Source organism: Xiphophorus maculatus, chromosome 5 (assembly GCF_002775205.1).
Source record: "Xiphophorus maculatus strain JP 163 A chromosome 5, X_maculatus-5.0-male, whole genome shotgun sequence".
NCBI classification, from domain to species: Eukaryota; Metazoa; Chordata; class Actinopteri; order Cyprinodontiformes; family Poeciliidae; genus Xiphophorus; species Xiphophorus maculatus.
This window is the reverse complement of record NC_036447.1, coordinates 21,361,057-21,638,705: the sequence shown is the minus strand read 5'-3', so window position 1 is coordinate 21,638,705 and position 277,649 is coordinate 21,361,057. Positions and strand designations below refer to the sequence as shown.

The 277,649-nt window shown below is 41.1% G+C and overlaps 15 protein-coding genes and 1 long non-coding RNA gene across 33 annotated transcripts; 8 read left to right on the top strand and 8 right to left on the bottom strand.

Moving 5' to 3' along the window:
* Positions 1–7,757: 7,757 nt before the first annotated feature.
* Positions 7,758–33,686, bottom strand: LOC102230732 (transcription factor MafG-like). 7 transcript variants are annotated; one of them, XM_023333707.1, is made up of 4 exons: positions 13,234–14,614; positions 11,997–12,285; positions 11,816–11,881; positions 7,758–11,720 (listed from the first exon to the last, which is right to left on the bottom strand). In XM_023333707.1, the coding sequence occupies exons 2-4, from the start codon at positions 12,069–12,071 to the stop codon at positions 11,238–11,240; spliced, it is 624 nt and encodes a 207-aa protein (XP_023189475.1). In that variant the 5' UTR covers positions 12,072–12,285; positions 13,234–14,614; the 3' UTR covers positions 7,758–11,237. The 7 variants fall into 7 exon arrangements, with proteins under 7 accessions (XP_023189475.1, XP_023189476.1, XP_023189479.1 ...); XM_023333708.1 differs by lacking the exons at positions 11,997–12,285; positions 13,234–14,614 and adding an exon at positions 32,644–33,686; XM_023333711.1 differs by lacking the exons at positions 11,997–12,285; positions 13,234–14,614 and adding an exon at positions 32,054–32,582.
* Positions 33,687–40,920: 7,234 nt separating this feature from the next.
* LOC102223396 (pyrroline-5-carboxylate reductase 1, mitochondrial-like) lies at positions 40,921–94,980 on the bottom strand. 3 transcript variants are annotated; one of them, XM_023334582.1, is made up of 11 exons: positions 94,762–94,980; positions 92,565–92,922; positions 91,606–91,975; positions 74,005–74,098; positions 44,280–44,350; positions 43,999–44,178; positions 43,730–43,837; positions 43,479–43,592; positions 43,102–43,194; positions 42,754–42,917; positions 40,921–41,679 (listed from the first exon to the last, which is right to left on the bottom strand). In XM_023334582.1, the coding sequence occupies exons 2-11, from the start codon at positions 92,843–92,845 to the stop codon at positions 41,502–41,504; spliced, it is 1,653 nt and encodes a 550-aa protein (XP_023190350.1). In that variant the 5' UTR covers positions 92,846–92,922; positions 94,762–94,980; the 3' UTR covers positions 40,921–41,501. The 3 variants fall into 3 exon arrangements, with proteins under 3 accessions (XP_023190350.1, XP_023190351.1, XP_023190352.1); XM_023334583.1 differs by having other exon boundaries at positions 41,502–41,679; positions 91,804–91,975; XM_023334584.1 differs by lacking the exons at positions 91,606–91,975; positions 92,565–92,922; positions 94,762–94,980 and adding an exon at positions 74,598–74,950 and having other exon boundaries at positions 41,502–41,679.
* A 1,550-nt stretch (positions 94,981–96,530) lies between these two features.
* On the bottom strand, positions 96,531–121,401 carry aspscr1 (ASPSCR1, UBX domain containing tether for SLC2A4). The gene is made up of 17 exons (XM_005810348.3): positions 121,257–121,401; positions 120,978–121,033; positions 119,698–119,812; positions 117,163–117,263; positions 115,729–115,786; positions 115,569–115,642; positions 113,513–114,002; positions 112,818–112,877; positions 111,333–111,472; positions 110,467–110,548; positions 108,959–109,025; positions 108,605–108,667; positions 106,001–106,053; positions 101,653–101,704; positions 101,486–101,555; positions 100,545–100,732; positions 96,531–96,775 (listed from the first exon to the last, which is right to left on the bottom strand). Exons 1-17 carry the CDS (start codon positions 121,344–121,346, stop codon positions 96,765–96,767), a joined length of 1,770 nt encoding a protein of 589 aa, XP_005810405.1. The 5' UTR covers positions 121,347–121,401; the 3' UTR covers positions 96,531–96,764.
* A 2,976-nt stretch (positions 121,402–124,377) lies between these two features.
* Positions 124,378–136,951, top strand: LOC102232482 (palmitoleoyl-protein carboxylesterase notum1a-like). Its single transcript, XM_023333298.1, has 11 exons — positions 124,378–127,796; positions 128,838–128,890; positions 128,981–129,076; positions 129,457–129,517; positions 130,317–130,375; positions 132,891–132,993; positions 133,077–133,268; positions 133,345–133,442; positions 133,519–133,666; positions 133,753–133,800; positions 134,531–136,951. The coding sequence occupies exons 1-11, from the start codon at positions 127,423–127,425 to the stop codon at positions 134,862–134,864; spliced, it is 1,566 nt and encodes a 521-aa protein (XP_023189066.1). The 5' UTR covers positions 124,378–127,422; the 3' UTR covers positions 134,865–136,951.
* On the bottom strand, positions 136,147–156,795 carry tmc6 (transmembrane channel like 6). Of its 3 annotated transcripts, none has more exons than XM_023333295.1 (21): positions 156,716–156,795; positions 150,316–150,467; positions 149,632–149,762; positions 148,312–148,473; positions 146,461–146,616; positions 146,270–146,378; positions 146,091–146,175; positions 144,255–144,512; positions 142,868–143,061; positions 142,639–142,783; positions 142,289–142,447; positions 141,368–141,546; positions 141,184–141,268; positions 140,994–141,100; positions 140,084–140,179; positions 139,918–139,993; positions 139,499–139,632; positions 138,542–138,718; positions 138,295–138,373; positions 138,127–138,213; positions 136,147–137,418 (listed from the first exon to the last, which is right to left on the bottom strand). In XM_023333295.1, exons 2-21 carry the CDS (start codon positions 150,369–150,371, stop codon positions 137,404–137,406), a joined length of 2,490 nt encoding a protein of 829 aa, XP_023189063.1. In that variant the 5' UTR covers positions 150,372–150,467; positions 156,716–156,795; the 3' UTR covers positions 136,147–137,403. The 3 variants fall into 3 exon arrangements, with proteins under 3 accessions (XP_023189063.1, XP_023189062.1, XP_023189064.1); XM_023333294.1 differs by having other exon boundaries at positions 156,712–156,784; XM_023333296.1 differs by having other exon boundaries at positions 141,368–141,543; positions 156,712–156,784.
* A 1,243-nt stretch (positions 156,796–158,038) lies between these two features.
* tmc8 (transmembrane channel like 8) lies at positions 158,039–167,412 on the top strand. The gene is made up of 16 exons (XM_023333297.1): positions 158,039–158,958; positions 159,647–159,908; positions 160,293–160,441; positions 160,522–160,653; positions 160,743–160,795; positions 160,943–161,082; positions 162,155–162,302; positions 163,644–163,808; positions 163,902–164,053; positions 164,133–164,202; positions 164,469–164,572; positions 164,718–164,904; positions 165,649–165,797; positions 165,962–166,102; positions 166,566–166,644; positions 166,946–167,412. The coding sequence occupies exons 1-16, from the start codon at positions 158,916–158,918 to the stop codon at positions 167,066–167,068; spliced, it is 2,097 nt and encodes a 698-aa protein (XP_023189065.1). The 5' UTR covers positions 158,039–158,915; the 3' UTR covers positions 167,069–167,412.
* Positions 165,689–168,773, bottom strand: LOC111608528. Its single transcript, XR_002752725.1, has 3 exons — positions 168,688–168,773; positions 166,992–167,088; positions 165,689–165,777 (listed from the first exon to the last, which is right to left on the bottom strand). It is a non-coding gene; the product is annotated as an uncharacterized LOC111608528 (long non-coding RNA).
* On the top strand, positions 167,534–174,407 carry LOC111608527 (Fc receptor-like protein 5). 4 transcript variants are annotated; one of them, XR_002752724.1, is made up of 12 exons: positions 167,534–167,627; positions 167,728–167,754; positions 168,638–168,919; positions 169,004–169,297; positions 169,963–170,235; positions 170,935–171,243; positions 171,790–171,843; positions 171,930–172,031; positions 172,116–172,140; positions 172,232–172,301; positions 172,879–172,944; positions 174,197–174,407. XR_002752724.1 is itself a non-coding variant. In XM_023333301.1 (11 exons), the coding sequence occupies exons 1-11, from the start codon at positions 167,546–167,548 to the stop codon at positions 174,215–174,217; spliced, it is 1,539 nt and encodes a 512-aa protein (XP_023189069.1). In that variant the 5' UTR covers positions 167,534–167,545; the 3' UTR covers positions 174,218–174,407. The 4 variants fall into 4 exon arrangements, 2 of the variants coding, with proteins under 2 accessions (XP_023189069.1, XP_023189068.1); XR_002752723.1 differs by having other exon boundaries at positions 172,232–172,944; XM_023333301.1 differs by lacking the exon at positions 172,879–172,944.
* Positions 174,408–174,484: 77 nt separating this feature from the next.
* LOC111608526 (hemicentin-1-like) lies at positions 174,485–181,012 on the top strand. Its single transcript, XM_023333299.1, has 13 exons — positions 174,485–174,723; positions 174,810–174,836; positions 174,932–175,058; positions 175,143–175,321; positions 175,944–176,127; positions 177,013–177,119; positions 177,485–177,757; positions 178,528–178,830; positions 178,904–179,005; positions 179,090–179,117; positions 180,074–180,122; positions 180,208–180,273; positions 180,349–181,012. Exons 1-13 carry the CDS (start codon positions 174,693–174,695, stop codon positions 180,433–180,435), a joined length of 1,563 nt encoding a protein of 520 aa, XP_023189067.1. The 5' UTR covers positions 174,485–174,692; the 3' UTR covers positions 180,436–181,012.
* Positions 181,013–181,737: 725 nt separating this feature from the next.
* On the top strand, positions 181,738–194,685 carry syngr2 (synaptogyrin 2). Its single transcript, XM_023333302.1, has 4 exons — positions 181,738–181,952; positions 187,004–187,241; positions 189,561–189,697; positions 192,782–194,685. The coding sequence occupies exons 1-4, from the start codon at positions 181,842–181,844 to the stop codon at positions 193,022–193,024; spliced, it is 729 nt and encodes a 242-aa protein (XP_023189070.1). The 5' UTR covers positions 181,738–181,841; the 3' UTR covers positions 193,025–194,685.
* A 2,336-nt stretch (positions 194,686–197,021) lies between these two features.
* On the bottom strand, positions 197,022–201,913 carry tk1 (thymidine kinase 1). The gene is made up of 7 exons (XM_005810347.2): positions 201,591–201,913; positions 201,436–201,467; positions 200,764–200,877; positions 199,656–199,749; positions 198,522–198,611; positions 197,735–197,854; positions 197,022–197,622 (listed from the first exon to the last, which is right to left on the bottom strand). The coding sequence occupies exons 1-7, from the start codon at positions 201,663–201,665 to the stop codon at positions 197,443–197,445; spliced, it is 705 nt and encodes a 234-aa protein (XP_005810404.1). The 5' UTR covers positions 201,666–201,913; the 3' UTR covers positions 197,022–197,442.
* Positions 201,914–202,573: 660 nt separating this feature from the next.
* afmid (arylformamidase) lies at positions 202,574–209,926 on the top strand. Of its 2 annotated transcripts, XM_023334303.1 has the most exons (11): positions 202,574–202,740; positions 204,485–204,575; positions 205,722–205,826; positions 205,902–205,950; positions 206,026–206,111; positions 206,198–206,270; positions 206,386–206,483; positions 206,591–206,669; positions 207,982–208,117; positions 208,331–208,435; positions 209,158–209,926. In XM_023334303.1, the coding sequence occupies exons 1-11, from the start codon at positions 202,714–202,716 to the stop codon at positions 209,185–209,187; spliced, it is 879 nt and encodes a 292-aa protein (XP_023190071.1). In that variant the 5' UTR covers positions 202,574–202,713; the 3' UTR covers positions 209,188–209,926. The 2 variants fall into 2 exon arrangements, with proteins under 2 accessions (XP_023190071.1, XP_005810403.2); XM_005810346.3 differs by lacking the exon at positions 202,574–202,740 and having other exon boundaries at positions 204,428–204,575.
* A 1,595-nt stretch (positions 209,927–211,521) lies between these two features.
* LOC102226786 (soluble calcium-activated nucleotidase 1-like) lies at positions 211,522–218,832 on the top strand. Of its 3 annotated transcripts, none has more exons than XM_005810345.3 (5): positions 211,522–211,618; positions 213,927–214,475; positions 214,553–214,693; positions 215,666–215,869; positions 216,500–218,832. In XM_005810345.3, exons 2-5 carry the CDS (start codon positions 213,986–213,988, stop codon positions 216,868–216,870), a joined length of 1,206 nt encoding a protein of 401 aa, XP_005810402.2. In that variant the 5' UTR covers positions 211,522–211,618; positions 213,927–213,985; the 3' UTR covers positions 216,871–218,832. The 3 variants fall into 3 exon arrangements, with proteins under 3 accessions (XP_005810402.2, XP_023189705.1, XP_023189704.1); XM_023333937.1 differs by having other exon boundaries at positions 211,526–211,688; XM_023333936.1 differs by lacking the exon at positions 211,522–211,618 and adding an exon at positions 212,834–213,095.
* Positions 218,833–219,021: 189 nt separating this feature from the next.
* On the bottom strand, positions 219,022–227,728 carry LOC102231453 (protein O-GlcNAcase-like). Its single transcript, XM_005810363.3, has 17 exons — positions 227,393–227,728; positions 227,171–227,222; positions 226,572–226,669; positions 225,390–225,520; positions 224,400–224,571; positions 224,221–224,319; positions 223,996–224,135; positions 223,777–223,921; positions 223,072–223,149; positions 222,727–222,986; positions 222,492–222,657; positions 221,281–221,366; positions 221,066–221,158; positions 220,923–220,993; positions 220,277–220,397; positions 220,053–220,182; positions 219,022–219,297 (listed from the first exon to the last, which is right to left on the bottom strand). The coding sequence occupies exons 1-17, from the start codon at positions 227,442–227,444 to the stop codon at positions 219,155–219,157; spliced, it is 2,037 nt and encodes a 678-aa protein (XP_005810420.1). The 5' UTR covers positions 227,445–227,728; the 3' UTR covers positions 219,022–219,154.
* Positions 227,729–228,027: 299 nt separating this feature from the next.
* On the bottom strand, positions 228,028–236,726 carry LOC111608721 (peroxisome proliferator-activated receptor gamma coactivator-related protein 1-like). Of its 2 annotated transcripts, none has more exons than XM_023334643.1 (11): positions 236,611–236,726; positions 235,690–235,764; positions 234,898–235,068; positions 231,970–233,359; positions 231,676–231,729; positions 230,106–230,862; positions 229,857–230,033; positions 229,509–229,572; positions 229,309–229,430; positions 229,077–229,228; positions 228,028–228,467 (listed from the first exon to the last, which is right to left on the bottom strand). In XM_023334643.1, the coding sequence occupies exons 1-11, from the start codon at positions 236,704–236,706 to the stop codon at positions 228,367–228,369; spliced, it is 3,159 nt and encodes a 1,052-aa protein (XP_023190411.1). In that variant the 5' UTR covers positions 236,707–236,726; the 3' UTR covers positions 228,028–228,366. The 2 variants fall into 2 exon arrangements, with proteins under 2 accessions (XP_023190411.1, XP_023190412.1); XM_023334644.1 differs by having other exon boundaries at positions 229,509–229,569.
* Positions 236,727–256,536: 19,810 nt separating this feature from the next.
* On the top strand, positions 256,537–276,070 carry LOC102226528 (LIM domain-binding protein 1). Its single transcript, XM_023334033.1, has 11 exons — positions 256,537–256,635; positions 265,695–265,797; positions 266,795–266,839; positions 267,024–267,099; positions 267,198–267,300; positions 270,294–270,466; positions 270,547–270,669; positions 270,745–270,828; positions 272,724–272,847; positions 272,933–273,081; positions 273,934–276,070. Exons 1-11 carry the CDS (start codon positions 256,602–256,604, stop codon positions 274,162–274,164), a joined length of 1,245 nt encoding a protein of 414 aa, XP_023189801.1. The 5' UTR covers positions 256,537–256,601; the 3' UTR covers positions 274,165–276,070.
* Positions 276,071–277,649: the final 1,579 nt, after the last annotated feature.

The window sequence follows — 277,649 nt, the reverse complement described above, 5'->3', positions numbered from 1 at the left end:
TCAAGGAGCTGGTATTTCTGAACACTTTTATGTTGACATGAAGGACTTGGAAATAAATATATATAATTGTAGATCCTTTTAAATGGGTGCTTGTTTACGGTTTAAGTTGAAATTGTGTCAAAACCCATGCATGTGGTGCTGCCTTTTATGACAGAGATTTTTCACCGCAGTGAGTTTTTCCTGGTTAGTTAAAGGTGAAATACAAACGTTGTTCCTCCTGTGATTCTCACTGAATTAAAAGTTTTCAGGTAGTTCTAAAAACAACTGGATTGCTCTCAGACCTTCTTTTAAACACAGTTGAGAGTCACAAAACTTTGCAGTTAAATATAAAGTGCACAAAATAATTAAGATTTTTTTTTATGTATTATGGCCACCTAATGTGAGAATACAAAGAAATAATGAAATATTTGACATTAATGACATGCTTTAAATCATAATTTGTGATTTATGAAACTCTCCCTCGGTGTCCATCCATCCATCTGTGGGGCAGCAGAAGGGGTTCATTCGGTTTACCGTTCATGCAAGAACTGCAGCTGCTGGGGTCAGCCATCCAAAGCAAGGGGCGGCTCAAAATAAATAAAGCATGAAAACTTTTCAGAAAACAGAAGCGGATACTGTTAACCTGCCAAGTTGGAGAACCTGATCTTAATTTGCTCCCTGCTATAGGCTCGATTGCCTACATATAACATTCAAGTTATTCTAAACTATGGAACTTGCAATTCTGAACAGCAAAAGATGGATTTCTGGTCATGTTACGTTTTAAATGTCAGATATTTAAAAGCCAGGAGAAAACTGCTTTAATTTACAAATCTTATCTTTTTCAAATTAGTCACAATATTAAAATATACAAACCACATTGAGTTGTGATAAAAAATTGCGAAAGCGTTTTAGAAAGCCTCAGTGAAGATTTTAAAGACTGCGAGACACTGTGACTCATCATGGTGTTTCTGACTGTCTGACTCATTACAGCAGGAGAAACAGCTTTTGTTGTGCAATTACTGAAAGGAAACAGCAGTTCTGGTATGTTGTCACTCTTCTGAATTGTGACTCTGCAATATTTTAATGGCTTTAACAAGAATTTCCATGTAACTCTAGGATGGTCACTCTACTGTAACTACCAGAACAGCTATTTTAAACCTCAATTAATTAATATTATAAGTGTATAATGATGTTTAATTTAGCTATAGCTAACCAATGTTTTTCCAAAAAAAGAAAATGACACCAATATTAATTGTTTTAGTTTAATAAACAAACTTTAATTATTCATTAAGATTTTTACCAAACATCATCATCAAACAGTGATGATGATGTCGCTTGTATATATAAGTGACTTGTAATTGACAATTTTTTTTGTCAATTATAAGAAATCTAACAAAAATACAAAAATACTTTAATATCTCAATTTCTGTCTTCATTTATATATTTTTAAGATGAAAGATGTGTTTTTAAACTATGAGGGAGAGTAGAGATAATTTTTGACAGACAGCTGTCAACTTTCCCGCCTGCAGGCCTTCTGTTTTCATCTTGCCTACGAAAATTGGAATAGACTAGCAACATTTCCTGTGTCCTACATGGGTAAAAAAAATATTGTATTTAACTTATCTTTTGCAAACTAAATCTGTTTTTCTTTATTAGAATTTACACAGTTTTAGGAAAATCATTGTCTTTACACCTGATAAAGTAATTAAACATGCAAATTGCATAGCGGTCAAAATGACTGCCATGGTTGTTTTAATGTTCTAGTTTGTCTAACTAGCAGAAAAGTCAAATGTTAGGAAAATATTTGCATTTAAATGTTAGTTAAAAACAAGATGGCTGGAAAAAATAAAGCAAAAAACAAAAAAAATCTATACTTACCAAGTCTTTCTGGGATATAACTTTGTACATGTGCAGAACTGTAATAGGTGCCATCAATTTCAAGGAGCTGGCATGTCTGGATTGGTCACCAGGGGGCATAAGTGCTGGCAACATGAGTGGATCACTGGTGTAACAGATAGTTGCTGGAGTCTGAGGCTCAGCCAAGACAGTGAGTGAAGGTCACTAGACAAAAAAAGATGCCTTGTAGATGCATTGCACTGCATTATGAGCACCTGACAGAGTTTGACAGGAGCCACATTGTGGGTTTGCATTAGGCTGAAGGGTTACAGTGAGTAATTGCATCCATCCTTGTGAAAACACCAACAGTGAACCTGGTCAGGTGTTTCCACTTATTGTTTTGACTGTTAGACAGTCCTGCAATGTTGCTCTTCTCATAACATCACTAATTTAAGACACAGCAACTGCTTGCAAAATAAATCATTTACATATATTATACTCTGTTTGCAAAAGCAGATATACTGTTTGACTTCTTCAACATTTAGTTAAAAACTTCAATAAATTTTGTCTGGATCTAATGTGAAAAATCCTAACATGTAGTAATGCTTAATTATGAAGTAAACTTGAAAGGATGCATCCTTTCATCATCTGTTTCCACCTGTCCATGTAGAGTCAACAGAGGGCTGATGCCTGTCTCCAGCAGTCATTGGGTCGCCACTCCATCACCAAAATAGTAATAGTAGCAGCTTAGTGCTCAGTACTAAGTAGTATTAGTCAGACCACTACTGCACAAAGACAAGATACATTTTAAATGTTTTTGGGCGTGATGTTTGATATTTAGGCTGTTTGTTTATATTGGTATTTATATTGATATTTCACAAACTTTTTTTTTTTTTTTTTTTTTTTTTACTGTTTTGTGAACGGGTGTTGTTTGATAGTGTCTGTGTTTGTGCCTTTTAAGTTTTTATCCACCCTGCTGCAAGAAAAATGTTCTTAACATATTATGTCTGATAAGAAAGTGAGACATTTACAGATCCTTACAGTGAGCAGTTTAGCTAACAGTCATGTTTTTGGACAGAGAGAGAACCCAGAGAAATTTCAAGGCATTAAACTACAAAGTGAAATTTCTTTTAAGTCATATTATATATATATATATATATATATATATATATATATATATATATATATATATATATAGCACTCTTACAACAACTGAAGTTAACATAGTTACCTGATTGTGCTATAAAATGAAAAATACATAATACTTCTCCTATAAAGGAAACAGGTCTACCAGCTGTCACTATGCAGCTGCATATATGAGTTTCATATTTATTTACAAATAAAACTGTGATGAATTCAGAATTCAACCCCCTTTCCTCCGACAGTTTTATTTAGGAGCAACACAACACTTGACATGGTGTCATCCTCCAGCAGAACAATGGTCCTGAAAAGGCAGCCACAGCTACAATAGAACAATTCAGATTAAAACATATTGATATGCTAGAATGACCTAGTCAAAGACCAGACCTAAACCTGATTGAGGATGAGATTTGAGAAGCGTTGTTCACAGACGCTTCCTATATAATCTGACTGAACTTGATCTAGTTTATAAAGCAGGTAGAGACATACGGTCCAAAGCCTTGCAGCTGTAAATACTGCAAAATTTTGTTCCACAAAGCATTGATTCACTTTTCAGATTTGCATTTTTAGAAAGATTATGAAAACCCTACCAGATTTGTTTTCCATTTCCCTGCTATGCACTACTTCCACAACCGACTCCATGTTGTGGACATCTGCAGGACACAAACACTGTAATGCATTTTAAAACATGTTTATTGGTCATATACAAAATAAAGTAAGCTGTTTATCAACAAACGTACAGTATATACATCAATAAGATGCGTCGGACTGATGATGAAACAGTTCACTTTCATTATTACCAATACCTTGTCATCATATCTATCTACAAATTGCAAAGAAAAAGAAAAGTACAATAATTTAGTTGGAGATAAATACTTACAAAGACCGTCACATTTGAAGGTTTTTTCCCATAGAAAGTACCGTTGTACCGCAGAATAATTTATTACACCCCATACAGAAATATTACAAAACACAGAGCTTCTCATCACAAGGGCTTTTCTGAATACATTACGCCATATTCACACAAACTCACTACTTCTGTATAGCTTTAAACATACCACCATATACATTTGGAGACATTGAAACATCCCGGCTCCAATGAGCAACCTCGCTTAACCATAGATGGGTGATGAATAGGAAAAGAAGCTGATATCAAGGCTAAAATAAGTGAATGTGTTAAAAAAAAAGAAGAAGAAGAAGTTTTGGTTGGACATTGTACAAGTGATGATGTGGGGCAGCGGGGAGGAAGACACAGCAGCAGATGAGGTAAGTCAGGAGGCTAAACAAACATGGTTATTGATGAAAAAGCCAAACAAACGATCAAAGGAATCCTCGGTTCATTTACTTTTATCGATCTGGATTTTGCGGTGGGTGAAAGGGCTTTTAGAGTCCAGTGGCGTGATTCAGTAGGCAGGAAAAACATCTGAACGAGTGCTCGCTGATTGGCCAAGCAGCGAGATAAAGAGTTAATGATTCCAGAAGAAATGGATGTTTTGAGGAAGGGCTTGGTAGGCCGCCGATTTGACTCTGGCTGCCTTCTTTGAAAGGAGGCCAGAGCGAGTGAGGCGGTTTAGGAGTGTTATCAGATGTGTCTCCACCGCCTCTTTTCAGCTTCTGTAAATTATTTATGGGTTCAAGTATGAGCGGTTTCTCTGGTTAGCGATGAAATGCCTTATCGTAAGAAGGTTGTGACCTCTGTACATGCAGCGGAAAGCCAGGCTGGCGTGTCTCACAGCTCGTAAACTCCGTTACGAAAAGAAACCACGCCGCCTGCTCTGCTCGTACGGCTGAAGGTCGGCGCTGTCAGCTGACCGCGTCTGTTGTGGGGAAATCGGGATTAAACCTCTGTAATGTTTGACACCATTGATCAAAGAGGCCACACACTGCTTCACTAGAGATCCACATCTGTAAGACAACATGTTTTATCTTCCCCAGGAGAAGCTCCAGTACAATTATTGGCACCCATGGTAAATGTGTGTAAAAAGCCATATTGTAAGATGTAATGTTAATGATTTTTGGGGATCATTTATGGGGGTTTTTTCACCTCCTTTACCGTTCCCTCTTCCTTCCTTGTCTAGCCTTGTTTGCCACAGTCTCAGTTACTCCCTGATTGGTTTATTTGGTGTTAGGGCAACAGATCCAATATCTGTGCCATTCCTTAGACACTGGAAGTAAAGGACGCGTGCAAACCGTGAATTTAACAAAAAATTCTTTATCTGTAAAAAAAAAATGCAAATACCAAAATGACGATAAATCAGTTTTACAATTCCTTTTTTTAAAACAAAAAATTACAAAGCCTACATGGTCAAAAACTGTATTGCGCCGTGTCTATGCAATCTGTCAGTGTTTTTTAATACAATATCCTGCCCGACAGGAATTAAGCCTTTCAAAATAAAACTACATTTCAGAATAAAAATGGCCTGAACAAATATCGATCTTCTTAACTAAATATAATAATATAAAAAGACAAACCCCTCACCAAATAACTTAAATATTTCCTATTTATGGCTCTAACATTTGGGTTTGGATCATTAAATAAATGTAATCAAACAAAACAACCTGGACTATGTTAACAAGTTTGCAAAAAATTACACTCTCAAGCTAACAAGAGGTTGTGTCCTGCGTGGTGTAAGCATGAATGGTCTCGGTTGACCAACAGCTTCTCAATGACTTAAGACTGGACTTTGACTAGGCCACTTCAAAACATTGACTTGGTTGGTTTTGAACTGTTCAGAGGTGGACTTGCTGGTGTGCTTTGGTTTTGGGTTTTATAAAGCTTTCCAGACAGAGAAATGTCAAAGACTTTGTTTCAAATCTGGTCTTTAAGTTTTCTGTCTTATTTCGGAGTATGATATGCTTCTTTTTGAGTCCTTGAGATCGGTTTATTTAAGTACTTTTCTGCTTTTACACGTCCGGCAGTAATTGGCCCTGGCTGTGGCTAGTTAAACTGGGTGCAAATACTTTTTTACAGCACAGAAAATTTATTCTCTAACTGTAGTCTTGGACAGGTAGCCCTTTTCTACTAAACATTTTCTGACTTATAGACATGTCTTCCCTTTTTAAAAGGCATGTTTTCTTGTCTTTCCCATTTTGAAGCATAAGAAAAATCACATCATGTTTATGACCCAAGGTAACAGGAAGTCGCTGATTACCAGAGGAAGTTCCTTTAATTAAGGTACTCAGATCAAAGGTTGGGTTTTTAAAAAATAAGATTAGATCATTGTTTAATAAGATTAGATCAATATGTGAAAGGAAAAATCCTTTCACATATTTTTACCAGTGGTGCCAATAGATGTGAAAGGAGCCACGTGTCAAAGCTTATTTTATGTCATCCTCTCATTTGGAAAGAAATTAAAGAGATTTTATCATTGCAAATGTCACAGTTAACTTTTAGGAAAAACTGAGAAGACGCCACAACACTTTAGGCCGCAATTAAACAAAGACAAACCCACATCGGTTTTCATTATCGCTTACAAAATGCTTTTTAACCTCGTCACATCACATTGCACCTACAATTATAAAACAAACAACTAGACAAAAAAAAAAGAACACAGGCATGATAGCATCACTCCTCCTCTGAGGCAGGAGTTTTAATTTTACCCTACACCATTTGCATAATAAGTTTTGGTTCAACACATTCATGCTTGTACAGACCGGATCCTTCACAAGCTGACGACAGCGCAGAGTGGGATGAAACGCAGGCTGACAGAGGCACAGACAGCAGTAAACTCTCCAGTGGAAAACAGAAATCTCTTGGTTTAACAGAAAAACAATGAAATACATCAGATTGACAGACAGAAAATAGGTTGTCACTGATTGAGCTGATATATACTAGTGATTTTTTTTTTCCAATGAAAATTCAAGTATGATGTTGAAATCTGGATGTAGCTCGATTCCTCTGAATAGGTTACGGTTCAATTCAATAAAACTTGGAGCCCTTTTGGCACAGAGTAAATTGTTAAAAACTGTTAAAATTCTGTAGAAACTGCTTTGTTTTTGCTCACCGTTTAAATTAAATTTACAATATATTCTTAAAGGTGGTGCCGTGCTTGCTAACTATTCTGCAGGGAGTAGTAGCAGTTCAGTTAAAAGGACGCATCATTGTTAGAAAGGCACCAACCAATTAGTCGCTTTCTCCTTCACTCTGCTATTTGGTTGTTAAAAACATGGGAGAAAATAGTTTTTCTTGTTTGTTAAATGCATCAACACTTAAAAATCCCCACCTTTTCGGAGGACCATAACTGTATTAAGACCAAACAGGTTTTCTGATTACCTTTTTGATAAGAGTTGGGGACATATATGCTTTAGCGAATGACTAACCCTTTTGTTTTCTGTGAACTCAATGTTACAGATCATGTTATGTTATGTTACAGTTAAAAAAATCAGCAAAAACAAAACACACACACACACACAAATCTCCTCAAAATTTTTAACACAAATTTGAAACTGAGGCCTGATCGGTGCATCTCTAATATTTAGTACCGGTTATAATCTTTTAAGTTGTTTTCATTTCATTATAATATCAGAGTGGAATTGCTTGAGACACTTGATGCCCTTTTTGGGTCTAGCAATCATCAGAGAAAGGTTAGGGACAAATTATTTGAATAATGAATGAGAATAATCTATAATTCCCTTAAATTTGCTTTTTTTTTTTTATAAACCCATTTGAGTCTTTATGCTTTCCAGTCCTGACAGAACAAATCAAAACAAAACAACAGCTTACAATTAGCAAGTAGGAACACAAAAAATATTTTAAATTGGATTTGGCCACTGAAGCCTGATGGTTTAAACTCAGTAAGTTGTTTGCATGACATTGAAAGAAATCTTTAAAACCAGGTTAAAAAGGTCAACCTCACCCTGACAGACAAACCATTAAATAGCATAATATAGTTGTTTTTTTTTACTTTATAAAACACCGTATACACTTACAAATATCATTTAACTTCCCTGACACTTCCCGAAGATCTTCAGAAGCTAACACAAGAACAACATTAAATATACATAAAATATACAAAGAAAAACAGAGTGCCTTATTCACACAGTACAAAAATAACTTACTGAAGGAGTGAGTTTGATGCAGCCAGAGAGCCCCTATCACCAAGTTTCACTTTTCTGATAGCTTAACTTGAAGAGACAATATTATTAAAGCCTCTACTGTATTTTCATCCCAAAAGCAACAGGACCTGAACATAGCAACTGGCCAAAAACACAAACAGCCACAATGGCCTGCTCAGAAATCTGTTAAACAAGTGAACTTGTTCAAATTCACTCTTTGTAAGTGCAGTTCAACAAAGGTGGGAGCCGAACGACAGTGGGGCAAAGAGTACACGATCAGAGAAAGAGTGCAGATACACACAACGTCATCGTCCACGTTTGGGCTGAAATCTAAAACGGATCAAAATCATAACCAATGAAATAGCTAGTAGTCACCTCGTTACATACCTACACAGCACGCCACACGCTAGTCCACCGTTACACACATGTGCCTAATCACTAGAGGAAAAATAAACAAAGCTATTCAGTAGTTAAGCCACTTTTGGTACAATTGCAAAATAGAGAGATCACTGTATATCAAACGGATTTTGTGATACCTTTTTTTTTCTTTTTCTTTTTTACAAGTTGTTACAAACAATGCAAAGATAATTGTCTTTATAAAATTACAGACTCCACTATACATGAACTCTTTGAGTACAGAACACCACGGAGGACTACGCCTGGTAAAAGCCTGGGAGAAAAATAACAACCTGGTAGTTTGACTGGAAGAAAACAAAAAAGCTCATTCAACAAGTCAGCCGACCTCCTCAGATCTGACCATCCTGGTGAAAACTAAATAGGACTAAGCCTTTTTTTAAATTAACCTGACAGTCGTGTTAATGAGCCTCATTAATATGTGATTTTGATGATGACAACAAATCTCAAACAGCGCACAGCAAACCAAAGTGCCAGCCACAACTATTGGTGTTCCTGGTAAAAATGTGTCAGCAAATTATTATGTGTCGACATCAACTTACTATGACACGATGGAAATTAGTATTTGATGTATTTCTTTATTAATTTTAAATAAATGAATCTAAATCTGAGAGAAAGCCTTCAAATAAACTCAACTTTTATTGCAGCAGAATAATCTCTTACTGGGAAAAAAAAAATCCTACTTGTAATCTGAGAGCATTCATCCAGTACAGAAAAAAAACCCAACCTGTTAATAAATAATTGTTTTGAACACCCAATGGGTCACAATTATTGATAGCCTTGCTGTTGACACTTTGTACAACCCAGTTTTTGCCAATAGGACAGATTTTCTTTTCTCTTAGTCTTCTCTTCAAAAGATTACTGCTGGAAAGATCAATCTCACTTTAACCTTTCCAGTGGTTCCAGTTAAACTCCCATTTGGGTACAATAAACTCCACATGTAGATGTAGAAAGTGTCCAATGGTTGCCATGGATACTTGGTGATCCAATGATGCCACTTTCGATGCACTTTTTTAAGAGTAAACCTTAAACGTGAAAGACTTATTGCATGTGGTGGCAACATTAACATGGCTAATAGAAATGGATCTTCGTCACATCATTTTTATACCCAAAAACACAGAAATCTTTGAATTTCAAGTTAAAATTCCCCACAAAAAAAAATTGAAGAGACTGGGCCATCTTGTTGAGTTTTATCCCCTCTCACTAATTCTTATAAGTTTGAGATTATGCTACTTCAACAAAAATTTGAAAATTTTCTTTGCACATTTTTACCAGGAGTGCCAATAAATGCGTCCCGACCTGAAAATACTGTTTGATTCTTGATTGGTCAGCATATATGCCATTAGGTACAGCTTTATATCTGCATTGAATCCTCAGCATCCTCCCTCAGTTCCTCTTGACTTTCTTCTTGGTGCATATCATTATAAGACCAAGGCACTTGCCCTTCCAATCTTTTTCTGTATTGAACATATTTTTCTAGAAACTCTCACAAACCAAAGTTATTTTCACATTTTCTTCAACAGGATATTGTCCATTTGTCTCTTTCTATTTTTGTTAAGTACGAATCGCTCTGCAGCATCCTCGTCCTACTGACAAGTCTTGGAAGTACAATATGTAATACTGGAAGCCACTTGCTCTTGAAAAAGGAAAACAGGAAGGAGAAAGAGCGAAAGACCATAGAAAAGAACACAGCTAACTAAACATAGCGATACCAGAACAAACACTCGCCACAGAATTTCACAGAATTCCTGATATATAACATTTCACACACAGAGAATACACCTTGGACCTCATGTGAATGACAACACGGTACAAAACAGTAGAAATACAGTTACCACCATCGTATATTATAGATTTTTCCATTAGTACTTTTCTGCAAAAGTTCTTGGGTGAAACAAGACCGGGCTTCGGCGCAGTCACTGAAATCAGCACGTCACTTTAAAAAAAAAAAAATATTCTTAGACATAGCTTGGGGTTTTCAACTGATGTACCTAATTTTTAATCAAAGATGCACCAAACCAACACGGTTAGAGATCTGAATTGGCCAATTTATTACTTGATTGGCTCTGCTTTGAAATCTGCAGGTAAAATACCAAAAATGCAGATTTTCGTCTCTACTTTTTTAAATGCATCAAATCTATCAACTCCAACTATTTTCTATTAGTTGCATGAATTAGACTGCCTTCCAGGGGGTTTAAATAATCAGATAGAGGCTAGTTGTGATGCAGAAATAGGGGTAAGTTTTTAATACTTTGATTTTAATCTGGATCCAAAACGTCTATCAATGAACTTGCAGCAAAAAAAAAAAAAATCGCAATCTTTCAAAACCAGACATCATATTGCCAAGAAAAGCCTGATCGGTGCATCTCTGTTTCAGATTTCAACCTTTTTATTTAAACTCAACACTAAAAACTTGACATGATTCAAACGCAGCTCCCCCAGGTTTTTCTAGTGTTTTCCCAAAATGATCACTTTCAGATTTAAATATGTGATTCTAGATCAAGTTCTCCAATTCTCTGACATTCATAATCCACATTTTAGCCAAAGGGACTCTGTGTGTTCATCCAGTTCTGGACGATCAAACTCTGACCGGAAGCTTCTTTGTGAGCCAATAAACCGTCCTCTGCCTCCATCCTGTCCTTCATCTGCACTGATCTGAGACGGACGATGGGAACACGTCGGGGTGGTCCGGGTGGTGCCGCCCAGCTGCTGGGAGTCGGTGCAGGTGGAGGAGAGGGGGGCAATAGAGAGGCAGGCTTACTCTGATGCGGCTGAGCTCCATCCTGTCACACCCTCCTCCAGCCTTCTTCCCCTCAAGACCGCGCGTCCGTCTTTGACTTGACTATCGTGATGACGCTCGTCGCCGTCGCCACCTTCCCCGGTATGAGTGGGCCGATGACCGACGACGGCACCCCTCCGCCCCCACCGCCCCCGGCCCTCACCCCGACCCCGACTGTGGGGCTCCGCGCCACAGTCCTGGCGAAGGTCTGCAAGGCTTCGTACTTGGACCTCAGGGCGTCCAGTTCGATGCGCATGGACGCGTTCTCGTTGGCCAGTTTGTCCACCTCCTGCTGCAGCTGCGCCTTCTGCTTCTCCAGCTCCTCCTTCTGGGTGACCCGCTTGACCCGGCAGCTGGCGGCGTAGCCTCGGTTCTTCAGGGTGCGTCTCCTCTGTTTGAGCTGCAGGATCTCTTCCTTGGAGAGCCCCCGGAGGTGCTGGTTCAGCTCCCGCACGGACATGGTCACCAGCTCCTCGTCCGTGAGGCTGGTGCCATTTTCACCCGGCTCACGCTTCACCTGGAGGAAACACGAGGGCGGTGAAAAACCAGATCAAACCAAGCGCAACGCTGAGAACTGGGTGGGAAACACATGAAAACATTACTTTCGTTTACCTTTAAGGCTTTATTTCCTTTGTTAGTCGTCGTCATGCCACAAGAGCCTTGCTCTTCTGCGCAAACCTTTGGCGAACACAGGAGAGCATAAAGGGTAAGAAACATAAAACAAAAGAAACCACATTTTATCAAACCCACCTCCCCCCCATGGAATCAATATTTATCACAGATTAATACCCACCAGAGAAAAAGGAGATATTAAGCAAAACCGAGCATTCTGGCCCTGTTGTGGGAGCATGGCACAGACTTTTTGCATCTGTATAAGACTGCATGAGTGAAAGTGACAAACGCTTCTTAGAATTTCCCTGACTTCCTGTTTCCTTGTGGTTTCACTCACAGTGCCCACTACCTTTGTGCTCACAAGCTCTCATTGGCTGGCTGGAGGCCAATAACGATGAAACGAGCAAGAAACAAGAGGAAGTGGTGAAGTTTGTAGGAAGGACTCCAGAGGGAAGCTAACTGTTACAGTCCTGTTTAAATATAAAGACAGACCATCTCAAAAGATAAAGAGAGCAACACAGAGAAGTGTTCAAACCACTCAAACGTTATTGTGTGGAACAACAAAATGTAATGTTTTAAACTGGGATTTTATTTGATGGAGCAACACAACATGGTGCATAATTGAGCAACCAGCTGTTAAAGAGGCATGATTTTTAACTTTTTCTTTAACGACAAAACCAATGGCCCCTCTAAGAAAATGTTGCGGCTCTGTACTGAGCCCTCAGGATTTGAAACTGAAATGTTTGCTCATTTTTCTTTGCTAAACAGCTCAAGCTCAGTCAGACTGGATGGAGAGCATCTGTGAACATATATTTTCACAGATGAAAATATATGTTGTAAAAAAACAACAACAAACCTCCCCCCCCCCCAAATCCAATGAAATAGTTTTATTTTCTTCCATCCTGTTGAAGTTACTCATTTCCTGTGCGCTCTATATTACATATATGAAACATGAACATATATGAAAATATATGTTCATCAAAACGAGGCTTTGCGTTTAAGAAGCCGTTCTTTGTTTTATTTTTTATTTTTTTGGTTGTCACTGTCGCTGAAAATGATTTTCAACTATAAGCTCATGCCACGCTTTTCAGATTTTTTATTTGTAAAAGCTTTTGAAAATCCTGCATGGTTTTCCTTCCACTATAAAATTAGGCACTACTTTGTGTGGCTCCATCACATAATAAAACATTAATGGGGTACACAAAAATTGTGAGGGGAAAAAAAAAAAAAATTACGATGGGGTGTGAATACCTCCGACACCTATAGCGGATAAAAAAAAAGAAGTAAAATCCCATCGGATGAAATAATATATTTGCTTTTGTCCCAAAGTGCAAACAAGGAACAAAAGGATGGAGACAGAAGTGTGAATCAGAGGTCAACAAAGAGCGAGCTTGGAAGTGCAACAGATGAGATCAGACCTTGGAGCTCAGTGCTCCAGCGAAGAGCGTCTCCACAGGCTCTCAATGACAAGCTCTGTGTGTGCGCTGGCCTCCTCTCATCTCTCAGTGTGTGCCTGAGATAAAGAGAGGCTATTGTTGTTGCTGCTGCTGCAAGATCATCATGAGACCAGTCATGATGACTCAGCAGATTGCTGATCTCAACCCAACCTGCCCCTTGTCCCCTCTCCCAGCCTCCACACTCTGCTCTCTCCTCTGACACTTTATGTGGCGTCCACCCCCGCCTGCATGGCTTTGATGACTGTTTAACACCTTTTTTTGAAATCGGACCAGTGGGCCAAAACAGCAGACGAGCCACGGAGAGGCTAGAGAGAGAGAGTAGAGTCAGGAAGATGGCCAAGTTGTACTCGAGCTGCTTAACAGATACAGGAGGCACCTGTCGTCGAAGCTTTAGCAGGACGTTCTGCTATCAAGGCATACCAAGGTTTTCAGAACGATAAAAAAGTTACGTCATATCGCCCTACAGGTTTAAAACTGTCGTAATAAAGTCCCAGAGAAGCTGCTGCCATGAACTAAGTTTTCTCCAGCTGTCGGAGTTTAAAGTAAAGCAGCGCTGCTTCTCCCTCACCTACTGCTACACAATGCTCAGTTCATGGATTTGGAAACATCTTTAGTCATGCAAAAAAAAAAACTGACAGTGCTGTGGAAACCAAAGGAGTGCCACCTGTCACCTTTATTACGATAGCGTTGTTTTATTACTACAGTTGCCAAGCTATGCGTGGCATGTCTTTCTAAGTAACGTTTTCAGTAACCGTTTTCTTACCAGAAATGGAGAGGCGTCATGAACTCATTAACTCTTTCAGCTCCTATCTGAGGTTTTAGTGGAAACACGGTCAATGAAGTGAAACGGATTGAAGCAATCCATTAAAATTGCTCTCCTGTTTAGGCTTGTCAATACAGGGTTTTAAAGTCATGTTGTTCAAAAATCTGCAGATTTTTCAAAACAGTTTTTTATTATCTCCATTTTTATCACCAGAAAGTCAAGTTGGGACAGATTGTGGAAAAAGCTAAAAAGAAAAAAATCAATGTTTTGTAAACTATCTGTGTTAAAGATTGGGATTCTGCAGCAGGGTCTTGATGGTAAAGCAAAACTTTTTCAGGTCTTGAAGTTGGAATTGGGATCAACCAGCGTAACTTTAGTGACGTTGTTCAAATTAGAAGACAACACTAATTACTGCACTTCCAACAGCAGTAATTCCAGTTATAGTTGCTTTAAATGACATAAATCAGTGAAAACTGGAGGCCCATCTGATAAACTGCTCTGAGGATTTATTTACGTTTCCATAAATGATGTGATGTTTTTTTTCTTCTACAGGTAAAGGGAATCGCTACTGATAATAACAGAATCTCACAAAAAAAAACAAATAAACAAAAAAAACATTCAAAAATATCCCTTTAGGCAGCTGGCTGCTGTTTGGCTACCTGAGCAGAGAGCCTGACTAATTACTCAGCTAATATATTGTCAGATACCTGAAATATTCAAGATTATATTATATCTCACTATTCACGCAATAGAATATTCGTCACAATCAGCACATTCACTTGAAAACTAAAATACTAAGTTTAGAGGAGTTTTATTTTATTTTATTCCTAAATATATAAATCAAAATAAAATTTGCAATTACATTATTATAGATAATGGTTTATTGTTTTTGCATCAATAGTCAAGAAAACGTCATAATGTAAATGACATTAAACATAGGTATTTTTTTTACTTCCAACTAAAAACTCATATCATTCTATAACAGAAGAAAAAGTGAAATAACCAAAACTTGTTAATTAAAATTTAAGATGCTTTTAAATATTTATTTTTGATACAAAGCTTTGTAATTGTATATTATTTCTGTACTATTTGCTTGTGTATTTCTTATCAAAGCGCTACAGTGAGAATGTCACACAGGGCCATGCTTACAGTGAAAATAAAAGATTATTAAATCAAATAAACGAGCAAAGCTGCGAGTGTGAACAAAAAAAAAGCTCCTCCTTCAGAGGAAGCGATGGGTTTATACGACACGAGGCCACATGTCTTGTTACATCTTTATTCTTTTGTATCAAAAAGACACGGAGCCAATTGTGTGGCAGTGCGCCTCCCCCACAATGCACCTCTGTCTGTCTGTGAGGGTACCACAAATCCTACATTTATAAATAGCTGCAGATCAAAGAAAAAAAAATTTTAGCAGCTCATTAAGCGCACACGCACTAAATATGTCAAGGCACAGCAATTTTAAAAATTCTGTTTACGACTGCATGACACGTTTAAGGTTGTGGGAATAAAGCAAGCGCCGTAGGAGGCTTCATTCAATCCTCCTGCTTTTATTCTATTTATTTTGAAACAACTCAAACTTCCTCTTAACGAGTCGGGATAACTCAAGTAACACGTGGCGACTGTTTTCAACAACTGGAGGGCTTCCACATGTGCTGCTGCAGTCTGAAGTTTTACTGTGATGCAGCCTCCTGCAGCTGGAGGTGCATCTTCGCACAATAGCTGCATCAAAGGCAGGGAGGCTGAGGGTGGCTGCCGGTGGTGGAGGCGGTGAGAGAAGACAGAGGGGGGGGCTAAAAAGGAGGCCGATTTCCTGGCAAGCGCTGGTTTATTTCCCCTGTGTCGAACTCTCCCCCCCATGAACACCCAACACCCACCCTCCATCGACACAGAAACAAAAAGCCTGCTGCCAAGATCGTGCACATTATCCCGCCGCCATGCCTGCGGGGTCTAATAAAGCACACACATGTAAAATGGTCGGCAGCGCTCAAACATGCAGTTTTAGCTTTTTGGAGAAGAAGCCGACAGACGTGGAGAAACTTTGAGTTCCTGCACCTCAGAGGTTCGATCCCTCATCTTGGCGTAATTAAAGTTACTTTTCAAAAGGATGTTTTAACGTGACAACAGAGTGTTGTTGCTTGGATCGGAACTGACTGCGGAGCTAAATCCTACTGTCACAGCCTTAACACAATACTGCCAGGAAGAAGAACAAAAAGCAGCTGGCACGGTTCCCTCAGAGCCTGAGTGTCAACATCATAGAGTTAGCGATTACAAGAGGAGACACTGAGACAGCTTAAATATGCAGAACAATGGAGACAGGTGTGTTTGTAACGTTTCACCTGCCAACAGCTCAGGAGCACAGAGGGAATTTGTTTGAAAGGCAGTGGGTGGTGGGGCAAAATCACACCTGGAAATGGAAAAATATATTATTGAAATAAATTTAAATATAAAAACGTAGCAATTAATATTTTTACATCTACAGGGCTTTTTACATAATTACAGGCCAACACACTTAAGGAAATATTTGTTGATCGCAGTGTTCACGTTGTGTTTGTAAGGTGTTAGGTTGTTGGCCCTTATGGTAACAATCAGCAGAAGCAGAGGTTAAAATATTGTAAACTATGCAATAATGACATATAAACATTTAACATTTTTGATTGTTTCCATTTGTGATCACTCAGTAGTTCTGATTCATATTAAGAAGGCTATTTTACAACAACAGTGTTGAAAAAGGGTCTTTTTCCATTTATTGTGTGGTTTGTTCAGTGGATAAAATAAAATAACGTGAAAGCAATGTTAATACCGGTGCACAGATTGCAGTTTTCTGGCCGATCTTTAAAAAGCTTGACCTGCTGATTCCGATTTTGGCCAAAAAATTAATTTTATTTTTATTTTTTTACGGAAATGTTGCTAAATATACCAAGAAAGTCACTGAGTTGACAAAAGTGGGGTGACTATTGTTAACTGCAAACATGCAGACATGACCTGGTGGGCCAGTCTGTCAGTCAAGCCTCTCACTGCAGAACAGAAGAGGACAGAGGCTGATATTTAGACCTTAGGCCAGGTAGATAAGATCAGTGGATAAGATAGTATTCACATTTAAGTATCAGCTGATCACCGATCTCCCAAAATTAAGGAAATCGGAGCGTGGCCGGTTTATCGGCTGACCGAATGCTAAAATGGCAACTGGATCTAATTACAATCAGTAAAAAACATTAAGATTTTACTTTAGCAACAACTCATTATTTCATTGATATGTTGAAGCCAGTGATCAGTAAAACTCTGTAACCAAATTTAAAAATAATTAAATCAGACTAAATCTTTCCTGTTTTAGGTCAGCTTCCTGTAGGTCAGCCACAGGTCAGCCAATGATCGCAAATGTTGTGAACTAGCCAATCAGAAGCTCATGAAGTAATGACATCATCATCTGAGCTTTTCTAAGTTGCAGTTATTTTAATGTATGTAAACTTCTGAGCTTGAAGAAATACTTCTAGTACTACTACTACTAATAATAATAATACATTGTCTCTCTTTGTTCTGACAATTTGAAAATACAAATCATTTTAGTAATCCTTATTTATTCCAACCATGAAAGGTTTAGCCTGATTTAATGTCAGTGGAAAAAAGGTTAAATATCTTTTTATTCACTGTAAATAAATATTTATTTTCAACAGTTTAAGATGACGGTCTGCCTCCTCATCTTTTGATTGTTGTGCTGTAGTCTCTTGTTTCTGACCACCGATCAAATGGTTATGTCTTAAAATCCACAAAATGATTATTTGGCCAGTCATCAGTCAGTGAAACAAAAGTAAAACAAACGAGTTGTCCGAAAGTTCTCCCTGTTTTGTTAAATGAAACTTAGTTTAAGACACAATAAAAGTTCAGCAGTTTTTCTCAGCAAACTAAAATGTAAAATTAGCTATTCCTAAAGATAAATAATAATAAACAAAGCATATGAAGTGATAGAGGTGAATAATTAATATGCAACTCTACTGCAATCTAGAAGTTCTCGTAATTAGAGCTGTGTGATATTAAGAAAATCTGAAGTATGGGACCGTATTGCAATGATTAAAACATGCTGACATCATTCACTGCAGATTTCAGCATCATAACAACTATTATCTAAATCAACTGTGGTTATTTCTACAAATGTGACTCGCCAATGGTATTATGAAGGTAATAACACTTTAGCTTTTCACTAATTCCATTAAAAACAGCATAATAAAACTGTCTTAAGACAAAAAAATGTGTTAAAATTCACACTACTAAACTACTGTATGCAACTTCCAGAAAAGTTTAGACCATTAGACCACATGGAAGTAACCCAGGTTAACGATTATGTGTAGAGTAAAGGCTACGCCATTAATCGTACGAATCAGTGCACAAACACACATTATATCTTTCCATCCTCACAAAGACTTTTCATTGACTTCCACTCATTTTTGATTAATTTCTGCAGCCTAATCCTAACCTTGGCCCTGAACCTAATCATTACCAGTATATCCCTAAACCTAAACCTAACAAAAACCCAGTTCACGTCTTAGTCCTAAACTGAACCACTAGCCCAAAAACAGCACTCCATCTTGGAACAGTGGGTCCTCACATCCTACTATTTGCTGGAGAAATGGGTCTTACAAAATGAAAAATGGGAAAACACACACACAAATATGTATACTGTATATATGCACACACACCTACACACACCGTCTAGGGGTGTCCTTCCCATAATGGTTGTGGGGTGATCATTGCAGAGCGGTCAATGCCAAAGCCGCTGTTGCTACAACAGACAGGCTTTTTGCTGTGGCAGGCTGTATTTTTATGGAGCAACTTAAAGAACGCTGACAACTCAAGAGTAGAGCTGCTTACTGTTACAGTGGAGAGACGACACACACACACACACACACACACACACACACACACACACACACACACACACACACACACACACACGCACCCCCCGAGGATGGGACCCAGAGGCGGGGATGGGTGAAAAGGTGAAAAGTGTTAGAGATGAGCAAAATATGGCTTATAGACAAGAAAAGAAATATCTGAAAGGAGAAGAAAAAAAAAAAACAGGTGAAAGACTGGAAAGACATTAAGGTGTGAGTGTGGGGGGGAGGGAGCAGATGAGGACAGAGGGGAGAAAAGAAGAGATGAGGAAGAGGAGGAGTGGGGTGCTGTTGGTAGAGGACTGAAAGAATGCTGACGTCTCCAGAGCTGATTAGCGTTACACAGAGACATCACACCCACAGTCGGGAAAAATGCTGAGTACGGAAGGAAGACAGGGTGGGGGGTGCAAATGACAAGGGAGAAAGAAGAGAAGAAAAAGAGAAGAGCGAGCAGGGAGGAGGAGGAGGAGGACAGAGGTGGAGAGGAGGAGTGGGACGGTGGGGAGGGTAGAAGAAGGGGTGGGAAAGCGTTTGGGTGAAAATGCATCCTCAACACATTTGTAGGAGCTTAGCTGTTGAGTACGGGGAGGCGGAGGAGAGAGGGATGGAGGGGTGGAGGGGGGTTGGAGTCTGCGATATTAAAAAAGGAAAAAAAACTGAACTCAGCAGCAATCACAACCTCAAATCAGAAAGGTTTTGATCCATCAGACATGAGACCGTCAGCTTCATCGACAAAAACCGCATCAAAAAACTGGCATAAAAAAACCCAAACTAACTCAAAACTAAAGTATTAATTCCAAAGTGGTACCAGATCACACAGACACTCTTCAGTGTAAAAGTTGTTATTGAGTGAAGGAGTGAATTTATAGTTTCTGTGAGGTGTTTAAAAGTACCGAACAAAACGTGTACAAATATGTTTAAAAGGAAACTGTTCTTACTTCATGCAGGCTGCAAGAGAACAAGAGAGAGTAAGTCTTTTAGAAGACAACAGGAAGGCCTAAGTAAGCGCAATAGACATGTCATTAAATCCTTTTGAGCACTTGAATAATTTTTTAAAATTAATTTAAGAGTTTACAATCTCTATAGTAGCCACACAGTGAGACTATTATTTCAGTAATTCAAGCAAAGCTAACTGTGCTAAGATGTTATAAGACAGATTTATCAATTCTATTTTTTAAGCCCTTTTCACAAAACAGTTCCATCATCAGCCCACAAAGATGAGCCCCTCTCTGAACTGCCTCTGGCCATTCAGATTACAGATCAAGACGACAATATATTGCACTTGTAAGGTTGCAAAAATCCAGCCAAAGAAGATTTGGAGTGGATCTCAGCAGAGTTGATATTCAACATTACACTTGTAATGAGTGTTGAACATCTCCCGCTCTGCGGGGGTAAACTCATAGCTGGCATCTTATCAGTTTTGTTCTCTGCTACGCATCACTGCTACAGAAAGAAATACCCTTGGCTAAAGTCCAGGGATCTTTTTTGTTTTAGCACACTTCACCATGACTCAGCTAAAGTTTGCTAGTGACAAGGAATGCTGTGCACTCTGCAGTGACCCCAGTTAGTTTTCATTACATCCTTTACCACCTTGCTTGGCTGATTAGAGGGGTGACGGTGCTGGGTTGACGTCAACCCCCATGCTGTTTAGGCCCTACAGAAATGACAACGAGGCATCTAAATGGTGCGTCCCTTTTATAACGAAACTCTTAACTGGGAACTCGGAGTAACTTTCCACGTTACTGCTTTCCAGTTGTTCCACTCGTTAAGAGTCGGAAAACCTTTATTGTTCTAACTATACCCTGGTACCGCCGGGTAACAGTAGTAACAACCGAGCTGCACAGAACCCACTAGGGTGAGGCATTCCAGGTGATTTTCCCGACTTGGAAGTCGGGATTTCCATGTTCCGACTACAAATAGATTTGTAGTCCGAATGTCGTATTTGAATGTTTTGTGAAAGAGCTTTTTGTTTTGAAGTGTTAGTTAAACCTTGTTTTATAGTGACTACTCTGTCATACACACAATGTGACATCACCTCTGGTCCAATTATAAATAATGTATATTAGGAGTCTTAAGGTGCATTCACACCAGCCCTGTTTAGTCCGCTTTAATCAAACTCCAGTTCCTTTGCCAAGAAAGTCTGGTTCGTTTGGGGAGGAGTGAATGCGTAATCAAACTCTAATGTGGACCAGAAAAGTGAACTCTGGTTCACCTACAAACTAAGGTCTCAGTTTGGTTGAAGTGGACGCTGGCGTGGTTCGTATCCAAAACCACGCTGACCGGAGACCGCTCCAAAAGAAGGAAGTGACTGTAGCACAAGGCATTCTGGGTAAATACATCCAAAACAAACGGGAGAGTCTAATACCAGAGGGAGAAATGACTGGAGGTCTTTTGCCAAAGACAAAAGACAAATCCTACAACCACTAAACTCTAACATTAATTCATTATTGTTTACATTTAGTGAAGAAGGAAGTTGTTCTCATATCTTCTTCAGAGGTTTTCGTGTTGTGTCCTTCAGTAGTTCTTGATGCAGCGCCACCACAGGTGAAGGGGGGAAGATTATAGTTTGTTTGGCACAATGTAGTATGAAAGGGACTTGCACCATCTGAAAATTTAACAAACGTTGCAATTTTGGGTTCAAATCGAGTCTACCAGACTATCAGGTGCGAAAACGTCCTTAAAGACACAAAGAAATTGGCTAAAATAGGTAATGGCATGTAAAAGTTTTAAGAAAGACTATGATTGGAATTGGCTACAAAATTCAAATAATCTCTGACATCGACCCTTGTTAGCAAATCGCGATGGTACGAAAAGCGAAGGTGTGGCATGAGGTTAGAGTGGTAAATATGAGTCTTATAAAGACAGATTAAAGAGCAGAGGGAAGAGCACAAGACTCCTTTCTCTTCGTGTAATTCAGACTAACAGGATAATGAACTCTAAGCTTGTGGGGGTGTGGGTGTGTGTGTGTGCGAGTAGGCATGTGGGTGTGTGTTGTTGATTCAGACGGAGCTCTAATTAATCTTGTTTTAAAGAACCTTCTGCTCTGGTCACTGCTGACCCACACAGACAAATTTCTTAGAAAGAGACTTTCGATTTAGCTAGCTGCTCAGACATGGGGGGGGGGAATAAACGTCCAGATTAGATGCTCCAAAAGCCACCGGGGAGGGAGACGAGTGGGTGTGCTCGCACATAAACAACACAGCGTTCAGGGGATGATCAAGAACAGATCGCGAGAGTCACAAGTCGTTTGAGATGCAGTGTTTATTGAATTATCCTGCCATAACAGCTGCTTTAACTGCACCGTCTCCCTCAGGCAACTCTCTGAGCAATAACTGAAATCACAAAGGATGGCATCCGAGTGAGGCGGCGAAGACACGCAGCAGGACACAGAGGGAACGGGGATGGAGAGACACAAAGGCAGCATAATGTGGAAAGCGTGAGTTTAAAACCTCAGAGAGCCACAAAAACACAGCTGCTGGCTGCGGTCCCACCTTGCTTCTGCTAGAGAAAAAAAAAAAAAAAAAGAGAGACCAAAACAAAGCATTGCTTAAGCTGGCTGATCTAAAGCGGGCCGAGGGTGTTGAGGGAGTTGGTAAATAATTAACGACGGGCACTGTGTGGAGGCTAATTGAGAATTAGGAGCCAGATCAGAGATAATGGCAACCTGTGAATAGAGAAGACGCTCAGGGTGGAGATGCAGGACCATGGAGAGAGGGAGAGAGAGAGAGAGAGAGAGATAGGGAAGCTGAGACGAGGACACCCATCTGAGCTGGGAGCGCGTGCAAGAGCAGAAAGAAAATAGGGAAGACATTAACAAGAAGGTATGCAGAGCGTGAAATAAGCATGATAACAGACGGAGAAGAAGAAAACACAGGGAAGGAGAAAAATAACAACAATCTTCACACTTTTCTGCAAGTTAAAAGTCTGTGTGCGTGTGTGTGCGTTTTGTCAAACGAGTGTGTTATTAAAGGCACGAAAAACTCCTGGCGTCGACACGTTTTTCCCATTTCAGGTAGTAAGTCGGAGTGTGATGACAAATTTCCCAACACAAGCAAAAAAAAACTGCACTGTCAGGCAATTGAGCTCTGGCTCCCTTTTTTTTCATAAGCACTTTTTCCTCTTTTCTTTGAATAGAGAAAGATTGTACTGCTGGTTAAGTTGCTTCCCTCATGGTGTGTGTGTGGGTGTGTGTGTGCTTGGAAAACAAACAGAGCTGCGAGGGGAGACAGTATTAAGTCAAACCACACGGTGAGTTTATTTCTCTCTCTATCCCTACATCCTGGTCAGCAATAGCAGTTTGGGAAGAAGAAAGTTGGAGCAGCGCATAAGCACCGTTTTTCTCTGTGAAAATGCTCAGATCTTTATCAGGCACGTTGATGAGAAAAGTGCACGGAGAAGCGTCTCGGCGAACACAGAGACGTGTCTGGTGCCACAGGGAGCTCTGACCTTCAGCTCGGGGACATTCCTGGTACCCATTTTAAGGTTTTCCATCAGCTGGCCATCCTTCTGGACGGTATGAGAAGCACGCACACGTACTGCTGCAGCTATGTCACCTCTTTTTATTCACTAAGGAATTCATCTCTTCACGCTACGCAAACAGTCCAGAGCAAAAAACACAATCGGCAAACAAGTAACAAAAACAAGGTTCCACACTTTTCCTTTCTGTTTTTTTTTTGTTTGTTTGTTTTTCAGTGATTATACTCAACTTAAATTCCCCAAATTAATAATAATTAAAAAACCCTTCAGATTTTACGGCGTGGAAAAGTTAAAGCTGATAGATCTGTTTGTGACCAGAACTGGTTGGTTGGTTTTCACTCTGATCTACGGTTGGACGATATCAGGAAAACATGCGACCTGACCCGTGAAAATGTGAGCGACGGTTGCAATGGTCATGTGAACTGAACTGTACAATGCTTATGTCATTCTGCCCCAGCTGGATTACAATCACAAACCCCAGAAAGTGAGTAGCATGTTATGTCATGTCTAATAAGCCAATGAACTGCCGCATTGACAATCTCTTTCTATGTGGTGGAAGTTGTGACTGCAGGAAGGAAACTTAAAAGTCTGTCATTTTCTGTGATGTTGAGGTATGTAAACACGAAATCACAGGAGGCACAAGGATGAAAGATGATACTTAAAAAGTTAACAGAAGTTCAATCTTGAGATGTGTCTAAGATTCATTTGGGCTGCAAGAGAGTGAAAGAAAGCAAGACTTTCATTAGATAACAGAATAGCTGAACAATGTAAGGCAGCATTGTTTCATTTTACTCTTTCGAGGTTTTAATGTCTGCCTTTTACTAAAGGGAAATGTTGACAGTTTTTGGAAAATAAATAGGGATGGGAAATTATCGTAGAAGAAGAAGAAGAATTACTTTATTCTTCCCAGCAGGGAAATTATTTCGCAGTTACAGCAAGAATTTTTTTTTTATACACAGATTAACACACACACGACGGGAGCTGCGTCTCCCAGCTGAGCCGGCGCCATTTTTGAAGGAGGACATGCGGCAAAGGTCGTCGGGAGTCGAACCCGCGACGTCCGCGGGTCTAAGGCCTCCAAATGTGGGGCGTGCTAACCCCCTGCGCCACCACAGCACGCCCCTTTCTTATTACAACAATTGCAAAAGTTACAACAATTTGGATTGATCATAATAAAGATAAACTGTACTTGGTGTTGATTGCAAACCCAAAAAATTAAAAGCATTGTCAAGATTGTTACTTTTACTATTTTTACAAGGTTATTTCTGTGAAAGAACCCAAAAAGACTAGAAGGAGATTTTAAACAAACAAGCCACTGTAGAAATGTTAGCCAACCTCATGTTGCTAACCGACAGCATAAGATCCCGAAAACAGTTTAAAATATGAAGTCTGTAACTGAATTGTCTATTTTAAATGCGTAAAATCCTCTTTTAAAGCAAAAGTTCTGTCACACACAATGTATAACATCACCTCTGCTTCCAATATAAATTAACAAAGAGCGTTCACATCAGAAAGCTCAGAAAATTAATACGACGAGCGCTGATTTTACATCCTAAACATAGAAATCGCCCTCAGATTCTAATCAGTGCTTCTCTCACAAACAGCCATTTCAAGGCTTTTATCCTCAACCAACTTAGATCCAATATAATTTTAAATCTTCAACACACTTTTTAAATCACAATTTTTGAACATTTTTATTTATTTATAGGAATTCACACAAAATGCAGACTGTAAATACTCCATTTCTAATTCAACTGTTTTTTTTTCCTAAGCTGGAAAAAGAAAAATCCACGTTCACTTTTCTTTTCCTTACTTTTCCAAAGTTTGATAGTCAATATTTCCTTTTGTGTATTTTTAGCCAAAATTTTGTAACCCTTGCCTTTGCCAACAGTCCAAGCTACATCTAGTTTAATTTTTAATTTATACAAAAAAGAGAAAATGTTCATTCATGATATGTTCATTCATTCATGCAATGTTCATTCATGATAAAAGAAAAGAAATCTAACTTTGTAGATATTTAAAATATTCAGTTCTTAAACAACTCCGTTAAACCTCTGCCAATCTTCAGGTTGCAACAGCTTGAACTAAAGTAAAGTATGTTACAAAGACAATCGTTTGTTGCACAGGGTTTTTCCAACAAAAGCCAGAAGATCCTGTAAAAATGTGTAAATTTCACCTTAGATTGTTGTTCTAAGCACCAAACAATACAGTGCTGGGTTTGCTGGCCTAAAATTTGGTTGTAATAATATGTAGTCAGTTCATTCTTGAAGAAGCTGTACTTTTGTTTAAAAATAGTTTGAATGTATAAATTATAAATCAGACTTTGGAATGAACAGAGAAACTCAGGAGAGCTTCCCGCTCCTTGGAAATATTTTAATGTCACAGGTGACGGTTAAGAGCTGCCACCACACCGTGAGCTACAGACACACAGACTTTGTTCCCCCTCTTTTAACTCCTTGGCATTGGTCCACAGAGACTGGTGTTGTTTCTTTTCTTTTTTTCTTTCTTTTTCTTTTTAAGGTTCACAAATTCATACCACAATCGGAGACTCGTCACACTGCAGTTAAAAACTGCGGCAAGTTGGCGCATCGAGATGATGCAACTAGTAGACAACCGGTAGTGCGGGTATTCCTGTTACTAGGGCCTTCGAAGCTGTGCACTGTTCACAGGGCCTCAACGACGCAGGATTGTCACTGTGCACAGAGGTCTCACGCAGACAGAAACTTCTCGAAAGTGAAGAAAGCTGTCGCCACTAGGGGAGAGGTGCAAACTTTGTTCTAGACCGTACGTTGACCTGAAGAGCTAAATGAGTTTGAACACAACTTAAACTAAAACTGTGAACTTGTTTTCTGTCTGCTAATCCTTCTGGTGCAACTTATAATGAGATTTGTCTTGATTTCAGTCTGGTTATGTAAAAAGAAGTTAATGCACTTGTAGAGTTTGGGTATAAACAGTCTAAATAACGCAGCCCACTAATGCGGAAGCAGATGAAGTGTGGGGGGGGGAGGGGAAGACAGTGGAGCACAGCAATGATTATGCACCAGATCTGCTTACACCATATTTCATCATTACTGTGGAGAGGAAAAAAACACTCAAATATTGATCTGCCCCACTGCTTCCTTTCCTCCCTGCCTCTCTCGCTCACTACCAATTCTGTCTTTTATTCCCACGTTTCCATCTCTCGTTTTACTTCTCGCTAACGCTTTCTGAAATTTGCAAGCATAACAAGACTTTTCTGAGAAGTATCCCAGTTGTAAGGACGATCATAAACACGCAGACGATACTTATGAATTATGTTCAAAAACACCAAAGTTTCTTGCCTTTAAACACACACAAAGAGAAGGTGGACAGAATATCGTGAACACCTGCGCAATCTATCGCAATCCAGGGCTTTAGATGTGCAAGGGCAGCGCGTGTGAAGTTTTCTGTAATGTGTTCTCAAAGCTCAGGGGTAAACAGACCACATCACGCAACAACTTAAAACTGAACATCAGTAATTAGGTTTTCAACAAACCTAACGGACAGAAAAAAACACTCATTTAGACACAACAAGCTGGGATGTACCACTCGTTAAAGCTTTTCTGGTATTTAAACTATGCAAAAACAAGCTTTATGGCATTACAGAGAAAAAGGTAATGGTAAAAACACAGGTTAAGTTCATGTTATAATAATCAAATAAAGGTATTATTGAGTCTTTTAATTAACTTATGAAAAGCAGGTCTTTCAACTGCAGTCATTATTTGTAGACGCTCCTGGTAAAGTTGTGGAAAAAGCTGTAAATAAACGCATCTTTTAAAGTAGCAGCGTAATCTCCCTAAGCTGAAAGTTTTAGAAAAATTCTTCTGAGTTTCAGTGTATGTCTAATTATTTCAGTAGAGCACGACATTTCACAGATGTACAATTATCTTAGCCACTCATCAGGAGCCTGGACAAGGAGCCACGTTTATCTGCCACCACTCACGGTGATGGAGAATGCTTGGGAAGTCTTAAACTGTCCAAAACTCACTGTGAGAGAATTGAAGCAAAAGCTGCCATGTTGGAGTCACTGGGTCTTCATAACAACCTCCATCTGCCATGTTTGAGATCAGGAGTTTAACAGTCACTGTGCGCTTTGCTCAGACGAGACGAAGATTTGGGTTTGGCAAATGCGTGTCCACTCTCAAGTACGGCGGTGGATCTGTAATGCTGTGGACGTGTTTCTCTTCCAAACACCTTATCAGAAAATCATAAACCGTAAACTTTTTGAAATACCAGATGATTTAAAATTTGACTTTAAACCTAAGTTTTGTTGGGGGAGCTGAAGTGAACAGAACAACAAGAGGACCCTGAAATAAAGCACCATCAAAGAATTTGTAAAGAAGGATTTCTTAACCACAGAGGAAATGTACCTGAATTAAAAGTTGTATTTTTCTACAATTTTTCAGTGTGAGATTATTCTAATGCAATGAAAGATGAGTTTGTTTTAAGGCATTTTACTTGTCTACCAATAAATGTGGGTAGCAATAAAGGCCACCATGCTTTTATTAGCAACTTAATGACACAACTAAGGTCAAAGCTAAACAACTAATAGCTAAGCTCCTTTATTTCTTATACAGCTTTAGCAGATGTTCCTGAACACCAAAGTCTCTTGCCTTTAAGCACACACACAAAGAGAAGATGGCTATATTAACGGTATACCTGTTAATATTTTCTGCCATAAATCTAAACAAATTTCTTTCTGTTTTGTAGAGCAAACACCTATCTTAGCTGTTCGCCCCGTCTTCCCTTCAAAGGAGGTTTTGCGGAGCGTTTCATCAGTTTGATCCCCGTACACGCAGGGAATAGAGCTGCTCTTTACTCAGACACACAAACTGCTCTGATGTGGTGAAACAGAGCGACGTTAAACTGAATTTAATGCTTTGGACTTTGTCCTGGAAGGAGGCCGCTCAGGTCAGACGAGGTGAAGGGGTGGAAATGAAAGAAGTGCGAAATGTTCAAAGACCAACTGCTAGTAAAATCACTTCCCTTTGCAAAAAAAATATAAAAAAAGGAACTAAGACACGTTGTGTTTTTTTTTAACTTCGTTGCTACAATGCCCAACAACAAGCAGGTCTTAGGTTCTTGTAGGTGTTGTATATCTCCGTCTCCTCTTTGCACTCGCGCTCTCTTTCTCACGTACACACATGCACGCACAAAAAAACAGGGCAAAGAAACTAGCTGTGGTAAGTAACAAGTGAAAACGCCATCTGTCAAGCGAGAGCGCATTTGCTTCGCCTCAGCATTTTCAGGGGAATGCCTTGAAGACAAAAAGGTCCTTGTTCTCAATCTCTCCGCAAATCCCATCTCTCATTCTTCCTCCCTCTTCCTTCATCCCCCTTGCTCCGCGCGTCTTGCCGCTCCGCCACCATCAGCAAAGTTGCACACATAAGCATTGGTCAGCGTTCAATTACCGCGAACACCAGGGAAGGATGGGAAAGTACTTGACAGAGAAATGCACTTCAAGCACTGATTAAATACTGATACCAAGTATAAAAAGCTAAGCCCCTTAGGTTGTGTGTGCGTACGTTCAACAAGAGAAAGGAAATGGGGAAAGTGTGTGAAGACAGTGGTGGTGGTAAGGGGGGGTTGCTTTTCCCTCCAATACTGATACAACTGTTTCATCATTATGACCCTCTATTACAGTACTTGCCAACTTGCTTACTACATACTTTTGATACACTCTGCAGAGTGCTGACTCTAACTAAAGCTGCTGATATGGAGTCATTAGGGGGTGAAGTTTCTGTTTTTCTTGTGCCCACAGAGCTTCCCTATTACTCTTTAGTGTTTAAGAGTTGCACCGCTCATAGGTTGCTACCAGTCAGCAGATAATGGCCTATCCACAAGAGATCAATCAGAGGATATTCTGTTGCAAGGCATTATAGTTCACTGAGCCGCTTTCCTTTTTTAGCTCGGGTCTGCGTGGTTCATTAACTGCCACAACAGTCAATCCCTTTCTCTGGCTTTTGTTTGTTTTATCGGGGGAGTTACTTAAGGTAAAGCCAATATTTTCAGAAAAACAGATGTAAGGTTTTCAAATATTATGACGCCCAATTTGAATAAGTATTTACAGGCAAAAGCATAATGTTTATAGTCTATTAGATATTTTTCATCTTAAAAAGAGAGAAGAGTCAGGTTAGCTAGTTATGCTAAGGTTTATCAGAGGCAGATGTAAGTTTATGTTTATCAAGATTTTCTCTATGAAAGTAACCAAATATATACATTTTTGTACTTACTTTTTTTTTTTTTTTTACATAAATACAACATCAATCAACTAAAAGAAGGTTAAAACCCTGCTTTTTAAGTCAGTCTAAAGGGATAGTTCCGCTTTTAAGTGAGTTCCTGTTAAAAAGTTATAAGCACTTAGTTTCTTACCTGCAGTAGATAACTCTCTTTGTCTTTCATCTAAATCCAGATTAATTGGTCCAGAAACAAACAACTAGTCTGAGAGAAGCCAAAACCAAAGTGGACATCACCAACCAACAAAGAAACCCTCCAAGGTGATCCACATTGTAAAAGAAATAAAAGTAGGTGTGCCATCAATAATTTTTATTGACAAAAGAACATGCAAAGAGTTTTTTGATTAAGCAACTGGACTCATCTAAAAGGAGAAAAGAAGATGTTTCACACAGGAAGATTATCGGAGATACACAGCCGCTAAAGTCCATTTTCCATGAAAATAATCATTGGCTTCTTTGTAAATAATAGCTCTAACCAAATACGAAGACGGTTCAAAGATTCATGAATTAGCCAAACTTTTATGACGTTTTTGAGAGTGAAGTAATTTAAGACGTCTGTCTGGTCTTCACCAATAAACCAGCTAATCTACTTTATACTAAATGAAAACACCGAACAGCTACCTACTGCCTTTATGAGCAGAGGCATCTTCTGAGCATTATTTAACCTCTTTATATTTTGTATCTTTGTAGATTTTGACTGTTCTGTAATCGAGTTTTTAGAGCTGTCGACGGCTGACTTTTTCTAATTACCAACAGCCTTAAAATGTCCTGGGACTAGACAAAAAGCAGAACTTAAATTCACGTCTTAAAACTTGACATTTTTCTAAAACACACATTTCGGCAAACTTGATTTCATCTTTCGGTGATTTAATTGCAAAACTGAAGCTATAGTTGAATTTCATTTCGGGCGGTATATTTCAAGAGCTTATTTCTAATCATTTCAATGTTTGTGGTATACAGTTTTTCTGAAAATGGAATATTAATTAAGAACAAAATAAATAATTGAGCTCAGAAATATATGCAACTATGTTGATGGAAAATTGAGTGGAAGGAAAAAGTATGAAAGGTGAATTGAATTACTGAAATAAGGTATATATATTTTTGGCAATATTCTAATTTACGATTCACCACAACCTAATTACAATTATCCCACAATTACCAAAAAAGCCAACATCACAGATACCAGAGCCTATCTTTTATTCCTCATCACAATATCAGCTAAACTTCCCCAAAATAAAAAAAATTCAAATGTATCTGAAACACATATGAATATTACATAAGACTAATTAAAAAAAAAGGATGTTTATCGCTGAAACATATTGTGATATATTAATGGAAAGCTAAAAGGGATGGAGAAATAACTTCCCTGTTATTTTCTAATTTATTAATGTTCTACAGTACAACATTTAAGTTTACTTAATTTATTTAAAAGAGACAATAGATATAAATAACAGGAGCACTTCAGTTTATATATGTGGCATACTTAGCTATAAATAGAGGCTGATTTTCAGTCCCTGTCAGGTTGGTGGCATTAAATGAAATAAAATTTAGAATCATCCCTTTAATACGTTCATGATAGCTAATGTCAATATTTATAGAAATCCGGTAAATGAATAGGTTGCCTGAACAAACGGTCCGCCCCTCTAAATAAATGCGACCGAAAGGTCGAAACATGGTGACTAAAATAGTTTACAGTACGATGCCGTTTGATGAGCCTCTGCCTATAAAGCACCAGCGGAACAAACCAATGGAAAACAAATGAATTCGGCTCAAAATCCGTTTTAAAAACCAATTCTTCCAACACACACGTGGTTTAATCATCACCAGAGGTAGAAAAAGTGAATATCAGCGACATAGCGGAGCGTATTTTTGTCCCCTCGTCACAATACGAGCTGAGCTCCTCTTCCTTCGCTCCAGACCTTTGTCCGCCCGCCGCGCGCCTTCCGCCGCCGCCGCCGTGTTGCCATGGCTCCCTCATGCCTCCGCTCCGCTCGCGCAAACGTTGAGAAATAACAACGTTGTGATGAATCAGCATCTCTGCCGCCAGCACAGCCGGCGTAGCTACAACACCGGCGTGCCAGGAGACGAACCCGCCGATTCCACACGTCGCTCCACTCACGCTCACGCTCACTCACACAATAAAAAGGAAAAATAAATCCTCTCCGCTGACAGACGCATGAGCTGAAGGCCTGTCGGCGGCGGCGGCGGCGGAGGGTTGGCTGACACAAAGCAAATGTCAAAACAGCCGCTCCGTCTAAGCTAGCTGCTGGGACGTCTGACAGCTACCGACACTCCGGGATGACAGCCTGAACGCAGAGTCCGATTTGTAGGCACGTTTCAGTCACAGAACTTAACAAAGGGCGAACGGGCTGCGAGTCAGCACGTCAAAATAAACCCACCTCAGGCGGCGCAGGTACCGAGCATCGGAGCAGCTGTCCTACCTGAATGTGTCCAGCTTGTGTCCGCCGCCGCTGCCGCCTCTCCGCTAATGAGGTTAGGTGTAGTTACCGCTCCGAGCTGCCACTGACGACCCCTCGCTCCTTTAGTTTCAGCCTCAAAACAAGGGAATCCCCAGGCTGAGCAGAGCAGCGTCCCCCCCTCCTTCTCACGGTCCTCTAATTCCGACACATAGTTTTTAAGCTTTGACAGCCCACCCGGCAGCCTGGCCCCCTTTGTCTGTGTTATTATGAAATCTGCGGCTGGTCGGTAGAGCGAGGCGGTTCGAGCGACCCAGCGGGTCCGCGGTGGCGCTTTACCGAGCGATGATGATTCAGCACTACCAGCAGCGCTGGCTGCCCTTTAAACAGCGGCGGGGGACAGGGGAGAGCAGGGGACAGCGCGGCGGCGGCGGCGGCGGCGGCGGCGCGGCACCGCGACGGCTGAGGCGGCGGCGCACACTCAGCAAAACACCGCCACATTCAGCACTTTTTTTTTTTTTTTTTTTTTTTTTCAGCGATTTCACTTTTGTTTCAAATTAAATGCGACTCACCAGAATTGGAGCCGGCGCCTTCGGAGCCTTGTTGTTGTGTGGACACGGTGTGAGCGCTGGCAGGAGGACAGCCGGGAGTTGGAGGAGAAGCGCTTCTTTTTTCTTTCTTTTTATTTTTATTTTTTCCGCCGCCTCACGCTTTCTCACAGGTCTCTCTCTACATATATCCTCTGCCTCCTCGCTTGTTTTAGTCTGTGGTCGGAGGCGCCAGACGTCAAATGATGTTTGGATCACATGGTTTCATTCATGAAGGATCTACGCAACCCCGCATTTAAAGAGACACGCTACTACAGCGTGGTATAACAACAGGCGGCGTGGAAAGTGTGACAAGACAGCTGTGCGCATTTCTAAACTTAGAGGCTTGATCCGACAGCGCAGCGCAGACTGGATGGATAAAACTAACCAAAACAAACCCTGCTGTTCTTCTCAGGAGCTGCGGAAAATGTAATACAGTTAGAGACGCAGCTCAATAAATCATAACACCATCAAAAAGTTGCGTTATTTTTTTCATTAATTCGATCTAAAAATTGAAAGTTATATATTTTATATAGTCGTTACACACAATCACGCGCTTATTTATGTCAGATTTTACGATTATGTCTCAGTCCTTATGAATACATGCAATTCAGTAAAAAAAAAAAAAAACAATAAAAATGATTTTGAGCACGTGAATGTTATTTTATGAGTAGTCATGGGAGAGACTGCTGAGTTGACTGACACTAAAGGATGCTGCTGAAGAAGCTGACGGTCCAGAAAGTGCTCTACAGCAAAAATGTTAATGGAAAGTTGTGTGGAGAGAAGACACACAATCAACAGCGATAAACTGAGAGGATTTTGCCCAATCAAGAGTTTGAGCAGATCCATAAGTGACTCAAGATGCACCACAGATGAATCCAGGACATGAACTACTGTTTTCCTCATGTTAATGCACTCCTGAACCAGAGACAATGTAAGAAGCATCATGAAAATAAACTGAACTGTTGCTCGGTGATCCAGTCATCTATTCAATAGGTACATTTTCTCATTTCATTTGTAATTTGTGACTGAGCTTGAACTAGGCTTACATTTCTGTTTTAACAAAATCCTTACTTGTTGGTGTTATGTTGAAATTATAAGAAAAACTACGTTTTGGTTTTTCATCATCTGTGAGCATCAAAATTAACAAAAATAAACAAATGGAATGTATTTCTCTGCTTATAATCAACCTATATGCAACACACATGATATTCGCTTTTTGAATTAAATTACCAACATTTTTTAAACAAATCTAATTTTATTTCATGAAGGTACACATGTACTTCAAATAAAAACAAACAACAACATAACGGCAGTAAAACCAAAAAGATTTAAATGATCGACACACGCATCCACTCAGAAGATGAAAAAAAAAGTGTGGAGGAATATAAAAATTCCTCATATACAGTACAGACCAAAAGTTTGGACACACCTTTTAATTCAATGAGTTTCCTTTATTTTCATGACTATTGACATTGTAGATTCACACTGTAGGCATCAAAACTATGAATAACAGATGTGGAAATATGCACTAAACAGAAAAGTGTAAAACAACTGAAAATAGCCCTTATATTCTAGTTTCTTCAAAGTAGCAACCTTTTGCTGTGATTACTGCTTTGCACACACTCTGCATTTTCTTGATGAGCTTCAAGAGGTCGTCACCTGAAATGGTTTTCACTTCATAGGTGTGTCCTGTCAGGTTAATAAGTGGGATTTATTGCCTTATAAATAGTCATGAAAATAAAGAAAACCCATTGAATTAGAAAGGTGTGTCCAAACTTTTGGTCTGTACTGTAGATGTGCCCGCAGAGCCAGGCCAGTGCAAAAGCAAACCCAGCAGCTGTATTTGGTCCCGAAACCAACAGGGGGCCCCAGAGAGCACTGGATGAGTCAAACAGGTCAGGCTCACAAACTTCACGTCTTGGTGTGAGTGATTCTTCATCAGCAGTATTTGTGCAAAACAAAACATAAACTCTTGTAACTACATTTTTACTTTGGTTCAGCTCTGCTTGCATGTTTCTGTACATATCTTCTAAAAAACACATCCAAATTACACTGAGATTCATATCACAAATTTTCCACTACCTCTCAAAGAAGGATGTGAAATGACAGAAAGGAAAGTTGATGAGTTTCATGTTGAATTTCCAGTTTAAAGCAAATTAATTTGCTCTTACTTCCTAGATCTATTTTACATATACTGTATGTCTTATATTTACATAAACCAGCAGACAATCAGACGTTAGCTCTGTAAACACATCACACAACAATTGCCATCAGTCCTCATTTATCCCAGCAAAAACCAAACCAGCCTATTAGTCCTGAAGTGCACCATCACTATCCATTTCCATTTCAGAGGAATTAATGACTCTGTGTACAAGCCCAGGAAGCACTCAGCCATTATTAGGAGCCTATTTCCTGACAATGACACAGAAATAGCCTGTTTTTATTTACTGATGAACAACTTAGACACAAGTTAGAGCTTTGAGGAGTAAATCTGTGGCAGGTTGCTGAAGGTGGAGGCATAACCTGATGCATCAGCTTGGTGTCTCTTTTAAAAGATCAGCTCTAACAGTCTGGACAGTTTTGGCCCAGACATGGTAACATGATAACAACCTGAGAAATATGACACTGAAGTTTCAGCATATTCTTTTCTATACCATTATGATGTAATTAAGGCGAATATGCATTAATGCTCCATGTCAGAGTGTTGGTGCTGGATTTCATGTTGACTTACATTTATGATAAGTAGATAGAGCTGATAGAGTATTGGTTGCATTATTCATTTGAAAGTATTTTTGTCTCCATTACAGGTTGAAGATTCTTAAAAATATTAATTTGGCCTGATTCATAAGAAAAAAATAATAATTAAAAAATGAAAATGTTCACTTTTTTTTTTTTTACTGTTTTGATTCTAATTGTTCAAAGGACAATGTGTCATTTACTGCTCCTTGCAAACATCCCCCCTTTTTACAGTTTGTCACATTACAACCACAAATGCCACTGCATTTCACTGGGATTCAATGGGATAAATCATCACAAAGTACTATATGATTGTGATGACATAGAAGAATTATGTAAAAATGTTTTACAAATAAAAAAGCGTAAAAAGTGCACAACACGCATTTAGTCCCCCAAGGCTTTGAAAGTGCATATTTACTACTCTTGCCTACTGAATACTCAGTCATATTCAACTCATAACATCTGTGAACATCAAGTCTTGCCACAGATTCTCAATTGTATTTAGGTCTGGGTTTTGACTAGGCCGTTTATCAAATAACTACACTTAGATCTAGTCCATTCTGTTATGCTCTGGCTGCATGTTCAGTCGTTGTCCTGCTAAGATGTGAACCTCCAGCCTGCAGTCTAAAGTATCTTAAAGGCTTGTCTGTTTAAATCCATCCATCCATCTTCCCATCATCTCTGACGAGCTTCCCTTTCACTGCTAAAGACATATAATAAAGGAATAAAATCAAACAAATAAAAAATATTTCTATATTGAAACCAGCATTGCTTGCACACACACTCCCTCTGCTCAGCAAACGGATGCAGCTTAAAAAGTAAGTAAATATACATGCTTCTCTCAGCACAGGTTTGCAGCATGCTTTGTTTGCTAACTTTACACAAAGGCTGTCTTTTTTAAAGAAAGTCTGGCTCTGAAGGCTTAAAATTCACCCACAGTGATAAACTTGAGAGTTTTCAGACTTAAAGAGGAAAGGATTTCCACAAGGCTATTGAGCAAAAAAAAAAAAAAAAAGCCACTTTGGAGAATATGGCTACTGCTAAATCCTAAAATCTGATCCCTGCACAGAGGTATGAAAGAAAAAAGATGGCAGTTAGTTTTTGAAGACAAAAAGTTTTATGTAGCTCAAAAGAAAAAAAAAAAAAGATGAAATAAAGTTTAATTTTGCATTCATGAGCATAAGTAGATGTTGGAAAACCGCTGTTATAACAAACCTCTGAGGATAACACAGAACAGCTATGTGGTCAACTAATTACTAATTAGTTGACTTCTGAAGGTGCTTAGTCGCATTAGATTTTATCTAGGGGTATCAGAGCAGAAGGGGCTGAATATAAATACAAGCCACAACTTTAGGACTTTGTGTTGGTCTGGAACACAAAGTCTCAATAAAATACATCGACATCTGTGGTTGGAACATAAAACACCCCATCGGGTGTGAATACTTTTGCAAGACATTCGAATAAAACATACAAGAAAAAGAAAAAAGAAACCATATCGGTACAGACATGCAATTACATTCTGAAGATGGAGAAAAAAAGGTCTGTGCACGTTGTCAGCATAGGGAAGCTCTGAATGCAGATTCACCGACTGTGTGGTAACCATCGGAGGTTCCTGTTCCTGTGACCGTTTCACCAGACAGCTGCATGGACCTGATACTGTATCAGCTCCAAGATCAATGTAATGCACAGGTCTCCATTTGACACACACACACACACACGCACCCACACACACACACTGCTGACAGCCCAGGGGATAACAAGCACCTCTTTAAATGTACGTTTCATGTTGGAGAAAATTTTGTGTTTGCAAAAAACACCAAAGAAAACAAAAAGCTTTCCTTCTGTTTACACTGAAAAAACACAAAATCTTACCAAGTGGTTTTAGTCTAGTACAAATACAGGTACACTTGAAATAAAGCAAAACTAACTTACAAGAAACTTTTCAGCAAGATACAAGAGCTTGTTTAACGTCAACAATTCCTTTGATATTACTTTTAAAAAGTACTTGTTCTGCTAACAAATTATTTCTCTCATTGACATTTTTCTTAACTTGAAACAAGCTCTCATATCTTGGGTAACAAGTTCCTTGCACGTTAGTTTTATCTCAAGTGTACTAAGATATTTTCAGTAGAAACCAGACTAAAAATACTCGATAAGCTGTGTGTTTCTGCCGTTCACTCTTCATTGTTCCTGCTTCTCCTTGCTAGCAACCATGCTACTGCAAAGGTCACTGATTGCATTGATTGAATGGAGATGACAGACAGCATCTGGCCTACCTGTGGATAGAAATCTCACGCCAAGCTCCATCACACACACACACACACACACACACACACACACACACACACACACACACACACACACACACACACACACACACACACACACACACACACACACCCCAACAGCTCAGGATTATCAGCATCCGAACTGCCGCCTCAGACCCTCATGGTGTCAGGATGAGTGACACAGAGAGCATCTGCCTTGCCTTTTGAAGGAAGAACGACGCCTTAAACCGGGAAAAGGTGGCAGAAGTCTAATAATGAGAGGCAAATAGAAGTCTCTCCTCGAAAGGCTAATCTTAACGGACAGTGGCAGGGGCGAGTGTTGAATAAGAGGGGGGATTATGAAGATGCTTCAGCAGCAGAGAGAGAGGGAGAGAGAAGGGGGGGGAAACTATTGCACGCACAAATAAACAGCCAGATTGCACCAAGAGCAGGTGGGGCGCAGTTTAATCAAGAGACGCTGGTGTGTGTGTGCGTGTGAGTTTAAGAGGGAAAAATAACTAATCCTACAACAGCTATAAATTGTCCAATTATAATGAGGACATGGTTCTTCACAAACCATCGCTCCTCTTCATCATTCGCCATTATGCACCTGTATTGCCTGAATACATCCGGGAGCCTATCTCAAACCAGCACAAAGTGGCGGCTGCTAATCCAAAAACGTAGCAGCCCCGAGCACAGGAACGGGTCCAAATATCTAAAAATAAAAAATAAAAAATGCCTTAAAGAGCAGCACTCTGCTCTAGCTGCTCTCCTATTAAACCCCCAAAATATTGCTGCTCTTTGTCCTCTACTATCAAACTCTTCGAAAACTCTCTAATATTTAGGTTTTAAGCTCACAAGCAGCCAGACGCAGAGAGGAACGTTTCTGCATTCCTACGTTGTTTTCATGTTCTTGTGAAATCTGTTTCTTCTGAACCTACTTAGGAAAGAAATAATCTTGGAAAGTTTTTACATTTTACGACAAAAAGCAAAGCTTAAAAGTTACTCACTCACAAGAAACTTTTCAGCAAACCACAGGAAGTTGTTTTAAGTCAATTATTCCTTAAATATCAATTTTTTAAAAGTACTACACTGATTATTTTATTTATAAGACTGTTTCCCAATTTTATTATTGGTTTAAAGCAATAATAACATTGCTTATTATAAGATACAAGATGCTTGTATCTTGCGAACAAGTTACTTGTATGTTAGTTTGGTATTATTTCAAATGTACTGAAATATTTGCACTGGAAACTAGACCTAAAAACATTCTGTAAGAATGTGGAAGAGACCCTGAACAATAAATTTGTTCTTCAGAGTTTTCTCTTGAAGCTTTCATGTAATTGTGGAAAGTTACAGCCTGTGGTTAAGATGACCCTCCGAACTGTTACAGCCCATTATTAAAAATAGCTTTTGCTTTAAAACAATAACAACGTATTGAGCCCATAAGTTTGGTGTCGTTTTGGTAAGCTTGAAAAAAAAAAAAAATTCCTCCGGTATTTGTTGTATCCATGTAGAAAGACCTGAGCGGCCATTGAGCTCTGCTGACGGAGGCCTTCTAAAACCGGACCGTGTTTCCTCTTAAAACAGCCAATCACAGCTCACCTCGGGGCCTTTGAAGAGAAGAGCACAAAAAATAAAAACACGTTTACGCTTTCTTTTTTTCTTCTTCTTCTTCTTCTTCTTCTTCTTCTTTTTTTTTATTTTTTATTTTTTAAAGCATTTCGGTGCTAATTTTAGCAGGAGAATTTGATTGGAAAGAATTCAGGAGGCGCTCCTCACCCACAGGAGGAGGCAAAAATAAAAACACCAGGGATTCAGATGGCGCGCGAGGGGGAAACATGTCGTCGTAGCAACGCAGTTAAAGCTGTTTACTGATTATTATGGAGGCGAAGCTATATTTAATCCAAGGTTAGGGTCAAGTTAAAGTTACTCTCAACTGGCAGTGGCATGAAGGTGATTTGATCCTTGTAACTGTTTATATCCCAGGCAAGTTGATTAAAGAGCGCCATCTGGAGGACAGATTGGAAACCTATTAACTGATTAACAGATGTGCAAGAAAAGCTCATAATTGGCATGGATTTATTAAGTGTTTGTACATGATGCATTTGAATTGTTTCTTCCTCAGAGTGGAATGAACAGCAATGATGTAAAAAATGAAATTGGGTGTTTAATTTATTGCGGTTCTATACAGTTGCACCCAAAATAATATTTTTCACAGCTGAAAAGTACGTTCTACCAACATGCTTCTTCTGACTGGAAGCAGTCTTGCTAGTGGAAACAACTTACCTTCACAGGCAAACCGTTAATCCGCCGTCATCAGTGAATAAATCGTTATCTGTCTCATAGTAAACTGTCACAACGTAGTGAGTTTTAACAAATATGTAAAAATACTTTTTTTTTCTTAAATAAAAGTTTATCCACCATCTTCAGCGGTGATTGTAACTAGCCTGAGCTTTTATGACAGAATCCTTTGTGGTGAACCAGCTGTAGCATATCAGAGAGCAAGTGAAAGGCTGTGAGCAGCTCATACACAAGGTGATTGACAGCATTAAGACCTGCCTTCTGGCTCTGATTGGTTGTTCCTGAGCAAAGGGTGAATTTCTGTAGATAGCAGGAGAAATACTGAGAGAAGCTAAAGAAGCTTGATTTTTTTCCACACATTATCTGTCTCATATTATACCGTCACCACATAGTGATAGTTTTGACAAACATGTGAAAAAAAACACATATTTATAAAAGTTACATTCTGCAGCTTTAAGGTTCAGATTGAGGCTTGGAGAAGATCATGTATATAGTCTGCTTCATCCGTCCCATAACCAGTTTGGGATTATTCTCCCGTAGGAACGCACAGTTATGTCCGACGATCTGACCCAGTCAGTCACCGTCACCGACGCAATTTCCCATCAAATGAAATGTGGCAAAGGAAATTGCCACAACAGCAAGAAGTGTTTCAAGCGGACAAGGAAACCAAACTGAATGTCATACACAGCAGAGGCAGCATCATGCTATGGGGCTGATTTGTCTGGTTTTACAAAATAGCCCATGTTTTGCGACAAGAATATCCGCGCTTCAGAGTAAAAGCTCTTTTATATTCATAAATTAAAATTACTGGAAATAATGATAAAAATGTTTAAAGGCTCAGACTCCAAAAAAAAATTCTGATTAAACTGCAATGAATTTACTGTGGAGGAAACAAATATTACTAGATACCTTATTTAGGAAGAAATTCATTAATACATGTAATGAACTGTGATTTTTAATTTACCTTATTTAAGCTTTATTGTAGCACTTATAGGTAATTACATCACATTTGCTGAAAAGAAAATGTAAAAATTCTCTTTGGGCTTTCAGAGAAATCATAGGATGACAAAATTATTGTTACATGACAGAAAAAAACATTTTGTTTGTTTTTTTATTCTACAGGGGACAAAATCCCTGACATATCATTGGATGGTCAAAATGTGTTCAGTCTTTGTTAACTTTATGCCAAAAGTAAAAATCTGAAGATAATGTGGAACATGATGGAGGTTTAAGGCTGTAAGACAGCTGAGTAGCACCTTTGATTCTTCTGGTTTCTCTAACTGGACTTGTGTTCATGTATAATCACAGTAGGAGGCGCCAGCTGTGCAGAATACTCCTGTGCCTGTGTGAAATGTATGTGTTTCCGACTCTCGTATGAATAAATAACACCGGAAATTGATTTGTTGGTGATTTCAAAGCAGTCCTGTGTCCACTGTTTAATCCTACGGTTGGACGGGGTTTGGAGACCCGTTGTGAGTCTGCATGTTTAGACGTGAACCTGCAGCATGTCTGTCTTTCGGCATCTCTATGCTCTTAGTTCTTCTTTTTGATCCCAGACGTGCGGCTGTTGAAGAGGTTGAGGCCCGACCGGCCGTTCCCGCCGGCGTCTCCGCCGACTGCAACTCCGGGTTGCTGCAACACTTTGTCCAGGGTGGTTTTCTTAATGGCTGCTGGAGAGATGCGCTCTTGGTCCGCAAGGAACTGCAGCTCCCTGCATGGAGAAACAAAAATAAACACACCCATTCAGGAGTTGTTTACTCAAATTTAACTGTGTCCAAAAAAATTGCTCACTTTCAAATATTTCACAAATTAAAAAAAAAAAAAAAAACTGAGAAGTGTGGCAGGCTTTTGTATTCAGCCCACTTTCCTCTGATACCAACTATTGTGTTCAATAGTCAGTTAATTAGTAAACAGCAGGGCTGAAACAATTTATTGGATTAATTAAGATTAACCAATTATTGAAATAATCGTCAGCTACTTTAGTAATTGATTGTTAACTGGAGTATGCAGACTGTAAAACATACTATTTGCAGAAAGAACAAATTACTCAGAACAGTAATTGAGCCAAAAATTTACAAACAATACATACATTTTTCATTTATGATGAAAAAATAAATGCTTCTTTATTTGTAAATATGTTGAACCCAAAACTCCTCAAGTGACATAATTTTTAACTTCACCTGGTTCAAATTCTGTAGAAAGAAAATTTCCCATTCACATTTTGCTGTGAAATGATTAATATGTTTAAAAAAACCCCACCAGATTATCCTTGTACTGTATTAGCGTTAAGTCAAGCAGTAAGCTTTTCACATGTTGACGTTAGCAGACGCTACCTTAGCTACAAATTATCTAGTATTTAATAAAATAATTCTACTTTGTTGCATACTAGCCAATAAAATGTTTATTTTCTTATTTAAAAAAGAAACGGAGTTATTAGTTTATTTGCATCTTTTAATATAACATCAAATATTGTATCAAAAAGGCTGAAGTGGTTAAATGAAAAATCTGAGTTTGGTTTAATCTGGAGAGCAGAATGGGCAAAAATGTTGGTCTCCAAGTACAAAGCTGCCAGAGACGACACAAAAGATCAACTGCAACGAAATTTTGTGATTCTACAAAATTAAAGTTTGCGACGTAATAAAGTGTGAAAAGGTTCATTTGTGTATGGATACTTTAGCAAGCCGCTCTAAAATTGGATAAAAAAACAATGATGTTTACAAATAAAGAAGCTTTTTTTTTTTCATCATTGATGTGAAATATGGATTTTGTGATGCGACAGCCTCACCTGGTCCTGATGCATGAAGCCTCCACCGCGTTGATCAGGAGGCTTCTGAAGCCACCGCTCTCCAAGAAGTGCAGGGCGTGGATGGTGGCGCCCCCTGGTGAGCAGACGTTGTCTTTCAGCTGGCCGGGGTGCTGCTCAGAGTCCAGCAGCATCTTGGCTGCTCCCTGAGGAACATCAGATCCAACAGAGCTATAACAATTCAAGCTCCAACCAAAACAGCTGAAATCATTCTGACATTTCACATGGCAAAAAAAAAAAAAAGTCAAAATGCCACCCCCCTCTCCCCCAAAAAACAAAACAAAAAAAACAAGAAAGGTATCCTTTTATTTTTATTTTCAGAAAACTCACCAAGAGAGCCTGAGCTCCGAGTCTGACCGCGAGCCTCCTGGGCAGACCCATCTTCACTCCTCCATCTGCAAGAGCGTCCAGGGCTGTGAAGGCCTAGTTAAAAAAACAACAAAAAACACAAAAACAAAGAGAAGGACAAGTTCAAGCTGCATCACAAATATCTGGGATTCATCTGTATGGTTGCTTTATTCATTATGCTGCCCTCTAAAAATGATTGTTTGACAGAAAAAGTCAAGATTTGCCATCAGGAAAAACTACCTTTATGAAAACATAACATCTCGTTTCCGCTTTGGTCCTCCTTTCACCTAGAACTAATCAAGCGGCGTTTTTAGCTTCACCTGGTTCAAATTACATTGAAAAACAAGAGCTTCACTCACGTAGGCGGGTCCACTGCCACTCAGTCCAGTCACGGCATCAACCAGGTCCTCCTCCACCTCTGTGCAGAACCCAACACTGGCCATCAGCTGCTCCAGCAGCTTCCCATCCTCCACCTTAAGCAAAACCATGCATGTGTATCATCAATACTTTTACATACTCTACTTTTCAGATTATATTCATCAATTCATCATGTTTTCCAAAGAGGAATAGTTTCTCTCTGCTGGAGCAGCGCACTAATCCTCCCACTGACCTCTGCATGTGTTCCCGTGGCGTACACGGTGGCGCCCTCTCGCACCACGACAGGAGTGTTGGTCATGCACCTCATGACTCTGGGAGCCGAACGGTGCTGCAGCAGCTTCTGCATCAATCAGAGAAGAGAAAAAAAAACACAGCACGTGTGTGAAAGAGAGTCACAACAGAGCTTTAACCAGATCTCTGAAAGGAAGGATGTAGAAAAGGATCCAGGTCGTTGGGGAAACGTTCCAACAGCCTGCATGCTTTTAATGTTAAAAGCTTTACTTTCTCTATGGAGCTGATGGTAACGCCTGCAGCACAGGAGACGATGAGATGGCGGTCTTCGATGTCCGGTCCGATCTCGTCCAGGACGAAGGGGATGATGTGGGGCTTCACAGCCAGAAACAGAACGTCGCTTCTGTTGACCGTTTCTTTGTTGCTCGTGGTCAGATTCACCCCCATTTTCTAAAGGAAAAACAGGAAACATGGAACTTTAAAAAAAAAAAAAAATTGCAATAAAGAAAGGCACATTCTTCATTTCAAAACACCACACAGCTAAGCCTCACCCTCAGCCCTGTCACTGTGGGCAGGTCTGTGTCTGGGGAGCTGGCTGTGATCCTGTGGGCTGCGATCACACCTGAAGGAGTGGATGAAGAGATGATAAACAAACATTCAAAGAAGAAAGAAAGAAAGGAAAAAAGAACCTCTGGAATGGCATGGCAATGCATCGATCTGTATAGACTTGGGAAATGTTTAGTACCTGTTCAAAAAGCATATAATTTAATAAGAAAAGAAGCACAATATATAAAGTCCCAGTTGTTACTGCAGTATCAATGTGGGCCGTATTGCAATCAGATGCCATTATTTCCAGTGCCATGCAATAACACTGTGCTTTCCAGTAAGTTGGTATTTTAGGCTGCGAGAAAGAAAGATGTCCTGGTTGATGAATACTAACTAATAATTAAAGCTGCAAGCAGCCTCGGGCGGCCCTCGCAGCAAGCGCCGCTCCGGCCTATTGGCCACCGCGGGGGTTCCAGCCACCGCAGAAGCTCTCGCACGATTTCCAGAGCCGCAGCCAACTCCCCACCGCAGAAGCTCCGCCGCAGTTTCCAGCACCGCCGCCCGCTAGCCACCGCAGAAGCTGTCGCGCATTTTCCACACCCATCCACCAGGCGACACGCGTGAATGCGTTCAGCAGCGCTCCCCGACGACTGTCAAAAAATCTGGTGCAGATCGGTCGATGCGTCGAGGAGATACAGCCCATGTATTAACTTAGGGGGCGCAGTGGAGCCAAATTACATTTCAAACCCGTCGGGCTCTTTAGAGGTGAACAAAGGTCATACATATCCAGTTTGGCGCCAATCGGATGATCTATGCCTGAATAAGAGCCAAACGTATGTATATGGCGAGGGACTGATATTCGCCATTTGGCCACGCCCACACGGTTCAGCCAGCAGCGAGCATTGACAGAGTTTATCATCCGAATCATCTTGATTAGGTCAAGAGAGCCATAAACAGAGCTTTCCAAGTAAAAAAATAGCACTTCCTGTTCCGAGGGGGCGGGGCCTAAGTGATGTCATCATTTAACCATTGGATATTATTGGACACTCGATTATGATCAATCACTGAACGTTTGGTGTCTCTGTGAGTTTTTGTGTTAGAATTACTAATTATTTAATTTTTTCCTCCATTACAACATTGAACTTTCATTCCGTAGGGCAATGCTGCCCTCTGGTGTCGAATTACTGAAATAATGAAACTATTTCAGTGGGCAGCAGAGGGCAGCATTGCCCTACAAACAACGAACATGGACTGTTTATTATGTAATTACACAGAAGATCTCTCTAATTCATTCTGAGGGGGCGGGGCTTAGATGACGTCATAATATGATGACATAGCATTGTCAGGTATCACACCAGGATGAGTCAGGCAAAGTTTGGTGCAGCTCGGTCGAAATATATGGAATCTAGAAGCAAACGTATGGCATCGGCGTTACAGGTCACTTCGCCACGCCGCCACAGCCAGCTGCTTCATCGCAGCCGGTCAGGGCTTGAATCCACAACACACCAACATGTCTTCTGTCTCTGGACACAGTTTCATGTTGATTAGGTCAAAGGGGTAAGATAGCAACCGTTCATAGGAAAACATGACACTTCCTGTTCTCAGGGGGCGTGGCCTAAGCGATGTCATCATTTCACCACAGGGTATTTTAGGACACCTAATCATGATCAATTACTGAAAGTTTGGTCCCTCTATGTGTTTTTGTATAGGAAATATAAGAGTTTCGTGTTTCATGGCGAGTAGGTGAACTTTGACCCCTGGTAACCCCCCTTCAGCAAGCTCATACAGTCACCAATTTGATAACTTTAAATCAGACATGCCTTATGATCAGACTGACCGAGTTTGAAGCCGATCAATCGAAAACCCTAGGAGGAGTTCGATCAAATGCAAAGGCTGTAAACGTCAAAATCGAGGTCAAATGAACTTCAATCTAAAATGGCCGACTTCCTGTTGGGTTTAGAGCATGGCTCTAAGAGACTTTTTTGTACGTCCCGACAAGATACACATGTGTACCAAGTTTCGTAATTCTAGGTTTAAGCATGGCTTGGGGCTGTTCATTTAAAATACTCTAGGGGTCGCTATAGAAAAATTAGGCCACGCCCACCAAATTTCGCTATGGATTCCTGTTTGGGGATGGATAAGAATCCATCCTAGTGAGTTTGGAGCAGCTCACCCCGAAACTGTGGAATTCAGAGCCAAACGAAATTCGATGGCGTTCGCAACGCCGCCACGCCCACCTGCTTCATCGCAGCCGGTCGGGGTTGGAATCCAGAACACACCAACATGTCTTCTGTCTCTGGACACAGTTTCATGTTGATTAGGTCAAAGGGCTAAGATAGCGACCGTTCACAGTAAAACATTACACTTCCTGCTCTCAGGGGGCGTGGCCTACATAAAAAAAAAATTTCACTGTAGGGTATTTTAGGACACCCGATGACGATCAATCACTGAAAGTTTGGTCCCTCTATGTGTTTTTGTATAGGAAATATAAGAGGTTTTTGTTTCATGGCGTGTAGGTGAACTTTGACCCCTGCTAACCCCCCTTCAACATGCTCCAAAACTCACCAATTTGATAACTTTAAATCAGACATGCCTTATGATCAGACTGACCGAGTTTGAAGCCGATCAATCGAAATCCCTAGGAGGAGTTCGATCAAATACGAAGGCTGTAAACGTCAAACTCGAGGTAAAAAATGGACCTTCAATACAAAATGGCCGACTTCCTGTGATACTTGCACTATGACATTACTTGTAAATTCTGAGCGTCTTAGTGAGCTCTACAACTGTACCGAATTTCAAGTCTCTACGATGAAGTAAGTGAATAGCAATGGGTCTGTTGAAAATTGCTAGTTGCCGCCGTTGAGCAATTTTTTTTGCGATTTTTGCGGCGACCTTAAAATTCAAAATTTTTAAACCGCCTAGTCGCTTCCGCCAAGTTTGGTGAGTTTTTGAATATGATAAAGCCCCCAAAAAGGCGCACGAAGAGGGGGGCAGAATCGTAAGAAGAATTAAAGCTGCAAGCAGCCTCGGGCGGCCCTCGCAGCAAGCGCCGCTCCGGCCTATTGGCCACCGCGGGGGTTCCGGCCACCGCAGAAGCTCTCGCTCGGTTTCCAGAGCCGCAGCCCGCTCCCCACCGCAGAAGCTCCGCCGCAGTTTCTAGCACCGCCGCCCGCTAGCCGCCGCAGTAGCTGTCGCGCATTTTCTCCGCCCGTCCACCGGGCGACACGCGTGAATGCGTTCGGCGGCGCTCCCCGACGACTGTCAAAAAATCTGGTGCAGATCGGTCCATGCGTCGAGGAGATACGGCCGATGTATTACCTTAGGGGGCGCAGTGGAGTCAAATTACATCTCAAACCCGTCGGGCTCTTTAGAGGTGAACAAAGATCATACATATCCAGTTTGGTGCCAATCGGATGATCCATGCGTGAATTAGAGCCAAACGTATGCATATGGCGAGGGACTGATATTCGCCATTTGGCCACGCCCACACGGTTCAGCCAGCAGCGAGCATTGACAGAGTTTATCATCCGAATCACCTTGATTAGGTCAAGAGAGCCATAAACGGAGCTTTCCAAGGAAAAAAACGGCACTTCCGGTTCTGAGGGGGCGGGGCTTAGATGACGTCATAATATGATGACATAGGGTCGTCAGGGTCCCGCCAGGGTCACTCGTGCAAAGTTTGGTGCAGAAGCTATCGACCGTTCACAGTAGAATTACAAATTTTTAATTTTTTCCTACATTACAAAATTGAACTCTGTCTTTCCGTAGGGCAATGCTGCCCTCTGGTGTCGAATTACTGAAATAATGAAACTATTTCAGTAATTTCAGTAATTCGACACCAGAGGGCAGCATTGCACTACGGAATGATAAAGGATCCCCTTTGTAATTACATATTACACAGTCGATCACAGGGGAACTTTGAGCCCTGCTAACCCCGCTTCAACATGCTCCAAAACTCACCATATTGATAACTTTAAATCAGACATGCCTTATGATCAGACTGACCGAGTTTGAAGCCGATCAATCGAAATCCCTAGCAGGAATTCGATCAAATACGAAGGCTCTAAATGTCAAAATCGAGGTCAAATGAACTTCAATCTAAAATGGCCGACTTCCTGTTGGGTTTAGAGCATGGCTCCAAGAGACTTTTTTGTACGTCCTGACAAGATACACATGTGTACCAAGTTTCGTAATTCTAGGATAAAGCATGGCTTGGGGCTGATTTTTTAAAATATTCCAGGGGGAGATGTAGAGAAATTAGGCCACGCCCACCAAATTTCGCTATGGATTCCTGTTCGGGGATGGATAAGGATCCATCCTAGTGAGTTTGGAGCAGCTCACCCCGAAACTGTGGAATTCAGAGCCAAACGAAATTCGATGGCGTTCGCAACGCCGCCACGCCCACCTGCTTCATCGCAGCCGGTCGGGGTTGGAATCCACAACACACCAACATGTCTTCTGTCTCTGGACACAGTTTCATGTTGATTAGGTCAAAGGGCTAAGATAACGACCGTTCACAGTAAAACATGACACTTCCTGTTCTCAGGGGGCGTGGCCTACGTAAAAAAATAATTTCACCACAGGGTATTTTAGGTAACCCCATAACGATCAATCCCAGAAAGTTTGGTCCCTCTATGTGTTTTTTAATAGGAAATATAAGAGTTTCGTGTTTCATGGCGAGTAGGTGAACTTTGACCCCTGGTAACCCCCCTTCAGCAAGCTCATACAGTCACCAATTTGATAACTTTAAATCAGACATGCCTTATGATCAGACTGACCGAGTTTGAAGCCGATCAATCGAAATCCCTAGGAGGAGTTCGATCAAATGCAAAGGCTGTAAACGTCAAACTCGAGGTCCAGAATGGACCTTCAATACAAAATGGCCGACTTCCTGTTGGGTTTAGAGCATGGCTCTAAGAGACTTTTTTGTACGTCCCGACAAGATACACATGTGTACCAAGTTTCGTAATTCTAGGTTTAAGCATGGCTTGGGGCTGTTCATTTAAAATACTCTAGGGGTCGCTATAGAAAAATTAGGCCACGCCCACCAAATATCGCTATGGATTCCTGTTCGGGGATGGATAAGGATCCATCCTAGTGAGTTTGGAGCAGCTCACCCCGAAACTGTTGAATTCAGAGCCAAACGAAATTCGATGGCGTTCGCAACGCCGCCACGCCCACCTGCTTCATCGCAGCCGGTCGGGGTTGGAATCCACAACACACCAACATGTCTTCTGTCTCTGGACACAGTTTCATGTTGATTAGGTCAAAGGGCTAAGATAGCGACCGTTCACAGTAAAACATTACACTTCCTGCTCTCAGGGGGCGTGGCCTACGTAAAAAAAAAATTTCACTGCAGGGTATTTTAGGACACCCGATGACGATCAATCACTGAAAGTTTGGTCCCTCTATGTGTTTTTGTATAGGAAATATAAGAGGTTTTTGTTTCATGGCGTGTAGGTGAACTTTGACCCCTGGTAACCCCCCTTCAACATGCTCCAAAACTCACCAATTTGATAACTTTAAATCAGACATGCCTTATGATCAGACTGACCGAGTTTGAAGCCGATCAATCGAAATCCCTAGGAGGAGTTCGATCAAATACGAAGGCTGTAAACGTCAAAATCGAGGAAAAAAATGGACGTTCAATACAAAATGGCCGACTTTCTGTGATAGTTGCACTATGACATTACTTGTAAATTCTGAGCGTCTTAGTGAGCTCTACAACTGTACCGAATTTCAAGTCTCTACGATGAAGTAAGTGAATAGCAATGGGTCTGTTGAAAATTGCTAGTTGCTGCCGTTGAGCAATTTTTTTTGCGATTTTTGCGGCGACCTTAAAATTCAAAATTTTTAAACCGCCTAGTCGCTTCCGCCAAGTTTGGTGAGTTTTTGAATATGATAAAGCCCCCAAAAAGGCTCCTCTTTGGGGGGGCAGAATAATAATAATAATAATTAAAGCTGCAAGCAGCCTCGGGCGGCCCTCGCAGCAAGCGCCGCTCCGGCCTATTGGCCACCGCAGGGGTTCCAGCCACCGCAGAAGCTCTCGCACAATTTCCAGAGCCGCAGCCAACTCCCCACCGCAGAAGCTCCGCCGCAGTTTCCAGCACCGCCGCCCGCCAGCCACCGCAGAAGCTGTCGCGCATTTTCCACACCCATCCACCAGGCGACACGCGTGAATGCGTTCGGCAGCGCTCCCCGACGACTGTCAAAAAATCTGGCGCAGATCGGTCGATGCGTCGAGGAGATACAGCCCATGTATTAACTTAGGGGGCGCAGTGGAGCCAAATTACATTTCAAACCCGTCGGGCTCTTTAGAGGTGAACAAAGGTCATACATATCCAGTTTGGCGCCAATCGGATGATCTATGCCTGAATAAGAGCCAAACGTATGTATATGGCGAGGGACTGATATTCGCCATTTGGCCACGCCCACACGGTTCAGCCAGCAGCGAGCATTGACAGAGTTTATCATCCGAATCATCTTGATTAGGTCAAGAGAGCCATAAACAGAGCTTTCCAAGTAAAAAAATAGCACTTCCTGTTCCGAGGGGGCGGGGCCTAAGTGATGTCATCATTTGACCATTGGATATTATTGGACACTCGATTATGATCAATCACTGAACGTTTGGTGTCTCTGTGAGTTTTTGTGTTAGAATTACTAATTATTTAATTTTTTCCTCCATTACAACATTGAACTTTCATTCCGTAGGGCAATGCTGCCCTCTGGTGTCGAATTACTGAAATAATGAAACTATTTCAGTGGGCAGCAGAGGGCAGCATTGCCCTACAAACAACGAACATGGACTGTTTATTATGTAATTACACAGAAGATCTCTCTAATTCATTCTGAGGGGGCGGGGCTTAGATGACGTCATAATATGATGACATAGCATTGTCAGGCATCACACCAGGATGAGTCAGGCCAAGTTTGGTGCAGCTCGGTCGAAACATGTGGAATCTAGAAGCAAACGTATGGCATCGGCGTTACAGGTCACTTCGCCACGCCGCCACACCCAGCTGCTTCATCGCAGCCGGTCAGGGCTTGGATCCACAACACACCAACATGTCTTCTGTCTCTGGACACAGTTTCATGTTGATTAGGTCAAAGGGCTAAGATAGCGACCGTTCACAGTAAAACATGACACTTCCTGTTCTCAGGGGGCGTGGCCTAAGCGATGTCATAATTTCACCACAGGGTATTTTAGGACACCTATTGATGATCAATAACTAAAAGTTTGGTGTCTCTGTGAGTTTCTGTGCAGGATATATAAGAGTTTCGTGTTTCATGGCGAGTAGGTGAACTTTGACCCCTGGTAACCCCCCTTCAGCAATCTCAGACAGTCACCAATTTGATAACTTTAAATCAGACATGCCTTATGATCAGACTGACCGAGTTTGAAGCCGATCAATCGAAGTCCCTAGGAGGAGTTCGATCAAATGCAAAGGCTGTAAACGTCAAAATCGAGGTCAAATGAACTTCAATCTAAAATGGCCGACTTCCTGTTGGGTTTAGAGCATGGCTCTAAGAGACTTTTTTGTACGTCCTGACAAGATACACATGTGTACCAAGTTTCGTAATTCTAGGTTTAAGCATGGCTTGGGGCTGTTCATTTAAAATACTCTAGGGGTCGCTATAGAAAAATTAGGCCACGCCCACCAAATATCGCTATGGATTCCTGTTGGCGGGTCGATAAGGATCCATCCTAGTGAGTTTGGAGCAGCTCACCCCGAAACTGTGGAATTCAGAGCCAAACGAAATTCGATGGTGTTCGCAACGCCGCCACGCCCACCTGCTTCATCGCAGCCGGTCGGGGTTGGAATCCACAACACACCAACATGTCTTCTGTCTCTGGACACAGTTTCATGTTGATTAGGTCAAAGGGCTAAGATAGCGACCGTTCACAGTAAAACATTACACTTCCTGCTCTCAGGGGGCGTGGCCTACGTAAAAAAAAAATTTCACTGCAGGGTATTATAGGACACCCGATGACGATCAATCACTGAAAGTTTGGTCCCTCTATGTGTTTTTGTATAGGAAATATAAAAGGTTTTTGTTTCATGGCGTGTAGGTGAACTTTGACCCCTGGTAACCCCCCTTCAACATGCTCCAAAACTCACCAATTTGATAACTTTAAATCAGACATGCCTTATGATCAGACTGACCGAGTTTGAAGCCGATCAATAGAAATCCCTAGGAGGAGTTCGATCAAATACGAAGGCTGTAAACGGCCAAATCAGGGTCCGAAATGGACCTTCAATCCAACATGGCCGACTTCCTGTGATAGTTGCACTATGACATTACTTGTAAATTCTGAGCGTCTTAGTGAGCTCTACAACTGTACCGAATTTCAAGTCTCTACGATGAAGTAAGTGAATAGCAATGGGTCTTTTGAAAATTGCTAGTTGCTGCCGTTGAGCAATTTTTTTTGCGATTTTTGCGACGACCTTACAGTACTTAAATTTAAAACTCGTTTTATGCGACCGCCAAGTTTGGTGAGTTTTTGAATATGATAAAGCCCCCAAAAAGGCAATTCATTTGGGTGGAAGAATAATAAGAATTAAAGCTGCAAGCAGCCTCGGGCGGCCCTCGCAGCAAGCGCCGCTCCGGCCTATTGGCCACCGCGGGGGTTCCAGCCACCGCAGAAGCTCTCGCACGATTTCCAGAGCCGCAGCCAACTCCCCACCGCAGAAGCTCCGCCGCAGTTTCCAGCACCGCCGCCCGCTAGCCACCGCAGAAGCTGTCGCGCATTTTCCACACCCATCCACCAGGCGACACGCGTGAATGCGTTCGGCAGCGCTCCCCGACGACTGTCAAAAAATCTGGTGCAGATCGGTCGATGCGTCGAGGAGATACAGCCCATGTATTAACTTAGGGGGCGCAGTGGAGCCAAATTACATTTCAAACCCGTCGGGCTCTTTAGAGGTGAACAAAGGTCATACATATCCAGTTTGGCGCCAATCGGATGATCTATGCCTGAATAAGAGCCAAACGTATGTATATGGCGAGGGACTGATATTCGCCATTTGGCCACGCCCACACGGTTCAGCCAGCAGCGAGCATTGACAGAGTTTATCATCCGAATCATCTTGATTAGGTCAAGAGAGCCATAAACAGAGCTTTCCAAGTAAAAAAATAGCACTTCCTGTTCCGAGGGGGCGGGGCCTAAGTGATGTCATCATTTGACCATTGGATATTATTGGACACTCGATTATGATCAATCACTGAACGTTTGGTGCCTCTGTGAGTTTTTGTGTTAGAATTACTAATTATTTAATTTTTTCCTCCATTACAACATTGAACTGTCATTCCGTAGGGCAATGCTGCCCTCTGGTGTCGAATTACTGAAATAATGAAACTATTTCAGTGGGCAGCAGAGGGCAGCATTGCCCTACAAACAACGAACATGGACTGTTTATTATGTAATTACACAGAAGATCTCTCTAATTCATTCTGAGGGGGCGGGGCTTAGATGACGTCATAATATGATGACATAGCATTGTCAGGCATCAGACCAGGATGTGTCAGGCCAAGTTTGGTGCAGCTCGGTCGAAACATGTGGAATCTAGAAGCAAACGTATGGCATCGGCGTTACAGGTCACTTCGCCACGCCGCCACACCCAGCTGCTTCATCGCAGCCGGTCAGGGCTTGGATCCACAACACACCAACATGTCTTCTGTCTCTGGACACAGTTTCATGTTGATTAGGTCAAAGGGCTAAGATAGCGACCGTTCACAGTAAAACATGACACTTCCTGTTCTCAGGGGGCGTGGCTTAAGTGATCTCATCATTTCACCACAGGGTATTTTAGGACATCCGATGCCGATCAATCACTGAAAGTTTGGTCCCTCTATGTGTTTTTTTATAGGAAATATAAGAGTTTCGTGTTTCATGGTGAGTAGCTGAACTTTGACCCCTGGTAACCCCCCTTCAGCAAGCTCATACAGTCACCAATTTGATAACTTTAAATCAGACATGCCTTATGATCAGACTGACCGAGTTTGAAGCCGATCAATCGAAAACCCTAGGAGGAGTTCGATCAAATGCAAAGGCTGTAAACGTCAAAATGGAGGTCAAATGAACTTCAATCTAAAATGGCCGACTTCCTGTTGGGTTTAGAGCATGGCTCTAAGAGACTTTTTTGTACGTCCCGACAAGATACACATGTGTACCAAGTTTCGTAATTCTAGGTTTAAGCATGGCTTGGGGCTGTTCATTTAAAATACTCTAGGGGTCGCTATAGAAAAATTAGGCCACGCCCACCAAATATCGCTATGGATTCCTGTTCGGGGATGGATAAGGATCCATCCTAGTGAGTTTGGAGCAGCTCACCCCGAAACTGTGGAATTCAGAGCCAAACGAAATTCGATGGCGTTCGCAACGCCGCCACGCCCACCTGCTTCATCGCAGCCGGTCGGGGTTGGAATCCACAACACACCAACATGTCTTCTGTCTCTGGACACAGTTTCATGTTGATTAGGTCAAAGGGCTAAGATAGCGACCGTTCACAGTAAAACATTACACTTCCTGCTCTCAGGGGGCGTGGCCTACGTAAAAAAAAAATTTCACTGCAGGGTATTATAGGACACCCGATGCCGATCAATCACTGAAAGTTTGGTCCCTCTATGTGTTTTTGTATAGGAAATATAAGAGGTTTTTGTTTCATGGCGTGTAGGTGAACTTTGACCCCTGGTAACCCCCCTTCAACATGCTCCAAAACTCACCAATTTGATAACTTTAAATCAGACATGCCTTATGATCAGACTGACCGAGTTTGAAGCCGATCAATCGAAATCCCTAGGAGGAGTTCGATCAAATACGAAGGCTGTAAACGGCCAAATCAGGGTCCGAAATGGACCTTCAATCCAACATGGCCGACTTCCTGTGATAGTTGCACTATGACATTACTTGTAAATTCTGAGCGTCTTAGTGAGCTCTACAACTGTACCGAATTTCAAGTCTCTACGATGAAGTAAGTGAATAGCAATGGGTCTTTTGAAAATTGCTAGTTGCTGCCGTTGAGCAATTTTTTTTGCGATTTTTGCGACGACCTTACAGTACTTAAATTTAAAACTCGTTTTATGCGACCGCCAAGTTTGGTGAGTTTTTGAATATGATAAAGCCCCCAAAAAGGCAATTCATTTGGGTGGAAGAATAATAAGAATAATAATAATAAACAGCACAGATACAATAGGCCTTCGCAGCGCTTTGCTGCTCGGGCCTAATAATTAAAGCTGCAAGCAGCCTCGGGCGGCCCTCGCAGCAAGCGCCGCTCCGGCCTATTGGCCACAGCGGGGGTTCCGGCCACCTCAGAAGCTCTCGCTCGATTTCCAGAGCCGCAGCCCGCTCCCCACCGCGGAAGCTCAGCCGCAGTTTCCAGCACCGCCGCCCGCTAGCCGCCGCAGGAGCCGTCGCGCATTTACCCTGCCCGTCCACCGGGCGACATGCGTGAATGCGTTCGGCGGCGCTCCCCGACGACTGTCAAAAAATCTGGTGCAGATCGGTCGATGCCTCGAGGAGATACGGCCCATGTATTAACTTAGGGGGCGCAGTGGAGTCAAATTACATTTCAACCTAGTTGGGCTCTTTAGAGGTGAACAAAGGTCATACATATCCAGTTTGGTGCCAATCGGATGATCCATGCCTGAATAAGAGCCAAACGTATGCATATGGCGAGGGACTGATATTCGCCATTTGGCCACGCCCACACGGTTCAGCCAGCAGCGAGCATTGACAGAGTTTATCATCCGAATCATCTTGATTAGGTCAAGAGAGCCATAAACAGAGCTTTGAAAGGAAAAAAACGGCACTTCCTGTTCTGAGGGGGCGGGGCTTAGATGACGTCATAATGTGATGACGTAGGATTGACGGGCAAGCCTCCAGGATCACTCAGGCCAAGTTTGATGCAGCTCGGTCAAAATATGTGGAATGTAGAGGCAAACGTATACGAACGGCGTTGCCGCCATTGAAAACTCTTGGCACTTTAAAGCAAGCGAGATCAACTTCCTATCTGTCATCCAACACAGAATCAACTTGATTAGGTCAAGAGAGCCATAAACAGAGCTTTCCAAGGAAAAAAACGGCACTTCCGGTTCCGAGGGGGCGGGGCTTAGATGACGTCATAATATGATGACATAGCATTGTCAGGCATCACACCAGCATCACTCAAGCCAAGTTTGGTGCAGCTCGGTCGAAACATGTGGAATCTAGAAGCAAACGTATGGCATCGGCGTTACAGGTCACTTCGCCATGCCGCCGCACACAGCTGCTTCATCGCAGCCGGTCAGGGCTTGAATCCACAACACACCAACATGTCTTCTGTCTCTGGACACAGTTTCATGTTGATTAGGTCAAAGGGCTAAGATAACGACCGTTCAAAGTAAAACATGACACTTCCTGTTCTCAGGGGGCGTGGCCTACGTAAAAAAATAATTTCACCACAGGGTATTTTAGGTAACCCCATAACGATCAATCCCAGAAAGTTTGGTCCCTCTATGTGTTTTTGTATAGGAAATATAAGAGTTTCGTGTTTCATGGCGAGTAGGTGAACTTTGACCCCTGGTAACCCCCCTTCAGCAAGCTCAGACAGTCACCAATTTGATAACTTTAAATCAGACATGCCTTATGATCAGACTGACCGAGTTTGAAGCCGATCAATCGAAATCCCTAGGAGGAGTTCGATCAAATGCAAAGGCTGTAAACGTCAAAATCGAGGTCAAATGAAATTCAATCTAAAATGGCCGACTTCCTGTTGGGTTTCGACCATGGCTGTAATAGACTTTTTTGTACGTCCCGACAAGATACACATGTGTACCAAGTTTCGTAATTCTAGCTTTAAGTATGGCTTGGGGCTGTTCATTTAAAATACTCTAGGGGTCGCTATAGAGAAATTAGGCCACGCCCACCAAATTTTGTTATGAATTCCTGTCGGTGGGTGGATAAGGATCCATCCTAGTGAGTTTGGAGCAGCTGGGCCCGAAATTGTGGAATTCAGAGCCAAACGTATGGCAATGGCGTTACAGGTCACTTCGCCACGCCGCCACGCCCACCTCCTATGTCAAAGCCGGTCGGGGTTGGAATCCACAACACACCAACATGTCTTCTGTCTCTGGACACAGTTTCATGTTGATTAGGTCAAAGGGCTAAGATAGCGACCGTTCACAGTAAAACATGACACTTCCTGTTCTCAGGGGGCGTGGCCTAAGTGATGTCATCATTTCACCATAGGGTATTGTAGGGCACCCGATGCCGATCAATCACTGAAAGTTTGGTCCCTCTATGTGTTTTTATATAGGAAATATAAGAGTTTCGTGTTTCATGGCGAGTAGGTGAACTTTGACCCCTGCTAACCCCCCTTCAACATGCTCCAAAACTCACCAATTTGATAACTTTAAATCAAACATGCCTTATGATCAGACTGACCGAGTTTGAAGTCGATCAATCGAAATCCCTAGGAGGAGTTCGATCAAATACGAAGGCTGTAAACAGCAAAATCGAGGAAAAAAATGGACGTTCAATACAAAATGGCCGACTTTCTGTGATAGTTGGCTTATAACATTAAATGTAAGTTCTGAGTCTTTTGGTGAGCTCTACAAGTGTACCAAATTTCATGTCTCTACGATGAAGTACGTTCATACCATTGTGTCAACAGAAAATTGCTAGTTGCCGCCGTTCAGCAATTTTTTTTGCGATTTTTGCGACAACCTTAAAATTCAAAATTTTTAAATTTTCTAGTTGCGACCGCCAAGTTTGGTGAGTTTTTGAATATGATAAAGCCCCCAAAAAGGCACACGAAGAGGTGGGAAGAATCGTAATAATAATAATAATAAACAGTACAGATACAATAGGCCTTCGCAGCGCTTTGCTGCTCGGGCCTAATAATAATAAACAGCACAGATACAATAGGCCTTCGCAGCGCTTTGCTGCTCGGGCCTAATTAAAGCTGCAAGCAGCCTCGGGCGGCCCTCGCAGCAAGCGCCGCTCCGGCCTATTGGCCACCGCGGGGGTTCCAGCCACCGCAGAAGCTCTCGCGCGTTTTCCAGAGCCGCAGCCCGCTCGCCAGTGCGGAAGCTCCGGCGCAGTCTCCAGCACCGCCGCCCGCCAGCCGCCGCAGAAGCTGTCGCGCATTTTCCCCGCCCGTCCACCGGGCGACACGCGTGAATGCGTTCGGCGGCGCTCCCCGACGACTGTCGAAAAATCTGGCGCAGATCGGTCGATGCGTCGAGGAGATACGGCCGATGTATCAACTTAGGGGGCGCAGTGGAGTCAAATTACATCTCAAACCCGTTGGGCTCTTTAGAGGTGAACAAAGGTCATACATATCCAGTTTGGCGCCAATCGGATGATCTATGCGTGAATAAGAGCCAAACGTATGCATATGGCGAGGGACTGATATTCGCCATTTTGCCACGCCCACACGGTTCAGCCAGCAGCGAGCATTGACAGAGTTTATCATCCGAATCATCTTGATTAGGTCAAGAGAGCCATAAACGGAGCTTTCCAAGTAAAAAAATAGCACTTCCTGTTCCGAGGGGGCGGGGCCTAAGTGATGTCATCATTTGACCATTGGATATTATTGGACACTCGATTATGATCAATCACTGAACGTTTGGTGTCTCTGTGAGTTTTTGTGTTAGAATTACTAATTATTTAATTTTTTCCTCCATTACAACATTGAACTTTCATTCCGTAGGGCAATGCTGCCCTCTGGTGTCGAATTACTGAAATAATGAAACTATTTCAGTGGGCAGCAGAGGGCAGCATTGCCCTACAAACAACGAACATGGACTGTTTATTATGTAATTACACAGAAGATCTGTCTAATTCATTCTGAGGGGGCGGGGCTTAGATGACGTCATAATATGATGACATAGCATTGTCAGGCATCACACCAGGATGAGTCAGGCCAAGTTTGGTGCAGCTCGGTCGAAATATGTGGAATCTAGAAGCAAACGTATGGCATCGGCCTTACAGGTCACTTCGCCACGCCGCCACAGCCAGCTGCTTCATCGCAGCCAGTCAGGGCTTGAATCCTCAACACACCAACATGTCTTCTGTCTCTGGACACAGTTTAATATTGATTATGTCAAAGGGCTAAGATAGCGACCGTTCACAGTAAAACATGACACTTCCTGTTCTCAGGGGGCGTGGCCTAAGTGATGTCATCATTTGACCACAGGGTATTTTTGGACACCTAATGATGATCAATAATTTAAAGTTTGGCATCTCTGTGAGTTTCTGTGCAGGATATATAAGAGTTTCGTGTTTCATGGCGAGTAGGTGAACTTTGACCCCTGGTAACCCCCTTCAGCAAGCTCATACAGTCACCAATTTGATAACTTTAAATCAGACATGCCTTATGATCAGACTGACCGAGTTTGAAGCCGATCAATCGAAATCCCTAGGAGGAGTTCGATCAAATGCAAAGGCTGTAAACGTCAAAATCGAGGTCAAATGAACTTCAATCTAAAATGGCCGACTTCCTGTTGGGTTTAGAGCATGGCTCTAAGAGACTTTTTTGTATGTCCCGACAAGATACACATGTGTACCAAGTTTCGTAATTCTAGGTTTAAGCATGGCTTGGGGCTGTTCATTTAAAATACTCTAGGGGTCGCTATAGAAAAATTAGGCCACGCCCACCAAATATCGCTATGGATTCCTGTTCGGGGATGGATAAGGATCCATCCTAGTGAGTTTGGAGCAGCTCACCCCGAAACTGTGGAATTCAGAGCCAAACGAAATTCGATGGCGTTCGCAACGCCGCCACGCCCACCTGCTTCATCGCAGCCGGTCGGGGTTGGAATCCAGAACACACCAACATGTCTTCTGTCTCTGGACACAGTTTCATGTTGATTAGGTCAAAGGGCTAAGATAGCGACCGTTCACAGTAAAACATGACACTTCCTGTTCTCAGGGGGCGTGGCCTACATAAAAAAAAAATTTCACTGCAGGGTATTTTAGGACACCCGATGCCGATCAATCACTGAAAGTTTGGTCCCTCTATGTGTTTTTGTATATGAAATATAAGAGGTTTTTGTTTCATGGCGTGTAGGTGAACTTTGACCCCTGGTAACCCCCCTTCAACATGCTCCAAAACTCACCAATTTGATAACTTTAAATCAGACATGCCTTATGATCAGACTGACCGAGTTTGAAGCCGATCAATCGAAATCCCTAGGAGGAGTTCGATCAAATACGAAGGCTGTAAACGTCAAACTCGAGGTAAAAAATGGACCTTCAATACAAAATGGCCGACTTCCTGTGATACTTGCACTATGACATTACTTGTAAATTCTGAGCGTCTTAGTGAGCTCTACAACTGTACCGAATTTCAAGTCTCTACGATGAAGTAAGTGAATAGCAATGGGTCTGTTGAAAATTGCTAGTTGCTGCCGTTGAGCAATTTTTTTTGCGATTTTTGCGACGACCTTAAAATTCAAAATTTTTAAACCGCCTAGTCGCTTCCGCCAAGTTTGGTGAGTTTTTGAATATGATAAAGCCCCCAAAAAGGCGCACGAAGAGGGGGGCAGAATCGTAAGAAGAATAATTAAAGCTGCAAGCAGCCTCGGGCGGCCCTCGCAGCAAGCGCCGCTCCGGCCTATTGGCCACCGCGGGGGTTCCGGCCACCGCAGAAGGTCTCGCACGATTTCCAGAGCCGCAGCCCGCTCCCCACCGCGGAAGCTCAGCCGCAGTTTCCAGCACCGCCGCCCGCTAGCCGCCGCAAGAGCCGTCGCGCATTTACCCTGCCCGTCCACCGGGCGATACGCGTGAATGCGTTCGGCGGCGCTACCCGACGACTGTCGAAAAATCTGGCGCAGATCAGTCGATGCGTCGAGGAGATACAACCCATGTATTACCTTAGGGGGCGCAGTGGCGCCAAATTACATTTCAAACCCGTTGGGCTCTTTAGAGGTGAACAAAGGTCATACATATCCAGTTTGGCGCCAATCGGATGATCTATGCCTGAATAAGAGCCAAACGTATGCATATGGCGAGGGACTGATATTCGCCGTTTGGCCACGCCCACAGGGTTCAGCCAGCAGCGAGCATTGACAGAGTTTATCATCCGAATCATCTTGATTAGGTCAAGAGAGCCATAAACGGAGCTTTCCAAGTAAAAAAACGGCACTTCCTGTTCTGAGGGGGCGGGGCTTATATGACGTCATAATATGATGACATAGGGTCGTCAAGGAACCCACCAGGGTCACTCCTGCAAAGTTTGGTGCAGAAGCTATCGACCGTTCACAGTAAAATACAAGACTTCCTGTTGTCAGAGGGCGTGGCCTACGTGATGTCATCATTTGACCATCGGATATTATTGGACACAAGATAATGATCAATAACTCAAACTTTGGTGTCTCTGTCAGTTTTTGTGTTAGAATTACAAATTATTTAATTTTTTCCTTTTCAATTCAACATTGAACTGTCATTCCGTAGGGCAATGCTGCCCTCTGGTGTCGAATTACTGAAATTACTGAAATAGTTTCATTATTTCAGTAATTCGACACCAGAGGGCAGCATTGCCCTACGGAATGACTAAATATCCCCTTTGTAATTGACTGTGTAATATGTCAATCACAGGGGATCTTTGACCCCTGCTAACCCCCCTTCAACATGCTCCAAAACTCACCAATTTGATAACTTTAAATCAAACATGCCTTGTGATCAGACTGACCAAGTTTGAAGTCGATCAATCGAAATCCCTAGGAGGAGTTCGATCAAATACGAAGGCTGTAAACGTCAAAATCGAGGTCAAATGAACTTCAATCTAAAATGGCCGACTTCCTGTTGGGTTTAGAGCATGGCTCCAAGAGACTTTTTTGTACGTCCTGACAAGATACACATGTGTACCAAGTTTCGTAATTCTAAGTTAAAGCATCGCTTGGGGCTGATTTTTAAAAATATTCTAGGGGACCGTATAGAGAAATTAGGCCACGCCCACCAAATTTCGCTATGGATTCCTGTTGGCAGGTTGATAAGGATCCATCCTAGTGAGTTTGGAGCAGCTCACCCCGAAACTGTGGAATTCAGAGCCAAACGAAATTCGATGGCGTTCGCAACGCCGCCACGCCCGCCTGCTTCATCGCAGCCGGTCGGGGTTGGAATCCCCAACACACCAACATGTCCTCTGTCTCTGGACACAGTTTCATGTTGATTAGGTCAAAGGGCTAAGATAGCGACCGTTCACAGTAAAACATGACACTTCCTGTTCTCAGGGGGCGTGGCTTAAGTGATGTCATCATTTCACCACAGGGTATTTTAGGACATCTTATGACAATCAATCACTGAACGTTTGGTCCCTCTATGTGTTTTTATATAGGAAATATAAGAGTTTCGTGTTTCATGGCGAGTAGGTGAACTTTGACCCCTGCTAACCCCCCTTCAACATGCTCCAAAACTCACCAATTTGATAACTTTAAATCAGACATGCCTTATGATCAGACTGACCGAGTTTGAAGCCGATCAATCGAAATCCCTAGGAGGAGTTCGATCAAATACGAAGGCTGTAAACGTCAAACTCGAGGTCCACAATGGACCTTCAATACAAAATGGCCGACTGCCTGTTGGGTTTAGAGCATGGCTCCAAGAGACTTTTTTGTACATCCTGAAAAGATACACATATGTACCAAGTTTCGTAATTCTAGGATAAAGCATGGCCTGGGGCTGTTCATTTAAAATACTCTAGGGGTCGCTATAGAGAAATTAGGCCACGCCCACCAAATTTTGTTATGAATTCCTGTCGGTGGGTGGATAAGGATCCATCCTAGTGAGTTTGGAGCAGCTGGGCCCGAAATTGTGGAATTCAGAGCCAAACGAAATTCGACGGCGTTCGCAACGCCGCCACACCCACCTGCTTCATCGCAGCCGGTCGGGGTTGGATTACTCAACACACCAACATGTCTTCTGTCTCTGGACACAGTTTCATGTTGATTAGGTCAAAGGGCTAAGATAGCGACCGTTCACAGTAAAACATGACACTTCCTGTTCTCAGGGGGCGTGGCCTACTTAAAAAAATAATTTCACCACAGGGTATTTTAGGACACCCGATGACGACCAATCTCTGAAAGTTTGGTCCCTCTCTGTGTTTTTGTATAGGAAATATAAGAGTTTCGTGTTTCATGGCGAGTAGGTGAACTTTGACCCCTGCTAACCCCCCTTCAACATACTCCAAAACTCACCAATTTGATAACTTTAAATCAAACATGCCTTATGATCAGACTGACCAAGTTTGAAGCCGATCAATCGAAATCCCTAGGAGGAGTTCGATCAAATACGAAGGCTGTAAACGTCAAACTCGAGGAAAAAAATGGACGTTCAAGACAAAATGGCTGACTTCCTGTGATATTTGCACTTCTAAATCTATACCTAATTCTGAGCATCTTGGTGAGCTCTACATGTGTACCAAATTTCATGTCTCTACGATAAAGTAAATGAATAGCAAAATTTCCTTTGAAAATTGCTAGTTGGCGCCGTTGAGCCAATTTTTTTGCGATTTTTGCATCGACCTTAAAATTCAAAATTTTTAAACTGCCTAGTCGCGACCGCCAAGTTTGGTGCGTTTTTGAATATGATAAAGCCCCCAAAAAGGCACCTCTTTGGGGGGTAAGAATAATAAGAATAATTAAAGCTGCAAGCAGCCTCGGGCGGCCCTCGCAGCAAGCGCCGCTCCGGCCTATTGGCCACCGCGGGGGTTCCGGCCACCGCAGGAGCTCTCGCATGGTTTAGGGCGAGCTTTCCAAGGAAAAAAACGGCACTTCCTGTTCCGAGGGGGCGGGGCTTAGATGACGTCATAATATGATGACGTAGGATCGACGGGCCTCCCACCAGGATCACTCAGGCCAAGTTTGATGCGGCTCGGTCAAAATATGTGGAATGTAGAGGCAAACGTATACGAACGGCGTTGCCGCCATTGAAAACTCTTGGCACTTTAAAGCAAGCGAGACCAACGTCCTATCTGTCATCCAACACAGAATCACCTTGATTAGGTCAAGAGAGCCATAAACAGAGCTTTCCAAGGAAAAAAACGGCACTTCCGGTTCCGAGGGGGCGGGGCTTAGATGACGTCATAATGTGATGACGTAGGATTGACGGGCAAGCCTCCAGGATCACTCAGGCCAAGTTTGATGCAGCTCGGTCAAAATATGTGGAAGGTAGAGGCAAACGTATACGAACGGCGTTGCCGCCATTGAAAACTGTTGGGACTTTAAAGCAAGCGAGACCAACTTCCTATCTGTCATCCAACACAGAATCACCTTGATTAGGTCAAGAGAGCCATAGATGAATGTTTCCAAGGAAAAAAATAGCACTTCCTGTTCTGAGGGGGCGGGGCTTAGATGACGTCATAATCTGATGACATAGAATTTTCAGGTATCACACCAGCATCACTCAAGCCAAGTTTAGTGCAGCTCGGTCGAAACATGTGGAATCTAGAAGCAAACGTATGGCATCGGCGTTACAGGTCACTTCGCCATGCCGCCGCACACAGCTGCTTCATCGCAGCCGGTCAGGGCTTGAATCCACAACACACCAACATGTCTTCTGTCTCTGCACACAGTTTCATGTTGATTAGGTCAAAGGGCTAAGATAGCGACCGTTCACAGTAAAACATGACACTTCCTGTTCTCAGGGGGCGTCGCCTAAGCGATGTCATAATTTCACCACAGGGTATTTTAGGACACCTATTGATGATCAATAACTGAAAGTTTGGTGTCTCTGTGAGTTTCTGTGCAGGATATATAAGAGTTTGGTGTTTCATGGCGAGTAGGTGAACTTTGACCCCTGGTAACCCCCCTTCAGCAAGCTCATACAGTCACCAATTTGATAACTTTAAATCAGACATGCCTTATGATCAGACTGACCGAGTTTGAAGCCGATCAACCGAAATCCCTAGGAGGAGTTCGATCAAATGCAAAGGCTGTAAACGTCAAACTCGAGGTCCACAATGGACCTTCAATACAAAATGGCCGACTTCCTGTTGGGTTTAGAGCATGGCTCTAAGAGACTTTTTTGTACGTCCCGACAAGATACACATATGTACCAAGTTTCGTAATTCTAGGATAAAGCATGGCTTGGGGCTGTTCATTTAAAATACTCTAGGGGTCGCTATAGAGAAATTAGGCCACGCCCACCAAATTTTGTTATGAATTCCTGTCGGTGGGTGGATAAGGATCCATCCTAGTGAGTTTGGAGCAGCTGGGCCCGAAATTGTGGAATTCAGAGCCAAACGTATGGCAACGGCGTTACAGGTCACTTCGCCACGCCGCCACGCCCACCTGCTATGTCAAAGCCGGTCGGGGTTGGAATCCTCAACACACCAACATGTCTTCTGTCTCTGGACACAGTTTCATGTTGATGAGGTCAAAGGGCTAAGATAGCGACCGTTCACAGTAAAACATGACACTTCCTGTTCTCAGGGGGCGTGGCCTAAGTGATGTCATCATTTCACCACAGGGTATTTTAGGACACCCGATGACGATCAATCAGTGAAAGTTTGGTCCCTCTATGTGTTTTTATATAGGAAATATAAGAGTTTCGTGTTTCATGGCGAGTAGGTGAACTTTGACCCCTGCTAACCCCCCTTCAGCATGCTCCAAAACTCACCAATTTGATAACTTTAAATCAAACATGCCTTATGATCAGACTGACCGAGTTTGAAGTCGATCAATCGAAATCCCTAGGAGGAGTTCGATCAAATACGAAGGCTGTAAACGTCAAACTCGAGGTAAAAAATGGACGTTCAATACAAAATGGCCGACTTTCTGTGATAGTTGGCTTATAACATTCAATGTAAGTTCTGAGTCTTTTGGTGAGCTCTACAAGTGTACCAAATTTCATGTCTCTACGATGAAGTACGTTCATACCATTGTGTCAACAGAAAATTGCTAGTTGCCGCCGTTGAGCAATTTTTTTTGCGATTTTTGCGACAACCTTAAAATTCAAAATTTTTAAATTTTCTAGTCGCCACCGCCAAGTTTGGTGAGTTTTTGAATATGATAAAGCCCCCAAAAAGGCACACGAAGAGGTGGGAAGAATCGTAATAATAATTAAAGCTGCAAGCAGCCTCGGGCGGCCCTCGCAGCAAGCGCCGCTCCGGCCTATTGGCCACCGCGGGGGTTCCGGCCACCGCAGAAGCTCTCGCGCGTTTTCCAGAGCCGCAGCCCGCTCGCCAGTGCGGAAGCTCCGGCGCAGTCTCCAGCACCGCCGCCCGCCAGCCGCCGCGGAAGCTGTCGCGCATTTTCCCCGCCCGTCCGCCGGGCGACACGCGTGAATGCGTTCGGCGGCGCTCCCCGACGACTGTCGAAAAATCTGGCGCAGATCGGTCGATGCGTCGAGGAGATACAGCCCATGTATTAACTTAGGGGGCGCAGTGGAGCCAAATTACATTTCAAACCCGTCGGGCTCTTTAGAGGTGAACAAAGGTCATACCTATCCAGTTTGGCGCCAATCGGATGATCTATGCCTGAATAAGAGCCAAACGTATGTATATGGCGAGGGACTGATATTCGCCATTTGGCCACGCCCACACGGTTCAGCCAGCAGCGAGCATTGACAGAGTTTATCATCCGAATCATCTTGATTAGGTCAAGAGAGCCATAAACAGAGCTTTCCAAGTAAAAAAATAGCACTTCCTGTTCCGAGGGGGCGGGGCCTAAGTGATGTCATCATTTGACCATTGGATATTATTGGACACTCGATTATGATCAATCACTGAACGTTTGGTGTCTCTGTGAGTTTTTGTGTTAGAATTACTAATTATTTAATTTTTTCCTCCATTACAACATTGAACTTTCATTCCGTAGGGCAATGCTGCCCTCTGGTGTCGAATTACTGAAATAATGAAACTATTTCAGTGGGCAGCAGAGGGCAGCATTGCCCTACAAACAACGAACATGGACTGTTTATTATGTAATTACACAGAAGATCTCTCTAATTCATTCTGAGGGGGCGGGTCTTAGATGACGTCATAATATGATGACATAGCATTGTCAGGCATCACACCAGGATGAGTCAGGCCAAGTTTGGTGCAGCTCGGTCGAAACATGTGGAATCTAGAAGCAAACGTATGGCATCGGCGTTACAGGTCACTTCGCCTCGCCGCCACGCCCACCTGCTATGTCAAAGCCGGCCGGGGTTGGAATCCACAACACACCAACATGTTTTCTGTCTCTGGACACAGTTTCATGTTGATTAGGTCAAAGGGCTAAGATAGCGACCGTTCACAGTAAAACATGACACTTCCTGTTCTCAGGGGGCGTGGCCTACTTAAAAAAATAATTTCACCACAGGGTATTTTAGGACACCCGATGACGATCAATCACTGAACGTTTGGTCCCTCTATGTGTTTTTATATAGGAAATATAAGAGTTTCGTGTTTCATGGCGAGTAGGTGAACTTTGACCCCTGGTAACCCCCCTTCAGCAAGCTCATACAGTCACCAATTTGATAACTTTAAATCAGACATGCCTTATGATCAGACTGACCGAGTTTGAAGCCGATCAATCGAAATCCCTAGGAGGAGTTCGATCAAATGCAAAGGCTGTAAACGTCAAACTCGAGGTCCAGAATGGACCTTCAATACAAAATGGCCGACTTCCTGTTGGGTTTAGAGCATGGCTCTAAGAGACTTTTTTGTACGTCCCGACAAGATACACATGTGTACCAAGTTTCGTAATTCTAGGTTTAAGCATGGCTTGGGGCTGTTCATTTAAAATACTCTAGGGGTCGCTATAGAAAAATTAGGCCACGCCCACCAAATATCGCTATGGATTCCTGTTCGGGGATGGATAAGGATCCATCCTAGTGAGTTTGGAGCAGCTCACCCCGAAACTGTGGAATTCAGAGCCAAACGAAATTCGATGGCGTTCGCAACGCCGCCACGCCCACCTGCTTCATCGCAGCCGGTCGGGGTTGGAATCCACAACACACCAACATGTCTTCTGTCTCTGGACACAGTTTCATGTTGATTAGGTCAAAGGGCTAAGATAGCGACCGTTCACAGTAAAACATTACACTTCCTGCTCTCAGGGGGCGTGGCCTACGTAAAAAAAAAATTTCACTGCAGGGTATTTTAGGACACCCGATGACGATCAATCACTGAAAGTTTGGTCCCTCTATGTGTTTTTGTATAGGAAATATAAGAGGTTTTTGTTTCATGGCGTGTAGGTGAACTTTGACCCCTGGTAACCCCCCTTCAACATGCTCCAAAACTCACCAATTTGATAACTTTAAATCAGACATGCCTTATGATCAGACTGACCGAGTTTGAAGCCGATCAATCGAAATCCCTAGGAGGAGTTCGATCAAATACGAAGGCTGTAAACGGCCAAATCAGGGTCCGAAATGGACCTTCAATCCAACATGGCCGACTTCCTGCGATACTTGCACTATGACATTACTTGTAAATTCTGAGCGTCTTAGTGAGCTCTACAACTGTACCGAATTTCAAGTCTCTACGATGAAGTAAGTGAATAGCAATGGGTCTGTTGAAAATTGCTAGTTGCCGCCGTTGAGCAATTTTTTTTGCAATTTTTGCGGCGACCTTAAAATTCAAAATTTTTAAACTGCCTAGTCGCTTCCGCCAAGTTTGGTGCGTTTTTGAATATGATAAAGCCCCCAAAAAGGCACCTCTTTGGGGGGTAAGAATAATAAGAATAATAATTAAAGCTGCAAGCAGCCTCGGGCGGCCCTCGCAGCAAGCGCCGCTCCGGCCTATTGGCCACCGCGGGGGTTCCGGCCACCGCAGAAGCTCTCGCGCGTTTTCCAGAGCCGCAGCCCGCTCCCCACCGCGGAAGCTCCGCCGCAGTTTCCAGCACCGCCGCCCGCTAGCCGCCGCAGAAGCTGTCGCTCATTTTCCACGCCCGTCCACCGGGCGACACGCGTGAATGCGTTCGGCGGCGCTCCCCGACGACTGTCAAAAAATCTGGTGCAGATCGGTCGATGCGTCGAGGAGATACGGCCCATGTATTAACTTAGGGGGCGCAGTGGAGCCAAATTACATTTCAAACCCGTCGGGCTCTTTAGAGGTGAACAAAGGTCATACATATCCAGTTTGGCGCCAATCGGATGATCTATGCCTGAATAAGAGCCAAACGTATGTATATGGCGAGGGACTGATATTCGCCATTTGGCCACGCCCACACGGTTCAGCCAGCAGCGAGCATTGACAGAGTTTATCATCCGAATCATCTTGATTAGGTCAAGAGAGCCATAAACAGAGCATTCCAAGTAAAAAAATAGCACTTCCTGTTCCGAGGGGGCGGGGCCTAAGTGATGTCATCATTTGACCATTGGATATTATTGGACACTCGATTATGATCAATCACTGAACGTTTGGTGTCTCTGTGAGTTTTTGTGTTAGAATTACTAATTATTTAATTTTTTCCTCCATTACAACATTGAACTTTCATTCCGTAGGGCAATGCTGCCCTCTGGTGTCGAATTACTGAAATAATGAAACTATTTCAGTGGGCAGCAGAGGGCAGCATTGCCCTACAAACAACGAACATGGACTGTTTATTATGTAATTACACAGAAGATCTCTCTAATTCATTCTGAGGGGGCGGGGCTTAGATGACGTCATAATATGATGACAAAGCATTGTCAGGCATCAGACCAGGATGAGTCAGGCCAAGTTTGGTGCAGCTCGGTCGAAACATGTGGAATCTAGAAGCAAACGTATGGCATCGGCGTTACAGGTCACTTCGCCACGCCGCCACACCCAGCTGCTTCATCGCAGCCGGTCAGGGCTTGGATCCACAACACACCAACATGTCTTCTGTCTCTGGATACAGTTTCATGTTGATTAGGTCAAAGGGCTAAGATAGCGACCGTTCACAGTAAAACATGACACTTCCTGTTCTCAGGGGGCGTGGCCTACTTAAAAAAATAATTTCACCACAGGGTATTTTAGGACACCCGATGACGATCAATCAATGAAAGTTTGGTCCCTCTCTGTGTTTTTGTATAGGAAATATAAGAGTTTCGTGTTTCATGGCGAGTAGCTGAACTTTGACCCCTGGTAACCCCCCTTCAGCAAGCTCATACAGTCACCAATTTGATAACTTTAAATCAGACATGCCTTATGATCAGACTGACCGAGTTTGAAGCCGATCAATCGAAATCCCTAGGAGGAGTTCGATCAAATGCAAAGGCTGTAAACGTCAAACTCGAGGTCCAAAATGGACCTTCAATACAAAATGGCCGACTTCCTGTTGGGTTTAGAGCATGGCTCCAAGAGACTTTTTTGTACGTCCTGACAAGATACACATGTGTACCAAGTTTCGTAATTCTAGGATAAAGCATGGCTTGGGGCTGATTTTTTAAAATATTCTAGGGGGAGATGTAGAGAAATTAGGCCACGCCCACCAAATTTCGCTATGGATTCCTGTTGGCGGGTGTATAAGGATCCATCCTAGTGAGTTTGGAGCAGCTCTCCCCGAAACTGTGGAATTCAGAGCCAAACGAAATTCGATGGCGTTCGCAACGCCGCCACGCCCACCTGCTTCATCGCAGCCGGTCGGGGTTGGAATCCACAACACACCAACATGTCTTCTGTCTCTGGACACAGTTTCATGTTGATTAGGTCAAAGGGCTAAGATAGCGACCGTTCACAGTAAAACATTACACTTCCTGCTCTCAGGGGGCGTGGCCTACGTAAAAAAAAATTTTCACTGCAGGGTATTATAGGACACCCGATGACGATCAATCACTGAAAGTTTGGTCCCTCTATGTGTTTTTTTATAGGAAATATAAGAGGTTTTTGTTTCATGGCGTGTAGGTGAACTTTGACCCCTGGTAACCCCCCTTCAACATGCTCCAAAACTCACCAATTTGATAACTTTAAATCAGACATGCCTTATGATCAGACTGACCGAGTTTGAAGCCGATCAATCGAAATCCCTAGGAGGAGTTCGATCAAATACGAAGGCTGTAAACGGCCAAATCAGGGTCCGAAATGGACCTTCAATCCAACATGGCCGACTTCCTGCGATACTTGCACTATGACATTACTTGTAAATTCTGAGTGTCTTAGTGAGCTCTACAACTGTACCGAATTTCAAGTCTCTACGATGAAGTAAGTGAATAGCAATGGGTCTTTTGAAAATTGCTAGTTGCTGCCGTTGAGCAATTTTTTTTGCGATTTTTGCGGCGACCTTAAAATTCAAAATTTTTAAACCGCCTAGACGCGACCGCCAAGTTTGGTGAGTTTTTGAATATGATAAAGCCCCCAAAAAGGCCCACGAAGAGGGGGGCAGAATAATAATAATAAACAGTACAGATACAATAGGCCTTCGCAGCGCTTTGCTGCTCGGGCCTAATTAAAGCTGCAAGCAGCCTCGGGCGGCCCTCGCAGCAAGCGCCGCTCCGGCCTATTGGCCACCGCGGGGGTTCCAGCCACCGCAGAAGGTCTCGCACGATTTCCAGAGCCGCAGCCAACTCCCGACCGCAGAAGCTCCGCCGCAGTTTTCAGCACCGCCGCCCGCTAGCCACCGCAGAAGCTGTCGCGCATTTTCCCCGCCCGTCCACCAGGCGACACGCGTGAATGCGTTCGGCAGCGCTCCCCGACGACTGTCAAAAAATGTGGCGCAGATCGGTCGATGCGTCGAGGAGATACAACCCATGTATTAACTTAGGGGGCGCAGTGGAGCCAAATTACATTTCAAACCCGTTGGGCTCTTTAGAGGTGAACAAAGGTCATACATATCCAGTTTGGAGCCAATCGGATGATCCATGCTTGAATTAGAGCCAAACGTATGAATATGGCGAGGGACTGATATTCGCCGTTTGGCCACGCCCACACGGTTCAGCCAGCAGCGAGCAATGACAGAGCTCATCATCCGAATCATCTTGATTAGGTCAAGAGAGCCATAAACGGAGCTTTCCAAGGAAAAAAACGGCACTTCCGGTTCCGAGGGGGCGGGGCTTAGATGACGTCACAATGTGATGACGTAGGATCGACGGGCAAGCCTCCAGGATCACTCAGGCCAAGTTTGAAGCAGCTCGGTCAAAATATGTGGAATGTAGAGGCAAACGTATACGAACGGCGTTGCCGCCATTGAAAACTCTTGGCACTTTAAAGCAAGCGAGACCAACTTCCTATCTGTCATCCAACACAGAATCACCTTGATTAGGTCAAGAGAGCCATAAACAGAGCTTTCCAAGGAAAAAAACGGCACTTCCGGTTCCGAGGGGGCGGGGCTTAGATGACGTCATAATGTGATGACGTAGGATTGACGGGCAAGCCTCCAGGATCACTCAGGCCAAGTTTGATGCAGCTCGGTCAAAATATGTGGAATGTAGAGGCAAACGTATACGAACGGCGTTGCCGCCATTGAAAACTCTTGGCACTTTAAAGCAAGCGAGACCAACTTCCTATCTGTCATCCAACACAGAATCACCTTGATTAGGTCAAGAGAGCCATAGATGAAAGTTTCCAAGGAAAAAAATAGCACTTCCTGTTCTGAGGGGGCGGGGCTTAGATGACGTCATAATCTGATGACATAGAATTTTCAGGTATCACACCAGCATCACTCAAGCCAAGTTTGGTGCAGCTCGGTCGAAACATGTGGAATCTAGAAGCAAACGTATGGCATCGGCGTTACAGGTCACTTCGCCACGCCGCCACGCCCAGCTGCTATCTCAAAGCCGGTCAGGGTTGGAATCCTCAACACACCAACATGTCTTCTGTGTGTGGACACAGTTTCATGTTGATTAGGTCAAAGGGCTAAGAGAGCGACCGCTCACAGTAAAACAAGACACTTCCTGTTCTCAGGGGGCGTGGCTTAAGTGATGTCATCATTTCACCACAGGGTATTTTAGGACATCCGATGCCGATCAATCACTGAAAGTTTGGTCCCTCTATGTGTTTTTTTATAGGAAATATAAGAGTTTCGTGTTTCATGGCGAGTAGGTGAACTTTGACCCCTGCTAACCCCCCTTCAACATACTCCAAAACTCACCAATTTGATAACTTTAAATCAAACATGCCTTATGATCAGACTGACCGAGTTTGAAGTCGATCAATCGAAATTCCTAGGAGGAGTTCGATCAAATACGAAGGCTGTAAACGTCAAAATCGAGGAAAAAAATGGACGTTCAAGACAAAATGGCCGACTTCCTGTGATAGTTGGCTAATAACATTAAATGTAAGTTCTGAGTCTTTTGGTGAGCTCTACAAGTGTACCAAATTTCATGTCTCTACGATGAAATACGTTCATACCATTGTGTCAACAGAAAATTGCTAGTTGCCGCCGTTGAGCAATTTTTTTTGCGATTTTTGCGACAACCTTAAAATTCAAAATTTTTAAATTTTCTAGTCGCGACCGCCAAGTTTGGTGAGTTTTTGAATATGATAAAGCCCCCAAAAAGGCGCCTCTTTGGGGGGGCAGAATCGTAATAATAATAATAATAATAAGAAACAGTACAGAAACAATAGGCCTTCGCAGCGCTTTGCTGCTCGGGCCTAATAAACAGTACAGATACAATAGGCCTTCGCAGCGCTTTGCTGCTCGGGCCTAATAATAAACAGTACAGATACAATAGGCCTTCGCAGCGCTTTGCTGCTCGGGCCTAATAATAAGAAACAGTACAGATACAATAGGCCTTCGCAGCGCTTTGCTGCTCGGGCCTAATAATAAGAAACAGTACAGATACAATAGGCCTTCGCAGCGCTTTGCTGCTCGGGCCTAAAAATAGTTGAAAAACAGATAAATATTCGCAGAAATCTTTACCTGCAGCAGTGAAACCTTTCACAAGTGCATGAGCCAGCTGGCCTGCTCCAATGAATCCAACGCTCATCCTGACAGATGATGTGGCGTTCACGACCTGTCCGGAAAAGCAGACAGATGCTGCAGATCAACATCTGTCCTTTTCTTTAAAAAAAAACCAAAAAACAAACAAACAGCATAGCGGCTTCTATACAGGTTTTCAAGTCAAGCTCGATTAGAAAATAAAGATGATGGGGATCAAACATGAGGAAAAAAATCTTCAGATAGTCCATAAACGCACATAAACATTGTTTAGAAGTAAATTATTTTACCTGTTAAGGAACATTACTGTTTGACAGCTACGTTCATAACAAAAGAATGCTTTATTTCATTGTCTGTTCAGAAATACCTTCTAGGGAGCCAAAATAAAAGATAAATCTTTGTAAACTGTGCTACGGTTCAGTTATACCCTTAACTCCGTGTAACACCCTGGAGCTAGACCAGCTAGTTTCTTCCTTTTATGATGCTAGCACTCCTGAATGCACCTGGTAGCCTCTTGCTAGCCGGGGTTTCTGGAGATTAAGCTACTAATCATTAAAAACCAACAAATGTCTTACTGTTGACGCTTCAGCTGAATAGGCAGTTATCGACGTGACCTTTATTTCCCGGGACACGAAAAAATACCCACTTCTTGTGTCAACGTGGCTTCCCCCTTTTTTTTTTTTTACTCAACCCCCATGTGCGCTGCGTACGTAAAAGAAAGGGGATTAGACCAATCATGAACAGACGTTTCGAGGATTCGACCAATTAAAATGGGGAATGTTAGACGTGGGCGGGACTTAATGTTCGCTACGCCCAGTTGCATCATTCCTCTGAGTTTTAGCGCTAAAGAGGATAATGGTCAAGCACAGTGATGTAGAAAGTAGGTCATGCTTTGTAGAAAGTGTTGTTTGACTGCAAAACCTATCTATCTATCTATCTATCTATCTATCTATCTATCTATCTATCTATCTATCTATCTATCTATCTATCTATCTATCTATACACCTTACAGAAAAAGTAATTTCATTTCAATTAATCACATAGATTCCAACTAATCCTAGTTTTCAAACAGTGCATTAGATTCACTTTGTCGTTAAAATTAGTTTAAAAAGCTTTCTGTCTAAGGAATCCCAGCAGATTTTATTGCGTCATTAACTTCCAGCATTCACCACTGAGCATGTAGCGACAGTGAGGAGGAAAAACTCCCCTTTGACAAAAGAAAAGCCTCCAGCAGAACCTGGTTCAGTATGAGCGACCATCTGTCACAACCAACTGAGGGTTTGAGGAGACAGAGCAGAGACACACAAACAAAAACAGAAGAACTGATGCAGGAGGACTCTAAGCTACAGCAAAGAGCAACTTTTGAGAACCCATTTCCTTGAGAAAATAGCAACAGGACAAACATCTGTCTAAAACAGAACTCATGAGCTGCAATATGTATGTTATAGAAATTGTATCAAATGATAGAGAAGCTGTGTTTTTTGTTATAGGTCTGAGTGTTAGCATGACTCCCTCATGTGAATTTCTGATTTCTGTCTGTATTGACTGCTCAGAGGTGCTCCATACAAACCTTTTGTGAAACCTGAACCGTGAATCTGACCTTTTTTAATTTACATCCCAGCAGAGCCTCCTCTTCTTCACTGTGTAGACATTAAAAGGATCAACGCTCCTCTTCAACTACTTCCTTTAATGTCTCTCATGCCACACAAGGCTAAATTTACTCTATACATTAGGAAGTTGGTATGTCTGCTCCCCTAAGGTACCACATTTATTTCCTCACTGGAATGCAGACTTGGGGTGGTGGGCTGTATGTTCATGTCTATATTTAAAGCCAAATGCAGCTGATGGCCCGGGACCATCAGCTGTTCAGATCCTCGTTAAGTCAGTCGGACAGGAGCCGAACGTCTTGTTCTAAAACAAAAATACAAGTAAAGTCTAAATCAATGATCTTGTTCACTCTGGATTTGGTTGAGTCTTTATGCCATCTTCTGTCTGTCGGTTCACCTCTACTCATCTGGCTCAGTTTTAATCTTGATCTATTTAATAAGCAGGTTCCTGGGCTCAAATCTCAACAAAGGCTGTTCGTTTGGAGTGTGCAGGTTTTTAATTTGCATTTCTGGAGTTTCCCCCCCACAGACAAGCATGATCGTTTATTTATGGATTTTTTTTTATTTTTTATGGATGGACCCATAAAAAAGACATAAACAAATGAAGTCCTCAGGCCTCTCAGCTCGGTGTTGAGTGAGACCTTCTGTCTGTACAAATCTTTAAATTCAGTTTCCCAAAGTAAGTTTCCCTCATCTTACAGTTATACTGACTATCAAAGCCTTTTTTGTGCAATTTTCTGTTCTAATTATTTAAACAGAAATATCACCAATCTAATTTTGGGACAAATAATTTCTGTAAAATAAAGGCAACAGAAACGTTTTTGTAGTTTACACAAATTAATGTAACCAAATAAATACCAGTCAGATGTCGCATATTTATAGAAAAAAAAAAAATCATATATACACTTTATTTTCTGATTAACTGAAGGTGCAAAAGCACTTAAATTCTGTCCCTTTAAAGCTGCCGCATGTAACTTTTGTTAATTTTTTTTATATATATTTTACATATTTGTTTAAACTGTCACAATCCTATGACAGTATGAGAGAAAATCAGTGGAAAGATGCTCCTCCTCCTCCCAGTGGTAGCATTGTCAGGCGTCTCCCGGTCAAAACGAACCAATTAGAGCCAGGAGGAAGGTTTTCGCACTGTCCATCATGTTCATGCATGTGCTGCTAAATAAGCTAATGGAAGAGAAACATCTTACTGTTGCTGGAAAACTGTTTATCTGGCATGATCACTGGCTACGCTAATTAGCCTGAGCATTCATGGCAGGGTCTGCAGCTGTAGTGCAGCAGAGAGAAAGGATTAGGCTGTGAGCAGTATGTACAGGAGCATGACTGACAGCGCTAAGACCCTCCTCTTGACTCTGGTTGTTTCTGACCAAGTGGTGTATTTCTGCAGATGGGAAAAGGCAGCAGAGCTTGATTTTTTCCCCCATCTAAGATTATGCTGTGACGACAAGTGTGTTTTAACAAATATGTGAAAAACATACAGTATATATATATATATATATATATATATATATATATATATATATATATATATATATATATATATATATATATATATATATATATATATTTTAATATAAAAGCTACATACCTCAGCTTTAAACTTAGTTCACACCAGCTGAAGCTCTCTGCAGTTTCTCTCTGTGGCTCTCCCTCTCAGTCTGACTGACGTACAAAGTTCACCACTGCCTGCGTCTGTCCCTTTCAACCATGACTCAGACTCCGTGTGAGCGCCGAGGCATGACATGACGTCGCTGTTGCTTGATAAAACACTGAGAGATTCCTAAAAATGACCCGAGAGCTGGAATGTATTAAACTGGCAGATCCAGGAGAAAAAGTCACGACAGATTGTTGCTAGCGGCAACTGAAGGCTTGAGTCGGTGTGTTTTGGTGCATGTGTGTAATGGAAGGAAGTCAGCAGGCAGAGAGGTTTGTAGTTTTCCACTGTCAGAAACAGAATCTGAAACAAAATCCAGAAAATCACACTCTATGACTGCTACATAATAAATTAGAAATGTATTACATGAAATAAGTATTTGATCGGTGAAGTCTGGTCACCTACGGACCTAAATTAAGAAGTGACAGTTATGGAGAAAAATGATTACATTTCTTTTTATGCACTGCATTTAAACTTAAGATTTCAAATGTTTAAAATCATTGTGTCATTGAGTCAGATACTGACTCCTCACAATTTCTCAACACAACCCCAGAAAATGATTCCACCTGAGTGAAGTCGGCCCCTCATCTTCTTCAAATTAAACAAAATTGGTGTCAAACGCTTGTGTTGCTTTGTGCAGCAAAAATGTTGCCGCTATCACTTTAAAGATATTTAAATAACATTTCAGGGGTCATCAATGGTCAACCAGCCAGTCCACATTTACACAATCAAAAGAAATACGTATCGTATGCTACGTATGTCCTGTTTGTGCAGTAAAAAAGTATTGTTTGTGCTGTTATAATGAGTAAGATTAAAAATAAAGTGTTCAGAGGTCACCAGAGATCAACCTCTCCCCACACATTAACAAAATCAGAGAAACTTCATATAAATTAATTGCTCCATGTTGATTGGCTCCAAATTTTGCTTGATTTTGTAAATGTGGCTGGACGGAGGCTGACCTTTGATGACTTCTGGAAATATCTACTAATACCTTTAAAATGATGGCAGTAAAAATGAAACAATTTGCTGCACAAACGTAGCACAAAAACGTTTGACACCAATTTTGTTTAATTTGAGGAAGATGGGGCCCAGCTTCACGCAGGTGATTATTCCTCAGATAACATGAAAATTAAACACATAAGGAACGTAATCTCAAAGAACAGTTGAAAAGCTCAAAGGCATGAAATACAAGTAAAAATATTGCTTAAAGAATATTGCTTTTAAAGTTGCTATAACAAAAGTACATTCTCATCCAAACCCTCCGTAGTGGATGTTATCTTTCTAATTCTTCTTTTCCATTCATGCCTGGAATAGATCACACAGAAGTGTCACCATTTACTGTGGTGTGTCAGCTTCCCTCCACAGTAATCCTTACATGTGAAGTTGTCATGAATCCACTGAGAGAGAAAGAGAGAGAGGAAGGATTCAGATGCCGGCAACAATCCACACAACATTTGGTCAAGCCAAAGCCCGGTGCTTCAGGGAGGAAACTGCATCAGCAGCCTATGACATCAGAGATCAGTCGTAGGCCAGCCGTCCCACGTCCCTCCAGAGGGAACAGCCATGATGGACACCTGTCACAGCTCGTCTCCGTCTGCAGAGTGTCTCCGCCGCTTGAGACGGAGGCCAGCAGGGAGGAAGAGCGCTATGCACAAAACAGCTGCTAAAAACGGGGCTAGGGGGTCTGCTGTGACAGACGCTGCGCTGACACCGACTGCGAAAGCTTTCATCGCCTTGGTCTCTAATTGTTTGCAATTACACATTAGTCTCCGATTTTCACTCTGTAATTCACAAATATTGGCAGAATGAGTAAAGCAGCAAATCTCTAAATCACACAGTGACGTCCTCGGCAGTCTTAGTCAGATTTGAACAAACGAAGCGGCCAGCTGGTGCTGGATTCACGGCTGGACAGTTTAACGGGATGTTTGCAGAAAGTTTCCATCTACACGAACCCGGACAAATCCGCTACTGAGCGTTTTGTTAAACTTGAAAAGTGTAGGAAGTCGTTTGCTTCAAAATAATCATGACTTCCTGTTAGGAATTAAACATGGCGCCAGGAGGTTTACTTGCATAGACAGATACTGTAGAAGTTGAATGTATGGGTGGCGCTACTTTTAAATGGTGTATTAGAATATAAAGTAAATTAAAGCTGCAAGCAGCCTCGGGCGGCCCTCGCAGCAAGCGCCGCTCCGGCCTATTGGCCACCGCGGGGGTTCCGGCCACCGCAGAAGGTCTCGCACGATTTCCAGAGCCGCAGCCAACTCCCCACCGCAGAAGCTCCGCCGCAGTTTTCAGCACCGCCGCCCGCCAGCCACCGCAGAAGCTGTCGCGCATTTTCCCCGCCCGTCCACCAGACGACACGCGTGAATGCGTTCGGCGGCGCTCCCCGACGACTGTCAAAAAATCTGGCGCAGATCGGTCGATGCGTCGAGGAGATACAACCCATGTATTAACTTAGGGGGCGCAGTGGAGCCAAATTACATTTCAAACCCGTTGGGCTCTTTAGAGGTGAACAAAGGTCATACAGATCCAGTTTGGTGCCAATCGGATGATCTATGCCTGAATAAGAGCCAAACGTATGTATATGGCGAGGGACTGATATTCGCCGTTTGGCCACGCCCACATGGTTCAGCCAGAAGCGAGCAATGACAGACCTCATCAACCGAATCATCTTGATTAGGTCAAGAGAGCCATAAACGGAGCTTTCCAAGGAAAAAAACGGCACTTCCTGTTCCGAGGGGGCGGGGCTTAGATGACGTCATAATATGATGACATAGGGTCGTCAGGGATCCCGCCAGGGTCACTCGTGCAAAGTTTGGTGCAGAAGCTATCGACCGTTCACAGTAGAATTACAAATTTTTAATTTTTTCCTACATTACAAAATTGAACTCTGTCTTTCCGTAGGGCAATGCTGCCCTCTGGTGTCGAATTACTGAAATAATGAAACTATTTCAGTAATTTCAGTTATTCGACACCAGAGGGCAGCATTGCCCTACACATGACAAAGCCCTTTGTATTACACAGTCGATCACAGGGGAACTTTGAGCCTTGCTAACCCCCCTTCCACATGTTCAAATGTCACCATATTGATAACTTTGAATCAGACATGCCTTATGATCAGACTGACCGAGTTTGAAGTCGATCAATTGAAATCCCTAGGAGGAGTTCGATCAAATACGAAGGCTGTAAAAGTCAAAATCGAGGTCAAATGAAATTCAATCTAAAATGGCCGACTTCCTGTTGGGTTTAGAGCATGGCTCTAAGAGACTTTTTTGTACGTCCCGACAAGATACACATGTGTACCAAGTTTCGTAATTCTAGGATAAAGCATGGCATGGGGCTGTTCATTTAAAATACTCTAGGGGTCGCTATAGAGAAATTAGGCCACGCCCACCAAATTTTGTTATGAATTCCTGTCGGTGGGTGTACAAGGATCCATCCTAGTGAGTTTGAAGCAGCTGGGCCCGAAATTGTGGAATTCAGAGCCAAACGAAATTCGACGGCGTTCGCAACGCCGCCACGCCCACCTGCTTCATCGCAGCCGGTCGGGGTTGGAATAACTCAACACACCAACATGTCTTCTGTCTCTGGACACAGTTTCATGTTGATTAGGTCAAAGGGCTAAGATAGCGACCGTTCACAGTAAAACATGACACTTCCTGTTCTCAGGGGGCGTGGCCTACTTAAAAAAATAATTTCACCACAGGGTATTTTAGGACACCCGATGACGATCAATCAATGAAAGTTTGGTCCCTCTCTGTGTTTTTGTATAGGAAATATAAGAGTTTCGTGTTTCATGGCGAGTAGGTGAACTTTGACCCCTGCTAACCCCCCTTCAGCAAGCTCATACAGTCACCAATTTGATAACTTTAAATCAGACATGCCTTATGATCAGACTGACCGAGTTTGAAGCCGATCAATCGAAATCCCTAGGAGGAGTTCGATCAAATACGAAGGCTGTAAACGTCAAACTCGAGGTCCAGAATGGACCTTCAATACAAAATGGCCGACTTCCTGTTGGGTTTAGAGCATGGCTCCAAGAGACTTTTTTGTACGTCCTGAAAACATACACATATGTACCAAGTTTCGTAATTCTAGGTTTAAGCATGGCTTGGGGCTGTTCATTTAAAATACTCTAGGGGTCGCTATAGAAAAATTAGGCCACGCCCACCAAATATCGCTATGGATTCCTGTTCGGGGATGGATAAGGATCCATCCTAGTGAGTTTGGAGCAGCTCACCCCGAAACTGTGGAATTCAGAGCCAAACGAAATTCGATGGCGTTCGCAACGCCGCCACGCCCACCTGCTTCATCGCAGCCGGTCGGGGTTGGAATCCACAACACACCAACATGTCTTCTGTCTCTGGACACAGTTTCATGTTGATTAGGTCAAAGGGCTAAGATAGCGACCGTTCACAGTAAAACATTACACTTCCTGCTCTCAGGCGGCGTGGCCTACATAAAAAAAAAATTTCACTGCAGGGTATTTTAGGACACTCGATGTCGATCAATCACTGAAAGTTTGGTCCCTCTATGTGTTTTTGTATATGAAATATAAGAGGTTTTTATTTCATGGCGTGTAGGTGAACTTTGACCCCTGGTAACCCCCCTTCAACATGCTCCAAAACTCACCAATTTGATAACTTTAAATCAGACATGCCTTATGATCAGACTGACCTAGTTTGAAGCCGATCAATCGAAATCCCTAGGAGGAGTTCGATCAAATGCGAAGGCTGTAAACGTCAAACTCGAGGTAAAAAATGGACCTTCAATACAAAATGGCCGACTTCCTGTGATACTTGCACTATGACATTACTTGTAAATTCTGAGCGTCTTAGTGAGCTCTACAACTGTACCGAATTTCAAGTCTCTACGATGAAGTAAGTGAATAGCAATGGGTCTGTTGAAAATTGCTAGTTGCCGCCGTTGAGCAATTTTTTTTGCGATTTTTGCGGCAACCTTAAAATTCAAAATTTTTAAACCGCCTAGTCGCTTCCGCCAAGTTTGGTGAGTTTTTGAATATGATAAAGCCCCCAAAAAGGCACACGAAGAGGTGGGAAGAATAATAATTAAAGCTGCAAGCAGCCTCGGGCGGCCCTCGCAGCAAGCGCCGCTCCGGCCTATTGGCCACCGCGGGGGTTCCAGCCACCGCAGAAGCTCTCGCACGATTTCCAGAGCCGCAGCCAACTCCCCACCGCAGAAGCTCCGCCGCAGTTTCCAGCACCGCCGCCCGCTAGCCACCGCAGAAGCTGTCGCGCATTTTCCACACCCATCCACCAGGCGACACGCGTGAATGCGTTCGGCAGCGCTCCCCGACGACTGTCAAAAAATCTGGTGCAGATCGGTCGATGCGTCGAGGAGATACAGCCCATGTATTAACTTAGGGGGCGCAGTGGAGCCAAATTACATTTCAAACCCGTCGGGCTCTTTAGAGGTGAACAAAGGTCATACATATCCAGTTTGGCGCCAATCGGATGATCTATGCCTGAATAAGAGCCAAACGTATGTATATGGCGAGGGACTGATATTCGCCATTTGGCCACGCCCACACGGTTCAGCCAGCAGCGAGCATTGACAGAGTTTATCATCCGAATCATCTTGATTAGGTCAAGAGAGCCATAAACAGAGCTTTCCAAGTAAAAAAATAGCACTTCCTGTTCCGAGGGGGCGGGGCCTAAGTGATGTCATCATTTGACCATTGGATATTATTGGACACTCGATTATGATCAATCACTGAACGTTTGGTGCCTCTGTGAGTTTTTGTGTTAGAATTACTAATTATTTAATTTTTTCCTCCATTACAACATTGAACTGTCATTCCGTAGGGCAATGCTGCCCTCTGGTGTCGAATTACTGAAATAATGAAACTATTTCAGTGGGCAGCAGAGGGCAGCATTGCCCTACAAACAACGAACATGGACTGTTTATTATGTAATTACACAGAAGATCTCTCTAATTCATTCTGAGGGGGCGGGGCTTAGATGACGTCATAATATGATGACATAGCATTGTCAGGCATCAGACCAGGATGTGTCAGGCCAAGTTTGGTGCAGCTCGGTCGAAACATGTGGAATCTAGAAGCAAACGTATGGCATCGGCGTTACAGGTCACTTCGCCACGCCGCCACACCCAGCTGCTTCATCGCAGCCGGTCAGGGCTTGGATCCACAACACACCAACATGTCTTCTGTCTCTGGACACAGTTTCATGTTGATTAGGTCAAAGGGCTAAGATAGCGACCGTTCACAGTAAAACATGACACTTCCTGTTCTCAGGGGGCGTGGCTTAAGTGATCTCATCATTTCACCACAGGGTATTTTAGGACATCCGATGCCGATCAATCACTGAAAGTTTGGTCCCTCTATGTGTTTTTTTATAGGAAATATAAGAGTTTCGTGTTTCATGGCGAGTAGCTGAACTTTGACCCCTGGTAACCCCCCTTCAGCAAGCTCATACAGTCACCAATTTGATAACTTTAAATCAGACATGCCTTATGATCAGACTGACCGAGTTTGAAGCCGATCAATCGAAAACCCTAGGAGGAGTTCGATCAAATGCAAAGGCTGTAAACGTCAAAATGGAGGTCAAATGAACTTCAATCTAAAATGGCCGACTTCCTGTTGGGTTTAGAGCATGGCTCTAAGAGACTTTTTTGTACGTCCCGACAAGATACACATGTGTACCAAGTTTCGTAATTCTAGGTTTAAGCATGGCTTGGGGCTGTTCATTTAAAATACTCTAGGGGTCGCTATAGAAAAATTAGGCCACGCCCACCAAATATCGCTATGGATTCCTGTTCGGGGATGGATAAGGATCCATCCTAGTGAGTTTGGAGCAGCTCACCCCGAAACTGTGGAATTCAGAGCCAAACGAAATTCGATGGCGTTCGCAACGCCGCCACGCCCACCTGCTTCATCGCAGCCGGTCGGGGTTGGAATCCACAACACACCAACATGTCTTCTGTCTCTGGACACAGTTTCATGTTGATTAGGTCAAAGGGCTAAGATAGCGACCGTTCACAGTAAAACATTACACTTCCTGCTCTCAGGGGGCGTGGCCTACGTAAAAAAAAAAATTCACTGCAGGGTATTATAGGACACCCGATGCCGATCAATCACTGAAAGTTTGGTCCCTCTATGTGTTTTTGTATAGGAAATATAAGAGGTTTTTGTTTCATGGCGTGTAGGTGAACTTTGACCCCTGGTAACCCCCCTTCAACATGCTCCAAAACTCACCAATTTGATAACTTTAAATCAGACATGCCTTATGATCAGACTGACCGAGTTTGAAGCCGATCAATCGAAATCCCTAGGAGGAGTTCGATCAAATACGAAGGCTGTAAACGGCCAAATCAGGGTCCGAAATGGACCTTCAATCCAACATGGCCGACTTCCTGTGATAGTTGCACTATGACATTACTTGTAAATTCTGAGCGTCTTAGTGAGCTCTACAACTGTACCGAATTTCAAGTCTCTACGATGAAGTAAGTGAATAGCAATGGGTCTTTTGAAAATTGCTAGTTGCTGCCGTTGAGCAATTTTTTTTGCGATTTTTGCGACGACCTTACAGTACTTAAATTTAAAACTCGTTTTATGCGACCGCCAAGTTTGGTGAGTTTTTGAATATGATAAAGCCCCCAAAAAGGCAATTCATTTGGGTGGAAGAATAATAAGAATAATAATTAAAGCTGCAAGCAGCCTCGGGCGGCCCTCGCAGCAAGCGCCGCTCCGGCCTATTGGCCACCGCGGGGGTTCCGGCCACCGCAGAAGCTCTCGCACGTTTTCCAGAGCCGCAGCCCGCTCCCCACCGCAGAAGCTCCGCCGCAGTTTCCAGCATCGCCGCCCGCTAGCCGCCGCAGAAGCTGTCGCGCATTTTCCCCGCCCGTCCACCGGGCGACAGGCGTGAATGCGTTCGGCGGCGCTCCCCGACGACTGTCGAAAAATCTGGTGCAGATCGGTCGATGCGTCGAGGAGATACGGCCGATGTATTAACTTAGGGGGCGCAGTGGAGTCAAATTACATCTCAAACCCGTCGGGCTCTTTAGAGGTGAACAAAGATCATACATATCCAGTTTGGTGCCAATCGGATGATCCACGCGTGAATTAGAGCCAAACGTATGCATATGGCGAGGGACTGATATTCGCCATTTGGCCACGCCCACACGGTTCAGCCAGCAGCGAGCATTGACAGAGTTTATCATCCGAATCATCTTGATTAGGTCAAGAGAGCCATAAACGGAGCTTTCCACGGAAAAAAACGGCACTTCCTGTTCCGAGGGGGCGGGGCTTAGATGACGTCATAATATGGTGACGTAGGATCATCCGGCATCCCACCAGGAACACTCAGGCAAATTTTGGTGCAGCTCAGTCAAAAAATGTGGAATCCAGAGGCAAACGTATACGAACGGCGTTGCCGCCATTGAAAACTCTTGGCACTTTAAAGCAAGCGAGACCAACTTCCTATCTGTCATCCAACACAGAATCACCTTGATTAGGTCAAGAGAGCCATAAACAGAGCTTTCCAAGGAAAAAAACGGCACTTCCGGTTCCGAGGGGGCGGGGCTTAGATGACGTCATAATATGATGACATAGCATTGTCAGGCATCAGACCAGGATGAGTCAGGCCAAGTTTGGTGCAGCTCGGTCGAAACATGTGGAATCTAGAAGCAAACGTATGGCATCGGCGTTACAGGTCACTTCGCCACGCCGCCACACCCAGCTGCTTCATCGCAGCCGGTCAGGGCTTGGATCCACAATACACCAACATGTCTTCTGTCTCTGGACACAGTTTCATGTTGATTAGGTCAAAGGGCTAAGATAGCGACCGTTCACAGTAAAACATGACACTTCCTGTTCTCAGGGGGCGTGGCCTAAGTGATGTCATCATTTGACCATTGGATATTATTGGACACTCGATTATGATCAATCACTGAACGTTTGGTGCTTCTGTGAGTTTTTGTGTTAGAATTACAAATTATTTAATTTTTTCCTCCATTACAACAGTGAACTGTCATTCCGTAGGGCAATGCTGCCCTCTGGTGTCGAATTACTGAAATAATGAAACTATTTCAGTGGGCAGCAGAGGGCAGCACTGCCCTACAAACAACGAACATGGACTGTTTATTATGTAATTACACAGAAGATCTCTCTAATTCATTCTGAGGGGGCGGGGCTTAGATGACGTCATAATATGATGACATAGCATTGTCAGGTATCACACCAGGATGAGTCAGGCCAAGTTTGGTGCAGCTCGGTCGAAACATGTGGAATCTAGAAGCAAACGTATGGCATCGGCGTTACAGGTCACTTCGCCACGCCGCCACACCCAGCTGCTTCATCGCAGCCGGTCAGGGCTTGGATCCACAACACACCAACATGTCTTCTGTCTCTGGACACAGTTTCATGTTGATTAGGTCAAAGGGCTAAGATAGCGACCGTTCACAGTAAAACATGACACTTCCTGTTCTCAGGGGGCGTGGCCTAAGTGATGTCATCATTTCACCACAGGGTATTTTAGGACACCCGATGACGGCCAATCACTGAAAGTTTGGTGTCTCTGTGAGTTTCTGTGCAGGATATATAAGAGTTTGGTGTTTCATGGCGAGTAGGTGAACTTTGACCCCTGGTAACCCCCCTTCAGCAAGCTCATACAGTCACCAATTTGATAACTTTAAATCAGACATGCCTTATGATCAGACTGACCGAGTTTGAAGCCGATCAATCGAAATCCCTAGGAGGAGTTCGATCAAATACGAAGGCTGTAAACGTCAAACTCGAGGTCCAAAATGGACCTTCAATAGAAAATGGCCGACTTCCTGTTGGGTTTCGACCATGGCTCTAATAGACTTTTTTGTACGTCCTGACAAGATACACATATGTACCAAGTTTCGTAATTCTAGGTTAAAGCATGGCTTGGGGCTGTTCATTTAAAATACTCTAGGGGGCGCTATAGATAAATTAGGCCACGCCCACCAAATTTTGTTATGAATTCCTGTCGGTGGGTGGATAAGGATCCATCCTAGTGAGTTTGGAGCAGCTGGGCCCGAAATTGTGGAATTCAGAGCCAAACGTATGGCAACGGCGTTACAGGTCACTTCGCCACGCCGCCACGCCCACCTGCTATGTCAAAACCGGTGAGGGTTGGAATCCTCAACACACCAACATGTCTTCTGTCTCTGGACACAGTTTCATGTTGATTAGGTCAAAGGGCTAAGATAGCGACCGTTCACAGTAAAACATGACACTTCCTGTTCTCAGGGGGCGTGGCCTAAGTGATGTCATCATTTGACCATAGGGTAGTGTAGGGCACCCGATGACGATCAATCCCAGAAAGTTTGGTCCCTCTATGTGTTTTTGTATAGGAAATATAAGAGTTTCGTGTTTCATGGCGAGTAGGTGAACTTTGACCCCTGCTAACCCCCCTTCAACATGCTCCAAAACTCACCAATTTGATAACTTTAAATCAAACATGCCTTATGATCAGACTGACCAAGTTTGAAGTCGATCAATCGAAATCCCTAGGAGGAGTTCGATCAAATACGAAGGCTGTAAACGTCAAAATCGAGGTAAAAAATGGACGTTCAATACAAAATGGCCGACTTTCTGTGATAGTTGGCTTATAACATTAAATGTAAGTTCTGAGTCTTTTGGTGAGCTCTACATGTGTACCAAATTTCATGTCTCTACGATGAAGTACGTTCATACCATTGTGTCAACATAAAATTGCTAGTTGCCGCCGTTCAGCAATTTTTTTTGCGATTTTTGCGACAACCTTAAAATTCAAAATTTTTAAATTTTCTAGTTGCGACCGCCAAGTTTGGTGAGTTTTTGAATATGATAAAGCCCCCAAAAAGGCTCCTCTTTAGGGGGGCAGAATCGTAATAATAATAAGAAACAGTACAGATACAATAGGCCTTCGCAGCGCTTTGCTGCTCGGGCCTAATAATAAACAGCACAGATACAATAGGCCTTCGCAGCGCTTTGCTGCTCGGGCCTAATAATAAACAGTACAGATACAATAGGCCTTCGCAGCGCTTTGCTGCTCGGGCCTAATAAAACACAAGACGACTTCGATTGGGAATCAGGTCAAAGCAAGCATGTGGACATATTAGCTCATTATGTTTGGCAGAGTGTAATGCTCAGAACCGTAAATCTCCATTTTCCATAAGCACAGAGTTTTGTCAAATGTCCACTTTGGGCATAATTTATTTATAAAAGTCAACTACGTTTTTGTGTGGATGAAAGGATAAAACGCATAAAAATGTATTTGCTCTCCCAGGTATCCAGTTTGCAAGAACTAGACCTTGGATGACCAAAACAAAAAAGAAAGACAGAAAATATTAAAAAGAGGATTTTAATTTATGAGTCTAAGCAGGAGCAGACGTGGAATAAATGGGGGGAGAGAGAGACAGTAAATAACACTTCACACCACACCAGGTATTCATTTGCTTTTTCTCATTTGTAGAATAGATTTCACAAACCAGAATTGTGTTTTTAACAAACTGCTGTCAATTTTACTTGTACAAGTTAAAAAACATTCCCAAAGCAGCTTTGACATCAGGCGCTTCCTATAAATGCAGTGTCACTGCTTCAGAATGACTGCAGACGGCTGGTGTTTATTTTCGGCAGTCTGTGAATTGCTGGGTGTGGGGTTTGCAGATGGCACGGATAGTACAGATGCCATTACCAGATGTACAATTTATGCTACACACTTTATGCGTTATTTTCACGGACAATCAAACTGCAGGACAGTGTGTGTTAATCCACAGACAAAAAGTGTCATATTTGGATGGGTTACTTATGTATGTGCAGGTGTGAGAAAGCTTGGGTCAGGAATGGGTCAGGGGATTATTTAAAGAGGTAGGATGTCATTTCTGTGGGACGCGTCGGAGAGGAGAAACTCCTCAGCAGCTCTTTGGATTGAAGTGTGTGTGTGTGTGTCCGTGTTTCAGGAGCAGTGGCCTCCATGCATGTCAGAATTAGTCACATTTTTTCCAAATATCTCAGATGGTTGAGATCATTTCTAAACCTAAAGACAGATCATTTCTGTCTTGAGTTGAGTAAAAACTTTCTTTCCTGAATTTTCAGATGTTAATTTCTTAGTTCAGTACGTCATCATCTTATGAGGAATATTTATTTCTTTATGAAACCACAAAGAGGATTGGGACCATTTCACCCTTTTGGCCATTAATTCCCACTATTTTATGCCCACATGTTGCAATTTAGGGTATTTCATCTTCCATTTATATTTATTTTATGCATAAACAAACCTTTTTTCATTCTCGTATTTCATGCTTAATTATTGTGTATCAATTTATTTATCATGGTTGTATTTGATGTCCTACAAATACAAGCAGCAATGGGTGTGAATACTTATGTACATATGATTTTTATTCCCAAACCACCCTTTTCACTTCCTTTGTAAAAAAAATAAAAAATAAAAAAGGATGTTACATAAAATAAAGACAAAGTGAGGAGAAGTGAATACTTTTCAGATGAACTGCAAAAAAATAAAGTTATAAAATGTCATGCATAATGTTATATAATGGCGAGCTATCCTCTAGTATTTTTATGTTGCATCTTTCCTGATTTTGGCAATGTAATAAGAAATAATTTCATAAAATTTAAGAAACAATTATGGCCCGTAATCAAACTTCCTTACAGCACATTCTGGGTAAATTATGAACAATTAATTTAAAACCATTGGCCGTGAGGGCAGGCAGAAAATGTGATCGATAAGAACATCCTGGCACAGGTCGCTCCTTTCTGTGCATCAAAACGTGGGACGCAAAAATCTGAAACTACACAAGTGTGAAATCACAAAGAGAGGAAATGACTCATAATCCTCCTCATGTCAAGATCAACCAATGTTGTGTTTAAAAGTCAGTCACATTTCAGAAAAGAACCCATTTCAAATGTGGTCTTCAGGTAATGTTGAAAGCACGCCGTCACAGAGACACAATCGTGTTCAAATTCCTTAACCTGAATGAAAATAACATAAAAATGTCTGACATGTCGTCTCAAAGATGTGACCAGCTGAAAACTTCCTACATGATGAGACATCCATCAGGTGATAATTGTCGGTATTTTCTGTATTTCTTTTATCATATATTTTTAAAACGCATGACTGTCAGTGTTTTAAAATTTCACTCCCGATAATTGTTCTCATTCCTCCATTTTGAAGTACACACTGCACACACAACATGTCGCCTTCGTCAAGTAAAAAGATTGAAAAGAAAATGCAGGAGCACAAACACAAATTGTCGGAGAAAATTGGAAAGCCTGAATAAATTTTTAACAAAGCCACTTTAGGACAGTATGAGTCTGACTGTTTGAAAGCAAAATGTAAAGAAACAGAGAGGCAATATGTTCCCTGTAGATAATTCAAATAACAGCGGATTAAGAAGCTTCAGACTGTTCTCTTTCTTCATATGTCCAAAAGACTCATAAAGATAATAAAAAGGTGAATTTATTTAGTAATCTAAATGTGTTACAGTTTTACACAGGGCCGGTTTTACAAGGCTGTGGGCCTGTGGGCTGGAGTCAGTTTTGGTGCCCAATCCACTGCATCCACCAATGCAAATTACAATACATTAATATGTAGTCATATACATTAATAGATGCATTTTAGGTTTAAAATGGAGGGAACAACATGAAGCAGTGATCCATGTTGCCCCCAGAAATACTATAACTTCATAATTTTCCAATATTTGAGTATCGTGTATATTTATAAAAACCAGCCAAAATATGAGCCTATAAATTGTATATAAAGTACAAAGCAAAACATGCATTCATAAAAAAATAAAAAGTATCTGGGGCCCCGAAACACTTTGGGATCTGAGCTGCTGCCCTGTAAGCCGTTTCTAAAGTCTGGCCCAGGTTTTATAGGTGATCCTGCTCTGCAGCTACTGGCACCAAATACAAAAAGTATCCTAGCTTTCTGAAATGTTCATGTGAAACTGGATTCATGTCTGTCAAGGTGTCATTATTTCTAGGTGGGTTGAAAGTTTTTAGGGTTCTGCATGGTTCTACACCCGCGAGTTGGTGGGAACGCGTGATGAAACAAATCGGATCCTCTGTGAGTACAGCAGGTCTGTCAGATAAAGCCCAAAATTCACACAGGAGAACACGGCCACCACCACTTTGCTGTCCCAAGGACACTTCCCTTGCGGACACGACGCGGGTCTCCATGGAGACCCATATTTTGAGTCAAAGCAGAAAACTGGCCACACCACCGAGGCGCTCAGGTAGAGCAAAACCTCCAGGAAGGTGCACACCACTACGAAGCGATCGAAGGGCATGCACCTCACCGTTTTGGTGCGTTTACAGACGGTCATCATGACCACCAGGGCGGTGAGAGCAAAGCAGGAGGCGTAGACGACCACACAGTAGATTGTGGCGGCGTAACGCGAGAACTGGCTCCCGTTGGCCAGAGCGCCGAAGATGATGCAGGCGACGAAGGCCTGCACCACTTTCAGAAGGCCGGGGACGGTAGCCATGTAGCCCACCACGATCTGGCCCGGTCTGGCCCGGCACAGGGCCACTTCGGCTCCGTAGGCCAGAGTTCCCAGGATGGAGCAGACGGTGACGGCGATGCGGAAATCTCGGACTTCACAGCCTTCGTACGGGCACTCGGTCCTGAGGAAGAACAGCGGGTAAACCACGGAGGCTGTCACATACCTGCAGAAAGGAGACAGGAAGACGGGTTCATCTGTCTGGATTTTCACGTCATAGCACACTCAGGTTCAGCAAGTCAAGGCAAGAGCAAGATCTTAAAACTGATTGATTGATGGTGATGATTTTCTAAATCAATTATATAGCGTGGCCAGCAGGTAGGAGACGCTGTACATCCTGGAAATGTCACAAGGTCATCACAGCTCAACAGGATGACGCATAACATCACAAACACTCATAACTTTGGAGAAATTGAGCAGTCGGTCGGTTGGACATCCATCAGTCCGAAGGGACATGAGGGAAACCCAGACATCCCTTCCCCCAGGGACACTCTCCAGCTCTGGGGGAGACCAACCAGAGGGGATCTACAGTCTATACTTGCTTGTTGATTTTAATCATTGTATTTGACAAAACATAATGTTTACTGATTGTTTCCTAATTGGTATTATGGAATAATATTTATGATGCAAAGCACTTTGAACTGCCTTGTTGCTGGAATGTGCTACAGAAATAAACTTGAGTTGAATATTGGGGGTAAAATCTGGAGATGAATGAATATTTCGTGAGTGCACCTCCAGTGATTTCTGTCACCTACATGAGCGTAGCGCAGGCAGCCCAGGTGACCGTCAGGTTGTCCCAGGACACCCGGAGGCAGCTGTAGAGACGGGTGGCGTCCAGGAAGAAGACGGCCGCCGACACGGCGAAGCAGCAGCACCAGGCCGCCATGCAGAACACGCCTTGCGACCCGCTGTACCCGGCACTGTGGGTCACCATTGCGATCACAGCACAGCCCATAGCTAACTGGCAGATCCTGGCGCCGCCCAGGGTGGAGCAGAGAGCCCCCTTATTGAGGTACGGACTCCCCTGGGAGTCCATGGCTGACAGGAAAATGAAACAGCTCGACGTTTCAGGTTCAACACAGGTTTGTTGAGGATTTTCTTTCTTCAGGACATCTGTGAAGCAAAGAAACAGGGAGACATGTCCTCATATTAAGAGCTGAAGGGGTTTTCTTACATTTCTATCTTAACTGGTTGTATGTTCCCTCATTTTATATCCAGTGTGCCACTCCTAGTTTTATAAAGCGCTGACTTAAAAAAAAAAGTAACGTAGAAGTCATGCAAGTTTAAAAGAGGTGATGTAAAAGTTGAACCACTGTTGAGTTTAGTCTTTTAGATCTACAGCCAGGTTTTGTGACTTTGCTTTAGTGAAACATGACACTCAACCAGATATGAAAATAATAATTTAGCTTCAACAAAATGATTCCCAGTCAGGTTTTAGCAGGAAACTTGGAAAGCAGTCGGTGATGGGCTGAAGAATTATGAATATCTCAGGTCTTTGCTAGAGTCTCTCCCATTTCTGAATGACTTTCAGGAACATCTGCTGCAGACAGTTTTTCAAACCTGCATCCTTTCTCGCATTATCAAAGCCGAATGATATGCCAAGTCTGTGGCTGCATTGTCAAACTGTCATCTGTGGTACTTTCTATTGATCCAATGAAAGAAATGGGAACAAATTGCCTGAAGATACGATATAAAATAGATCGTAAGTAACTTCTGTCTTGACTCAACTCTGGAGCTTGGAGCCATTTAATTTTTCAATGATTCAAATATTGTTTAACAAATTATATAAAAAAATTACTTTTCTTCTTGGGAGCAAAACACAATGGTTCTAAAATCTAAATTAATGTAGAAAAGTCAACCAAACACCAGATTTGTAGATCATGATGAAACATTTCAAAATGAATTTGTAATTTCACATAAATCCTGTAAATTTCAGCTGAAAAAAAAAAACGTGTTAATAGATGGAATAAAACAGAAAAAGCTTCAATAAATCTGCACAACCTTAAACTAATACTTTGCTGAAAGATGCTGATTTAAATTTAGCATTCAGTCTACTTCGGCTGGTTGGAAACGTCTGCAGCTCCTCAGCCTCCTTTTCGCATTAGTTTCTGTTTTCATTCATTGTGAAGATTCTTTTCTGTCGATTCCATTTTTTCCTCCATGTCATGCTATGTAATGACTGGAATTTTTATGCATCCTCCTCCAGACTGAGACATTTGTACAATGGCGTACTTTAGATGCTCTATAATTTCTCTGCATCCTGCAGGTTTAGCTAAAGAGGATTAGTAAAAACTAAGTTAAGGTCATTTTATTTATGTAGCACAGTTTCAGCAGTAAAGCAGTTCAAAGTGCTTTATGTGAACTAGAAGGAAATACATCAAAACAACAAACCAAAGGAAAGGGCAAAAGAAGAAAAGAAAAAAGTGTAACCCCTTGTTTAAGGATGAGTAGTCCGTGATTTATAAACTAGTAGGAGTTTCTCTGGATTCCTGTTCTGATAATGTTTCTCTGGATTCTAAGTTTGTTCTAATTCCTGCTCTGGATTGAATGAAAACCTCTGGATCTTTTAGCTCTAACTATAGGTTTGATTTCTGTTCTGGGTTGAGTGAATTATATAAACTAAATGTTCCTGTTCTGGGTTGCGAAGCAGAAGAAGTTAGGAAAATCCTGCTTGGGCAGCTGAATCACTGGTACTGATCGAAACGTGAGCGCTTCACCCATGAAAACAAAATGCTGTGACCGGATCAAAACCTGCCACAAAAGGCGGGATATGTGTCACGATAAGAGGAGCAAAGTGTTTTGAACGACTTCATTCTGGTCTCAGCTATTTCAGCCACGCTGAGATTTATTTTTGTGTTGATGACTCACAGCCAGCCGAGACAGACACAAGGAGAAACACATTTCAGAGATCTTCTGTCAAGACTTCGTCTGGGCCGGCAGTGGGACACTCACCTCTCCGCTGACCGATCCCCCTCGGTCACATGAGGCAAAACGCTCAAAGTTCTTCAACAAAACAACTTCCACTGCTCCGCATCATCAGCGCCGGGTCCAGACCCAACGCTCAGCGTAGAAAAACTCCACAATCCACTCCGGGTGAACCTTCCAGGACCAAAATCCATGCTCTCATCTTCTTACTTTCCCCGAGACACACTCCGCCTCACACACTTTCTCCTCCCAGTGTGGTGAGGAGGGGTCGCTGCTGGTCAGCGGGAGCAGAATGAAAGTTATTTGGGGCTGGGCCGTCACCACGTGAAGAGGTGCAGGGCCCACGAGGCTGGGTGTGGAGTCGGAGGAATGCAGACACATTGCAGACCCTCTGGATTTCTAGCTGACCACATGAAGGAGAACGCTGTCACTTTAAAATACAAAGATCAGGATTGGCATGTGATGATTTACAACGGCTTAATAAGTCTGCAGATTTTTGTTAGGCTACAAATTTCAATAAATTTCATTGAGATTCTCTGTTGCAGACTAAAACAAAGAGCATAACTGTGACGTGACAGAGAAAATTCACTGTTCAATCTATCATGTCAAAATGGAAAGAGTATGAAACATACGCATACCTACCAAGACGTGAGGTCCATCTGAACAGGCCAGGAATTAAAGAAAACCGGTACGAGGCTCATGGTTAGTCTGGAGGAGCTGCATAGATCCAAAGCTCAGGTGGGAGAAGCCGTCCACAAGACATCACTGAGTCTTACAATTCTGAAATGTGTCTTAAATGGAGGAGTGGCAATAAGAAAGCTGTTGACATCACAGTTGTTGCATATTAAAGCGCGAAAATGGTCTAGTCAAAGTCCAGGCCTTAATCCAACTGAGAATCGGTGAGAGGACTTTGTGTCCATAGACTCAGGCTCATGTACTTTGGGGGTTTCTGCTTTTATGCAAAATCTTGTGACTTTCATTTTCTGTTGTATGTTAAAGTCCTTCCTCTACAAGTAAACCTGCAGCGCAGAACTCAAAGAAAACCAGAAACCGATCAGTGGAAGCCCGATCCGTTCATCTTTATTCATTAGAACTGAAAGGTTTTGGATAGATCTGTTTTTATTCATTTAACACACAGACTAAGGCTTTACACAACTGTAAATCCGTTTACAGTAAAAGAAAAAACACGCATAAAAACTAAGATCCAAAAGGTAAATCGTTAGCAGCTGTTGTGAGTTAAAAAGCACAACAAACGGGATAGAGATCCGATTTTAAAATTTTACCCCAAAGCGGAGAAAACAGCAAATGCCATGCCATCCTCACTTTAAGCAAACTCACTACTTAAACTAGAATCAAGCCGTTTGGTTTGATGATGTAATTTGAATGAATAAAAACAGATTTTTGTTAATATTTTTAGGTCTTTGTCTCCCCCTGCTGGTGTCGCACAGTCTTGCCAGCCTCAGTCTAATCCATCAGCTCATGGCCAAGGAACTCCCTTAGTACTAAAATATAACACCAAATATTCACTCAAAATAAATTATTGAACTATTAAAAATATCATTATTTTGTGTTCAATCTGCTAATGTCACCTAAAAACTACCGATGGTAAAATCACAGAGAGAGCATCGCCTCAGTCAGTTCGTGTTTAATTATTTAACCTGATAAAGTACATTAGTTACCAAAAACTAAGCAGAATTGTTTCTTCTTAAAGTTGGAAACTTCTAGGATCAAGAAGACATAAATATTTCCAGTGTGAAGTTAAAGAGCTGGAGAATAAAAGACAAACAAGAGCTAACCCTGTTAGCACAAGACTCTTTATTCAATCATCTGCCCATTCCCAACACGTCTCTCTCTCTATCCCAGGAACAAACTGGAATGAAACACAGCAATCGCCTTCAAATTCATCAGTTCAACTATTCCTCTCCAACTGTAAAGGCAGCAGGTTCTGGTTCTGGTGGATCAGGACTTCAGTGGAAGCACAGCAGAGGTCTGGATGTGGCTCTTGACTCCATCAACGCGCAGCACACGCCTCACTTCTTACCTGGGGAACAAACAGGAAACGGTTAAATACGCCACAGGAAGCTTAGAAAGAATAAGCGTTTAAATGCTCTGGAACCTTTTCAAACTGCTGGAGCTTTTTTCACATTGTTCAATGTTCGTTCTGGTTCTGGGGAATTTTATGAGACAGCAACACAAAGAAGTGTTTAGCAGCCGGGAGGAAGGACATACATGCTTTTTTTGTTTTTAGTAATCTGAAAACTGTGGCGTTCATTTTTGTATTCAGATTGATTTTAAGGTCATGACTTCCTCATGTCTGATGGTGGATTGAACATTGCTCTGAGAGATCTTTAAAACTTGGGATGTGATTTTATAACCCGATCCACCTGGAAACATCTCCATAACTACCCCCAGACCTGTCTGGATGTTTGTACAAAATATTGGAAGCTACGTATCGTTTTCTTCAAGGCTTTCATTTACAGGCATATGAATTAAGCTTCTTTATAATTCAATTGCAAAATTGTGGTTTTTTTTTTTTTTTACATTAGCGGAATATCAACAAAGTTTGACACACATTTGTAATGGAAAAGCAGCTGGTTAGGAATTAAGTAAATTGGTAAGAAAAGCCAATGAACTGCTTCTGAAAATAGACCGACTTACAAAATATTGTATAGTCAGGGCTCCCATACATTTCTATATCTAAACTCTACAGATTACCAGACTGAAATTTAAAGTTTTCAGTCCTACTTAATCCAATTTTATAAATGTACTTGAAGATATTTATAGAGTGGCCAGGCGTTAAATGTGCACCCCGCAAAAATGTCCAACTGTGAAGAAATGGGAGGAAGGAACCAAGAGAGAAGGAAAGAAAGGATGAAGGCTAAACTGATAAATGGATGGCTAGACAGATGGATAGCAATCCAAAGCTGGAAAACTGTTTATTTCCAAACATTTGTGGGAAGTGCAGGAGCTCCGCACTGGAAAAACGCTCATCGTGGAGATGAAGGACAAGCGAAAAGCCACGAATAAAACCGTGTGAACACAAAACGAGTTGAGGATTCGTTACTCCTGGATGCGTTGGAGCTATCCTGATGCGTCACTGCTGAGCCCCTCAGAAATGGACAAACAGCGCGACACACACACCGAGCAGAGGCTAGAGCGAGTGTGTTTCTGTGCACCGGTCCACACATGGAATCTATAATCCTCATTGAGCGCCCTCCCATCTGTCTTTTTCTTTTAACTTTCTTCATGAAAGAGAAAACAGCCACAGCTGGGTTCAGAGAGGACACACACAGAGATCAGCCAGAAATAAAACTCACAAAAACACAAACATCACGGGGGAGGGGCTGCAAACGGAGCGAATACCTCGAAGGAAAACACCAATATGGTGACCATCAGGAACCCTACGACACAACCTCAGAGGAGCGGCTGCACCAGAGGCTCTCTGGCTGGACACTCCGTGTGTGTGTGTGTGTGGGCGGGTGTGCGTGTGTGTGTGGTGGCATTCAGGACAGGATGTGGACGACCGTTCTGAACCAACTGCTTGGTCCGAACATCACCAGCCGTTCTGTTCTTGAAAAGCAGCAATTTGTTGAACGTGGTTCGCTGTTCTCAGTTTGTTAGGAGCTTAATGGCGCAAAACTGAAGTGATAAAAAGTTCTTTCACGACAAGAAAAAAAAGAACGTAATTGATCTCAGTGGGCTTTTATTTCCATGTTTAGTGTCTAATGATGTTTTCACTCCTTTATAATGAAGTTTGTAAGCTCAATTCAGCAGCAATAAGGAACATTTTAAACACTGAAGGCCTGATCTACAAAGATTCAAAACGAGCGGCAAATTGTGCGAAGAATAAAACTGTAAGAGCAGAAAGAGGCCGTGTTGAACGCAATCGATTACTGGAGCGACAGCGGTGCAGACGGCCCTATTTAAATGAGGATTTTTGTCATCATGGAGTGTCGGTGAGCAGAGGGGGCATAAAAGATAAATGAAGTAGAAAGTGATTAAGCTGCATGTAAAGTTATAATACATTTAATGAGGTAAAACAGTAAAAACATTTAACGTTCAAAGTAAATCTCAAAACCTCTGTACTCACTCCACACTCACCTTCATCTCACCTCAAATCTTTATGTGACAATTTGAAAATAATAAATATTGCTTATTTAGCCCAAACATTGCAAACAAAGGTAAGGCCTTTATAATTTATCATAACATGAACACGCTTCATACGAGTCGGAAAAGAAACTTTTCTGGGCTTTAGAGCCGCGCTCCTGCAGAGCATCAAAACGTAACGGCGTGTTGCAGAAAGCGACTGGAATTATTTCCAACTCATAAACATCATTGCAGAATATATTTCTAACCTATTTTTATTTTATATTTAAATGTTTTAAATGTTTTACAAGCAAAGTCTGCTGTCGGTGTATCTATGCCTCTTGCTCGACACACTGACCTCAGACATCTCTTAGTGTTTACACTTACTTTTCAAGTTTGTTAATATAGACACAAAAATAGCACTTAGGAATCTGGTTCAGGTTTAGTAAATCACATTAGGGGGAAGTAAAGTATTGGAAGATCTTCCTCCCACATTTCTTCGCTTCCTGTTGATCACTGTGTTTTGCATATTCATGAAAGCAGACAAGCTGAATTTAGAGCGTCTGCGATTCTCCTCATTTTGCGGCACAATCTTGTTTGCGCGTCGTTTGTAGATCAGGCACGTGTGCACGTTATCAAGTTTGGACCAGATTTGACAAGTCATATGGTTAAACAAACTTTATTAGTTTTAAACAAATTGCAGCTCTTTCTAATACACTTTTGTTTTAAATAAATTACAACCACTTGAGACTAAGTGGCTGTTCCTTCTCTTCTGCCTAACATCAGACCAACCTGTTGCCTTCCCCTGTCTGTGATTCTTTCTTCTTCTCTTCTTTCTCTCCATCCTCTCAGCTGAATGACATGAACTTCATGTTAAGTAGGTTTAAAATACAACAGTCAAACCACATAAGAAGCATAATTTTAACTAATATCCGTTTGGATGAACGGAGGCATCTGATCAGAACTAGATACATCACACCACCGCTCACATGTTAGACCGAGTGACGATATTTAAACTCAAGTTTATCACGGCCAAGTTCTATAATTTATTGGTTTTATGGTTTACTATTTCACTCAACAAATGATGAATGTCTGCACAACAAAATAACCACAAGTTCCTTCATTTTTCTCGCTCTAATCCATTAGTTTATAAAAGCAGCAAACATTGACAGGACAACAGCAACCTGTCATTTTACTGGTTAAGCTAAGCTGGACATTTACAAGCGTCCTCTTGATGCACCGATATGCACTGACCTGCTGTCTTTCAATCACTTTCAACTGTTTTTATGTTTTGTGGTCTGAGTGCTTTTTTGCCCGCCTCTCCATCTTTAGCTCAGGTGACAACGCGATTCAAATAGGAAAAATAAAAATTTAAAAATCGCACACCGAAATCGAAAAAAAAAAAAAAATCAAAGACCTGGCCTCCGTGTGTCAAGTATAAAAGCCGCAGCGCCTAATTGACTTGCACGCTCAACGCAAACCTCGAGAATAACTCAGCATGTGGGGAGGAGGGGGACTGAAGCAGCAGAGGGATGTCTAAAAATAATAATTGAAGTCCCTCTGTTGTTGATTACATCACGCACAAAGTTGTTAAATACAGAAAATGCCAACTAGAAATAATTTTTGCGGCACCATTTTGACGCCCCCTTGAGCACGGCACCCACGTGCGTTGCATGTAGTGCATACCCACTGTTTGCTCCAGTGGCTGCCCATCCTCTCCTCACCTGGAAGTTTGAACCACTTGGGCACCTTGCCTGGGTCAGCTCTGGCCGGCTTAGCGCCATGTGGTTGTGTAGACGCTTCTGGCTCTTCCTGCGCAGACTTTGGGTCAGTGTCCATCGCTTCTGTGGGCGGCGGAAGCTCCTCGACAGGTTCTGAGCCGGATGTGGTCTCTGGGGACCGGAGCAGGCAGCTACAGTAAGAAAACAAGAGAGAAAAAACCTCTGAGGGGAAGTGTTGACTGAGGCATGTTTGTGTCTGATCAGAGCTGGATTATTTTCCTTTAGGGTTTCTGCTTTTAAAAACCATTTTTAATGAAATTTAAGACTTGTATCACGACAGAAAATTGGATATTTTATATAATAGTAGTACGAAGCTTTTTTGAATAGAATCTGCATAGTAGATTAGCAACAGAGGTGAGCCAGTGGCGAAGATGAAGGTCATCCTTATCAATGAAAGATGCAAAACAAGCTAGCTAGCTAGCAAGGGTTTATTAGCAGCTAGTTAGCAGTAGCCTCAACCATATCAAGTCAAAGAACATAATGAAGATGTCTGAGTGCAATTTTTTTTACCTGACAGAAAAGTCCCACGAAAAAAATAGCCTACGTAGAATATAAGTACTTAAACACGACAAAATTTAAGACCAGCGATTAACGTAATTAAGACATATTTTCCAATGAATCAAAGACATTTTAAGGCCTTAAAAGTCTTTCATTCATGTATCAAAAATTCATACTTATTAAGGATGTACTTTGTCCTGGCTGGGCAGATAAGACGAGGTTAAATGCCAACTTTGTCTCAGCAGCTGAGGGTCATTTTTAAGGCTCTATCTTTAGAAGTACTGGGGCATGGTGTGTGTGTTTGTGTGTGTGCGTGTGTGTGGAGGAAATGAGGGCAAATAGGGGCACCTGTCACATAACCAAAACCTCAAAGAGATTCCACATACCTCGCAATGGACTCATCGGCTTGCAGGGCTGAAACAGACGTCTTAAGCAGATCTCTCTTTATGTAAAACTCTGTGGAGGAAAACTGGGTTGTATTAAAGTCCTCTGCAAAAACACAAGTATTTATTTGAAGCTGGTATAAAATGTGAGTAAAAGAAAAAAAAAAAACCTGCTTTGACGTCAGAGCCGAAGTACACCAAAGCACCAGGAAACAAGTCGGCCTGAAGACAGACGCAGAGAGCAAGAGAGTAAACAGAAGCTTTCAAAATGTTTGGCATTCTCGTCAATTTCTACAAACAGACCGAACTGCTGCTGCCTCCCGCTACAAGCAAACCGAACGTTCCTGGCAAATCAGAGGCAGAAATTAAGCTCGTTTCCTGGGATGATTCATGGCTCGGGGGGGATATGAACCAGCAACCACTGTTCTTTGAAGCGGGCCACAAAATGAGCACCAATCAAATGGTTAGCGAAAACACTTTCACCCCTGAAGCTTCACATTCCTCCACCATAGAAGGCCCTAATGGTTATAATGGACCAGTGGCTGGGAGATAAATTATCAACCGTGTAATTTTGAGGTAAAAAACACAGACGGGTGGGCAGGCGGGGAGCACGTCTGTCACTCTAATAGGACAGAAGTGAAAAACAGGAAAAGAAAATGTCTTCTTCACACGAGAAACACAAAATGGTTCTTGTGGAGGAGAGAACGGATGTTTTTGTTGGAATTATATTTTTAAAAAAACTGGCTAAAATTAGGACAAAAAGGTTATCTTTCGTCTTAATTAGAGGTCACAGTGAAGCAGAAACATCAAAACCATAAAACTGGATGCAAGGGGACCGGAGACCACTCCGCAAGCAGGAAGTGGACTGAAGCACAGGGCATTCTGGGTAAATACAACCAAAACAGACACGATAGTCTAACATTGGTGGGGAAAATGTTTTGTGGTGTTTTGCCAATGAAATATAGAAACTCTACAACCAGTAAAATCTGATGTCACTCCATTCTTGAAGGAGGAAGTTGTGTTCAGTGTCTTCTTCTGAGGTTTTCATGTCGTTTCCTTCACGGGTTCTTGGTGCAGGGAGGGCGCGAACAGGTTTTTCAATTAGTTTGGACTGTTTGACACAGTGCAGTGTAAAAGCGAAACTGGAAATGTTGCAATTTCGGTCCCCAACAGAACCGAGTTTATCGGACCATCAGGTGTGAAAACACCTTTAGTAAGTCTTAGAGCGTCCGCAGGAAAGATGGTGGAAAGATTGTCCTGATGGAGACATATTCTCTGTAAAATGATGCCGACAGCAGGAACTGCTCCACCTGTTGGGTTTTCATGTCTTTTACTTCCCTATTTCATGTTGGTCGTTTCGCCAGATCAAACAACTTTATACAAGCAGGTAATCACGGTGAATTGATGAGCTTCCGCATCAAATAAATATCACTAGAATGGCTAGAGTTAGTCCACTTTGACGTATACCTATATCGGCTTCGATAGTCCAACTGGCCTGAAGGATTTTCTCTAGCAGGTGCTTTTGTTCCGTAAATAGGGCCATTACCTTATCAGTACCCTGGTAATGGCCTCAACGCATCTCACAGTTGCACAATTGTTCCTTAGACTTCGACTTCGACTTCGACTGACTTTGTTGTCATTTTCAACAGTATAAAATATGAATATAAATCTAAATATAACATATAAAGTGCAGGACTGACAGTAAAATAGAAGTTATTTAGCTCTGTACATGTGCAAGGTATAAAGTGGAGACCAGTTTTTGAGTGCAGTTCAGTTAAGAGTTGGTTAGTTTATTTCTAAACTGTCATGTTATACCCTCTTAGCTTTATTTCAAAGAGAAACATTACTAATTTCTTTTAGAAAAACCTTTGCATATTTTTTGAAACAGATTCTATGTTTTGCAAACTCTATGTACATTTGGCAAAATGACCTGGATAATGCAGCACAACATCATGGATAGCTGCAAAAGGTCACATCTCTCCAAAAACACTTCATGTATGCTTCAAAACTAAACTGAAGAGCACTACCTACAGGAGACCTGATCTCCTGCAGGTATCATAGATACCCACCCCCAACATGGACTATTCACATTCCCACCTTCTGGCCCGACGGTCAACGACCACATTTACAATTGAAGAAGGGATGCTAATTTGAGCCATCAGAGTCGTCAGGGTGGACTCCGGCCTTTTGGCCCTGCTGAGCCGATATGGGAAGGACTCGAAAACTGTATCATCCTAGTGATATAGTAGAACGACCCGCATGACAAGAAGCCATCACAAATCACAACAACAATGAGGACGTATATAAGTCTCTATCTTACAGCAGTAGTATCAGAGAGACGATACAACTTAGGGCTGCAGATAATTATTATTTTAGTAATCAATTATTTGATCAATTATTCTGACAATGAATCAGATAAAAAATGGTCTCGTTCTGCAGATTTCATTTAGCAACTTAAGCAGCTTTGTATACAATATTAGAAATGCATAAACATATCAATTTCTTTTTCAAATAAGAAAATAAACACTTTATTGCCTAATATTCAATAACTTAGCATTCCTTTAGTGAACACTTTATCATTTGTAGGAAAAATACATCTGCAGCTAAAAATACTTCTAACATCAACATTTGAAGAAAAAGAAATCAGCCCTTTTTGATTGTCTTAGCATCAGTAGAGTGTAGGGTAGTAGTGATCTGATGATTATTTTTAGGATTAACAGATTAATAATTGGACAGCGAAAGGTGTTTAATAAATTAATTTTTGCCCACTTGAGTAGTTCTGGATCGGACATACTTACAGACAAGTTTTTTTTTTATCTTAAATGAAAAACGTATATGGATTTTGTACAGTTTTGGATTAGTTACTGACCTGAGTAGTATTGTTTTCAGCATGTACTCTCCACTTAACGATTAGTCGATTACTAAAGTAGTTGACGATTATTTCAATCATCAGTTCATCACAATTAATAGTTTCAGCCCTGGAAGAGTTAAATGAGCTACTCTGCAGTGACACGGGGCAGGTGGCTGCCGGGGTCACATGGGTTTACACATGCACTGTTCTCTCTCTGTCTTTGTGCGGCTGGTTGCTAAAATGGGACATACTGGCCTAATTGCTGTCATCAGAGCCCTGAGAGCAGGAAACAATGAGTTACAGCAGAACAACGAGCATTCCTGCAATCCCGTTCCCTACAAAGCCGCGCTCCGGAAGAGACGGGCCGACGAGAGGAGACCTGTGGGTGGGTGAGAGGAACGGACAGAGGGGGGATTGAGTAAAAAACACAGGGTGACAGAGGAGGAGACGGAACGGATCCTGATGGAAGAGCGAGGGGCAGACGGGTGAGGGAGGGGACGCCTGCTATCAAAGGGCCTCTGGGTTGGGGAAACATTCCTTTCCTGACATGACACAAAGTGATTAAAGCGCACGCTTGTGTGTGTGTGTGAGGCCCACAGCCTCACACACACAGCCTGTGTCATGTCACACAGACGTGCACGGACGTCTGTGTGAAAGAGAAAGATTAAAGATTCCTTCTGCGAGTCAAAGATTGATGTATAGACTCAGAAATGGAGACAGACGATACGTGCCTGAGTGTGCGCGGAGATTAAAGATTTTGTTTTTGCTCACTTTAACGCTTTTAAGTCCCTAATGGATAGAGACATGTGGGTGAAGGCCAGAGAGCGAGAGGAAAAGAGAGAGAGAAAGGGACCGTCTGGGTGCTGGAGGCTAAACGGAAAGAAACCGTTGAAGTTGGGGTGTATGAGGGCGGAGGGTCGAGGGGGATGAGTTGTGGGTAGCGGCTCGGGAGACGGAGAACAAAGACGGTTGCCGAACATCGCAACATCTGATTTGACTGAGACAGACCCTAACAAGGGAGAGCCTCAACCTTTCAAAGTAGGCTTTTAAGGTTTTTGTTTTTTTCTTGAAGGATTGTTATCATTTGTACCAGCCCCACTGAGGGCTGAATTTTCATCATCATCACAACAAGATAAACTTCAAACAACCCCCACACCCCCACCCCTTTGATTTGCCACTTTTTCAGGTGTCAAATACGTACGTAATTCCAACTAATATATTTAAAATCAAGAGAAGGACCTAAAGGTATGGGAAGTGAGGTAACTACTTTATAACTCTGACACCATTCCCTCTAAACTCAAAGGCAACAAAGCATCCTGGCTGCCTACTGCTCCATGTAGGCGTGTGTGTGTGTGTGTGTGTGTGTGTAAGATCAAAGCGAGGCCTGTATTAACCCCATGTGCCAGTCTGGGAAAAATCAAGCCCAGCTGGGGTCAAGGACAGTGGAGAGAAGGGTGGGGGGGGCAAGTATGAGTGGAAGTGAAAAAAAGGGGATGGAGGGGGCAAGAATGCAGAGGAGCTTTGAAGAGCCAGCCGAAACATTTTATAGTGTGTGCTAAGAGAGAGAGGGGGGAGAAAACAAAGTTTTATTTGTTGTTTTGTTGGAGTTTAACTTTGAGATAAATCAGTCCTTTTAACAGCGTCAGAGTGAAGGAGAAGGATCTTACCTCCACCAGAGTAGCTGAAGGGTCTTTCAGAATAGTTTTTGGAGGGGTGATGACTGAAAAGGAGAGAGCTGAAAATCACAAACTGATCATTGAATTCATGATCAAATCAGCAGTTATTTAACTTTAAATATAAAGCACAAATCCCTGGTGCATTCGTTCTTACAGTGCCCTGCACAAGTTCTCACTCCTTAAACTTATTCACACTTTGTTACCTTCTAATGACTAATTTCAATGCATTTTTATGTAACAAACACAAAGTGGTGTGTAATTGTGAAAAGAAAAATGATAAATGGTTTTAAATTGTTTCACAAAATAAAACTGGAGAAATGTGACATTTGCTCATTATTCAGCCCCCTCTAAAGTGATAGTTGTCTTCAGAAACCACCTAGTTAGTAAACAGAGAGCATCTTTGTGGTTTTACCAATTTGAATTGGTAACGTTCAATGTTACCCCAAAAATATTTGTAAGTTTTGGCTCTGTGGGGCTGTAAACACAGAATGGCTGGCAGATTCTGACTAAAAGTAAAAACCTGGAAAGCATAAATCATTTTTCTTCTTCTGTGTCACATGCGATCTGAATAACGAACACTGAAGTATGAGGTTGTAATGTGTCAAAATGTGGAAAACCTAAAGGAGGATAAATACTTTTGCAAGATACTGTACATCAAACGAACGTAGCTGTTGACACACTGCACTTTTGTAACCACTCATAAGAAAGACAAATAACTGCTTTCAACAAAATAACAAGTATATCAAAAGATTTAAAGCATTAAGTATAATACATCAAGACTCAGATTTCATCAAAATGTCCCATCCACAAAACTTCAGAGACGAACAACTTTTGTTGTGAATGGCATTTCTTTAATTTCCTCTCCCTTGTTCCAACAGCCACAGAGGCGGTACGCGGCAAGGCTATGTAGACACACACTGGATGCAGAGCTTCTGAATGCAGCCAAGACTGAATGTACTAAAAAGTGTTGCAGACAACAGGTTAGACTCCAGTGAAAATTATGGGTTGAAAACTGAAACAATGAGCTTGCATATTTCCCCAGATTCTTTGTGGTTTTAAGCAGAATCAGAATCCTGAAATCACCACTGTTGGCCTGAGAGACACGGTGTTACCAAGGGCTACACTGCTCTGCTTTAAAGCAAACCTTAGAATATGAAATTTTAATCACTAAACTGCTTTAAATACAACAAGACAATAGACAAAAACTATTTGAAACAAACAACAGACATAGGAAGTTAAGATGTAGCAGCTTAACATATTTAAACCATAAAAGCATCGCATTTTATTATAAGCAATGCTGCTTAACGTGAGTAATAGTGGAGAATATAAAAACAACTGTTCTTGTTTGTGTTCAAGCTAGCATTATAGCACAGCTGACTGTTGCAGGAATTTAGAAAAGCAGCATTTAAAAGAAAAGCTATTGCTTCAAAAGTCAGAAGATATTTCATCTGTTATTTAGGTTGTTTTTTTTGTGCGAGTGTGTTCAGCTGCTTTCAATGTTTGTGTAGTTGTGGATGTCACGCTAATAAAATCATCATGTCCTGAATTAAGATGTGCAAGTAATTACACGGAGAGAAAACTCATCCTGATAAAACCTCCTGGCTCATCCAGGAGTGATCCACAATAATCACTTACCAATAAGCTAACAACAAGCTAATCAAAGAATCTCTGCAAATACAAGTTAATTTAATTTTTATATCACCTGTAGAGGTTGGTCTCCTGTGAAACAAACTCTCAGTTTTTGTCAGTGAGGCAAACATCCGGTATATTTTAACACTAAGATAAAAGCTTTCTTTTTCAAAAGTAACTCACAGAAATTCAGGTAACTTCTGAGACCTACATACATAAATAAATGATCAATTAACCCTCCCATTGACTAAACCTATTGGACTGTCACAATAGGCTTGTTAAGGCGATATGATTGCAGTAAAGCTAAATGCAATCTACTGGGTTTCCGTAGATAGATAGCTGAGTACCAGAAAAAAATCTTATTTTAGCTGCATTGTATTATAACTATGTATTATTTGGAATGTATGCATGCTGCTAGAGTCTAGATCAGGCTTAAAAAATTTAACCCTAATCGACTAATTACCATTAATTATAGGCCCCAGCCCAAAGTAAACCCAACATATTGTTTTAATTAAGATTTTACTGCTTTTATTTTTTAACAGGAATTTGAGTAAGCAGTGTAACTTCTCCTGTTTTTAGCTTTTGTTTAACATCTTCAAGCTCCATTTTGTTATTTGCTGTAACTGCAGGGTGAGTCAGGTGCAAATATTTGGGGATGTGTCATTGATAGAAGTAGAGGAGAGCAGAGCTGCACCAACTCCCTAATGTAGACCATCATAAGCAGATTAAGAAACCTTTATATTGGCCCGACCCGAGTATCAAGCAAATAATTTTGGCCGATGACATTTATTGTTCATTTTTACATAAATAAACCGACTTGAATAGAAATAGGGTGTCATCTGTTAGTACTCGAAGGTGATTTTAAAGGTTTACACAACAGCAGAAAGATGGATCAACGTCTTAAAGGGTGAGTTTGGATACATGGAAGTAGTGGGAATAACTAAAAGGAGATTAAATGCCACTTACATAAGTAGAAACTGATCTCAGGATCCTCCAAGTGACTTCTCAAGAAGTGTCTCACTGCACCGACTGGACAAAAGGCAACGTGAAAAAAAACAACAAAAAAACAAGCTATACTTCCATCACTCAGTTTGTGGACTGTAATTGATGTTTTTGAAGGAATTTTCCTTCAACTTGTTTTTTTCCTATGCTGGCTGTCAGATGGCTGTTGCTCATAATCCCTGGAATTACAGACTTGTCTCATTCTTTCCGTCTATATCACTCTGCTGCGGCTGCAGTCGTGAATGTGTTTACAGAGCCACGAGTTAACTTCACATTGCAGCCATACCTGTGGCTAGTCAGGTGAAATGACACACGCACCTGTCTCAAGGGGCCTGAAGAAGCCCTGCAGAACATGTCTGTCTGGAAACTGGATCCTCAGGACCACCTGGAGACGCACAGGATATACATACTCTGAATTTTAAAAACACATGATTTACATTGTAGAAGTACTTATGCCACTTGAAACTTTTGATATTTTGCCAGGTTACAATCAAAATTCAGTGTGTTTTTGAAGAGATCTTATGCGTTTGACCAACACTGGACAGTGTATGGATTCCAGCACAATGTGGAGATGGTCAAAGAACATATGTGGAAGAAATTGATGAAAGGAAGACAAATATGTTGGGAAAAGCCAAATATGGTCCTGTGAAAGAGACTGTCTCTAAAGATTTCTTTATGATTCGATTGTTTTAATACAGATTGAACTTTGAAATAAAAGTTGTATCTGCAAAGCCGGGAATGTTAGTTTTACTCCAGATAATGTTTTATAATTTTAGTTTTGGTCTTCCTTCTTCAACATGTTTGCTGTGCTCCCTACAAACTTTACAAAGGACTGAACTTTCTTTCTACAACGGCTTTTTCTCTCTTCAATAACGGCCACATTTATTCATCTCTGCAGTTTCTCCAGATTTACCATCGTCCTCTTGGCTGATCAGCTGATTAACGCTCTCCTCAACCAGCCTGCCAGCTTAGTTGGAGACCCACATCTTGGTAGGGTTGTGGTGAGATGTGCACAGCATCAAATATTATTTTATAATTTAATCCTGCTTTAAACCTCTCCACAACTTTCTCCCTGATCTGTTGGTTGTCATCTTGGTCGTCAAGGTGCTGTGCCCCGTCTAAGGCCTTCACAGAGCAGCTGGATTTATACTGCCCACCAGCCGTTTTTAGCCCGCTTTAACCAAACTCTAATCCGTTTGTCTAGAAAGTCCACTTTGTTTGGGGAGGTGTGGATGCACAATCAAACTCTGATGCAAACCGAAAAAGCGAATTCTGGTCCGCCTAAAAGCGCACGTCTTGGCTCAGTTGAAGTGAACTCTGGTGAGGTTTTGAATGCCAAACAGACTGAGACCACTCCAAAAGAAGAAAGCTGACTATAGCGCAGGGCGTTCTGGGTAAATACAAATTAAAACAATGCTAGAGTCTAGTGTTAGCAGAAGAAATGGCTTAGAAACACAGAAGAGAAATCCCACAGCCGCTAAAAATCTGACCCTACTTTATTTTTGTTTGAATTTTGTGAAGAAGGAAGTTCATGTCTTCTTCAGAGGTTTTTGTGCTGTTTTCTTCAGTAGTTCTTGCTGCAGCGCCTCCACAGCTTGCTCAAAGGGTTTGAATTGTTTGACAGTGTGAAAGCGAACCCCATCAGCTGAAAAAATTCTGTCTCATTTTCCTTTCACTTCACACTTATGCACTACTCCATGTTGGTGTGTTACAAAACATCCAAATAAAATAGATCTCAAGTTTGTTGTTGCAAGGAGACACAGTTCAAGGGTATGAATACTTTTGCAAAGCCATGTAGACCAGAGGAATGTTTGGACGTTGCTCACTTTGGGATACCGTTCCATCTTTTCCTTCATCTGAGCTTCTCTCAAAGCCTTAGTGAGGAGCGGAGCCTCCTCTAGTAACTTCCTAGAAAAACAGGGAACAGAGAGAAACACACGGGTTCAGATACGAAGCAAACTGCGGAGAAACAGAAGAGCGTGTGTGGCCGTGTATGTGTGCTGTGCGTGTCAGAGGCAGAGACAAATTGCTGTGGTCGATTTAACTCCAGCTTCGGTAATTGCAGTCATTGACATGGTGGCAGCGTCGCAGCGAGGCAGCATGTTGGTGCAGATTAAAGGTTGCGCTCGGCGAGGTCTCAACCTGATCGTGTTTGGTCCGTTGACTGGCCGGGCTACACAGAACAGAACTACTAATTGCTGCCAGTACACTGCGTTCGCGGGGCCTTTGTAGTGTGTGTGGGGCGTGTTATGAAAGGAACCATGTTTGCAAACACACACAACGTCTGCGCAGCTGCGGCCCGCCGCGGCCGCATCCAGAGACGGCAGAGTAAACTCAGTCCCATCTGTTTTGAGGAAGTCCTCATAAATAAATAAAAACTTCAAACTCATATTAGGCAGGATGGAAAAAAAAAATAAAAACCTTCTAAACACACGCAGAGATGCCCAGCATTCCTCCTGCCTGTGGCCTCGCATCACTGCTGTGGTATTCAACAATTAATAGTTACATATTGACAAAACACCACAGGACCACATGCAAAACCGACTTAATTATCTGCTTAAAAGAGTGCAGGACCAGAAGTCGGATTCAGATAGGTTTCTGTGGCAACGCGTTTTTTGTTTTAAGCTGGCAAACAAACAGTTTTAAAAACCCTTTAATTTATTTTCTGGTTTTGTTGTTTCCTTCCACTCACCTCTCGCTCTTCAGCTGGGCGAAGCGCTTACGGACGTCGTCCATGGTCACTTCAAAGAACTCGTCGGGCAGATCGGCGTGGTCCTCGGTCCGACGGGACGCAGAGTCCATGTGGTAGATGAGAAGCTCCCTGTCCACTGGCTGCTCAAAGAGAGAAGCGACAACGTGTGACGACGCTGTAACACCAGCGACCCTGGAGGAGTATTCACACCCACTGAACTTTCCCACATTTTGCTACAAACAGCCAGAAACTTCAACCAACACAAAGGGGCGCATAACTGCACAGTGGAGAAGACAAGTAGATGTTGTTTTCAGATTTTTCTTTAGCAAGTAAAAATTAGAAAAGTATGGCAGGCATTTGAGTTGATCCCACTTTACTCTGATGTGACATGTTCATACAAGCTGCAGACGCTTTGAAAACAATCAGATACACATCACGTTTAGTACCACATATGGAAGTGACACAGATATCTTTGGGGTGAGAAGATTGGAAATGGGCCGTTCAGATTGCCCCGTAAAAAAGACGGATTTAAGATGCACTTAAGTAAAAAAAATTTTAAAAAGCGTAATTGGGTCTCATTTGCCTGCTGTGTGAGTAAAACATTCAGCTGTTTGGTGAAGACTTCAGAGGTTCGCTAAAGGACATTAGTGAACAAACAGCGTCAGCAAACATCCTGAGACACCTAGACTGACACAGATGGGCAAAGAGAGGAATATTCAGAGAAACAGCCAGGAGGCCCGTGGTAACTCTGGAGGAGCTGCAGCGACCAACGGCTCAAGTGGGAGAAAACATATTGAGAGGAAAACTATGAATCGTACCGTCGACAAATATGGTCTTTATGGAAGAATGGCAGCAAAATAAGGCACTGTTGAGAAATGTGGCCAGAAGCGAATCTTTTGGCCCACACTGAGAACCGTTTCCACAATGAAACGATGGTAACATCATGCAGTGACTATACTTTGTCTCTGCCCTCTATTTCAGTCAAAATTCAGATATTGAATGAATGAGGGAATTTGTCACAAGAAATAAAATTCACAGATCTTATCCGTTCAATCTGACTGAGCTATTCAACAGAAAAAAATGGGCAAATCTGGTAGAGAGAAAACTCAAGACTTGATGCTTTAACTGCAGGAAAAAGTTGCTCTTCAAAGGTATTAACTACAAATGCATTACACACCTTGTATGTATTTATTTGTAAAATAAAAAAAGAGAGAGACACTGAATTATTTTTTTTATTATTTCACATTTATGTGCTACTTTGTGATCATGTGATCTAATCCATCTATTGCATTAATGTTTGTGGCTGTAACATGATAAAATGGGAAAAGGTTTGAGCAGAGACACACTGTATACACAAAACAAGGCAGAGGAAGGAGGTTTAATTATTTAAATTATGTTGAAAATTTAATGAATCGGAAGATGCAGGAGAAGACTCTGTATGTAAATAAAGACAATATAACTCAAAAAGAGAAATTAAATGTTTACCTCTAGAAACTCTTCTGTGTTATCCAGATCCCGGTCTGCCGATTTGACAGTTGCTTTGCACTGACAAGACAAAAGTTAAACTTGATTTAACCATCCTGACATCAAATACAAGAATCCACCTACAGTTTGTTAATTTCACATTATTTATAAGTTCTGACACCTCAAAAATATCACAAACAAACCACTAGGAGATCTTTAATTAACTCTGTTTCCAGTTTGACAGAAATAAATTATTTAGCTTTTACTGAAAACTTGCATAGTTCTGTGAAAATCTGCTTCCATTCTGTCATATAATTCAATCACAAATGAAATCCACTTAACAGACTTTTTTAATGTCACATTTCAACAACTTCCTGTACTTATTAAAAGCGACAAAACCAGAGCATCAATGTCGTTATCGCTACAAACCCACAATACTCACCTTTATTGTATGTCACACCTGAATGCGACACACCATGAATGGTTAAACTGTTAAATCTGATTCTGTTTCTGGCTTGTCAGTGGCGTTTCCTCGTTCTACCTCAGAAACAAAATATCGATCAGGGCAGGGGTGAAACTCGCTCTAAAGCGTTTGTGCAAAAGAGATTTTCAACATCTTCTGATGCTCCATGAAAGCAAGCTTTTAAAACTGTTCCCCCCATTTTGATGTGTATTAATTAAATAAGAAATGCATGTGATGTGTTGCTGGGGCTCACTTTAGTGCTGTGGTTTGATTTGGCCTTCTTGGCTTTGGGCGATTGCACAGTCGTGGTTAGAGCCGACAGAGACGATGACGAAGACAGCGAGTGTCCGATCTCTCCGGCCAGACCCCCGAGGCGCTGACCGCCGCCAGAGAAAGGAATGAAAGGAGCTGCTGGAGCAGAGGAGGTTGGGGGAGAGTTCAATCCTGACGGTCCGGCTTCTTCTCCATCCTCGACTGCTCTCTGGACTTTGGGTCGAACCACATCCTGGGGTTTAGGAACGTCTTCAGTAATGGAGCTTGGAGCTGGCACAGCTGGGGTTTCCAGTGGCTCGTGTGGATTTGGTTTACTGGTTGGCACAACTTCAGCTGACGCCTCTGGAATCGACGGAGCAGGGTCGGGCTGAGGCGATTCGCTGGGAGTGGCTTCCATTGCAACGGGTGTGCTTGGCTTTGCAAAAGGTTCATCTTCCTCTCCTGCTGCTTGATTCTTTTTGTGTAGAAACCTAAAACAAAAAGTGTTAAAATCACATCTCTAAACTTGTCCACTCTTGCTAATTAAAGTGAAAGAGAAAATAACATAAAATGTAAATAAAGCACAAATGTCCAACGATCACTAGAGAGGCACCAGAAAAATTCACCAGTGACCAAATCCAGACTCTTTCCACCTTGATCGGCCGGTCAGAAACTCAATAATGCCAGTTTGTTTTTGTTTTTTGTACGTACTGAGTAGTACCAGATGATGCCGGTTTGGATGCTGTCATGTGTCCAGTATCAGTAATAGTTTAGATAGAGCCTAAAAAATTCCAGACACTGTGACTGACCCTGATCCAATCCGACTAATGAACCTCACTTATAGGGCAAGTCCAAAGTAAACCCAACAAATATTTTATTTAAGATTTTACAGCTTTTGTTTTTAGACCATAATTTGAGTTATAATAATTCTCCAATTACTAGCTTTTGTTTAACATATTTCAGCTCCATTTGGTCACTTGTATTTTTGACACTATGTTGAGACAACCTGGTGATTTATTCATGTTGCAAAAAAGTGAGAGAGAACAAGACTTTGGCAGATAATAAGAAGGTTAGCTGTAAAGCAGCAATGCTGTGCTTACCATATTTTATTAGTTTTTACCTTTCATGTTTCAGTTACAAAAGCTGACAATCTTCTGGTAAAGTTTAGTGAAGGCTTTAGATCAGGGGTCTCAAACTCCAGTCCTCGAGGGCCGCTGTCCTGCAGTTTTTAGATGTACCACAGGTACCAAACTCTGGAATGAAATGGCTTAATTACCTCCTTGTGTAGATCAGTTCTCCCAGTCTTGCAAATGACCTAATTATTCTGTTCAGGTGGTGCAGCAGAGGCACATCTAGAAGTTGCAGGACTGCGGCCCTCGAGGCCTGAAGTTTGAGACCCCTGCTTTAGATAGTCTAGGATATGTACATCAGGAAACTGTTGTTTTTGTCATACTAAATGCGCTAATTGCTAAAATTGGAGCTCCATTAATGATTTTGTTTTATTTCAAAATAGTAAATATTTGTTTTAAAGTTAAACAATACTGGCTCTTCTTCTAATAAAAATAACTGATCACACAGCAGAAAGGCTAGAAAAAAATATATATTCAGTGTTCATCTACTTGGATTGTAAAACTTAAGGTCCAAGCGTTTATCAAAGACAAAAATGAACCACTAAGTTCTGATTGGCGAGTCATTATTTTTATGTCTGATACAAAAATGTTCTTTGTTGTTTAAATGGAATGAATTTCAGCAACAAGTGTGTCTAGGAGTTAATTTTTTTTTTACATTAAACCTTAACAATACTCAAACAGAAAATAAAGTACAGTAAAAGGCCAAAAAATATTTCTTTTGCAAACACCAGAGGCTGGAACAGCAATCCCAATCTGTGGTTTGTTGTTTAAACTAAGAGAAATTTGACATTAGTTCAGATTCAGGCTAGAGATCAGCTAGTTGTTTTTTGCTCTGACAAAGAGTGGAAATAAATGAAAATAAAAACAATGGACAAAAAGATATGTTTTGATATTCCAGCGTGATAAGGGCTGATGTGTTCGCCCTACCTGACAATGGCGCTTCCACCTGTAAGACCCAGAGACTTTAGAGTGGTTTTCTTTAACGCTTCCTCCCCACTCACCTACACACACATGGACAAACAGCTGTGTTTCCATAAAGCTCACTTTCATCTCTTGAGAAAGGGAGAGTTAGAGGAAGGCTTCATACCTCATCTCTCATGTAAACACATGCAGGAGTGGCTCCAGACTCGGTCAGCTCCGACACTCTGTCAGGATCCAGGGAAGTAAAAGTAAAACCGAGATTAAAACCAAAGGTAAATAGTGATAGCTTACTTTAACTGTGACAATAAAAAACAAGACGCATTTCTTTTTATTGTTATTCCCCTTTTTAAGAGGGGTGCACCAATAAGACCTCATGGTATGTAGTGGCACGCTGCATGTGTAAACCATGTGCTTACAATGTCGTGCAGAAACCAACTAAACATTTTACTATTGTTCCCCTAAATTCCTGAAAATCAAAGCCAACCCTTCCGTCTCTCGTCATTCCCCACATTTTTGGTTTCCCCCGTCGAAGTGGAACTAATACCCATTTCTTAGAAGCATAACTTTGCTGGCAGAGAATCAGGATATGCAGTGATGTAATTTAATAGAGCCGAGATGAAGGCCGGTGGACTGCAGGAGCACCTGGCACCGCACAGCTGGAACTACTGGGTAACAGCTGCATGAGTGTGTGAAAGGTGAGTGATGATGTGTGGGAAAAAGGCTTCGACGGAGGATGTTGGTTTGGCCCGTTTTCTTCTTTCATGCAACGGCAAGTCGAAATCTGCAGAATCCATAACGAGTATATTCCTTTTGTGCAACAACATCGCCTTTAACCTCTTCTTTGTCATTTATTTATTCAAAACTTTTCAGTTTTTATCTTAGCATCTATAGTTTTTACTAGATAACATGTTACTGCAATTTCATCTGTTGCTCTAATGTTTTTCTATCATGGCACAGTTGAAACAGTGTGTTTTAGTTTTTTGTGTTTATGGTAATGTCGATGAACGATGTTTTTGCACATTTGGGACAAACTACTTCCTATAATCAGAAAAAAAGACGACACTCATCGTTGAACTAAATGCTACCTTTTGTTGCATCAGTTTTCTAACAGCTTCTTGATGAGATTAATATGCATTAGTGCTGCAAATAACAATTATTTCATTAATCGATTATTTTTGACTATTAATTGAGTAACCAGGTAAACAATTTGGCACATTCTGTAGATTTTTTTTATGCACAATGAAACCTCATGGTAAGATTATGTTATACAATATTAGAAATCTAATGCAAATCTAAAATGCAAATAAACAAATAACTCAATTCATTTCTTTGACAAGAAAACAAGCACTTCATTGCCGTAAATATCATAACAGTATTCCTTCAGCGTATGCTTGATCAGTTGTAACAAAAAAAAAACAACTTCTATCGACAACATGTTAATATAAGCTGTCTTTGATTAGAGCATAACTGCTGTGATTTTAAAAGTTAATCATCATCTGCACTTATAACCCTAAATCTGTCAACAAATTGCTACAGAAGAAGGGAATATTTTCGGTCCCGTCCCCATCTCCTTGCGTCAGCGCGCATGTTCAATACGCACCTGATCTGAGGAAAATGCGCGATCACTTCCCACAGGCTCTGTCCGGAGGAGAAGGAGCCCTGGAGCCGAGAGCCGTCCTCCATCTGGAGCGCGATCCGCACCTGATGCGCAGCGAGCCACAAGAACACACAAGCTGCATCAGAGAGCATACACGTTCCAACTACAACAAACATAATGCAGAAGTAACAAGCGCCCATAAATGTTCAGCATCAGTTCATCCACAATAAACTTCAAAATGAAAAAAAACAAAAACCGAATAAAATACCAGAACACTACTTTCAGGGTAAAACAATATAAAACACTTTGAAGTTTGTTCCTTTGTCTTTCTTCGCATTAAAGAAGCTAAAAATAATGTTCTACATTCCTAGACCTCAAGAATCTCACATTGATGAAATCTAAGAAAAAGTTATTGACTCTCTGATCTGGAGCCATTTTTTCAGAGGAATAAACTCTTTGATAATCCAACTTGTTTTGGTCGCACATGTGGGCCTACATCAGCGTGAAAATGAGCAACACACCCGGCAACAGTGTGAGGCTGATGTTCTCAGTTTCTGAGTCATACTATGGGTTGTTTATGTTTACTCAACGGTGCCGTTGTCCAGAGCAGGGAGAGCGCTAAACGGCGGCTCACCGGGAGAGATGAAAAGAGAGACTTGGCTGTCGACACCAAACACTCATACACACACGCCAGCCTGCCTGAGGTGAGTGGTCATGTGAACATATATAAAAATCTGTGAGGGATCAACAAATCAACCATCCGTCAGATGAACAGAGTAGCAGATCAAACACAGCAATCGGTTTACGGATCAGGTCATCAAGCTGTGATGTCAGAGGAAAGTAAAGCTCAGTTGCAACAAAATGTGTGTTTTTTGGGGGTTTTTTTGGAGACAAGTGAGAGCAAACAGAGAATATGAACTTACCAAAACCTAAAACTGACTATGAGACTCACACACCAAGGTGAGCTACTAATGTAAGAGATAAAGTACAAATGTTTTTATCAGCAAATAATACAGGGTTGCTAGCTACATGCTCATAATCAAAATTTTAACTTTCCAGACTCAGATTTCTAGGGTTTTCTGCATATTTTGGAAGTATAAACACAGAATTTCACTATTATTTTATAAATGAGTGGACAAATAGATGACAGATGTTCTAGATTGTAAAATGGATGAATGGTCGGATGGATGGTCAGACAGAGAGATCAACACATGATGAACAATGATGATGCCATTTGACAAAATGTAATGTTTGTTGCTTGTTTCATAGTTGGTTACTGTATTATATTTTTATCATGTAAAAGCGCTTTGACCAGCTTTGTTGCTGAAATGTGCCATACAAATAAACTTGACTTCTTTAGCTGGACGAACACGGGATGGGATGGGACGGACGGACGGATAGATCGATTCTCTCACTCTTTCAAATCCAAGCAATGGTTCATTAAACAACAGGAAGCCACTGACTACATCAGTTAGTTAATTAACTGGTTAACAGCTGCAACATATTTAAATGCAGCGTCACTTTCCAGTTCAGCCCGTTTGCTTAGTTAAATCCAGGTGCACCCTTACTTCATCAGGCTGCTTCCAACTGACTGCATGCAAAACTATTTATCCAATATGCTCTTTCATTGCATACACTATAGAACATAAACACCAACATTACTAAAACTAAAATCTTTTCATCCAAGAGACTTTTTACAGCCACAAATTTTGAAACATGTGGAAGAGCATTGATAAAAAAAAATCCAGCCATATGATTAGTATTTGAAGTTTGGAAACATAATCTGTTAATAACTCTGAATGCAATGAAGCCACTGTTATTGAAGAAGAAAAAGGTAATAATCTAGTACTTGCTATTATTAATAGTAGTGGATAATGTCGTAATACTTCAAATTTATTAAAAGATCTAATTGCGCCTAAAAACTTTTCCGCCCATTTGCCTTTGTAATTCCTTCTGGACGGTAAACTGCTTTTGAACCAACTTTGACAACATTGTAATTGTGACGAGTTGCTGATTTATTCAAAAGAAGTTATCTAAACACACCCAATAAAGGAGCATTCACACACATGGATTTAGAACAATATAAAAAATATTCACAGATTAGTGATTTAAAAATAACTATGTTATGTTAATTTCAGTGAATTTCTGAATTAATTTCTGAATTTCTGAGGCTTCTTCAGATTCAGTGTAGTACAGACCGCTGCAGGAGATCTTTCCTGCCAACAGCCATCTTCAATAACTCTTTAAATAATCTAAATTGATAAGTTAGAACATTCCCAAAGGGATTACTCTATAATACCCTTGGGATTATAGAGTATTTTGGAATTTGAATTGAATTGTTTTAGAGTACAAAAAATTGTCAAAAAAATTACCCATGGAGCTAAAATCTCACAGGTAAATGCAGACATGAAAACTTACAATAAATGACACCTCCAATGTTGCCACTGGCGATGTCTTAATGGTTCTGGTGATGACCAGATTTCAACACCATTTTTCTATTCTTTCACACACATTTTTTTTAAAGTCAAGTTAACTAACCTGGCTGTCAGCTCCACTTTGTTTCCTTGTACTTGTCACCATTTCCAGTTTGGCATTGTTGGGAAGGTTGGCAAATCTCCAAGGCAGCGTCAGGTCAAGAACGGTCCTCTGAAACCTGTCAGCAAGTTCACAACAGAAATAAGACCGCTGGCCCCTTTGAAAATGACTTACAATATACTAATTACAAAAAGGTTCAGTGGATCACAAAACCTACTTTTATGCACAAAGAAAAGCATCCAAGCTTGGCAACATTTAGCAAAAAAGACATCAGAAGTCTCCTAAAAGCATCAAATGAAATCAAATTTTATTTGTATTGCACCTTTTAGCAACAAGGCATTTCAAAGTTCTTTACATCATAAAAACACAAAAATATAAAGTCACAGAACACAGACAACAGTCAACAACATCACATTTTGCTGTCTTTGCACATCAGATTATTGACTAATGTTTCATGATTATGTTTCAAAAGAAACTCTAAACAGCTGGGTTTTTAGTCTAGATTCGCATGTGGTGGAAAGTTGTTACGATCTCAAGATACCAAGATAACTTTTTTGGACACAGTTCCACTAGGTATGTGTATATTGGAAATATTTATCCAAAATTTTAGAGCGCTTACAGAGAGCAAGATTGCTTATTTTCAGTATTTTGTACCGCTTTCCCTCAAAACTCTGCTTTCGCATTCATATACCTCCTGCTTACTAACCAATAGGCTCTGCTCTTCCTAACAGCTGTTTCTGTCCTAGATGGCTCTCCCACAAGTCTTTTCTCCACCTGTTTGCATCCTTTTTCTCATACTCGATCTTCAAAGTTGTTATTGCTTCATAGCAGGTCCAAACTTTAAGACAACATGGGGTGACTGTGACATCGGTGCCTTATTTGGAGCAAATGACTAAGGCACTCGCTCACATTTTTCAATTTTTTTTTTTTTGAGAATGTGGCAAGAGTTTAGATGGTAACAGGTTCAACACTTGAGTGTAACTAAGAAATCCTGATTTAAACTGTAAAATTCTTACTCTAAAAGCCATTTATTTGCAAGGAAAATGAACAGATATTACCAAATCAAGATGTACATTTCTGGAAAACTCCTACTACCTAAAACATTTGCACAGATTATAAAAGATTTATCATGATTTGGTTTAGACAACAACAAAACAAATCGGGCTTTATTTGTTCTTTAGAAATTACTTTATCTCATCACATTTTCATAATGCTCCTACCTTCATAGCTTTGAATTCAGACAAGACAATCAGACAAGAAGATTTATATATTGTCACACTCACTTTAAGCCGTGATCATTGGGGTCAAATCCATGTTTTTTGCAAACATCTTCCAATACCTGCAAAAGGCAAACATAGCAGGATGGTAACAGCTCAAAGTAAGTCAGATACGAACAGGGTTGTGTTGACTTAATTCGCCCGAAGGCTAAAAACTGATCTGTCACTGGCTAACAAGTGTTAGCCTAGCATGCTAGCTGGAGAACAGTTCGCTCTCCTGTTTTCAGGCATGAACAGAAATAAAAAGCTTCGAGAGCACCGAGCGCTCATTGTACCCGGGCTTACCTGTAACAAAGGTGTGTTTGGAGCCACTTTAATTGTTTGCCTTCTCCCGTTTGGAGTCAGGACCGTTACAGCTGAACCGCTGGCTGCCATTGTTTGCAGTGACGTCACGGTGTTTGTTTGAATCAACTTTATTGTCCTCGTTGCAGACAGCGCAAAAAAAAAAAAAAAAAAGAAAAAGAAAATTAAAGGACCAAATCACATTTCAAGCTGGGGAATAACTCGCTTCACAGCAAACATTGTATTCCGAACATTTTTTTTTCCTTTCTCTTTTTTGTTTTGCTTCCGGTAGAGAAAATAAATATGGGAAAAAATATTAACCCGAGTGATTCGTGACAGGAAGACAACAAGAACTTGCTCACAGTTTATTCTGAAGATGAAATAAACTGACAAATGTTGAAATACTGCAAATCGTTAAATTTATAGAGGCAGCAGAACAGCACTTCAGGAGCATAGACCAGCGTTTCTCAACGGGGACGTTCAGAGAGGGCCCTGGCGGAGATTTTTACAAGAGGGGGGCCCTGGGATTCCTTTGGGGGCCGTTTGCTCCAAGGTAAACTTTACACCTTATATGCACAACAATACCAGTTTAGACTTTGAGCAACTTGCTAAAACGGTGTTGTGTAACATTAAAACATGCTTGGCTACAACTGTACCGATGGCAGCTCTTCTTCTCTTCAATGTTTCTGTTGGCTTCTTGGCGCAGCTCCGCGGTCTGTAACGCTTCACCGCATCAGTTCAGCTTTACACCGGCTGATGACGTTGCTGTGATTTCACTTGTCTGGTGACTGATTTTCAAATATTTCGTTTTATTGAGGATTTTTGTACACATGTCTTGGCAGTGCTGTGATCATGTCAAAGCAGCAACTTATATTAAAAAGTGTTTTGTTGTCCGTCTGGATGCTGCCCGCTTCCATGGAAGGACAACAGAGTATCGATCTTTTGTAATTACGGTACTAAAATCACGATACCCTCACTGTGTATCCCTCAGAAAAATGTTACCAATTTAAATAAAAATAAAATCCCTCCATGGGAGATTCCACGATAGAGAGCGTTTATTTTATACATTTAACATCGGTGCTGAAAGTAATAGCAACAGGAAAGAAACTAAAGAGGACATAACAATAAACCAAGAGATGATAATACTAATCAAAGAAAATTAAATGGAAATGAATGAAGAACAAAATGCAAGAATAAACTAAGAAACTAAAGTAAATACAGAAGAATAAACTGGTATGGCAAGACCTTTCAAGCAATAATTAATACAGAGAACAAACAGACACTATTTTCCACATAAAAGGTAAAATAATATTGTTGAAGTGCCATGGGTTTGTTGAGACCACAATTAGTGCTAAGAAGAAAATTGTTTTACGGACCATAACAATAAGAAACTTAGCACTTAATTATGTTTTTAATTAGAATTGATATATTTATTTCTTCAATATTATTTTTCAAGTCAGTGTTAATGTTATGAGGCTGTTCAGTGACTCCATGACACTTTCAATCTGACTCATTAGGACTTGATTAAGAACCAGCTTTGTTCTTTGTAATTTCTGTCCAGTAAAACTATTAATCCATAAATCAATAGTCAGGTCTATATAAAGATATAATCCATGTTTCTGTCCCATATTTGTGTGGCATTAAGGATCTGGAAGTTTTGTTTTTCCACTGAAAGCTCTGGTTTGCACAATAAACTCCATGTGGGTCAAATTTTATGGATGATACTCTGATGTCCCATTCTCCTGAAGGCAGCACAAAGCTGCGCCACCAGAAACTGTCAGAAACACTGAAGAGAAGAAGAGCTATGACTGACATCATTGCAGTTCTGTCCATGTTTTAATGTTGCAGGGCGCTTTCTTTATAGTTCAATAGTTCAAAGTTTAAACTGGTATTGCTGTACATCTTTTATCTGGTCATTTTGTTCAAGATTTAGCAACTAACATCAGAAAATGGCGCAGAACAAGAATATTCTTTTTCCGCTATGGTTAGCTGCAGATAGGCTTACCGATTTTAACTTGAATGTGCATTCACTGCATTTTTCGTAGACGCTTGTAAAAATAATTTTTATTCACATGGCTTTTTTGTTTTCTGGGAAATTATTTTTGATGATAAATACAGAAACAAGCATAAAAATCAAAACATCAACACTAGTGATAGTAATATTAATAGTAAAATAATATTCAGTGCAAAGTAGCCTACAATTTCTATGATGGGTGCGGTGAGGGACCTGGATAATGGATAAGGGAGCGCTGGGCCGAAAAAGGTTGAGAAACACTGAGATAGACAGAATTAAAAGCTTCAATAGTTCCATTGTTGTGGAAAATAGCAGAAATTGAGATTGCTTATTGGTGTACTAATTTGATGATGAAGGAGACAGGCGGTAATGGAGGACTGCAAGATACACGCCGAAGTACACATATATGTATCCTTTCACATTTTGTGGCATTACATCCTCAAACTTCAATTAACTTGTGAATTTTTAGGTGACAGTTAGGCAAGAAAGTGGTAGGAAAAGAACACATGGTTTTCAATTTTGTTTTACAAAAACCTGAATATTTTTACATGCATTTGAATTTAGCACCCTTTACTCTGAAACCGGTAAATAAAATCCAAGGCAATAAATTTCCTGAGCTTTGAGGTGTGCATAATTTAGAAATACAATTCTTACTACCAATTTCTGCACGTGTTACCTGACAAGAGCTGAATACAAAGGCACACCACGCTTTTAATTACTATTAATTACCATTAACCATTAATCTTTCCTTTTCACTTCACTACTTGTGTTGGTCTATCACATAAGAATCCATCCATCCATTTACTTAAATCCTTGTCCCTTAGTGGGGTCGGGAGGTGCTGGTGCCTGTCTCCAGTTAACGTTTCGGGTGAGAGGCAGGGTTCACACAGAGACAGACAGGACAAACAACCATACACACACACACACACACACACACACACACTTGCACCTAGGAAGAATTTAGAGAGACCAATTAACCTGACAGCCATGATTTTGGACTGTGGGAGGAAGCCGGAAAACCAGGAGAGAACCCACGCATGCACAGGGAGAACATGCAAACTCCATGCAGAAAGACCCCAGGCCGGGAATCGAACCCAGGACCTTCTTGCTGCAATTAAAGAAGGCAACAGCTCTACCAACTGCGCCACTGTGCAGCCCCCATGAGAATCCAATAAAGTACATGGAACGAAAAACTGTGAAAGGTTTCAAGACAGCCAGTTCTTTACTACATTAAAGTTGTTTAACAAAACATATTTATAAGAAACAATGAAATTTGCCAACCCCCCAAACCAAATGAGAGCTTCTGTACTGATGTCTAACATTTTTCCCATTGACATCAAGACAAATGGGTATTTAACAAATGTTTGTTTAATTTATTTCTGCAAGCTGTAACCCTTCTCTTGTAGATTTATAATGTCAAAATACACTTTAAAATGCCAACAGCAGTTATAGCCATGCCACTGATGAGAAGGTGTTGATGTATGTCTTACTGTTTTAATAAATCCCAAACCCATCCACCAGCAAGGCGTTAGATCTTGCTGGTGGCAAAACGCTGTCAGAAGAGCTTTGACAGCGTAAAGCTCTTTTTCTTATTTTAGGACATTTAAAAGGAATATGAAAAAAGAGATTTGAAATTATTTGCAGGAGAAGAAGATTGATCCTGTCAGAGGCCCGACCACAACACAGCAAATATGTTTCTCAGATGACTTCATGTAAGCACTGGGAGACGTCTGACAGATGACCTGGGCTGATACCAGAGAATCAAGGCTATTTTCTGTCAGCGAGGATCAAACCGGATCAAAGCCGGAGTCGGAGAGAAAAGACAACGGGACACGTGGCGTGGCCAGATGGAGAGGTGTGAAGGCCCAACAACGGACTGACTGATTGACAGACTGACTGACAACTCGGTCTATATTCAGACACAAAGCCAACGAGAGAGAAGAAGAAAGAGAAAGAGACCTCTGGTAGAAAACTGTCACCATCTGAGTAAACAACCAACAACTTGCTTCCTTCCTCACACAGCAGGACAGAAGCTTTAAAATTCACTGGATGGAGAGAGTGTTGTGATTTCTCCATATCTGGTCTGGGTGTTAAAAACACATGATGTGATACTTGTTCTGATAAGCTCCTTAGGTGATGATGACCTGCACCGTTCTTTCAGCTAAACACCTTTTTAATTGTGTGAGCAGTTTAGGATTTTCACTGTTCTTTTCCTTTACGAATCCTGGGAAAGCAGAGCCAGGCTAGTATTCAGTCTAGTACTCTTTTAGAGTAAATCTCAACTACGTCATTATTGCTCCCGTTAGTGGCTGAGATGTACTGGGCAGGTTTAATTTAAATTCTAATTCAAACATACCTTATTAACCACAGAGTGAAATTAACTGGAAATCCACCTGCATGGATTTCCAGCAGCAGTCTGTGTTACAACATTTCCAGAAAAGCCTCTGAGAAGAGCTGTTGCTACAGTCTCATAAAGAGGATCCTCAGGGTTGTTTGGCATTTTATGAAGAATCATTCTTTGCCCAATAATCTCCAGAGGTTCCACAACATTTTTTTTCTCTCGATGTTGTTGCGTTAGAAACAGCTTTTCCAAAACTGCAGCTGTCCAGAGGTGTTCCGGATTTGGCGGTCATTAGATTCTTCAACAGCTAAGAGATTAGCAGCAAATTTGACATTTCAAGGCCACCGTGACTCATCACCTCCAGAGCCCAAACCCTTTTCTACAGAAAAATAATCACCTTTTTTGTTGGTTTGAAATAAATTTCAAAGAATAAAAGTAGCATTTAAAGGGTTTCAATCTTGAAAAACATTACATTTTAATTGCTTAAAAAAAAACACGAAAAAACAAAGATGTACAATAATTTAATAGCTGTATTTTTGGTGTTTGTTTTTTTTTTTTTGCCATAAAGATGTTAAGAGCCTTTTAGGAGGGCACAAGGAGTAACTTGCAAATATTACCAATTTTTATATGACCTGTGTGGCTCAGGATGCATTTCTGTTGTACTGCTTAGTTGGCCCAGACTGACTTTTCTCATGCATTTTACATATTTATTTCATAGGGATCGGTGGCACAGGATAAACAGTGAAAGAAAAAAATAGCATCAAGTCAAGACTGGCAAACTTTATAAATTACTGGCTTCAAATTAAAGGTTCACTTCAGAGGCAGTATCGAGACTTTCCTGACCTTCATTTATTAATATCTAGATCAAAATGTAAATACTTAGCATGAACAAAGATATATGGAACAGTTTGAGATTTATTACATCTTGACATGCAGAATATTTTTGGGCATCAGGAAAGCATACACATTGATTTGGGCTCACCTATCCAGAAAAGAACCAAAACATTTTATTTTTAGTTTATGTGATAAGACAGTCATGCAGGAATGAATGACTGACGAGAGATCCACGTGTCTCAAACTCCCCCGCAGACATGACTAAAACGCGTCCGGTGACCTCGTCGCCTCCCAGCAGCTCGAGATCATCCCCACAACAAACCACGTTAAAAGCGAGGCTTCCGTTTTCAACGCACAAAAAGACTAAAATATGTGCACGTATAGCTGCTGCGCTGCGTACCCCTCTCACACACCGGATTCAATCAGCACTTCAATGGCTGCGTGAGCACGTGACGACACAACATCAAAGGGACGGAGGGGCGAGACTCAAACCCAGCGTGTGGGCGTGCCGCGGCGAGCGTGCGCTCGGGGTGTGGGGACCGACGCCCGGCGAGGAGCTTCAGCCAACCACAGCAGAGCCCGATTGGCCCGCGGGAGAGAAACCGAGAGAGGGAGGGACGGGTAGGAGGGAAGAACCTCAGATAAATACCCAACTTCATCTGGAGGTCAGGAGGACTTGGATCCGGAGGGAGATAACGCTGCGCCGTTAACAGACTTTAAAAGTTTCCCTGCGGAGATGGATTGATTTAGTGATCCGAACTGGTTCTGTGCGTAAATTTGGGGGCGAATCTGGAAGCAGCCGCCTGTTTCTGAAAGAAACGATGGAGATCCATGATCTGCGCTCATTCAGTCCACCCATGAGCGAGCGATCGTCTCCGGGAGGGCTCCGTGCGCTTTAACAGGACTTCGCCTCTCTCCGTATAGAATGCTGTGTTTGATTCGGACCCGGCTGACACACACGTCCCAGTAACAGCTACAACATGAGGAGCCGTGGTGGGTTTCGAAGCTCGGCCGGACTGTCAGCGGTGCGCTCCTGCCTGCTGCTGCTCTTCATCCACATGAGCGCTCCGGTGGAGGCGCGGCGAGTGCGCGGCGGCCGCGCTCAGACCCGGCGGATCCAGCAGCAGCAGCCGCAGCAGCCGCAGCAGACTCCGGAGCAGCAGCGGGTGGAAGGACCGGAGAGCTTCCCACTAGACTTCACAGCCGTGGAGAGCAACATGGACAACTTCATGGTGCAGGTTAAGAACCTGGCGCAGTCGCTGTACTCCTGCTCTGCGCAAAAGCTGGATCAAGACATGAAGCTGCACCTCTTGAGTAATTTGTCGGTGACCTGCAACGACGGTTCATCATCGGGGTGAGTGCACTGCTGCAGCTTATGTTTTAAGAGCCAAGCGCCCAGTCTGCGGTTGGGCTCCCCTGGTTGCCCCTCATTCCCCTGTCACTCCGGATGTGACCAAAATGGATCAAAGGAACAGATCAGAGAGCGCGCGCGCGTGGAGCAAAGCGACCATGACTGCCGACGCAGAGACCTTTATCCCCCATGTGACCAAGTTTTAAATTCTTCTCATTCACCCGGACCACAACCAACCCAGGGCTAGATTTAAGTAGAATATATATATATATATATATATATATATATATATATATATATATATATATATATATATATATATACCATTTGTGACACTACAACAACAGAGTGCGGTGTATTTTATAATGATTTTATGTGACGGACCAGCACAATGTAACTTCTTTTTCGAGATTAAATCGGACACCGACGGACTCCATTTGCTAATTAGGTGACTTGTAAAGGCCTCATTGGATTTCATGTAGGGGGATCAGAATGAAGGAGACTGAAAACAAATACACAGCAAACTTTTATAGTGTAATCTGTTTGTAAATCATTTCCCAAATACACAGCATTGACGTTTGACAACAATCCCTCCAAAAGTATATATTAATGCCTCGGTTTGCCAGTAATAATGACTCATAAATATGCGACCAAATGTATTCCATACTGTAAAAATAACCAGGACAAAAATGTCCTCACTTTTGTGGATCATTTTTGCTTGCATAGATCAGTCATTTGTGGTATTACAGAGTCTCTTAAACACAGTACATGTTGTACTGATGATGATACAACTTTAGCTCCAGAGATCACAGAAATGTTTCTCAAATGTTACTATTATTGTTTGAAAGTAAAAAGATACTTAACACCGCAGTCCTGGTTAAGGAATGTGGTCGGCTCCAGAGTATCAGTGTGTGTCCTCCTCATGGAGACACACACTGTCTGAATGCACTGTGGAGGAGAGTAATTAAAGAGAACCTGTTGTGGATCAGGTGGCTGCGTCTTTGTGCACAATCACTTCCTACCTGATCTGACATTCTTGTTCAGGTTCTACATCAAGGAGTCCAAAGGCAGCAGGAGGTGGCTTCTCTTCCTGGAAGGTGAGGATGATCTGAAGGATGACAGTCAGCCTGATGTCGGTCTCTGAAGCCTGTTGATGAGCTCAGTGTGTGTGTGTGTGTTTGGTGCAGGTGGGTGGTACTGCTTCAACAAACAGACCTGCAGCAGCAGATATGAGACCATGAGGAATCTGATGAGCTCCACCAAGTGGCCACAGAGCAGAAGAGGTACGAGCCCGTCGCTGCAGCAGTGCATGACCCCGTTCGTTGTGCTTCACACGCTCACGCAGCTTTTTCCGTCACCAGAGGAAAGGGGGAAAAAAATGTCTCCTGAATGGTCAGGATTCATCATGGAAGTGTTTGCGTTTCCTCTTTGCGTTTGAGTTGATCCCTAAAAGCCAAACTCTCACTGAATTCCTTCGTAATTCCCACCGGGGATTCTGTCAAAATCTTCAACGCCTGCATGTACTCAATGACCAAAGTGGGGAAAAGTTATTGGCTTACGTACTTCAATCAAAACATTTTCATTATATCCACAAAGGCACAAATAATTATTCAGACTTTTGCTGACCGTGATCCTCCCATTCATCCGTTTTGTGTCTTCACAGGAACAGGAATTCTGTCTCCAGATCCAGAGGAAAACCCTCACTGGTGGAATGCCAACATGGTGTAAGAGCTTGTCTTCATGTTTCCTCCTTCTTTCCATTTTGAAAATGAAGAAAAAACTATTTATACTTTAATTACTAAGGAGTTAAATTTACTGAAGATATAAAAGCAGCTGGCCAGAGATCAACACCAGATGTTTAGCAGCTCCAATACTGAAAAATCGGATTCTTTTTTTTTCCCAAACCAATTTCAGTCACTAAACATTTCACATCAACCACCTTCATGTACTTTAATGCACCTTGTTTGAGTTTAACATAATCCAGATCCACCTTAAAGACATACGCTTTCATGCGAGAGAATAATCTTGTAATCCTTTCTGGATGTAAAACTGCTTCTTCAGTCCAAGAATATGCAACAAAAAAATCTTTTATATGTTATAATCCTTAATAAATAGTCGTCAGAATTGGAATCAGACCTCAATAAAAACCCAAAATTGCAACTGTCTAGGAAAAGACTGATTATTATTTCATCCAAAAAACATATTTTATTTATTTATTTTATTTAATTTTTTGCACGTGTTTAGTGCCGACAGCTTTGGCAAACAATATGGTGGATCATGTTGCATTTACTTTAATAGAGCAGATTGTTAAGGTAGCAAAGAAAACAGCTGCAGCAATTTGTCCAACGCCAGCATTTAATAACAAAACTTGCCCCATCTGTCGCACTTATAAACACATTCTCCAGTCCACTGTCCGACAGTCAGATTGTATTATAACTGAACATTTGTCAGCATCAGCAAACTGATGGCCTTTAAATCCAGATGTTTTGCCCTAACAAGAGTTTTATTTGCCGTTTCCTGCAGTTTTATTCCTTATTGCTCCAGCGACGTGTGGAGTGGAGCCACGCCAAAGACCGAGCACAGTAAGACCCAGTAAATTAGTTCAATCACAATTTTTTGGAGGTGTACTTTCCCCCACAGCCCCCACTTGTGGGTTTCTTTGGAAGCCACAACAACAAAGACAAATAAAAAAAGATAGATCTGATTTTTTTTTAAATCCGTTTCAGAGAGCGGGGTGTTTGTAGATCTGTGAGACGGGATTCTGCTCAGGCACAAATCTGGGAAAGGATACTTCTGTTACTTTGTGGAAATTGGAAACATGAACACTCCAGTATTTTGGCCTTTATTGCCCAGATTGGAGCTATTTTCTCATTAAAGGGGATATGAAAGTCCTTTAAAAGGCTGCCAAAAGGCACCAGAGTGACTTTTAGACCATAAGATACAAAAATCATCTGATCTGGTGAAAGAAGCTTGAACTTTTTGGGCACAACTCCTGTGAAAGTCTTTGAGAAGTAAGCTGACCACCCACTGATTAATGCCATCCATCCCTGCAGCCGGCTGCTGTGAAGCGGAGATGTTTGTATTTTACACGAGCTTACAAACTGTTTTCAGGGTCAAGACGATGACGGATGCAGATAAATAACAAGCCGAGGCAAAAATCTGTTTCGGAGTCGTTGGAAGCAAGACTGGCGTCATGTCGTAACGTTTTAATAAGATTTCAACTTGAAGCAGAAAGTCCACAATGAAATCAAAGAAGCGTCTACAAACAAACAGGAAGGACTGGACCCAGTAGAGGATTTAAAAGGGATCTACATCCTAGCAATCCAACATGGTTTGATTTAATCATTAAAAAGAACAAGGGGGAGGAAAATCTTTTACAGGAAAGGCATGCAAAGCTTTCTGGATGAATCTCTGTGAAGAAATCGGGATGCCAAAGCTGCCAAAGGTGCATTTTATCAGCATTAAATTACCAGTTTAGGTCAGAAGTTCACATGAACTCATGTCCGTCATGAATTTCATAACTTTTGAGTTTTCAAAGATTTGTTTTAGAAATGCACGACGACTTGGTGAACTAGTTTGAATTACTTGCCGACTTTCTGCACTCCACACACGCTCAAAATGTACACACACATCTCCATTGGCAAGTCATCAGCCATCAATCTTCTGACATAACTCAGAGTTTGGAGCACCTGTCTGAACTTTTCAGCCTCACCAGGTTAAGCGTTTCCAGGAAGAAGGAAACTGAGCCGAAGCAGCCATCTTTAAGCTGATCTGAAGGTTGCAGCTTAACTCATGGAGAACCCACATTATTTACTGAAAGATTCTTCATAATCATGTGAGACAGTGACTCTGTTGTTTGGCCATCGTGATAAAAGGTACAGCTGGGAGAGGCTTTCAGCCGAAGCATGGTGGTGGTGATGTCATGCTGAGGTTCTGTCTCTCCTTCGGTGGTATTGGTGGATTTTGCAAAGTGGGTGAAATCATGAGAACGACTTTCAAATACTTGTACAGCTATTTGGTTTATGCTTGGACACAGTTGTGTGTTGTAACAGGACATCAACCCCAACCTCAATATCAAACCTGCTTTTGAAAAGAATAATTTAGTCTAATGTCAAACTTCAACCTCCACCAAGATTTCACAACTACGCCTTAAAGCATGAGAACACGGATAAAACCAACACAAACTCCATCAATTCTGCCAAGAGGAACAAACGTCCAGCTGTTGTTGATGGCTGTGGAAAGGCTGTAGTTACTATGTAACTTACTGAGGGATATGTAACTAAATACTAGTGAGGGTGTGTATATGTAAAATAGCGGCTCATGTTGATACTAAATGAATTGTGGAAAACCTGAGCCTAAGTAATAAGCACTAAGAAACTTTCTGCTTTTTTCTCTATTCACTTTATGTGTAACATTCTGCAGTTTGTTGATGGCAGGAGTGCAATGCATTCATGTAGGACATTGTGCAGTAAGCGGGGACTTCCATCTATAAAGGAGCAGGATTATGTCAAATATTTTGAGTTGTAAATCACATTATAATGTCATTCCCTCGTCAAAAACATACCTGGAGTGTCCCATGCATGTTTGAGGAATCCTTTAAACTCCCATGACAACAATTCAGGGTGCATAAACGCTTGCTCCCTCAAAGCACAGCCTATTTCCACAAAACTCCTCCTTGGAGCCTCACAGAGCGCCTCTCCCCCATCCAGTTCCTCCAGACTAGTGGCAGCAGCAATTAGCAAACACCTGGTGGAAATGTGCAACTGCTGAGCACATCATATGAACTAGAGCTCAGTACAACGCCTTTTAAAAACATTTGTTAAAGCCTTAATATAGGAGCACTGATGTGATGAAATCGGGGAGTCGGAAAGAGGAGGAGCTTCTTAAAGAGACGGGGGCTCAATTTCAAGGTGTCACATTGCAAATTAAAATTTCTTTTAAGACATGCTTGTTATATGAAGGTACCATATTTACTTGATTGTGGTATAAAGTGATACAATGATACAATGTCTGTGGAAAATACATAAACCTACAGTAGTCCGGCCTGTGTCTGACAGTCAGTAAATGAAGAATCACGTTGTTTCCATATGTTCTCAGGTGATTATGCCTTCATGGGCTCTCTGATTATCAAGGAGGTGGTGAAGGAGCTGCTGACTAAAGGTCTGGACAAAGCCAAGGTTCTGCTCCTGGCAGGCAGCAGGTCAGTTCACCAGAGGCCTGTTTTGTTATCTTTCCTCCACGCTGCAGTTTCTCCCTCTGAGCGCTCTCTCTGGGTGTCACCAGTGCGGGCGGTACCGGCGTCCTGCTGAACGTGGACGGCGTCGCCGAGCAGCTGCAGGCGGCGGGCCACAGGGGGGTGCGGGTCAGGGGGCTGGTCGACTCTGGGTGGTTCCTGGACAACAAACAGTACAAAACCACCGACTGCCTGGACACCGTCAGCTGCGCCCCCACTGAGGCCATAAAGAGAGGCGTCAGGTCAGCGGTGGAGTTGTAGCAGAGAGGAAATGGTGGCGCCTCAAAGAGGTGGTAACTTTGTTTGTGTTTTTTGCAGGTACTGGGGTGGACTGGTACCAGAGAACTGCAGGCAGGCTCACGTAGGGGAGGAGTGGAGCTGCTTCTTGGGATATAAAGTCTACCCGACGTTGAAAAGTGAGTCACAGCACAAACCCCGAGGCTCTCCGTAAAACACAGAGCGGGAGTCTGACCCCTGGTCTGTACCGCGCAGGCCCGGTGTTTGTGATCCAGTGGCTGTTTGACGAGGCTCAGCTGACCGTCGATAACATCCACCTGACCGGGCAGCCCCTTCACGAGGCCCAGTGGAGGTACATCCAGAACCTGGGTCAGGAGCTGAGGAGCACGCTGCGAGACATACCGTAAGAGCTGCACACGCTCCTCACGGGCAGCAACTGGACAAATAAGGAAATGGTTTCTAACAGGTTGCTGTGCTTCTGATTGGCAGAGCCATGTTTGCTCCAGCCTGTCTGTCTCACGAACTCATCACCAGGACGTAAGTAAGAACGTCATGTCGTCATTTTCATCATTCCACCCTTTTTGAGCAACGCAGCTATTATTTTAGTAATCAATTATTATGACAATTAATCGATTAATCAGATAAAATAATTGGGCTACAGATTTTTCTTTTAATCACTTAAGCTTATTTTATGCAATATTAGGAATACATTAAAAAATGCAAGTAAATAATAAAATTTTATAAATATGAAAATAAATATTTTATTGCCTAAAATGCAGTAACTGATTGAAGCTAAAACAGTAACACTACAGGGTTAAACATGTTTACAAAGTTCTTCTTATCTTAAATGTAGTATGTGTAGATATTTTATACAGTTTGGCCTAAATTACAGATTTTAATATGTTGTTCTTTTAGCAAATGGCATTTTTTTGAGTGTATACTCTGATAATTGATCAATTGCTAAATTAGTTGACAATTATTTCAACAATCGATTAATCACGATTAATCGTTTCAGCCTTAAATGCAACTGCTAGCACTGGCAGCAGCCAGGCCTTTAGCATGATACTGCCACCACCATGCTTGACAGTCAGTGTTCTGTGGCATGAAAAGCTCCTCCTAACATTTTTCTCGCCACTGCAGACGACCTACGACTCAACCTGACTAGGCTGGCAGAGGGGGTGTAATTGTTGATTTGCTCTCTAAGGGGGGCGAGTTCTCCTAAACGTTGAAAACCCCTGGTTTAAATCTTTTCTTTCGTCTCGTGCAGGTACTGGATGGACATTCAGGTGAAAGGCACGTCTCTGCCCAGAGCGCTCCACTGCTGGGACCGCAGCCTCCAGAGCACCCTGCACCTCAACAGCAGCCACGGCCTGAACAAGCACCGGACTCCCCCGTCCAGGGGATGCCCCTTTCATCTGATGGACAGCTGCCCCTGGCCGCACTGCAACCCGTCCTGCCCGACCATCAGAGACCAGCTGACGGGACAGGAGATGAGCGTGGTCCAGTTCCTGAAGCACATGGGCTTCGACGTGCAGAAGATGGCCCAGCAGCAGGGAATGGACGCCAAGAGGCTACTGGGCATGCTCAGTAACGGAAGCTGAGCTGCTCGGTCGTACCTAAACGAGCGCAGTTGTAGCTGTTGGAGGCCAGTCTTTATAAGCACATGGATGAAATAAGAGGGGGAAAAAGGAACCTCTTCTTACGTTGAGGTCTTGGTGACAAACTGAACAATGTGAACAGTCACAAGTGCCTCGTTTATTTTTGAAGACGTGCAAGTCGTGTACAACCAAACCAGAAAGTTTGAGCTGTTGGAAAGCTTCATATGGGATCAGCATAGAGATGAACTCAGAGGAGGCGGGTACAGCGAGTATAACACAGGAGCGTCTCAATGTAAATTAATTTATTTTCTTAACCCAAAGTATGAAACTCATTCCACACATTTGTTAGTCAGTGATAGATTTCAAGTGCTTCCTTCTTTCCCCGTTTCCTTTTGCATGAATTACTGCATCAATGCGGCGCAGCATGGAGGAGTTTCTAATGGAGGGCCAGGTAGATTTGACAACGGCCTTCAGCCCATTCATCTTCGTCTTGACATTACATACATTCTCTATGAGGTTAAAGGTCCGGGGAGTTTGCTGACCAATCGAGAACAGGAACAGCATGGTCACTGATCCAGCTTTTGGTACCACATGCGGTTTGGACAGGGGCCGAGTCCTGCTGGAAAATGAAATCAGCATCGCCATAAAGATTGAGCAGAAGGAAGCATGAAATTCCCTGAGACTTCCTGGCAGAGGCTGCGTTGACTCTCGACTTCAGCGGGGTTTCTGCAGGTTTCACCAAATCAAAATTAAGACTTTTTAAGATCACTCTGACTTAAATTTAAGACCTGCATCACGACAGAAAATAAAATAAATTGTATGTGTTTGCAACAGAAGTGAGCCAATGGGTAAGATGAACTTCGTCCAGCCAACTGGTGAGACATTTGCACTGAGCCATGTTGGACGTTAAAAAGTTAGCTAGCGTTAGCAGCTAGTTACCGCTAGCTGCAACCAGCTTGAGTCACAGAACGCAGTGACCACGTCCGCATGCAATTCAGCTTTGCATAATAGTAAACTCCTGAGAAAAAAGAAAACTACACAGAACAAATAGTCCTTTCACGACAAACTTTAAAACCTCCGATTAACGTATTTGAGACCTACTTTTTTTTTCCCAATAAATTTGAAAAATTTTAAGGCCTTATTTTTAGAAACATGAATTTAATACATTCTGAGGATGAACGGACACTCTGCTTCACAATTCCAACAAGCTGCACTTCTCTCTGTTGTTTGTGAACTCTTCTTACTTCCACAGTTTTCCTTCCAATAAACTTTCCAATAATATGTAAAATAACATATGAAAAGATTTTTTTTTTTTTTATTGATCTTATGCTTCATTCAAATGTTCAGAGAAATTGATCTTGTGTTTTCATATCTGTGAGCCACAATCAGGAAAACTAACAGAAATGAATGCTTGAAATGTATCACTCTGAGGGAAATCTCTACAGAAGATGAGTTTCACTTTTTGATAAGAAAAAAAGCATTTATATTCTTAACTATTGGGGAGACACCAGTATATGCAATAACCTGAACTTCATACCCTCATGTAGAGGTAACACAACGACAGCTGTCTTCAGCAGCCGGAGGGGTTCTAATGGGAAACCACCGAACTGGAAACCATTCCCAGTTTGACGTGGACATTCCCAGTATACTGTGGTCAGGGGAACGAGGTGGGCCAGAAAAATTTCACTGATTCCTCTGCTCACTAAATATGCTGCTTTTTCTCCATGTAAAAAATAATTTAATGGGAATTATTTACTAATAAAAACAAAATCTAACTCTGTTCTTGTGCCTACAGTTCACTGTACTATTTATTTTTTTATTGCTCAAATCTAGGAAATTTTTATATCAAGTCTACTTTTTATTTGCATGTTTGTAATAAATACCTGTATGCTTGTGGATCAATTACTGTTTTGTTTTTTAAAAAAAAGGTATTTTCATAAACTGTATTCTGCTCACCTATTTAAGCAAAAATAAATACAGATACACAGCGATGTAGCAAAATGTAATTTACTTACAAAAGCAGAGTGAAAATTTCACTGAAAAAAAAAAACAAAACAACAAAAAACTATTTACACCAACACACCCAAAAAGCCCAAAGTTTACCAAGGACACATTAATGAAATATTTGTATGATGAACAGAAAATAGTTCACAGTTGGTAGAAAAAGTGCTTCTTTAAAAGGAGATGAAATCTAAATATGTCTGCTTTAAATACAAAATGATCAGGATGTTGCTCAGCTAGCGACATCCTGATCCTCCAGGTCCATCCAGATCAAAAAGTCCTCTGACATATAAGTCTGTCGTGTCTGTACCTTATATGGACGTAACGATGTGCAGATAAAGCATCAAGCTTTTTTTCTATAAAATGTTTTCTTTGTTTTTTTACCAGTGGTTTTGTACTGCTAGTTTGGCTCCATATAAAAAACTGTACTGATCTTCCGCCACTGCATGAAGTTTATTAAGTCTTTGTCTCAGTTACAAACCCAGTGGCTGAAGATTCCTCAGACAATTGAGGAAGTTCATCTTCCAGAAGCTCAGCGGCTTTAACATCCAGAGTCCTGCGGCGGCGAAAAACAGGAAAAGCGAGCAAAATCAGGGGAGCAACAGGACGTTCATTTCTGTATTCAGCAGGAGGTACGATGATAATTGTAGGACAAGAGTAATTTATGTAGCTGTGCATAAACTGGTCAATCCCAGCGCATGAGCAGTCAGGAGCTGATAAACCTAGCTGCATTACTATTACCCACAGCTGAGTGTGTAACAAGGATGAACAGTGACGAAAAAATAAGGAAGTATTTCTTTCAGATCTTAAAGTGACAGCATCACAACACAGATCCAGTGGCATGGTAAGATACAAACCTGAAATAAACTTTTTTATTGTCATTCTATACTCTGTAGCTCAGATCAGAGCTGTTTGCAAAAAGGCCTCAGATTAAATCCGCCTGTCCAGATTAATGTGCAGAATTACAGGCCGATATGAAGAAACACGCTTTCTCTAAAGTCTGTAACAGAGCTGATTCAAATCAGACTTGCAAATAATCCCAGATTATTACACTTCCCATGTTTTTAAGAACAACCAACATTTATCCTGGGAAAACTCTGAGATCATTTTCAGTAGGCTTTTATTTTTCTCCCTTCATGTCAACTAATTAGGGGCGATTCTAGGAAATTAAATGTTCAGGGATCCATAGTCGAAATGTGCCTAACAGCAGCAACAGCAAATTAATTATTTGGATTCATACAAGCCTGTCGTTCCACAGACTGACCTGACTTGTGAGATTTCTCGCTGGGGTCCGTTTGCGCTCATGGACGGACTGAAGCCGGGTAATTAGGAACTTTTTGTCTTCTCCCTCCTGAACAGAGTAATGAAAGAAAACGTGGAGCATGAATGAGTCTTTCTAATTACCTGGACTGAGAACAGGCAAAGTGCTTACGTTTTCTATCTGCTCCTGCAGTAAAGCGATGATCTTCCTTTGGCCGTCCACCACCTGACTCTGGAAGTAAATGACTATCCTGGGAAGAAAAGACAGGAAGTCCCAAACGTGCAGAGTGTAATTAGACAACCTGCATAATTACAGCATGTTAGAAATGTAAGTTTAAACAGAATATCCTGTTCGCCTGCATCATCCTGCTACGGTGTGGTTCTTAAATGTGTGTGTGAGTGTGTGTGTGTGAACTCACAGAAAGATGGTTGCTCCCACAAACAGGACAAGGGGATTTTCCACCAAATAGGTGTGAGCTTCAGCCAGAAAGTACAAGTTGGGGTTTTCTTTAACCAGCTCAACAATCCTTTGTTTCCCCGCCTGGATCATGGTTTTGTTCCCACGGAAAGGACCGCATGACTCTGAGGATGGGAGCCTGTAGACAGAACAAAAAGGCAAAAAATGTAATGACTACATGTTTCTATTTTTCTGTATTTACACACGTATTACCGTTACCACAGAAACAGTCTCTCTTGAGATTGTTGTTTTACAAAAGGTTGATTTGACTAAAAGTGATCGAATTGATACCGCAATCGTTGTTGCTTAGAGTTTGTCACAATTTTTATGTTTTCTTTCTGTTTATTTTCTTGCATTTGTGCAGATTGTCCAAATATCCTTCCTTCAATCTCAGCTTTTCTTTGCTGTCACTTTTGTGCTTGTGACAAGCTGCTCCATCTTTATGGGAAATCCATGGTCCATCACCAAATTGCTCCTGAATTGTTGGACAAAGTTGCTCTAGTTCCATTTTTGATTTGGGGCAGGTTTTTTTTTTTTTTTTTTAAGGAATCCTCTTTAGGACCCAGATGTGAGACTTGCTGGATTTCCTTGACAACCCTTTCTTCAAGGCGACTGGACCTCTCTCCTTAAGGTTTTAAATAATGGCTGATTACGGTAAAATTTTACTAGCACCAGCTCCTATATCTAAGAAGAAGAAATTTAGCAATTTTAAAGCAAACATTGAAGTGCTGCTCAGAGGTCATTTTGTGGCAACTACTTGCTTTTTAAATGATTTCCACACCTGGAAGTTTTAACAAAATCAGTAGGAACTGTAATGTTAGTCCCTATTCTGTGCTTCATTGGTGAGCACTGATAGATAATACGGTGTGCGTCGTCAGCGGCGATAAAGATGGCTGCCTCTCGAGTCATGTCACAGTACCTCCACATGGTGTATGTGACGCACACGGAGGCACCGAGGAAGGAGGGGAAGCACAGGAGGGTGATGAAGATGGTGGTCATCTGGCTGACTCTGTATGCCCTGCTGGGGGCCTGACAGTTCATCATCACACTGCTCTGTGGGAAGGAAAGACACAAACACAGATGATCAGAGGGGTCAGAGGTTATCTGGAAAAACTGAGAGCTGAGTGTGTGAGAAGCATGGATGTTGTGCAATACAGGGCTGCAACTAATGATTGTGTTAGTAATCTATAAATCTACTGTTCTGACGATTAATCCATAACTAAATTAAGTTGATGGTTATTTCAATAATCAATTAATCACGATTAATTGTTTCAGCCCCAGAGTCATACCAAACACATGCGAAAGGTCAAAAAGTTGTAATTGAGTAGAGTTTAATACCATCTTAATGTAGAAGAGCAGCAGCAGTTTGAGGATCTGCACAGCAGGCAGGAGAGGAGCGAAGAGAAGACCCAACCTGGAGAGAAGAAAACAGACCACAGTCACCACCATCACAGCACTCTGTGTGTGTGTTTATGTACATGTGTGCTAGCAACACGGTCGGTACCAGGCTAACGTCTGTCCATAGATGAGGTCCAGGACATTCTTGGCGATATCAAACCCCGGTCTTCTGTTTCGCTTGAGCACTTTGTCAGAGAATGACCTGCAGAGAAGCAAAGAGAGGTGTTGCTAATGTAAAGTTAGCGAGTGCCACCGCAGCGCTGGAAACTGCCACTAAGTTAAGCTGCTTATTCTATTTTTGGCTTCAGTTTGTCCTAATTAAAACAACAAATGCAACAGATAACATTTCTATGGCTTGTAATAATCAATATTATATTTAGGGCTTCAGCTAACCATTTGTTTTAGTTATCGATCATCTATTCTAATAAACAAATTGCTACATTCTGCAGCTTTTTCATCTATGCCTTTTTATACAATATTAGAAATAAACTAATAATTTAGTTCCTTTAAAAACAAAAGAAAATAAACATTAATTGCCCATAATGCAAGAATGTACCATTCATTTCAGGCATGCTTGATCATTTGTAGCAAAGGATTCTGGTAACAACGATGTACAATCATATTGTGATCAACAGTTAGTTAATTTTCTTTATTTTATTTTTTACGGCTGGCCACATGATGCTGGTTAGCTTCATGCGCTTACCAGCTCATGTCGCTCTACAATTTTAGAAACTGGCGATGCTCTCCTAATTGATAGATTAACTTTCTTAAATCACGGTTTCTTCTTGCAGGTTGTGTTAATAAAATATTAACTTGTTCGTGTGACCTTCAGCCTTTTGGATGATTTGCAGCCCGGCACCAGCACTAAGGAGGAGAACACCTCCACCCTCCAGGTGTGTTTATTGCAACTCTAATAAGATATTCAGCAGGAGGTTTTTGGATTATAAAGGTTGCTGGAATCTGATATGCTTTAAAAAGCAGCACTAAGAAAATTCAGCTGTTAACAATGGACCCACCTCCAAAGCAGCTCTCCAAACAGGGTAGCCAGCAGAGTGAAGATGAAGTCGATGATTAGGAAGCGGTAAAGCTCCTGACCAACAAAACTCTCCCAGCACTTGAATGCCTACGTAACAGAAATCACGAAGGATAAGCAATGCATTCTTCTGCAAAAAGAAACAAAAGGCAGTCCCTTTCCGATAAAGTTACCTTGTTATTATCGGCACTGCCAGCCACCCGTTTCAACCAATGGAAGCAGAGGACGCCGAGCACGCTCACTTTTAATATCAAGTTTCTATAAAACACAGACAACAGACAAATCCAAAGATACCTCATGTTGTCTTAGCACTGAAACAGTTATGATATGATTCGACAAGAATCCCACTGCTCTTACCGACTGAGTGAAACAAACGTGCGCAGAGATGGAGAATTGTACTTCTCCATCCAGGCTGTGAACTGGAAGAGGATCGGTAACATCAAGTTGATGAAGGAGACCAGGACAGGCAGAGCCAAGAGGCTGGCTTCTTTTAATAACTCTGGATCCCCGGAATCATTTTGTGAACTTTTAAGCTGCTTTTTGTAGAAAGGCAGATAAGATGGAGAAAGTTACTACGAGGTACAAGAAAGATGGTCAGAGTTGAGAGGATGTTGGATGGAGCTAAACATAACATAGAAATATGTAGACGTTTTGTTTGCCTGCCAACTTTGAATAAATCTACCACAGAACTTCATGTTTTGACCTACCACAAACCCATGATGCATCAAGTGACTATTCGATTACTCTTAAGGTCTCTCTTTGGTTTTTATGGACAAATAGTCACTAAAGATGTGAAGCTATGATTGTGATATAATGTCCTGGGCAAAGTCTGGATTTAAATCAAAGTCCAGCTTGTAAAAAAAACTAATAGTTTGGAAGGAAGAATAACCTCCTTCTAGATGAAAAAGGAAATAGAGATAAACACCAAAACAGTTCCCATTGTAACTGTAGTGAAAGATTTTCTACAAATTATTAATTTAGACTCTTTATTAAACTACAAAACCAAGCTTTATCGACTTGACAATTATGCTCCATTTTGTGTTTGTCATACAAAACCTTAATAAAACACACAAAATGTGAAAGTTAACTACTGTTTGTCAGTCTAATTAAATTGCCAAAATATTTAAATATATCCTTCATGCAGCCACTTGGGGGCAGTATCAATAAAACAGTAAATAATGATAAGCATCGGTTTGTGTGACTGATTTGCCTACATAACAGAAGTGAAACAAAAACATCCCGTGTACAAAAAAAAAAAGCAAATCCACTCAACCTTACTTCTTTGTGCATATAATCTGAGAAGTAGTAAATCACAGCCACGCATCCAGCGGTAGCTCCAATGCAGAGTATCCAACCCAGGCCATGCATCACAAGTCTGACCAACTTGTCTGAGATTGTACTCCTGATGTGCCTGTGATGTGCTTCTCCCAGCAGCTCCTACAGGGAGGCGAAGTTGGGAGTGGTGAAATATTAACATCCAAAACAAAGCAGGAAAAGGAAACGGTGACGGAGGCCGAAGAAGAATGCGTCAGATCATCAGACTCCCGTCAACCCTTTAAATGACAGCGTAGGAAGGGAGGAAGGAGAAGGAGGTGATTTTACAAACAAAGTGGCGAGTTTGCATGTACCTTGAGTTGGGTGCGGATGTTTTCAGACAGCAGCCTGACCGAGCTTCTCTTGATGACCTTAAAGTCCCACGAGCAGAAGACCTTCATGGCCAACATGCCGTTAGACTTATCGATCCTGAAGCTCTGACCAAACGACTTTGACATACTTTCAGGAAATAAAATGTAAACATTTAAGTCTCTGTGTTAATTTAAAAGTTAAATTACTAATATTTCATTCAGAAAACCTCACCTGTACACAAGGATGATGCATGTAACAAAGAAGGACAGTCCGATTGTGAAGAAATATGCAAGCGGCATGTTGTAGGACAGGGACTTTGAGTCACACTCCGGTTTTGGGGGACTGGAGATGTTATTCTTCGAACAGCTATGAAGTGTGTGGTTACTGTAGTATCCGTAGTACAGCAGGGTGTTAGCGAAGTAACCCTAAGGCAGAACAAATGTGATTCAGACAGAACCTTTCAAGCTTTATTTTTGCTCTGTGTGATTAAACTAAAAGTAAAAAAATTGCAAAGAAAAATCTACCTGCAAAACCATGGCTTGGCACATTTCAAAAAAAGGACATAAATGGTTTTACTTCTGAACATAAATGAATTTAACTCGAAATGTTTCCACTGGCTCACGTAGGAGATTTCTGATCAACACAGGAAATTTTACACTTTGATGAGATAACCATGCAAAAATGTACCGGTACTCTATCAACTTTTCATGTCCCACATCCTCCATAGTGATAACACTTTTAAGTGAAGGACGATTGACAGCAAAGTCCAACGTTTTAAAGAAGTAGTGCGAGTAATTACAAATGAGCAGGAAAAACTGTGGCAGTCATGGAAAGACCAAAACTGGAAGACGGTCTTGTTAACATTAGATTAGGACTAATTGTGTCACTTAAATGCAGCTAAAATATTACATCTCCACCACTGTGGATTACTCAACAATCTTCTGCATTAATGAAAACACTGTCTTTATTTTTAGTTACATATTATTCCTCTCTGTAATGCATTGTTTTTCCTAAGGTGTCTTAGATATTCACTTGTTTTGCACCAAAGTGGTTTCAGTGTAACCAGGGCTGGTGGTAGCAAAACACTCAAACCCAGTCACTCACATTAAGCATCAATATATTGCACTGCTTACATTCAAATCCATTAAGGAAACAAAAATCAGCTGACCTCAGTGAAAATTTGAGTTAAATTAGCTCAAGAGTCAATGCTGTCGTAAACTAAATATGCACTGATTTGAACGGGAAATGTCAGAGGACTTTACAGCACTTATGTACCAAACTATTTTACAAATCCAGCTCCAGTTGTACGTTTTCAACTTATTTTAGGTTTTAAAGAAATGCGGCACCCCGCTGGTGCCTGCTGAATCCTTTCAGACACGTTAAACAAGCCGTCAGTGCTACAATCCTCTACTGATCTTGCGATATCAATTATGTGTCAGGGTGGAAACTCTGGGAAATAATCACTTTACTTAACAAGGAAGCCTGCACTGTTGAAATTATTAATAAGTTTGTTAGTTGCAGCTGTCTGTGGAGCTTAGTGAGTCTATACAAGCTAAGTGAAGACCTAAAGCTAACAAACTAATGAAAGATTTGGCAAATGCTCCTTCGAACTGCTTACCCCTCCAGTGAAGAGCTCCAGTCCAGTGAAGGACTTTCTGTTTTCAAGCTGCTCTGGGGGGTACACTGCCTGTGGAACCACCAAGAACGAACCCAAGACCAGAAAAAGGAACATGTTGAAGAAGAGGAGAGTCTTGAGGAACAGGAAGTAGGAGAGGACCCCGGAGCCGAAGCGTCCGCTGACTCTCTTGAGCGGCATTTGCCACAGGTGCAGGGAGTGCAGGAAGGATAAACAGTTGTACCAGCTGTGCCTCAAGGCCTGAGAGGAGATAGAGAAACAGAGGCAAGTTAAAATCAATGTTGAGATTTAAGGCAGAGTGCTTGTGGTTTTGTGAGTCAAAGCTCGCAACTGCTTGGACAGCAGAGCAACTGAGCTGGCCTGACAGCAGCACCTACAGGAAACACGCGCTGACATCTGATGGCAAACCAAGAGAAATAATTTAAATATGAAGGAAATAATTCACATTTTTTTCCTGGTTTCAGAGCATTTCTTCATACACTGGGTGTAGAAGGTACACTTTTTGTAAAGGTTGGAGAACATCTTTAAAATGCATTATCCATCATCTCACCTCCTGGGCTTCATTTCCCCTTCACCTCTTAACATTGACAATGCTATGCTGCAACTCTTATATTTCACAGTAAAATCTCATAAGTGCTTTTATTCTGATGTAGTTCACTGATAAAACCCGAGCAGTAAGTTGTCCAGTGTTTTATACATAGCAGATTATGCAGGAATTTACAATTACTCAGCATGTTGGTTGTCTGTGTGCTGGATATCTGCCTCGATTTTCCCTTTTGCTATTGTTATCAAATGCAGAATTAATAGTAATGCATAAAAATGCCAAGAAAACTGAATCAACAAAGAGCCGCCTTTTTATGCAGATAATTTTTTATTTGAAAACAATCGTAACAAACAAATGAGGTTGCTGGAGTGCAGCAACTCATTTCATGACCTGATAGCGAGAGCCGTGCTTTCGCCACTGAATATTCAAAGTGAATCTTCCGCTGTAGGAGTGAACAACACAGTTTCTGCAGCAGCGTCTTGAACAAACACACACACTCTTATTAGGCCATGGAAAGCACACACTGTTCAGCAAGCACTATAGGACATAAATTATGGATATATCAATAGTGTGCATTACTAATATGAGCATCTTTGTATAGAGGGGTTGAGCTGTGAAAGTTTGCTGCTGAAAACAAGCCTCTGGCTGGCGTGCAAAACACTACACGTAATGGAAAACTACCATTCCACACCCATCATTCTTCAGAATGGACAGGAAACTAGCCAGGCGTAATGGGAAGAACTGGAACAGTACAATGACCCCAAACACAGTCAGAGCTATGATGAAGCAATAGCTCAATGCATGTTCGTGTGTTAAAACGGTCCAGTCAAAGTCCAGATTTAAATCCGAATGAATGAGAATCTTTGGAAAGAGACGAAAGCTGAAGCTCACGTGTGTGCTCCGTCCATTCTGAGTTTGAGTCATTTTGCAAAGACGAACAGGCAAAAATTCTAGTGTCCAGAAGGACAAAGATGGCAGAAACACTCACTAGTTACACACACACACATGCGAATTGGAGGGAAATGTACCCTAAACTTTTCAGACTGTTTCCTTTTCAGAAGTGCGAATTACTTTCGGTTGGTCTACCAAGTAAAGATCCAAAGGAATATAGTGAAGTTTGTTAAAGTAAATTGAAAAAGTGTGAAGTAAAATTGGTATGAATACGTTTGCAAGGTGCTGTACAGTATGTATGTCACCATGTGTACATGGAGGTTATATCTAACAAGTGAGATGAGAAACAATGTAACAATTTTATTTTTAATAAGGTTACTTACTAAAATGATGTGAAATTTCAGATAACTGCAACAGCGAAGATTACTGCTGGAACGTGTTTGCTTAGTCATTTGCAACGTCAACCTTCTGATGAGAGACAGAAGTGAAAATTATACAGATTTATCAGCAAGATAATGGAGCGATAAAAGCAAAAATAATAATAATAATAATAATAATGTACCTGAGGCTTTTTTTCTCAGACAAATTCAGAGGCATTTCTTTGAGCAGCCTCACTCGGTCAACCGCCGACAAGTTCTGCAGGTTTTGGATCAATCGCTCCTGCTTCTTCTCTGCAACACATCCAGCAGGGCCGTTTTACAGGTTATGCTTTATTTCTGGCAAACGGTTTAATCAGCGGAGACGTTTCTGCACCTGCTGAGTCTGTAGTGTCCACCTCCACGCCGTAGCCTCGTATGCTGGGTCTGGCGGAGCGAGAGAAGTCTTTGATGGACGCTCTTCTCTGCGTGCGTCTCCGAAGCTCAGCGGTCCTGTTGTAGTACTGAGAGATGATGGCTCCCCGGCTGCGGCCTGGAGGGTGAAAATGATCCGGTTCTTCAGTGTGTGGTGTAATTCATCATCGTGTTTCAACCAAAGTCATCTCACATTTGCAACAATATAAAAAAATATATTCTGGTCTACCCTGTGATAAATTTTCATTTGGTTCACACATTTCTAGGGATGCTTATGTAAGTAAGTAGAAAGGGAAGCAACAGTGCCAATCGAAAATGTCTACTTCTCCCATGTGTTAAATTAAGCTCGTCTTGTTCCTCCAGAGGGACAGCGAGCCGTTTCCATGACAGCCGAGAGAAATCTCCCCCATAACTCTGGGGCTATTCAAAGTCCATTTCCCACTGGTGCATGTCAGAAAAAATGTCTCCAGGGAAACATCCAGAGCTCAAACCGCCTTAGCCGAGTTGCTCTGATATGGAGGAACAACATATCGACAGGTGCAACTCAAAACGTTAAATTATTGCTAAAACATTTATTTATCTTAGTAACTATAGTCCATAAGTGAAACTTTTCATAGATGAACTGCACAGACTGACGTTATCAAACCTTTATGATGATTTTCAGCATGCAGATCATGAAAAAAAAAAAACACATTTGGGATACATGTAGAATATTAAGTCAGACCAACAAAAAACTAAATAATAATATAGCAATGTGAGCTTAATAAAAAGTAAAAGAGCTTTTATTCTGACAAATTAGTCTTTTCGGTTCGAACATTTTAATCAGATGTTCTTGAACGTCCTGAGATGACTGAGCTCCAAATCTCAGGTCAAACTCCTATTTTCTTCTATTTTTCAAACCAGATAGTAGAATTTATAATTTTTATATCAAGATGCAAATCACTTCTCAGCTATTTACTCAGTTATATTTGATCAATAAAATGATATTTTTGATACAGAAATGTCTTCCTGCTGTGCAGGTTAGACACTCAATAGCTCCTTTTGCAGGAATCCTTGAATCGATATGGCACGTAAGGTTGCTTTGACTTTGAATAACAATGGTCAAGATGATCAGAAATTAATAAAATATAAGTTTAATAAATCTATATTTCATAATATAAGGTTAACTCCTTGAATTGAATTACTGAAACTGGAATATACTATCAATTACTTAGATGAGGCTGTAGAATACACATAAAAAAAAAAAAGTCGGAGGAATCAAACCAAATGATCACAAGATAAATTGCAACATGTGACACAATGAGGTAATTTTGTTGGTTTTAGGCACAAACCAACATATCATCTCTGAAAACATGCTGCACCATCTGATAGGAAGGCAAACCGCTTCCTCATGACGCTCTGCTCAGTTGCAACACACCCATTTTTTTCTTAAATGTATATCTTGTGGCACCAGCGTTGCCAGCTTGAGTGCTTATAGTGAATTAAGCAAATAAGTGAGAAGAAACTCTTATCACTGGCTGGGTTGGGCGATACAAAGCACTTCATAATGTATGTTTACAAACGACAGCTACATACAATAAAAAAAAAAAAAACACACACACAGCCATTACATATTTATCAGGTTTCACCATACTGTGGCAGGGTGTGGCGGTGGCACACTGCAACACTTTGTCTTGCAACATTTAAATGCTGCTGAGGAGACACATTTTCAGAAAGGTTATTTACAATCAGTGATGTGAGAACAGCCTCTTCTCAGTTTGTCAGAGGAACTAAAAAACTCCCCTCGTTGCGAACTTATTTAACCAGTACTGACCGATAGTGCGGCTCGGCATGGAGGAGAGGATCTTCAGGGTGGCTGAAGACCAGGAATCCTTGAGGAGAGAGTCCGTTTGTCTTCCTTTGTCCTCTTCTCCAGTTTTATCACTTCCTATCCTCCACCGCCGATTCTCAGAGGGTGACAAATACGCCACATTGTCTGCCAGAGTAGACACACGCATGCACACAGTGAACGTATTGCTACGCAACGCTGAGAAAAGAAGACTTTTGATTTTAAAAGAGGAAATATATCAAATAATATTAGTCAGAATGAAAAAGTCTGTCAGGGTAATTGCACAAAAGATTGCTTTCATTGTGTACAAAAATAACTTTTTTGTGAAATATATTGAATAGGATGTGTGGATGGCTTTTTGGTGACAGAAAGCGGATGGGTTTAAGACTCTTGCAACAAACATCATCTGTTCAGAAAACACGGATGATATTCAGTGGTAGACGACACATTTCTGCTCACCCACCAAATACAGTCTCTGCTGAAACATTTTTTTGCTTTAAGACCGTGAAACAATAAGAATCTTAGATTTGAAGGAACTGAAAACCTAATGGTGCGTTCACACCAAACGCGTTTTGAGCGTCAGGTGCGTCTAGTTCACATTCAAACGCTCCAAACGGTTCAAATAGCGCCGTGCTAGAGGCTCAAAACCCGCCGTGACGGCCTTCGACGCGCCTCCACATTGACTTTGAATGTAAACCAGATGGGCCTGACGCTCGTATTTGGTGTGAACGCACCATAAAGCTGAAGGTTACAGCAGACTGACTGAGCAGGAAGTCAACAGATACCACTTGGGCCACTGCAGTTGTTGGGAGCATTAAGTGTATAAAGTGAGAAAATACTAATTAATAATTGATTATTTTTCCTCTGTTAGCAAAAATTTTCAACCTATATGGGCAAATCCACCAGATGTTCCTCCTGGGTCTCAATTGTTTCTGAGTCTGAGGTAAACCGGCCAAATGAAGGAGAGAACGTTTGACTGCTTCTGTCGACTTTGTTTACTTCCCTCCCATCAATCACATGTGTAGCATTAGCTTGAAGTGATTGAAAATTATTTTCCTCTACTATTCCTCTAGGTTGGCCTCTGTTTTATGCTCTGATGCACAAGTTTGGTGTTCTAAGCAAAATGCCATTACTCTAAAGCAACTTCCGTTGTTTTCTCAGCTCTCTTGTCTTCATTTCTGATCAGGTTTTTGCATATTTCTCAATTCACAAGCAGGACTGCAACTATAAGGCAAAAGTGTCAACTTTAATTGCATTCCCTTTAATTTCCTTCTCATTTCGCATGAATAAACTCTAATGGAGTACCTCGGTCCTTGTCTTCTGGATTCCTCTGCTGATACTGCAGCTCGATGGCATCAGACGGTCCCTCCTTCTGACTCTCTTCTGCAATCAGCTGGCTGAATGAATCATGAACCCCTTCCTCATCTGCTGGGCTTCTACCAGAGGAACACATGGATTAAAAGTGAAAATACAGTGAGTTAAGCACAGTCTAGATGTTTCAGTACACATTAGTGGGTCCTTTGAAAACAAGAAGCAAGTAAAAATACTCCAGACAAAACACAACGAATCAGAAGCCCCTTGGGTGGGAAATGCAATGATTACAGTGTTGAGTGTTTATGTGGTCCTCCTTCTTGATGTAGTGTAAACAGGGCCATCAGGAAGTCCATTTCCATTGAAGTCTATTTGTTTTTCTCTATACAGAGATCACAAGGAGGAAACACGTTCAAGCATGACTTTGCCAAAGCTGCATTTCTTCCAGGAACGGACAATGAACTAGATGTTAACAACAGATCACCAGGAGAGAGTTCAATACGTCTCTCCTTTACATTTAGTCTTTTCTTTCTCCCAGGCGTTTTTGTTGAGACACACTCCACCAGCAGACAGCGTGAATGAACAAGACCCAACTTGAGAAACCAAAGGGGGAGAGCAGGGGAGCGGGGAGAGACACTCAACGGCAAAATGAATAAAAAGAACAATGATTAGGCTTACTCCAGTCCAGCTTCCACTCTGGGGTGACTCAGGTCAAAGTTAACATTGTGAGCCATTCTTCTTCTCTCACCCCCTCGATCTCAAGAGTGGTCACACCCTCACTTGATCGAACTCGCACTCCATTTCCAGCATGGCGTTCAGTTTTTCCTAGCCTGTAGAAGGAGGGAAAATGTTACAGGAGGATGTGTGCTTGAACTAAGCTAGAGCAAAAAAAAAAAAAGCCAACAGTGTTCTTTTCACTCCGGCGCTTCAGTCGTGTCTCAGCTTGTCTCAACTGGTTTTACCAACACAAAAACAAACAGAAAATACTGACTTCACGTCAACCATCTTCGGTGTCTCTACATCTTTGTGGAACAGAAGTAACAAAAGTAAACGTGTAGCCACTTAAAGGAAGTAGATATTGGTTTAAAGCTGTAAATGTCTTATTTTTTTGTCTCTGCTGCCCATATTCAGAATCCTCTGTGATTAGAATGATGATAATGACTCACGTTTCTGTCTTGTCGTGATGGACTGCGTCACTTTGTCCAGACCGATAATAGATCTATTGTGGCCGAGAACAGCAGTCACCACAACAGAAATGAATATTTATGAGAGAACGATGACGGCAAACTGGAAAGAGTTTCTTTTGTGGGACATTTGGACAGAATAAGTTGCTCTGCTTTAAATCTGGCTTTGTTTAGGTGTTACAGCTCCATTAAAGGTTTCATCAAACATCCAGAGAGAATATGCCCTGTTGCTTAAATGAATCGCAGATGTGAATTTAAGCATTAGTGAGAAATTTAACATTCAAGAAAACTGAGGCCAGATGTGAATTAACGATCAATAAAATCTCCTTACAAGAACCATTATCAAAAGGTGCTTTCGAGAAGGAGAAAAAAAGTGTTCGTATCGACAATAGGTCTAAAAAACCTTCTTTTTAAGAGGAAAAGGCTTTTTTTAACATGACATACAGATTGGTTAGTCTTCGAATGCACCATCACATTACTCGTTAATGGATGCTCTTTTTGCTAGGTTTTAGATCTATATATTTAGCCCAAATCCAAAACGAAATTTAGGCTCCAAAGAGGAGCTGCGTCTCAAAGGCACGTTCTGCACAAATGAATGGTTAACATGTGAGATTGAAAGATTTCTCAAACATGCATGAAAGAATTAAGGCAACACTCTGTGTTGTCTATATATTTTTGATGTGGGAAAAAATATATAGCGTAATGTAAAGCTAAATAAAAGGTAATTTTACATAATACTGCCCCTTTAATAAGACTGCACACACAGAGAAAGACAAATGAGTTTGCATAAAAAAGTTGTGTCTAGTTCCACTTTTTCAAAAAAAGGAATAAGTAGCTTGTTGAGGAAGGAAAGAAAGTCAGGTGCAGATGCTCATTAGGCTGTTACAAGTGTAGAATAAATAAATGTGCGTGCAGCTACACCCTGCTCCGCTCCTATCAATCACACATCCCAGGTAGAAACGGAGTTATGCTAATTAATGTACCCTACTTAATGATTGTCCAATAATAAATAAAAGCTTAATTAAAATAATATGTTGGACTCTGCTAAACTAAAGCCACTTCATCATACCAACACTGACGCCAATTCACACTTGATTTAATAATTAGCAATAGCTAACCCTGGTGGAAAATAAAAGCTATAAATGTTTGCATCATAATCGTATGAATTTGCAAAGGTTTTTCTTTCTCTCTAAAGAAGACAGCGAGTTTTGATTTCTCAAGTCTTTATTTTGTGAAAACCACATTAGAGGAGTATAAATCGCCTCCATAAATCTGCAGATGTATTATTCGGCTTCATTAGGTGGAACTAGACACAACTTTTTCATGCAAACTCATTTGTCTTTCTCTGTGTGCGCAGTCTTATTAAAGAGGCAGTATTATGTAAAATGACCTTTTATTTAGCTTTATATTTTGCTATATAATTTTTTCCACATCAAAACCATTTTGTGAAAACCACATTAGAGGAGTATAAATATCCTCCATAAATCTGCAGATTTATTATTCGGCTTCAGACATAACACATGCGCTTTATTTCCTTTGATTACTGAAGTAAAATTATGTTGAACTGAAACAAGGTAAATTGACCTCAGTAAAAATTAACAAGCATTAATCATGAAACAACAAAATGAGCTGCAGGTTCCTCGACTGAGCCAGTAGTTTTGAATCCAACAGGAAAAAAGGGATTATTAGATTATCACTATCTACGCATTAAAGATATGCTCCAATCCATTATTGCCACTCAAACATTTATGCCTCCGCCTTGCCTTTAGTGTAATAAAAACAGAACCTTAACCATCAATACTGAACATACCAAGTTGTGATCAAAAAAACATAGAGAGAACCAGATGTAAAAAAGCTGGAAAATATATGATTTAATTTTTTTTTTTTTAAATCTGAAGAGAATGAATGTGAATGTTGGAAGTCAGTTTAGCTTAGGTGGTGAATTACGATAATAAGCTAATTCAGTTTTAATCTGTGTAAACTGCAGAACTTAAGACTAGTTAGTGTTGCAGGTATTATCCAAAATGGAGCTGACTAATCCGAGTTTAAAATTTATGAGCTTTTGAAGAGCCGGTCCCTCTGCTGCCTTTCAGAACGCTCTGGTATGCTGATGCAATGAATGCCTCATCCACTTCCTGTTTACATGAACTAGCAACAGAGAACACAGCACATTTCACCACTTCACATGTCATGCTTTTTAATTTAAGACCAATATCTCCACAGAAATGTACAAACCTCATCCAGTAAACTGGTGGTAAATTTGCACTTATCTATAATAGATGCAAAAAAAAAGAAGCTGGCTAGTTAGCAAAGGACTATTAGCAGCTAATTAGTGGTAGCCTCAATCGTCTGGGTGGAGCTCATTATTTTGCCTGACAGAAAAGTCCTGTGAGAAAAAAATACACATGGAATGAACAAGATTAAATAGAACTGTCAAGACAAAACTTAAGATATGACATATGCTCTTAAAGCATTCAACTTACTTTTTAAAATGAATTTAAGATGTTTATAGGTCTTAATTTTAGACGCATGAATTTAAGACCTTTCATCGGACATCTTGCAACTGTTCCAGATTCACTGACAGTCTTAGAAACAATTTATTTTCTAAATAAAAATATCTAGTCCAGAAAGGTTGTATCAGGTGTAGCTTTTAGCAAAAATAAAAAACAGAATAATTACTGGAGGATCTAAACTTTTTGTCATCGAAAATATGAACTGTTCTACATACCATTCTGTTTGGAGTCAAAATATCTGGGAGTCAGAGGGGGGGGGGTGATATTTTAACTTTCAGCATTTCTGTCCTGTAACGGTCTAGTCAAAGCTCAGAACTACATTCATAAACAATTTATGAGGTCACTTAATGAGGGGTAGGGTGCAAACGAACGTCCTCACAATCTCATAGATTTAGAGAAGTCTTGCAAAGCAGAGTGAGTCAATACTCAGGTCAAGATGTGACCTGTACATTGTACTCAACACTACTACACACTAAGATAGCTAACACAAACAGCCTTTTAAAGTGCCCAATCACAGGTTGTTATATATAAAAAGTAACTTCCCCTGTCATAATAACAACATGCACACAGTGCTCAGCTTCGTCAATGCGCTATGTATGAATGTTGTGAGATAAGACAAAGATCCAGACCCTTTTCTCAGGGTGAAGGTATTGCTGGTTGAGTCCTCAGTAAATAAAGCTCACACAGCGCACATGCATTGGTGGAGCTCTGAATATCCACCAGGAAAATATCCAAACAGTTTGAAAATGTCCTTCTGAAACTTGTTTTTCTTCCGTGTAAAGTAAAGTTACAACAAGCTACAGCCAACAGATTTTCCCTATTACTCTCTCTCCCACAAGCAGGCTTTTCCCATTACCAGACTTTTCTAGGATCGTGTTGCACTTTTTTTTCCATATTCCGAGCGTTTTCTGTGCAGCTCAAGACATAGCAGTCCTTTTGAGACCCTACAGTTAGAGGCGGATACTGTGGGAGTGGGCCACAGTGCATGAACGGGTCAAGGTTGAGCTCTTCTCCTGCCAAATTAAATAGACTTGAAACAAAGAGAGGAGTGGTTGACTACAAAACACAGATTAGAGGTTAGGCTGGATTCAGACAAATATGATGGAAAAAAAAACTCTTGGATGTTGCAAAACAAATTAATGTTGACTAAAGATCAATCCCTTGCATCATAAGTATGTTTATTATCCAGAAGAGAAACCAAAAGGAATATAGTCAGCAGCATGGGGCTAAAGAAAAGGAAGGAGTTTGAAGTCATCTGTCCTGTAAACTCTGACCGCTTTAGACAACTAGAAAGTCAATCAGTTCCCACAGTTCTTAGAAAAACTACTAACAGATCCAACTGTGCAAGCAAATGTCTTACACAGTTCACTTCACTCAGGTTTGAATCTGCTCACCATTCTTCAGGACATTACAGCTGATAACATGGTGTAAAAATGACAAAGAGGTCACTGGATGATCTTAAAGGGGCTCAAGTAGATAACTCTGGAGAAGGCAAGGAGGGAAGAGCGGACAAAACGACGACAGGTCTAACTTAGACTAATGTGTAGCCTCTAAACTCCAAGAATTCAATTTAAAAATTCACAACTTTTCTAGACTGATATTTATAGAGTTATTACCTAAAGGTTGAGGAAGTCATTTTGACTGGATACAGAAGATAAATGTCATCTTCTGTATCCTAATGTTAGCTATTATTTTTGCCAAACAAAGCCCTATCATGGGGCATTTCTACCAAAGTGGTTCTGGTGCTTAACCAGAGCTCTTTTTTTCACTTTTTGTGGACAATCACAGTGCAAAGAGACAGTTTAATTACACAACACATATTATTTATCTCAGTATCTTCACAAACAGAAGCCCTATTATCCCCAGATTTATTCTTTAGTGCTATTTTTAGCAATAAGTTGTGCTTTTGCATGCTTCACAATCACAGTCAAAGGATCTGCAGCACTGTTGGAGAATAGGGGTTAAAAGCACAAAATCCCCTGGTGGCATCTAAAGACAGACGCTGCTAAAGAACTGAGTCGGAAATTATGTTTGTGAATTTCAGCAAATATCTGCGAGCTGAGCTCTCTGCGCAGCGCAGTGATCTACTTAAACTTCAAGACAAGTAATATCACAACATAACATGAAAATTATATGTTGTGATATATAATTTCACAACATCAGCGGAGCACTGCAACCGCTGATGTTGCAGTGCTCTATCATCCTAAACAAGCATCTGTTGACAATTACCAAAAACAACAATACTTTTCAACAATGCAGGAATCCAGTTACAGCTTAACTTCACACTGAACTCCGTTCCAGCTGCTGAGTCTTTCAGAGATACCGAGTGAGCTGATACTATGCTTATGCTCATGTCTTCAGATTAGCACTGGAACCAGTTTAACAGAAGAGGAGACGGATATCGGCATCACCAGCAGTAACCTGATCAGAGCATCGCTGCCATTTATTAAAAGCTTCAATATCTAAAGCCACTTAGTAGTTTTCTTGAGATGTTGGATCAGAACATTTTGCATAATACAGATTGAAAACTGAGCAACATAAAGACCCAAGAGCGTCAGGATTTAAAACACAAACAAGCATGCATATGACACAGATTAAAGGTATTTTAATAATCTTCTTTCTCAACATACTTTCATGCTGCAACGTCTACAGTCATGTACACACAGCTCAATGGGATTATCATTCTGTTACAGTGTAATCAGATGCTCATAAAAAGCCAGTTTAAAACATAAATGAATAAAATAGTTATCTATCTAGCCCGCTGATGTTGCAGTGCTCTATCATCCTAAACAAGCATCTGTTGACAATTACCAAAAACAACAATACTTTTCAACAATGCAGGAATCCAGTTACAGCTTAACTTCAATACTGAACTCCGTTCCAGACCTATAATTGCCCTCACTCAGGGCAGGGGACTCTAAATTATAGGTTTGCTGCTGAGTCTTTCAGAGATACCGAACTGAATGTAACAAAAAGTTCCTGTTGTAAACAGAGACAGAAGAAGAACTCTGACCCGAGGGCAGAACAAAGCTACCTGCCATCACAGAACAGGGAAACTCTCCGACCAACTCAAGATTGTGAATCTGAAACCTCCTCCGCCTAATCAGCTCCAAGCAACAACAGAGGACAGTCTCCCTCATCCTCACCACTTACAACACCGACTCTCCTCTGACTCCTGCCTGTTAAAAGTTGCCCACTCGCCCAAACTGCAACTAACGAGCAGCGGCGGACGACGAGACAACTAGTTTTAGACTCTTTGCTAACCTGACACGGTTTTAAATGTCAAAAAATAATCGCTTTTCAAAACGCGAAAGAGTAAAGAGGCGGTCAAATAAAGCACATAAATGTCAATTAAACCGAGCCAGTGTTTAACTTACCCACCAGCTAACTTGACAACCAGTTCAACCGCCTCACTGGGAAGCCCGTCAGTCAAAACTGCAGTAGTGTGCCAACGGCTGGGAGGGGGAGGAACCATTATCGAATTGCCTTTTAATATTAAAACAAACCAATACAGGTTTGACACTGGTTTAAAACCACGTGTATTTGTTTAAATGTCCAATGTAGACTTCGTGGAGTTTCAAGATATTTTTGTTGTCAATATCTTATTTTGTTAGGTTATCGACTTAATGTAAAGGTGACCCCCGCAGAGCAGGGGCGGATGGTTCGGTCCATTTCAGACCAGCCGGTGTAAATTTACACACGAACGCGAACAGAGGCTGAATTTAGGCTTTCAAGCGTGGAAAAGTAGCAGCGACCTGCAAACGATAAGTCTTTAACATAACACGAAGTGACTCAGGGCGGAGTTGTATGGGACATTGAGCAGAACTAGATTTTGTGCCCTCTTCCTGTTATGAACATCCCCACCCTGAACAGGCTCCAGTAAACAATCTTGGAGAGGGGCCAAGTTCACTACGCTAATTTTTGGGACACACTCAAGCAAAGATTATGCTTTTGGCATCAGATTGAACCCTGCCACATCAACCTAATTATTAAAAAAAAAGTTTTTTTAAATCAGATTTTTAAAAATCAAATTAGACCATAAAGGATGGCTCAACAAACCTGCTGCGCTTATACAGCAGATAGTGTGTTTTTGCGGAAGTGACCCACTTTTACCACCCTAATTGATGGTGTTGAGCCCTTAATTGTGATATTTTCAAACCAGGCAATAATCATTTTAAAATGAAAACAGGTGTCATTATTTCAAAAGGACCCACATGACACTCCTAATCTATCAGTTCCTGATGTCTGTGTTTGAAAAATGTTTAAACAAATCAGAAAGGAGAGCATAATTGTGTGAGTAAAATTGATTAATTATTTTAATTAGAACATGAAAAGTATGGGATGAATATGAAATCAGCCCACCAAAGTCTGAACTTCCCATTGTACCTCACCTGGCTCAGTGATTGGGGTTACTAATGGTGATGGGCAGATTCATTTGAACAACTTTTAATTAGTATGGATCAAATTTATAGATTTATTCTTGTTTTATTTTTTTGCAGAAGAAGTTGCAAAACAAACTTGACCAGCATATCTTTTCTACACACAAATGTGAGGTTTCCTGTCCTTTATTTTGCTTCCATGTGTAAAAATATGTAAATACTTTCTTTGCTAACTCTCCACTTCCTCTCCAAGTATACTTTGAACAAAAGCTCAACAACTTCTCCCCTCTCTGTTTCCATTCCTTGTCTCGAAGCTAAACTCTAACATCCCTTTGTTTCTGGCCAAGCAGAGTGCGTCTTTAACAGTTTCAGTAGAATGGAAACCAATCATGTGGAAAAAGCAGCTAAGAAATGACGTTGATACCCATTTAAGAATGTATTGACTGGAAACCTCAAATGTCTTTGTGGTCTCCTGAGAGTGGGTGTAAAAAGCCTTCATGTTTCATCACCTCCTTTTTCCCCATCACTCACTGGCTGTAAGCGGCGAACAGCTTCCCTGAGAGGATGCAGTGATGTCGAGCTATGGCCTAAAAAGCTTGCGATCTACTTTTCTACTTAGCCAGAGTGGAAACTACTCACTGCGACAAGACAGAGCTGCAACTTATGCTAAAAAAAATTCAGTGTAAGATAATTACTACTAACGTTTTGTTGAATTTAAACAACACATCACAGTCAGTAATGAGTCAAGATGTTTGCATACATCAAAGCTTCATCTTATTACTTCCCTAAACCTCTTTGTGCTTTTTTCCTACCAGCCCATTATGTGTTTGTGTGTTTTGTGTATTTCTTCTTGTCAAGTGAACTCAACAGTCTGCATCCTGTCATGTGACTTCCTGCGATCTGTCAAACTTCAGCCTCAGTTTGGACTAATTTTACACCTGCTCCAACTTGAGAAACGGAAGCAGTCCCAGTAGCATGAGACAGAGCCGGTCAGCTGTACAGAGCCGGTCAGCTGTTCAGAAGCACTTCTGCATGGCGTCCGCTGCGAGGCGTGAAGCGGGGTATTTTGATGCAGGACTCGGAAGTGACTTTTCACTTTCTTGAAACTTTGAGTTGCAGCTCAAGCAGAGAAGTCGACGGTATGTGTAGCTTATGAAGACGGACAGCGTAGTTTGCAATTAAAGAGGAAGTGCGGGGTGAAAATGGAGGGCCAGAAAACGGTGAACTTCATGAGACTCTTGTCAGGTAATAAGAATCTACATTTTTCAACTCAGTGTGTGTGACAAAGTGAGATGAGAGAGCTCGTATTTTCTACAAATGTGTGTAAGGCGATCAGAATTATTATCTCACAGGCATAAAGTTCACAGGAAGCCTGTGTTTTGCAGTGTTTCATGAAACAAAAGTTTATGTGCTTGGCTGTCAGTTGAGCTGGTTAGTCTGTGTTTAGTTATTTTCAAAACTAGACTTTTAAGTCACAACCTAAAGTCACCTTTTCTCCTTTTAATCAGAATGTGGCTGAAGGTGATGGAGATGTACTGGACTTTGACTCGACTCCTTTCTTTTTAGTTGTTCAGATGTAGATTTGCTACTGAGCCTCTGATTATTGTTGTATTTAACAACAAATAGAACAACAATATAAAGCTAAAATATAGCTATTATTGCACAGACAGACTTAAGGAAATAATCTCAGGAAATTACACCAAAGCTTGGGATTTTTCAAAAGGTTCAAGACTAATTAAACTTTGGCAGGACTCTATATTGTTAACTTGCTTTATCCTGTCCCAGACTTGTGCCATTATCCATCTGAACTAAGATAGAATTTTGTTAAAACCTGAGATATGGTGACCAATTTTTCATAAATTTCCCTAAATCCTGCAGAAATGGATTTCTGGTTTGCATGAATTCAATGATTTACTTTTTGCTGTCCTAACAGATGAAAGCGTCGAGTCCACCTTGTCGTCAGACTCATGTGAGTACTACCAGACAGAGATATTTGACCTGCTGCCCAGTGTCCAGGCTGTCCGGTCCCAGCAGGACAGCTATGATACGCTGAAAACCAACGAGGTCCACCAGGGTGGCCCGCAACCCGGGGAGGCCTTCAGCACTGAGAACCAGTCAAGAGGACCCAGAGACAAGCTGTCTCTGCAGCCACTGCGGAACCTGGCCATTTGTATGCAGGGGAAGAGGAGCGCAAGGTGGGAAAATGTTATGAACAAATATTGTTTTATTCTCAACTTGTTTAAAAACCCATAGAACTGTAAAAGCCTGTTTTCTAAAAGAAGAACTTCTGCAGTAAATGTAAAGTAAATTTAAGGGGTCACTACTTGCACTTGATTCAAATATTATTAGTTGTTGGTGCTAAAAAAACATTCTTCAAAGTAGAACAAAGTTACTGTTTTTTGCTAAATATATATCTTCTGTTTTTAGTTCAGTGCTGTCAGAAACCATTTTCTAAACAAACTTTAGTGAGAATCTTGAAGCTGAAGTGGCCGCTGTAGTTCTGGGCGTATTCCTGCTGTTGAGTGAATTTCAGACAGCAACAGTTCAGGATGTAAAAATATACATTTGCTGTTAATTAGGGAAAGGAGGAAAATTCAGATCAGCAATATTGGTTTCTGGGAGTCGTGGAGGCGGAGCCAGAGCATCAACAGGAAGAGAGTCTGGGCTCACATGAGGGAGGCGGGAGCCAGCTTGTTGCCTTGGAAACAGACACTCCACAAAATTCAAGGTAACAGAAACTTTGAAGACCTGTGTTTCTTTTTCGCACCTTTTTGATCCTGTTTTTTTGTTGTTGTTGTTGATTTTCAGGGAGGTTTGGCGTCGGAGTGAAGTCCTACTTTGTGTTCCTCAGATATCTGATCTACTTGAACCTGCTGCACTGTGCTCTGATCGGGGGCTTCATCCTGGGGCCCACAGGATTTTATGGCACAAACAGCAGTGGTAGTTATATTTAACCCACCTCTGGTATAAAGTATAAAACAGAAATGCAGTCGAGACATATGTGGAGTTAAATCTCGGTTATTTCACAGAATCGTTGCGATTTGGCGGAAACGACTCTGTGTTAGACTTCCTCCTGGGATCGGTAGGAGTTATTATTCTGAGCATGGATGCTAATTCATGCACAGAATTACAGACATGAAGAAAAGCCACGTAAACATATTTTAATTTAAAACAAAAGATACCTGCTATATGCCACACATGAGCACATCTTCTGCTTCTTTTAAACCAGGGATTTCTGGCTCGTTCGCCTGTTTTCTTTGGCTTTTACACCAGAGGCTCTCTGAATCTCGACTGCCTGAACACACCCCTGCTTTACCTGGCTGGGATCCTCAGCATCATCTTCCTTAGTCTCATCATGGTGGTCCGCAGGTTAGTAGACCACAGCAATGCTGCAGAAACATCAATCATCTTCCGTTTACATGGGATCTCAGAAATGTGCCTGTTAAAATGCCAGACCTTAAAAATGAAACCCCAAAAACTCATTTTAAAACTTTTGCCTCTTTTAGCTAGACTGTAAAATGTAGCTGAAAAGCAAATGCTGACAGGATAAAATCTATGTGACTTGATCAAAACAGTCTCTTTGTCTAGCGGTGTCTGTCACGGGAAAGATGCTCATTTTTTTTAACCTACATTATGTAGCTGTTGCTCCACAGAGAGGCTAGTCAACAATGACTTCAGAAAATAGGATACAAAAAAACCCCTGAAGTTTCTCCAAAAATTATATATACAGTATATAAAAAAAAGAAAAATTAGCCCAGGAGGCTGAGAAGAAGCATACAGGGATGGTTGTGTTTTGCTTGTGACATCAATTTCCTCTATTTTCCATTTTTCTGCACCAAACAGTGGAGCAGAAGACAGATGTCTTTTCTTCCAAAGAAAACACTCAGACCTTGACAAGAAAACATTCTGAAAAACAGAAACCTATTTCAGAATATGCTCCCATCTGATGGGCCTCAGAACCAAAGCAACATGCTTCTATAACAGAACTCGCAGTAAAGCACGGTGGCGGAAGCATCATGCTTTGGGATTACTCTTTTCTTCAGATGGAACGCCCATTTTTTTTGGCCGGGTGGAGGAATATATGAGCAGTTTTGATTCAAAACTTTCAGTTCCTAAAACGCTACAAATGAAGGGAGGTTTTACGTTTCTGCACAACACTGAGTTCAATCATACGACCAAACCAGCAGAAATGTGTTTTACCAGAGGAAATATTTACATATGATGGAAAACTTGGGAACCAGAGGTTTGCTCTCAGTTTCACAGATTTAGAAAACCTTTGTATAAAGTGGACAAATATTGTCAAATCAAGCTACTGTTAATTTCTGCAGGATAATGTCAAACAGAAGGTGGAAAAATGACGTGTAACAATAACATTTTTCTACATCACATAAACCTCTCAGACATTTAATCCTGGTTGTGTACGTTTTTTCTCCTCTTACAGAACAACTGTTGGCTACAAGCACACCTGGATGCTCGAGAAGCGAACCAGCATGAATGTGAGCTTTAAGGTCTTTTGTGGCTGGGACTACAGCATCCATCATCCAGAGTCTGCAGAGCTCAAGCAGAGCTTCATCAGGAATGACCTGAAGGTGAGTGAGGAGATGCACCTGCAGATAACAGCCTCCTGTTCTGCCATGCTCACAGCAGCCGACCTGATGCTAGAAAACAAAATGGAGGCAACACACAGTGTGTATGAAGCAGTATAGTCTTCACAGCAACGGTTTGAAACTCTTCTGTGAACCGAATGTTAGAAAGCTAAGATGCATCTGACCAGAATGCAACCATTTCAATACTCCTGATGGAAATCTTTTTGCAGAGGCGTGTAATGTTTTGCAGATCCAAAATACATAGAAAACTAAGAAATCAGAAGCTGGTTAGTAATACAGCTTAATGGTATTAAAAAACCCCAAAACAAAACAATGCCTGTCAATGGGCCAAAAGAAACAACAAGGTACAGCTCTACCCTTCTATATACAACTGTCCAAACATACTTTAGACCATTGATTATTTCAAATAAGTGTGGTCTGAATATTTTTATTTTTCTGTTATTTTGAAGCTTAGGTCCCTCTTTCATTCTCAGTTAAATTAACTCTGACTTGTCTTTCTTCTATTGACATTTTTGTTCTGCTGTTGTCTTCTTTATATATGATTTGACCGAATGTGTCACTCGGGAGACCTTTGAACCACTTAAAGCTGCAATATGTAACGTAACTTTTAAAAAAAATAAATGTCTTCATACGTCCTGACAGCATGACAAGAGACAGATAATCTATGGAAACATATAGTTTCTCCACCTCTTCCCCAGTGCTACTATTTCCATTTGGAAGGAACAACCAATCAGAAGCAGTAGGAGGGTCTTGTGCATCCTATGCTTAATGTGCTAATGGCAGCGAAACAACTTACAGCTACATAAAAACTGTTTATCCACCGTCATCAGTGGCTACGCTGACTAGTCTGAGCATCCACAACAAGCTCTGTTGATGGGACCTAATGCATGGCAGAGAGAAAGGGCAGAGGGTGTGAGTGGTGCATACACAGGTATGATTGACAGCTCTAACACCCTCCTCCTGGTTCTGACTGGTTGTTTCAGAGAGATGGCAGTGGTAGCACAGGGAGGAGGTGGAAGACTCAGGTTATCTGTTTCATACTGTCAGGGCATAATGATATGTAAAAAAACATATTTTTAAAAATTTAAAGTATTTAATACCTTTTTTAAAAAAACACAAACATTGCTTGTTTATCACCTGAATTTGTACCTCAAGCCTCACTAGGAAAGTATTTCTTCCCTTTATCTCCAAAACAAATTCAAATGACATGTAGCCACATTTAGGTGTGATCTTTGTTACTATGTAAAAATCACATAAAAGGAAGTTACTCTTGTGCATCTTGTTGACCTGCAGTAAATATTGATCTAGACATTTATGCTGCAGCTCTTCCTGGAGGAGGTGAAGTTTAACTTGAAAAAGGCTCAAAGGACTCTGGGACAAAAGCTGCGCCTCTACCTGCTGAGGTTCATCCTAAACCTGATTGTTGTCTTTCTGCTCGGTGGAGCTTTTACCCTCATCTACTTGTCCACAAACATGTCCCTCAAAGAGGTAAGGATTTCAGCCCGAAGTTTTGTATTTCTGCAGCAAATGCATGAATAAATATTGCTTGAAAAAAAAATGGCTAATGTCTGTTTTTCATAGTCGAACGAAGTTTTGGTTCTCAAGCTGATCCTTCAGTATCTTTCTCCCATCACCATCACCTTTGTGGACCTAGTCCTCCCTCAGATATTCCGCAAGATCTCATCTTTCGAGGACTACTCTCTAACTGTTCAAGTAAATGTAACACTTGTGAGGTGAGAGGCAGCAGGAGACAAACACCTTGTAAAGGTTACACACACATGGCCACAAGGGTTCACCGTGTCTTTTATTCAGGAGTATCTTCTTGAAGCTGGCTTCCCTGGGGATCTACTTAGTTTTCCTCTTCAAAACATCAGTCGAAAATGTAAGTGAAAGTGAAAGGAATAGGTAATATTTTACCTTCATAAAACCAACCAGATCTGAGTTATTCTGCTAAACTTGGCAATGATTTAAATATTTGGAATTTATTGGCATAGATTATGAGCGTGAACTACGGTTTGACTTCGGTTTCAAGCCCTTAGTAAATTCTTTGTTTGAACTACTGGCACTTTTTTCAAAAAGCAAACAAACAAACGAAAAAATTCTCCTTTTGACTTAATTTTTTTGTTGTTTTGTGTTTTTTCTTTGCAGCGTCTGTGCAGGGAAAACCAGATTGGCATTCAGATGTACAATCTGTGCATCTTCAACTTCCTCACCACTTTCTGCAACACTTTTTTGGTGAACTACCCCAGGAAGTGGGTTTGCTTGAGATCACTCGGTTTCTTTCATAGTCATTGTGATGATTTCTACAGAAAGCCCACGCATGCTCGATGTTTGTTTTTTTGTTTTTGTTTGTTTTACCACGCTGACGAATGTGCTTGTGTTCCTGCTGTTTGGCAGGCTTTTGCAGGAGAAGCACCCAACCTGCTTTCTGGTCCGGCTGTGCGGGAGGCAGCGGTTTCTGATCCCGTTCAAAGTTCTGGATCTGGTCTACATCCAAACTGTGTTGTGGGTTGGAGTCTACTACTGCCCCCTGCTGCCTATGATCGGAGTAGTCAGCCTGTTGGTGATATTCTACATCCAAAAGGTAGCAGAGCGAAACAAGAGATTCGCATGATCAAATAAATTGATCAGGCATAACATTATGACCAGGGTGGGGACCCTGATTGGTTTGTGGCTATGCAGCCCTGCATTCAACAAACTCAGGTGCATTTTCTGTCTCATAAACAGCACAAACCTCTTTATCATTTTAATCCGCAGGCGTTGTTGCTGCTCAACACATCCCACCCACTAGAAGGGTCCTGTCATGAATAGATAATCACTTAAAAGTTTTTCACTACACCTGCCGGTGGTCGTAATGTTATGCCTGACTAATGCATCCCACTTGTCTTGTTAATATTCCTATGTAACTTTTTAAAAATCTAACTAATGAAACCAGGAGACCGGATGGCAGGCAAACGGGTTTCATGCAGTAATATGTATATATTTTATTTAAGTGTATATGATTAAAGATGTTTCTAGTTCCTTTACCACCTCCTAAGTCCACAGTTTGTTATAAAGCTAGCAACCAGTTAGCTTAGCAATGTTGGCTTGTGTTCACAGCTGCTGCTGTTCTTGTTTCTTAGACGATGTCTAAAAAATTATACAAAAATGTTTATCCTAATAATGGAGATAAATATTACCCTTTTCTTAAACATTTGGCACTAAAAAAAAAGTCCAAATTTTACTTTTTGTAATTGATTGCAACTTTTTTGATCTGCAGCCTTAAAGCACTGGCGGCGGTGAAGTGGGAATAAAACTCCTATCTCTGCGTGTTTCCGTGTTCCTTCAGTTTGATGTTCTGCAGTGTTGCGAGGCGGAGCAGCGGATGTTTCGAGCCTCCAGCTCTTCGGTTTTATTCCACTTCATGCTGTTGCTGGGTCTCCTCATGGCTGCAGCCGCACCGATAATTGACTTCCACCTGGTCGAGGGAACAAACAAGTACACATTGTTCCATTACTCTCTCTCAGTATTTTCAATATGACACTATATGTTTCAGGAACAGCTTTCTATCTAAAATTGTTCAAATTGTGCGTGTTTTTTTTTTTTTTTTATTTTATTAACCTTTTTTTGATACAGATTTTTCTCTCTGTCTCCTGCTTCAGGATCTCCTGTGGTCCGCTTAAAAATGAAACTGTGCTTACTGTGACAAACACCTGCGTGACAAGTCTTCCCAACTCAGTCCAGAATGTTCTCAAGTACTTGTCCTCACAAGCCTTTGCCCTGCCTCTCCTGCTAGCTGAGATGTAAGTTACATTAGACGTCATCTTTTAGCACAATGAGGAATGCAGCTTTACCTGTTTGAAGAATAAGTTACTACCAACAGGTGGCACCAGAACATCCTGAACATCTCTTCATATTTTATCATGTTACAAACTTCATAAAGTAATTCAGTGGAAGCAACTTCAGAAGTACTGATTCAAAATGGCGGAGTAACTATAAAAGCTTCCAGATTTTTATTTGTACAACAATTTCAAAAACTATGCTTCCCCTTTCTTCTACTTTATGTATGATGATTGATTTTGTGTTGCTACATCACATAAAATCCCAATAAAATCCATTGAAGTCTATTTGGAAGAGGTATGAATACTTTCGCAAGCTGCCAACCATGTTGTGTGGTTGTTGTCCATCAACTCTACGTTAATCTGATTGGATCCACTGGAGATTAGATATGATGTGAAATGAAAATGTAACATTTTGTGTCCTCAGCATCATCCTGACATCGTATGTGTCACGAGGACGCGCCAACCAGAAGGCAATCGAAAGGCTTAAAGATATGCTGATTATGGTAAGCTTCCAAATCATTTTTAACTCTGATATTTGTATGATTCTTATAGCATCCCGATATGAAATGTACAGGGTTTACCTAGTCGTAAAAAGTGGGTAACATTTCACATTTCATTTTAATCCTGTTCAATGTCAGGATTAGCATGAAGCAAAGAAAACTGAGCATTCGGTTCATTTTTGTGAAAGAAAGAAACATTCGTTTAACTTGGCTCTCGTCATTTTAACTTTTATCTGCGCTTTGTGAGCTTCTGTCCTGTTTGTGTTAATGCTATGTGTGGATTCTTGTTGTTGTTCCCCTACAGTGCAGCTCAGATAAACGGTTCCTGGTGAAGCAGCATGCCACCTTACTGAGAGGTCCTAAGAACTCAAGCAGAGCCCGTCCTGCTGCTGTGGAACAGAAAAAGCTCCTCCATGGCGCTCCCTGAGGCTCCCAGTTTATTCTCCTCTGGAAATGATGGAAAACAAGAAGACACATGTTGAATTATTCACAAAGAAGCAGAGTGACCTATTGAAAACCAACTCTGTAAAAAGACATTTTCAGATTATTCTTGCAGCCTTCCTCGCAAGCATTTTATACACCTGTGTTAAAGCTAATAACAGCGTGCAGACTGCTGGAAGATCTTTTATCAGTGTTGACATTAGTGACATGCACATTAACCTCTTTATATGAAAAATAGAGCTTGGTAGTATTCCTACATGTTAACTTAATATTATTCAAGAGGCTGTAAATGTTTTTATTTGTGTGCTTATTAAACTTTTTTTACACTAATTGCATGTTTTTCAGGCTCTTTGTATGACATCATAGCAAAACATCCCCTCTGTTACGTTATCTTCACACAACATATGTGTCCTAGCACCATGCCTTGACTCACGCCTACACATGCACATGCAATGAGACATACATGCAGAAGGGACCATGCCAAAGACACATTCATAGTCTTGTTATGAAGAACCATCTCACTTTATATTTACTGCCAATCCTGGGTGAGTAACTTGGGACTTAAGATCTGAATGGTTTATTTACTGGGCTAACATTCCTTCTGACTCATGTTGTTGATTTGCTTTTTTTAATTTGTTCCTTTAGCTCTAGCAAGTTTGCCCGTCACGATAGGTGAGTGTGATCGCTCAGATATGGAGCAGTGTTTACTCTCAACCAGTGAAAACTCTTCAAACACTTCGGTGCACTTTATAAACTTTAGATTTCAGGAGGACACAACATTTTAATGCGTCTATGGTGAACTGGGAAAAACGTCTCAAACTGGCATTTTAAAGGGATTTGTGAGAAAATATCCAGTCAAAATGTACAATATGGATTACTGATTTTCTGACTTCTTGGGTTCACTTTGGCTTGCTGATTATCAACAAAAAACAAAATCTCATTATAGCTGTTAGACAGAAAACACAGGGCGAGTAACCGGTAGCAACCTTTGACAGTGCATGTAGCAAATATTGACAAAATCCAACCAACTCAGCAGCTACAATTTGGTATAATGGAAGCTTCAATGCTTAATCTGTGCTATGGAGGATTAAGGTTTAGTTGCCAATCCAGCACTAGCATAGAATAAAGTGGCAGGTGAGCTTAAGTCCATAAAGAGATCAAGTAAAAACAAGAAGGGAAATTGTTGTACATTCATCACTAAAAAACAATCACTGCACAGAGAGACGAGAACCGACTTTAAAATAGGAAACCAAAATCAAAACGTAGGAAAGATCAAAGGTCGAATGCACAATTTCAAGATAAATCCTAAAACATTAAGACTTAGTCTATAATGCCATGACACCTGTAATCAACTCTCTCAGATTGTCAGCATATCATATTTTAACCATTACTAACCCAAGAACATGTGATTTCAAGAACAACTGTCCTTCTTTTACTGCAGTGAGTCTGCTAATTTCAACTTGGCCCTTCTGCTAGTTTGTCATAAAGATTTTTGAGGCTATATACACATTAGCTATGCTCCATTCTTTATGATAAGTTTGACTTGAATCTCCAGGTGAGCCAGGTTCTCTCCGTCCGGTGCTGTCTGGCCCTGACAGAGCCTACCTCAACACCAGGGTGGTCTTCCGCTGTTCTGCCCCCGGCTTGTCCTCTCGGGTCGCCTACAGGCTGATAAGGGATCGTCGTGTCCTGGTCGCGACAGAAGTCAGCCCCAAAGGGGACCAACCTACAGCGTTTCCCCTGAAAGTCAACACAGCTGCAGGTGGCTCATATCAGTGCAGGGCGTTTGCTGGAAGAAAAACGGGACTCAGCAACAGGATCAAACTGACTGTAGTCAGTAAGTTTTGGACTTGTCTGGGTTCTACTGAACGTTCCCAAGCTTCACACTCAGTCTAATGCGCTTCACCTTATTTATTTCTAGCTCCGCCATCAAACACAAGGGTGACCTCTGAGCCCTTTCCGCCGGTTGCCTACGAGGGGTCAAGAATTGTCATGAGCTGCGACGCTGAGAGAGGTTCCGACCTTAAGTACACCTGGCACCGTAACAGGAAGGAAGTGACCTCATCGACCGCTGGATTCGTTATCGCTGAGAACAAACTTGTGATGGAGGAGGTGACTGTGGACCAGGAGGGAAGCTATAGCTGCGTTGCTTGGTCTGTGGTGCGAGACATCAGCAGGTATTCAACCAGCGCAGAGGTCAAGGTGACAGTCAAAGGTAAATGCCAACAAAACGATATTTCATGTATGTTGCATGTCTTCGTATGAAGGGCTTTGTCATGACGTGTGGTGGTGAAGTCGGACCTAAATGCAGATGTGGCCGAGGCGGAGAGCTGGTTTCATATTTAATGAAAATTGATAACAAAAACTTGCAAAAAACAACACAGGGAGCCAAAGCAGAACAAAAACACAGGAACTAGGCACAAAGCTGCCAGGTGTAACAGGAAAGTAATGACTGAGAATGAGTTGTAAAAATACTGAGGAGCTTCATTACAAAACAAGGAGCAGTGGCTGATTAGAAACAGGTTTCAGTGTGAGGGGAGAGAGAGAGCGCTAGCATGGGAGCTGGTAAAAAAAAATAGACACTAGGAATAAATAAACAGAATTAAACTAGAATCACTACGAAGGACTAAAGTGAAACAGAAACAAGGCTGATCTAACGAAAGTATGAGACTAAAGTGAACAAAGAACAGAAATCAAAACTAGAACCAAATAACCAAACCCCAAAGCAACCCAGCACCTGACAAGTTTGGACTCTTTTTTAACTTCATCCCTGGGTGTTGGATGGATTTGCTGTGTGAAATTGTTGGTTTGGTTGAGTTTCTTCTAAAATACATTCACTCTCTGTCTCTCTCTACGTTTCTTTCTCCTCCTTTTCCACAGTCAAGATTTCAAAACCGGAAATTTCCATCTCCGTTTTCAAAGACGGGGAGGATTACCATGGAAATGTAACCTGCCGGTCCTCAAGAGGAAGTCCGCCTGTGAGCTTTTCTCTGCTGCTGGACGACAGGGAGGTGAGGTCTGCTACAGCTGCAGAGTCCCTCGCCGCCTGGTTCGATGTTCCTGTTGTGATCGGGCTGAACATGGGAGAGGCCCGATGCCGAGGGAGAACGGAGGTGCAGGACCTGAAGAGTGAGGCCCTCGCTCTGGAAGTAGGTGAGATGTGTGTTCAGGTTCAACGCCATTCTGTGATCCACACTCCTGGTTCCCTTGTTGACGGGGAGCCATTTCTTAATTTCTCATCATCAATCTTTCTCTACGACAGGCTGCTATATTTTGAGAACAAAATGTGAGTAATAATTTCTCAAAGTCATATTTTCACCATGTTGTTTACACATTTATAAATGTCAGCGATCCAAACTAAATATTTTGCAAGTTAAAGATTTAATTTGCAAATTAAATATTTAGTTTGGAGCTACATATTCACTTAGCAAAATAAATATTTATTTTGCAGTTAAATGTTTTGCAAACTAAACATGTAGTTTACCAACTAAGTGTTTAAGTCTGAGCTAAATATTTAACTGGTAGATAGTTTCAAACTAAATATTTTCTAAACTGAATATTTAATTTGAAAGCTAAATATTTAGTTTGTGTACTAAATATTTAACCTGTGAATTAAATGTTTAGTTTGAAACTCTGACTTCACTGACATTAATACATTAATAAAAAAATGTGTAACAAGTTGAAAATATGACTTTGAAAAATGAACACCCATATTTTTTCTCTATGAGGAGCTAAATCAATCAAAAATATTGGGGTTTATTTTTATTATTATTTTACTCTGCATACCCATTGAGCTCAGAGCCTTCCTGTTGAGCTCATAGCCTTCCTGTTGTCCTCTAACTGTGTCTCCAGTCCCGGTCGGGGCGGATGTGAGAGTGGAAGTGGACTATCTGTACAGCGCTGAGGCCACGCTGACCGCTGCCAGGCTGAGCTGTCACATCAGCAGAGGGACGTTCCCACTCTTCTCCTGGCTCCTCAACGACTCCGTTCTTCTGCCCGAGGAGATTCAGCCTCAGGCTGTCCTGACCCACCAAAAGAAAGTCCTCTTCCTCACTCAGCTCAGCGCAGAGGATTCTGGGTCTTACCGCTGCAGGGCCAGAGACAGCTACGAGGACTCTGGGCCCTGGGCCGAAAGCGCCGCTGTACTTATCCGAATCACCGGTGAGTAAAAAAAATATTTATCATAAATGAAAAGTTGGAGATGCACTCTTACGTTTCCAATCATTGTCCCACATAGCCTGCACAGTTTTAGGCAACGTAGTCACCAGATGTCTAGGATACAAACAGTCAGGCCAAAGGAAACAAATAGATGTGTAACATTTCTGATTTATGCCATATTAATGTTATATACTTTGGTTTTGCATTCAAAACAGAAGTAAAATAAGTACTACTTACAGTACTTGTTACAGATTTTCTCCATCCAATCTGATTGACTTTGGGATATTATGAAGAGAGGAATGGACCAAAATGTAAATTTTTTTAGACTTGAAACAGGGATGCTGGATACAAATGCACACCACAGTTGTTACATTTTTACTTCAAAAACAAAGTCAAAAACCATGCATAATTTTTTTTTCCCTCTAGTTCACATTCATGCATCGTTTTGTTGTTTTCTATCACATGAAATCTAAATAAAACACACTGAACTTTGCGGATGTAACGATGAGCGATTATAATTTTTATTCTGCTTGTTTTCCCGTCAACCAGAGGAAAACCGCAACTCGGTGGCTCAAGCATCACTCTGCAGTGAAACTTCACAAAGTAAAAAATAATATACGGCGCTAGTAATATGCTCCCATAAAGCCAAGATGTGTTACATTAACTGCTTTGTATCTTCTGACCCGCAGGGTTTCTTACTGAAGTTATCACCTTAGTGTTCTGCTGCTTCTTCCTGCTGATGCTGGCAGTGGCCTCCGCCTGTCTGTTCAAGTTGCTTGACCACTCCCCAGGTCTGTGCAGCAAAGCATGCGTGCAATCTGTCAGACTGAAATGCGGTATTCATGTTTTGTTCTCTGTATGTGCCTTATTTGCAGCTCCTACCAATGTTTCTGCAGCTAAGTAAGTTTTTCCACTTAAAGTCATTTTATCGTTTCTTTGATTTAAATCGCCTCCTTTATGCGCACGAAATGCATATTTTCTATGATTCCAGCACAATACCATTTCATCTCTCTGAGCCGGAGTCTCAGACGGATACTTTGTCCCGTCATGTCCGGAACCAGGTAAACCTAGAATACACCAGAGTTAATCAAGTTTTCTGACATGTTGATAGAATACTTTACTTCAAAACCCCATATTTTTATTTTTATTTAAAGCTGTAGTAACAGCTATACTTTCTCTGCAGCACTTTCATAAAATGATACAGAAGTAATCAATAGAGGGTGCACTTACACTGTGCACTTAAGTCTATTGTAATGTTTCCAGGCTGGAGCATGTTGTTGCTCTCTGGAAAGAAATGTTACCAATAAAATTAGTGGAGGTCCTTTATTGTTACAGTTGATTAAGCAAAATTATTATTTTTGTGTGTTTTAATGTTAATTCAATTTGTGCTTTTTCTCGCAATGACCCGTGTGCCGTGTCTGCTGGGTCTCCCTCAAAAAACAAATGATAATCACAAAGAACCTGCTGGTTAAATAAAGAATAATAAACAAAAGTTTTTAGAAATAAAGTAGTGCACTGGAAAAAATGCTTCCCTGTTATGTAGGTTATATCTACACAGCTACAGCATGGACGCATTAAAGTCACACTTATCGCTGTTGTATTTGTAAATGCATAACATAAAATATTTTTGCTCTGCAGCAGATGTGAACATGTCGGCCATCTGTTACCTGCTTGTTTCAGCTTTTAACCACTCATCATCTTGAGGTTTGCTTGCAGGTTGAACACAGTTTAAATCAGCCAAGAGCACTTTAAGCTTCTTCATTCAGGCTGGTCTTTGGTCTTTCAGCCCTAGATGCTTAAAATATGCTCCTACGTCTTAGAAAATGTGATTTTGGCTAAAGTTTAAGCTTTCGGTTGCATCAGTTCTTCTTCATATCTCACAGTTTAATCAGTGGATGCATGTTGCTCATTTGCTAGAGCAGAAAAACAACCACAGCATGTCAGCCGCCTTGTGATGACATGTGATCTCTGAGAGCAACAGCTGCAGGAGTTACATGCAGGTCTGGTGATAGTGTTTGGTGGTTTTGAATTCGCTGAGTAAAGCCTGTTTTATCTGTTAGCCGTCAGTGGAGCTCAAAATGTGGGCGGAGTTTAGGCAAAGCGAGGCGATCCGCCTCCTGTTGTTATTACTGGCGCTGCAGGAACAACAGCAGCAAGAACAATTCAGTCAACTTTTTATTCTTTTTTTTTCATACATTTCATCTTTACTTTTTTTTTTTTTAAATGCAATTAGATTCTTTAAGTAGTTTAGTCAGATTTGAATGGATTCTAAAAATAACTGCTACTAATAACAGAGTTTCATATTTTTTGAATAATTCATTCATTTTGAATGTTTTTCCCTTTGACAATTGAAAATGTCTAAATAGATCACATTCATAATTAATTATATATAATTTCAACTTTCCCATATTGTTATCAATATGTTTCCTCTGTAATTTTATGATTTGTATTTTTGTCGCCTTCTGAACAAAAATACAATGAATGCCTTTTTTTTGTCAATTTGATACATTTTAGTTTTGGTTTTTTTTTTATTTGTCACGTCTTAAAAAGTTTTTGTTCCATCTGAATAATTAGATTTTTGTCACACGTCACCCACGTAATTTATTTGTTTATCTGTCGTAATTTTAGTATAAATTTTATTTTACTTGTCACCTCTAAACTGTGATTTTTTTTAGTATTGTACACTTTTAATTTTCAATAACACAAATAGACACAATTTTCAAATATATTTCTGAAGGTCTTTCATTTTCTGAAAAGAAAAAGAAAATACTGTAGGTGCAAAATATATATTTTTACATGACTTAATGTGAGTGTACTATTTTTATTTTATTTTTGTTAATATTTTAGCATGTGCTCTATTTTGGCTCCCATGCAGACTATAAACTTTACAATATAAAAAACATATAACTTATGAACAATAAAAGGCATACTAATTCTGTCTTTGTTTCTGTTTCAGATCGCTGAAATCACAGTATAAAAACATCCAAGAAGATCCTGATTCATGCTAATTATTATTTATTTATGAAGTAACCAACTTTCTGTTTTCAATAATCTGATATGTTTTATAAAATGTTCTAAGAGTGGGCTATTCCTGTATAAAGAGTGATAAAATGTGTTGAACCACTACTGTACTTTGTCGTTTTGCAAATAAATTCTAAAGATGTAAACGTCTGTTTTCATCGATTAAGTGAAAGAAAACAATGTTTCCTTGCTTCTCTGTGAGTCTAAGTTTGACTCAGTGAACTGCAGCAGGACGGTTTTATTTCTCCCAGCTGAAGTGACGCTGAAGCTCGGGAGGCGTTGGCCTGCAGCTCTATCAGTCGCCTGCACGTTTCTCTGACTCTGTCTGTAAGGCCATCAGACGCACGGTTTCACCCACCCAGTTACAACTGCCACTTATTCCCTCCGATTTTGCACCATTCAAAGCCTCCCGCTGCACAAACGACTTCAGCATGTTTGCTTCTGTGTTTTTGGTCGTCCTGGGTAAGCAAGCCAGCAGAAACTCAATCGAGTGTCAAGGATTTTGAAATAATCTAACATTTCATCTGATTTCGTCTCCATTCCTACAGGGTTGTGCTGCTGCACAAAAGAGAGCAGTAAGTACATTTTCATGATCATTTGTGTGCCGTCCGGTGATGAAAGCTGATGGCTCTTTGGGATTTCTTTTTTTTGTTGTTGTTTGTTTCAACAGATCAGTTCCAACTGGACCAGCCACGACTCCACGGCCCCTCGCAAGCTTTGGTAGACGATGTCATTCCCTTGGTGTGTGAAATTCCCAGTTCAGAAAGTAATGAACCGATTCTTCTGACATTATACAGGTAAGTGGAGTCGGGTTACAACTGGAGTTAAATGCATTCGGAGAAATAAAGCAACAAGAGACGCGTTGTAATTCCTGTCTTCAGGAAGGATGACCGTAAACAAATGTTTGGAGAGTACACCCTCTCAGCCGGGGAGGAGATGGGAATCTTTCCCCAGGTTATCAAAGTTGAGCATGAGGGCTACTTCGAATGTGTGGCCAGCGCACAAAACAACACGGAGATAAATGAGACTGTCAGCGAAGTACACTTCTTAAGGGTTATTGGTAAGTCCTGTTGAGTAGGAGGAATTATGCATTGTTTTACACATTAAAAACTGTCTCCTTAAAATATAAGGTCAAAAAACTATTTTACACTCAGCAACAGTTCAACTCTGGTTAATTTCACCCATCAATGGCAGGAATGTCTTATTTATATACACTCTGTTAAATTCATAGAATAGAATAGAACTTCCTTTCATTGTTTTGCAGTGGGGAAATTTACGGTTTTTTTATCTTCAGGAAGGTGCTTTAGGATACCTCACAAATACATAATCATACCTTAACACAAGCATCCAATGAATTAAAAATACACAGTTGTGTAAACGAAATACATCCATACTAAGATCATATCTTTGCATGTTGTTGATTAGTTATTGAAGTCCACATTATTTAGGTTTTATAAAATAGGGCTGCACTATAACAATTACAATATTGTGTGGTTTCATGGGGAACAGGTTGAATATCGCTGAAATAATCTGGTTACAATCTGCTAAATGAGTACAGAAAAGACAAATAAAAAACCATTCAAATACAGGAGCTCGAAAGATTAAATCTTTGCATATTCTCTTTTCTGACAGCGGTGGTAGTGACGTTAATGTGTTGTTGTTTTTTTTCGTTTGTTTTGCAGTGCCAGTCGAAGGCGCTGCGATTGTTTACACAGGTCCAACAGAGATCTATGAGGAAACCAAGATAGAGCTGCAATGCAAAATTAAATCTGGAAATCATGTTTCCTACAACTGGTTTCTCAATGGGCGCCTCGTCTCTCCGTCTCCTGTCCGCTGGATTGGAGACAACCGGTTAATAATCACCAGGTCTGTGATGGCATAAAACATGGCTTAAAAGAACATGGCTCGAGTCTTAAAAGAAATCCTTTAAGACTCGAGCGCTAAAGTATTGGAGCTTTTTAAATTGACTGCTAAATGTGGGCAAACCCATGTTTGTGCCTCCATCTAATTCTCCAAATGTCAATTGATTTTTGAAATTTACAGCAGTGCTGAATGATACTTATTGATTTAAAAATTCAGAACAGTTTTTATGTCATTTTTACGTTTTGGTGAAGAAAATCGTCAATTAATGACATGGGGTCTTTGTGAGGAAATAATTGTTTTTCTGGTTAATTTTCCATCTGCTGTGTTTGTGGCTGAAGACGGGACAGCTGCAGCCTGTTGTGAGAACAGGTGTGAACCGCTTGCATTAGCTGCATTTCATGGGTGTATTTCCATCTGCACTTATTTAGTGAAATCTGCTCCGTAAATAAGAAATTATGACTGAATGATGAAAAATAGCACAAAATAAACAGAGAAAATTGATGTTCTTTGTGAATTACCTCCTATTTTTACTTTAAACATCTTACATGTCAACATCTGCACTGTTGCTGAAACAAGACCGAAGTTTAGCTGATGTAATTGGACGCAATCAGCGCAGTAGCTTTTCCTGTCATCACTGGAAATATAAGGCACAATGTCACCTGTTTTGGTGATAATCTGTTTCAGTTCTGCCTTTCTGAAACACAAGAAAGGGTTTTAAAACTTGCAATGATTCAAGACTTCTGCTTGATGTTTTTTTTTAACCATCAGTCTTTGTTTCATGACACGTTTACCTCATTCAAACCAAAACACAGTACAGTTTTAAGGGTAAAGTGTATCAGAAGTCTTTGTTTGCTTGGTTATAGTTTATATGACCTGCGTCTCTCCTAGAGTGTCCTCTAAAGATGGCGGCTCCTACATGTGTCAGGCTAAAAACGTCTTCAACGAAACGAGATGGTTCGCCTCCAACAGCTCCGACCTCGTTATCGCAGTGAAAGGTTGGAAGTCATCCGCAGCACGTGTTTGATTACACTGTGGCTTGCAAATGTAGCTAAACCACTTGAACTTCTCAGATTTTGTCATGTTGCAACCACAAACATTAATGTACTTGATTGGGGAGATTTTTTTAAATCAGTTCAGTCCAACCTGTTTCTTTCAGAAGTCGTTAGTAAAGTGAGTCGTCTAATCTCAAATCCAGCCGTTCTGTGAAAGAAATTTGTGATTCGAGTACAATTCCAATCGAATGCATTTAAAATGTGTAACGTGACAAAATGTGGAACAGCTTAAAGGGGTTTAATACTCTTGTAAGGCGCCGCATTTCAGCCCGGCAGATCAAACGTTCTCCTCGTTTCTGTTTCCTCAGATCTGGTGTCGACCCCTCGCATCTCATTCACCGTGGTGAAGGAGGATGATGGCAACTATTCAGCCAGCATCACCTGCCAGTCTGAGAGAGGCGATCCTCCGATAAGCTTCTCGCTCTACATGGGCATGGAGCTGATGGTCAGGAAGAACGTTTCAGAGAGACACGCCACGTTCAGTCTTCCAGTGGTCCTGGACCAGCACTCTGGATGGCTGCAGTGTCAGGCCAGGAACGGGAACCAGACTGAATACAGTCGATGGTTGCCTCTTGAAGTTGGTAGGTAATTGGGCTAACATAAAACCCTGCTGTGTATTTCTTACTCTGTAGATCTGCAATAAGTACTTACCAAAATAAGAGCCTCATACCCCTTCCTTCCCCCAAAAAAGACTTTTATCATGAAAAATCCAGACTCTTTGCTAACTTCCTGCTGTTAGCTGTGCTGCAGTACATATGCTATCAACATTAGGAGTTCATGGTATTACTTCATTGTGTTTACATTCATTGGGGAGCGTTTCATTCAGCTACGTGCTGCAGATGGAAGAAACCCAATCCGTTAAGATTCGTCTTTTGGTTTTTCTGTTTCAAAACAAACAAAAAAAAAAACTTGTGTTTTTTTTTGTTTTTGTGTTTTTAAACTTAAATAAATGTATGCAAAATTCAAATTATTAAAAAACAGTTTGATTTGATAAAATATATGGTTGTTGTTGTTTTGTTTGTTGTTTTTTTTATATGTGATACTGGAAATGGTGTAAGGCGCCAAAGAAGAAGAGTGTACAGGAGATTATTGCACTTTGTATTGTCATTTACTTTTACGTGGAATGTTAAATACATTTTGTTCAGAGTTCATGAGCTCTCAGTGCGATGCATCAACTCTATTAAGACAAGGATTTCTGCTGGGTCGGGGTTTGGTTTAAGCCGATCAACAGTAAACCAGAACTGCACTTACAGTTTAATTCAAACTGAGACAGTAAAAGTGGGCAGAACAGCATAAGGTCAAAATACGTCAACGGTTACAATCCCTCTGACTTTGTGTCTCCTTTCTCTAGTGTCAGTCGCTGGCCCAGTGACGGTCCAATCCGAATACGACATGGGAAATAACTATGCCGTCATTGGCCTCAGGCTCTACTGCAAGGCGGCAGCGGGAACTCACCCACGTTTCCAGTGGTACCTCAACCAAATGCCTCTACGTGAGCAGGGAAGCTTCTTCTATGTGGTGGATCTGCCAGAACAGTCCGTCCTGCTGATGGCCGTGGGGAGACGGAGCTCTGGAAAGTACCGCTGCGAAGTGTGGAACAGCTTCGACAACAGCACGGTCATAAGCAGCAAAGGGCTTTATGTGGACAAAGAAGGTAGACGCTGAATGTTGCTTGAGCAACGTCTCCTGGAGACAAATCACTGACTGATTTCCATTTTTCTACCTAGTGCTGAATCGCCTTCCAACCTTAGTGGTGGCTGTGGTCTTCAACTGTTTCGCGCTCCTGATTTTCCTGGTGTTGTTTTGTTGTCTGTCAGGAGTCATCTTCAGTAAGTTCGCCTGATTTCATATCTTGGTTTGTCTTCCTTTGCTGTGAAGGGGAGATGCTGAACATTTGTCCGTTCTTCTTTCAGGGTGGAAACTGTCTCAACAGAAGTCAGAGTGAGTGTGTTTTTTTTTTTCATTTATTGGAAAACAAAATAATCCAAAATGTTTTGGGGTAAGATAATGAATGACATCATAGACTCAAAGTGAAAATTAAAAAGTCTCTATTCCAGTTTTCTATAAGCGTCACAGCTGCTTTTAAAAGAATAGATCGCAGTTTGTGAAGCGAGGTTCTGTTAAAATATTATAAACCGTAGATTCGTCTCTTGCCATCTTCATGTGGGTTAAATCCAGCTCCCACAAAATTCATTCAGAACTTCCCTCATTAGTTTTGACCATAATTCAGTACGAGAATAAAGTGATGGAGATTTAGGATTACTAATTGCCAGAATATTTTTTGTTATGAACCTAAAGATGAAATCAAAAGAAGGTGACTGAACCTAGTAAGAGTGTTGTTACTTATTAGCCACAGTGTAACAAGTCCTGTACTAACATGGGCTGAAAGGCCATTTAATGAGGAAGATGCCATTAGTCCACAAGCAGGATAAGAAAAACAAGGTTACAATTGCAAAAGGACTCAGGGATAAATCTTTTGCTTTTTGCAAACATGTCTTGTGATCTAGTGAAATAGAAACTAATCTAAAATTTTTGCAAACAGATTCGCAATCTTGACTGACCTAAAACAGCGAGGTGTTTAGTCTGATTTGATGTCAGATTTAAGAAAAGGAAAAAAACTGCATGTAAACATCTGGTTTCAGCTGCATTTTCGTTCAAAGACGAAGTAACGCTGTATGCTTTGTTGCTTCTTCTGGAATAAAACATTTTACCACATGCCACACCTCCCACCTGAGTTCCAGCCGATAATAAATACCCTGCAAATCTTCATCACACTGTAAATTTGTTTGGTTGTATTTTCCCAAACGATCATGCAGATTGGGTCTGTCAGGAGCTGAAACTTACATAAAAAGTTTCTGAAATGCTAACAAGCTAACTGTGTTTAAACTCACTGTTAGATCGAGTTTGGCGATGGACGAAAGACTTGTCGTATCTGAGAACGAGGTGGTAAGTCAGCGTTCCTACAAAACCTGAAGGTTTCCACTACATCACACCACCAGCCTAAACGCCCGATATAAATCTTCTCCTGTAGGACTGGACAGAGTACAACGAGGACCCAGACGTAGCGAAAGCACCAAGAGAGGACGAACTTTATCAGGTGACGGCATCATTCAGTTCAATATTCAGCCATTGTTAACAAATATTCAAACTATTTTTCTCATATCCTGGTCAGGAATCTGAAGCCTCTGAGGACGAATGGCCTCAGATCGAGCAGGAAAGAAGGACACTGGAGAATGAAGCTGATGAAGACTCAAACTGAACACTATAGCTTAGTTGATTATCTATACCCTGGTGCCATTTTAGTGTAGATATTTGTAGTAATAGTTTTAGCAAAATGATGTTAAAGGTATTTTTATAAAATAAGCAGTGTCTTTTTGTCAAATATCTTGAAGTCTTTCTTACATTTTGTAACATAACATCAACTTACTTAATTTGGATATTATACACAATTCTACATACAAAAAAATCACATACTTAGCATTTGTAACTGTGCTTTGCTGTTGAAATTCCCTGAAACCTATCAATGGACGGCCAGGAATTAGACTGTACCTAAAGCATTGACCAACCATTGCTAAACTGCAGAGGAGACAACCGAAAGAGTTTGTATTTCTACTGAGTTTGCACTTGGTTTGGTCATAATTTTCTGAGCGTCCTAAATGTGCGCACCAACCAGTGTTGTGTAACTAACAAGAACAAGAAGTTAAATCTGTTGAAACTGAATCATCCATGTTCATATCATCTAAAGACTGTTAACCGGTTTCATAATTGGTTACTGTATTTGAACTGCCCTGTTGTTGTTGAAATATGCTACACAAATAAACTTGACTCGACACAAACTACGTTTTATTAATTCATCACGTTTTAAAGTAATAATAAAACATCTCAATTATCCTGTGAGTAGTACAGAATTTGCAATCCGGTCTTATTTCATTGATGCACTTGTGTTTAGCTCTCTTTTGTTCTCTTTGCAAACAAACTGCATTTCACATTGGCTAGAAATAATAAAGCTGTTCTCGTTTTCCTGCATTAATTGCCAGAAATCAAAGAGGTGAAATTTAATTCAGAAAGTTTGACTGAAAGCAGCTGCGGCGTTGCTGTCCCTCAGTGAAAACCTAGTTTTGTTTAACTGAGATAAAAATCAGATCCTCTTATGCACCATTCCATGCCTGCTGCAGGTTGCATGCAGTGTCAGCCAAAATCTGGAGAGGGAATAATTTGGTACGATCAGAGATGATGCTTAGAACAAGAGCTTTGAGTTCATAATATTGTCGAGGTTAAGAAAGGACAAACCTCACGATTCGGTCCCTGAATCTCTGCTGTGAGTTTCCTTTGAGGGAAATTGTTGCAACTTCAGCTTTAAGAAGCCAAAATTCATCCAAAATTAGTCAAGCTGGCCAAAGTTTACTGTAATTCTGGTGTAAGGATTTTTTTTTAAAAGAAAAAAAGAAACGTATTTGTGAAAAAGCAACACAGTCTGTCGGTCCTCCAGGCGGACGGCTCCCCGGCAGCTCCGCCCCTCACCGCGCCGCTCTCCGCCTCCTGCTGCGGCTGTCACTTCAGGGAAACGCTCTCAGGAGGTGGCAGCGTTTTTTAGCTTTGGTTCCTCTAAGCCCACAGGCTGCCTTCACTTGTCCGGGGGACCCGGCTCCACTCCCAGGGTCAGACATGGCGGAGACCGGAGGTGCAAGTGCATACGGAGTCGCGCTGGCTGGAGTAGGCTTTGACTTCTACAAGTTCGTCCGACAGCCGCAAACAATCGTGCGGGTCCTCAGCTGGGTGAGTGAGAGGCTGGAGGAGCTCGGACTTAAACAGAGCCGGTGGAGATTTTAACCTAATGTGTAAACAGGTGGACTCTGGTTTTAAATAAATAAATGAGCTGGAGAGTTAAAACTGGTTCTTCGTGGTGCGTCTCCAGCAGGCGTGGTGGGTTTTTTTTTTGCAGCCTGCGCGGTGACAGATCAACACTCAAGACAAAAGGCAGACAAATGTCATGTAGATTTTCACTTCCGGGATGAACTGAGCGTCTGAACGCTGCTGTTAGTCTCTGACCTTAACTCTGTCCTACTTCCATGTTGTGCAATGGAAGAAAACGACTGTAGTTATATTATACGTTGAGGCGCTTATGAGGAGAAATTATGGTAACTCATGCTGAGGGGGATATGCTTGTGTGTAAAATTACCTGTTGCTAGGTAATTTTATTAAATATAAATTTGTATTATTGTGTCTCGTGAAACAGTAATATTTACTGTGAGCAGGGCCTAATTCAGGAGTTTTGGTAGCATGATCTTCAGGGTTGTTGGATTATGGATTATGTTGGATATTCTCTTTTTTCTTTCTTTTCTCTTTTGCTGAAAATGTGACTGTAACCATGTTAACCTAAATGGAGTAACACAGTCACTGAAACTGACCAAACACACAGTAGGAGATGTGGAGGATGCAGTTAAAGCTCTCTGTCAGTGCCCAGGGGTCAAAGGTTAGGTTAGAGGAGGGACTGTGACATCACTGTTGCCAGCAGTTGTGATTATGACTGAAACAATTAATTAGATTAATCGATTATTGAAACAACCGTCAACAAATTTAGAAACTGATTCATCGATTCATCGTTATCTGGGGGGGGGGGGTATTTTCACGGCATTAATTAAGCCAGAACTGTACTAAAAATATATACGTTTGCATTTAGGACAAAAACATCTTTGTCTGTAAATATATTTAAGCCAAAACTCCTCAAGTGCTCTAGTTTATCTTCACCTGGTTCAGGTTTACTAAAAGAATGCTATGTCGTTGCATTTTAGGCAATAAAATGTTTTCCTTACTTAAAAAAGGAATTGAATCATTTATTTAATGTATTTGTAATATTGGATATAAAGGGCTTAAGAAGTTAAATGACAAAAATGTAGAATATGTGTGTTTTCATATCAGTTTAATCGTCAAAATAATTAAATTAATCGGTTACTAAAATGATCATTTGCACAATTTTGAGGCCTCTAAAACCACAGCGTCCCAGGCTTCGCCTGCCTGGGTCTGACTCAGACTTTGAGTGGGACGGTTTCCGTCCCCCTGGTGGAATAAAACCTTCCAAACTCTCTTTGTCTAATTGAGATACTCCTGAGAAATGAAATCCTCCAGATTCAGAGGAGTCAAAACGTGTATTTTGATGCAGATAAAGTTCTGCATTCAGGCTATCAGAGGAGGGCTGAGGACAGAACATGCCCTTGGCTGCCATCGTTGTTTATGTGAAACACAGTGTGTGTGAGGGAGATGAAGAGTGTTGGTGGTAAATAGGGGCTCTGAACGGGCAGGTAAGGTGATACCTCCCCCCACCTGCTGACCCTTTCCTGTTACTCCTGGTCAGCTACTGCTCTCCCTGGGTAAATGCAGTGCATGCTTGCTGCGGCTGTGTACAACTCATTTGCAATTCCTTCATACCAGATCAGAGTCTATATCTGGTGATTTAAACCTAACTTTAATCTTGTTTTTGTTTTTTGTTTTCTGGAAACATACCTCCGGGTCCCATGATGTGCTTTAGCTAGTCTAGGACTAAGAGAAGTCACCATACGGTGGATCGTAGCCACTGGATTATAAGGACTATTGTGATCTGAAATGAAGAAAACCTGCAAAAGTCAACTACTAATGTGGATGGTTCATGCAAGCATAGTTTACCTTTTGCAGATGTTTAAAAGTTAGAATCATTACTTCTCAGAGCTACAGGGAGCCAGAGTAAGGACTTTAAAAATGGGATGGTTTGCTCTAGCTTCTTGGTTTTAGTAAGAAGATTCGCAGCAGCGTTCTGGATCAGCCGCAGCTGTCTGATTTTATTTTATTTTTTTCTTTCAAATCAGACCTGTGACGACACTATTGCAGTAATCAATGTGACTAAACAAAGCACTAGAGGAAGAAAACACATGGAGGACTTTCTCTAGATCTTGCTGAGACGTTTAATCTTGAAAATGTTCTTCAGGTGATAGAAGACCGACTTTGTAATTGTCTTCATGTGTCATCCACATTTTGGGGCCTGATCAGTACTTTCTAGCTGTAATAATCGGGCAACAGAGACTCGGAAGGCCGACGAAGTGCCTCGCCCATGGACACGACGACTGAGAAAGATGGAGTGGGGATTCGAACCCACAACCCACCGGGTTACAGGTCGAACTCCTACCACTGTCTCCCGTTAAGTCCAACAGAACTAGCGCTGTGGTTCTTCCACAGTCTGTATTTATGTGGATTGAACACTTTGACGAGGGCGGCCCCAGTACTGTGGTAACCACGGAAACCGGACTCAGACGTCAAAGCGGTTTGTTATTGTTAGGAAGCTATTTAACTATTAAAACAACTTTTTCAATGATTTTGGTGATGAATGGGAGGTTGGAGATTGGCCTGTAATTCTGCAGTAGTGATTTGTCCAGATTGATTGTTTGTTTGTTTTTTTTTTATAAAAGGCTTGATAACTGCTGTTTTAAAACACCTGATGAGAGGGATGAGCTTATGACAGGCTGACCTTTCTTAAGAAAAGTTGTGGGTATGATATCAGGACAGCAAGAAGAGGAGCTTAACTGATTTATAATTCCTTCTAGTTTTTTTGGGAGTGTGGGGGGGTTGAGTTGGTAGAACAGTATTGTCTCTAGATTGATATTGATTGAACATAATATTAGTAATGGGTTGGATAATGATGATTAACCCTCTGATTTTCAGAATCTTCTCTGTAAGAAGCGAATTCATTGCAGTCGCAGGAGGGTTTGTTAGTCACTCAACTATGGCAAACAAGACACAAGCAGGGTCAATATGTTCATTAATGATTTCAAAGAAGAATGATTCTCTTGCATGCTTCAGGGTTAAGTGACATATGTTCATCCTTTCTTTCAAGAGTTTCCAGCAAAGTTGAGTTTTTAGCCATTTTTGTTTAACCTTTCGACAATCACTTCTTTCTCTTCTTACTAGAGTAGTTCTCCATGTGAATTAGACATCAATTACAGAGATCAATTAAATATTAACTCCCTTACTGATAAGTCCAGCATGTGTCCTCGATTGTGTGTTGCATGTTTGATATTAGATATTGATCACGGTTTTCATCCAACTATGTTTCTGTTAAAAACATAACACAGAGATTATGCTCAGTGATAAAGTCATTAGTTAAAAATGACTTTCCTGACAAGCAGAAAACCCCCAGAAGACTTGCTAAGCCCGGTGGTCAGGGCACTAAGGCAGTCGTCCCGCAGAACGTCATGTTTTTGAGTTAAAAAATGTTTAAAGTTTGAAAATATCACAGGACAGGAAATTTGAAAATATAACTTGATATTTATGCATTATTGGAAAACTGGAAGATTAATGCCTAAACACCAACTATAAAGTCTTGAAAAAGGCAGTAATAAAAAAAAAACTAAGATAAACTAACAATGCCAAACCTGGTGGGAGCAGAAGTAAAGCCTGGTGGGCCGCCAGGCTTATATTACACTGAGGGAAGCCCTCTGGGCATAAAAAACACAGACATTTGCCAACGTGCTACCATTCAATAAAGTGAAACATGCTAAACAACAATAAGAACAAGAGAGCAAAAAATAAGGTTGAAACAAAATACAAAGATACAACACAAACTGTTACTATGAAAGAATCGCAAACTCTTTTTGAATCAAACGGCAGGGAATGAAAATGAGTTTTGAGCAAAGATTTAAAAGTTTCAGCAGTTTTAGTGGTCTGCACATGTAAAGGTAAGTGTAATGTTTTGTAAAGCCAGTTTAAAAAGTTAGTGTTGAATAATTTATCAGTTGGAGGTTGCTTTAGACGTAGGAAAAATCTGAGTTTAGATTTTTAGACATACATGTTTTTAAAGAGGAAATCATGATCCTTTCAAGGGAAATGATATATTTACTGTCTGTCCTGTTATGTACCTTAAGCTTCAACCTGAACCTCCATTTTCCAGCTCCTGCTGCATTCTCCTCCCCTCTCCGCTCCCATTATGAGCGTTGTGGAGGGAGCTGGTGGCATCTCAGGAATCACATGGCAAGCAGCTGCACCCAAAATGAGGTCACATGGTGCAGCGAGTAATCAGAGCGGATAGTGGCCGACCGCAACCACGGGGCAGAAGGGGAACGGGAGGGGCATTTAAAGTGTCGGCAGTGAGAAACGGGGCTGTTTGTGACGCAGTTTAATCTTGTTATTCTTTTACCTGACTGTGGAAAGCAAATACAAGATGCTTTTATAGTCCTGCCTCCCGTTGTCGAACAACAAAACATAAAATTATGTTGCTAATGTGAAAGCCAAGCAAATTCCTCATTCTTTTACATGAATTCAATCTGAATTCAATCTTTTACATACATTGAATTCAGTTCTTTTTAGACATTTCCTTTAGTGCTTTCATAAAATGAACCATATGACTGCCTGAAGGCTAAAATAAAATTGACCTTTTATTTTAGCTCTATATCATGTTATGATGTTATTCCCTTATCGAAAACATAAACGGAGTGCTGCTGCTTTGATTCTTTCATGCATGTTTGAGAAAATCTTTGAATTTCCCATGGCAACCATTCAGAGGTGCAGCAACGCTTGGTTTCACAATTTCCACAAAGCTCCTCCAGACTAGCGGCAGCAGCAATTAGCACACACCTGGTGGAACTGTGCGCCGGCTGAGCTCATCATCTCCGTCAAACGTTAAAGAATGGTTGTAAGCAGCAGGATGGAGGAACGCTGTGATGACTTGCTGAAGGTGGAGTGTCAGAAAGAGCAGGAGAGAGGCCAGCTTTAAAGTGTCAGGGCTCAAAAACAAATGTATTTTATGTTTAATATATACAGTATTTTCATAACGATGGCCTCTTTGTTTCTCTTCTCTTCTGAAGGTGTTTGCCCTGGTGGTGTTTGCCTGCATCACCACGGAGGGGTACGTCAACCCTCCTAGCAGCTCCCAGGCAAAGTGCATCTTCAACCAGAGCGACTCGACGTGTCAGTATGCCGTGGGAGTCGGGGTGATCGCCTTCCTGGCCTGCGTGGCCTTTCTCATGCTGGATGTTTACGTTCCCTTTATGAGCAACGCCCAGGACAGGAAGTACGCTGTCATGGCGGACCTTGGATTCTCAGGTGAGTGGTGGACTTTGTTAGGTACAACAGCTGCATCAATCAGTGGGTTTTTGTTGTTGTTGTTGTTAATTTTGTTCCCATCCTCTCTAGTTTTTAGGCCAATTGTTAATCCAGTAAGTTGGTCTCCATTATATGGATTACATGTAGGTATAAGAGGATCTGTTTGTAAATTTTATAAAAACGATGCAGTTGGTTCATACTTTAGATCCAGCAGTCTGGGGAGAGCCGCATCCCCTGACCTCAAACTTATGCTCGATTCATTCGCACCACGGCTGTGAATTTGAAATAACAAAAGCTGCTGTTGAACTTGTTGGATTTTCTCCTAACTGGTCACTTTATTAGAAACACCTTCTTATCATGGGGTTGGACCCTCTTTTGTTGGTGAAGCTGCTCTGTTGGATCAAGATCTGGTAACTTAGGAGGTAACTGGAGTTCAGTGAACTCGCTGTCCCATCAGAAGAGGGGTACACTCTTCTGATGGTCATACAGGGATAGAGGTTATCAGATGCAATACTCCGGTCAGCAGTGGTGTTTTATATGATGCTCACCTGGTATTAGCGGATCTAAAGTGTCCCAAGAAATGACCCCCCCCCCGACCATTATACCTCCCCCAGCCTGAACATTTGCTGAAAGACAGGATGATTCTTCTTACCCTGGCTCCAACAAATGGCTATTTGAGCTATAGTTGAGTTTTATATTTTCTTTAACTGCTCAGACATCAACACATGTAGCAAACACGGCTACTGCTGACTGGGTGATTTGTCTTTTCGGACCGTTCTCTCTATACTCAACAAACAGTCAAAATCTCAGTTATTAAATTCTCACACCAGGCCGCCTCGCACCACGAGCCACGCCACAATCAAAGCCAGTTCGTTCTCCCGATTTTCGCCTTCACGTTTGAAGATGTGTACCTAATAAAGTGGCCATGTAAACGTGGGCCATGAGAGGAGGTTGGTAAACATTTTGCCCTCTATTTCAAAGGGGAAAACTCCTCCCTCTCTGCTCGTCATCAGCTCTAATCAGGTCAACCCTCACATAAAGACCAGACCTGCTGCTTGGCAACCGATCAGATCAACAGCATTGATATCTATGTCAATCAATGAGTCAGTCAACCAATCACGGTCCTTGACATAACGCTAAACAAGAAAGAAACAGGAAAACAGCAATCACACATTGAAGCAAAAACGAAAAAAAAGACAAAGTTTTTAGGTCATGGATTTCTGAGAATCTACATCGTTGTAACTTTATTTGTATTTTTGTTTTATTAGGATTTTTGTCCCTTCCTGAAAGCAGGCGATGAGACTGAGTCCTTGTATAATATAGAGAGCATGTGTGAACATTCGCACTCAATATTGCACAAAAAATTGTAATTATACTTTTACCTTTTTGCAGCTTTGTAGTTTTTTTTTTTTTATTGTTGCTGTGTTTTGTTTTCGACATTTTTAGTAATGAAATCTATCTGCACATAGATATTTTGTGTTTTACCCACTTTAGGAAATATTTTGCTTTGTCTTTGTCAGCAGATGATTTAAGTATCCTTTTATTATCTGCCGTTAGTCTTTTGTTAGGAAATGTGGATATATGACTCTATTGATTAACATGCTCCAGTAGGATATTTCTCAAAGTTATCAAGGTTTGACCAGGAATAATAATCTGTCATATTCCATAAAGTCAACTGGATTAATCAAGGATCAGAACCGGAGACAGTGGGAACAGGGTGTAAAATTAAAATCTCCAGAAAATCACATGCAGTTAACTAGAAGTGAATGTTAAAATACATTTTAGATTTTTTTTCTTCAATTATTATTTGCCTCTGATTCATTCATCAAAAATACTTCAATATACTTGGATACAAATAATAATAATAATAATAATAATGGAGGATGGCAGTCAGTAGCCAGCTGTAGTTTTACCTCCATGTCAATAATTAATATAATAATTAATTAATCTAAATGTGTTACTCTTCTGTGAAGCTAAATCTCCTGGCATCATCATCATCTCCTGAATATAATAGCGAGTTTTTCTGTGCTTAACTCTGTACTTACTGAGAAGCAGGGTGGAGCGGCGGGAGGATGACCCGGCAGATTCTGATGAAATGCTCGCTTATCAGCTGCACACAACACACAGTTGGCCATTCTTCAAGCAAACAAAGAAGTGTTAGTTTGAGGAAGAAACAACAGCTTGTGCTCAACTGAGCAGATGGATAGACTTTTAGCCGTTGTTTCCAAGCAAATGTCAAGCTTGCTTGCTCTTTATTTCAGAGTTTTTACTTTAAAAAGCAAGTGACTGTTTTTGAAACGCTCTCTCCATGTTTTCCAGGCGCGTGGACCTTCCTGTGGCTTGTGTGTTTCTGCCTTTTGGCCAGTCAGTGGTCTCGCACTCATGATGTCAGGGCGATCCCCGAGGACGCTGCGCGCGCCACCATTGCCTTCTCGTTCTTCTCCATCGCCACATGGGTAAGCACAAAGGCCACTGTGTTTGCTTTCTTGACGTATTCTCAGGCTTGGTTCGCAAAAACGTTGGTCCGCAAAAATAGAATAGAATAGAAGTGCTTTATTCATCCCAGCAGGGAAATTACTTCGCAGTTACAGCATAGAGACAAGACACAATAACAACTACCACTGAGTAGTAGTTGTAGATAAAATAAAAATAAAATATAAAATGCTGTTAATATAAGAAACAACTTAAGAGCAATCCTTGCAAGGATTCAAAAAATGCAGATATGTATATGTAAATATATGTACAACAAGTGTGCCACAGTGCAGTTGTGCAAAATTGGACTGATTAGTGCAGAACAATGATTTAGCTTTTATTGTACAGTGAGATGGCATGTGGCAGGAAGGATTTCCTGTATCTGTCCCTACGACAGCGGAGCTGGAGCAGCCTATGTGAGAAGGTGCTCCGCTGACTGTCCACTATGTGGTGGAGAGGGTGCTGTTTAAAAAACATCTTACTCTGAGTGGAATGGTTGACGGTGGTTGTTTATGAGCAAGAAAACATCTCTGAATCATTTACATTCATGACTACCAACTAACCTCGTTAGAAAGCTGATGAAAAATTCTGACCAGGTAATTACATGTGAATTAATTTATATTTATATATTGTTTAGTAACTGCTGAGACATTTTGTTCTGAATAGAGACGCACCCAACACTCCAAATTGTGTCGCCAATTTGTCCTTAAAGACCTAGACCATAACAATATATAAAATATAATTTAAAATATATTTCTAGCCATGACTGTTTTATTCATTTTAATCTTACCAGTTTGACAAACTGATTAAATATTTGACATTTTAAACCACGCCTTACAACCTTTATTAGTGGTTAGCACGGTTAGCATCAGTAGCTTCCATATGTCTCCCCAAGAAAGGTTTCCAAAATAAAGCCAACATTTCCAAGTCCAGCATTTTCGGCAACAGAGATTGAAAACTCGGAGATAACGCAGAGAAAATATACCATTCTTGGGCTTCTTATTACAAGTCTTGTTAGTTGTGGTTAGTTTGACTATATTTTAATACTCATAACAGCTAGTCCTATTTGCACAGTATTATTGAAAGCTACTGTCGTTTGGTCACCTGGTAGCGCTTTGGGATGCTGTGTTCGCTGACTGAATAATGATTGGATTTGAAAGAGGTTCTTGCTCCATTTTACTCAGAAAAAGCTTAAGTTTGGGTCATTTCTGTTAAAGCTCTTTCCAAACAAAAGGTCCTGAATCTCTTTTGTGTGATTAAACCCTACATTAGCTGTAACATTTGTGTTAGCTAGCAGTTTTCTCTCCTTTCCCACATCCTTGTTTCACTTCTCTCCTGATAGACGAGTCGTGTTGTGAGGTTTAGCTGCTCTGCTGTTGCCTCTTTATGACCTCATTGGTCGCTCCTGTGGAGGCTAACAATGGTGTTGAACTTCCTCTGTTTGTAAAAAAGAAAAAAGAAAAACATCTAAGGTATGTTGAAATCCAGGCTACCTCTGGATATTTTTGGAAGCTTTTTTACTTCTCTAACCTGTTGAGCAATAATGGCTCAACTTTTCTCAGGTCTTGAAAACATCTTGCCTTGTAAAGAAAAGCAAAATATTTAAACCTCTTTAAACCAGTTGGTAAAAAACAAACGCATGTGAAATTGTTGCTTATTTAAAGTCGTAAATTCAATGATGATTTATCTGCTGTGGCCTTTCTGTCCTTTTTGAGAATATCTCACAGACTGTAGCAGGTCTGAAAGCTAAGCAGACGGGTTTGAAAGAACAAGAAGTCCTTAGTGTGATAACCGCGTTCAAAGTCAACATTGTCTGACTTCCGCGTGCTGCTGAAAGCCGAGTCTGAGACACAAAACACAAGATTTCATTTCCAGCCCTTTCAGAGTTCTCTATAAATAGTAAGATTTCATGTGTTTGTTTACTTTAGTGAAATGTATCGTGATTACTAATAGTTTAATTATTAATTGGGAAACAGAATTTTCTGTAAATACAGACATACATTTATGTCTGTATTTACATCCATAAATGTGTCTGGTGTCAGGCACACGTTCCTGGCTTATTAATTCTGTGCAGAGTAAGGTTACAGAAAAGGTTGTTTTCTCCTGCTTTATGAACATCATGCTATGCTTTATAAAAGCTTTATAAAAGCATAGCATGAGCAGGAAAAGCAAATAGGCAGCAGGTTATTACATAATACAGATTAGATGAGAATCTGCAGCAGCCAAAACAGTCGCGTTATTGTTAACAATGGAAAAAAACATGGGCTGTAATGGAAAACACAGGTTCAAACCCAGTCAAAATAAAGTATACTGGTTGTGGTACAGTTGTGTAATCAAAAAGAAACCATGACCTTTAGCTGGATGTCCCCTGATGGCTAGCTGCTGTGATCCAAACTCTGCTACGGTTATTGGTGCCCCTTAATATTGACTGAGAAAATATTTTACTACTAACTCATTGGCCATCATTTAAAATATGTCCAAAAAATATTCCTGCTAGTTGAATCAGGCTGCCCTGCCAGTGAGCAGTGAATTGGGATTGACCTAAACTGGTTTGAGACCCATATTCTGTATTTACTTCCTGTGCCTCTATTAAATAAATTGGCGCTATTGATGTATATTTATGAAAACATGCACCAAACTGTAATTCAAGAACCTCCACTTCTATGGATGTCTCCTTTGAACAACATGGTCTAAAAAGGTGTTGCACAACGGGGAGAAATTTTCAGGGATTTGAGTGAGTCTGACTGAATGATGTCACCAGAGTTGTGTGATATCTGGGACAACGAGACCTGCTGGTTTCCTCCAGATGAACAGGAAGCTGTGAATATATCAGCTTTCACAGGATTTTACAGATAAGTTGAAACATGTTGGTGTCAGATATCACACGGTATCTGACACCAGCGCACGTAGAGTCACATTTAGCTCAATGGGCTAAAGTTTTCGGCTCTTAAAAGCATCTTTCCAAGCTTTCATCTGCATTAAATCCAGAATGGTTACATTATTAACCGTCTTTGACTTATTGCTGGAAAATAAGTATATGACTTACTGATCATCCTCTCCTCCTGCAGGGAATCCTGACCTACTTCGCCCTGGGCCGTTTCCGTCGGGGCGTGGACGACGTCAGCATTCCCACCTACACGGATCCAGCCCCGGAAATCCACACCCCGTACCCCCCAACCTATGCTCCCACCACCTACACCCCCACCACCTACACCTACCCCAGCAACATGCCCGAATCCCAGAAGCAGCCCACCTTCACCTCAAACCTCCCGCCGCAGAGCGACACCGGCTACCTGCCGCCCAAATACTGACGCAGTGGAAGGGGGTGGGAGGGGGTCTTCACGGATGACGGGGCGCTGCTGAGCGACAGCGCTCTGTCGTATCGATGCGGTTTTACATTCAAGTCAACACACTGTTCAAAGTGTCCGGGAGGACGTGAGCCTCACGGCGGCAGGCTGGAGACGACGAGCAAACGCTGTTTACGCCAACGGGCCTGAGATCAGATCTGAAGACACTGAAAGAGGCTTGAGCAATGTGACCTTTCACCTGTGCGCAAAAGCAACATTTACCTCAGACGAGCTGAACCTGCAGGGGAGAGGGGCGTTGCAGTGGAAACAATCCTGTAGAGGAGCAACAATCAGCGCGGAGGAGGCCAAACGTGTGTTTCTCTTTATTCTAAAGACAGGACGGTCACGTGCCATGTTGTTTTGATTTTCAGGATTTTTTTCTGTTTCTTTAAATTGCTCAAAAAGCTATAGTAATAGAATTTACCAAATGGGTTACAAGGTTTGTGGAGAAAAAAAAAACCTAATTTAAGTTATATTTTATAATCATGGATTCTGTAAAAGTAACACAAATCCTCTGATAAATAATCAGAAAAGGTTTACCTTTTCTTTGCTGCTTAAACTCATTAAAGCCATAATGATTGAGCATTTCCACCAGACTGACTGTACTAACTGTAACAGACGTGTGTTGGTTTGAAAAGGTTTACAAGTGCTGAACTGACCTTTGAACTTGCAGCTAACTTTCTGATGGAGAGGGAGGAGCTTGGAGATAACGCGGCACTTATTGAACGAGTCTGTCCACTGAATGTTTTCTTCTTCTCTCCCTCTGTGCAGCATTTCTTCCTCCACCGCCCAAAAACAGAGCAACAGCACCCTTCCTTGGTTAAATACTGACATTTTTAGTTTTCTGAGACTGTTAGTTAACAGGCTTCAAAGGTACAACTACAGATCACCAAAACCTGCTCTCTGAGCTTGCAGTTAATTTGCTTCGCCAGTTCTTTCTGGTGCAGATCAGAGACCAGTTTTGGTTCGTTGTGTGAGCTCAATTTAGACCTGTGAGCAGATTATGTTTTTCTTGAGTCATCTGTGAAAACGGTGGAGTGACGTCTGTCATTTTTCATGCAAAATGTGCGTAACTGGTTCAGAGAAAAAGGAAGAGACGACTTCGTTTGTACTGAGAATTGCCTTGCAACATCATTCTTTTGGTCAAAGACAACAAATCCAGGAGAGTTCCTCCGCTTTAAAAACCGCTTGCGCCCTGCAGAGGTATTCATACATCCCATTAAATCTTGCTAAGATGCTCTGGAGTCCTGAGGGTGTAGGTTGTAGGAGGATCGCAACTCCTAAGCTAATTTGGGAACCGAAGAGTTTAAAATGTGATTAAATCTTGAGGTAATATTTTTGAGTTGTAACAGCTGTGTCAAATGCTGAAAATCTAGTTCTTGGATCAGTGACATCTAAAGCAGCTTCTTTTAATTTCTCACTTTAAACAGCTTGTTTTTGTTTTGTTTTCTTTCCCAAAAGTGCCGTAAATGATGTGGGCCTAAAAGTGTAAAAGTGATGTGGCCAAGGATTTGTGATTTACTGAATAATTGTAGCAAATGAGCTCTGAAATATGTGTAAATAATGTGCACCTTGTTTGATTCTTGCTTTAAAATAATAAACAAGTGGTTAATGAATGAAAAAAACATCGACATGGCATGTTTTAGTTTCCTCTGGTTGTGTATTCAATGGTAGCCTGGTAATAATCAACTCCCTGTCCTAATGTTTGCATCGTACAGAAGATCTGGGATCTCAGATATTGAGAAACATTTGCTTCCTGGAGACGTGGACAGTGTTGAGGTTGCTAACCTCCAATATTGTGTTCCAAGTTGGTGGGGATGAGAAGGAGCGGGTGGGGGGGATGAGTTTCTGGAAGACCTTTTCTTTTTTTAGTGCTAAGAATAAAGGCAAAATTTACATGTGAATGCCAGACAAATCTTATTCAATAAATTAGGATATATGTCCTGATCAGGCTTGTCAGAGTAAAAGTAACAAATAACTAGAAATGCTACTAGATTTTGTAGTATTAAACATACTACGAAATCTAAATATGTTAAAATGGACGTAATCTAATTAGTCTATATAATGTCTCTCACTTGATGGTGATGGAATTACTAACAAAGAAACTTTTCAGTGATATTCCAATTTATGGAATGAGTCTGTATTTGCTGAGTATATTTGCTTTTAGCAAATATTAAAGACGCAAAAACCTGTTTTGGGTCTGGTTGGGGCAGTTGGTTAGTGACCATCGATATTACAGGTGACTTAAAATAAAATGTGACTTAAAGCTGAGATGCTGATGTTTGGATATGTAAAAATATATATATTCTCTCTGCATATAAATCTATAAATAGTTTTTGGTTTCTGTCAGTTCTGTAAAGATACAAGAGAGAACAAAGCGAATTCTCGTTTATATTGACCAATAATTAAATTTAATTGTCGCTTTAGGAGCCCTGGTTTAAAATTGAACAAACTTTGGCTCTTTATGCTTTATGAAATATTTCATATTATTTGATGACTGCTCTGAATCTCGCCACGTTCTACAAACACATGATGCAATGATGTTCTGGGACAATGTAGAAAAAAAACGGCTGGTTGTATTATTTCTCTCTCTCAGTGGGTGAACTTCACGTTAAGGTCACCGTGCGTGACTCGTTGCCAGGGCAACCAATAAACAGTCCCGGAAGCACAGAGCAAAGATTACCGTACGTTCGAGTGCATCAGGAATCAAAACAAACAAACACAAAAACATTTCCCACACAAAAAAGTAAAAACACCGAACAAAACATTCTGTCCGTTGCAGATTTATGTTTTTTGAATTTTCATTTTGCGATCAATAGGAAGGAAAAATCACGGTGGTTGATTAGCTAACTTGGTCTCCTGATTATCTGCCAGAAAATGTAGGTCGCCTTATTTTTGTGTAAATTGAACCGAAATACTCCGAACTGCGCAGCAATAGCACATGTTAAGGTGATAAACGTTAAGCTAGCATAGCTAACCTACTCCTCACTTTCTTTATATATATATATATATTTTTTTTTTTTTTTTTAATCAAACCTTTTTACTGACCTGTGAAATGTGATCCATTTGGACCTTGTCATCGTGCTGTCGAAGTCTTGACAATTAATATCAAAACTTTGCGTCCCTTTTTCAGATTCTTTGCTTGATTTCGCCACCACTGATATTCCTGACTGAATGTAAAACAATGGCGCATGTAAAGCACTGCCACGCACAGTCACATGATGTCCAATCCACTAGATCAATGAGTGGACTTGCCATTTACGTTTTACAAACCATTAACAACCATTAATAGCCAGTTAATGCTTTGTATACAATGGTCAGGCTAACTCAGCATAGAATCCTGAGATGTCAGAGAAAGTACGTTTTCTCCAGTTGTGTGGAGAAACCAAGCACTGCTGACTGAAAGAATGTCACTATGCTTTGTCTCAATAATGTCTAATTGAGTAAAAACTCAAACTAAAACTGTGGAGACTGAAGTTGAGCCACATTTCACTCAGCTAGCTGCAGGCTAGCCACACCAGCTATTTAACCAGTAAGTACCAGCTAATTACATTTTGAAAATCCCATTTAACATTCTGCATTTTATATTTTTAAGGTAAAGTTCAAAACGTCCAGTTTTGTGCGATGTTCTTCTACAGCACATTACACAACTCGGACTTTAAATGCAGAACCGATGAAAACCACACCCTGTACAGGAGGATGAGAGCAACTTAAGAGTAATTAGATGAGGAAGTCAAAATTTGTTTCCATTTCACAGACATGACATTTTCGACCCTGCTCACTGCAAACCAGCGGCTCACTGCAGTGTGGTGGGTCGCTAAGATTTAAACCGTTTATTTTTATCCTCACGCTGCTGCGGTGAGGAGTTAGATTACACATCTCGGGGTGAAGAGGTCAAATGAAAGTAAAACATGTTTGAGGTTCCTACAGCTACTGTCAAAAATACGTAGACACAAAGCAATAAAAGTGTCAGTTCTGAGTTTATTATACAATTTCTGACTTTAAGCACAGAATAAAACAGATGTATTCTGGATTTGAGAGCAAAATGTGCATTTTCCTTAAAGATAATTTAAGATTTTATAGCCGTCGAGGCAAATACCACAGTAAAAAATATCAGAATTAAACTAAAAGGCACAGATGTAACCTCAAGTTATTAAATAGTAAGCTGTTACAAATTATGCAAAGATATCAAGTGCCTAATGTCTTTCAAGTATCCAAAATGTCACGTCAGACAAAAAAATGTTTAGAATATTGAGTCGCTACGTTATCAAAACACTCAAAAGAAGAAAAACAAAGAAAATTGGACACACACTTCTCACACACAGCAGATTGTTCATTGTTCAAATTCAACACAAGACTGCATCAAGTCTTATGTTTCCTGCTCAGAGGTGCAGAGGGGAGAACAGTTTCCGGGGAACGTTGGGGTCGGCGAGTTTTCCCATCGGGACGTGAAGCGGCGTTTCATTCCTGATAGAGGAGTTGTTCTCTTTGTCCACCACCAGACCGCCGTAGCACTTTCTGCACACCGCCTGGTACTTGTCAGCACCGCCGATCACTTCCACCTGTAGAGGAGGAATGAATCCGGTTGGGTTTGATAACGAGATGTAATAGAATCTGCTCCATTTAGACCAAAACTCATTAAAATGGTCCGGTCCGTTTGTCTGGTCTCCTCACCTCCTTCTCTGCTCCGAGCCTCTTGGTGTAGGCGGCTTCTTTGTAACACTGCATGCAGACGGCGTGGAGCTTCACCACACTTTCTGCCAGAGGAACCAGGTTCAGGATGTTTCCAAAAGGCTGGAAGGACAAGCGTTCAGTTTGAGAGAGTAAAATCGTAAAGGAAGACGCAGAACATCTAACAGGTTATAAGTAGCATCATCCTAAATATAAGAAAGAAACGGTACAAGCTAGCTTTTGCGCTAATGTATCAAGCATCATCACTCAGTGGTTCTGTGTTTAACTGTCCTTTTCCTGGACTGAGCCTTAGATAGAGAAACTGATGTCTGTAACTATTAATTCAACATTTTAACTGTTTTTGGGATATAATGCGATGGCATCTTAGTAGCATTTTCAAAGAAATAAAATGCGGTCAACATGCCAACTCTAGAAGAACAGAAAATGACTGAAAGTCGTCAAAACCAAAAACATCTGGACATCCAAACAGGTGGGAACATATCTGATCTTTCTTTATGTATAATTGCTATTTTGTTAGTACAAATAAGAAAAAAAAGAGAGGCAGGAAGAAACAAACCGCAAAAGACAGCATAGAAACATTGCCTAGCACTAAAAGAATGGCGACTTAACAGCATTACAATCACAAGAAAGGCACTATTGTGTGTGGAATAATGAGCACACTCGTTCATCTGCTGCTGCAGCCGATTGTTTGGATTCTGCCTTAAAAAAGAAAAAGAGTTCATTGTGTGGGACGTTTTGTGACATCTGCCCAGCATGCGTCAGCACCCACCTTCCTCTGGAAGGTCCCATCCAACGCAGCCACGATGACCGTCTTCCCTAAATTGGCCATCTCCTCACAAAACTCCACGGTGTCTGGAAACTACATCCAGGGAAACGCAGCAGATCAGATACGGGTTGTTTGTCTCACTCACATGAAGCTCAACATTTTTAAACTGCGTGACAAATATCACCGTTACCACAGAAATACAGCAAAACAAGCCAGTTTGCCCATAGAAAGTGCATTTGGATCAGTGCTTCTTAAATCCACCATGTTTTCTTTTCTAGACGAAGATGAAGCGGCAGATGGTTGATCATTCCAGTGAATGGATTTCACCTGTTTGTCTTGAGATTATATTTGCTCTCACTTGGTGCATTATAAATAAAAATGAACTAACCTATGTTACAAAATATCTGGCCGAAACCAGGAAAGAGGCAGCGTAGATAAAAGTTACGATTCGATTTCAGTTTCAAAACAGCTAAAGCCAAAGTTGACACAACATGATTTAAATGCTATTGCAGTGTAGCACCTTTAACACATTCAACTTTTCAACATGTTCTCCGTCATTTTGTCTTCGAGTTCTCCTCCCATCCGTTTGCTCGTCTCCGCCTTGTGGTTTTATGTCACAATTCACCAGATGATGACTAACTCACTTCTCGATGGTTGATTTCACAACTTTCTGCAGGAGAACTGGCACGCTCTGGTTTGCACAGTTTGTTTATTTCAGCAACATGGGAGGGTTTTGAAACGTCTGAAGTCATGCCACGGCATCTCAGTTGGATCTGAAGGTGTACTTTAACTAGGCCAGTCCTAACCCTTTGTGTGTTTCCAAGTAATTCAGTGGTGGAGTTACCCATGTGCCATTGGAGATTAAGGTTGCTGATGAATGGAGATTAAAAAAAAAAGTTGCCCAGGTCCCGAAGCAGCAACAGAGCCCCAGATCATCACACTACTGCCACTGTGTCTGACTGTCAGCGTGCTGTTCTTTGTCTGAAATGGCATTTCAGTTTTACGTAGTTTACTTTCCAAAAAGAGTTACACTTTTGTGTCGTCTGTCAAAACACAAAGATGTCTTTCTTCCCCAAAGGTGTTGATTTCTATTAAGATGATTGAAGGTTATAGGAGATTCTGTGCAAACAAACTTACAAACTGTCCTTCATCAATCCCAATGACGCAGGCCTTCAGAGCGGCGGAGCGAACGTCTCCTAGGCAGGTGGCAGGCACGGCCTCCATGGTGATTCTGAAACGGCAGCAAGATTCAGCAAAAAAAAATGTTTCATTATAAAATGGAAACTCGAGGATTTTTCTGCCTTTAACGTTCTGAAACAAAGCAGCAGTAGTTGATTTTTAAATGCTGAATTTTTGAATTCAGTAACTGCAGCTATGACGTGGCAAAAAAACAAAACAATTTATTAAAATGAATGAAATTTACAAAAGAAAATTAACATATGGTCAAACAGTACATATGGAAAAAATATGAAGGTGTGTGTGGTTTTATCTTAATCAAAAGGTTGCTGTTGTTTGTAAATGCTTCATTGTTCATACCGCACAAGGATGATTTGACGCAGTTTATTCTGTCATCTTTTACTAAAAATGCACCAGGGATTGAAATCAATTGAAGGTCATGAACATACATGTTTGTATACAATAGTTAGAATATTTTCATTTTTTTCGTTTTGATGGAAAACTACTACGTCTTAAGGGAGACGGTGGTTGTAGTTACGACTGGATCGTTGAGGTCAGACCTCAAAGAAAACCAGATATCGTCTTCGGCCAGGAAAAGCCGGGTCAGTTTCTCTCTGCTTTTTATTTGACAAGCGGTTCTGTGATAATGGAGTATTAATAACTGTCAAAATTAATATTTGTTATTAAGCATATTCATTTTAATCTAGTGGTCAGTGACATGACAGGAAAAGCTGCTGTGATTGAAGAATATCACCAGCAGGGGTCAGCTCAGGCTCAGTTATTCCTGCCAAACTATTTTCATCAGCAGCCACTGACTTCTGAACTTTAAGCTTTATGCATAAAGCTATCATTTTTTATGATAATAATAATAATAATACATGCATTGTTGTACGCAAACAAGGAACCCAACACGCTGAATCTCGACTGCGTTATAATTGGGTGTATTTTTTTCCTCTTTTTTCCCCCTTTAGCTGTGAACAGAATAAATCTCATATTCTTCATCGCATCAAGTTTTACAATCATAGATAAAAAAATATTTGCAAAATAAAAAATAAAAACAGAAGCTTACTTGTCATGTGTGGCCACACCTGAGTCTGAATACCGGATGTCTTTGGCATATTTGATGATCAAACATTTGTACTGGGCCACCTGGAAACGGCGCACTCTTCTCATCAGTTCAGTGCTGCAAAATTATTCATTAAAAGCAGAATAATTAATACTGTGACCAAGACACTGGTCAACAAAGACATATTAGAATTGGAACATTCATTTACATAGTTATGCAGCACAAGCATTTATTAAATTATTTTTGATTCAACTATATAATAATAATAATATAACTGCACTGTGAGTAACAAGATCTGAACGTGATTATTATATGATGGTACTAGTTTAAAATTGACTGAATTTGGACTGAAGTGTCTGGAGATTACATTTGTTGTAACGTAGTGCAATCTAAATAAATAAAATATAGAGCTTTTTTTAAGTCCTAAAAAACTTGCCAATTTGAATGTAAAAGCATAACAATTGTGTGCTTTGCACAAGAAGGATGTGAATGAATGGGAGTAGAGTAAACAAAGCAGAATTGGCGGGATGGTGATGTTTAAGCGGAAATCAAAGCAAAGATCGTGTTTCATTCTCATTTTGAACACTGCGGATGGGCAAAACTGAATAAGTACGTCAATTAAAGCAATGTAAAAATCACACACTTTGTGGTAAGAGTTATAAAAGAATAACTCACCTTTTGCCTGAAAACATCGGCCCAAATATAATCTAAAAACAAGAAAATTTGTGTAACTGTTAAACTGAGGAAGAGGCTTAGATTCCGTTTCACATCTACAGCTGAATTTTACTCAATTTTTGATACATTTTAGGTTTTCTCCAGCTGATACGAACCTGAATCTGTCCTTGGGATTTCCTCGGTGAGTTTTGTAGCCTGATTGGACAAACTGGCGAATCATAGAAGTCCATTTTGATTTAAATACACACTTAATGATATGTTACAATAAATATAAGTTAAAATAAAAATATGCTATGCTCCTTGTAGTTGCTAACAAAGGATGTACAGTAAAACTTTGAATGCGGCGCGCTAATGTCAGCCATTTATTCGACATCTCCACCAATAGCCTTATTGTCACGTGTCACTACGGACCAATCAGCTTCAGCTGTCAGCTGCAGCTGGGCAGGCTCCCGCCACTCCTGACCAATCAAATTACAGAGCGTCTTCACCCCCTCCTCTGCTTATGACGTGTTTTTTTTTTTTTTGTGGTGGGAATTGAAGATCCTTTCCAAGATCCGATTCACTTGGCACTCGAAAGAACCGGATTTTTTCCGCTCTCGAACTAATTCTTATCATCGTTGCTATTCTCAGATAGATGAATGGATTTTAGCGTGTTAATCTAATCCCTTTACAGCAACTCCCAGTAATCCTTACAAAGAAAAATCACTTAAAAGAGAAACTTAGTGTCTATAACAGAAATATCTGAAAAAGGCATAGCAGCTAAAATAGGACACAAACAATGCAACAGTAGAGGGTGATATTATATCTGTTCTCATAATTTAAGGCTTTGTAGAAAATCTATATAAACAACATATAATTTACAAGGGCTTGCACAGATGCCTTGTAGCAAGAAGGTCATGGGTTCAAATCGCAGCCTTGGGTCTTCCTGAATGGATTTGGCATGTTCTCCCTGTTCATGCAACAATACTGTTAGGTTAGTTGGTCTCTCTAAATTGTTGGATATTAGATCACATTACATTCTCAGTTCCTGAAATGCAGCTGCAAGTTGAGAAGAGAACAGAAACGGCCACAATCGTCTGTTCCTCTTTTGTTTTCTCTTCCCCTGATGTCCAAAATCCAGCCTGATAAAACACCAAGCAAAAGGTGTTGTGCAGCTGATTCAGCCGTGAACAATGTGTGTACACAGCGAGACTCTGCAGTCTAAAGATCAGATCCTCAGCAGATGGTGGTCACATTTATTCCTTCGCAGCAATCCGAGGTATTCTGTCTAAGTAAACGATGCACTGGATGGAAATGAAGAAAGACGTAAGAGTTTTCACTTTATCTGTTTGCGCTTTGGTTGCTGACAGGAGATAGAACATAATGTGAAGCTGGAGGAGTTCAGATCACTATGTGTGATTTGACTGTTTAGAGTTTGTTTTTTTTAAAGAAACAAATAAGGTTTTCATTTTCATTTGACTAACAAAACAAAGAGAAAGTTTTATGATTGTGATATATTTATTTAAAATTTATCAGCTTGAGCAAAGATTCCCAGTGATCAGACCGATGACTTTGCTCAGTGTTTGTATTGGATCACACAGATTGCACAGCCATGTGACTCTGTGGAGTTCAAAGTATACATTTTGTAAAGTAAACAACGGTAAACAGATGGAATCACTTTTATCCCAAAAAAGCAAGAACATTTTTTTAAAGAGGAATATAAATAATGAAAACATCGCTTGTGAAAAAATGAATAAATAAATAAAATATTTAAAATTATTTTTAAGACCGTTTGAATTCTTCTCAGTAAATGAGAATGGATTATTTTAGTTGGTTGAGAATCACCTTGTTGGAGCGAAACAAAAAATTTGATCCATACCATGTATTACTGATGTCACTTTTTTCTAAATAAAATAGAACAAAATTGAATAAAATGTGACAGAAAAAATGCCTGAAGTTCTGAGTTACAGTTGTCTCTTTGCTGAGTATTCTGTTTTGTTTTGTTACGTTACGTTTTGTTATGTTATTCTGTCATGTGTTAACACAAAATTCATCCTTTCAGTTTAACAGCTTTTCTGCTAGAGTGACTGATAGCTTGAAGATAAATGGCTTACCAAAACAAATAACTCAATAACCTGCACTTTAGGTAATGTTCAATGACTAGAAAATGAGGGACAAGCAGCTAAAGCAGACACAAAATCTTCCAGGGACCCTTGGGAGAGGGGGGGGGGAAATAAAAGTTTAAATAAACATTTTGACATGTTCCAACAAAAGTAAGGGCCAAAAGACAAAGTACTTGCTTTACTATGGACACAAAGATGGACTTTTTCCTTCTACGGACAACCGTATTTTCAAAATGTCCCAAACAGTGTGAAGAGGGGCTTCATTAAAGAAAATAACTTCTCCTTAGTCCAGTTGTTGGTCTTCCTGTTGAAGTTTGTGATGATTTGATAAGTGGCCGATTTGGGTGCAGTTTTAGTTGCAGCAATAAGTCTTTCCCGTGAAACGTTTTTGGTGCAAAGAAATGATGAAAGCAAGTTTCCTCTGAGGCTATCACAAAGAAAAGAATTTTCTTCAAGCACCACTCCCTTTAGATTCAATCATTCTGCTCATTTAACTCAGTGAGTAAGACATAGACAAAACAACTTCATTGCCTCCCTTCAATGATAGGATTATAGAAATGATTGTAGCTCACTTAGTAGCAGAACTAAATGACCCTGCAAATGATGTTTCTGTGATTAGAGAAAATGTTAATTAACTTTGCTAATAATTTATAAACTTTATCAGATGGACCATTTTAACAATACCACTCTGCAAACAAAAAGAATAAAGAATAAACAAATACGGCAACATTTTTATCTCTGTATTTGAAAAGTATTATTATTATTATTATTATTATTATTATTACTATTATTATTATCAACAACAACAACCTCATAAAATTGATACATGCAGTTCGGCCGTGTCGTCAGCAGAGGGCGCTGTTTGCTGTATATATTCCTCCCTGCCTGGCGGCGTGCCAGGTCGCATGGCGGCGGAGCGGCTCACAACAGCGTCTTTCTGTCAACAGGAGCTTGAGAAGCAGTACTCACCCAGCAGGTGGTCTCACAGGATGGCGGCAGACGACGTGATCAAGGCCCACGTCAAGGCTCTGAAGGAAGGTTTGTTTGTTTACCGGCGACACGGTAACTTTGTTTTTAATCTGGCAGACCGACGGGGCTGTCGTTTCGGAGCACCGGTGTTGTGCTCAATGTTGTGTATCCGTAAATCTGAAAGCCCCGTCGGATAGTTATGAATGAGTTTGGAAGTTTGAAGCTTTGTGTGTGGGGGTTTTTTTAGGCAATGAATGTGATTTTGTTAGCTTAAAACACGCTAGCTTAGCTAAATCATGGCATGTTTAGCTACACATGTCTAGGTTTTTATTGTTCATAAATCACATAGTTTGGAATTAATAATCCACAGTTGGGTTTAAATGTTTACCACACACATATGCTACATACATGCTGTTTCATATATTACTAAGAGACGCGCCATTAAAATATGACTACATTATATTATCTTTTGTTTTATTTGCAGAGATTTAAAATGTGTTTTTATTGAACATCTAACGTAGTAAGATGCTCAGGAAAAGTCTTGTCCACCAAATTCTAAAATTTCATTGCACGGATTTTTTTCCCCAACCTGTCACAGTAAGAAGAGCACAGCTCTAATGATTGGTACATTAATTCACAAGGAGATGCTACACTCCAAGGTAGCTTTCTTGAAGCTTAAATCAAGTTGACAGGTTTAGAAGGAAAACCCACACCTCTCTCTTTCCAGTTTTCTTACATGTTCTTCTCAGTCCATGATGGATATATTGTCTCTTTAGTGCCATGGTGCTCAGCTATAGCGCTTGGGTTTCCTTCAGTGGTGGTCAGGACAAATTAGCTGGACAAATGAAAGCAAAATGATGCTATTTATGGTGTTCCCTCTGAAGGAGTGACCTCGTCCCCACCGTAACCAGTCTGAAGTTTAAAACCTGGTGGAATATGTTGAATAATGTGTTCACTGACCAGGATAACTACTGTTAGCAGTGCAGGCTAATAATGAGGTATTTCTCTGTTACTTGTGCAGCCAAACACTGTAGCAACATGTTCGCCAAATGTGGTCATATCATGTCGTTTGTTAAAAATTTAATAAATACACACCATTTAAAATTATTTCTGTTTTACACATTTCCCATGTTGATTTGAAACGTTTGATTTAAAAGATGGATTTTGCATCCTTTTCTTTTTCTTTTCAATTTTTGAATCACGTTTTCTCCTCAGGTACAGAGCGAGCCCGCAGTCTGGCTCAAACTTTAATCAATGTTCCGTACGGAGAGGAAGATGGAGAGAAACTGGACGTGTACATCCCCAAGACTGCCTCTTTGGGTATGGAGCTATGTGTCAGATGTCCTGAATCGACTCCCGGATAACTAATAACCGGCTGCATGTTTTCTCTCTCAGACGTCAACCTTGTTATTTACATCCACGGAGGCTACTGGCAGTTTCTCAGGTACCGCTTCTTACTCAATGCTTTATTTTCCAATGTAATTTAAGACATCAAGTTAAAAAAAAAAAGTCTTTGCAGCAAAGAGGAGTCTGGATTCATGGCTGTCCCACTCGTTGATAAGGACGTGGTTGTGGTTGCCGTTGGCTACGACATTGCCCCCAAAGGTAGAGTCATTTCTGATCTGTAGATAAAACGATAATCTGAGGAGATGGGCTGGAAATGTCAACTGTGTGCTGCGCTTCCCTTTAAGGTAACATGGATTTGATGGTGTCTCAGGTTCGCAGGAGCGTTGTTTCTGTCATTCAGCAGTACTCTCACATCAGGTAAAAAAAAGATACATTAATAGTAAAGTTTGGAGGACGTTCACCATGGTGGACGTTCTTTTCACTAGAATCAACTCCAGTGTGTTAAATAAGCTCTCTGTGGTTCCTTATTCAGCGGTCTGTACCTGTGTGGCCACTCTGCAGGGGCTCACCTGGCCGCTATGGTGCTCTCCACCGACTGGTCCCAGTACGGCGCCACACCAAACATCAAAGGTAAGTCGCAGAGGATCTGGCTGGGCTTACTGGTGCCTTCAGAAAGATAGGCTCAGAAATGTCCGGTTGATTTTCTTTGTTCACTGTCGCTCTAATTTTCCTCCAAGGTGCTTTCCTTGTGAGCGGCATATACGACCTGCTGCCCGTCCTGTCCACGTATGTCAACGAGCCTCTGAAGATGACGGAGTAGGTTCCATGTGCTGGTCTGTTCTGATTTCCTGGAGTAATCACACATTGGGAAAAAATACATTTTTCTACAAACACAGAATCCTTGTTGCACACTGTTAACTTTGAAACGGCTGACAGAGATTGATTTTTGCAGATAAGTAGGCAGATAATTTAAATATATTCTACTGTATCTTATGGAAAAAGCTTTCGGTCTGTTGGTAACAGGAAACATTTTGTCCTAAAAATCAACTTTTTTATTTCTCGTAAAGCCTTTTGTTTATTGGGAAGCCTGTCACAATGATCAGCTAATTATACCATTAATTAAAATGAGCTTGATCATTTCATCGTTATGATCAATATTTTTTGAAGGAAAATTTTTATTTATGGCGACTTTATAATCCACTTTATTAACGGTTTCAGTTGCATATGGTTTTTATTTGTTTTGGGTTGTTTTTTTCATTTTGGATACTTGAAATGTCTCCCGGTTCCACAGTGGATGGTTCTGTAAAAAATTAAAGCTTGTTAGTCTTTGAGAGGGCGAACTTCCGTTGTTATGCCTTTATCAATATATTGCATTAAAAACAACAATATTGAAGTTTACCGCAATAATTTCTGGGGCAATTTATCGTCCTGTTGTTTTGTCAGGCCTATCTATTATTCAGAGAAGGTTTTCAAAAGCTTAAAATGCAAATTTACCTGCTAGGGGAATCATAAACCAATGGTCCTTTTAAACAGATAGGTAATTATTGATAACTTTCACCTCTTTGTATAGTCCAGACAGTTTTAATCTATGGATTTCGGATTGAGTCAATGCATTCTGAGTGAGTTTAGAGTTTATAAAGATAAGCAATGACAAGATATGAGTTTCAAATTGTTGAATTAGCTAATTAAAGTGTGTAAGGCCTTCCAATTACTCAGGTTTGATTCGGATAATAAAAAAAAAAGTAATCATAAGCTTAGATCTGGACATGATTGGTTGCTTTTTGAGATCTTCCAGTCGACTGGCTGGTTCTGCTTAACCGATTCATTGATTCTACAGTTCTGAATCAACAGAGGGAGATTAAATGGAAAATAAACCAAAAAAAAAAAGTGGTTAATCAATGACTTTACTGTAGATGCTGAAAGGGTTAGTTTAAGGCTTAAAAAAAGAAAACGCAGATCTGATTTTAGACGTTTTGAACTCCTGCTGTGATTTTTATGTCCCGATTCTCCTTTAAATTGTATTGACTGGGTCGTGGAGAGCATCATGCGGGAAGCTGTGGTGGTAAATGTCACTGTTGGCGTCTCTGTAACTGGTGCCAGTCGGAGCCTCATTCCTTTGTGTCTGCAGGGAGGTGGCGGTGAGAAACAGCCCTAGCCAGCTGGTCCCTGAGCTCAAACGATCCTCGTCAGGCTGTCAGATCGTCGTGGCTGTCGCCCAGAACGATTCGCCAGAGTTTCGCAAGCAGTCAGAGGAATACTACAAAGTTAGTGGCCACAGCCGAGAACAAATACAGCTGTGAATGGCGCAGGAGCAGCTCGTCAATTGGAACGTTTTCTCTGTTGTTCAGATTTTCATGCACAATCAGAAACGTATTTCTGCCTCATTCTGTTTTTAAAATATCAAGCTGCCATTCTGAAATTAAACCAGACATAGTTGCTCTTGTCACTAACTTCTCTTACTTGTGTGTGTCATTAAGGCTCTGGAAGCAGCAGGACTGACTGTGACCATGGAGGATGTGGCGAACACAGACCATTTTAGTATCATTGAGCAGCTGGTAGATGGAGACTATCACCTGACCAAGGTACACGCTCCCCTCACTTTCTGTTACGTTGGATTTTGTCAGTATGGTAGATTCATTGATGTTTAGCTGGATCTGAACATGAGTAGCCTTTTTATTTCTTCACCCTCTCCTGTTGTGAAAAAAGGCAGCTAGCTGTATCTACAGTTGCATTACAGAACTGGAAAAAAAACATTTCATCCTGATCCTTTGAGACCAGTGTCAATAAAATAACAGCGACACAGATCTCAATTTTATTTATGACTGGGCTTTGACTAGGCCTTTCTAGCAGATGATTATCTTTTGATCTCATGCTTTGACTGAATATTAAGTAAACTTTCACCACAGACTTTTGTTGCCACTAATCATTTTCTTTCAGCATCATCAAAATGACTTTGGACTAATAATATAAACGCTCAATAAAATACTATTTGTAGTTGTAACCTGACAAGATGTGAAAAATCTCAAACCCTTTTGAAAGATATTGTATTTTGTCAGAAAGGAAAGACCTTAAAAAGACCAGAAAACTATTGATAAACAGCACTTTAAGGAATTATAAAAAAAAACATTTAAACTGTACTTTATATTGTAACACAATGTAAGTATATTTCAAGACAAACTGCTTTCATCATCTATGGTTCAAAAATCTGTTGAAAAGTCTGAACATGTTGGCTTTATAGCTTGTAACTTTCGCTTGTAACATAAAAGCTGTAACTCTTTACTTTAATGCTTTCATTTCTCTGTAGCTCCTCCTGAAGATGATGGGGAAGAGCTGAAGTTCAACAAACCTCTGATCAGTCCCAGTTCACCGACAATGAGAAAATAGGCATTTCTTCAGGGTTTCACTGTGGTAAATGTTCTTTTTTTTTTTTTTTGTTATTTTGAGATCAATCCAGGTGACATCAGTTGTTCTGATGGTTTAGTTTACATTATTTACAAATGTTCGTCGTCAAGACGTCCTAACTAAGCTTTGGATGTTTGGAACACCTTCGCTTCACTGCAGTGCATCGTGGCAGAATTCACTTCTCAGGCTCAGCTGCAAACAGGTTGCTGGACTACTGTGAACGTTGTTGTTGTGATGAAGCATGACACCATTAAATATTAAATATTTTTGAGTGGACTTTTACTTTTGACTTATTTCCGACTGGGCAAGTCTGACTGATTATTGCTGTTTTCATCTTTCTTTTTCTTTGACAATCGTCAGTGAAAAGTAATCGCGTATCATTCAGTGTGAAGGTAGCGTTTTCCCCGAACCTCCAGCTCTACGCTGAGATCTGACCCGGGGGAATCCTGACGCAACACATGATGATGGTCCATAGCTGTTCCTGATCCTGATGTATAATTGCAGAATTTTGATTTCCAAACATGAGGTTTTGAAACTGAGATTAAAATAAAACTGTAACAGTGACACTTTGATTTGCACTGCATATTGTAGCATTGCACATTGTTGAACAATATTTACACCATGTTCTGCTTATCATTATTGGAGAATACAATAAATATTTATATTTAAGATAACATGTGGTCTGTTGTTTCTGGTTTTCCAACTCAATGACTCATCATTTCATAATAATTTGAGAGTGCTCATTACCTTTTAATCCAGCTGAACTGTGACCCAGAGAATAGTTGGTTTGTAATTGGTTGACTAAGGAGCGTTGCATTGTGGATGCTGTGTCTGTTCTTTTTTCGAGAGACTTTCAGTGTTTGAGTTCAGTGGTCATTCCATCAGTTTTTTTTTTTTTTTTTACTTGTTATTGTTAATGTCAGACTTCTTAAAACAAATCTAACGAAACTGTAATTTACCAAACTACTTTAAATATTACTGTGTGCTTGATTTGTCTGGGGACGATGTCAGACAAAATGAGGTTTGTTACTGTGCTTTTACAATCTGTTGATAACCCTATTCTCTCTAACTGTCCACCTAACTATGGATGGAATATAGTCGCATTGTAGAGGAAAACATCAGAAGTAGAAAAACAAATACCGTATTCCTTCAACTTTTTAGATGTTTTATGTGCATGGAAGCCATATTTAATCGAAACCTGGCAATTAGGCTAACAATTCATTTAAAACAATGCATTCCTCTGTTTTAGTTATGCAAACATTACAAAAACATCTTCACAAATTACAATTGTATCGTATGATATGTGCCACTGTCACATGTGATAAATGCTTTATACCAGCAATGTTTATAACTTTGATTTCTATTTGTATAGACATTTGATATAGAATTCAGGGCTACTCTGACCTCTGACTCTCCAACCTGGTATTTTGACTTCAGTGGACTTTATATACAGTATATATACAGTACAGACCAAAAAGTTTGGACACACCTTTCTAATTCAATGGGTTTTCTTCATTTTCATGACTATTTATAAGGCAAGAAATCCCACTTATTAACCTGACAGGGCACACCTATGAAGTGAAAACCATTTCAGGTGACGACCTCTTGAAGCTCATCAAGAAAATGCAGAGTGTGTGCAAAGCAGTAATCACAGCAAAAGGTTGCTACTTTGAAGAAACTAGAATATAAGGGGTATTTTCAGTTGTTTTACACTTTTCTGTTTAGTGCATATTTCCACATGTGTTATTCATAGTTTTGATGCCTTCAGTGTGAATCTACAATGTCAATAGTCATGAAAATAAAGGAAACTCATTGAATTAAAAGGTGTGTCCAAACTTTTGGTCTGTACTGTATATAAATATGTTATAGCTATTTCTGACTGGGAACATAACAATAAATAATTATCTTGAGTACAAACAAAACATAGCAGCAATCGTTGAGATGCTAACCACTATTAAAAATACACACCTTCAAACATCTTTAACAACGTTGATGCTTTCCTCAATAATCTACTGTATCAAGATAAAAAAAAATCGTCTGTACATTATACTGTCCCTTTAATAAAAAAAAGAGTGATCTCAATTGAGATTTTCTGAATTTACTGACTTAATTTGTAGTTTAAATACTAAAATAAACAACTACATTTTTAAATATTTTTTACAAGCATGACTTTTAAGTGTATGTTAGCTGTTTTTGTGTATAATTTATCAATGTGGCTGCGTGGAAACCCCGTGGACACAAGTTTTGTTTATGACGTGACAGAGCCGTGAGGTGCCCTTTCTCTAGGGAGTCCCAGCATTTCCTCCGGTGTAGGAGGAGACTGTCACCGGCCAACAGGGCGTCGTGAGAAGCCTCCACATCAGGTGAGCTGCTGGGGCAGAAATGGGGACGTGGGTCGGGTAAACTCTGCAAGTTTGACGAGCAGCGTCCTTGGTGAGTCGGGGCGAAACGTCAACGTTTACTGTTGCTAGCTGGTGTTAGCTGTGTGGCTAATAAAACGTCTGGAGGTGATGTCCGCTGTATGACATAACTTTCCGTCCGTGTGAAACACTTCGACAATGTTCGGACATTTCGGCTTACGGTTTTAGGAGCTTATCTGTGTTCATTAAAACCGGCTAATTCAGCTTTGCACTGCCAAAGTTTATGAACCTTTAACCGGCTTTTGTAACCTCAGACTCGAGCTTAAAGTGGAATTGTTCCAATTAATTCTCTCATCATTTACACACGACAAACAAGGGAAATAATGAAGAAAAAGAAAAAAAAAACCGATTGACAGTTGAAATAGTCTAACATAGTTCGCAGCACAGCTGATTTGCGACATTAACTGTTGTGAAAGCTTAGATGACGTCACTTTCTGCCCCGTTACGTAACGTAACGTCCCGCCGACGTAAAGGAGTTAAAACCGCAGTTGACGCTATACTTGCGCCACACTTGAATATGAACGATATTTAGGTTTATGAAAATCCCCTGTATGTAAGTAGTTAACAAAATATTCAAGAGATACTTCAAAAAACTATTTAAGTGTACGACTATCTCTTCTTTAAAAAGGCAATTTTTTTATTTGTATCATCTTCAATCTTGATTATTCTAGAGCACAGAACTTTTACCGTTCAAAATGCAATGATAAAACCAAACAATGAATAAAATATATATTATTTTTCTTTGTTCATAGTACAGAAATATTGGAAAGGTTGTTGGGGTTCGCCATGTTGCATTTACTTCCTGAGAAAGAGTCTACTTTTATTTTTCATGTCCCTAAAAATAAATTTGAGAGGACTTAAAGTGCAACTTTTACTGCATTTTGTGGGCAAAATTAATTTCACATCAAATTTTTACTTTTGCATCAAATTCGTCTTTAAGCTGTATGCTGTAGACTTTCTCTTATTTTGGCAGATTTCTCTTATTAACAATACAAATACAGTTCTTAATTCATTACTAAGAAATCCAAGTTAGTTTTGGCTGTGAAACTTGAGATGGTCTACAAGAGGGCAAAGGAAGAGACCTGCTGAAACCTGCTGAAATCAATTATTCATGCGAATACCAGGGCTGAACGAGCGAGTTTCTCTGAGGGATGTGCAGAGCAGAACGACGTGATGGTAGCAGCCTGTTCAGGGGACAGGAGGCGAAGGAAGGCTGAATAGTTTAATTCTTTATACCCTGTACAACAATGTCGAGTTTTGGCTTGTCGTGCAGGGAGGTGGAAAATATGGGTTATGTATTCAGCAGCGACAAAAAGCTCTTTTTTTTGTTCTGTCAAGCCTTGCGTGTTCAGTTTAAAGAGTCGACAAGCGTGAACACGTTCAGAGAGAAGCAGCGGATGCACCGGGGGAATTATGTGACGTAAGATGATCTGTTCCACCCAGATGACTTCTTGGGAAATATTCATGTGAACCCTTTTTAAAATCTTGTCGAATTTAGTCAGTAAATATATATATATATATATATAAGTATACTTATTTTAACAATTTGAAGTTGTTTTAGAATTAATATTCTGCTTAGAGTGCATATATTTAAATTGTCAAATCTTGTTTAAAAGATTCAAAATGGCTGGGCAAAGATTTGCCCTACTATTTGTCGCTGTTTGGAGTAACATGAAGGGTCACCTTGGCCCAAAACAATAACAGATCTCTTATTTCAGCAGGTACCACGTCTCTTTACCTATTTATCTAAGTTTCTGACAGAGATGAAACAGTTTGTTGAGAATAAAAGTCTGCTAAACTTTTTAAGTTCTCTTAAAGTACTTCACAGGAGAAACAATACAGTTAAATCAGAGAGTCAAGGGGAGAGAATTTTGTACAACAGATTAGTGTGAAAAATTATAAAATGGATAAAGTCATGTGACAAGTGTATAATCTTGACAGCAGTTCAGCATGTTAATAAATTAAGGCAGACAGCAGGGTAAGGGTGTGCTGGTTCTGTTCCTGATGGTTTAGTACATTCGTGGAGCTCTCTTCCTGTTCAGTATGCGGTCTGCTCAGCCCAACAAAGCCCTGTTGTGAATAAGGAACAATAGGAACAAGAGCCCATTTTAGCAGCTTGCCCTCCTACCAGTGGCTATTCTTCTCCAGCTGCTATGAAAGCAGACTCGTACTTCAAAAACCTCAAACTTTTCAACTATTTTTTACATTTTGTGTAAGCCTGCTGATGTTCCTCCTTGTTCTTCTTCTCCAGGCGGTGGAAGTTTTCATCTCCAACCCACAGCTGGCTCCAGGGATGAACCCGACACTTCCATGAACTCCTTCGGTTTCGCGGTTCGAGGCCTCCCCTTGGCCTTGCCGTCCATGACACAGGCCACTGCCTCCGACCTGCGCTTCCATCCCAGATGGAGAGCAATAATCGTGACCGCCCTGCTGGCCTTAGTGCTCATGCTGTACCTGCACCGGACCGTAGGGAACACAAACACACCAACCACAGGTAGTTTTCAAACTCGCAGAGAGGAGGATGTGAGATCACAAAGACTCTCTTGGTGTCTAAAGAGGAAAAAGCCTTACAATGACACATACCCGTTGAGTCCACCAGAGAGGACACCGCACGGCATTCGCTACCGTATAGGAGTGATTGCCGACCTGGACACGGCGTCCCAAAGCTCCAAGGGTCAGACGTGGTTTAGCTACATGAAAAGAGGCTATGTGACCGTTTCAGAGAGCGCGGACAGACTGGAGGTGGAGTGGGATGCAGACAGAGTCACCTTGGAGAGCAGTCTGGCTGAGAAAGGACGAGGTATGTGGCTCAAATCCTGCTTCTCCATACGGATGTGCATGTTCATATCAATATGTGGTGCAACGCCGTGCCTGCAGGTATGGAGCTGTCGGAGCTGGTGGCCTTCAACGGTCACCTTTACAGTGTGGATGACCGCACAGGTGTGGTGTACAGGATTGAGGGGAGCAGAGCCATTCCCTGGGTGATACTTCCTGATGGCGACGGCTCCATGTCTAAAGGTAAGTGCCAAGGCTGAGGAGCGCCAAAGATTGATGACAATTCCTTTTAAGAAAAACAAAAAATGAACGTTTAGTCGAGAACTTTAGTACCTTCCAAATATATTCATACCTCCTGAACTTTTTATGGACTATTGTACACACGAATATGCCTCAGTCTAAACCGTTCCACTGTTTAGGTTTGTTGTCCTGTTTTAAGGCAAACTTCTGAGCTACTCTCAAGTCTTTTAGATCTTCTAACAGATTTTTTTTCCAGGATTGTCGTGTATTTAGCTCCATCCTTCTTCCCTGTAACTCTGAGCTCTGCCTGATCCCTGTCAAAGAGAAGCACCTTCACATTATTATGTGTTTTTTTTTTTGTTTGTAAATGATTGTATGTAAGGCAGGAACATTTGATTAATGTAAGGTTGGAACATTTGATTAGGGTCAGCCAGATGTTGGTGGTCAAAAGAGTTGTCTGTGATCGCTGTGCTGTTGTGACTCAGGTTTGGTAATGTTGTATATTAAGACGGCCTGTGGAACAGCAAATGCAGTCAGTGGTAAGGAATAATTTTTTAAGCTTACAAGACAAACACTGCTGATGTTATTGGACTTTCATAAGTTTTCATTCATAACGGCGGCATTGGGTCAACTCCCCCTGTTGCCCACCTCAGTAGCTTCAAGCTCCCACACAGGGTGATGTATTAGTTTCCGTACACTTATAGCCATTTGGATGTTTTATTTAGAGGTGCCAGAGTACAGGAAGCTGACTGCAAATCCACAAAACATCACAGATTATTGTCTATTGAAAACTTGAAAAATTGAGAATCGTCTTCCTCGCTTTTGACTTTGGTTCTTTAGTTTGGGTTGGTCTGTCACACAAAGCCCCAAAGCAGTATATTCTAGTCTGTTCTTGAAACAATAAGTTGAAGAGCGAGGAGTACTTTTCCAAGGAATTGTTTGTGATTATAGTTAATGTTTTCATTTTCTGTGCAGGATTCAAGGCGGAGTGGCTGGCAGTGAAGGATGAGCACCTGTATGTTGGAGGTCTGGGGAAAGAGTGGACGACGACGTCCGGGGAATTCGTCAACAACAACCCAGAGTGGGTGAAAGTGATCGACTATAAAGGCGGCGTGGAGCACGAAAACTGGATGCCGTATTACGCCGCCCTGCGGAGAGCTGCAGGAATCAAACCACCAGGTGCATGTCTGCCGTCGATGCCATCCGATGGTTGCGCTTAAAGGCTAAAAAGTGTGGGACTTAAACCTGAGCCTTGTGGAGCTCCAGTTTAAATCATAACACTTTGATGAAGCATTACTTACATTTACAAACAGAAGTTCTTGTCAGGATTCATGTTTTTTCCTGAAGTCATGTGTTTTATGTTTTACTACTTTAATAGGGCTGGTTGAAATAAAGAGGTCAGTTCCTCCTCGTCGAGCTTGATAGAAGCTCAACAACGGTCCATTCATTGGATTTAGGTGGAAAACATTTGAAGCATGCTGGCCAGGTGGTCACCAGGGTCAAAGCTGCTAGACCACTAGCCAATTTCTGTGTAAATTAAACATTTATTAAAAATGTTTATTGTAGAATTTTTTTGGATGTTTCCATTGACTTTATCTGACACAAAGTGAAAAAAATGTATTCATAGAGTAAGGATTTGTCCCGCTGTATTCAACATAATGACTGAAAGGTTGCTGTCTTAAGGTTCTGAATCAAGTGAATTCAGTTTTGTGACTGGAAACGATGGTCCCACTCACCATATAACGTGGACAGTTCGGTCAGCACCCTCAGTGGGGTAAAGTGTAAATGAAATCCCCTTGCTCTTTGCAGGTTACCTCATCCATGAATCGGCAGCTTGGAGCGAGCGCCTCCAGCGGTGGTTCTTCCTACCTCGCCGTGCCAGCCACGAGCACTACGAGGAGGCGGCCGACGAGCGCCGAGCCACCAACCTCCTCCTGTCCTGCCCCGCCGACTTCAGACATGTGACCACGCAGCGCGTCGGACCTTTTAACCCCACCCACGGCTTCTCCTCCTTCAAATTCGTTCCCGACACCGACGACCAGGTCGTCCTGGCTCTGAAGTCGGAGGAGGACGCAGGCAGGATCGCCACATACATCATTGCTTTTACACTGGACGGACGGCTGCTGATGCCCGAGACCAAGATGGGAGATGTGAAGTATGAAGGGCTGGAGTTCATTTGAAATGTGGCAGGGTGAAAGTTTCATATCGCATTATTATTATTATCATGATCTCATATCGCTAGAGAGCATCGGGATAACAACAACGGTAAAACGTTTTCTGAAAGCACAGGTGAAAGGTCAACAGAACAACTGTGAAAAATGGAAATCTGCTGATGTGTCCTGTCATCAAACACTAGAGTCAAACCTGCATCACCTCAGTGCTGATAGATGTTTTAGTTTTTTTTTATTTAATTTTGGGAAGAGACCCGATTGGAGTTGAATTTATAATTAAAGGGAAGAAAGTAAAGTGCTTTTAAAACCATAATTAGGATTTACACCAAACATTAAAGCAAAAATATAAAATAGTTTTTTGGAAATATATATATACATAGTATATATATATTTACGTAAACAGGTAACAGTTGGTGACATGGCCAGTTTTCTAGTATTTAAACCATGGGAAATAGTTTGCTAGTGAGGCAAAATGTGTTTTTCCCTTTTCATAAGGTGCTAAATATTTTCTGATGATGGCATTCTTCATTACTGATCATGACAAGCACAACAGTCCTCTTCACTGTGGAGGATTTAATGTTGAAGAAAAAAATCTAATTTATTACCACAGGTATTTCTGCTTCACATTTAAAAAGACGGCTTTCGGTGTTTCTTCATTTTGCTTGTTTTATAGCTTTAGCTTTCATCATCAAACTGCATTTATACCAAGGGTTTTCAAGTCTAAATACTTAACTTAAATATACTACTTTAAAAAATAAGTCCCATGAGTGGAGATTTGTTCTTTTGAAAGGTTTGATATTTACCAGAGTCCTGACACTCTCCACACAAAGTAAGGCTTAGTGTTATCATTTCATTGTCAGTCATTTCACAAATGTGTCGTTTTGTTACTTTTTATGGCCATGTGTCGTTCTTATCAGAAGTTGACATACACTTATCTTGGGCAGAAATGTCATAAAATTGGGGCATTTAATGCTGGATGTGAACCTTAGTTCATTCAAATTGTTTGATTTCTTTGCACAGATTATAGACTCGATTGGGTCGAGGTCAGAACCATTCCAGAAGCTCGATATTGTCTCCTTTCACTCTAAATCGTGTTCTGATGTTTGCGTAGATTCATTTCCTGTTGGAGCCCAACTGTGTCCAAGTTTCAACCATTTAGTTGTAGATTTGAGGTCAAGATAAAGAATTAGGTGGCGGTCTTCTGTTGTTGTGTGTAATGCAACAACATGGCCACACAGCATGCTGCTGCTACCACCATACTTGACTGTTGCTATGGTGTTCTTTGGTTTGCACAAGCCTCATCCAGAACCTGTTTGAGCCTGTTTGTTTAATTACCATCTTGTGTGGATTGAAAGTAATCCATAGTAATTTCAGATGTGCAGACTCTTTTTTTTTTTTTTTTTTTTTAAATGTCAAATATGTTAGTATAGTCACTCCACACTGAACAAACAGCTCAACGAAATAATTTGTTGGTGCAGCATTCCTACTTATGATGGCTATACAAGCTTTAGACAGGAATTTTATTTTTTACATTCCATTTTCTGTGTTTGATGTGTATGAATTTGCCTTTAAATCACACATTATAAGCATATTACATTTGTTTTACTCAACATATCTACAGCAGTGTAGCTTCTTTTTTTTTTTAAACAGGGTTTTCATATTCAGACGCAGTAAAAGCACATCTCTGTGCAGCGTCTCTCAGGGTTCAACAAATGGAGAAAAAAAAATAAGTGTCCTTAATCTTAAATCCAGTCCTGTTTGTGTTTTACTGCTGAGAAACATTGGACTTTGTCATGTTGTATAGTGATCCCTTCATGTGTAAAACAGACATTTTGGCGCCATGAAGCACAGTTACTTAATGAGGCAGGACGTTTGTTGTTGCTGATCTTTGTACATCTTTATTTCCTTGTCCAAAGTTTAACTTTTTTATGCTTTTAAAGCGAGAGAACAAATTAAAAAAAGCTATTTAATCAAAGATTAATTCTTAATATATTCCCATTGTCTTGTCTAAATGACATAAAATGCATTCTTTGTTTAATTGTCTTGGTGTGTGTGTGTGTGTGTGTGTGTGCGTGTGCGTGTGTGTGTGTGTGTGTGTGCGTGTGTGTGGGTGTGTGTGTGTGAATGTGTCGCTTTGATAAATGTCAGGAACGCCAACGATTCACTGTGGACGTTTCCAGTTTATTGAAAAAATATCCTTACAGAGATAACGTTGACAAAATGTTAAAGACAAGGCGAAAGACTTGATTCAAACTGATGAGTGTCGTTTACCGACATCCTGAATGCTTTCGCGTTACTGGAACTTTGTTGCCATGACGACGGCATCCTGAGGCAGACTCTTGTCCACGGCAACGTGCTTGAAGGAGCCGAGTTTAGAGTAGAAGTCGAGCATCCTCCGGTCGCTCTGCCTCAGCTCGCAGAAAACTCCTCTGGAGCCTGAAGGTTAAACAGAGAGTCAATAAGAGTCTATCTTTGATCAAATACACCGGGGGGTAAATTAAAAAAAATACTTTCAATTCAGGAGTACACATTCAGGCAGGTCTAGTTTTAAAGGTAAGGTGACAGTGATCAGGATCAGAGGCAGTAGCAGAATTACAACATGCTTTTACTGTAGTAAAAGTAAAAAGCAGCCATCCAAGACATTACCCAAGTAAGAGTAAAGAAGTATTTGGTAAAACGACTACTCAAGTACTGAGTAACTATCAAAACATCAATAATTTAATATCAAAAAATGACCTAAAATGAACCAAAATATATTATGTGGAAATTCTAGTTTTAAGGACCAAAATGAAAATCTAAAAAAATTTACAAAAAACAAAAACATTTTTCCAAAAAGATTTTACTCAATATAAAACTTTAACAAAAACGGCAGGTGTATATCTGGTGACTTTTAAAGTTAAAACAAGCTAATTCTCCATTAGCTTGTTTTAACTAATGGGAAGGGTAAGAGTAGCAATACTTCACACTAAAATTACTCAAGTAAAAGTAAAAAGTATAGAGTAATAATACTCCTACAAGTAAATTTTTTCCAGAAAGAACGCAACTATTTACTACCCAACTCTGATCACGACTCATGTAAAGTAAAGCAGCAGCAACGGAGCTGGGCAGATTTTCCTTGGGGTAAACCTGTAGACCCAAAAAGATTGAGTTTTACTGACCAGCACTCAGAGCTTTGAGTCAGAGCGACTTACCGCTGCTCCTGATGGAGGACAGCAGCTGAGTGACCATACGCCTGGCCGGGGATGGATCAGTGACCCGAGGCAGCACTTGGACCACAACCAGGGAGGGGTAATCCTTTAACAAGGTGTCACCTCCTGGCCTCTGGAACCACAACGCAACATTCGGTCAAGTCACACTTTGCTTATTTCCACCAACTGTTGTAGAAACTAAAACTGGGATCTTAAGTTTTGACCACCTGCTCTGTGCCTGCAGCTTGTTTGGCATCGGTGAGTGCCAGCGCATATCCACAGACCCCGATATCATCCTCCACAACAAGAGCGCACTGTGGAGAGGGGGCTACGTCCCCCAAGGACAGGCTGCAGACGGCCAGCAGAGCACATTAAGACACAGCTCACAGGACAAGAGGAAATATTTACAGCACAAACACTCATCACTGATGGCTAACTGGCAGCTCCCAGCTGCTTTGTTCTTGTTTTTTGTGTGAATATTTTATCATTTCAGACTTGATAAATAACTGTCAAGATATTAGCCTGAAATGAAAAGTTCAAAAAGAAAAAAATAAACTGGGTAAAATGAAGAATGGAAGTATCCTTACGGAGGGAAGTACAAAGAAAAGGTAATTCATCCATTATCTTCTCAAACATGAGCAATTCTTAAAAAAAGGAAGAGAAATTATTCTGTCCCAAATTCACATCTTTCAAAGTACAGATTTAGGAAAACAAAGTCTAAAACTCTAATTAACAAAAAATATCTGAGTTGGCTATTGTTTTTCTAGTTCTTTGGAATGATCAAATCTTAAACTGAACTATATTTTATATCTAGTTTGAGAATATGTAGGGTTAGGAAACAAAACCAAATATTTTTTGGGGACTTCTTCTTACCAGTCACTGATGAGTTTGGGGCTTTGTTCGTCTCTTCTCCGCATCTCCTTAAAAATCTTCTGCACCTCAGCCTAACAGAACAGTTTTCATGTTAGGTCATATTTCAAATACAACCCAAACGGTGCCTCGGTGACGGACCTCACCTTGTCGTCGCTGCAGTAAGGACGTATGCAGTAAACTGCAGTCATGGGAGGATGTTTAAACAGATCCCTGTTGCCATGTCCTGGAAGCATCCTCTGCAAATTCAAACTAACATTTTAACTTTGACTTTCTCCAACTTCAGTTTCCTCATTTCCTGCAGGCATCGAGTCATTACTGAATATTATTTTGGAAGAAGTCACTACCCTGGTTTGGTTACCTGGAACTCTCCGGAGAGACCTCCTCTGAAGCCCCACGGCTCCGGATCGTCGGTCAGTATCTGAGCGGAGGGTTGATCCTGACCTCCTGTGGAAATAAACACACGATATAAACAACACACTTCTCTTTAATAAACAGCAACTCGCCAGCTAACATGTACAGTTTTTATAATTTTGGTTAATTTTGATAACGGTGATTCACAGTTAATGAAAATAAAACAGCTTTCTCAAAACAGGTTTTATGTTATAGCCTATATTTATTATGGGGAAGACACTGAACTTGAAGAGTGAGCCATAAACAGTCTTTGCTAAAACAGGCTGCCATTTCACAGTTTGGTATCCAAGCAAAGTAATGAAAAGTTTAGTGAAAGGAAAACATTTGGTAATCTTCTTGATGGAAGAAAACTTAGCATTTTATCTGGACTTGAAGCTCCAGAGAAAGAACTTGAAGTCCAGTGTGACGTTTCCACAGCTGGTGATGATTTTAGGTGCCATGTCATCAGCTGGTGTTGGTCCACTTTGTTTTATGGAGTCCATTTCTGCTCAAGCTTTATGGAGATGCTGATTTCATCTTCCAGCAGCACTTGGTACCTCTCCAAATTCCCTGACCTTTAACCCCACACATAATCTGTATGTTGTTGTCAAGGGAACTGCAGGGCTGTGACCACTTGGCACAGCAATAATGGGTTGACAAACAAACAAATCCTGCTCTTGAAAAACATTACCAGTTTTAATAAGGCTTTTTGGGACACTAGTCACAAAGATTTGTGTTTTGTATCACTAAATTGCACCCAGTACCTGCATTTAATCATATTCTAAAATTTATTGATGCTCTTATTGAACAAACAGAGGATAAAATAGTAAAGCTAACAATCCTGACAATATGGACAGTTTTGGGCGGTTCTAAGCTTAATTGGATAAATCTAAATTCTTGTTGTGATTCATCGCAATAAATGATACACGTCACAATAAATGCCCAGCCCAATAGCCTTAAGCAATATAACAATTTTAGAGAGACAAATTTTTTTTATTTTTAATCAACACAAATAAAAACTTGAACTGTAATAAAAAAATATATAAAATATACGAGTGAGGTCTTTAAAAGATATTAATAAAATAAACTTCTAATGACGTGAAACTTTTATAAATTTTGATCATTCTCATTATGCATCCTGCCTGCTAATTGTCCTTCTAGCAGAAAACGTTTTCCCACCGAGAGTCTTGACGTAGGCTCGAGCCAGTCCGACGCCGCTCTTGATGTCGCAGATGTAGTTGTAGAGGTCGTACAAAACGCTGCGGTTCGGGGCGTTGGACAGACGGTTGAACATCTGCACCACCGCGTCGCACATGCCGTCGAACTTCCCTGCCCGGCCGCGCCACTGAAATCAAAATATTTCATGAGGAGAACTGGGATGCTCCAGGAAGTGTTTAAAAAAACCCTACCCTACCTCTTCCGTCTGCGCTGCGGCAGCCTCTCGGTGGGTTTTGAGCCAGTCCAGCTCCTCCAGCATGCTCCTGGCCGTGGCCCCGTGCTCGTATGGCAGGTAGAAGAGGTCCGACAGCAGGTCCAGGTCGTCCAGAGTCAGCGGCTCGGCCGTGTACAGCGGGTTGTCTCCAGGTCCGGGAACGTAGAGGCTCTCAGCCACGTCCGTCTGCATGGGCTCCTCGTCCGGCAGCGCTTTTCTGAGGCGAGCCGACCGACAAGCACCTGCAGGCATGAGCCGATTGGATTCCTGTCTCGTTGGTTTTCCTGAATTTTGAGTTAATGGAGGTAAACTCTGGCTGTACTCTACCTCCCGGCTGATCTGCGCTCATGAACTCCTGCAGCCAGTCTGAGAGGGCCAGAGCCAGGGCTCCCTGAGGGCTGTAGCCTGGAGGCAGAAACAGGGAAGGTCGTTCTCAGGGTCAAACTACACTGTTATTTAACTGACACATAGATGTACCTCATTCAAATGATGATTAGAGATCAATCCAGACTTTTGTGTTTTTTCCCTATTTATAACTTTCTTAAAAAGGTATGGATTTTGTAACCAGTCTTCTCATTGTCTCGATCTTAAAAGTGTCACCATAGGCACAGTTACCCTACTTCCTCTTCTTCTGCAGACATTGCATGTAGTAAAGAAGCCCCACAGGACTATAGGAGAATCTAATGAAAGCACGAGGCTTGCTTCTCTAAAAAAAAAAAAAAAACACACACATTTTATGAATACCTTAGTGTCCAAAGCTTCAAAGATGTTTGAATTTTCCAATCTTCCTTAACAAAAAGGCTGTTCAGTCATACCTGAAAACTCATCTCTGGTTTAGTATTTGGACACTACAATGTATAAAATGTTTTTTGTTTTTTTTTCAATATAATTTTACTACTCCTTAGTGGGTTTAATGAAGAAAACGCTGATGATTTTTGAAGGGGTCATAAACCAGGAGTGTCCAGTTTACCTTTAGATGTAACCCAGTACCCCTACATCTCACCCAAATACAAGACAAAAAGCAGAACTCACCCATTTCCACATCACTTCCTCCTCCAGTAGCTGAAGATCTACACCATGTTGCCAAAGTGTGGATGGCCACGAAGTTTAGGTAAAACTCACAGTTGGGGTTTGTGAGCACGCCTCTCAGTTTAGGAATCAGCTCAGTGGGTCGATCCTTTACAAAGATGGAGTAAAGCCGATCATTAACGAGCTCATACAGGCAGCAGAGATGATTCTGCTGATGAATACCTTATATGGTCCCAGGAAGAGCCGCTGAGGATCATAGTCATTGGCATGAATATTGTCCCAGATGACCGGCGCCCTCTTCAGGACCGCCGTCACTTCCTCTATGGATTCAACTGAGATTTTGTTGGACACCACTTTCGGACCTGAGAAACAACAGCAAAAAAAACTGAATAGATGGACCCGATCTCTGACCCGATACACGTGGAAATAAACCGACTATAGCCCCACCAGTCCACAGTATGTCAATCCCAGGCAGGAGCTTTTCCCCAACGGTCTGCAGATATGAGGATTGAGGCACATTGGGGTTGCAGAAAGCAGTGCAGTAGTCTGGAGACCCAAAACAAGTCAGAAGCCGGGGATAAAAACATCACAATTTAGCATTATTTGCTGCTTTAGAGGAGCCTGACCTGTTGGGCAGAAGAGGAAGGTCTTGGCGTCTCTCAAGTGCTGGTACACCTCGTTGGTGATGGCCACCTGGGCGTGGGCGAAGGAGCTGAAGGCCTGCTTGTCCGCTGGACACATCTCAGTCTCAATGTCGTCAAAGAGCAACGAGAAGGACCTGCAGCCGAACTCCTTCACCTGAAACACAACAGCTGTTTAAACACGCTGGGTCGCTCAGCAGGATGAACTCACTAAATCCGAACGACTTTGGCTGCTTGTTGCCGTCATAAAAAGAGGAACTACCACACTGTGAATTTATTGACTGCACTTGTTTACAATTTGATGGAAAAAACCCAAAAAACTTGTTTCTGCCGTCAAGCAGACAGTTACATAAAGATATTTTTAATCTTCTGGTTGAATCAGGACAGGAAGAGTTTTGAGTCTACAAGGGGTAAGAACACCGCCTTCTAAAAGTATTCACACCCTTCATTGTTAGTTTTCTATTCCACTGTCTAATTCAGTACTTTGTAGGTCTGCTTTTGGCTCCAATTAGAAAGTCTTTTTGAAGTCGGGATTTATAAACTTTACACATCTAGAGACTGAAATTTTTGCTCATTTCTCCATTACAAATATGTTGGGTTGTGCAGACTGTCTGCAACCATCGTTTTTTTTTTATTCTCAAGCATTTGATCTTTGACTGGGCCATTCTAACACAAATATGCTTCGATCTGAACTAGCTCAGTTCTCTGCCTTTAGGGTTGTCATCCTGCTAAAAACTCCAACTGGTTTTCTTCCATGACTGACTTGTTTTCAGCTCCATCTTCCATGTTTGTGGATGCAATATGAGGAAAAACTTTGAGCTGGGAGGCAGTTCAGGCACTGTAACTCAAAAGGTATAAAAGTTAAAGGTTTTATGCCCACTCGTAAAATAAATGCTCCAGGAACCATAAAGCTAGATACAGTCAGCGGTTTCATCTAGCCTGCTCCACCCTGCGCCTCGGCTGCCAAAGTCCTACCTGATCCAGCTTCCTCTTGAGAGCTGCGACCTCCCTGGGGTTGGAGAAGGTGATGTCCAGACCCGGAGAGATCGCGTAGATGAACTCAACCCGATTCTTTTCGGCTGCTGAAATCAGGGCCACCAGTTGCTCTAGGAGAAAGGGAAAAGATGGAGGCAGCTTCCCTGATTTGTCTTGACAGTTACCAACACAGATTAGCTTTAGCACACTTCCTGACAATGTCCAAAGATGAGGTCAGGCCACAAGAGGCATTTTTGTAAGAATAACGAGGCAGTAAAACCTGAAGGGTTATCCTGAGATTAGACAATAAATTCAGAGGGTTAAACATCAAACTTTAAGGTGAAACATCCTTGATAACGAGCAGAGATGCACCAAGCTTAGCGTTTAAACACCGTCTCCATAGAGATAAAGAGGACTCAGAGTGGGACTTTGAATTAGGCCTGCAGCTGACCCTTGAAGATGGCTGCTTTCTGTGTCTGGTAAATCATTTCTGTGTCGATGCGGCCATACATTTAGTAACACTATCCTGCAGTCGGTGCTCCATTTACAGCCAACTGTCAAATGCTAGCAGGTTTTCAAGAAAAAGAGAAACAGCCCCACAGCATCACGGATCCTCCGTTGTACATTACACTAGGAATGAGGTGTTTTTCACAACCTTATTCTCGAAGATCAAAGCTGAGCGTTTAGGCAGCAGCCCACCTGAAGTCTTCATTGTGAGAAAGTTTAATCTTGTCCTCTTGGTGTAACGATTTAAAACTTCAAATATAAAAAAAGTTTGGAGAGAAGCCATTTTCTTGTACACTTTGCCTTACTTGTAAAGACGAGCACTAAAACTTTTTTCTTGTCTTGCGTTTCCCATTTTGAAGAGAAATTATGAATCTTTCATAACAAAAAGATATGGATTTATAATTTAGAGCTTCTTGATATAAAAGCCTGCAACAAAGATGCCAAGTGTAGCATGAGTGAATTGAAAAGTTCATAGAAAAACAAAACAATTGTCAAGATGGGATTTTTCAGAATTGTTAATTATTCTACTGCAATAACAGCTTTGTTTAGGGGTTTTCGCACACTTTTACCAGCTTCTCTAAATTGCCCTTAGTTATGAGGGCGTGTATCTGTGTCGTACCCCGCCGCTCCTCAATGGTAGTGGGCACAGACATCGGATGAATGCACGAAACTGACCTGCCTCCTCAGGAGAGTATAATTCTCTCCAATACATCCGGTGTTTGTAGTCGTCCTTGGGAGCGTACAGGTAGGTGTTCAGGCCCCACTTGTGCTCCCTGGGGAAAACAAAAATGATTAAATTACAGATTGCTCTGCAGATATGATGAGGTATGCATGGCTGCCTCAGTGACACAAAATCATTATATCTTGCATTAAATGCAGTTTTAAATGTCACTATATGATAGAACAATGCATCATTATCCCTCAGCTGGGTCAGACATTGGAAAAGGACTTGTAGGGGCAGCAGCCCAGGGCCACAATATTTAAGGAGACAAGAAAGATGAGGGTTTTTTTTTTTTTTTTTTTTTTTTTTTAATTTGAAAATCATAAAAGGTATAGTCAATTTCTTTGGAAACAACATGAAGTTATTGGCTGGACTTCATATCTGCCTATTTGAAGTATGAGCTTTTAATGTACTGTAATTTAATTTGGAAAAAAAAAAATCCTTAGTGAATTGGGGACCAAACAGCTCCAGCCCAGGGCCCACCACCTTGTAAATGCGGCCCTGTTCCTCAGTATGAAAACTCCCAGCAGCAGTCTTGTTTTATTACACTCACCTTTTAAAGAGCTCTGTTCTCTGCTCCATAGTCCATGGCCGCCCATAAAACCCTGCATCCAGCAAATTTAAGCTTTAATTCATATTATTGCCACAAACAATAAATAACAGCCTACTATAAAGAACCAGCAGATGCACCAGGAGGTAAATCTATGTTGATTTATTCGTCCGATAAATCCACGAGAGGAGTCTAATATATACCAGGATTGATTAATTATCTCACCTTCCACCACCCCACTGATGAAGGGTCTCTCGTCCCTGCCAGGTGTGGACATGTCCTCGGTGTAACACACAACCTTCTCGCCTCTTGTTCAGATGGAGCTCAAGACGGAAATGGCATGGCTCTGCTCCCTAACCTTTGCTTTTCATCCACTGGTTTATGGCACCGTCTTATTGCAGCATGAGTAAACAGACCTGATTCGCCCAGCTGTACGGTTGCTGAGCAACTTCACACTAGTAAACATCCGGTCTGACCGACAAACTCTCCTCCGCTCTTCCTTCCTGCCAGCGGGTGCGCGTCTTCAAGACAGAAGGTGCGTTCCATCACAGTCAGCCGTTAGGAGAGCCGGCCATTAATGATGACGAAACGAGAGTGGGAGGAGTTTCAGTTGAGACTAATCAGAGCTGCAATTTAATGGTTTAGGAAAGGTCAAGCTTTTATGCATCTTTTAGATAGTGGAACCATAATTACACTTTTAAAGGTTAATACGTTCCCATTTTCAGTTTTCTGTCTCCATCCTAGGAAAAACATAAAATCAAAATCTATATTCCTACGTCTAACTTTTGAGGTAAATGAAAGGGAGTCAAGCAGGGATGTTTCACGGGGAAACTAAAGACCGTAGGAAGAAATACCCAGAATAGAAACAATAAAACATATTTATTTTGATATAGAAAACTTTAAACATGTAACTTTGTGTGTTGGAATGTAACAAACATGCAATAAAACATATTCAGTGCCAGAGCGCTACATAATGATGCTGTTCAACATTCCACCTGAAAAACTGTACAATCAGTGCTGTATTGCCATGTACAAATCAATAAATGCAAACGTGTTCAGCTTATTCATTCAAACCTGGAAACACCCAAAACAAAAGTAATAAAACAAAAAAGACTTTGCTACATTATTGTGAGATTGATGCTCTGGGCTCCAGAAAGTCTCTCTGGATGATCTTCATCCTGGTGCTGCACTTGGCTCTGCTACCTCTTCAGTCCTCTCTGGGCCTGTTTCAGCAGCGAGTCAAAGTCCAGGTCTTCAAACCTGCTCCTGGGGGGCGGCGGCTCTGCCTCTCTGTTAGCGTCTGAACAAGAAGGTAAATTTAGGTTAAATTCATTTAAAATTACTATCTGATCCAAAATATACAAATGATGTTTGTTTTGCCTTTTAAGCAGCAGTATGTAACTTAAAAAATATATATATATTTTCACATATTTGTTGAAACTGTCACCATGTTGTGAAGAAGTCAGAACCAGGCGGAGGGTCTCAGCGATGTCAATTATGCTTGTGCATGTGCTGCTCACCCATCCCAGATTTTCTCTGCTACGCTACAGCTGCTTATAACGGTGGGTAAACAGATTTCCTGTAATGCGAAGTTGTGCCTCCACTAACGCATTGAGTAGTGTGTACACCAGATTGATCGACAGCACTAAGATCCTCCCCCTTGCCCCGATTGATTTTGAGTGAAGCATTTCTTCAGATGGTAATAGTAGGTGGAGGAGCTCGATTTCTTCAGATTATCTGTCTCATACTACACAGTCACAACATAACATTTTTAAAAAAAATTTTAAAAACTTTTTTTTTTTTTTAAAGTTACATACCCCATCTCTAATGTTGGGAATTAAGCTAAAAGAAATGACAGTGAAATGTCACTGAACGCAGGGGTTTTTTCCCAGAAGGCAATGCTTCTCACCCAGATCAGCGTAGTCAGAATTACAAAACTGCCTCCGACCACCGAAGCAGAGGTCAAAGGGCAGCTCATCGGGTTGTCTCAGCTTCCCGCCGTTATCAATGGCTGCGAACGCATCCTCTGTGCTGTAGAAAGTCACGAAGCCGTAGTGGTCGCTGTGGGGACCAACCATGGTTTCATGTTAATGCGATTCAACAAGTGAAAGAAACGAGGGAGAGTGACTTTGAGAACTGACCTGCCATCTCTGAAGTGAAGCGACACGCACTCGACCTCTCCGAACTGAGAGAAACGTTCCCTCAGCTCATCATGCGTCATCGTTCTGCGGATCCGGCCGACGTACACCACCCTGCGTTCGTCCTGGGTCACGTAAATTAACATACTTTCAGCCCGCTGAACAAAAACATAACAATATGATATGGAAGAAAATGTACCCACTATGGCTTTGAGTTTCTGAATCCTCATCTCCCGTTCTCTGCTGCGCCGCCTGGACTCCCTGCTGCTGCAGCGAAGGAGAACACAACAAAACTTAAAACATGAAGCTCATTGTGATTGTTTTTAACATACAGCTACAACGGTGTGAAGGTTTTCATCCATACACTGTTTAACACCTCACTTCAAAGCAGCCATGCTTCCTTACTACCTTTAAAAATAGCAGTGTAACCTTGGAGATCACCAAAATAAAACTTAAGAGAATTTTTTACATCAAGTCTGCCTGCGTTGACGACGAGCCAAGACTTTTACACATTACTGTGTGATGAGGACTCATCAAGAAAAGTAACTCACGCAGACACATCCCTCCAGCGCCTGTGGTATATTTGTGGAGAAGATGACCGGGATCTGGACCGGGACCAGGACCTGGATCTGGACCTTGATCGGGCCGCGCGGTGACGCCGAGGAGGCGAAGCGCAGGAGGAAGGGGAAGACGAGCAGGAGCTGCTCTCTGAGCGCCGGCGCCGGATCCTATGAGGAACAACAACGTGAGGTCAGAGAAGGTGGCGGTTACACCTGAGGACGACGAGAGACGAGGAACACCTGGGTCGTTTTGGAGAGCAGGAGCAGGACGAGGAGCTGGAGCCAGAGTCCGAGCGAGGAGACCTTACCCGGTACCTCCTCCTGCTCCGTCCCCTCCCAGGAGGAGTGGGTGGAGGAGTCGGGAGACCGCACAGCGCCGCCCTGCTGTCGTCTCGGCCGCCCCTGTCTGCAGCCTTTCTGGGTGAAAACCGCAGAGCTTCATCTGTACTCGTGTCTGTCTCTGAACCCGTCCTGGTTTGATCCGATCGACGGTTCTCTGAAACCTGATCCGCCGTCCGCTCCGGTTCTGTGGCGGCTTCAGCCAGCTGCTGGGCTTGTGGAGGACAACGCTCAGCAGAACCGCAGTAATCATGATCGCAGCACAAATACGCGTAGATCTGAGCCGAACTGTGAGCGGCGGCGGGCGGCTCCGACTGGCTCGTCCGAACCTTCCTGGTCGGAAGCGGCCGCGGTTCGATGATCTGAACGAGCTTCAGAGACAGACTTCTGCATCTAGTGGGCGGGTTCCTCTGGGTGCTCAGGACGACCTCGGTGTGTAGAGGCTCGGGGACGGCCAACGATTGGACGTCTTTCAGACCGTCTCCAGGGCTCCGTGGTTCCAGCGGCCCCACAGTGGGCTTCAGTGGTGATGTACAGGTCAGTGCTGGTCCTTCAGGCTCAGGTCTGTCCAGGCCCACCTGACAGTTCGATTCGCTGGACGAGGACGAAGCAGCAGGTACTGGTTGAGGCCCGTTATTACAAAGGCTGTTGTCTATAGCTGAAAGGAAAAAAAAGCAAAAACGAGAAAGTGAGAAGATGGTTTAACACTGTGGAATAAAATAATTATTCACAGTGTTTTTACTTTTATCAAACAGTAAATAGCTTTGTTAGTGTAAGCAAACAGAAATATTCAAATTTCAAATCAATTTTATCACAACATTTAATTTCCCTTTGGGATAAATAAAGTTTTTTTTTTTATTGCATTTCAACATAAAATGCAAGACAACATTTAATGGAAAACACTATAAACACTAAATAGAAAGTTACAATGCTGTACAATTAATCTAATTGGTTTGAGCATCTAACTGGTAAGGATTTATCACAGGGTTGAGTTATAAAAACAATGTCTGAAGCTCTGTGAGAAGCAGCCATGAGTACAAATGGTAACTCTGGAGGAGCAACAGAGATCAACAGCTCAGGTGGAAGAATCTCCTGGCAGCACAATGCTTGGCAAACTTCCTTACAGGAAAAGGCCATAAGAAGTCACGTTTACATTTGACACGAATTAAAATCTGTAAGAAGAGCAAAAGCTTGTTACCTTTTAAACCAGTAAGTATTTCTGGTTGCCATAGCTACCTAGCAAGGATATATTAGCAGCTAGTTAGCAGTGGCCTCAACTGAAGAGTCTGTCCACCTCTCAAACTTTTGCCTGATAGAAAAGTCTCAAGAAAAAAAGACTACATACAATGTACAAGATTAAATAATCCTGCCCCAACCAAATTTAAGAGACGTGGTTAACATATTTAAAGACAACTTCCATATGTAAATAAATTAAAGACATTTTAATGCTGTAACTACGTTATCAGCCCACCTTGTGTTTCCTCAAACTGCTCCAGCAGGCTGGTCAAGTCAGCAGCTTCAATACCTGAAAGAACAACAAACCGAGATGATTTATTTTTTCCTGTTCTTGAAAACATTATTACATTTAGTTTAAGATGCAATTTGCCTTGATTAGCTTTAGAGAAGCTGTCAGTGAGGTAAATTGTTCCCTTGTGAAAAGTCTATAAAATAAAATCTTTTGTTTTAATTAAATCAATCCAGAAACTCGACCTAGTCTTGTTTTTCTCTGTCTCAGATGGAGTGACCCGTCCTCAAGAGGCTTTACCTGATTGATCAGCAGCACTGTTCTCTCTGCAGTCGTTCTGAGGCGGTTCTGGTTCCGTAGAGTCTGTAAACTCCTCCTGTGACATCATGTGACCCTCTGTGGGAGGCTGATGGAGGCGTGGTGTGATAGCCGTAAACCCAATGTCTGGACTCGACGGCCGCTCTGCTCGGCTCCGATTCTGAGGAGATTCAGGGTAAACAGGTGGTGGCATCTCAGTCAGCTTGGCGTTTACTTCCTGAAGCAGTGGGGTGTCCACGGCTTTACTGTCGTCGTTGGGATGGGAGGTACTGAGCTTTGGTTCTGAAGATCTCTCATAAAGTGCTGGGGATTCATTTTGGATCTGTTGTGGATGCTTGTTGCTGCACAGTCTAACGAGGACCGGGTTTGGAGGATCGCTACTGACGAGCTTTGGCTTCTTCACTGGACTTCTGCTGTCTGGTTTCCTGCTGCTGGGTGTGGCTGAGTGGTCAGGCGGTGGGCTGGCAGGGGAGGTTCTGGGTTCAGGTTTTGAACTCTTTAGCCTCCTGTGATGTAGATGATTGTGTAGTTTAGCCTCCTTTAACTTAACATGTTGGGTAAAAGTGCTGAACTCAGCTGCTGTGTTTGGTTTATGCAGGGGCAAGATGGGGGGCAGCTCTTTGGGCAGCTCAGACACAGAGGGCCACCTGGTGGTGTAGTTCCTATGTTCCTCCACCGGGGGTCGTCTATTCAGCCGGAGCTGCCTGTATTCTTGCAGGCTAAGTGATTTGGTTCTTGTCTCGCCTTTCTTCTTCTCTTGTTCTCCGCTGTTTCCTTCTGAGGGCTGTGCTGAAGGTTGAAGTGCTGAACCTGATGGCTCTTCGAGTGTTTTCCTGCTTTTCTCCTCAATTTCTTCTTCCTCTGATTCATCAAACGACGCCACGTGAACAGGACCAAAGCTCACCCTCTTCTTCTCTCTGGAGGTCTTTCCATTTAGCAGTACACTCTTCAGGAGTGTGCCATCCCCTTTACTTCCACCCTCTTCCTCCTCCTCTGTCTGTTTTGAAGGTGTCTCATCTTCAGACACGACATTTATCTCTTCGTCGCCGTCTTCGGAAGGCCGTTCGTATCGCCACACCTCTTCCTGAGAGAAAAGGGACTTGTTTTTCCTCGGATCATCCTCCTTTTCCACATGCAGCTTCAAGCAATAGGGGTGCATGAGTTTCACCAAACTGACGAGGGACGTTGAGGTGAAAACCTCCACTTCCGCCTTCGCCCTCCTGTTTTTGGAACAGAACAGCTTCTGATTTTGTTTCTTTAACATCTGGGGGCGGCCGTTCCTCTCTACTTTCTGCTCTCCGTCTGAACGGGTTCTCGAGGTTTCGTTTGGTGGCTTGGGTCTTGGTCGAAGTCTGAAAGAAGGCGAGGGTTCCTGAAGAGTAGGAAGACAGAGGTTGAGGTTCAAAAATTGTTTCTCGGACAAGAAGAAAAAAAGATTATAGAGAAACAACACCCCATCAACAGCAATCAACAAAGTCCTGGCAGAATGTCAAAGAAATGTGCATTTATGCCAGCTTTTTTAGTCTGCTTTCGTCAAAGTCTAATCCATTTGCCTAGAAAGTCCGGTTTGTTTGGGGAGGTATGAACGTGCAATCAAACTCTGGTGCAGACCAAATAAGAGAGCTATAGTCCGCCTCAAAACCTAAGTCTTGGTTCGGTTGAAGTGAACTTTGGTGCATTTTAAAAGCCCAGCTGATCTGAGACTGCTCCAAAAGCAGGAAGCGGACTACAGCGCATGGCATTCTGGGTAAATATGAATTTTTAAAACATTTGTTTTTATGGTGTAAAGCACTTTGAACTGCCTTGGTGCTGAAATGTGCTAAACGAGCAAAGAAAGGAAACAAGCGTGTCCAGATCAAGGGAGAGGAACGGATTACCAAAGACAAAACAGAAATCATACAACTGGTCAAATCTGACAGCACTCCTTTTTTGTTTACATTCTGTGAAGAAGGAGGTTGATCTAACGTCTTCTTCGGAGGTTTTAGTGTCGCTTCCTTCAATGGTTCTCAGTGCAGCGCCACCACAGGCGAGGGGGGTGAACAGGTTTTTCAAATAGTTTGGATAATTTGACACATTGCTGCGTGAAAGACAACCGCACCAGCTGAAAACTTAACAATTGTTGCAACTTTGGTCCCCAATCAGAGAATCAGCCAGACAATCAGATATGAAACACATCCTTAGACACAGAATAGCTTGTCTAAAAATGGTGGGTTTCCAGGCACAGATTTAGCTTTTCAGCTGAGAGGGTGTTTGGATTACGCTTTTCAAATTTTCCTCTCAACTTCCTGTTTTACATCGGCCCTCTCCTGAGTGAATTTCCACAGTGGAACATTACTGTTTATGCATGTTATGTCTACAGACAGTAAGCACCTACTTCCTCCTGCTGCAGGAATGTCGACTTAAGTCTTGTTCAGCTGATTTTCGGCATAAACTTCTGGCTCCTCGTGCTGTTACAGCGGTAACGCTTTATGACCTGTATAAAGTTACTACAAAGTCCACTGGAAGATGCCAGTGTAAAAACTTTAAAGTGACTTTGTCTCTGCACTCTGCTCCGGTCCGGATTGAAATCTTGTGTTCTAGAGCAAGAAATGTGTGATTTCACAGCGGCAAACTTGTGAAACTGAACTATAATCACTTCAGAGTCTGTGAAACATCTGGATCAGTAATGACTGTTTTCTTTTGCTGCCTCTGAACGATTATGTTGAGAAATAAATTACTTCAAATGGGTTGCTAAAAATAACTTTGAGAGGAAACTTATTACTTGACATCCTTCAATAATTCATTGAAGTCGTTTGTTGCGTCAATATTTCGCCTCAGATAAAGAAATGTTAATATTAGTTATTAAAAGCCCAAACTGAATACAACATCGATGCCCATGATTACTCCCACTGTGATTTAGCTTCTCCCCACCTGGAGGCGCGGCTCGTCTGTGTGCTCTGCTCGGTGCAGCAGCTCAGTGTTTGGCAGGACGTCAAAGGGTGAGAAGATCCCATCGTCGTCATCATCCTGCCCCACTCGGTCCAGCATCTCAGTCAGGGCACACAGCAGGCTCTCATTTTCTTCCTCTGCACCGTTATGACTCTGAAAGAAAAAAAACCAACATTCTCACTTACCCGTCTAATCACGTCAGTGTGATGGGGAGAGCTATTTGGTAGGATAATACATGTCACGGATCGTGAGTGCAGACTCTGCATGCCAATGCAAAGTTTCACCTCATGAAAAAAGGAAGAAACATATGAGCCAATTGTAATATTATAATAATATAATTGCAAATTAATTGTTTTGCCGATTGCCTGCTGTCCATCATTAAAAAGATCCATAAAAATAAGTTATGAAGAAAAGACATTCTGGGTTACATTATCGACATGGATCCCTTCAGACATGGCAACTTTTTATGAACTACTTTAGTTCCTTGAAGACAATTAAATCAGAATACATATTGTTGTTTCTTTCTGTTTAATTTGTTTAAAACAGCTTTGAAACAAGCTGTTTCAAATTGATGGCTTGAATTGGACTGACTTGGATACTTATTAATTTTTTATACCATTTGTATCTGTTGAACCATATGTCAAACTGCATGTCAAAATTAATAAATAAAGATGAAAAGAAGAAATTAAACTGCAAAGAACAATTTTTTTTAACTGAAAATTCACAAAATCAGCAGAGGGTCAAATGCTTTCATCAACAAGCTTCAACTCTGACCTCTGGTGAAACAGTTGAGTCTTCAAAGATGGACAAAATGGAGTGGTCCACATCTTGACTTCTGCTCAGGACCAGCTGGAGGCACACAAAGGGAAGAACAGCTCCACAATTACACAGCCAGCAAACAACACACTCCTTTCCCTCGGGTGATGAGGAAAAGCCCCAAACAGTAAAAACTGCCTCTTCTCAGGAAGTTTTAAGACAAAACTCCCCGATGTGGCTACATTTTCTGGGTAATTGTTGCCTGTAGTCAGAAATGTGTGTTGCAGTAATCAGTTAAGTACTGGAGGCTTCTGTTCAATAGACTATTTTCTAATAAATGCATTCATACTGGTAGAGAGGACCCCCTAATGAAGCGGAGGAGGAGGAGGAGGAGGAGTCAGCTGTAAATGAAGGAGCTCAGTAATACTGCAATTACATAAATACAACAAGATTATGGGCACTCCTGGAAACTGTTTAAACTTGTAAATAAAAATAATTAGAGTGTATTTCCCTTGTTAGTAGAAAAAACCTGCATATTCTTTTTGTGGCGTTTGTGAACCATCAGTGCGACTATCAACCGGAAAGACATTTAAAACGACACTGGCTGCTCCAGAGAGGAGTTCAGCCTTTCCTCAGGAACATCCTGTCCTAAAAACGTGTCTGCCACTTTTAATACGCGCTCAGTCAAAAACACGAAGGTGTCATGAGGCCAAATAAATGTCGGCAGAGTTACAGAAACTACTGTTTAGGAGTTAAAGCCAGGTTAATTGATCCACTTTAGCCTTCTTCCTGAGCTCTACCTCAGTAGTACTACAGCCACGTGTCGCTATGCGCGCATGTGGCCTCGCGGACCGGCGGAAACCGCCTCACGACAGCGACAAAAAACGCCCTTGTACCACTAGTTGGATGCCGGGTAATGTTAGGCGGGGGAACAGGTACCTCATTAAGGGTGTTGCGGGACGGAAATTCGCTGTCGCCGGCAGCTAATTCGCTCTCTTCGCCCCTCTTCCGCGCCGCCATGTTGCTCCGCCACATGGACCGCTGGCAGGCCGGACGGAGAGACACGTGGTCCACTGGCGGGAAGCGAGCAGCCAGAGCTGATCTCAGATCAGGTTGTAACCACCGCGCGCATTGTGAAGAGCGAGGCGGCGTATCGGGAGTCTGACTCTGGGTCAGCTATCCGGCTTCTTCCGCACTGCTTCGGTTTTATCTGCTAAAGTTGGAACAGATTTCCCCCCCAAGACGAAAGACCGAACCTCTGATCATTAAAGAGGTCATTAAAAACAACCAAAACTCACCATAGTCAGGGACGAATGTATTTAAGATTTCTTTTGGGGAAAAAAAGAAATATAAGAAAAACCTGATAGTATTGTTTTGCCTGTTTTTTGATTGTATACAAATTGCGACCTCTGGTGTCAAAATCATCATGACAATTTTTTTAACACTACGTTTGATAATTAAATTTTAATTTTATCTTAATACGAATTATTTACGCTTTTGCCCTGTTTTAGCATTTTTTTTCTTGTTGTTTAAACAGAGTCTTATTCAAATGTTCATTATCTATTGTCTAAAAAAGTGCAAGTATTTCAAGTACACAAGTGTTTACACACTTGGAGAAAAGACAGTGAGCTCCACCATCCTGTTCAATGGATAAATGGATTCTAAGAAGGAATAATACAATGAAACATGCCAAATATACAGCTCACACAAAAAGGGATAAAGAACATTACCAGTTACACTTCATATACAAGAAAATATTATAATCCTTACAGAAATCTTTGCAAGAAAAATGTAAATGAAAACCAAATATAATTTAGTTCCAAAGGTTATCTAGAGGGAAAGCTTAGATACTGACCCCGTACGTGTCAACTGTTAACTGTCATGTACATACAATGTGTGCACGGTTAAATGGCAGGTCTTTATTTTTAAGGATTAATCACCTGCGATAATCCAAAATGTTTATAAACCTAATTTGGACATGTATTTTGAAAAAATGCTATGTATACACGCAGATATAGAAAGCTTTATATATATATATATATATATATATATATATATATATATATATATATATATATATATATATATATATATATATATATATATATATATATATATATCTCCCTATGTTATGTTTTAAGTGTTTGCACATTGATAGCAAAGTCTAATTCCTTGTTTGTGAGTTCAAATCTGACCAATACATCCACGTCTGACGAGTTGCTCATGTTCTGCTTTAGGTCTCTTTTCATATTAACAGGATTAGTTTGTTTTCGAAAGACCATTTCTTCTGAACCGGTGGTATAGCTCAACTGCTTAGTTGAACTGAATTGAAGTGAACTGAATAGAAAATCACACCAAACTTGTGAAACCGCTTGCTGCTCATTTTGACCACTAGATGGCAGCATTGCACAACAATGTCGCATGTTTTCCGTTGACCACACAAGTTGTAAATAACTTAATATCTTGGAACCGTGATTGATACGTCCCTCCTGACGTTACACAGCTCCACCTGATGAAGGTCGGTTTTTAAATCAAACGCATGTTCACACCGTTTGTGTCAGCTGGTGATTTTTTTTCCTGCCCAACCCCCAGCTGAGAGCTGTGATTGTGTCCAACCTGTTGTGGTGAGCATACTGTGAGGAGTTGACCTTTTTGCTAAGAGTCATGGTGGGGTCAATGGCTGCATTAGACTAGCAGGGAAGGAAATGTAGCCACAGGCTCATATTTTAAAAGGTTAAAACGTGTCTTTTTATTTTGAGCCGCTGCGTTTTGGGGTGTTTCAAGCATTCCCACTCTATGATACGTCAGTCTGTGTGAGTTTTCTTCCCACATCAGTCTTCATCCCTCAAACCACCTCCTGCCTTTTGGCGCACATTACTGTCTGAAACGGGGCCAAAACATCCTCCAGCGGGTGAGGTGCTGTGTGTTCAGGAGTGAGCATCTGAGTGTGTATGTAAACCTGGGGGTGTTGTGTGTGTGTGTGCGTGTGTGTGTGTGTGTGTGTGTGTGTGTGTGTGTGTGTGTGTGTGTGTGTGTGTGTGTGTGGGAGGGGGAGATCAGTGTAAGTAGGTTACCTTACTGCAGCATCCAGCACTCAACCACCATGCCAGTATATGGCCCCCCACATGCACAAATGCATTTAACTGACTCTGCAGTCACTGTCCCATTTTTCCACAGTTTTTTTTTTTTCCACAGGAAATGTAAAAATTCACCCACTCAGTGCCATTAGGCTCCAGAAAGCAGAGTGCCATCTTGGTCTGTGGTGAGGGAGGAAGAGGAGGAGGAAGCTTTAAACAAAGCTAAATCATTCCTCTCCTCTCTCCTGTGTGGCTCATCCCTTTTTCTCCCTCTTGACCCGTGGAAAGACTCCTACGGCGCTCTTTTGGCACGTCTGAATTTTTTAAGAACCCTTGAGCTCCGAGGAGTGAGGTTTATGTTTTCATCTCCCAGTCTCACTCACATTTTTCTGCATTCGTGAAGGTTTTTTTTTTCTTCTGTACGTGCCTTCCAGTCGTCTTGGCTGCTCAGTCATGCAGTGTTTTGTGTGTGCACTTATGTGACCTTTCTAATATTGTGGGAGCCATGTGTTTAATAAAAAAAAAAAAAGCAAAAGCACTCTGATCTTTAACTCCACACCAGGGGAAATAAACCCACAACTCGTGGGGCTTATACTACTTCAAGTCAGCTAAGAGAGCTGCCTTTGTCGATGTTTGATTTTTCTTTACTTCAAGTGGGCTGTATTCTTCTTCCGTGGCAAAGAGGAGGAATGTCCTCCCAGAAGGCTGAGAGGACACCTGTTAGCGAGAAGTGACAGTCTGAGAGCGATACAAGAGAAGGAGGAGGACACTGACGTTTTGTCACGTTACAACCACAAACATCATCTGGATTTAATGGGATACATCAACTTGATGTGTAACAGTGAAGTGGAAGGAAAATGATACATAGTTTTTAAACATTTGAAGTATTTTTGTGCACAAAAATCTGAAAAGTGTAGCATAAATAAGTTTTGATTCATCACACTTTACTCAGTTTTTTTTAAATTGGCCTGTTGTAATATTCTAATTTTAAATGTCACATTTTCATCAGCTGCCAGCAGAAAATCATCACGATTCAGAGAAATGATTAATAAATAATGTGTTTCACTTGGTGTTACCCAAATAAATTAAACTTTCAATAATATTCAAATTTATTGAAGGGGTCTGTAGATCTGTACTTTGACTGGGCCATTTTAACACATGAACATGATGGATCATAAGAAATTTTTATTAGGAGTAGTAGTGTTAGTATTAAACTCAAAAGTTAAAGAAGTCAAAGAAAGAAAATTTAGCTCTGGTAAAAGAAAAAAAAGAACGCCAACAAGCCATGAACTTAACACACCAACTGACAGAGTAAATGAGCGCAACAATCACTAACTAAAGGAAAACAAAATGGTACCGCTAAGTTTGTTCATAAACAAAAAAACTAACGAAGGAAGTCTGTGGTGGAAAAAAACTATTTCCAAGCACTATTTTCCAAGTCAAAAATATTTCACTTAACAGAAATGTTTAGCAAAATACAAAAAGCTACTTTAACCAGAGAATTCCCACTCTCCAGTGGGAGCTGGTGGTGCAGGACCATTAGCCCTCCATGTGTTTAGATGTGCTGTGCTCTGGTCACCATCTTTTGTCTGTAAACTCTGGGGTTAGGGGCCGTGAGGGGATGCAGAGCAGAGAGATGAATTGGTAGGAGGCAGTGACTTACAGGTGTGTAGACGCTCCTGCACACACATGCTCAGCCACTCAGCATGGTAACAGAAACCGACATCAATAATGTAGCTGAGAGAAACAGGATGCAGATTCAGCCTGAACACAGGAGTTAACAGACTGGCCGTGAACAGCCTGCCAGTCTGGGTTCTTCCTCTCAGGCCGGATGCACGCTGCATTTCTTAAGCTAATTAGCCAAACACTTGGACTAAAAAACTTGCTGAAAAAAAAACCCAGCAAAAAATGTTAGTGCCAAATTGAAAACTGTTTTTTTTTTTAAAAAAAACCCTGACAAATAGAAATAATTTACATAATATAGGTAATTGCATAAATGTTCACACCCGTTTAGAGACTGTATACAACAACTGCTGCCCAGGTTCTTCCTCTGTCAACACTTTATGGGAGAGTGGCAATGAGAAAGACACTGTCATCAATGCTGCACTAGAGTTTGCCAAAGGGCATCTGGGAGACTGCATTAGCAGAGAAGAAAAGCTTGTTTGGTCTTTTTGACCATCAGACAAGATGCTATGTTTGGCAGACAACAAACACTCGGAGGTATTCTTGCTGGATCACTTTCCTGCTGTTTAACCCATGTTTCCCAGACGAAACTGGAGTTCATGTTTCTTCTGATCATGACAAGTTGTCTTGTACTTGAAAAAGCATAGCAGCCACAAACCACCACACCATTTTGGACTGTGAAGTTCTATTTGTAAAATGTTCAGTTAGTTCCTACATGGCCCCACAAACAAAAGACATGTATACAAAATTCTCACTTTATCTCATAAGTCCACCGAATACTTTACCGAAAGACTAGAGTCTCCAAGTGTGAGACGGATGAGATGACCAAACTGATGCCATTACTTTTCCTCTCGTGTGATCTCCTGAAAGAGTTGTTGAGGTAATTTTTGGCAGGCCTGTCACCACTGGGAAAGTTCAACACTGTTCCATGTTTTCTCTGTTCATGCACCTCAGTGTGGTTCGCCGGGGTCACAAACCCTTTCTAGGCTGACAGATGTCAATCTGACAGTACATTTCTCTTGATTGGGGCTTTTCAAGCTGCTTCAAGTTATCAGACAGGTACTGGTAACAAGTAGGGATGGGGGAGGAAAATGTTAAAATACCCCTAGATCTCTCACGTTTTTTCTACCTATCAACAACCACATAAGATCTTTTTCATATTGACTAAAGCAACATCCACCGCAGCTCTAAGACAGAAAATTGCTGACTACAGTCATTTATTATTTGCCTTAATGGTCGCCACATGGCAAGAATCAATACGCAAAGCATAAACGTGCCCATGACTTCCAAAAAGATTATAATTAATGTGAGTCTAAAATTGATATATTGCAAACTTTCTGTAGCAGCTGGTTGTGCTACGTAGCTAAGGCTAGCTTGTAAGCGGAAAGCTTCCTCTTTGATTCAGTCATTTTGTCTGAGTTTACAGGCTTTGATTTTCTGCTAACTGACTGTTCAGATGTGTGTGTGTGTGTGTGTGGGGGGGGGTGTCTATGTGTGTGTGCTTGTAAATCAATAATTATGGTAAGGTGTTAGACAGCTTGCAGTGTGTGCACACATTAATCTGAAAGTATGAAGTTGTTTCTATGAAACTGCTAATGTAGGCACATGTATGTGTGAACCACAGCTTTCATGTATTCAAAAAAAAATGTGAGTGTGAGTTGAAGCTCATCATGCTTGTGCTATCCTTTTTCTGCCACATTGCCATGGTGACAGTGCCCTCCCGGGGTAATGGGGACGAGTGCGCCAGAGCTATTTATTCTCTCTTTCTCCCTCTTTCCTTCCATCGTTCTTTCCATCTACCCGTGGCCCTCTCTCTCTCTCCCTCTCTCTCCTTTTCTCGCTCTCTTCATTTTCTTCCACCTCTCTCCATCTTCCTTTGCCCTCTTCCTCCTGCAGCCTCACCGCCTTTCCATCTCCCTCCTTCCTCCCTTCCTCGGCTCTTTCTTCCTCTCTGTGATTGGCTTAACACTCTCCTCCTCAAAATGAGATAGTGCTTAATGAGACAGAGGGTGAGGAAGAAAAGGAGGGGTGACAAAGAGCAAGTGTTTTTCTTTTTTCACATAAAAAGGAGGGAAGGGAAAATTTCTGGAGGAGGAGATTAATGCAAATTTGTGTTTCTTGTTTGGTGTAAAAAGAGAACATGAATATTTTGATATTTAGCCTTTTTATGTCTTATTGCAGGACTTTTGATTCTGAATATCTGAATGGGAAGAGTGAAGTAAGTTTTTCTTTACTTCCTCTGAAGGTCTTTCAGAATATTAGATATTTATATATTTATACACTCTCAGGGTTTTTAGCTCAGACGATTCAAAGGTCCTGAATCAGTCATAAATGTTGACACGCTAACTTTTTTTCACAGCTTTTTATGTCAAAGCCGCAAAATGTTATGCATTTTTTAAGAGTTTAAGTGGTGGACAAATATAAAGTAGCTATTGTGAAGTTGAGTGAAAATTAAGGACTTTATACAAATTAAAATTGGGCTGCACATTTGGTATTTCCAACCCCTTTGCTATGAAACCACTAAATAAAAGCCATTGCACCCAACTGACTTCACAAGTCACCTGATTACATTAGTGTCCACTTGTGTGTGATTTAATCTCAGCATGAATGCAGCTGGTCTATGTAGACCTCAATGGTTTGTTAGAGAACATAAATGAGCAAACAAAGTTTAAAGAGTTAAATTATAAAACAACATCTCAGTCTGGGAAACTCACACAGAGATCTGTTCAATTCATATTCACAAAAACAGAAAAGAAAGAAGAAGTCTGGCACAGATCTGTGTTCATCAGTCACATGAAATCTCAAAGATACACACTGAAGTTTGTTGTAAGTTGACAGGAAGTCCAAAAACAGTTTGAGGGGAACGAGGACCACAAGGGCAGCGTTAGTTTGGATTTTACAGAAAAAGGGTAGCGCCACAACAAACAAGCATAAATCTCTCCTAAGGTGAGTAAAAACTAACGACAACGGTGCTCAAGTGCACAAAAAGGAGCAGCCAGCAGATATTTGATGCCCCTCTGGACAATTGTCTTAATCTCTCTGCCAATTTGACAAGAAAATAAATGCCTGTATCTTTTAAGTTATTTTTCTTTTTTTTTTTAAAAAAAGTCCAAATAAAACAGACGTGAACAATTTGATGAATTTGAAACAAAAATACCGACATGTACTGTTAGTGGACACATGAAACAACATGTCCAGTGGGATGGAGGGACACGACCACCAAGAAAAAACAATCAACTCAAAACAAAGATTCATTTTAGGTGCATATTATTATAAAAGTCTTGGGATTAATAAAATGGCACAATTATTACAGATTCATGTAAAGGTAAAATATGGACTTACGACCTCCTTTAAGCTAAACGGTTGTCATGACGAGCAAAATTACAAACATCAGGGCTTCTAGATAGAGAAATGCTACTCTGGGCCACACACAATACAATGCAAAAAAATTCAAAAGGGCACCTTTTATCACCAGAGGAAAAAAGTGCAGGCGCTCTAGCACCACCTAGTGTCTATCTGTGCACATCTCTGTAAAAAAAACCCAAAAAGATAGTTGAATCATTTTTGACACATTTTGAACAATAAAAAGGCCTCACATCCTTAAATCTCACCAACTCTCTCTCTCTCTCTCTCTCTCTCTCTCTCTCTCTCTCTCTCTCTCTCTCTCTCTCTCTCTCTCTCTCTCTCTCTCTCTCTCTCTCTCTCTCTCACATGAACAATCCCCAGCATTTAACCAGGGAGGCACAAATGAGACGGTGATGGAGGAAAAATTAGACGGGAGATGGAGACGGTAGGAGGGAAAGGTGGAGCGGAAGACGGAGTAATAAGGAGGGAGAGGGGGAGGAGAAGGTGGGAGCGGAGATAAATGGCTGAGGAGACGGTGAGATGAGTGAAGTCAGAGCGCAACACTGTGACACACTGCAGACGGGAAGACTAACGGAGCGAGAGGAGCGGAGGGGTGAGGAAGAGGAGGCACGTCAGACCCCCTCCCTCTCTCTATTTTCTCCCCCTGCCTCCCCCGCTGTGTAGCAGACCTTTGCTGGATGGTAACAAGCCACTCGGACGGCTGCAGGACACACACGCACTCTCTCTCTCTGTATTTCTCTCTCTCTCTCTCTTTCTCTCTCTCTCTCTCACACACACACACACACACATAAAAGACAGATTTGTGTTGAATAGCATTCTCTACATATTTTAAAGGTAAAAGAAAAAAGGGTTGTTCTCTGAAATCAGCCTTCGGGTCACTTTGACAGTTCTCTCTCTCTCTCTCTCTCTCTCTCTCTCTCTCTCTCTCTCTCTCTCTCTCTCTCTCTCTCTCTCTCTCTCTCTCTCTCTCTCTCTCCTCCCACCTGAGCTGTAATTTGCAGGGCTGATGAGGGTGAGGGCAGAGCAGAGGCAGGAGCAAAATTCGCCAGACACACCAACACACACACGCACTCTCACAGACAGGCGGCTGTGCAGCTGCGCCGTTTACAGCTGCAAACTGTGGGAGAATCTGATCCTTTTGTGCGAGTGTCTGTTTGCTCTTTCCTAACCTCGTCTTTCCCCCTCTTTTCGCTCTCTCTCTCTCTCCACGTCCCCTCCTCTCTCTGTGCTCCCTGTTGGTGTATCTGCGTGTGTTTTGTGTGTGTGAAACGTGGGGATAACAGACGCTTATGTGAGCAGCCTCAGTGGCTGGCTGGCGAGAGAGAGGGAAGGAGAGGAAAGGGATAACAGAAGCCACCACCACCATCATTCTGATCGGATTCACACCAGACATGTGAGAAGATGTCCGTGGGCGGCTGCGCGTGTCCCGGTGAGTACACCGCCGCTGACTTTATCTGCTTGGTTGTTGTTGTTGTTGTGGTTTTGGTTGGCGAGTGCAGTTGGGGGGGAAAAACAAGAAAGAAAAATGAGAAAAAGGGTACCCCTTCGGGGGCCCCTGAGGTCCTGCTTGCAAAGACTCATGGGAGGTTGACCTCTCTTAAAAAGTAGAATAGATGGAGGAGCAACATGTTGTCTAGTTTCAGAGTGTGAAAATGAAAGGAGATGGAGATCTTTGTTGGCCTGCCCACATCTGAGCATGAAGTTGCGGCTGTTGCTATGGAGCCACACATGCAACTTCTCCACTTGTTGGCGTTGCTTCGGCAGGTAAAAAGTTGGCACTCCTCCTTCGGCTTGTGGAAGAGGAGAAGGATCAGAGTGTGACATTTGCAGGGCAAAGCTCAGTGGCATGGATCAGAGGCGTGCATGATTGATTGTTGCACCTTTCCCGCCCTCCCTACCACCACCAGGGAGCTATTAATGAATGTTTGATGTCTCACGACTCACATGGGAGTTTGTCATTTAGGAACCATGAAGAGGCTGATGAGCAGGAAGTGGTCGGAAAAGCAGACTGGATTAGAGAAAGTGTCTAACATGAGAAGCTCTCATGCATTTGTTTGTATCCATCATTGTTACGGCTTTAGCATCTGCAACGATGATGGATTTACTGTGACTTTAAAATGTGTTGACACAACTTTGGTTTCCCACATTTTGTCCTTTTACAGCCAAACGCTTTGATGCATTTCACTGGTACTTCATGTGATAGACCGGCAGAAAGTACAGTATAATTGAAAAGTGAAAGGAAAATGATGTTTTACCAATAAAAACCTCGAGGGCAGTTATTTTTAGAACCACGTTTAACTTCGTCTACAGTCTGAAAATGATGTTTCAGACTGTAAATGAAACTTCACTTGCAAGTTTTTATTTATTTGTGCATATTTGGTCAATATCGGGAGAGCATCAAAGAATATACATTTTCAAATTGTCCCACAATTATTAAATAGGATTTAATTTTGGACTCTGATCCAAACTCTGCATGTCTGTAGCGCTGCTTCTTCCTGCTGGAAGTTGAACATCCACCTCAGTCTCAAGACTGTTTTTTTTTTTTTCTCTGATTGTCATTGTTTTAGCTCCGCCCATTTCCTCGTCCAATTAAATCATCTTCCCTGTCCCACAGCATGATTATGCTACAATCATGTTTCACATTTTACCAATATTTTAGTTTTCTGTCATTCATAAAGTTTTGCATGTGGGTCAGGAAGTTCAGTTTTGGTCTTGCCTGACCAGAACTTGTGTCAAACATTAAGCAGGATGTTTTTTTTCTACTATGCTGTTCTTCTTGACACTTTCCATAAAGTCCACATTTGTGGAATGCGCATCTAAAAGTTTCTCTGTCATCGGATTTCACGACCTGAGCTGTGGCTCTTTGCAGCTCCCCCAGAGTTGCCGTGGGCCTCTCTTCTCTGATTGATTCACTCCTTGCCCAGCCAGTCACTTTAGGTGGGCATCCATTTTTTGGTGGATTTGCCGTTGTGTAATGTTTTTCCCCTGAGCTCTATGAGAAGTTGAAAGTTTGGGGTATTGTTTTAGACCCTAGCCCTGCTTTAAACCTCTCCACAACTTTCTCCCTGATTTACAAAGGCTGATGTTTATACTGGATTTTATTTAGGGAAACCAGAGCAAATTCACAGCTATGCACGCATATATGTGGTAAAAAAAAGACGTTTAAAAGTTCCATTTGTATGAATCCAGTGTAAGACTAGCTGCATTTCCATGGACTGTATAATTGCGCAAATTGGAATTATAAAAGTAAATTCTCTTAATGGAGACGGATCAATTTAGAAAACAAAAACAAGTTTTTTGATAGTTTTGAGTATGAAAATATGTGTATTTTGCAAAACTGCAATGGAAACATTTTTTCACTTCACACCAGTCATGTGAGAGGTTACTACTGGCAGAAAAGACGAAGAAGACGACAGGAAGTTGTAGGAGGATGATGGAGCTGCATGTTTTTAAATGTTTTAACTCATTCGCATGTGATTTTGATTACATTTCTTTTTAAACGGAAACACCACAATTGCAAAATTGTGTTTTCTCAATGTCATCGGAACATCAAAAAAGGTTTTGTGCACGTGTAACGGAAATGCAGCTACCGTTTACCGTCCACTTTAAATTTCATAAAGCCCAACTATTATACACGTTACAATTACTCCTATCGTTACTTGCTGCCTGGGTTCCACATCGCTCTTGTCTCTGCCTTCATGTGAACCGTTCTGTTGGTTCTATGTTCCCAAATTACAAGAGGATAAATCCGTAGTCTAACCAGTGCTGCCACAGGGAGCCGAGAGGAACCTATCCATCTCATCTCACCAAACTGATAAAAGAATGACTTCCGAGGAGCAAAAGTTGTGTTTGGGTGACAGCAAACAGATGATCCTTCTCATTGCATTAACTTTAATCAGTCTGAGGAGAACAGAAACAAGAAGAATTGAGGTCTAGAAATAAACCCCACCGCTGCTGAGCCGGAGGCAGTCTATTATTAAGTGTTACAGCGATTTATGTAGCACCCCTGATAGGAGGTGCAGGATGTTGAAATATAATCCTGACGCTGAAAATCTATTCATAATCATGACAGATGTGCCTTCATTTCTGCAGTACGGTGTAATATTTAGCAGCGGGAGGGGAGAAAGTAAAGCACGATAGAAGTTGTGTGGAGGTGGCCTCGTCTCTTTTCCCCCTCCATGCAGGACCACAGCAGCCGCAGCGGTCAAACCTCAAACAGCCGGGCTTGTGGACGAGGGAATTTACCCGACCGCTCATCTGGGATCACGTTTCCCGACTTTAAAAAGACGTAACCCTAACCGGTTCCATGTTCTTGAGGTTCTGGAAACTCTTTAGCTGGCGGATTATTTCAAAATGGAAAGTTAAGAGGGAGCAAAGCTGAGAAGCAGTGCCAGATTCTTCTTCTGGGAGAGTGATGTTAAAGGCTGGGCGATGCAGGGAAGTGTTGACACTGCGATCAAAACAGACAAGGATGCGTTCTTCAGAGAAACACACACACACACAGCTTCATGAGGGTGGGGGGGCACATATACCTTTTCATCAGTGTAAGCTGCATGCACACAGCAGCCTTCGTGCAGACGTGTGTTTCCAATCTGTGTGCAGCGCCCCGTGCTACGAAGGCAAACGCTGCCACCTCAGCCGTTAAACGAGGCTGCGCAGCAGAGGCAGGAGCGTTTGTTTAGAACCGAGCCTCCTCGGCTATCTTGCGGTCGGATTGCATACTTAATCAACATGGTCATGGAAATTTCCAAAAAAGACGTATGACTGCACTAATTCTCGCACTCCGATTGTTCTGTTTGGTGTTCCCCCTTTGTTTTGTTGCTTCAGCTTCTTTCCTTTTGCTTTTTCACCAGATTCGTGGTTCAATTTCAGAAAGACAAGGAGTTGGGGTTTTTTGTTGTTGTTTTTTTTTACTTCACAAATACAAGTAAGAACTTTAATTTGGAAGACAAAAGTAGGGTTTTCATTTCAGGAGTGACATGCTGGGAAACAAGGTGTTTGGATTTATAAAAACCTCACCTGCACTCACTCACACACACCGAGGTAACTGAAAACCAATGTAAACACGACCTCCAAATACGGAACAATCATCTCCATTCATTCATGTCAACTCCAGATGAACCCCTGGCTTGACCCAACAGAGGCGCTGCTTTAATTTGCACATTTACAGCCACGTCAGTGCTCCCTCTCTGCCTTTATAACATCAAAAAGAAATCAAAGTACTTATGGAACTGCTTCTACATTCAGTCACTCTACAACTACGAACTTCAAAGTATTTTATAGGGACTGATGTGGTAGAACGACACATTTCAAATTTGGTAGGGGAAATAAAATGCACATGTAATAAGAAACTCTGAAAGGAGTACCATGCGTTTGATTCAGTGCTTTGTAGGACCACTTCTTGTTGAGTTTCTAGCTTGAAGTGTTTTGTGGTTTGCCTCTACCGGCTTTGTACATTTTTCTTGGACTTTCTTTGATTTTGAGTAGGCCATTTCAATGCATAAATATGTTTCAATCTAAACCATCCCATTACAACTCTGGCTGTAAGTTTAGGGTCGTTTCCCTGCTGGAAGTGGAACTTTAACATCAGTTTAAACTTTGATTAGGTTTTCTTCCTGGATCGCACTCAAATTAGTTTCATCCATCTGTCCATCAACTGTTCCACCTGAAGAAAAGCATCCCCACAGTACAATGCTGCCACCACCATGTTTTCGTGTGTGCAGTGTTTAGGTTCTCCCAAACCACATTCAAAGCCAAGCAGTTGATGTTCGTATTTACACACCTTCCATAAACGGCGCAGGCCAGCTGGGTGACACCCCTCCTGCTTCAGTATGCGTCCCTAAAGCATGTAGGGAAATGGTCAATGAGAGAGTGCCATACCTTCCTGCAAACAGCGTCTTCCAGAGACACTACTTGGCAATATCCGTTAAGGAAGTTTTAGGCATTTGACAATCTTTGTAGGCATTTTGTGAAGAATTGCACAAATGTTCGTAATGCCCCATTGCGTTGGATAAGAACTATTTGTGTCTCCTGCAGAATCAGATAGGGGAGATATTGGAAGCAGACTAGTGGAAGTGAAACATATTAATTTCAGTCCCAGTGTATTTCTGCATAAATGGTTTTCGTGTCGTTTCAGTAGTTCGTGGTGCAGCGCCACCACAGCTGAGGGTGTCAACGGTTATTAAAAGGGTTTGGATTGTTTGACACTGAGCAGTGCACCAGTTACACTGGAATCCATGTAGTGGTGTCAGAATAAGGTGGACCAAATACAAAAGTACACCCCACTTTTCAGATCTTTATTTGGAAAACGGGGTCAGACCATGCATCTCTAACAATTATACTCCATGTTGTGTAGGTCTACACCATAAAATCCCAATAAAATCCAGTGACGTTTGTTGCTTAATGTGACAAAATGTGAAAAAATTAGTAGACATAACCGCTTTTACAGGGCGCCGTAGGAGAAGGGACGAATATGACAAGGAACAATGCATACAAAATGATAAAACCCGTCTTGAGTCGCTCTTGTTCCTCCTCTTGTTTACATTCCTGAGTGGTGTTTGACACAGAAGGATCCTCCCCCTTCTTGTGTGGGCTCAGAGGGGTTTGTGTGTGTGTGTGTGTGTGTGTGTGTGTGTGTGTGTGTGTGTGTGTGTGTGTGTGTGTGTGTGTGTGTGTGTGTGTGTGTGTGTGTGTGTGTGTGTGTGTGTGTGTGTGTGTGTGTGTGTGTGGGCGTGGGCGTGTGCCTGTGTGTGTATGCACACGCAGCATGTGCCCCAACATGTGGGTGATATAAACAGAGGCGAGAGTATGGGAATAACTCCAGTGAATAGTGTGATTGTACAGTCAACTCCACGTTGTTGCAGATGTTTCGTCAATCTGGGGTCAATCTGACTCTTGGTTGACCTTCTAGGACCCTCCTCCCTCCTCCCCCGCCCCAGGTGGACCTTTCCAGCACGGCCCACCTTGTCCTCTGCAGTGTGCGTCCACCTCCATCTTTCCTTCCACTCGCTCCCTCTTTCTTACTACTTTGACTTCCCTGATTGCTAGCGTATGTTGGCTGGATGGGCTGACTGGCTGGATGGATGGGGGGAGGAGGGAAGAGACTGTGTGTGCCCTCTCATGCAGAGAGTCACATGGTGTCCCTGATTGGAGGAAAATGAGTAAAGACTGCAGCTCTGGCTGAAATGGCAACAGACAAAAACGCACAAAGGCTGAGCTGTTTAAAAACGGGTTGCACAACAAGAGAGCCTGAAGAGGAGGAGGAGGGTGTGACAGAGGGGAGGAGAGCAGGAGGGAGCAGACACCGAGGAAAAGATGTGGATTAAGAGAGGAAGAGGAGGGGAGGGACGGGGGGAAGGGAGGGAGGAAAGGTGACGGAGGAGGGAGAGAAAGGCAGCGAGCGGAAGAGACAAGTGGGAGATGAGCACTGTAGGAGCGCGGGAGGAGTGGGTGAGACAGGGAGTGAGGAAGAGATCAGACTGTGTTTCTATGTTTTCTGCAAGGCTGAGCGCTGACGTGATTGGCTGAAGGGGGGTGGGGGAGGCTAATGTGTGGAGGGGAGAGAGAGCAGACCTGACTCTGAGATCAGAGACAGACAAAATGGCTCCCAGAGAACAGAGAAGGCAGCATCAGGGCACTGTCATCTCCACTCACACAGCTGTCAGCTGACGCCACGCTCACATCTGGCACACCGACGCAGGAAAGAGGCTGAGATGATGGGGAGTAATCCTGATCGCTGGCTTCCTGCAGCACTTTTTCTGTTTTATTATTGTTATTATTCATTAGCATAGAGATAATAAAAAAACACACTTTAATGCCACGCCGCCTCACAGCTGACCCTTGTTCTAATTTAACCCCTCCGCCCTCCCCTTGGTGGTGTGGCCTGTTGTAACATGTGACGCACTCGGAGTTGAAGTTCCCCCGCTGCAGAGCCTCTGTGTTCGCCTGCCAAAGAAAACCCTGGACAGGGAATTCACCCAGTGAGAGTGGGGAAATAATATGCTGTGGGGAGAGGATGAAAATAACAACACGCCGACTCTCTGCGGCCACAAGAGGGCGCTGCTGTCAAAGGACAACATGAGGTTGGAGGTCAGCTGGAGTTTTTCCTAGTGAGGATGTGCTGTCAGCGACGTTGAGCCTCTTTTATTTCTGTTTTAAATTAAGTTGCTTTATTAGGCTGCGCACAAATCCACACTCTCAGCATTTGTAATTTCTATGGCTGCAACTAACAATTATTTTAACAGTTGATTATTCTATCAAATTTTCTGACAGTTAATCGGAGAAACAACTGGCACATTCTCCAGATTTTGTTGATACAAAATACATTAAAAGATGCTAATAAACAAATAATTCAATTAATTTTTTAAAATAAGAAAATTACGATTTCATGGCCTCAAATGCAAAAACATAGTATTTCTTTAGTGAGCTTGAACCAGGTGAAGAGAAAGCAATTCCACTTGATGAGTTTTGGGTAAAGCATATTTACAGACAATGGTGTTTTCATCCTAAATGCAAAATCTATGTATATTTTGTGCAGTTTTGGCTGAATTACTACTCTGAATATGTTGTTTTTTCCAGCCACTCACCATTTTTTGAGTCTGTACACTCGATTACTGGATTACGAAATTAGTTGATGATTATGTCAATAATACATTCATCATCACAATTGATCTGAGTAATAATTTCAGCCCTTATCATTTTAAAAACAAAAGTTATCAAATTGCAAAAAATGCAGATGCAACATAGCCGTCAGGTTTGTTAGAGCTGAACAGTAAAATATGCAATATGAACATTTTCCCAACAGGCGCCATTTTCCATCTGAATACACGTTATCAAACACATCCCACTTTTCCACACATTTTCTTTAGTTGACAAAAAATATGAATAATTTTTTCATAGCTCTAGTTATTCAAGACGACCCTTTATCTTTATTTCCTTTGTAAGAAATAAAATACTTTTTTATTGATCAATAATGTTGCTACAGATAAGCCCGGAGTGGTTCACGCCCCTGGCAGATTTATGTTTATAATTTATTTTCATTCAAGTAAGATGTTTGTTTCTAACAGGAAGTGAAATGGAAATCTTCCAAGAGATTACACAAATGGTGGGTCATTTAAAAAGCTTCTCTGGGCGTGGCGTAGCGGTTAGCGCGACCCATATTTGGAGGCCTTGAGTCCTCGATGCGGCCGTCGCGGGTTCGACTCCAGGACCCGATGATATTTGCCGCATGTCTTCCCCCCTCTCCTTCCCCGTTTCCTGTCAGCCTACTGTCATATAAGGGACACTAGAGCCCACAAAAGCCCCCTAGAGGGGTGAAAAAAAAATTTTTTTTTACTTATATTGTAACAAAAATGGCAAGTTGTCATCTTTGCAATAATCAGTGTAGACATATGGGAGCAGTGACTAATACCTGCAGAAACATGCTGGAAGCATAAATAAGGCACCAGCATCTTAGGATGGAAAATGGCCTAGCCCAAGTTTCTCCACTGTCCAAAAAATATGCATCTAAGGATAATTGGTTTATCTAAATGGATTCTTCTAGCACTTGATTGGCCTCTATTGGGACTTAACCACTAATGCTGTTGGAGCAGTTTTGAAACCGTTGGTATATTTTAAAACCATACACAGAGTTTACATTAGATGGAAAAGGTTTTTCTGAACTTTAAACTCACATGCTTGAACTTTGAACTTTGAACACAGGGTTCTTCACGGCCTTGAAAAGTGTGGGTTAATTTCTGGTTGAAGACTAAATTGAACATGAAAAACAAAATTTGGGGGTTTCATTTAAGTAACTAAAAGTGTGAATATTAAAGGGGTTTGTATATGGATTCATAATTAGATGACAGAATTTTGTTTTATTTCTTTAAAAAAGGGGAAAACGTCATCTCACAGCTTTTGTTGACCTCTGAACTCTTGTAGATCAGTGTTTAAATTGCAAACTGGGGTTCTTTAACTCTGTTAAATTTAGATTAGCAGCAAAGTGTCTTTTTATGTTTTTAAAAACAACAAAAGAAAAGGTGCTCCAATGCATTTGTGTTTATTATAGAATATTATAATCCAATTTAAAATTTCATTATTGAAAAATTTCAAAATGTTGAGTAAAATGGTTCTTTACCACATTGGTCAAATGACTGTCAACCTCTTCACTGTGTTGGTTGTTTTCAACAACATCCAAACAGTAAAACTGAATTATGTGAATGTTTTGTTCTCAAATATTCAAATTGTTATAAATTTGAACAAAATATCTAGAAATTTAAGCCGGGAAAGGTTTTAAATTTGAAAGTTTGTAAAAACTTTTTTAATATATGAGACTAACATAAAAAATTCTTGAATAAGCAACAAAAATTATAGAGTGATTCTGAACCTCATGCTAAAATAAATCTTTGATTTTAAAGGGTTTGTAAAGTTTTAGCTTTGATATACTATGTTCTCAAAGTTGCTGAAGTTTAGCAACCAGAATAAATTACCAGCTTTCTTTACATCGTGATGTGTTTGGTTTTTTGAAACATTTTTCCTTTGGGTTTTTTGAATAAATATAATTACACAGCTCACTCAGGCTTATTATGGAGTAAAGAGAGTCGACTTATTGGTTCAGTGCATTAACGCTAATGGAACAGAGCAGCCAGACATTAACGGGAGCAAAACCACAGAAACAACAGCACTGCAAAAATATCTGTACATTGGCCTGTAATATATTTCAGCCATTTATTCAAGCACACCAGGTCTCACCTTTTGCTGACTTTAACTATTCTCACCATGACCTTTGAAAATTATCTTGTTGAATTTTAGTTTTAGTCACAGCAGAGTTTCATCCAATGGCATCCAAAGCCTTCAAAATATCAGTATTTTCATCAATTTTAAGTATCTTATTCCTAAAACATCTCAAAGTTTCTTTCAACATTTTCAAAGAATTATTACTTTCAAAATTACATCACGGACTCAGAATCGAGCTTGAAAGATGTCACTGAAATGTTAATACATTTAATTTTTCTCATTGCCTACAACCCACAATATGGCTTCTCTCTGATTGGTTGATCAAGTTCTCATGACGACTCCTTCCCCAGACGGTGCCGTGGTGAGCTGAGGTCTAATTGCCCTTTTGAGATTCTGTTGTGATACTTTTTTTTTTTTTTTTGCTTGCTTCAAACGCTTTCTTACTTTCGTCTAGTTTTTGAGTGAAGTTCAGAGTTTTGATTTTCCTCCTCTATTTTCTTCGAGAGCGTTCTTTCTTTATGTTCAACTCTGCTCCTGATTCATAGTGAGGAAATCATCAAGTCATGCAGCGAACTGAACCAGAACCTCGGGTGCCTTGGCGTGATGTTGGTGAACTCATTGGGCCAGTGTGGCTTTCCAGAGGTAGATAATAGTTGGACATGTCTTTATCCGTCATCTGACGCTCCAAAGGTTGCAGGAAGACCGTAAACCAGTTGAAGCCCTGCGTCTCCGGACACAGTCAGTAGAAGTTGCTCTGCAACAGAACTTTCTAATCAGACAAAGTCCTGACCTGGTTTTTAGAGCAAATCTGGAAGATGTTTTACCATCAGCCGAGCTGAAACACTGTGAGACTGATTCCGGACTCATTGATCAAAAAGTGGCTTTTAATAACAAATTTTTGTTTCCTCTGCTCAGTGGTTTCTGAACTCAGAGTTATAAGCCAAGAAATCTCTTTCCTAAAAAACTTGAAGCATGTAATGCTTGGATAAAAGTTAAGCATTTAATTATTTTGGACAATGATTTTTTGCCATCTAAACTTCCCTCTGCTTCCTCTCCTGTCAGGTTTTGTTTGTTTTGTGTTTCTTTACTTAATTTAAATATTGTGAAAAAGATCTTAGTATGATTATTCACAAAATAATTTTTTATTGCATGTTTACGTTGGTAAATGGTAAAAAATAAATAAATCTCAGAAATATTCAGAATTCTTTTTACTACGTGTAGTAAAAATAAATCAAATGGAGAGTCGAGTGATAAATACTGAAACTCATCGCGATTTTGCTACAACGATTTTATTTACTTTGAATTTTGATAGAATGTTTCTAATATTACGGTAATGATACATGAATGAATTAAGAAATCTGCAAGCCCGAAGTGAGTATTATGTTTTACAGTCTGATCACAGGTTGATTGCTTTTACCCTAAAAGTGTTTACTCTACTCATCAGTGATGAATTCCACATTAGAGATTTTGTTTCTTCGTCTTATTTAGTAAAAGCGAAGAACTTAAGTCGCTGAATGTTTAACTTCTGATACCCGCCAACCAGCGAAAGAAGATTACCAGAGAAGATATCTCTCGTGTGGAGCAGCGGGATAATCTGGGAACTTGTTTGAAGGGGTCGCCGCACTTGAGGAAAGAAATGTCCTGTTTGACCATTAGCAACTCGTAATGGTCAAAGAACGAAAGAAACGGAAAAAACAGCGGTTAGCAGAAGTCGGCTCGGATCAGATTAATCAGGACAGTCTCCTGCAGACAGAACCGACACGAGGCTGTCCTCGGATCCCAGCTGAGGGGAGGGCGACGGGGACGGTTGTTATCAGAAGTTGGGCAGATGCATGTGGCGCTCAGTTTCCTGTTGACGAGCAAGTGGAAGTGGCATGCTGCACACATTTGCACGTGGCTGCACGCGCGCGCACATCAACACCCAGCGGCACACGCACATGGACACTTTAGGCACCCCCCGCTCCCCCCTTGATGTGCCCCTGAGCCTGACAGTCTGGACATGGGAGATATCAGAGAGTGGGAGAGGCATGAAAACACAGCGCCTGAGTCAGATCTGGGTATAGCTGTGAAAGTGCATTTGTAGGTGACAAAATGGCGATGTCAGAGCAGCTTGAGTCCGAAGGAGGTAAGGTTTCGTTTGTTTTTTTCCTTCCTTGTTCTCATAGTCCTTCTCGTTCCTGATTTGTAAGCAAAAAACACCTGGAAAACATCAGATGTATTTAACTTTAGTTTGTCTTATCAACCAGAGCAGTGGAGAAAAAAAAAGTTCAGCCCATTCCAGCATGGTTATTTGATTATTCCTGGTTATTCAGCACCAACTTGTGCCAGCTTTAATCACTTCACAGACATGGATTTATGGCTTTAGGTGTGACTGTGCAGCTGGAAGTGTAGCTGGTGAAATGAAGGTTAGGCATCAGTGTGTGTGTGTGTGTGTGTGTGTGTGTGCCTGTGTGTGTGTGTGTGTGTGTGTGTGTGTGTGTGTGTGTGTGTGTGCCTCGCTGCTTGGGGTGCTGACTGAAGATAAGGCCGACCCTATGCCTGAGAGCGAAAGAGATGGTGTGTGTAAGCCCTTCAAGCCTTATCCCGGCACACCTCCCACCCCCACCTCCTCTCCATCACTCCGCTGCACACACATCCACACACACCCACACGCAGCGGGGATTAACCCCATCATGTACCATTTCAATGGGGAAGCTTTGGAGACACACACACTCACACACAGACTCACACAGGATTAACTCTTGTGTGTCCATTTCCATGGGTTTCTTAGCCGCTCTCCGGTTGTGTCGGTGTAGACTGCTCGAGTTTCCATGGTGACAGGGGCCAGTGAATGTAAGATAGGCAAATCCACATAAGTCACCCGCAACAGACACTCTGAGCTACTATTGACTACAGCTCCCCTGGTGCTAGACTCACAAAGATGCTGCCAAAGGACTGACAGGAGGCTTGTGAGCTGTGAAGTGCTCATGAAACAGGCTTACTTTGGTCAGAAGCAACAAACATAAAGTCAGTTTGAGCTTCTGCTGCTGCTGGTCGGGTGAGAGACGAGGCTTCGAGCAGATTATCCTCTGTAAATGAGTAACACCGCAACTTGTTATATATTTGTTTTATACACAAAGGTAAAATTGTATACTGTGCTCAGGTCAAATATAACCTGTTTTTTAAGTTTAGGTAACATTTGCTTTTCCCTACTGGAACAGAAACAATTATTTTAATGCAACAAAATTAAATGTACACAGACACACACACACATGTGTACATGTTATTTTTACATGTTTAATACATGGTTTGATTTTTCATTTGCACCTGCTATTCTGGAGTCATTTATTATTATTATTTATAACCACGCTTATTCAGTTGGATATATATATATATATATATATATATATATATATATATATATATATATATATATATATATATATATATATATATATATATATATATATATATATATATATATATATATATATATATATTAGAGAAAGGAGGTCTCATAGATCTACTAGATCCAAAATAAAGAGGGTCTGGCACAATTCCCTTATTAAAACTAAGTCATTTGGTCTCCTAATGTTGAGGATAAATTGCTTTCTGTTTCTTGGACTAGTGAAAATGTACTCTTTATGCTTTAAAACAGGTTTCAGTATGATTTTTGTATTTATCCATAGGTAATGTTAGCGTCTTTGCTAACAACTCCTTACAATAAACGGAACTAAAACAGAACAAAAAAGAAATCTGGAGAGCAAAATTATAAAGATGAGCTAAACCAGCAGCAATAAAAACATTTGTGAGCAGAACAAATGCATTTTTGTTTGTTTATTCTTGAACCACAATTATTATTATTTTTTTTTTAGAAACAGATTTACGCAACTGTAACTCATTGCTGCATTAGTCAATTAAAGCAGTGGTCATCCTAAATGTGTCATCGTCTGAAAGTGATTGTTCAGCATTATTTATAACCACGCTTATACAGTTGGACAACACAAGTGGTAAAAGCCAGACCACACAGTGACGCTCTCCACAGAGATTTAATTGCATGCTCAGTATGAATGATTGCAGCAAATTTAACGCTTGCATTGACTGTCGCCAGTGTGAGCTCATCCACGAGAAGTGATAGCTGCAAGTCAATGATTCAATGCAGTCTACTGGATTTCTTTAGAGAGAAAAAAATTAACCAATTTGAATAATAAGCTGAACTACATTGTTTGATAGATAGGATCAATTGGAAAGGATGTGCTTGGCTTGGAATATATCAGGTTGGGTTGAATTTTCTTTTTCATTACTGCAAAAGACCTTGCGATGATGTGTTGTGAATTGGCGCTTTATAAATAAACTGAATTTAATTGAATTAGTAAATGGCTAAAATAAAATTCTGATTCCAGCAGCTTCTTCCAGTATTTAGCCAAAAGATGAAAATCATTTGGTGGGTAAACGCAATGAGATCTTTTCTAACATGAAATGAATCATTTTTGTTCGGCATGCATAAAATCATTCCTGCAAATGTCTAGTTTTCTGCTTTAAACCATGGCTCTCAAAGAGTTTTTATAATCTTTTAAAGTTGTTCTCTTTGGCTTGAGTTTTATTTTGAGGCTGGTCTCCAAAACTAAGTAATTTCTTTATTAAGCCACCCGGCTCTCGTCTATTAATTTATGTAAGAAAATTACCGAAGCTCAACTGATGAGTCAGTTTTATCATTTTTCAGCACTTTCTATGTTTTTATATTAACAAAAATCTATGTTTAGTTTTCTGTCCTTTGTTTGCATTCAGAAAGATTGTCATAGATGAAAAAGCAGACAGACATTAATTGTAGTTTTGATGATTCTCAAGCATCTGTTGCCCAAAAGCTCTGTTAAAGTCTATATTATGTTAAGAAAAGGAAAAATGTTGAGGTCAAAATGCTGGGGGACAGGACTGAAACGCTATCGGAGTTCCTTACATCACTGTCTAATACTGTAGGTATGTCATGTTATGTTATGTTATGTTATGTTATGTCGATGGAAGTCAGAAAGGAAAAAGTTGCTTCAAAAATGTGACATCTGACCTGGAAACTGATGCATCAATTATTTGTCAGAACCTCATCAGAAAGAGTCTCAGGAGGATTGTGACCTAATTATGCAACAATTAGATGTAAAACCTTTAGCAACCCTGTAATATGGGCTGAAGAATATGAGTGTGGCATGTCTGATTCAAATTATTGTTAATGTGTATAAAATAATGAGCAGTGTGTAAAACATGGTGATGGATGTGTCGTGGTGTAAGGGCGACTTACATGTGTTTCAATAGAAAATAAATGCAGAAAGAAATGTTTGATTATTTATCCTGCATATTGAAACATCTTATGGCAGTGATTCAAGACATTTTCTAAAGTATTCAAAGAATTCATTGATAGCAAAAACAAACATTATTTTTAAAGTTCAGAAAATCTAAGAGAAAAGTTCCCTTAAGCCAGACGTCTCTCACCAACTCCAGCTTTAAAATCTCATACAAACAGCAGCATTAAAAGGCTGTTTCTTTACACCACTAATAGCTTGTATTTTCATGAATACATTGTCAGTCTTAAAGCTATACAACCTATAATCGTGTAGATGAAGGGGCCAAAGGCTCATGCAACAATTAGCAAATTCCCCATTTGTTTACAGATTTTCAGCAGGAACATGGTTGGTGTTATTCCTAGATCTAACTCCCAACTTCCAAGGTAAATTAAACTGAATATCTTAAGCTGGAGCTAAACATTTTTGAAGCAGTGTGGATCTAACCTGGCCATTGCCTTTATATGCAAATTCGCTTGATTGTCATCTTCCTTCACTGCTCTGTCTGGACTTTCTCGCATTGACTTGGATTTCCCTGGTAGAATTTCAACCGGGCCGATCAGCCAACAGAAGGCGAAGTTGTGAACAATGATGTTGATTTTCTCTAGAATTGAACTCTGCTTGTAGTTTTAGCAATGGCAACAGAGGGCGTAGTGAACAAAGCCATGCAGTCCTTGTTGACCATGTTTCTAAATATTGAATTGACTTTAACAGCCGTCTGGTTCAGCACTTCTCTCTTCCCAGTGGCAGATGGTTGTTTACAGCGCAGGTTTTATAGCAGATTTCATTACGCTTTTTATGCGTCACTTACTAATGTTAGCAATTGGGTAAAATTTAAAACTTCAACAGACGCCACACCTCCAGCAAAAAATCGTTTCTCACTAGCCAAGAGTCCAGACCCTCTGAACGAAGTAAAGAGTAGAACAAGGGGCTGGTTTTTACCAGGCTAGTGTAGATCACACCGACAGGAAAAATAGACCCAAAACAAAATAGATTATTCAGCGTTCTCCTTCAGAAAAAAGCTATGAGTAAAAAAAAAAAGAAAAAATGGGTAAAATCACTGTTTTGAAAAATAATTTTTGAAGGCTATCTGCTAACTGTGTAACTAAAGCAGGATCTGTATCGGCACAAAGTTGAGCTTGTTTTCCACGTGGCTTTCCTTCATCACAGGTCCTGCTTGGAGCATCCACTGACAGGATCTTAAGCTGTAGTCATGGAAAGTGTCTGGACATGCAAGCTTCATGTTCTCATCGTCTCATCTTTGCTTATTGCAGATGTTTTGGTTCTAATGGCTTCCTCAGGCCATGTCTTTCAGTTTTTAATGTAGGTGCCTTGGCTAACAGAGCAGAGGCTAGGATGAGACTCAGTTCCTCTAAATCGGAGTCCATGGTTCTTTACTGGCAAAAACGTATGGGCTGCTCCATCCTGCCTCGAGTATCTCGCTGATTTGTTCACGAGCGACATATGATGGAGCAGGGAATGGATAGATGGACTGGGACCTCATCTGTTGTAACACTGCAGCGCTCTGTTCTGTAGCGGTGAAGAGAGAGCTAAGGCAAAGGGCAAAGCTGTTGAATTACCAGTCCTAAAGCAGCAGTGATGAGCTTACTCTGTGGCGTGGCAGGGCTCAGCCTTAAGAGATCTACCTTTCATTTCTATACCATTCACTGCAGATCAAATCACCCTGTATTCAACAACTGGTAGCAGACAGATCAACAGCAGGAGTGTACTCCTACTATATAAAATACTAAATACATACGTTGGTCACATATCTGTTACTTTTTAAAAAAAAAAAAGTGTACAGAACATTTCACAACTATTACACCCTCTGTCTTTAAATTCAACCATGCATATGCCTGTAAATATGAAGGCAGTTTCAGCATCTAGCCTTAAGCTCTTTCTGTCTGGTAGCAAAAATGGGATATGTGGCTGACGGTGTTACTGTGTGCACCTCTTCTTGCGCATCCAAAGAAGTCAGTAGAGGTGGTCCAGACATCTGATCAGGATGCCACCTGGAAGTTTTCTGGGTGCACCAACTTGAAGCAGACTCCAGGGCAGACCCAGAGCTCACTGTAAGGACTTTATGCCAGGAAAAGCAGAGGGATTACCCTGACTGAGTTGGAGAGTGTTGCTGAGGAGAGGGATGTCATTGCTTTCCTGCTGGAACCTCACTCTTGTGAATGGATCTAGGTGAGCAGAAGACAATGGATGAACAAACGGAAGGTTTTCCAATACGCTGTGTATTTTCTTCTATATCTCCCTTTACAAACCTGTTAGATACAGAAATGAAAGGTGGCCCAAGACATTTGTGCTGTTTTGCATCTGTAAAGATTAGGAGTCATAAAATTGTAGAAAATTGTTGGCTTTAGTCTGACTCTACTTGTTCTTTTTATATTTCAACCTTGGCCATATGGGTGGGATCTCGCTGCCTGTGATCTGAATATCTGATTATAAATTGAGGCGATTTAAGCCGATTTAGAAGCCTGTGGGATTCTCCTTTTGGCTTAGCATCTTTGTACGTGTGTGTGCTCATTAACGTGGGTGTGCTTGCATGTGTGTGTCTGCAGTCTGAGCAGAAACGTGCAGAGAGAAAACTTACCCTGTTGATGGATCTGGGTTGTCCACCTTGCAGACAGTTCAGTGTACAAACTTTAAAACGCAATTAATTCAAACCGCTTTGGTCTCATACCTTCTGTGAAAGTTTAGAAGATCTTAATCTTCTTCAGACTGATCGTGTTGCTGCATCAGCAGTGCTTGCATCACACTGAATGAGCCCACTGTGTATGGCCAGGGCTCTCCGGCTGTCCCAGTTCGGCTGTTAGGAGCAAGCTGATGTGCACTAATTAGGCAAACATGAAAACCACTTTGCAGTCAACATGATCTTTGTTTCCACACAAATTTCCAGTCAGCTGCATTAGGCCAATTCTCATCTGTGTCAGTTATGAGGAAGAGATGGGATGCAGGGAGGAGGAAGGGGAAAAATGCTTACCAGACAACCTTTATGTGCAGTTGTGCATTAAAGGGGGTGGTGGTGGACAAGGAGGAGGAGAAGAAGAAGAAGAAGAAGAAGAGGAAGGAAAAAACGGGGGGAGAGGGTGGCAGACTGTGCTGGGCAGAGAAGAGAGGAGCAAATGCATTGCAGACGGAAAGGAGGAGGGCCTACAGCTATTGTTCATGTCCTCCCGTGAACAAAGGGCTCATCGGGGTCCGTATGTAAACCCACAGCAGGCTCCAGTCCACGGACAAGGCCTCATGCGGGACAAAACATAAAACTACCGACTCCCGCAATTTCGGCCTTATTCCGCTGTTGTCTCTCGGTCTGAGGAGATTTTTTATTGATCCTGTTGGGAAAGGACGTATTGTTGTGTGGGTACGTTGCGTCCTGCGGGCCTATCCGTTTTTACGCACGGAGCGTACACACGGTCTATCATCACGGATCTGTAAACATCAATTTTCTGATTGGACTTCTTCGCAGGTAAAAGGTCACTTTTCCGCCGAAAGACAGTTTTCCTGCTGTGAAACGCGACTCCTAGTGCAATTAAATATGGTTAACGAGCACTCGCGGTGGACATTTATCGCCATTTAATAGGAGATTTGCCGTAGAGAAGGAATATAACGTCAAGGCGTTAGCCAAAAGGCTACCTGCTAACGGCTAAACTAGCCTGCCCGTCAAAGGCCTGCAAGGCAGTGTTGTAGTTGTGGAAGGTGTCAGGCTTATTTCTCTTCTATAACTTGGTGTTTAAACGAACCTTACATTTGGTACAAATATATAGGTTTGATCTTTTCTTGCATATATTCCCAGTTTTCTCGCATGTACGCCTTGTAGCGTAGCTTAGCTTGGCGGCTAAGTGCTAACATTATGCGATGGCTGCCTCTCTAATTGCCTTTGTAACCAATTCTTGTAACTTTACAGTGAAATGTTTCAGCAGCGTAAGGTTGAAACATGCATTACAGACGCATAAAGTGTAACAAAAATGATGGGAAGACATATAAAAGTGTATGACTTGGGTAGTTTGCTTGGTTTCTCCTATATAACGCTAGTAGAAACCACAGTGACGAAACCAATCTAAGGAAAATAAAAAGTGAGGAGTGATGGTAGTTATTCTGGTGACAGGAGATCAATGCTATCAAATCTGAACTGTTTAAGGCCTCCACCCCTCTTTGGGGTAGGGTTTAGGTTGAAGGTTTGACTACATAGTTTATGCAAAACACATGAACATGTTATAGTATGTATATATAAACCGTAAGTAATGTGTTGTTTGCTTGTAAAAGAGAGAGGAGCATGATTCCCAGTGGAGGAAGTGGAATCCAGCTGATGCGATTGTGACTGACTGTCATTAACCGCTAACAGGAGAGGAGAGGAGCTAATGGAGCTTTCAACAACTAATGGACACATAACCATTGATTATTTATTTATTTATTTATCTGGCGGTGCATCCAGCCTATATCGTGGTGTTGCAATCCAAACTGCTTGTTGTTCCTTAAAGAGCAGACAGAGCTACAGATGAATGAGTGTTTTATTGCTTTTCTTCCTAGCTGAAGATGGGGAAACCTGTTTTAAAAGGCCTATTTGTTTACCTTTAGGTTCCTAACTTTCTCCACATGCTCTCTGGAGTCTACAATACACATAGTGTGCATACTTGACTGCCATTACTCCTGCTTTACATTCATGGGATTGTTATCTTTAATTGACAAATCTGAATGAATAGTTTAAGGGAAAACTAATACACATCCTTTCAAACAACAATGTTGACTCTTGAGAGTCTTACTGCTAACTTAAACTAGGAAAGAAGTGTTCTTTTTGTTTGTTTTAATTTGTTGTTTGTACTTGAATTTCACATTAGTATCTTAGTTTTTACAATTACTTATTCTACAGATGCACCAATGAATCGGTCGGTCAGTTTTCCCATAATCAGATGTGATTGGTGTTTGGCAGATCAGATGCCAGAAAAATCTGCCAGTTTTTTTGCCCCTTTCTCGAGGGGTATTTATTCTGTTATTTCTATTTTAGATGTACATTTAAACTGAGTATTGTTACCAGTAGTTGGTTATTTCCATAAGGTACAGAGCAGTTTATACAGTGATTAAAAAATCCTTTTCTTTTCTTTTTAGGTTTTCATTTTTCTTCCAACACTATAACATGATGAAAAAACATGGGCTGGGCTGTTCCAGTAGATTAAAAAGTGCATCACCTGTTGGTTGAGTTCTTAGTTTTTATGAATACCAAAAAAAATAAAAAAAATCCTGATCAGAACTGATCGAGGGGAAAGTTGGCTATTTCGGATTTCAATTGATTGATGCATGTCTGTTCAATAGTAACAAGACAGGGGGACATTAAGGAGGAGGGGCCTCACCATGGTGACCGTGGGGTCATGACACCTACGCCGCCATGCCTGGATGGTCTTTATGACGGAGCTGGGCAGTTATTGTAAAAAAAGAAAAGAAAAAAGGATGGGAACTGTTTGTGTCTGGGAGAGACATCAGCCTGTTTTATGAGTGTTTGTGTCGAGGACATATGGTCTGCTGGTATTTTTATATTTAGAGGTGTTTTCATGGAGATTAGATGGTGGCGAGGCGGAGGATTAGTTTATGTGCGAGGAGGAGGATGCTTCTTCACCGTCTTTGTGTCACTAAAACGGACACGTTCCTGCTGCGTCGGGCTGACGTCCACATGTGTTGCTACACCCGATGAGGCCGTTAATCAACTTGTACTGAAGACATTGTTGCACCAAAGACTTGTGGAATAATTTAGCTTTTGTCTCCGAGCATTGGGCGTTACTGTTCTACGTATTCTCTGCTGTAGTCTGTCTACTTCCCTTTTTATTGTCACAGATATTTATGTTTTTCCTCTCTTGTGTGTCTTCATGTCATCCAGGCTGTTCCTCCAAGTCATTCAAGCTGTACTCCCCCAAGGAGCCCCCCAACGGTAGCACTTTCCCCCCTTTCCACCCCGGCACCATGCTGGACAGAGACGTGGGGTGAGTTTCCTGCCCTTTTGTGCGTTTTAAATATCTAATGCTGGTGTTTGTAACTTTGTGAACCATATTGTATTTACAAAGAGAGTACAACAGGGATCTAATCATATAGCACTCGTATTTGTCTGATGTACATTAATCTGTAGTTTCTGGTTTAGAGATGTTGTGATCTTTCTCATCATCATCGTTTTTGTGTAAATGTCTGGTTTGTGTTAATATTTATATAGTATGATAAAGAAAGGTGAGTCAGGTGTATAATTGTTTTTATTCTGGACTGTAGCTGATTTCTTGGTGCACCTCTAGTCATTTAGCTAGTGGAGTAATCACTCATCACCCAAAGCAATAACTTAAGTCAGACTGCAATTTAATTGGTGTTCAGAAAGTAGTCTAAATTTATTGGACTGTGGAACATAATATCTATTTGTCTTGATTTAAAAAGGAAGTGAAAGGCTAATTTTGGAAGCCTATCTTTTCAAAAAGATAAACCAACTCCTGGTTAGACTTTTAAACATCCAGATGCAGCTTTCAAAGTATTTGTGCCATTTGTTGTGTTTATGATTAAATACCCATCAAAACGTCAACATTGTAATGACAGAAAAAAGCTTCTAAATTTGAATTCGTTTGGGACATTTATAACAGTTTTTACAGTTTTATGGCATCTATAACAACAACTGAGTATAGAAGATATTTAATTAAATAGTAATAAAAAAAAACAGCATTTTTTCCCCATTTGATGAAAAATGAAATAATTATGAACCTGAAGTAAAAGCGGTTTTTCTGCCGAATGAAGAAAACTCTTTTTTTTCTTGAAATTGTTAATATTGTGGACGTATTGTGTAGAAAACCATTTTCTGCTTCATGTTTCTTTTTTAATAAAACACAGGTTAAGATATTTGAGTGCTCATTATATTTTCTTTGAATTCTGCTCATATATTTTCTAGTGAAGATGAACAACCATGTAAAGTTTAAAGTTTAGTAAAATAATCTTCCTGTTTTCCAGTCCTACTCCGATGTATCCGCCCTCATACATGGAGCCAGGAATAGGGTAAGGCAACACTGTTTCCTGTTCCCTTCAGCTTGTGTTAATGTAGTGTGTTAATGTGTTTTACAGCAGCTGTCAAATCCTCCCCTTTAAATTAAGATTTAGTCAGAGAAACGCTTGAATGTACAAGTACTTTATTTTCATCCCTGCTTTCTTATTCATCGTGTGTTTTTGTGCTGTAACTCAGGAGGCACACACCATATGGTAACCAAACAGACTACAGAATATTTGAGCTCAACAAGCGACTACAGAACTGGACAGAGGTTTGTGTCCAACTGGATGCACAAACACACACCTGGAAGTGCCCACAAAAACAATTGTGGTAATTCTTGTGTGGCGTTTTCTTCAAAATGTCCTCTAGGAGTGTGACAACCTGTGGTGGGATGCTTTTACTACAGAATTCTTTGAAGATGATGCCATGTTGACCATTACTTTCTGTCTGGAAGACGGTCCCAAACGTTACAGTAAGTAACAAACATTACTTGAGTTTTAGTCTGCTAATGAGCCCCTATTCTCGACCCCTGACATTTTCAGCGACAACCTCTAGTTATCCACAATAACTACAGATTCAATTATATATTCATGATGATCTATGCAATTATAGACTATTATGGTACATGTCACACTGCGTGAGCGCATTAACCTCTGTTCTGCTACAATGTGGAATGTAAAATACAGAGTTGCAAGTCTACTAATAACAGCAGATACAGGCTCAGCAGAGAATGCAACCACTCTTGTTGACACAAGTCTTATTAGAAGGGGAGGTGTTCAGGGAAATGTTCAAAGCAAAGGCAGCAATAAGATGTTTGTCACAGTAGCATTCACAATGTACATTTCTTTGAGATTTGTACTGTTTTTTCCCCGATATTTGACCTCTGTCTATTATTATGCGTGAGCCACTAGGAGATTCTTGCAATGTGACAACGTGAATATTGTGATACAAGTATATGTATACAAAAGAATTGTTAGAATAAAAATGTGGCAACTAGTTCTCATGATCTAGAAGCAACCACCTCTATAAAATTAAGAAAACACTAGCCTGATTAAAAACAAAAAACAGCCCTTGTTCTGCGCTTTGTTCAGAACAAGCGCAGAACAAAGAGATCTGGACTCTTTGCTATTGAGAAACAATTGCTTCGTGGAGGCATGGACTCTGCTGAAGTTTAAAAGACTGGACTTGATTTGACCAAATCACCAGCATTTGGCCGTGACGCATGTAATGCGCCAGCTACGCTATGAAGCTTACTGGAAATTTGCTGGGAAAACGCAGAACTGAATGTTTTTTCTTTGATTTTTGTTGTCTTCTGGTAAAATAGATACTCTAATAGGAGGCGTGTGGTAGTTAATTTCCACACCATGGCTTTCTGTGTTTAATTCCATATTTTTTCTAACAACCAAATTACTTTTTCTTGTGAGGGGAAAAAAAATGTAGTGGCCTTTTTCTGTCCAGCTGACCAGCAGTGTCAATTCAGTGGTTTTAAGACCTTGATAGATCTAGATGCTCAGTTGTTTTCAGTTCTGTTGGACCGACTAACCAGAGGTCACTGGTTACAAATTTCAAATATTTTCTGCTGGTTCTTTCACAACAACTTTTTTTATGGATAAAGGCCATAAATCGCACAGTGTGAGCCCAGCTTTAGAGGCCAAACACACCAAACCAGCCACTGGTTGTTTGGAAGATCTTAACAGCGTGGCGTTAAATTCCTCTCCTCGTGGGCCGGCCTCCTGCATGCTGAAGAGATGATGCAAGCATTTCAAACAGTTGTGTTGGAGCAGAGATTTATCTACAGTGTGTTACTGACCAGCATGTCTGCGAGTGTCGTCTTTTTGTGTTGCTGTGGCAAATATTGCACCGCTTCAAGATCTACAATGTTTTCTTACCTGATTTACTTCGTTCCCTCTGTCTTGCGTTAGAATGGAGTCTGTTTAAATTAGACTTAAACAACAAACAAAAATGAAACACTGAGTGAAATTTATTTTCTATACTTAGACATATCCCTAGTTTTGAGTGTCCGTCTTTCGTTAGAGGGACAGTGGTTAGCAGTGATTATACGATTCCAATCAGAAATGGCACAACCTTTCTAATAGTGTTTGTCATCAGTAGTTTTTGGGTCCTGTTGTTTCCTGAAGTCCTCCTATTAAAACCCGATTTCCTGCTTTTCAACTTCTTCAAAGCAAATAACCCATTCAACAAGAACTGAACCAACTAAGGAAAAACCTATTACCTTGATTCAGGATCAACTGCATCTCAATGAAATTATGAAAAAGCACAACTCGGTTAATTTTTTCTTTTCTTGCTGTTTTCTTATTTCTCGTTTTGAGCCCAAGTGAGCTCTGCACTGCCTTTCATCTCCAAAGTGTGACGCCTTCTTCTGTTACTGTAAAAATAAATGTGTCTAGACTTTTCGTTAAATAAGTTTAAAGTACTCACAAGCCACAGATTTATTTCTGGTCATTTTGCAATACATCCTGAAATTTTATAACTTTAGTTGTTCAACAATAAACTATGTAATATCTCAATAAAACAAACAAAAGTTGTCCAATTTTCCAACGTTTCTGGTGGCTTTTATATTTTCTTATTCTATATAATTTTTTGGTCATTCTCATGGCGGGTCGCCTGTTTTTTAAAAACCTTTATTTTTTTCAGCCAAGTCCAACCGATAGCGGTGGCAACTTTGGAAAAAGTCACAAAGCATGTGTAGTTAAAGATGGAGGCAAAAAAACCGACTAAAGACGAGCTTTTCATTTAATCTAACATTTTTTTCCATTTTGTGAAGAGTTTTAATTTGTCTGCATATTTTTTTTTCTTTTTTTTTTTAAAGACCTCATTACTCATTATGTAATCTATTCTCCATTAATATGGAACAAACTTCCAGAAAACTGCTGAAACAGAGTCCCTTTAAATCAAGGTTAAAAACCGATTCAGAGCTGCTTTGATTCTGGAACAGGGATCAATGTATTTGATGTATATTTGCTTGGTGATTTTGAAGCTGGCATTTGACAAAATGTTTATTGCTTGCTTCACGATTGACTGTATGATGTTTTCATGGTGTAAGGTACTTTGAACTGCTTTGTTGTTTCTTGTTACATATATTTTTATACAAACAAACTTAACTTAAATTTTACTAATTATTTTTTAAAATTGTGTTTGTGGGCTAAATTTCTGCCATTCTAGAATAATTCCCCAGTGGCCGATTTTTTTTTTTTGTTTTGTTTTTGTGAACCTTCCAGTTTGTTAAAGTTCTGTTTGTTTAATACAGTTTATTTGAGGAGACACCAAAGGAGCCTTTTCTGCTCTTTGTCAATTTATTGTATTGGAGCGTCAAGCAAACTGTTGCATAACAGCATCATTTAGACCAGTGCCTCAAATTGGACCTGTATATATTAGTTTTTGCTGTTTTCTGGTCAACAGATGAGCCAAGAATGTTTTTCACATATGTTTTTTTTTTTCCTCCAGCGATTGGTCGGACGTTAATTCCTAGGTACTTCCGGAGTATATTTGAGGGCGGGGCCACAGAGCTCTACTACGTGCTGAAACATCCCAAGGAATCCTTCCACAATAACTTTGTTTCCCTTGACTGTGATCAGTGCACTATGGTCACTCAAAATGGAAAGCCCATGTTCACACAGGTACGTCGATAACGTTTTGTCAGGAGAGATTTCCTTCTTCGCGGCCTTGCAGGCTGAATCCGTCCTCTGAACCTCTGCAGGTGTGTGTAGAGGGCCGCTTGTACCTGGAGTTCATGTTTGATGACATGATGCGGATAAAGACGTGGCACTTCAGCATCAGACAGCACCGTGAACTCATCCCCCGCAGTATACTGGCCATGCACGTAAGTGAGGGACTGGGCTACACGTGGATACGTAAGATGGGCGTCGTTTAATTTCGTTTTTTAATCTCATTCCAGGCCCAAGATCCACAGATGCTTGACCAGCTGTCCAAAAACATAACAAGATGTGGCCTGTCAAACTCCACCCTCAACTACCTCCGGGTAAGGGGAGCCAGAGCACACTTTTGTTTTCCGTTTGATTCGCACCACAAAGCTGACTTTTATAGATGAAAATATCAACAGGTTAATGCTGCAAAATCCTGTGGTCTTTTGTGAGTCTGTATGCTCAAATGATTCACCAATTACTAAATTAGTTGACAATTATTTCAATAATCATGCGGGCAATTAATCGTTCCAGGCCTACTTGATTGTTTGTGTCTTCAGAATGAGCATCTTTGTTATGTTCTCGATTTGAAATGACAAGAGATTTCTAGAACAAACCTGTTTCTCTTAGGATGTACTTACTGGTTTAGTAATGATATAAGGATCAGTTTCTTTATTTTTTATTTTTGGTTTACGATCAACAGTTTTGTCTTCACCAGCATGTTATTCCAAGTTTCAGCAGTTTCAGAGAGCCGCAGCACACAGAGCGAAGCAGGAAGTTTTTAAGTGCAATTTTCTTAATTTGTACGATGTTCTGACGAACTCCTGCTGGATGCTTCTTTGTGAGGCTGTCTTGACGTTTACCTTGCAGCTTTTTGTTTGGTAAGAACTGGGAAAGCTCCGTCTGTGTCTTAACTCGGGTCACTGCGTTTGTGTGCGAGTCCTGCTCCTGCTGTCAGTGAGCAGAGGCTGCAGCGGCAGAAATGCAGACATTCAGCTGGTCTTTTGCTGCTGTTTTAAAAAATAATACCACTGTGCATTCACTAGCATTAAATAAAGCTGTGGATCATGTAAAAATCCTTAAAGCTATTATGGAATTACTTCCTTCAAAATAAATAGGTAGTTTTCTATTTATGCTTGTAATTTTTGGATTTTGTTACCAAAGACTTATCAGTATGCAACTAAATGACAGAGTTGCATGTTGGCTTTATATAAATAAGTATATGAAAACATTAGCAGCAGTGTACAAGGGAAGCTATATATAGAGCAAAATAGTCAAAATAACTAAAAAAAACTAAGACGGTTCTGCATTGGTATTAAAGTTGAAGTGCTACACATGGTAGCAGGAGGTGTTTCATGAGGAAAATGGCCTTTAGAGGCCTGCAAAGCTGAATAAGATGTGCTGCTTGACGTTGATGTAGGAAAGAACCCTGGCAGAAACGTTTGAACATATTGAAGCTGCTGCTACTAGTCTATAAGTTAGATTACTTTAGCTGTAGCAATATCTTTAGTCTACACATAGATTTTAAAATTAGTTTGTTCTGAACCTTTCAACTAAAGCAGCGCCATGATGAGTTCCTTAAGCTTCCTGCTACATTTTCCTTTAGATAAATGTTTGAGACTAGAATCTCGGCTTCATGTTGGATTTAATGATGCACTAATTCTAATGCTTTCAGCCTCAGTTCTGCTTCCATGTTTTTAAAAACTGGCCTATTAAAATGTAAAGATCATGTCAGTATCTTAATGAATAACATACAGAATAAATACATCAAACAAAATCATAAACAATACACTTAATAAATACAATCATATATTTTGTGGCATGGAAATATCAAACCCTTTAAACTTATATTTTGAATGTCTAATAATGAGTGAAATGACTTCTGTTAACTGGTTCAATCTTATATTTTAAACGTACTATTTTCTGAATAGTACGTTTCTGAAGCAAACTCAATTGTTTTGTAGGTAAATTGTTTATTCAGACAAATTGATTTTGTATAATTGTCTGTGACAATAATATTTAAAGCTTTTTCAGAGGTTCACTTTGTACGGTGCAGTTTCATTGCAGGAGTCTGGTTGAAAAATTGGATTGTTTAAAAATATGGATTTGATTCATTTATTCTGCAGCTCAATAATAATAATGTAGCTTAAACTCTCTGTTTCAATAAGAAACATGTCTGTTCATATTAAACTTTGCGTCAACCTGTTGCTTTCTGTTCTGTTCCCTGCTGCAGCTGTGTGTTATTCTGGAGCCCATGCAGGAGCTGATGTCCAGACACAAGACATACAGTCTCAGCCCCAGAGACTGCCTCAAGACCTGCCTCTTCCAGAAATGGCAGAGGATGGTGGCACCGCCTGGTAAACCGGACGGACCGTGTAGATTCATAAACGCACAATCAGCCTGACATTTGCGTAACCGTCGCTTTCTCTCCCGACTCGACAGCCGAGCCGTCGAGACAGGCCCCCAACAAGAGGCGGAAGCGTAAGATGTCAGGTGGCAGCACCATCAGCGGCGGAGGCGGGGCCAACAACAACAACAACAACAAAAAGAAGAGCCCTGGTAGCGGCTTCCCTCTGTCCAGCCAAGTTCCGGTCAGTACATTGTTGCCACCTAGTGTCAGCGCTTGGTTACTACAAGTTTTTTTAAAACATGTTCATTTAGAGAGAGGAAAAAAAACACACAGGGCCTGCACAATATCATTGTGGAATACAGCAATGGTGATATTGATTTGCACTTAAGCCCTATTTCCTCTACTCTGTTCCTGTTATTTTCCCCATCATCACAATGTTCTCATCACTCTGTGAGGTCTGGCATCTCAGACAGTAAAATCTATATGCGTCTGTATTATGAGGCAGGAAAGCCCATATGGCTCTAAAAATGTATAATTAGGACGCAAAGCCTAAGACAGGGCTATTAAGGGTGCTTGAAATCCTTGAAAATGTTTGAGTCTTAGCTGGGTGTTTTCAAGGTTTAGAAAGTACTTAATATCCAAACTGCACAGTTTAGGAATAAAGTGCAATCTAAAGTTTGATTAAAGGTCTAAATTTGGAAAACGTTATTTATAGTTGAAACCAGACGGTTAGATAATTACATTTTTTTCTCTCTGTCCAAAGTTGAATCAGACCAAACTTATTTAGATTTACCAAAATTATTTCTGTTTGCTAATGGCCAGGAAACTTGGTGAGAATTTTGTTTTGTTTTTTTTAAGATATTTTGTTTCTAGCTTTTTTGGGCCGGTGAGGTATATAGGGTGTGTATAAGCCATATTGCACTTATTGATACTGTGCTGACGATCACAGTTTGATCAGCTCTTAAAAGAAATACAAACACCACTTTTAATTTTTTTGGGGGTTTGTAGTTTCAATTTGAATTGCAAAAATTCTAAAGGCTACAAAGGAAAACTCAAAACTCCCTGCTAACAAAGCCCTGTGTCGTGACCGCAGGACGTGATGGTGGTGGGAGAGCCCACCCTGATGGGCGGGGAGTTTGGCGACGAGGACGAGCGTCTGATCACGAGGCTGGAGAACACGCAGTTTGACGCGGCCAACGGCATCGATGACGAGGACAGCTTCAACAACTCTCCGGCACTCGGCTCCAACTCGCCCTGGAACAACAAGGCCCCTTCCAGCCAGGAGAGCAAGAGCGACAACCCCACCTCGCAGGCGTCCCAGTAGAGCCCCGGGGCGGGCCCCCCATAACCTCTATACAGACCCCTCTGTCAGCCCCCCCACCCTACCTCTATAGCCATGACTGCAGCCAAATTGGTCCATAGTCTGATTTGCAAACCAAACACAGCTGTAGCGCTCAGATTCACACCGCAGGTAGCCTGAAGGAGCTCCGTCTGTCCTCTGACTGAGCCAGAGAAATGTTTAGGCACTGTGTCCCACCACTGTTTCTCTCTTTCTCTCTCTCCCCTCCTCCAACTTTTTACACAAAACGCCCCCGTCTGCTGTTGCTCGTTTTCATTTCCGGATAGGGATAGGGGTTGACACGACCGAGAAGTAGCAGGAATTTATTCCACACAAGAACCAAGTACACTAACCTATCAGAGACCAAACGCCTGCACGGAGGGGTGGGCGGGGCCTGTGGGGGCTCCGCAGCGGTGGCGAGTCTCTACCCGTCATCTAAACACGACTCCGGATTATGGCCTGCTCTGCCGATGCATACGCCACCCTGCGTGTGTGAGCGAAAGTGTGTGTGTGAAGAGAAAACCTGAAATGTTTATCTGTGGGTTTGCTGAAGCAGACGGGTCAGAACCGAGCGTCGGTTTTCAAAACTAACACACTAGTATGAAGGCTACTTTGAGGCACTAGGGCAATAACACACATGTATATTCTCACCCATGCATATTCTCACCCATGCATACACACTTAATAGTAAAGATCATGATTGAAGGATTCTGAGTGCCCCCAGTGCCCCAACCATCTCTGATTAGACTACAGTGATTGCAGTCTTTCAAATGGAAAGCATTTACAACACACACACACAGCTACACATTTTAAGAGTTTTTATACAGTATATATATTTCCCTAGAATGTTTTTTTTTTTATTTGTATTAAACGCCTTCATTTCAATTACTTTTTTTATTTTCTACCAATACTGAAAAGCTACAGACCAAGGAGCAACGCAGGACTTTTATCCTCCTCTACCCCTTCAAAAATATATTGTTTTTTTTTTTTTTTTATCTTTTATGTTTATAAAAGAGAAATAATTTAGTGTGGATGTTTTTATTTTGTCTTTTTGTTGTTTTGGGGGGGATTTTTTGTGTATTTGTGCTTGTATATTTAAGGTAGTAGCAAAGTTCTGTCTGACTGTAATAAAATGTATTCTTACTTAGATTTACCTAAAGCCATCCCGATCTAATGTAAAGAAACAAAAATAGGAAAAAGGAGAAAAAACACTCATGAACCTGTTCCCTCTTCCACCCTGCTGTCTTTCCTCCTTCCTCTTTTTTAAAATAAAACTTGTGTAAATTAAATTACAAACCCCCGGGGGTACAGTGGCGCCATGGAAAGATGATTTCTCTTTGTTTTGTTTTTTTTTTCTATTTATTTTTTAAAAAATTCACGCTTGTATTTTGATTAATCACAGCATCCCTGACAATTTTTCTGTATCTCATCTTGATGTCGACGTGAATGTGCTCAATGGCTTTTAGTTTCCCTGTAACCTTCCTGTTTCATCACTGGCTAAGAAACAATCTTTTGTTTTTGATTTTTTTTTTTTTTTTATGAGTTTTATGTTAAATTTCTCTTATTTGTACAGTCTTGTTTATAACCAGCAGTGTCGCTAGCCATTTTAACATTAAGTACAGTCTGCATATTTTGGTAACAGTGCTGAGTCTGTAAAGTCCAATAGAGAACAGCTCTGTTATTGGTTTGTACATTTATGGGGGTTTTTTTGTTGTTTTTTTGGGGGAATTGATTCCAGCTGAATTTATGATTGACTTTGAATGGTGGCTTGTACCTTCTCCAAACCCTGTAGAGAAATCTTTGTTTGATATATATTTTTTTGATTTGCTTAGTTTCTGCCCTTAATAATTAATGTATGGTACCAATAAAAAGATACATTTTCACTTTAAAACTGGTGTGGATGAGGAATATTTGTAAATAATATGAATGCTGGACCCATAGTAAGATAAGGATCATCTTGTTCATGAGGTTTTGCATTTATCAGTCATGTTAACTTTTGATTAGTAATTCATGTTTCCTGTTAACCTCAAGTACTGGTGTAAAAGAGCAGCTCATTTGTAATTTCTACCCTTAAAAATGGGAAAGAGAAGCAAACATGACTCCGATTAGGCAGATATGTTGATTTTTATAAGGGGGGGAAGAAGCTAAAAGGTTTCTCACTTAACATATGCGATATGAACAGATGTTTTAAAACAACGAAGTGAGATGGATGATGGAAGAAAAAAATGTCCGAAAACTGCAACAAATAGCAAGACTTAACAGTGATTTATTCTATGGTATACTTCCTTAGCAAAGGTGGCAATAAAATTGGAGGGAACTGTGAAGTGCTGTGGATATTTTATTTCTGTGAACGGTTAAAGTAGGAATTTGTTTCTTGCTGCCAAGAGTAGCACAACCAGGTAAAGGCCAGTTTGGTTAATTTTTCTCCATTTATAAATAAAATTACTTTTTTGTCTTTAATTGCAATTTATCTGACATTCTAAAACAATAGAAGTGCAACAGAAATTTTTTTTTTTTTTTTTTTACTACACTCAGGATATTTTTTGAAAATGTTCTGAATTTTTCCAAGCATGAATGAATCTGAACCCAGTTCCAAGTATAATGTAGCTGTGCAGGATCACACTCCCTATTTAATATACAGTAACAACACAACATACTACTGCTTTTTTTGTTGTTGTTTTTACAATGTTGTACCATTGCTAGCTGTCAAAGCTCATCGTCAATCCGGTTAGCAAACTTGCTTCAAGTTGCACAGCTGAGACCCTCATCGCTCTGCTGGCTGCACCTGTCAATCAACGCCTCCTTCAGTCCTCAAATAAAAGGTAAACTGAGAAAACACAACCAGCAGATTAAAGTTGATGTTGTTCAGGCTCCTGGTCATGATGCCTCCTGGGCACGGGTAAATTTTGGTATGGGCCATGTGGACAGTTGCCCAGGGTGGCATTAGAAAGAGGGCAGCAGATAAAACAAGTAAAAGAACCTGAAAGAGTTTCATGCCTGTGCAGTCGATGGGGAGTCGGCACCATCTGCTTGCTGCGGAGAATATTGAGATTGTAGTTTATGCCACTCCAGAATTTCAGATCAAGTCCTGCATTTTAACTGGTTGAAGGAGGAGCAGAAAAACGTACATTTACTACCTGCCCTGCTTCTCCTCCCTTTTGGAGAGTACGTCTCACTAGAAAAATACCCTCAGGCAGACCCAGAAGAGGCTGGAAGGACTACACATCCCTTGAGCCCTCCTTGGATTCCTGGCTGAAGAGAATCAACAGGGGGAGAATCTCTTAAGTTTCCTCCCTGGATCTGTTTTCCCCACAACCCTATCTTCAAAAAGCAAAACACAATGGATGGATGATGTTAACTCCTAGAGACGAAGATAGCAGAAACTCTTTAGAATTGCTGGTCAAACATCACCAACCCGACCACAAAGATCATTCAGAGCATTCTGCAAAGAAGGAAGGGCAAAACCAAAA

Bases quoted from the DNA above. Each gene is read 5' to 3' on its own strand.
- LOC102230732 (XM_023333707.1), bottom strand. From the start codon at position 12,071: ATGCAAAAAGTCTGTGCCATGCTCCCACAACAGGGCCAGAATGCTCGG. The intron at 11,882-11,996 runs GTGGGTATTAAT...TGTTCGCCAAAG, and splicing joins TAATATCTCCTTTTTCTCTG to GTTTGCGCAGAAGAGCAAGG. The intron at 11,721-11,815 runs GTAAACGAAAGT...TGTTTCCTCCAG, and splicing joins AAGGAAATAAAGCCTTAAAG to GTGAAGCGTGAGCCGGGTGA.
- afmid (XM_005810346.3), top strand. From the start codon at position 204,443: ATGGCGGCGGAGCGGCTCACAACAGCGTCTTTCTGTCAACAGGAGCTT. The intron at 206,271-206,385 runs GTAAAAAAAAGA...TTCCTTATTCAG, and splicing joins CAGCAGTACTCTCACATCAG to CGGTCTGTACCTGTGTGGCC. The intron at 206,670-207,981 runs GTAGGTTCCATG...TTGTGTCTGCAG, and splicing joins GAGCCTCTGAAGATGACGGA to GGAGGTGGCGGTGAGAAACA.
- LOC111608527 (XM_023333300.1), top strand. From the start codon at position 167,546: ATGCAGAAGGGACCATGCCAAAGACACATTCATAGTCTTGTTATGAAG. The intron at 171,844-171,929 runs GTAAAAAATAAT...TCTGACCCGCAG, and splicing joins CTGCAGTGAAACTTCACAAA to GGTTTCTTACTGAAGTTATC. The intron at 172,032-172,115 runs GTCTGTGCAGCA...CCTTATTTGCAG, and splicing joins GTTGCTTGACCACTCCCCAG to CTCCTACCAATGTTTCTGCA.
- tmc8 (XM_023333297.1), top strand. From the start codon at position 158,916: ATGGAGGGCCAGAAAACGGTGAACTTCATGAGACTCTTGTCAG. The intron at 161,083-162,154 runs GTTAGTAGACCA...CTCCTCTTACAG, and splicing joins CTCATCATGGTGGTCCGCAG to AACAACTGTTGGCTACAAGC. The intron at 166,103-166,565 runs GTAAGTTACATT...TTGTGTCCTCAG, and splicing joins CCTCTCCTGCTAGCTGAGAT to CATCATCCTGACATCGTATG.
- LOC111608721 (XM_023334643.1), bottom strand. From the start codon at position 236,706: ATGTGGCGGAGCAACATGGCGGCGCGGAAGAGGGGCGAAGAGAGCGAA. The intron at 235,069-235,689 runs GTCAGAGTTGAA...TTTTTCTTTCAG, and splicing joins ACTCAACTGTTTCACCAGAG to AGTCATAACGGTGCAGAGGA. The intron at 229,229-229,308 runs GTCAGTTCTCAA...TGGTCCCCACAG, and splicing joins CTTCACTTCAGAGATGGCAG to CGACCACTACGGCTTCGTGA.
- LOC102223396 (XM_023334582.1), bottom strand. From the start codon at position 92,845: ATGGACTCCCAGGGGAGTCCGTACCTCAATAAGGGGGCTCTCTGCTCC. The intron at 91,976-92,564 runs GTAGGTGACAGA...TCCTTTCTGCAG, and splicing joins GCTGCCTGCGCTACGCTCAT to GTATGTGACAGCCTCCGTGG. The intron at 43,838-43,998 runs GTAAAGCTTTTA...TGATTGATGCAG, and splicing joins CCATCAGCTCCATAGAGAAA to AAGCTGCTGCAGCACCGTTC.
- LOC102231453 (XM_005810363.3), bottom strand. From the start codon at position 227,444: ATGTCCACACCTGGCAGGGACGAGAGACCCTTCATCAGTGGGGTGGTG. The intron at 227,223-227,392 runs GTGAGATAATTA...TGCTGGATGCAG, and splicing joins CATCAGTGGGGTGGTGGAAG to GGTTTTATGGGCGGCCATGG. The intron at 224,572-225,389 runs GTAGGACTTTGG...GTTGTGTTTCAG, and splicing joins TCAAGAGGAAGCTGGATCAG to GTGAAGGAGTTCGGCTGCAG.
- tmc6 (XM_023333295.1), bottom strand. From the start codon at position 150,371: ATGGCTCACAATGTTAACTTTGACCTGAGTCACCCCAGAGTGGAAGCT. The intron at 148,474-149,631 runs GTACTCCATTAG...CTACTCTGGCAG, and splicing joins TCCAGAAGACAAGGACCGAG to ACAATGTGGCGTATTTGTCA. The intron at 144,513-146,090 runs GTAAGTAACCTT...ATCTCCTCTCAG, and splicing joins TGAAATTTCACATCATTTTA to GCCTTGAGGCACAGCTGGTA.
- tk1 (XM_005810347.2), bottom strand. From the start codon at position 201,665: ATGGACTTCTATGATTCGCCAGTTTGTCCAATCAGGCTACAAAACTCA. The intron at 199,750-200,763 runs GTAAGCTTCTGT...CTGCCGTTTCAG, and splicing joins GGTGTGGCCACACATGACAA to AATCACCATGGAGGCCGTGC. The intron at 197,855-198,521 runs GTGGGTGCTGAC...TTGTCCTTCCAG, and splicing joins ATGGGACCTTCCAGAGGAAG to CCTTTTGGAAACATCCTGAA.
- LOC111608526 (XM_023333299.1), top strand. From the start codon at position 174,693: ATGTTTGCTTCTGTGTTTTTGGTCGTCCTGG. The intron at 174,724-174,809 runs GTAAGCAAGCCA...CCATTCCTACAG, and splicing joins TGTGTTTTTGGTCGTCCTGG to GGTTGTGCTGCTGCACAAAA. The intron at 176,128-177,012 runs GTCTGTGATGGC...CGTCTCTCCTAG, and splicing joins AACCGGTTAATAATCACCAG to AGTGTCCTCTAAAGATGGCG.
- LOC102232482 (XM_023333298.1), top strand. From the start codon at position 127,423: ATGAGGAGCCGTGGTGGGTTTCGAAGCTCGGCCGGACTGTCAGCGGTG. The intron at 132,994-133,076 runs GTCAGTTCACCA...GGGTGTCACCAG, and splicing joins CTGCTCCTGGCAGGCAGCAG to TGCGGGCGGTACCGGCGTCC. The intron at 133,801-134,530 runs GTAAGTAAGAAC...CGTCTCGTGCAG, and splicing joins CACGAACTCATCACCAGGAC to GTACTGGATGGACATTCAGG.
- syngr2 (XM_023333302.1), top strand. From the start codon at position 181,842: ATGGCGGAGACCGGAGGTGCAAGTGCATACGGAGTCGCGCTGGCTGGA. The intron at 187,242-189,560 runs GTGAGTGGTGGA...CATGTTTTCCAG, and splicing joins GGCGGACCTTGGATTCTCAG to GCGCGTGGACCTTCCTGTGG. The intron at 189,698-192,781 runs GTAAGCACAAAG...CTCCTCCTGCAG, and splicing joins TCTTCTCCATCGCCACATGG to GGAATCCTGACCTACTTCGC.
- LOC102226786 (XM_005810345.3), top strand. From the start codon at position 213,986: ATGAACTCCTTCGGTTTCGCGGTTCGAGGCCTCCCCTTGGCCTTGCCG. The intron at 214,476-214,552 runs GTATGTGGCTCA...CCGTGCCTGCAG, and splicing joins TCTGGCTGAGAAAGGACGAG to GTATGGAGCTGTCGGAGCTG. The intron at 214,694-215,665 runs GTAAGTGCCAAG...TTTTCTGTGCAG, and splicing joins CGACGGCTCCATGTCTAAAG to GATTCAAGGCGGAGTGGCTG.
- aspscr1 (XM_005810348.3), bottom strand. From the start codon at position 121,346: ATGGCAGCCAGCGGTTCAGCTGTAACGGTCCTGACTCCAAACGGGAGA. The intron at 110,549-111,332 runs GTGAGTGGAAGG...CTGTTTTTCTAG, and splicing joins GCCCAGCTGAAGAGCGAGAG to GAAGTTACTAGAGGAGGCTC. The intron at 101,705-106,000 runs GTAAGATCCTTC...GTCTGTCTTCAG, and splicing joins CTTCAGCTACTCTGGTGGAG to GCCGACTTGTTTCCTGGTGC.
- LOC102226528 (XM_023334033.1), top strand. From the start codon at position 256,602: ATGGCGATGTCAGAGCAGCTTGAGTCCGAAGGAG. The intron at 266,840-267,023 runs GTAAGGCAACAC...GCTGTAACTCAG, and splicing joins TACATGGAGCCAGGAATAGG to GAGGCACACACCATATGGTA. The intron at 267,301-270,293 runs GTAAGTAACAAA...TTTTTCCTCCAG, and splicing joins AGACGGTCCCAAACGTTACA to CGATTGGTCGGACGTTAATT.